The 288,358-nt window shown below is 45.1% G+C and overlaps 2 protein-coding genes across 8 annotated transcripts in view; both read right to left on the bottom strand.

The window, feature by feature from the left end:
• Positions 1 to 80,173: 80,173 nt before the first annotated feature.
• Positions 80,174 to 203,366, bottom strand: LOC137538677 (alpha-1,3-mannosyl-glycoprotein 4-beta-N-acetylglucosaminyltransferase C-like). 4 transcript variants are annotated; one of them, XM_068260963.1, is made up of 4 exons: positions 203,292 to 203,366; positions 94,035 to 94,184; positions 86,610 to 86,718; positions 80,174 to 81,569 (listed from the first exon to the last, which is right to left on the bottom strand). In XM_068260963.1, exons 2-4 carry the CDS (start codon positions 94,155 to 94,157, stop codon positions 80,380 to 80,382), a joined length of 1,422 nt encoding a protein of 473 aa, XP_068117064.1. In that variant the 5' UTR covers positions 94,158 to 94,184; positions 203,292 to 203,366; the 3' UTR covers positions 80,174 to 80,379. The 4 variants fall into 4 exon arrangements, with proteins under 4 accessions (XP_068117064.1, XP_068117066.1, XP_068117065.1 ...); XM_068260965.1 differs by lacking the exon at positions 203,292 to 203,366 and adding an exon at positions 162,738 to 162,914; XM_068260964.1 differs by lacking the exon at positions 203,292 to 203,366 and adding an exon at positions 160,900 to 161,030.
• Positions 203,367 to 283,461: 80,095 nt separating this feature from the next.
• Positions 283,462 to 288,358, bottom strand: part of TEAD1 (TEA domain transcription factor 1) — a 248,592-nt gene continuing 243,695 nt past the window's right edge. For all 4 annotated transcript variants that reach the window (XM_068260967.1, XM_068260969.1, XM_068260968.1 and 1 more), the window contains one exon: positions 283,462 to 286,422. In XM_068260967.1, the coding sequence (XP_068117068.1) occupies positions 286,309 to 286,422 (114 nt within the window). In that variant the 3' untranslated portion in view covers positions 283,462 to 286,308. The remainder of the gene's footprint in view (positions 286,423 to 288,358) is intronic.

Raw genomic sequence — 288,358 nt, 5'->3', positions numbered from 1 at the left:
ATAAAGCAGTAGGGATGCCAGGCAACTGGTATCATTTAAATGGAAATAAATATGGCAGCCTCCATATTCTTCTCACTTCAGTTGTCCTTTAAAGTCTTTGTTCAGTTTTCATTTTACACTTTTCCCCACCATCCACATTCTCTAACAGAAAGACGGGCTCTCTGCTCCTCCAAACGACTTCCCTCATAGTCACCTAAACTTTGACAATGTTGTCCACTCCACTGTCCAGGAAGGAGTTAGAATGGGAGGCTGGCAAGCATACATGAAAAAAAAGGTGCCAGGGAAAAAGGGCACAAGGACTTCCTGCCAGTAAAATATCGCTAAAATTAGCTATATTTTACTACTGGATTCCGATGGTTAAATATTGGTAGTCTTTATGCTGCCTTGTATAGCGGGAAGATTTGAGTGATGCCCTGCGCCCAAATTTACTGTAATTGCTGCAAATCGTAACTTATGATGCCTTACACCTCCCCCCAGTGACGCCTAACCCTAACGCCCCCCCTATGCCTAAACCTTAACCACCCATGAGTGGCAATGAGTGTATGTTTTATAGAATAGCGGGCACCAAGTCTTGTTTCTATACAATCCAATCAAAAAACCCACACCAAGAAGTGATGCTGGTGCTGGGTATCCCGTAGCAATGAAAATCAGAGAATCCAAAAGGGAGGATCTGCACAAAGACTTCTTAATAAAGAGACTCTGAAGCGAGAATAAATCTCGCTTCAGAGCTCATAGTTAGCAGGGGCATGTGTGCGCCTGCTAAATCACCGCTATCCCGCAGCTAAACGGGGGTCCCTTCAACCCCAAACTCACCCCCGCAATCCTTGGTCGTAGATTTGGTCGTGATTTATTGCTTCCTGGAGGCAGGGCTAACGGCCACAGCCCTGCCTCCAGTCGCGTCTATCAGCGGCGCATCGCCGCCTCTCCCCCGCCCCTCTCAGTGAAGGAAGACTGAGAGGGGCGGGGGAGAGGCGGAGATACGAGCTGACAGACGCGACTGGGGCAGGGCTGCGGCGGTGAGCCCTGCCCCAACCAGGAAGTGCTCCCCCACTGCACCGAGGGGATTTGGGGGTGAAGGGACCCCCGTTAAGCCGCGGGATAGCGGCGTTTTAGCAGGGGCACACATGCCCCTGCTATCTATGAGGTCTGAAGCGAGATTTATTCTCGCTTCAGACTCTCTTTAAGGAACAATTAGGTTTATTGTCCCAGTGCACACATATACAATTATGATTCGTCCAATCCGACCATCGTTTCGGGGCAGGAAGCATATGCTTTGTCTGTTTGTGCCTTGATAAAGGGGACCTATCTGGCCCTGAAATGATCGACGGATTGTACAAATCATAATTGTATATGTGTGCATTGGGACGATAAACCTAATTGTTCCTTAAGAAGTCTGTGTGTGGATCCCCTTTTTGATTCTTGTTTCTATACAAAGCCATACATTTCCTCCCTTTGCTGCAAATTGCTGCTTTTATAATGGGAGCCTATGGTAGCGCCCTTTTTTACCCTGTTCCAGCTGGCACATCCCGTTCCTGTGACAGTATCCCACAATTGCCTTGACAGAGAAACACATACCTAGCTAAGGAAAGAGACCATGCTGTCCTCTGCTGCTGCCCGGCACAATCCAGCTGAGTAGCAGTGATGCCTAACCTTGGCACTCCAGCTGAGGTGGAACTATAAGTCCCATGAGGCATTGCAATACTCTGACAGCTCTAAGCATAACTCGGGGAGGCAGAGGCATGATGGGATTTGTAGTTTTGTCACAGCTGGAGTGCCAACGTTAGTCATCACTGCTCTATAGAATCAATAGGCTTCCCTCTTAGGTAAGTACGTGTTCTCCTAGGTGATATTTTCACACCTTGTCGGTAAAAAGCCACCATCTGAAACAAGAAAGGTCTCTGTATAATTTTGATGGTACATTTTCACCTACTTTTGGTACTTTTTCAGTTGCAGAGTGCTGAAAGGTTATTTTAACCACTTTGTCCTCCTTGACGTATAAAAACGTCAAGGAGGACATGCGCGCTCCCGCGCCCGATAGCGCGCGTGCACGCGCACTTCCGGCCGCGGATTCGGTAGCCCAGGAATCAATGTATCGGGCTATGGTGCCCGATCACTGATTTCTCTCCCTCGCTGAAAAAGCGACAGCTTCTCTCGGAAGCTACGCTTTTTTCTGAAGCTATGTCCCTCTAAGCGTACATTGTACGCTTAGCGTGACGGTATGTAAACAAACTCAAGATTGCCATCTTGTGGCCAAAAAGTAAAACTACATCTAAAAGTAAAAAAACATTACAATACACAAATATTTCCCCAAATAAAACACTATTTATATCCCACCCTCCCAAAAATGCCCACATAAAATGTTTAGTAAAAAAACAAAACAAAACATTACTATAAAAAAAAAAAAAAAAAACCACATAAATATTTACCTAAGGGTCTAAACTTTTTAAATATCTATGTAAAGATGAAATATTTCTCTCTATTTTTTTTTATAAGCTTGTAAATAGTGATGGATGCAAAACGGAAAAAATACTCTTTTATTTCCAAATAAAATATTGTCGCGATACATTGTGATAGGGACATAATTTACAAGACAAGACAAGACAAATAACATTTATATTGCACTTTTCTCCTTGCGGACTCAAAGCGCCAGAGCAGAGCAGCAGCCACTAGGGCGCGCTCTATTGGCAGTAGCAGTGTAAGGGAGACTTGCCAAAGGTCTCCTACTGAATTAGTGCTGGCTTACTGAACAGGCAGAGCCGAGATTCGAACCCTGGTCTCCCATGTCAGAGGCAGAGCCCTTAACCATTACACATTCAGCCAACTGCCATAATTTAACCACTTGCCGACCGCCCACTGCACAGAGGCAGCCGGCAAGTGGATCCCGCAAGGACCGCCGCATGCACAGAGGCGGCGGTCCTTGTACGGGCATGGGCGGAGCAATCGCGTCATTCGTGACGCGATCAGCCACCGGCGCCTGGCTCCGCCCCCCTCGCGCTGTAACCCGCCGGCCGTTCGGAAGCGCCGGCGGGTTACTAGCACCCGGATTGCCGCATACAAAGTGTATAATACAGGCTGCCTCCTGCCCTGGTGGTCCCAGTGTCCGAGGGACCACCAGGGCAGGCTGCAGCCACCCTAGTCTGCACCCAAGCACACTGATTTCCCCCCCCCCTGCCCCCTGATCGCCCACAGCACCCCTCAGACCCCCCCCCTGCCCACCCCCCAGACCACTGTTTGCACCCAATCACCCCCCTAATCACCCATCAATCACTCCCTGTCACTATCTGTCAACGCTATTTTTTTTATGCCCTAAACTGCCCCCTGCTCCCTCCTGATCGCCAGTGCATTATTTACATCTTTTCTTCCCTGTAATAACCCACTGATCACCTGTCAATCACCTGTCAATCACCCATCAATCACCCCCTGTCACTGCCACCCATCAATCACCCCCTGTCACTGCCACCCATCAATCAGCCCCTAACCTGCCCCTTGCGGGCAATCTCATCACCCACCCACACCAATAGATCGCCCGCAGATCCGACGTCAGATCACCTCCCAAGTGCATTGTTTACATCTCTTCTCTACCCTAAACACCCACTAATTACCCATCAATCACCCCCTGTCACTGCTACCCATCAGATTAGACCCCTATCTGCCCCTAGGGCACTCAATCACCCGCCCACACCCTCAGAACGCCCTCAGACACCAGCCCTGATCACCTCGCCAGTGCATTGCTTGCATCTATTCCCCCCTCTAATCACACCTTGAGACACCCATCAATCACCTCCTGTCACCCCCTAGCACACCTACCCATCAGATCAGGCCCTAATTTGCCCCGTGTGGGCTCCTGATCACTCGGCCAAACCCTCAGACCCCCCTTAGACCCCCTTCCGATCACCTCCCCAGTGCATTGATTGCATCTATTTTCCCCTCTAACCACCCCCTGAGACACCCATCAATCACCTCCTGTCACCCCCCTAGCACTCCTATCCATCAGATCAGGCCCAATACAACCTGCCCCTCATAGACCACCTGTCATCAAAATTTGCAGATGTTTATACCCCTGAACAGTAATTTTGAGACATTTGGTTTCCACACTACTCACGGTTTTGGGCCCGTACAATGCCAGGGCGGTATAGGAACCCCACAAGTGACCCCATTTTAGAAAAAAGACACCCCAATGTATTCTGTTAGGTGTATGACGAGTTCATAGAAGATTTTATTTTTTTTTCAAAACTTAGCGGAAATTGATTTTTATTGTTTTTTTCCACAAAGTGTCATTTTTCACTAACTTGTGACAAAAAATAAAATCTTCTATGAACTCGCCATACACCTAACGGAATACCTTGCGGTGTCTTCTTTCTAAAATGGTGTCACTTGTGGGGTTCCTATACTGCCCTGGCATTTTAGGGGCCCTAAACCGTGAGGAGTAGTCTAGAAAACAAATGCCTCAAAATGACCTGTGAATAGGACGTTGGGCCCCTTAGCGCACCTAGGCTGCAAAAAAGTGTCACGTGGTATCGCCATGTATGTGTTTTGGGGTGTATTTTTACACATACCCATGCTGGGTGGGAGAAATCTCTCTGTAAATGGACAATTGTGTGTAAAAAAAAATCAAACAATTGTCATTTACAGAGATATTTCTCCCACCCAGCATGGGTATGTGTAAAAATACACCCCAAAACACATTATACTACTTCTCCTGAGTACAGCGGTACCACATGTCTGGCACTTTTTTACACCCTAAGTGCGCTAAGGGGCCCAAAGTCCAATGAGTACCTTTAGGGCTCTTTCACACTAGAGGCTGCGGTAGAAAAGGCTGAAAGTCAGCCTTTTGCTGAACGCCAATACATAGCGTTTTCAAAGCCTTTTGAAAGAGTTTTACAGCTCATATGAAAACGTCCTTTTTTTTTTCTTCTATAAAAATAAGTGAACAAGTCAGCTGTAAAACGCTTTGAAAACGCTGAAGTTGGCGTTTTCCATTGACTATCATTGAAACGCCAGCAGCCAACTTCGGCTGTAAACAGCCCTGAAAAAGCTCCTGGGAGCGTTGAAACGCAACGCTCCAAAACGCCAAGTTAGATGTGAAAGGTAAAATGAAAATCTATGGACTTTCTTTTACCTAGCAAAACGCCAACTTCGGCCGTGGCGTTAAAACGCCGAAAAATCCCTCTGGTGTGAAAGGGCCCTAAGGATTTCACAGGTCATTTTGCGACATTTGGTTTCAAGACTACTCCTCACGGTTTAGGCCCCTAAAATGCCAGGGCAGTATAGGAACCCCACAAATGACCCCATTCTAGAAAGAAGACACCCAAAGGTATTCTGTTAGGAGTATGGTGACAAAAAATAAAAATCTTCTATGAACTCACTATACTCCTAACGGAATACCTTGGGGTGTCTTCTTTCTAAAATGGGGTCATTAGTGGGGTTTCTATACTGCCCTGGCATTTTAGGGGCCCTAAACCGTGAGGAGTAGTCTTGAAACAAAAATGACCTGTGAAATCCTAAAGGTGCTCATTGGACTTTGGGCCCCTTAGCGCAGTTAGGGTGCAAAAAAGTGCCACACATGTGGTATCGCCGTACTCAGGAGAAGTAGTATAATGTGTTTTGGGGTGTATCTTTACACATACCCATGCTGAGTGGGAGAAATATCGCTGTAAATGGACAATTGTGTGTAAAAAAAAATCAAACAATTGTCATTTACGGAGATATTTCTCCCACCCAGCATGGGTATGTGTAAAAATACACCCTAAAACACATTATACTACTTCTCCTGAGTACGGCAATACCACATGTGTGGCACTTTTTTGCAGCCTAACTGCGCTAAGGGGCCCAAAGTCCAATGAGCACCTTTAGGCTTTACAGGGGTGCTTACAAATTAGCACCTCCCAAAATGCCAGGACAGTAAACACACCCCACAAATGACCCCATTTTGGAAAGTAGACACTTCAAGGTATTCAGAGAGGGGCATGGTGAGTCCGTGGCAGATTTCTTTTTTTTTTGTTACAAGTTAGCAGAAATGGAAACTTTTTTTTTTTTCTTGTCACAAACTGTCATTTTCCGCTAACTTGTGACAAAAAATAATATATTCTATGAACTCACTATGCCTCTCAGTGAATACTTTCGGATGTCTTCTTTCCAAAATGGGGTCATCTGGGGGGTATTTATACTATCCCGGAATTCTAGCCCCTCATGAAACATGACAGGTGGTCAGAAAAGTCATAGATGCTACAAAATGGTAAAATTCACTTTTTGCACCATAGTTTGTAAACGCTATAACTTTTACCCAAACCAATAAATATAGGCTAAATGTTTGTTTTTTTTTATCAAAAACATGTTTGTCCACATTTTTCGCGCTGCATGTATACAGAAATTTTACTTTATTTGAAAAATGTCAGCACAGAAAGTTAAACAAATAATTTTTTTGACAAAATTCATGTCTTTTTCGATGAATATAATAAAAAGTAAAAATCGCAGCAGCAATCAAATAGCACCAAAAGAAAGCTTTATTAATGACAAGAAAAGGAGCCAAAATTGGTCTGAATGGAAAAAAAGGGTCTGGTCCTTAAGGGGGGGGGGGGGGTAAAGCCCACGATCCTCAAGTGGTTAAACGGTGAAATAACCGTGACAAATGGGCAAATACAATACGTGGGTTTTAATTATGGAGGCATGTATTATTTTAAAACTTTAATGGCCGAAAACTGACAAATAATGAATTTTTTCATTTTTTTTCTTATTCTTACTGTTAAAATGCATTTACAGTAAGGTAGCTCTTAGCAAAATGTACCCCCCAAAGAAAGTCTAATTGGCGGCGGAAAAAACAAGATATAGATCAGTTCATTGTGATAAGTAGTGATAAAGTTATAGGCTAATGAATGGGAGGTGAACATTGCTCGGATGCACAAAGTGAAAACGACTGAGAGCTTAAGTGGTTGAACAGAAGGTGAAAAATTTCCTCCAAGGAGAACACTTAGGTGAAAAAGTGACTGCAATAAGGGGCCCCTGGCCCATATCCTATTACATTTTTCACCTGTGTTATCTCCTAGGAGATAATTTTCATCTTCTCTTTAAACTAACTTTTTAGCATTTTACAATTGAAAAAGTACCAAAAAGTTGTCAAAAAGTACTATCAAATTTATTTTGAGTATTTTCTTGCAAGCTGGTGGCTTAAAAGGCATTTTATGACAAGTTAGGAAAATATCACCTCGGAGAAAACTCAGGAGAAAAAGGGGAATTGCATATGGCCCATGGCACTTTTGTCCCCGAGTGGTTCTGAAGACAGGTGGATCTGTACTGTGCATGCCTTAGTACGGTCTCAGGTGTGCCTCGTCCTTTCGAGGCCCTTGGGGAAGCAAGTACTTCCATAGCCTGCACGGTGGAATAATTTCAGCGAGGGAACAGCAGTAGAATGAGAGCATGGGGGGGGGGGGGGGGACTCTGTGCAACCCAGATCCTTTCCTCTTAGGTAAGTATCAAAGTATTTTCTTTTTAAGTCGCTTCAGGTTCACTTTGATCAGAGCTTACCTTCAATACTAAATGCAAAAGTAAATATTCACTAATGCCAGAGACTGAAATACAGCAACATGGAACAGAGAGTAAAATGAACTTAACATCTGAGCAACCCTATTGGTCAGTGAAACCATTCATCACAATAAAGGGGTAATAGGGAGACTTGACAGGACAAAGGGGAGGAACTCGGGTACTTCCTCTTGACTTCTTACCAGCAATAGAAATGTGTATATCATCCTTCTGGGGATATCTCTGAAACAAAAATAGTTTTGTCATATGTGATTTACTAAAGCAAAGTTACCCTCTGTTCATGTACTTAAAGAGGATCTGTAGTGAAAATAACATAGTGAATACATTTTCAAATTTTTTGTACAATATCCTACATAATAAAACACCTTTGTCTCTGCGTCCGTGTGTGTGTGTGTGTCCCTGCGTTTGCGCTACTGCGTATGTGCCGCAGGGACACCCTTTGGAAGGAGCAGGACAGCCAGGGTTCGGCCGGCCGGGCGGGTGCGCATGCACGCACACTGGCTGCGGTAACGGACCAAGCTAAGTCACTAGTTACTGTATAAATTAGTCAATATTTGGTCACTATAAAATATTTTCTCGCAGATATATACTCTGAAATTTATAGTAGGTGGCAACATCTTTAGCACTGGTAGGTAATCTCTGTGAATGGAATGTTTGCTTCCTGAGAGTCCTAAAGCCAGTACAAAATACACCTGGTCTCCCAAAATGCTCGGGGGAGGAGGGGGTGGCAGGAGGATTTCGGTTTATCTAAACAGCCTAGGCTCAGCATTACTGGGGGTAAGCTCCCCCACCACTTCAACTTACCAAAAAGACTATTATTATTATTTATATAATTATATCTTCCACAGCGCAGTACAGAGTATATTGTCTTGTCACTTAAAGAGAAACTCCGACCAAACATTGAACTTTATCCCAATCAGTAGCTGAAACCTCCTTTTACATGAGAAATATATTCCTTTTCACAAACAGACCATCAGGGGGCGCTGTATGACTGATATTGTGGTGAAACTTCTGCCATAAGAAACCCCTCCCACAAGAAAAGTACATACTTTTTTGGCAGTTTCCTGTCTGTGAACCTTGTTGCATTGTGGGAAATATCTGTTACAGCTGTTTCCAACTGCCAGAAAACCATGCAGCAGCTACATCACCTGCCAGCAGTAAAATGTTCACTGGAGTTCCTCTTTAACTGGTGGCAGTTAAGAGACATATAGATATATGTCTATATATAGATCATGTAGTGTATGTATCGTAGTCCAGGGCCAATTTTGGGGGAAGCCAATTAATTTATTTTTGTGTTTGCGTGTTTTTGGGATGTGGAGGAAACCGGAGTGACAGGGCGAAACCCACACAGACACGGCGGGGGGAGGAGGGGTGTCATGCAAACTCCATGCAGATAGTGCCTTGGCTGGGATTGAAAGCGGGGACCCAGCACTGCAAGGCGGGGGTGCTAACCACTACGCCACCATGCTGCATGCTACTATATGTCTATATGGTTCTCCTTTAAGTGTCATAGCTTCGCTTTATATTGCCCAGGTTTATTCCAGGGCCAATTTAAACTATTCATGTGGGGACATTTAACTCTATCCCTGTTTGGATCGCCGCCCAGAGTTCAACTTTGAGGCAAAGAACCTGTTGCTACCAAAAAGAAAAAAAAATAGGTATTGTGGCCCACTCACTGCTGGCTGAGTTAAACTCTAATCGTACAGTGACTCCCATTCATCAGCATGATTGTTACAGCGGGAGCATTAGCCATGAGTTTGGCTTACACATTAACATGTGCATAATAGGGAGTTTATCCCTATGTGTCACTCAGCCAAGAACTACTCTCCATCCATCATCAGCTCAATGCGGCCGGCCCTTGTGTGTTAATGGCCCGCTGCAACATGAGCTCCTTGTTATTTAAAAGAGTCCTCTTTCTCTGCTCATGTAAAGGATTCGGAGGAGGAAGTGCTCATGGGGTTTGTAAAGTGGGTGGAATCTCTCTCTGAACACCTCAGTGTCTCACAGGGAGAGATTTCCTGCTGTCACGTGATTAATCACACCCATTACTAGTCAGCAGAGGTGACCAATGAGATGCTAATTTTCTGAGATGATTGCAGTTTTATGGTAAACTGCATTCAGCTTAGCAATGACGCGAACAGCAAGAGGAGGCGATGGTTTAAATGGCCTCATTTCCAAGCAGCAGTCTCTGACCATGCATAAGTATTCCATTGTTCATCTGCACCAGTCGGCTGTCCAGGAAGCCAATAACTGCTGATAGAGGCGCAAGCGAATCCGTGAGGAATATGAATGAGGCTGCAGCTATTAAAGGAGAACTGTAGTGAGAGGTAAATGGAGGCTGCCATATTTATTTCCATTTAAGCAATACCAGTTACCTGGCTGTCCTGCTGATCCTCTGCATCTAATACTTTCAGCCATAGACCCTGAGGCTGGTTTCACAGTGGGACGTTGCGTTTTAGGGGATGTTATGGTTGCATAACGTGCCCCTAACGCAACGCCTGGTGGTGTTGGAGCAGGACGCTACCAAGAGACGCGTTACAAGCAGCTCTTGGTGCGCCTGCTCTGTCGGAGGCACTGCGGAGACCACGTGAGCGGAGCTCTCCGCATCACGTGGTCCCGCCAGTCAATCCGCGGCCGCTTCAGGATGTAAACACTGCAAGTGCAGTGAATAATAAGTAGCCATGTGCCTGGCTACGTAGCGGCCTCTCCCCGCCTCCTCTCCGCCCATAAAACGAAAAAAAAAAAACCCCTACTGAGCATGTGCAAACCGTCTAACGCGGCTTAGCCGCGTATAAAGTACTGCATGCAGTACGTTATGTAGACATGCTGCGTTACAATGTAACGCAACGTGGGCACTGTGAACAGCCCATTGATTTTTCATTGCTGTGTGTTGGGGTGCGTTACAGGCTGCTTTAACGTGCGCCTGTAACGTCCCACTGTGAAACCAGCCTGAACAAGCATGCAGCAGATCAGGTGTCTCTGACAATTTTAACTTGGTCCCGGTGTCACTGGGAGCCATTTCTGAGCAGGGACTGGGAGAGGAGCCAGAAGGACACCGAGGGACCTCCCGACCTACGGTGGGCTGGGGAAAGCCCCAGGTAAGTTCAGATTTTTATTTTTGAAACCCTGATTTATTTATTTTTTAAAGTTAAATTTTATTGAATTTTTAATAAAAATACCAGCAACAGACATTACAGTATGATATATCAACCCCCCCCCCTCCCCCCATAAATCCCTTCCCAATCCACCCACCCCGGGTTCAGTGCAACTCAGAGCAAAACAATAAATAAATCTCGTAGCAATAGATAGATAACTCGTAAGAACATCTCCGTATATCATAATAATAACTCATTCCAGCATACACCCAAAGCCTTCGACTAAGTAGAGTTATCTAAAACATTGTTGTTATCGATATATTCAAACCAACATTGCACATCTTTTCAATTTTTTCAGGGCATTTACGTTTGAGAAAAGTACGTTTATACAGGATTCATTCTCTTAGTCCATGAAGAGACGGAGGGGGAAGTATCACCCCCATCTATAAAAAAACCTCCCTTCTTCCTTAGAAACTCATCAATTGTACCATGGCGATACCTTGGGGATATTTATAGTAATAATCAATAAATTGGCAGTGGAAAGATTTCAACTGCAGGACATGCAGAGCCCATAAGCAAAAATCACTCAAATAGAAAAATTACTAAATAGCCTAATATCAATTGTAAAAAAACATAATAAACTTTATTGAATACAAAATTGTGAGAAGTTCCATTTAAAAAGCACATGGGATGGCCACCCCGTCACAGCTCAAACACCCAGCACACCCACACATCCACAATCATCCGGTGGCATCTACCTCTAACTGGAAATGACTATAGTCCAAACTGGAATCAATGCAGAAAGACTATAAATACAAAAAGTCCTGATTCACTATCAGGTGGCTCTGTATACTGGAACTGCAGAGTGCCTTCCAACAAAAACAAGCATCGTACAATCTTATAGGTTGCATTGATGTTGCATCCAGCAGTAAATCATTGGAGTCAGGTCATGCAGATGGTGACAGTATATGGAGGCATAAAAGCATTGCAAGCGATAGCCGGATTATGCAAAGCAGACAAAGGCAGCAAGCAGCATATGATGTTGGGTAGCGTGACACAATAGGCAATGTGTAAAACTTGTCTCACCAAGTCCAGATCTCAATGGAGGAGCCTCTCGGCACCTTTAAGATCCCTTGTAGAAATCCAATCCTGTCTCCAAAAACATCCATGGCCAAAGATGGAGAGAGCATGAAGACTAGAGCGGCAGAGGGGGATGCGGACTACAGGTCCAAGCAGTGGCAGTCACGGCCGCAATGGTCGGAAGGCATGCGTGGCAGTGTGGAATAGCCCTTTTACAGGCCTGTTGTGGGTGCTCGGATCAGAGCGGGACAGCGTGGTGTCCCATGCAGGAACGTGCAGCTCCCCCGACGTTTCGCCGTCTTCCGGCTTTCTCAAGGGGGCGTGGTTGCTGATACGCAAGCCCCAATCGCTTTTCACTATGGCTAAGCCAATCATACACCAGGCACTGTCCTATTCAGAATACACACACGCATCACGGCTGTAGAAGGAGGCAGGCACTGGGCGGGCACATGTAGAAAACATGGAGTGACACCCACAGAACGCTATAGATGGTACTGCACAGGGAAAAGCCGAGATGAAAGGAAAAAAGGGGGGATCAAGAATATGTAATGATCACCCGCCGGCCACCACTATGCCAGACAAAGATGATTTCATTACAATGTGTGTAACTGTATATAAAAAATATATATATATATATATGCCTGTGCTGCAAAAAGCGAAATGCAGATGCCACTCCAATGTAGTGCGAGCCTACAACCCCAGCTCGTGTCCATGTACACCAACCAAAATTAACTATATAAGGGACTTGCCCTACCTACTACAAAACACAAAAAAATAGGAATCAAAAAAAGGTTGCAAAAAGACCTACCCAATGTACATATATATTACCCAGTAACGTTACTAGAGAAACAGCTCAAATCTAACCCCCATAATTTAAGGCCCCCTAAAAACAACTGAGGGCCCATAGAGAGGGCATATGGGTAAATAGAAAATGAAAAGACAGTAGCCAGTACCACTCCTTCAGGAGGGAAAGACAAACATGCACATCAGCGGCAACATATGGTAGCACAACAAGAAAAAAACAGGGTAAACCAAAATCCTAAAATCAAAAGCTAGGTAGGTAATAAATGGGCATAGCTCATCTGCTCATTCAGGTCAGGTGTACTGCAAGCCTGTAGTTTATAAATCCAGCGAGATTCACATCTCAACAAGAGTCAATCTAAGTTGCCACCTCTTATTGAGGGGTGTATGCGATCTAAGGCCATACATTTTATTCCCCTCGTACTGCCACCATGTTCAAGTGCACAATGTCTCGCCACTGGGGAACTCATATCAACGTTCTCGATGTTTTTGATGTGTTCTGACATCCATTCCTGTAATTCCTGAACGTTTAGTTTTGTCTATATAAAAGGCACCACACTGACATAATAGGATGTAAACCACAAATTTGGTCTTAGAATTAAAAAAGAGGGATAATGTGTTCCTTCTACCCTCTGATAGACAGACCATTCTGCCAACTTGAACATACTGGCAGTAGTCACAGCCACCACCGGTAAAAATCCCCGGGGTCAGGCAGTGCTTCTTTGGGGTAACACCTGTGAAATGACTCCATACAAAAGCATCTCGGGGAGGGATCTAAACCTGCGGAATGTGAGATTGGGGCGGACTGGAGTTAGGGGGCCAACCACTGGATCGTTTTGTAAAAGATACCAGTGTTTGTTTAGAATTCTTTTTTTTTTTTTTATTTTTTTTTTTTTAAACAAGATTTTTATTGTGTTTCCCAACAGGCAGGAGGTACTATAAACAACACATTAACAAACAGTATCATTACAGTGACATGCGTGACATTACGCCTCATTCATGATAACCAGATGTTTGTTTCAGATTAAGCGAGTTACTAATATCAGTATCTCCTACCTCCCCTATATCCCACCCTCCCTTCTGTCATCTCTGAGAGTAATTCAACCATCTAGACCGCTTATGTGATATCAAGTCGTCCCAAGGATCCCTGCAGATGTTCCGTCAAGTACCATTTGGTGTGTTTAAAATATTCCATAAGTGCTCTTATTTCATTATTTGTAAGAGATGCAAGAATAAAGCCTTTCCACTTTTTGAAAAAAGTTGCTGTCTTCTTATCTTTGTGGATGATTGCTTCCAGTCTATCCTGGTTATACAAATGAAGCAGTTCTTTCTTTACATCCCACACAGTGGGAGAGCTTGGATAGATCCATTTATTGAAGATGACCTTGCGTGAGGCTATAATAATCAAATGCGATAACTTACTTGGTAAAGGAGTTTTAGTTGTAGTGGAAACGGCATTTTTAGAATCGTCATAGTTGAACAAAAGCATCACATCACCGGACATAAATCCAATTGTAATTTACACACCTGTTTTATATATTCTGAGACATTGCACCAGAATCTTACTATTATCGGGCAGGTCCATACACAATGAAATAAGTCTGCGTCCTGCAATGAGCATTTGGGGCACCTCGGCGAATAATGCGCAGGAGGAGAGCGATACTTTATGTTGAAAGCAAATTTGGCCTTATGGATAAATTTGAATTGTGATTCTCTCCAACTCTCCCCTGGGACAATTTTATGAATCAATCTATATCGCTCCAGTATTTTCCCTTCAATATTTTCGGTTGGGATGTTTTTTTTCCATTTGGAAAAATTATTTCGTGCTTTAGACTCTAGATTAATCCCTTGGAGTCTAGAATGAATCTCAGATAATGATAGGTGAGAGACGTGGGGGGAAATAAATTTGTCAAATGGATTGAGTGTTGCTATGGTCGACATATCTTTGACTTTGCTATGCGCAAAAGATTGTAGTTGACCATAGAAGAGGAAATGATTCCTGGGTATATTACATTTATTCCTAGCTTCCAAGAAGGTCAGGAGTTTTCCCCTGCGCAAATCGCAAAGCTGCCCCAAGCACTCCACCCCCCTGTCAATCCAAGATAAAAAACCAGCATGGGCTATACTAGCAGAGAACCCCGGGAGGCCCCACAATGGCATATATTTCGAGATCTGTTGAGGCACTGAAAACTGCTTCCTGAGGGCCCTCCAGGCCATCACGGTGTCTTTTATAGTTCTGCTATTCTTGAGTTTTGGTGGCATATTTTTTTGCGTAGTGTGGAGAAGGCCCGACAAAGACCACGGCTCAGAGATGGAGGCCTCCAGGAGATAGTTGGAGTGATTGCTGGTTTTGTTTAACCAATCTCGTATATGTCTGGCCAAGCAAGCCAGGTTGTATCGTCGTATATCCGGGATTGCTAACCCTCCCCACTCTCTAGGCATTGTCAATTTGGAGAGGGCTATCCTTGACTTTTTATTCTTCCATAGGAATCTACTAAAAGCTCTATTTAAATCTTGATTGTCCGAATGTTTCAGCAGCAAAGGAATTGTTTGAAGTGGGTACAATAACCTGCCGAAAGTGACTGATTTAATTAGGGCCGCCCTCCCCGGGAGGTTGATTGGTAAGTTCTCCCAGCTAATTAGTTGTCGTTTAAGATCCTTAATCAGGGGGTTATAATTTAGTGAATACAGCATATTTGGGTCCTTGTGTATTTTTATACCCAAGTACGTAATTACCGGGCTGACTTTTACAGGCAAGTGATGCAACATATGTCTAGGCGCGCAGGGAGACAGATATAATAGCTCACATTTATCCATGTTGGCCTTGAATCCACTATATGTTCCTACGTCTTGTATGATTTTAAAAACTTTTTCAAGTTGAGATTCTGGATTGCTAAGAAATAGTAGGATATCGTCGGCGAACATGGCCTGTGAAACCGTAACGCCCCCGATGTCCATCCCAGGCACCCCTTTATCTAATAATTGTGTCAGTGGCTCCAGTGCTAAATTAAATAATAGGGGGGACAAAGGGCACCCCTGTCTGGTGCCCTTTTCTAGTATGATATCTTCCGATAGAAATCCTAGGGTATAAATCCGCGCTTTTGGGTTGGTATGCATTGCCTTAATTAGTTTTCTAATTTCACCTTTAATATTCATTTTGTCCAATATATTATCCAACCACCCCCAGTTAACATCATCGAAAGCTTTCTCAGCGTCGATCATTAATAAGGCATACGTTTTACAGGATCTGGGGTAGGCTTTAACCTGATCTTGTGCTATCAGGACCTTGCGAATGTTGGCAATGGCGGATCGCTGTCTCACAAAACCTACCTGATTGGGGCTTACCAGCTTCGGGAGTAGTTCCGCTAATCTGTCCGCTATTATTTTTGAGAGGATCTTGAGGTCCTGATTTATTAGTGAGATGGGTCGGTACGACCCCGGATCCAGTGGATCCTTACCCGGTTTAGGGATCAGTTTAATATAGGCCATGTTCGCCAACGTAGGGTATTGTCCCTCCTTCAAGATTTTATTAAACAAAGTAGCGAGATATGGTGCTAATTCTTGTTTCAATAGTTTGTAGAATTCCGGGGTGAGCCCATCAGGGCCCGGAGCCTTTTTGTTAGATAGGGATTTAATCGTTCCCTTGACCTCTTCAGGTGTGACAGGTGAATGATAAATCTTCCTCAGATAAACTTGGCAGGGATAGTGATTCGAGCCAGGGGGGGGGGGGGGGGGGGAATTGACATTTAAAGTTTGGTTATGGGACTGCTTATAAAGATTTTGATAGAAATCCTTGAATATCTTGCTAATTGATTTGGGATCATTTTGGATTTGGCCTGATGGAGATCTGAGGCTAGTAATGGTAGTGTTTAAATGAGGGGGTTTCGACATTTTTGATAAAAGATTTCCCATTTTATTGCCGAACTTATAAAAGTAAAGATCTCTGAATGATCTCAAATATCTTTCTCTAATCTTGTATTCTATATCTGATTTTTTTTTTTGCTGTTATCCAATTTAAACGATTTTCCGGAGTGGGATTACTGAGGAAAATTTTATGGGTGGAGCGCAGTTCTCCTATGGAGGACATATAAGATTCGTGGGATTTTTTCTTCTTACCTGCTAGGTAGCTGATAATTCTACCCCTAAGTGTTGGTTTGGCTGCCTCCCAGAACAAAAAAATGTCTTTAGTAAACGCAGCATTATCCTCCTTGTACTCCCACCACCACTGTAGCAATAGTTGGGCAAAGCCTTCGTCTTCGTAAAGGTACGAAGGAAAGCGCCATATAATGTCAGTGCCCCTGGGGATTATGGGAATGAATGTCAATTGCATAGGGGAGTGATCTGATATAGTCAGGTCCAAGATCTCCAGCGGCGCAACCCGCGCCATCAATGTCGGAGTAAGAAATATATAATCTAGGCGAGACCACACATCGTGTGGACTGGAATAAAATGTATACTCCTCTCCATCAGGATGTAGTGCTCTCCATCCGTCACATAGAGAAGTGGAAGCTAAGTATTCGTTCAGAATTTGTGCCTTAGCGACGGCAAGCTTACCAGCTGGTGATCTCTTGGACCTGTCTTCAAATGTATTAGCGATAGCATTAAAATCTCCTCCCTGTATTATTTTAACATCCCCCAACATTAGTATCTCCCTACCAATCTCATCATAGAAAGCCCTATCCTCTTCATTAGGTGCATACACATTAAAGATGATCAATTCCTCCCCTGCCAAGCGTAACCTGAGCCACATCCACCGTCCCTTGTCATCACTTTTATGTGCTAAGACCTGGCCTTGTAATGCCTTATGTATGAGAATTAGCACTCCGGCTTTACGCCCCTGGGCCGGAGCTCCAAAGACTTGGCCCACCCATGATTTTTTCATAAATTTAAAATGATCCTGAGTCAAGTGACATTCTTGTAGTAGTGCTATGTCTGATTTTATCTTTTTGAGGTGCCTTAGTACTATTGATCGTTTCCCTGGGGATCGCAGCCCTTTAACATTCCAAGATGTTATTTTTAGTGTCATGGAACTAGTGATCCATGGGTCAGGTTAGCTGGCAATATACATAATATATATAAAGTTGTGTTACTCTCTTTCTCGAGATGACAGAACCCTCCCAAAGTTTCCCTCCCCCCCTCCCTAGCACCCCCTCTTTTTGGCCGAAGTTCCAAAGCTGGAGCTGGACTGCTCCTAGGTTTCTTCGTGAGTTGCAATGTCTTTGCAAAAAGAGAAAAAAAAACCCTCCAAAAAAAAGAAAAAAACCCACAAATAACCAAAAATATAGTTACGTGACTCCACTTCTACCCTGGATGTCATCCTCCACAAGGTAGCTCCACGTCGGTCCTCCATCCGACCTCAGGTCCTTTTCTTTTTAGGTATCCTCCTGAAGTGTTCAACCTTCCAATACTTATAACTTTCTACCAGGAAACTATAAACTATGAAGAAAAACAGATGAAAACATGTCAACTTGTCATTAGCTCAGGAAGGGTAACATATTTCAGCATGGCAGCGCCCCTTGCCGATATTCGAGCAAATTCAATCTGAGCTATTTTCATTTCTCTTTAAAAACTTGAGTGCTTCAACGACTGAATGAAATGTATGTGTTTCATCCGCATCGTCCGTTACCCTCATGACAGCAGGATATTGGAGGGCGAATTTCCACTTTTTTTCAATACATAGTGCACATGCTGGATTAAAAGCTTGGCGTTTCTTGGAGACTTCAGCCGAGTAATCATTGAAAATACGGATTTGTGCGTTCTGATGCTCAAGTGGGTGATCTAGCTCCCTATAAGCTCTCAGCATGTCATTCTTTTCTGCAAAGTCCAGATATCTTGCTAGGACTATTCGCGGGGGTCGTTTGTCTGATGGGGGTCGTGGGGGTCCCACCCTGTGAGCTCGTTCCACTTTAAAGCCTCTTTTAAAGCCCAGCATTTTGGGTAAAGTAGAAGCGCAAAAATCTCGTAGGGCCTGCGGTGTCATGGCTTCAGGGAGGCCCACCATCCTGAGGTTGTTACGTCTTGACCGATTCTCCAGGTCCTGTAATTTTTCCTGCATCTGTTTATGTTCTAATCTGAGTTGTTTATCCTCCTTTATATCATTAAGTCTGCCCTCCTCTATTTTCTGAATGCGATCTTCAGCTTGGTCTAAGCGCTGCCCGTGAGATTGCACCTTGGTCTGTATGTCCTTCAAGGAGTGGTCTATGGCGGCCTGTATCACTGTGTGAAGTTCTGGGGCAAGTTTTTCCACCACCGCCGCTGCCAGTAATTGGTAGTCTATCTCGCTCTTTCCCCTCTCACCTGATTCTAGAGGTGGCGAGCTGCACTCGGATCCCTTGCCTGACGTACGCGGGGACTCCGGATTCCGTATGGGAGACTGTGACTGCATGTCTCTCAGGGGAGGGGCGGCGGCCATGTTGGGAGCGGCTTCTTCCGTGCTGGGGCCTTGCTTTGTTGTGGATCGCGTGATATAGCGATCCATGAGGCAGACGAGTGGACTCCGGCGGGTCAGTGGGGTCTCCAGCAGCTGTTGGCAACAAGCGGGGGCGCTTTAGATGCGCTGCGGACCGTCGGAGGGAGGCTCGGCTAGCGGAGCTCTAGCTTCAGCCTCCTTCCATCCAGGCGCCGGAACCGGAAGTCAGCCTAGAATTCTTTTGAGTGCAGGATGCTGCGCACAGTATCTGGTGAAAAAACGTAAGGGCGCATCATCACCCACATTAACTCGTCTACGTTGTTGGGTTAGGTCACTAATCACGTCTGCTCCCCCAGGCCCGATTAAAGGCCCTGCGCAAGAAGTTATCACCATAACCCCTAGATTGGAATCTTAGTCGTAAATCTCCTGCTTCCTTTAGGAAAGACTCGTCCTCTGAACAATTGCGACACGCTCACAAATATTGTCCAATAGGTATGCCTCTAATTGTGTGCGGCGGATGAAAACTGTCCGCACACAACAGTGCATTACTCGCTGTACTTTTCCGATGTAGGGTTGTGGCAAGACTGCCATCATCCTTGATGGAAATAGAAATATCCAGAAACGCAATTGATTTCGTTTCTACCTCCAACGTGAATTTGAGATTCCTGTCATTACAATCAAGACAGGATACGAACTCAATCACCTGTGTGGGTGTACCTGACCATAAAATTAAGATATCATCAATGTACCTGTGCCATGATAAAACACGGCACAGGTACTTTGAAAACGAATAATCAGAAAAAAACTAGTCTCTCCCAATCCCCCAGATACAGGTTTGCATAGGATGGAGCACAAGTCATCCCCATCGCTGCTCCCTGTATCTGGAGGTATCTTTCACCATCAAAGGTGAAGATGTTATTAGTCAAGGGAAATTTTAATAGCTCCAAAACAAAAACATTGTGTGCAGCATCCTGAACCCCCAACTCCCCCAAGAAATTAGCCACAGCATGGACCCCGAGATCATAGGGGATGCAACAATAGAGGGACTCGACATCGAGGGATACCAGAGGAGTATCTGGAGGAACTGTAATATTCTCTAAAACCCGCAGCAGGTGAGTGGTATCCTTGATGTACGATGGCAGTCCTTGAACATGGGATTGAAGGTGTTTATCCACATATATACTTATTTTTTCCGTCAGAGAGCCCCTCCCCGAGCATACAGAAAATTAAGATCTTCCAATACCTCCTGATCCCCCTGAGTGAGGCTACAAGGAGGCACAACCAAAGCTTTTGAGGGGCCTGTGTATTTTTGTTTCTATTCACCGTGGATTGTAGGAACAATTTCCTGCAGAACAGATGCAAATCCACAGTGAAATCAAATTTATCTAAATGTTGTGGAGGGCAGAAAACCAAGCCCCGCCCCAATAATCGTTGTACTGCATCTGGAAATATTTCACCTGTTAAGTTTATCACCTGTAAATTATCTTGTCTTTTTTTTTTTTTTTTTGCAAACAGTCAGCAACTCAACAAAAGCCATGTCCCAACCTGTTAACTTGGCTTCATCAGAGACCTCCTATAGTTGGGAGTAATTTGCATCATAGTTTGCGTTATTTATCTTTATTATATGACAAGACAAAAATAAAAAACAAATACTAAATCCTCAGAGTCCAATCCCACCCTCCCTCTACCGTCCCAAGTCCTTTCTAGGCCCCCCCTCCTCTTCCTATCTATACCTCATTACTGGCTACAAGGGCCTATTGCTTCCTTTACCATAACAAATAAATTCATAAGGCGGTAGATAACTCCCACCCCTTCTTTTACCTCCCACTTCATTCCTCTTAACACATCCATTCATCCTTTTACTCATACATTCCCCCCATCCAACCATCCATTTATTCCAGAGACTGGCCTCTTCCACCATTAATTTCAAGTTATAACCTACTATTCCATAATGTGCACATTTCTCTCCCTATTCTACAGGTAGGTTGTGTTCTATCTTCTACTTCTTCTGCCACCTCATTGCCTATTCCGTCCTCTAAAATTGTTGTCATCTCAGTTACCCATTCCTGAACAGATGGTGCTCCTTGTGTTTTCCATAATTTTATAATAAGTTTCCTCGCAATCGCTGTTCCTAGGATCAACAGTGACTCCCACACCTGACCCAATCCCTGAGTCTCATCCAGTACACCAAACAGGGCCCCCATAATATCGATAGTTAATTGCTTCGTAAACTTAGTTTTTAAAAAACATTCTACCTCCGCCCAAAACTTCCTCACTATAGGACACTCCCACATCATATGTACCAAAGTACCACATTGATTAGTACACTTCCAACATGTATCATTTGCTATTAGGCCACTACTTGCCATCCTTACCGGTGTAAAATACCATCTTGTTATGAGTTTGTATTGTATTAATTGAATACTTGTATCCGAAATAATCCAAATTGAATGGAAGATCTTATCCCATAACCTCTTATCCAGTTTTAAGCCCACCTCTTTTTCCCATTTGGCCACATATGCGGGCAATGTCCTATGTGAGAACTCATCTAATAAATTATTGATCTTTGATAGCGCCTTTGATGGTCTGAATTTACTCAAAAACCACTGTTCGTATGTGTTTATATCGTGTCTTAACGTTACATTTTTCCTTATATACCCTCTCCAGAAACTAATGAGTTGTACTTTGCTAAAGGTTGTTAACTCCCCTCTATCCAAGACCGATATGATATTTGGTTTTTTACAACCCATGATGTGGATAAGTCTCATATCTGTATCTAATTTATTGGCTCTACACCAAGCTCTATCTCTGGCTGGAGCAAAATCCGGGTCAGCTGCGAGAGTCACCATTGGAGAGGAACCTTCAGTTAAGTTCCATTGCTTAATTATCCCAGAAAAGATTTCTAATGACGGAGTCAGCAATGGGTGCGAAGTGGATAGAACAGCTCGTTTAATTTTTTGTGGTACCCATGATTCAAATGACTCACGGTGCAGATCGTCACCCTCCAGTCTTACCCAAGTTCTACTATTATCATCAATTCTCAGTTCTAATACCCGTAGTAAGTGAACCCCCACATAATATCTATATATATCCGGAGCAGCCAAACCCCCGTACTTCTTTCCTCTCGAGATCATGGAGTACGACAATCTACGCCGTGTCCTGGACCAAATGAATTTTTGTAATATGGCACTACATTCCTCAAACCACCTACCCGGGAGGGATATAGGCACACACTGCAATCGGAACAGTATCTTAGGTAGAATCATCATTTTAATAATCGCAATTCTTCCCAATATATTAAAAATTGAGCGGTCCCAGTTTTGTAATGTCACTTTACTTTCCCTCAAAATATTCCCATAGTTACAGTTGTACAGATCCTGCGAGTGTGCGCATACATTCACCCCCAGATATCTGATCGATTTTTTTTTCCCATTGGAACCCGGAGTACTCCTTAATAGCTTCTTTTGTCTGTGACGAACAGCCCAGATCTAAAACATATGTTTTTTGTCGGTTTAGTTTGTAGTTAGTTTCTTTACTATATTCGGAAAACAAGTTCAGACATTTTTCCAATGAGTTTCTAGGCTCAGACAGAGTTAAGAGTATGTCGTCCGCGTAAGCTATTATCTTAACCTCTTCATTTCCCACTTTAATTCCTTTTATCTGAGAATCCAATTGTATGTTCCTGATTAATGATTCCAGACAGAGATTGAACAGCACCGGGGAGAGGGGACAGCCCTGTCGCACCCCGTTTGTTATCCCAAATGGTTCTGAGATATAGCCATTTACTTTTATTCTGGCTGATTGATTACTATATAATTGAGCTATTCTAGATATAAATAATGGCCCTAGACCAATCTTCTTTAATGTGTTTATCAAAAAGGATCTTGACACTCTATCAAATGCTTTCTCTGCATCTATTGCTACAAGTATTGCTTCTTTTTTACTGGCTCTAAATCTATGTGCGACATCAATGGCTGTATAGATATTGTCTTTCATATGCTTATTTTTCCTAAATCCTGACTGTTGTTCCCCCAGGACCAACTCCGCCGCCTCTTCCAATCTATTTGTTAATATCTTAGAGTAGATCTTAATATCACAGTTAATGATGGAAATCGGGCGAAAATCTGAACAATTCAAGAGTGATTTGCCCTCCTTTGGTATTAAAGAGATTATGGCTTCATTAGTTCTTTCAGAAAATAGCATCTCGCAATCATCTTCATTAACCATTGCACAAAAGAAAGGAGCCAAGGACTCTGAAAATTGTTCAAAGAATTCCAATGGGAATCCGTCTTGCCCCGGGCATTTCCCCTTAGCAGAAGACTTAATTCCTCTCAGAAATTCTTCTTTCTCTATTGGGGCCTCTAGTGACTCTTTTAGCTCTTTAGTGATCTGTGGTATGTCAGTTTTATCTAAAAAAGGACACTCATTTTCTGTTCCCAAACTACTGTTTAGATTATATAGCTTTTGATAATAATGTACAAATGCTGTACCTATCTTTTGCGTTGAAATTTGAAGATCACCACTCTCATCCTCTATTTTTTCAATAAACACTATGCTTTTTTCTTTTTTTAGTAAGGATGCCATAATTTTTCCTGATCTATTCCTTCCAATTCGGTATTTTCTCCTAATATCTTTATAATATTTTAGACATTGATCATCTAATAACTTATTAATCTGAGTTCTGATAGTATTCCATTTTGACCAGACAGGTTCTCCCGGACTTTGTTTAAGAATTCTCTCCAATTTACTATACTCCTCCAATAACTTATTAAGCTCACTTTTTTTTTCTCTTGTTTTCCTTGAGTTTATTTTAATAAATATGCCTCTTAATACGCATTTTAGTGTGTCCCATAGTAACCTATGTGATATATTGGGGGAGCAATTAAATTCAAAAAATTCCTTTATAGCATCATGGATCTCTCCTATAACCTCTTTATCCTTTAGTAATTCTGTCTGTAAACGCCAGCTTTTAGGACTGTGAATTTCACTAAAACCGTTTATGGACAGTCTCACTGGGGCGTGGTCTGAAAAGGATCTATTATCAATACTTATGTCTACTATGTCTTGGAGTTGGTCCTGGGGGATCAAAAAATAGTCAAGTCGCGAGAACATATTATGCGTTTCAGAGTAATAGGTATAATCCTTAATTCCCAGATTGAATATACGCCAGGCATCAACCAACTTATGGGATTTTATTAAATCCAGGCATACATCCTTCTCTTTTTTTGAAATATTCCCACCCCCCCCAGTGCTGTCCAAACCCATATCCATAGTTATATTAAAGTCGCCTCCTATAATTATTTTCCCTTTTCCCCTCTGTTTTACTACACCCAAATTTTTTTTTATAAATTTAGTTTGTCCTTTATTCGGGGCATAAATATTGGCCAATGTCACTGTATGACCTTCGATTTTACCCAATACTATCAGATATCTAGCTTCCCCATCTTTATATATCTCCTCTGTCATAAAATTTAATTTCTTATGGAAGATGATCGAGACTCCTCTACTTTTTTTAACTGGATTTGCATTGTTTATGCAGGTCGTGTATTTTTTATTTAATAGGGATGGGATCTTCCCTTCTCTAAAATGTGTCTCTTGTAAGAAGCCTATATCAATATTGTTTCTATTTAATTCTTCTAAAATTCTATTCCTCTTTAATGGTGAGTTTGCGCCTCTCACATTCAGTGTTTCAATTCTTAGAACATTCATTTTTATTTATTATAGAAAAATTAGAGATCGGTGAGATAGGGGCCAGACCCAATTCATACATACTACCCATTCATTCCTCATGCAGCCAACAGCAAAGTCATTATCAAATGGTCGACCACACCAGATCTCTTTAAGTGGTCGACGTGTGTCTCTTAGACACTCTTGCCCACGCATTGATCTTGTCTTAACAGACTGGTGTTCTCAACAGGCTCCATTTTACTGACACGCTTTGGTTCCACTACTCTAAAAAAGGAACTGAGGATGAAGATGAGGACGGCTGCGGCTGCACTCCCCCATTTGCTGCTCCTACAGCGTTTCCACATTTTTGTTGCGGTTTAGTACCAATTCGTCGGATCTGGTGGGATATTTACCTTTTTTAGGGTCAGAATATCTTGGGGATATTTACTTGCAAAATTTGGGCACTGTCAACATGAAGCATTTATAAAAAGAAAAGACATCACAGAGCCCATGATAGTGTAGTATGTAAAAGTCTGATTGAGTAAGATAAAGAATGTGAAATAATACTCACAAAGATGGGTTACCACTAAAGGCTCGTACACACGCCTGACTGCAGTCAACGACGGGTCCGTCGGCACCTCCCGCTGGGCGGGTTTTCAGCAGACAGTACAGCGTGTGTACAGTCTGTCGGCGGACAAGGCTGTTTCTGAACGATCCGCCGGGCTGCAGTCAGGCGTGTGTACGAGCCTTTAGGCAACCACTGTGTAGGCAGGGGGGAGATTAAACCTGACCCCACTTGGGTTAAGATGTCGCTCTCTGATAAGGAAAAAGGTTATAACACACCTTCACCAAGGTTGTACAAACTTGCAGATATGGAGAATGAAACAGAAGTGACAGGGTAAAATGAACTAAAAACAGATTAAACATTGGAGGTAGTGGTGGACTTACTTCCCGATTGACAACTCAAATTGTCTGACTCAGGCAAAAAACTTTATTGTATATGCCACAATATTTGCAATGCATTTCACAGGTCTTTAACCTGCTTTTTCGGGCAGTAAAACAGGAGTAACTTTTGGGAGCTCATAGCAAACGGAGGTGTCAATTTGTTAAGGGCTCCCAATAGTTACTACTGTTTTAGTGGAGCTAGAAAAGTCCCTCCTCTAAGCTGCCTCCCTCTACATTTTTCCAGTGCCTGTACTCATGAACACAGATGAAGGCTGCAGCGACACTTCAACTTTTTTAGGTAAGATATATGTGTCTACCTAAACTGCTTCTGTGGCTTATGCTTGCACTTGAGTCTGACATGCTTTTATGCCTACCCAAAACTTTTTTTTTTATTGGAGTGTTTACTAGGTAAATGCATATTACATACCTCCCAACTTTTTGAGATGAGAAAAAGGGACACTTAGGCCACACCCCTGATCACGCCCCTCTCACAACCCTAGTCACGCATACCATAAAGATTTCATAAGAAAAATGTGTTGTTTTATAACTCAAACCAGACTGGTCCTTTCTCTCCTGGTTAATTTTCCTTCATAGTAACATTTTAAAATTAGTAAAATATCAATTTAAAGGATGGGTATAAAGTTTAGAGACAATCAGACACATTGTTTAGTAGAGAACTATATACTGTATATATTTACATAGAAAGAGGGACAAAGTCCTGAAATGAGGAAGAAAGAGGGACAGAGGGACGGGGCTCCCAAAGAAGGACTGTCACTCTAAAAGTGGGACAGTAGGGAGCTATGCTATTATATTAGAAGAGATGGTATATTACTATATTCTTGTTTGAATACTATAGTAGTATTGATGTACTATCCTCAGACTGTGCAACCATTGTTAGGTGAGCAATAAAATAATACAGCTACTGAACACAGGCAAAGCATTGATATTGGTTTGGTTGTGCAGCCTATGCAGACATTCTGATAAAAGGAGGCACCACTGCTAATATTCTTATGTAACCATTTTATTGTTTAAATTTTATTATGTTGTCCCGGACTTCCTGCCTGACTGGCCTGGCTGGTAAGGCATATGTTTAATACAATAAAAAGAAGCTCTAAAATGCTGTTCCTGTTCTTTAAATAGTACCACGGTGCATTTCATTAAATTTGCTAAAATCTTGAGGGGAAAAAAAAGTTGTAAAAAGAAAGCCCCCTTGTTTGTACCTCTTGTTTTCCCCCCAAGTGGTTGCATTGCTACACTCAGTCCGGATCCACACTATAAGCGCTTTTGTGAACGCTTGCGTTTAATTAGTGCTTGCTAAGTGCTTGTTAAAAAATCACTCTCATTCACTTTTATTAAAATCCCGGTAAAAATCGCCGCAATCGCTTACCTTTTTCACATACGCAATCGCTGCGATTTTTACGCAATTTTTACTGGGATTTTAATGAAATAAATGGGAGCGATTTTTTTAACAAGCGCTCAGCAAGCGCAAGAGAAATCAAGAAATAATTGATATTAGCCATGGAATTCGTGCATGTTCAGACAGTACATCATCATATTTACTAGTGGCAGACAAGAAAAGTTAGACAGCACCAACTGCCAATTATTTCTAAACACACCTACTAACTAGCTAAAAGGTTGTGTTTATATATATGTATATATATATATATATATATATATATATATATATATATATATATACATACACAGTTGGAAACCGCTATTATTTCCCACAATGCAACAAGTTTCACAGACAAGAAACTGTCATGACCATGGCATCACACAGTGGGAGGGGTATCACCACAATGTCAGCCACGCAGACCCCGCTGATGATATGTTTGATAAAAGGTAATGATTTCTAGTGGGAAAAGAGATATCAACTTCTGATTTGGACAAAAGGTCTGATTACAGTATACTAAGGTGCCCATTAAGGGAGCCTTCACATTTGTCGCTGCCATTTTCGGACAGTTTTTTGGACTTTTTTTTTTGTATTTTCGTTTTCGTTTATTTTCGATTCTGCATTTTTTCACATTTAATTTTTCTTTTTTGTTAGCATTTTTATGCAAATTTTCACTTTCCTTCACATGCATATTCATTAAATTAATTTAAATGTGAAAATTAGCATTTTTATTGACATTCATTGTTTGCGATTCGCATTTCTGTTCTGAAAAAAAAGCATACGGTACATGTAGGCCATTTTTTTTCTGCAGAAAATTAGAAATTTGTTTTTTAGTTGATTTACAGCATTACATCATCTCATATATCTTTTTTTAAATTATTTTTTAAGTTACTGGTTTGTTTTAAAACAAAGGACTAGCAAGTAGATATGACCTGATATTATGTAACTGTACTAGTTATTTTTGCTTAGACAGATTGATAGTATGGGTCTATTTTCTAGAGTGAGGACATTCTGCAATAGTTGTCCTGGTTTAGTGATGCTGTTGCAAATATTGTTGCTTAGGTACTGGCGCCATCTGGTGCTTATCTACAATCGGTGTTATTTGTACATAACAAATACAGAGGATGCCCTTAGCAGTCTGTAAGAGACTTAAAGGACACCCGAGGCGAAAATAAACAAATTAAATAAACAATAAATCACTTTTTAAGATATTCCACAGTTTTATTTTATGTTTAAATCTACTTTTTAAGTTTTTTGCTGTTTTATTGTTTTTGCTCAATGACACATTCATTGAAGTATGCCAGAGCTAGAATCTATGAACTAATGACCCTTTTTATCTCTTTCCTGCTCTAAGAAACCATTTTCTGATAGGAAAATGTTTTATAGTTGTAATTTCGTGTCCGTGAGGGTCACACTGTAGTCACTTCCTATCTGAGTCAGCGCTATGAACTTATGCCTGCTAATTGGCAATGGCACTCGTCCAGCCCTGAGCCCTTGTGGGTTTGTAGTGCTCGCTATGCTGCTCTGATAAGGCGTGTTAACTTTAATAAGATGTGATATCTTTGATAAGGTGTGATATCGTTGATAAGGTGCGATATTTGAGTTATCATGGTTTAGTGAATCAAGCCCACTGAGTGATGCAATATGGGATGCTTGGTAGAGTCCTACGCTTGAGTCCTGGACACACTTCCTGCATGGAGGTTGCATGTCTTCGTCATGTTTTCTTGGCTAATGGGGTAGGAACTTGTTAGCCTTACCGAACAGTTAGGCTGTGTTCCCACTTGAGCTGAGAATGGCCATTTTATGTCCATCCTTCGCTCATCACAAAAACTGACACTGAACAACTCCTATTTTATACATAGGAGCTGTTCACATTTGTCAGCCTGCAATGGATCTGTGGGATCCGTTGTGGTAAGCGGACCGCACTTCTGTGCAGTCTGCGATAATCCCGGAAGAACAGATGAGTTCCCCATATAGCCTATGGAGGTAACACATCTGCCCCAGGCTACAGTTGGACCTCAGCGATCCATCAGAGCGGATACTACACTGTCTGCTCCAGCTGGCCGCATGTGGTCCCACAGCAGATAGGAACCAAGCCTCAGGCCCCTTTCACACTGGGGCGTTTTCATTGAATTGCATTACCGCACTGTAGCGCTGGGCAGTGAAAGTCTGTGGGGCCTTTCATACCTGACCGATGCAAAGCAATGCAGCAGAAGTGATGTTTTCGCTGCTCAGCTGAAACTAGGACATCCGCACATTGGTGGCTGGCTTGTGCAGTTGACCAGAAGTTGCGTAAGTATGGCCACATATCTTTTTTCAATGGTTTTCACATCGGCGTTGCGGAAGAGTATTTTTTCAATAAACTTCCGCGCATTTCTTTTTCCAGCAACAGGAAGTGAGCGCTACAGAGCCTCACTTCCTGTTTGGCTGTCAACCAGAAGGGAGATAATCCCCAAAGGCTATTTCCCCCTAGCATTGCGTTGGGATGCGATCATCCGATCACATCACTGCTACCGGTTTCCAGTGTGAAACCGGCCTCAGTCATGTAGCTTATTCAGTTTCCTCTGTAAGGCGCTATACAGTGGCGGACACAGCCAGCTGTGGGCCCCTGCAAAATACCAACTGCGGACCCTTAACATGCAACTAAAAGTGGGTGTGCCCATAACAAATGTAGGTGTGGCTATAACAAAATTGGGTGTGGTTACACATTGCATATATTTACCAATGCTTTCTGTAGCAACCTTCCCTGCGGTCCAGAAATATTTCTTGATGCATACATGTGACAACTGCTTTATACAGCTTATTGGACAAAAGCAAAAAATGCAACTATTGTTAATAAATCAACCCTGCCATTACCACATAATACTGATCCCTTGCTCAATTTATTACTCATGAATTCAAATCAATACTCTTTTAAGACTTGCTTACTAAAATTAACAGTGTGGCCCTGCCCCTGGCTGCAGCCCTGCATGGTGCCAGTATCCCTATTCCCTACCCTTCTGGACTATGGTGATTCCCCATACTCAGTTCCAGGGGTGCTAACGTTTTTGTGGTCCCAAGTGGCCCACAATTTTTGCCCCTCCTCTCAAAAAATATGGGTGTGGCCATGACATGATGTGGGCAGAGCCACTTGCATGTCATCGCTTGTTCCCCCGGTTCACCCTTTGTGCCCCTGGCTTCCCCTCTGTCACCTTGTCCCCCCAGCTTCTCCGTCATCTTGTCCCCCAGCTTCCCCTGTCATCTTTTGTCCCCCCAGCTCCCCAGTGTCACCACTTGTGCCCCCGGCTTCCCCCGTTTCACCTCTTGTCCCCCCAGCTTCCCCCGTATCATGTCTTGTCCCCCGGCTTCCCCACTGAGTTATCGCTTGTCCCCCCGCATGTCATCACTTCTTCCCTCATGTCATCTTTTGTGCCCCTGACTTCTCCTGTGTCACCTTGTCCTTCCAGCTTCCCTGTCATCTTGTCCCCCAGCTTCCTCACGTCATCTCTTGTCCCCCCAAACTTCCCCCCGTCATCTCTTGTCACCTTTTGTGCCTTCGGCTTCCCCCACAGAAGCGTATCTGGGCAATATAGCACCTATGGCAAACACTGAGATTGCCCCCCATCCCCTCTTTAGGTAGTGAGAGGTGTCCCCTAGTATAATAGCCCGCCCTCTCCAGTATAGGTGGCAAGAGGTGTCCCCTAGTATAAGTAGCCCCCCCATATAGGAAGTGAGAGGTCCCCCCCCCCCCCCCTCTAAGTAGCCCTCCACCAATATAGGAAGTGAAAGATGTCTCCTAGTACAAGTACCCTCCTGCAGTTTAACCACTTGAGCACCAGAAGTTTATACCCCCCTAGTGACCAGGCTATTTTTTACAATTCAGCACTTCACAACTTTAATGGTTTTTTGCTCAGTCATAGAACTTAGCATCCAAATGAATTTTACCTCCTTTTTCTTCTGACAATTACGAACTTTCTTTTGGTGCTATTTGATTGCTGCTGCTATTTTTAGATTTTATTAATGGAAAAAAAACGAAATTTTGAAAAAATAATAAAAACACAGATCAGTTAATTGGCTTCCCCTAAATTGGTCCTAGACTAAGATACATACACTACACAATACATACATAGACATATGGCTATGGCAGGGATTAAATTGTGAGCCCCTCTGAGGGACAAGTCAATATACTCTGTATAACACTGCGTATGATGTCAGCGTTATATAAATACTTAAATAATTAATTATTAAAAAAAACGCCTGCCAGCGCCGATCATTGGCTGACAGGCTGATGGCTGGTACCTGTTGCGAACACTGACGGGAGTTCGCGCTCGTGCGAGTACAACCTCCCGTCAAATCTTGTTCATTGCGAAATTATGCATATATGCGCTGCGGAGGAACAACAGTGCTGTGTAACCGCCACCAATCTGCGTTAGGCGGTCTGCAGCTGGTTAAGTAGCAAGAGGTGTCCCCAGTATAAGTAACTCCCCCTTCCCCCAGTTTAAGTAGTGAGAGGTGTCCCCAGCATAGGTAGCCCCCGAGTCTAGGTGGTGAGTGGTGCCACTAGTATAGGCAGACCCCCAATCTAGGTAGTGAGTGGTGTCCTAAGCATAGACAGACCCCCAGTTTAGTTAGTGAGAGGTGCCCCCAGTATAGACAGGCCCGTATCTCTTAAGAGGCACCTGTGGGCCGGTGCCATGGGCGGCCCCTCGGGGGGGGGGGGGGGGGGGGGGGCGGCCATCTAATAGCTATTTAATTCTTTTTATTTTTTTTATTTAATTGGCAATTATCTTTTTTGGGGGGAGCGGCGGAGACGAAAGCACACACACATGGAGGGGGGTACTCGCTCCCCCCTCGAGCAGAGTGGCAGCGGCCGGCTGGGGATTTCCCAACGCCGGAGGAAAACTCTGCATGCCGCTGGCTGGTCTAGTCAGTGATGTCACTAGACCAGGCAGCGGCATGCAGAGATTCCCTTGCGCGCCGGGCGGGAAGAGGTAAGGGGCTTGATTCACAAAGCGGTGCTAACCTACTTAGCACGTCTACAGTCTTTAGACGTGCTAACCAGGGTGCTAAGTAGGTTAGCGCCGGTTTTCTCAATCAGTTCACGCGCTAAGTACCGCGCGTAAAGTTTTGCACTCGCTATGTCCCATAGGCTTTAATGGGCACTTCGCTCGGAGCGTCCTGTGCAGTGCGCGCGTAAAGTTTTATGCTCGAAAAGCTTGTTTAGACGTGCTAAGGGGGTTTTCACAGGAGTGCTAACGAGTACATTTTAAATCGGCGCCAGTAGACTCGCAGGATACAGCGGTATATAGCTGATCCTGCTTCTGCACAAGTCCGGGCCGATTTAATTACTATTCCCCCTCCAGGCCGCCATGGATAGTGGGGGAATGAAATAATTCTGCTTCCAACGATTGCTGGGGGCCGAGTTATTATGTTTTTAAGCAACCTCGGCTCCGTCTTCTGATGGAGCCGATGTTACTCTAAACTGGAGGACACCTAGAACTACTACCTAAACTGGGGGACACCTATATACCTACTACCTAAATTGGTTGACACCTATATGCCTACTTCCTAAACTGGGAACACCTATATACCTACTTCCTAAACTAGTTGACACCTATATACCTACTTCCTAAACTGGGGGACCCCTATATACCTACTTCCTAAACTGGGGGACCCCTATATACCTACTTCCTAAACTGGGGGACACCTATATACCTACTTCCTAAACTGGGGGACACCTACATACCTACTACCTAAATTGGTTGACACCTATACAGTGGAGGAAATAATTATTTGACCCCTCACTGATTTTGTAAGTTTGTCCAATGACAAAGAAATGAAAAGTCTCAGAACAGTATCATTTCAATGGTAGGTTTATTTTAACAGTGGCAGATAGCACATCAAAAGGAAAATCGAAAAAAATAACCTTAAATAAAAGATAGCAACTGATTTGCATTTCATTGAGTGAAATAAGTTTTTGAACCCCTACCAACCATTAAGAGTTCTGGCTCCCACAGAGTGGTTAGACACTTCTACTCAATTAGTCACCCTCATTAAGGACACCTGTCTTAACTAGTCACCTGTATAAATGACACCTGTCCACAGAATCAATCAATCAAGCAGACTCCAAACTCTCCAACATGGGAAAGACCAAAGAGCTGTCCAAGGATGTCAGAGACAAAATTGTAGACCTGGACAAGGCTGGAATGGGCTACAAAACCATTAGCAAGAAGCTGGGAGAGAAGGTGACAACTGTTGGTGCGATTGTTCTAAAATGGAAGGAGCACAAAATGACCATCAATCGACCTCGCTCTGGGGCTCCACGCAAGATCTCACCTCGTGGGGTGTCAATGGTTCTGAGAAAGGTGAAAAAGCATCCTAGAACTACACAGGAGGAGTTAATGAATGACCTCAAATTAGCAGGGACCACAGTCAACAAGAAAACCATTGGAAACACATTACACCGCAATGGATTAAAATCCTGCAGGGCTCGCAAGGTCCCCCTGCTCAAGAAGGCACATGTGCAGGCCCGTCTGAAGTTTGCCAATGAACACCTGAATGATTCTGTGAGTGACTGGGAGAAGGTGCTGTGGTCTGATGAGACCAAAATAGAGCTCTTTGGCATTAACTCAACTCGCTGTGTTTGGAGGAAGAAAAATGCTGCCTATGACCCCCAAAACACCGTCCCCACCATCAAGCATGGGGGTGGAAACATTTTGCTTTGGGGGTGTTTTTCTGCTAAGGGCACAGGACAACTAAATGCATTAACGGGAAAATGGACGGAGCCATGTATCGTGAAATCCTGAATGACAACCTCCTTCCCTCTGCCAGGAAACTGAAAATGGGTCGTGGATGGGTGTTCCAGCACGACAATGACCCAAAACATACAGCAAAGGCAACAAAGGAGTGGCTCAAGAAGAAGCACATTAAGGTCATGGAGTGGCCTAGTCAGTCTCCGGACCTTAATCCAATAGAAAACCTATGGAGGGAGCTCAAGCTCAGAGTTGCACAGAGACAGCCTCGAAACCTTAGGGATTTAGAGATGATCTGCAAAGAGGAGTGGACCAACATTCCTCCTAAAATGCATGCAAACTTGGTCATCAATTACAAGAAACGTTTGACCTCTGTGCTTGCAAACAAGGGTTTTTCCACTTAGTATTAAGTCTTTTATTGTTAGAGGGTTCAAAAACTTATTTCACTCAATGAAATGCAAATCAGTTGCTATCTTTTATTTAAAGAGGAACTGTAACGACAAAACGGCCCCTGGGGGGTACTCACCTCGGGTGGGGGAAGCCTCAGGATCCTAATGAGGCTTCCCACGCCGTCCTGCGTCCCTCGGGGGTCTCGCTGTAGCCCTCCGTACAGCCGTGACGCAATATTTACCTTCCTGGCTCCTGCGCAGACGCTCTGATAGCTGTCGACGCCGAAGTAGGCGGAAATACCCGATCGCCGTCGGGTCTGCTCTACTGCGCAGGCGCAAGTTTCCGGCGCCTGCGCAGTAGAGCGGACCCGACGGAGATCGGGTATTTCCGTCTATTTCCGTGCCGAAAGTCGCCACAGCGCCCCCGCTGGAGTCAGCAAAGGTAAATATTGAACTGACAGTCGGCACAGTCGCCGGCTGTTCGGAGGGCGAGACCCCCGTGGGACAGAGGACGGCGTGGGAAGCCTCATTAGGATCCGGAGGCTTCCCCCACCCGAGGTGAGTACCCCCCAGGGGAGGTTTTTGTTGTTACAGAGTCTCTTTAAGGTTATTTTTTCGATTTTCCTTTTGATGTGCTATCTGCCACTGTTAAAATAAACATACCATTGAAATGATACTGTTCTGAGACTTTTCATTTCTTTGTCATTGGACAAACTTACAAAATCAGTGAGGGGTCAAATAATTATTTCCTCCACTGTATACCTACTCCTAAACTGGGGGACACCTATATACCTACTACCTAAACTGGGGGACACCTATATACCTACTTCCTAAACTGGGGGACACCTATATACCTACTTCCTAAACTGGTGGACACCTATTACCTAAACTGGGGGACACCTATATACCTACTTTTTAAACTGGGGGACACTATAGATCTACTTCCTAAACTGGGGGACACCTATATACCTACTTCATAAACTGGTGGATACCTATTATTTTGTGTTGAAATGCTGCCCACTGTACGATTAATTTCTGCTGAAATGCTGCCCACTGTACGATTATTTTCTGCTGAAATGCTGCACACATTGCAATTATTTTCTGGTTAAATGCTGCCCACTGTGTGATTATTTTCTGCTAAAATGCTGCCCACATTGCGATTATTTTCTGCTGAAATGCTGCCCACATTGCGATTATTTTCTGCTGAAATGCTGCCCTCATTGCGATTATTTTCTGGTGTTATGCTGCCCACTGTGTGATTATTTTCTGCTGAAATGCTGCCCATGTTGCGATTATTTTCTGCTGAAATGCTGCCCTCATTGCGATTATTTTCTGGTTAAATGATGCCCACTTTACGATTATTTTCTGCTGAAATGGTGCCCACTGTATGATTATTTTCTGGTGAAATGCTGCCTACTGTACGATTATTTTCTGCTGAAATGCTGCCCACATTGCGATTATTTTCTGGTAAAATGATGCCCACGTCGTGATTATTTTCTGGTTAAATGATGCCCACATGGTGATTATTTTCTGCTGAAATGCTGCCCGCATTGTGATTATTTTATGGTGTTATGCTGCCCACTGTGTGATTATTTTCTGCTGAAATGCTGCCCACGTTGTGATTGTTTTCTGCTGAAATGCTGCCCACATTGTGATTATTTTCTGCTGAAATGCTGCCCACATTGTGATTATTTTCTGCTGAAATGCTGCCCACGTTGTGATTATTTTCTGCTGAAATGCTGCCCACGTTGTGATTATTTTCTGCTGAAATGCTGCCCACATTGTGATTATTTTCTGCTGAAATGCTGCCCACATTGTGATTATTTTCTGCTGAAATGCTGCCCACGTTGTGATTATTTTCTGCTGAAATGCTGCCCACGTTGTGATTATTTTCTGCTGAAATGCTGCCCACATTGTGATTTTCTGCTGAAATGCTGCCCATGTTGTGATTATTTTCTGCTGAAATGCTGCCCACATTGAGATTATTTTCTGCTGAAATGCTGCCCTCATTGCATTTATTTTCTGGTGTTATGCTGCCCACTGTGTGATTATTTTCTGCTGAAATGCTGCCCATGTTGCAATTATTTTCTGCTGAAATGCTGCCCTCATTGCGATTATTTTCTGCTTAAATGCTGCCCACTGTACGATTATTTTCTGGTGAAATGCTGCACACATTGCGATTATTTTCTGCTGAAATGCTGCCCTCGTGATTATTTTATGGTGTTATGCTGCCCACTGTGTGATTATTTTCTGCTGAAATGCTGCCCACGTTGCAATTATTTTCTGCTGAAATGCTGCCCTCATTGCGATTATTTTATGGTGTTATGCTGCCCACTGTGTGATTATTTTCTGCTGAAATGCTGCCCATGTTGCGATTATTTTCTGGTTAAATGATGCCCACGCAAATATGGAGAAGAGAAAGCACTTGCACAAAATGCAGCAGGGGTGGATTCTGCCACACTGGGCTTACCTGCAGCGTGCTCCAATGGTAGTCCACAATTTCAATCAGAGGAGAAGAAGGAGATGGGCACAGGTGCTAAAATACCCTTTATTGTGGCTGGGTTGACACAAAAAAGATTACAGCAGTGGGGGGAAGGGCAAGTCTGACAGCTGTTTCGCGGGGACTAGCCCTGCTTCATCAGAGACATCAGAGTCTGTAAAAACTGTGCTGTCCCAGTTGTGTATTGGACACAATGTGGGCTTCACAACTGCTGTCCGGAACCTCCTGCTGTATGGTGTTTATTATTACAGCCGTGGTACCAACGCTAGGTACCATGGCCCGTTACATTGTCTGCTGCCACACGTCACTCCTCCTCCTGCTGCCACATTTCACCTCCTGCTGTCTGTGTTCCCGTCGACAGGGTCTGCAGAATTATGCGCTGCTGCCATGCGCCACTAGCTATTATTACGCTACAAATTTAGCTATGCTGTTGAAGAACAAATTTTACAACAGTTCAGTTCTGTAAGGGAAAAAAACATTAAGTTGGGTACAAGAGAAAGAATATGAACACCAAAAAAAAAAAAAAAAAAAAAAAAAAAAAAGATGGTGGTGAAGAAGAAGAAGAAGAAGAAGAATCAGGTGAAGAAGAAGAATCAGGTGAAGAAATACAAGAAGAAGAAGAACCAGGTGAAGAAGAAAAAGAAGAACCAGGTGAAGAAGAAGAACCAGGTGAAGAAGAAGAACCAGGTGAAGAAGAAGAACCAGGTGAAGAAGAAGAACCAGGTGAAGAAGAAGAACCTGGTGAAGAAGAACCAGATGATGATGAAGAAGAAGAACCAGATGATGAAGAAGAACCAGATGATGATGATGAAGAAGAACCAGATGATGATGATGAAGAAGAAGAAGAAGAACCAGACGATGAAGAAGAAGAACCAGGTGAAGAAGAAGATGAAAAACCAAGTGAGGATGACCCAGAAGAAGAAGAAGAACCATGTGCCAGTGAAGAAGAAGATGATGAAGATGATGGTAATGAGAAAGAAGATGGTAAAACAGAAAAAGAAGACGGTGAAGAAAAAGATGGAGAGAAGAAAAAGAAGGTGAATACGGTAAGAATAAATAAGAAATGCAGAAATTTTTTTTTTACTATCTTTTTTTTTTTAATTACAACTATTTAATAGTGATTTCCCTTTAAAAAAAAAAAAAGCTTTTACCTCCCCTGGATCCAGCGATCGCACAGCCTCCCTGCACAGCTCCAGTCTCTGTATGGGAAGGATCGGGTTTGCGCCTTCGGTGAGGTCATGACGTCATGTGCGATCCTCCCCATAGTAAAGACCAAAGCTGTCCGGGGAGGCTGCGCAGATCGCTGGATCCAGGCTGGGTAATGTATAAACGGCAGATCGGGGGTGCCGGACACCTTTACTAGCTAGCCTAGTGCTAGCTAAAGGGTTTACAGTCATTTGGGACAATTATTTTATTATCGGGCAAAAGTAACAAACCTCGCTCAGGAGGTTATGTCTTCTCCATTTTTATATTCAGAGTAATGATCACATGGGACCACTAGAGGGCAGCAGATGATTAGTAATAGGTAAGGAAAAGCTGTGTCACTTGATATTATTGTGTGTTTATATAGTGCTGACATCTTGCACTTGGCTTTACAGAGTATATATACTCATGACATTAAGGGCTCGTTCATACTAGAGGCGCTTTTTCATTTTTTTAAGCGCTGGCGATTTTTCAAAATTGCCCTGAACGCGCTTACACCATGCTTTCCTAAGCGCTACTTCAGATTGGGGCGTTCTGTTCGCTTTCCGATCTGAAAAGCGCTGCATGGACCATTTTCGGGGCTATTCCGCCTTAATGGAAGGTATAGTAAAAACGCAAAACGCTCACAAAATCGCTTTGTGCAGCGATTGCTTCCGTGTTTTTAAGCATAAATAAGATAAGAGGGAGGGGAACACCGAGAGCCCAATATAGTGTAGTATGCACTGTAGATGATGGGTATAAAGCAAAGTATAATGTTATACTAACAAAATTGGGTTACCGTATCAGGCAACCACTTTGTAAACAGGTGGGGAGTATGGGGAGTATTAGACCTGTCCCCACTCAGGATTAAGATCTGCAGATCGGAAAAAAAGAACCACGTCCCATCCACCAGGGGTGGACACACTTGTTGTACAGTTCTACAGAGGCGCCAGAAGTATAAAAGTAGCATAAAATGTTTTAAAAGGGAACAATGGGGGGTGCGTGGTGGACTTACCTCCCCAAAAGCAGATACACAAAGAATGTTGCTTAATTCAACAAAAAAACAATTTATTTACATACTCCGAGTAGATGCAATGCGATTCGTGGGCCCATCCCACTTCATCTGGCGTTGACACAGAGGCACTAAGCGTTGACTGAGAACATATGAGTGTATTGTACTCCACTTTTATTGCTTGATGAAGTGAGTTGTGCGAAACGCGCTACATTTACTCGGAGTATGCAAATAAATGGTTTATTTGTTGAATTAAGCAACAATCTTTGTGTATCTGCTTTTAGGGAGTAAGGGTAAGTGATTTTAGGGTAAGTTCACCACAAAACCCCCCTTGTTCTCTTATACTTCTGGCGCCTCTGTACAACTGTACATTAAAAATAAATACTACAAAAATGCACTAACAGTCTGCGCTATGGATAAATAAATTGCATAAAAACGTGGAGCGCAATTAATAGTAATACTGCCCGTATACAAAAACATTCTCAAAGAAATGAACTGCGCTCATGGACTAGGATAACCATAAAGTTCAGTTCAACTGTCACTAGGCCTGAACGATTTTAGGAAAAGATTGAATTGCACGATTTCTGCCAGAAATTGCGATTTCGATTCGATTTACGATTTTTGACACACAACAATGGATCAGCACTCCGATGGCGATTATGAGTTCCCCCAGTATAGGTTAGCCAGCTATAGGTGCCCCCACTATAGTGTAGCCAACTTTTGATGCCCCCAGTACAGGTTAGCCAGCTATAGATGCCCCAGTACAGGTTTGCTAGCTATAGGTGCCCATACCGCCCAACTTTTTGAGATGAGTAAAAGGGACACTTAAGACATGCACCTGCCACGCCTCTGGCCACGCCCCCCACCACGCATCTAGTCATGCATACCATAAAAATTTCATAAGAAAAATATGTTGTTTTATAATTCAAACCACACTGGTCCTTTCTATCCTGGTTAATTTTCCTTCATAGTAACATTTTAAATTTAGTAATATATCAATATAGAAATATATATATTTATATAGAAAGAGGGACAAAGTCCTGAAAGAGCGACAAATGAGGAGGAAAGAGGGACAGAGGGATAGGGCTCCCAAAAAGGGACTGTCCCTCCGAAAAAGGCACAGTTGGGAGCTATGTAGGTGCCACCGTACAAGTTAGCCAGTATAGTGCCACCGTACAAGTTAAACATTTAGATCCCCTTTAGTGTATTTAGCCAGATCTCCCCTTTAGTGTGTACTCTTCTCCCAGGCTGCTCCATCCTCCCTCCCATCTTGCCCAGTACATTTCCCAGTCATGGTCAGTTACACTTCACTGCACATGCCACCTGGTCGCACACTCACCACTTGCGCTCCTGAGGCCAGGAGCATTCTGCGCCTTTGCAGCACTAACGCCGCAGAACACTTCCAGCCACGGGAGCATAAAAGGGGAGTGTGCGAAGCCAGGCCGCGCAAGCGCAGTGAAGCACGACTGGCTAACGTACTGGGCAAGACGCCAGAGGGACAGAGTGGCCTGAGAGGTGTGCATGGGGGTGGAGGAAGCCCAAGGTACGTATTCTGCCTCCCTCTCCCCTCACAATTGTCAACTGGCCACCCCCCTCACAATCATCTATCTACATACACACAAACAAAAACCACAATTGTCTTTCTACCTCAGATCTTTCACAATTGTATTTCTACCCTCACAACTGACTATCAGAGTTCCAGGGCTCCCCACCCACCCCACCTCACCTTCCCTCCAACTATTTTCCAGCTGAACCCCCAGCCATCCTCCCTCCCGCTCCAGGCACAGGTAGACAGGGCAGGCTAGGAAAAAACAAACACATGATGATAGAAACCAGGTCCCAGGACGCATTGTCCCTCTGTCCATACGCAGGCAGCCTGAGCCCTCTGCAACTCTGTCTCAGCGGGTCAGGCACAAACCAGCGGCATCTTCCTCCTTCCTGAGGACAGCGGGACCACATGATTGGGGGCGGGGCAGTGCACGAGAAACACGGACTGTCTCAAGGTCTGGATTGCATGTATGCAGTGTAGTTCAAGTGCCCGCCCCGCTCGCCTGTCATACCCGATGTAATGTCAGAAATTGCAGCCCTGCACACAGAATAGGAACCGTCATCGCGTACTAGAGCATCGGGCTATACGTCTTCAGTACGCGACAATTAAAAGCGCAAGCCCGTTTCTATGCAGCTGAATTGTGTATAAACGTTCCGCCCACCACCGCTGACATTAGCATACTAACCTCCTACAGCCCTCCCTGATATCCTCTGTATCATCTTATAGAATGTAGCTATACAAAGTGTTTCAAAGACTTTTGATAATCAATTGGCATTGAATTAGAGAGGCAGTGGCGAGCAAGGGGCGAAGTATAATGAAATAAACAGCAATATTAAAATACACAGATTCTTCACACTACACCGTAAGTGAATTGGGACTGCAGCGTTGGAGGATGACGTAGCACGCACGTCCCACAGCGGCATGCGCAGAACCCACAGAGCTGCAAAATCTGTGGGGCTGCAAACGCTGACACTACACCGGCACAGCTGTACAGCCAGAGCCATGCGGCAGCTTGTTTGAAAGTATAAGTTTCCGGCCCGTTCGCCCGCGTGTTAATCTGTGTAAGCAGCTACTAGCTATACTGGGGCACGTTACTAGCTATACTGGGGCACGTTACTAGCTATACTGGGCACTATTGTTGGCACTATACTAGCTATACTGGGGCTCGTTACTAGCTATACTGGGCACTATACTACCTACGCTGGGCACTATACTAGCTATACTGGGGCACGTTACTAACTATACTGGGCACTATACTAGCTATACTGGGGCACGTTACTAATTATACTGGGCACTATACTAGCTATACTGGGGCATGTTACTAGCTATACTGGGCACTATACTAGCTATACTGGGGCACGTTACTAATTATACTGGGCACTATACTAGCTATACTGGGGCATGTTACTAACTATACTGGGCACTATACTAGCTATACTGGGGCACGTTACTAATTATACTGGGCACTATACTAGCTATACTGGGGCACGTTACTAACTATACTGGGCACTATACTAGCTATACTGGGGCACGTTACTAATTATACTGGGCACTATACTAGCTATACTGGGGCATGTTACTAGCTATACTGGGCACTATACTAGCTATACTGGGGCACGTTACTAGCTATACTGGGCACTATACTACCTACGCTGGGCACTATACTAGCTATACTGGGGCACGTTACTAATTATACTGGGCACTATACTAGCTATACTGGGGCACGTTACTAACTATACTGGGCACTATACTAGCTATACTGGGGCACGTTACTAGCTATACTGGGAACTATACTAGCTATACTGGGGCACGTTACTAGCTATACTGGGCACTATACTACCTACGCTGGGCACTATACTAGCTATACTGGGGCACGTTACTAGCTATACTGGGCACTATACTGGGGCAAGCTACTAGCTATACTGGGCATTATAATAGCTATACTGGGCACTATACTAGCTATACTGGGGCACTACCTACCCATACTGGGCAGTATACTAGCTATATCACAGTATCACAGCCTCGCTTCTGGCATTATGTAAAATCCTCAGAACCTAGGGGTATCAATTAACAGAACATAGCGGGTAACTTCCAAGCAACAGTACACCCTGTGCTCTATCACACACTGTGCCAGGATCAGTACTCCACCACATGCAGGAAGGGGGTTCACACACTCCCCCACCAATCCCCTGCTCACCAGATGGATTCTTGCAATGAGCGTATCACAATGCTTGCTGGTATATAACTAGAAGTAAGCACAAACACTGCCCCTCATAGTGTAAAACTGTAAAAAATTTAATATGGCTTGCCAGCCTGCTAAAAGGTATGCGTACCAGACAAACAATAAAACCATGCGTATCTCACATAGCCGGCGACTGCAGCTCTTTCCACGCTTCTCCAGCCGTCCTTCCGTCCTGTGTATCTTTCTATCCAGACAGCGTGCGTCTCCCAGGCTCCGCCCCACGCGTTTCGTCACTTGCGGGGGCGTGACTCATCAGTGCCCCTGATGAGTCACACGCCCCCGCAAGTGCCGAAACGCGTGGGGAGGAGCCTGGGAGACGCACGCTGTCTGGATAGAAAGATACACAGGACGGAAGGAAGGCTGGAGAAGCGTGGAAAGAGCTGCAGTCGCCGGCTATGTGAGATACGCTTGGTTTTATTGTTTATCTGGTACGCATACCTTTTAGCAGGCTGGCAAGCCATATTAAATTTTTTACAGTTTTACACTATGAGGGGCAGTGTTTGTGCTTACTTCTAGTTATATACCAGCAAGCATTGTGATACGCTCATTGCAAGAATCCATCTGGTGAGCAGGGGATTGGTGGGGGAGTGTGTGAACCCCCTTCCTGCATGTGCCTGCATGTGATGGAGTACTGATCCTGGCACAGTGTGTGTTAGAGCACAAGGTGTACTGTTGCTTGGAAGTTACCCGCTATGTTCTGTTAATTGATACCCCTAGGTTCTGAGGATTTTACATAGTGCCAGAAGCGCGGCTGTTATAAAGACTATTTGCAAAACGAGGACTATATCTGACCTTAAGACAGCAAGCAGCATTTGGGACTATAGACCATATAATCAATAGTGGTGAGCGCTGTATCGTTTTTTTGACAGTATACTAGCCAGGGGTCTAGTCCTGGGAAAAGAAGTGAGTGGACTCACTCGGAGAATTCCTGCGCAGCGCGGCGTGCCAAAAAAGGGCGTGGTCAAGCACCCCGTGGGCGTGGTCATGGGTGGAGCCAAATATACATGACCTTAGCAGTGATGTAAAAGGTCTGCCGAGGAAGTTTGAGCTCTGCCGTAGTGTATCCCCCAAAAATAGATGTAATCTGACAGCATTTCACCAAAAAGACACATAATCTGGTAGAAGTTCCTCCAAAATACAGATAATATGAAAGTGGTTCCCCAAAATAGACAATGTGGCAGCAGCAGTTCTACAAACATACACATAATTTGGAAGCAGTTCCCCAAAATACGCGAAACCTGGCAGCAGATCACCCAAAATACACGTAACACCCAAAGGACATATAATCTGGCAGTAGTGGTCCCCCAAACATACACAATCTGGCAGCAGTTCCCTAAAATACACGTAATTTGGCAGCAGCCGTTCCCCTAACATACACATCATTTGGCAGCTGTTCCCCAAAATACATAACAGCGGTTCCACAAAAATGCAGATAATCTGACAGCAGTTCCCCCAAAATAGGTACCCCCAGGTAGCCAGGTCTATAGGTGTCCCCAGTATAAGTAGCCATGAGTATAGTAGTCCCCAGTATATGTAGCCAGAGGTATAGTTGCCTAGTATATGTAGCCAGGGGTATATGTGCCCAGTATATGTAGCCAGTGGGATATGTCCCCGGTATATGTAGTCAGGGGTATATGTGCCCAGTATATATAGCCAGGGGTATATGTGCCCAGTATATATAGCCAGGGGTATATGTGCCCAGTATATGTAGCCAGGGGTATATATGCCCAGTATATGTCACCAGGGGTATATATGCCCAGTATATGTAGCCAGGGGTATATATGCCCAGTATATGTCGCCAGGGGTATATATGCCCAGTATATGTCGCCAGGGGTATATATGCCCAGTATATGTTGCCAGGGGTATATATGCCCAGTATATGTTGCCAGGGGTATATATGCCCAGTATATGTAGCCAGGGGTATATATGCCCAGTATATGTAGCCAGGGGTATATATGCCCAGTATATGTAGGCAGGGGTATATGTGCCCAGTATATGTAGCCAGGGGTATATATGTCCAGTATATGTAGGCAGGGGTATATATGCCCAGTATATGTAGGCAGAGGTATATGTCCCCAGTATATGTAGGCAGGTGTATATGTCCCCAGTATATGTAGGCAGGTGTATATGTCCCCAGTATATGTAGGCAGGTGTATATGTCCCCAGTATATGTAGGCAGGTGTATATGTCCCCAGTATATGTAGGCAGGGGTATATGTCCCCAGTATATGTAGGCAGGGGTATATGTCCCCAGTATATGTAGGCAGGGGTATATGTGCCCAGGTAGCCAGGGGTATATGTCCCCAGTATTTGTAGGCAGGGGTATATGTCCCCAGTATATGTAGGCAGGTGTATATGTCCCCAGTATATGTAGGCAGGTGTATATGTCCCCAGTATATGTAGGCAGGTGTATATGTCCCCAGTATATGTAGGCAGGTGTATATGTCCCCAGTATATGTAGGCAGGTGTATATGTCCCCAGTATATGTAGGCAGGTGTATATGTCCCCAGTATATGTAGGCAAGTGTATATGTCCCAGTATAGGTAGGCAGGTGTATATGTCCCCAGTATAGGTAGGCAGGTGTATATGTCCCCAGTATAGGTAGGCAGGTGTATATGTCCCCAGTATAGGTAGGCAGGTGTATATGACCCCAGTATATGTATGCAGGGGTATATGTGCCCAGGTGTGCCCCCAGCCCCCCACCCGGAGGGAGCAGAGCAGAGAAGGCGAGCTATGGGGACAGTGGGGATGGGCGGACATCTCCCCCACCCCCCCCCCATCCCTCACCTTTGTGCTCCCCTTCCTGCCTCTCTCCCCTCCAGCGTTGTTAAGTGTCGGGCCCGGCGGCGAAAGTGGGCGGAGACTTACCTCGTTCCAGACGCAAGGGACGCTTTGCTCTGTGTGTGGCTAGTCTGGTCTTCTAGCCGCACACAGAGCGGAGCGTCCCTTGCAGCTGGAAGAAGGCGGAAAGTCTCCGCCCACTTTCGCCGCCGGCCCGACACTTAACAACGCTGGAGGGGAGAGAGGCAGGAAGGGGAGCACAAAGGTGAGGGATGGGGGGGGGGGGGGGGAGAGAGCACAAAGGTGAGGGATGGGGGGGGGGAGATGTCTGCCCATCCCCACTGTCCCCATAGCTTGCCTTCTCTGCTCTGCTCCCTCCACACAAGCCAGGGTGAACGGCGTTCACTCTGAAGAAAAAGTGTGTGAACGCCGTTCACCCGCGTCCACGCAGGACTCGACCCCTGATACTAGCTATACTGGGGCACTACCTACCCATACTGGGCACTTTACTAGCTATACTGGGCACTTTACTAGCTATACTGGGGCACCACCTACCCACACTGGGCACTATACTAGCTATACCGGGACACACTGGGGGGATCACACGGACAGCATTTCCTACCCCCGGCTTATATGAGGGTCAATCATTTTTCCTGGTTTTCCAGGTAAAAGTTGGGGGGTCGGCTTATATGCGGGTCGGCTTGCTTGCGAGTATATACGGTATATCTAAGTCCACATTTAGACCTCTCGGTGCAGATGTGTCTAAGGGCCATAAAACGAATAAGATCACATCCTTCTCCAATGGTAGCAAATTTAAAATGAGACAATTTTTGAGCTGTGAAATGGCGTATGTAGTCTATGTGATCTGGTGTGAGTGCGGCCTACAATACGTGGGCCGCACCACCAGACCATTAAAAGAGAGAATTGGTGAGCATATCAATAATATTATTAAGGCCTCTTTCCCAGTGGGACGTTGCGTTTGATGCGACGTTAAAGTCGCACAATGTGCCCCTAACGCAGCACATATAGGTTATGAAAGTGGACGTTATTTTGCACTGCGTTGTGTCTCTTGGTGCGCCATTTTCGTTGCATACTGATGGAACGAAAACGGCGCACGCGTTACATTTAAAAAAAAAACAAAAAACATTACTTAGCATGTGCAACACACAACGCAGCAAATTTATTGCTAAACGCACAGCATGCAGCACTTTCTAAATATTGTTACACACAACGCAACGTGTGCGCTGTGAATGTCGCACAGACTTTGTATTGTTGTGCGTTAGTCTGCGTTATAATTTTTTTATAATGTGCGACTTTAACGTCCCACTGTGAATGAGGCCTAAGGGTTTTGATCAACATAGTGTTTCCTCCCATTTTAAAATTAAACATCAGTGTAACCCTGCGTTCATGCATTTTTGTGCGGTAGAGAGATTATCACCTAGCTGGAGAGGATGCAATAGGGTTAGAGAGATATCTAAAAAAGAAACTAAATTGATTTTTGAGTTAAACACATCTGCACCGAGAGGTCTAAATGTGGACTTAGATATAAATTGTTTTATTGCTGATAATTGATATGTACTGGGAGGCATGATTGCCCTTTTGAGCTTCTTTGCGATTAAAGGGACTCCGAGCAGTGCAGAAACTATGGAAAGATGCATATCATTTTAAAGCTCTCTTTCTCCTCTTTCCAATGATAATATAAACCACCGCCCTACACCTTTTAGTTTTCGCTATTTTCGCGATTGAAATTGCCGCGGCAGCGATTTCAATCGCGAAAATAGAGAAAACTAAAAGGCATAGGGCGACGATTTAGGTGTCGCCAGAAAGAGGAGAAAGAGAGCTTTAAAATGATATCCATCTTTCCATAGTTACTTATATTACACAGGACGACACTTTCCCCAGTGTCAGCAGCTCCATTCAGCAGAAAAAGTCGCCCTGTATAATACAATGTAACTATGGAAAGATGGGTATCATTTTAAAGCTCTCTTTCTCCTCTTTCTGGCGACACTTAAATCGTCGCCCTACACCTTTTACTTTTCTCTATTTTTGCGATTGAAATTGCGACCGCGACAATTTCAATTGCGAAAATAGCGAAAAATAAAAGGCCTAGGGCGGCGGTTTATATATCATTGGAAAGAGGAGAAAGAGAGCTTTAAAATGATATGCATCTTTCCATAGTTTCTGCACTGCTCGGAGTCCCTTTAAAGGGAGGCTTTTTCCTCTGTTTCAAGGTTCTGATCCTAATTTAACCACTTCACATAGATAGTCACTATCCTTCCGGGTTTTAGTAACGTTTTGAGCGCTTTGAACGTTTTTGTAGCAACGGTTTTTGCTCGGTATTTTTGGTATGTACTGTATTTTTTGGACTATAAGACTCGCTTTTTCTCCCCCCAAAAGTGGGGGGGGGAAGTCACTCCGTCTTATAGCCCAAATGCAGGGAGTTACTGACTTGTGAACGCCAGCCAATACGAACCTCCAACTTGCCGCAATGTCGGGGACTCACTGTACTGTGCCAATGCAGAGGAGGACACGGGGGACAAATGGAGAAAACAGGGGGACACAAAGGGGCATAGAGGAGGACACAAGGGGGACACAAAGGGGCATAGAGGAGGACACAGGGAGACACTAGAGGTACTGTACTAGGGGGCATGAGATACAAAGGGGTCATAATCCACAAGATGCCCCTTCACCATGGATGCACCAGGTTTACTATATTTTTTTCCCCTGGTTTTTGTCCTGTAAACCTAGGTGCGTCTTATGGTCAGGAGCGTCTTATAGTCCGAAAAATACGGTACATTCTAGTTGTCAGTGCCATCTAGTGGCGATTTTTAGAGAGATCGCTATAGGAGCATTTTGCGAGCAATCATGCCTCCTATCTATTTTAACCTTCATTTATAGTTGTGATGTAATTTTTCCCCCATCCTCCCCAGATTATATGTATCATGGGAGGTTATGTTTAACATTGTGCTACATACTGCAGCTGAGAATTCCGATCTCTCCTGTATAGGGGGCGGTTTCTGACTGGGGGGCTGTGCGGGGTGGTTTTTAGGAGTTGGCACACAGCGGTACCTCAGCCCCTAATGAGTCATACTATGACGAAACGCGTCACGTGACGCAGTTGTAGGAGACGTGAGGAAGAGAGGCGGCATATGTATCAGCGTCTATCCGGGCCTGCTAAAGATCTATGTTATACGCTGTTGAACTCCTACCTTTGTGAGTGCGATTTTTAATTATTATGATTTTAATAATTGATTTTACACTACATGGAGCTTTTTAAGCCTAGAATCTCTGTGGATTAACCAAGTGACCAGCGAGTGTGCCTACCCCCTATGTGATATATCTATACTTCCGGATTGAATGGAGGCTTTTTAGGTGAGTACGGACGCACTAGGGGGGAGTGTGTCATTGCACTAGGTGCTGAGTTGTGGTCGCACTGGAAAGGTGATGGGCACCATCTTTGTAATTGGATTACGCTATGTGCCTTCCTTTTTGTTTTTCATGACGTGTTGACTGGATTCTGTGGCGTTATCTGGTTTCCTGGAACTAAATTGTACAGATACAGTTTGATTGAAGACAACCAAAGTGGTGACAGTTGAACTAAACTTTATGGTTATCCTAGTCTATGAGCGCAGTTAATTTCTACTTCTAACTACTTAAAGACCGCCCCATGCCAGTGGGTGTGGACGCGGCGGCAGCCCCAGGACCGCCTAACCCCAATTGGCGTCAAGTCCCGGGGCTGCATTTTGCTTCTGCTCGCGGGGCGGAGCTCCGCCCCGCCTTCAGGCCGCTCAGAAGACTGTTAGATGGGTGAAGCCTATGAGAGCCGATCACCATAATTGGCTGCCTGCAGGAAAGGAAGGGAGGGAGGGAACAAGAATAATAAAAAAAAAGGTAGATTTAATAAAAAATAAAATGACACGTAAATATTTATAAACAAAACAAACACTAGGGGGACGATCAGACCCCACCAACAGAGAGCTCTGTTGGTGGGGAGAAAAGGGAGGAGAAATCACTGGTGTGCTGTGTTGTACGGCCCTGCAGCTTGGCCTTAAAGCTGCAGTGGGCAATTAAACAAAACATTGCCTGGTCTTTAGGGGGGGTTAGCACGGTGGTCCTGAAGTGGTTAAAAATAAATACATTGTATTCATTATTTTCTAGTTCAAAGAGTTCACTTCCTGACTTGTGTCAGGTAGTGAATTAAAGAAATGCTCTGGAATAGCGCTTAGAAAAGCGCTTTTAACAAAAGCGCACCGCCCACCCAAGTGCCGGGATTCGCAAAAAAAACACATTAAAAAACGCCCAATGCGAATGCTCGTGTGATCGGAACGCAATGTGAACAGGGCCTAAGGGCTGGTTCACACTTGAGCATATGCAATACGGACATGGTACGCACATCCATTAAGTAGATGCGCTCCATCCATTTTGCATCCTCTCTGCGCCGTCTGTATCAGCCCATCCAAAGCAATCACCGTTTGCGTTTCCCGCCAAGGCTCGGTTCCTCTGTACTCAGCCCAGAGGCCGCCAGGAGCATAGGCCTCTTCATAGGAAACAATACACCAATTCTCCATATAAGGGACAAATCAGTCCATTTCGGTGCTCAGTGCCGAAGCTGGACGCAGCCATAGCATGAGTGCTATGCTGTGTGGGGCGCGTAATACTTATTCAGGGATCCGGTGATCACCAGACCTCGAGGGCGAATAGTATTTAACTCCAGGGAGTGTTGTGGCAGCAGAGAGAGACGTCATTCGGCTCACCCTGCGCCCAAATGCCTGGCGCCTACATAATATGTACTCGCAACAGGAACCAATGAGAATTCTCCCTGCTGCTGAGGACTCCCATTGGTCTTTTGCAGCCCAATGGAGATCCCTATGCTTTTGCTGGCCAATGGGCTACGTATGGAACTGAGGGGTGGCAATTGGTGACGGGACAGAGGCAGAGGATCAGCAGGATAGCCAGGCAACTGGTATTACTTAAAGGACAATAAATATGGCAGTTTCCACATACCCCTCACTACAGTTGCCCTTTCAGCATGAAAATCGAGCTGCAGCATTGTACTGTTTGATGCAGTGAAACACTCCGGGCCATCGATCTGCCGCTGATTGATATCTTCCATCCGGTATGCTATTGATCAATTTCGCCAAAAATCGGTCCAATAATTGATCAATCCAGCATGTTGGGACATTCAGTACTAGCAGATTTGATCGAATCGGCTGGGAAAAGAAAATTGTAAGTGTGTGGCCACCTTTTAAAGGGAACCTAAACTGTTTCACTTACCTGGGACCAGCCCCCTGCAGCTGCCCTGTGCACGTGCAATCACAGAACTATCCTCCGGTCCCCGCAGCCGCTCAGATTTCAGCGAGTGGGCCAGTCGATGCACGGCCCTGCCCGCGTGCATTCTCTCTCAATCACACCCATGCTGCCGGGAGCATACTGTGCATGTCTAGTTCTTGTACTGCGCATGCACAGGACGCTCCCGGTGGTAGGAGCGTGATGCGCAGGGCAATGCAGGCGCAGTAGCCATCTACTGACCCAGTCGCTGAAATCGAAGCTGAGCCACTGCGGGGGACCGGAGGATCGTTCGTGATGGCGCCTGCAGGGGGCTGGTAGAAGCCCCAGGTAAGTGAAACTCTTTTTCTCAGCTTCCGTTCCCTTTAAGGCCTCTTTTCCACAGACTGTTGAGCTGAGTGCTCAGCAAGCAGTTACCAGGCAGCAGTGAGCAGTTACCATGCCACAGTGAGCAGTTGTGAGTGTTTGAGAGGCATTTCACTGCCTATCAGCAGTCCGTGGAGAAGAAGCCTAAAGGAGCACAACAGTTTATGTAAATGTACGTTTTTATTTCACTTTACGATCCCTTTATGTCAGGGGTGTCAAACTCAATTACAAAGTGGGCTGAAATTGAGCTCTGGGACCTAGCCGTGGGCCAACCTCAATGTCTAGTGGCCACCTCTCCCCCCTATACAGTTCCCTGGTGTCAAGTGCCCCCTCCTTTCCCTATACGGTTCCCTGGTGTATAGTGGCCCTCATCTATACAGTTCCCTGGTGTTTATTTGTTCTCCCTCCCCTATACAATTCTCTGATGTTTAGTGGTCTTTCCTCCCCTATACAGTTCCCTGGTGTCTAGTGGCTCCCTCCTTCCCTTATACAGTTACCTGGTGTCTAGTGGCCCCCCTCCCTCTCCTATACAGTGCTTCTCCCCTCCCCATATGACTTCCTGGGGGTGATCTAGGGCTTACTCTCCAATATACCTTTTCTGGTGGTCCTAAGTGGGCCAAACACGGGCCGGAGTTTGACATGTATGCTTTATGTTTTGTCTCCGCCTCAACAAGTGACCTCTAGACCTATACACCACAGCACTGGTGTGATGTATTTGCCCCACCTCCAGGTCAACACACCTGGCATACTCTGCCTAAGGGAGAGGGAGGGCTGTAAACAATTGGCTGTGTGCGTGGGTTGTGATAATGTCAGTCTTTCTTTGTGTGGGTGACAAGTTAATGAATAGCCTTATAGGAAGGCTGTAGACACAAATCACTAGGAGGAAATGTCCCCACTGGGTCTAGAGATGTATGAGAAACCACGTAAAGATGAACTCTAATGACACATAGTGGAATGCAGCTCTTCAGGATACCCAGTTTTACCTTAAATATCCTGGTTATAGAGTCATAAACGCTTCTTTTATCTATATATTGTTGTATATTGGTATGTAGTCCTGCCCTTCCAGTAATGCTTAGCCTCAGCAGTTTAGCTACGTGGAATTCTCCTTCCAGTGCATTCTATGTGACCAGGTTCAGTTTTTACTGGCTTTAGAACTCTTGGTACATAAACATTCCACATAGAACACCTGCCACTACTGAAGATGTTCTGAATCACATCGTCAATTATAACCTTGACCTCAGTGGGTCTGCTTAAAAACAAGAAGAGAATCGAGAGCCCAATATGGTGCAGTATTGTCAGGTAAAATGAAGAGTTCAATACAATTTTATGTATATATATATACTCACAAACACGGGTTACCAATAGGCAACCACTTTAAATGCAGGTGGGGAGCATTAGGACCTGACCCCACTCAGGTTAAGAAGTCGCTCTCTGTAGATAGTAGATGGGGATGCACCCCTCCACCCAGGGTGGACTAGAAGATCAGCAAAAACTCGGTATACAGAGGCGCCAGAGTAGAGTAAAACGTTTTAAAAACCACTTAAAAGGAGAGGGGGATGTTAAGGTGGACTCACCTCCCTCTTACAAAAAAAGAAAACTCACTTGAGTCTCAATAAAATAGAATTGTCAAGTAATTTATTCAACTCCACAAATGCAACGCGTTTCGCGGGCGTGACCCCGCTTCCTCAGGCAAAAATGGGAGCACAACTCAGTGGGTCAAGCAATAAGTTTGAGCGCCTCTGTCAGAGGCGCTGAGTTGTGCTCCCATTTTTGCCTGAGGAAGCGGGGTCACGCCCGCGAAACGCGTTGCATTTGTGGAGTTGAATAAATTACTTGACAATTCTATTTTATTGAGACTCAAGTGAGTTTTCTTTTTTTGTAAGAGGGAGGTGAGTCCACCTTAACATCCCCCTCTCCTTTTAAGCGGTTTTTAAAACGTTTTACTATACTCTGGCTCCTCTGTATACCGAGTTTTTGCTGCTCAGTGGGTCTGCACATGTTTAATGTATTGCAATAAATCAATGAATGAAGTTCCCCGCATCCCAGACAGATGCTAATCTAAAGCCCCTTTTCCACAAGCAGTTGATAGGCAGTGAAATGTCTCTTAAACTGTCTAAACTGCTTGCTGCTGCCCAGTAACTGCTCACTACTGCCTGATGACTGCTCACTGCTGCCTGATGACTGCTGCCTGATGACTGCTCACTGCTGCCTGATGACTGCTCACTGATGACTGCTCACTGCTGCCTGGTAACTGCTTGCTTAGCACGCAGTTCAACTGCTCGTGGAAAAGGGCCCTTAAAGAGAACCAGAGATGTTTGAAATAGCTTTTATACATACCTGGGGTTTCCTCCAGCCCCATAAGTCTGGATCGCTCCCACGCCGCCGTCCTCCGCTGCCTCTATCCGCCGGTACCGGGTCCTGTACTTTCGGCCAGTCGAGCTAGTCGCCGCAAGCCGGCGGACACGGCCATTTGTACGCAAGAGCAGGGACTCCCTCCATATCCTTACGCATGCGCCGCTATGCTACGCAGGCACATGAATAAGGATATGGAGGGAGTCCCTGCTCTTGCGTACAATTGGCCGCGTCCGCCGGAAATGACGGGACCCGGTAGCGGCGATAGAGGCAGCGGAAGACGGCGGCGTGGGAGCGATCCAGGCTTATGGGGCTGGAGGAAGCCCCCAGGTATGTATAAAAGCTTTTTCATTTTTTACCCAGGCTTCGTCTCTGGTTTCCTTTAAAGATAACCTGATCTGAAAATAAAAAGTCAAAGTAACCATACACAGGTCATACTTACCTCCTGTGTAATCTACTACTCAATCTCTTTCTCCTCTCCTGCGTTCCGTTTGTCCACTGTGATCTATGGAATTCTCCGTCCTCCATTTTAAAAATGTCCATTACCCCATAACCGCTTCCTGGTCAGCACACTGGTAAACTGTAATATCAAGCACTTGAGCCATAGGGAAACATGGACATTACCTTGCGCATTCAGTTGTAACTGACAGCTGCTGATATATAACTGACAGCAACTGGTATATTTCAGTTCTGACAAAATATTGTAAGAACTGGAAGAGATCGCTGTGAGAAGAGACTGGTGAGCTTCTGAGAGGAACAGACGTTGAGGTTAGTATGTAATATTAACCAGTTCAGCCTATCTGGATGAGGATATTCGTCCAGATAGGCTCTGCTGCTGCACGGTGCTCGCGATCGGGCGCGCTCCTGCCGCTAGCCCCCCGATCAGTGAATGGGAATATAGTTCCCGTTCACCGATCAAAGTGTTCCGCAGAAAAACAGACAATCTCTCATCAGAGACTGCCGTCTTTCTGCCCTCCCAAAAATTTCCCGTCCTCTTTCTAGTTCCTGGATGCGAAATTACCCAAATACATTTTTTTTTATAAAAAAAATAAAGAAAAATAAATTACAATCAAAAACAACATAAATAGTTACCTAAGGGTCTGAACTTTTTAAATATACATGTCAGGAGAGTATATTATTATATTATTTCAAATTATAACATTGTAAATAGTGATGGACGCAAATTAAAAAAATGCACCTTTATTCCTAAATAAAATATCTGCGCCATAAATTGTGATAGGGACATCATTTAAACGGTGTAATAACCTGGACTAAAGGGCATATAAAATACATGAGTTTTAATTACGGTAGCGTATATTAATTTCAAATTATAATGGCCAAAACCTGAGAAATAATGATTTTTTTTTCATTTCTTTCTTAATCTTCCTGTTAAAATGGATTTAGGAAAAATAATTCTTAGCAAAATGTACCACCCAAAGAAAGCCTAATTGGTGGTGGAAAAAACGAGATACAGATCAATTCATTGTGATAAGTAGTGATAAAGTTATTGGCGAATGAATGGGAGGTGAATGTTGCTCGGATGCATGAGGTTTTCGACACTGTGGGGCTGAACCGGTTAATTTGCAGCTACGTCGTGTTTATTTTAAATAATTTTTTTTCGCTTCAGGTTCCCTTTAAAGAGGAACTGTTGCGAAAATCTTAAAATTTAAAACACATACAAATAAGAAGTACATTTCTTCCAGAGTAAAATGAACCATACATTACTTTTCTACTATGTTGCTGTCACTTACAGTAGATAGTAGAACTGCGCCTGCGCAGTCCGCTCCGGCCCACGTGGCGGTGATTAACAGCGCCGCTCGCGCAGGTGCAGTACAGGCGACCTGGAGGTCGCCCTGACGTCATCACCGGGGACCGGGATGGAGCTGCAGCAAACGGCTGCGGGGAGAGCTGCGGCGAGGGACATGCTGGGAGCTTGGGGCTGGAAGAAGCCCCTGGTAAGTAGCACTTATTTTATTACATTTTCCCTGATGACTCCTTTAAGAAAGAAATGGAAAAAAAATCAATATTTCTCAGTTTTTGGCCATTATAGTTTAAAATGAAAACATGCTACCGTAATTAAAACCCATGTATTTAATTTGCCCATTTGTCCCGGTTATGATACCGTTTAAATTATGTCCCTATCACAATGTATGGCGCCGATATTTTATTTGGAAATAAAGGTGCATTTTTTTCAATTCGCGTCCATCACTATTTACAAGCTTATAATTTAAAAAATGATATTAATATACTCTTTTGACATGCATATTTAAAAAGTTCAGACCCTTAGATAACCATTTTTTTTGTTTTTTTTATTGTAATTTATTTTTTTTAATTAAAAATTTTATTTGGGTAATTTTTGGTGTGGGAGGTAAACAGCTAATTTTAAACGTAATATAATGTATTTATTTAATAAAAAATGTATGTGGGTGTAGTTTTACTATTTGGCCACAAGATGGCCACAGTCAAAAAGTCCTGGAAGTGAACGATCTCGCTTCCAGGAAGCTGATAGGCCGTTGTTTTTTCTGCGGGGGACTTAGATCAATGAATGGGAAAATGAATGGGAACTATATTCCCATTCATTGATCTCGGGGCTAACCGCAGGCGTCTGGATCGTGCGCAGTGGCAGCAGAGTCTATCTGGATGGATATATCCGTCCAGATAGACTTAAAGGAGTCATCAGGGAAAATGAATAAAATAAGTGCTACTTACCGGGGGCTTCCTCCAGCCCCAAGCTCCCAGCATGTCCCTCGCCGCAGCTCTCCCCGCAGCCGTTCGTCGCAGCTCGCTCCCGGTCCCCGGCGATGACGTCAGGCCGACCTGTACTGTGCCTGCGCGTGGGCCGGAACGTACTGTGCAGGCGCAGAACTACTGGAGGTTGGCCTGACGTCATCGCCGGGGACTGGAAGCGAGCTGCGGCGAACGGCTGTGGGGAGAGCTGCGGCGAGGGACATGCTGGGAGCTTGAGCTGGAAGAAGGACCTGTACTGCGCGTGGGCCGGAGCGGACTGCGCAGGTGCAGAACTACTGGAGGTCGGCCTGACATCATCGCCGGGGACCGGGAGTGAGCTGCGGCGAATGTCATCTGACGAAGGCGTGGAACGCTAAAACGCGTCATGACGCAATAGGCACAGGAGACTGTTCCGTGATCCATATCCTGCCGGCGCTATTGAATCCCTGGATTTCCCACACTATTGGCCACAGCGTGGAGGCGATCTGAGCGGTGAAATATAACGACAGGACGCGATGATGTACACTATCTAGTGTGATGAGCTTTGTTTTATCTTGCACATTGTGAGTTTTATTTCACCTTGCCTAAGAAGCAAAATTAAAAAGTTAATACAACAGAGAGCGCTCCTCTCTTTCCTTTTTTCTGTTTTTTTGCCAGTGAATTTACTACGATCCCAGAGTAATATAGGAGCAGCACTCATTGGTGAATTAACGTGGTCCTTGTGGAAACTTTGGATGATTGAGCGCAGTGGAGCTGTGTGTTTAAGATAGTGAGTCAAGTCATCCAAATTCTAAATTAAAAGTTAAACATTTTATGAACTAAACTTCTTAGACAGTTTAAAAATGTGTTCATACAAAAACAGACATTAGCATGTACAGCCTTTAATAGTTCCACATAGATAAATGACAGTATAAGTAAATATAATTTGTGACTTTTTATGAAGACAAGTCAGGGCAAATAACACATTTATATCATGCTTTCCTCCTGGCGGACTCAAAGCACCAGAGCTGCAGCCACTAGGGCACGTTCAATAGGCAGTAGTAGTGTTAGGGAGTATTGCCCACGGTCCCCTTACTGATGAGGTGTAGACTACCTGAACAGGAAGAGCCGAAATTTGAAACCAGGTGTCCAGGGTCAGAGGCAGAGCCCTTATGCTGGGAATACGCAACTCGATTTTGAGCCATTTAGATGATCGATTGCGTGCTCAATTTTGCATCGGGAACAATGGGAAAAGATAAGAAAAACGAATGGAAGATAAGTAAATCACCCGCATAATCGAGCGGCAAAATCGACCCGTGTATTCCCAGCATTAACCATTACACTATCAAGCCACTATCAAGCCATAAATATAAAAATATACTGCGTATATGACAGATTAGTATCACATAAAGTGCAATTCAGTCGAGTTAAACAATTCTCATAGTGTTTCGTGAACAGTTATTAGGCCTGGAACCCACTGAAATCCGCAAACGCAAAACCAACCGCCAGCGTTTTGCCTGAGCGGTTTGCAAGCGGATTCATGCGAGTTTTCGGTCGCGTTTTGCAACAGTGTATTTTTTTCCTCAGCGGTTGTGTAGCGTTTTGCGTTTCGCGTTTTTATCCTGATTGGTCCTGTGAATTATTTTTAATTTTGTTACACTGTGCTGAATCGCAAAACGCTAGCAAAACCGCTCAGTTTAGGTTTTGCTGAGCGTTTCTGCTAGCGTTTCAATACTTTACATTGAAGCGCTAACGCTCCCAAAATGCTGCAGGTCCTGCGTTTGCGTTTCTGGGAAACGCAAACGCTCCTGTGGAAGTTGCCCCATCCATTAACATCAGCTGAGCGTTTTGGCAAAACGCTAGCGTATCGCAGCGCTGCCAAAATGCTCAAAAAAACGCTCTTGTGGGTTCCAGCCCTTACAGTAGAGTTCACTTCTTCAGGAGTATGTTTCCCGGCGTTATATAGAGTGCAAAATGTATGTGGATATCTAAAAAAAGGTAGGCAAAAGGCGGTACACATGAGTACAACCTAGCTGGCAAAAGTATTGAAGATGTCGCCTCCTGTGGTACACTTCAGAAGGAAAGAGGTTGGATTTTTACAATGTGCAAACACTGACTTCATAAGTTATACATTGATATTGTAAAACAAAAGGAATTTTATTCAGGCTGTTATTTTGACTACAGTTCCTCATTACTCAACTCTGATGAAATTCTGACTCATTTATTTCTTTTTACTATGTAAGACTTTGACCTTGACATTACAAGATCATAAGAGTCAGTCTGTTTTAGAAACAGTAAAGATCATAATCATTTACACACCCAGGTACTGATGGAACAGAGTGTTCTGTACACCCAGATAGGACCCAGTATAACAAGTTAAAACTCTTTACTGAAGAAAAACATGCAGAGATATAACATACACCACCATTAGGTAATGCAGCTTACTCAGACCAGAGAGTATCACAGAATGAACACAGGAAATAACAATGCCATACAGATCATCACATTTTACACACAGTGACATCTTGTGGTTGTTTTACTGTACTGCAGCTTAGGTAATAATCCTGTTGATACTTCCAACAGTTGCGAGAAAATAGCATTTATTTAGAATAACTAGAGTTGTCCCGACCGGTTCGCCCGCAAACTTATTCGTGCAAACATCGGTGGCTCGCGTTTGCGTGCAAAAACGCAAACTTTATGGCGAGTTCGACCCGCCGCTATACTACATCATTGGGCTAAACTTTGACCCTTTACATCACAGTCAGCAGACACATGACAGCCAATCAGGCTGCACTCCCTCCTGGAGCCCCCTCCCCTTATATAAGGCAGCTGCGTCGGCCATTATCTCACTCCGTGTTGCTGCAGTAGTGAGAGAAGGGAGAGGAACCTGCTGTAGACATAGGGAAAGCTTAGTTAGGCTCTTGTAGCTTGCTCCTAGCTGATATTTGTTGTTGAAAAGCACCACAAAAAAGAGCTTTTTTCAGAGCTAATGTTCTTGTGAAGTTTTTTTGTGTGTGTGTCTCTGACACTGCATTATACAGCCCTGTGTGTCGCAGCTGGCCCTTGCTAATTGCTGTACTGTGCAAGGCCCAGCACATTCAGTGCCTACCTTTTCACTGCACCTGTGTGTAACAGCAGCACATTTATAATACCAGTCCGACCGTGCATACCTGTTCATGTGCGTGACAGCACACAGTGTTATATAATACCAATCACTGCATAACTGTTCACTGCACCTGTGTGTGTGACAGCTGCACATTGTATTGGGTAATACCAGTCCGTGCATACCTGTAACTGCATCTGTGACTTACCGCACATTGTATTATATACCAACAGTCACTGCATACCTTTTACTGCACCTGTGTGACTGCACATTGTTTTACCAGCAGTCACTGCAACCTGTTCACTGCACCTGTGTAACCACACATTGTTGTTCCAGCAGTCACTGCAACCTTTTCACTGCACCTGTGTAACCACACATTGTTGTACCAGCAGTCACCTTTTCACTGCACCTGTGTAACCGCACATTGTTGTACCAGCAGTCACTGCAACCTTTTCACTGCAGCTATGTAACCACACATTGTTGTACCAGCAGTCACCTTTTCACTGCACCTGTGTAACCGCACATTGTTGTTCCAGCAGTCACTGCAACCTTTTCACTGCACCTGTGTAACCGCACATTGTTGTACCTGCACCTGTGTAACCGCACATTGTTGTACCAGCAGTCACCTTTTCACTGCACCTGTGTAACCGCACATTGTTGTACCAGCAGTCACTGCAACCTTTTCACTGCAGCTATGTAACCACACATTGTTGTACCAGCAGTCACCTTTTCACTGCACCTGTGTAACCGCACATTGTTGTACCAGCAGTCACTGCAACCTGTTCACTGCACCTGTGTAACCGCACATTGTTGTTCCAGCAGTCACTGCAACCTTTTCACTGCACCTGTGTAACCACACATTGTTGTACCAGCAGTCACCTTTTCACTGCACCTGTGTAACTGCACATTGTTGTACCAGCAGTCACTGCAACCTTTTCACTGCAGCTATGTAACCACACATTGTTGTACAAGCAGTCACCTTTTCACTGCACCTGTGTAACCGCACATTGTTGTACCAGCAGTCACTGCAACCTTTTCACTGCACCTGTGTAACCACACATTGGCCACAATTCACTAAGATCATGCTGGAGATAGAGAAAGAGATAAAAACTTACCTCCACACAAGAGAGAGTTCTTTTGTTACATTCCTTAAGTTACCTCCTCTGTAATTTCCACACGCAGTTAATTAACAGCCTGTCTTTAACTTTAGAATTCTGGCGTTATTTTAAGGATTGAAGAGTTAACTTAAAGACAGAAGAGTTAACTTAAGGTTTGCCTGAGGTAAAATGTTTCCTGAATACTACATGCCTCGTCACCAAGGTGATAACTATAGAAACGTTATTAAAGACAGGAGATAAGTTTAGTGAATTGAGGCCATTGTTGTACCAGCAGTCACCTTTTCACTGCACCTGTGTAACCGCACATTGTTGTACCAGCAGTCACCTTTTCACTGCACCTGTGTAACCGCACATTGTATTAGTCAAGTCAATTGTATTAGTCAACTGACTTACGAAGGCACAAGGTGAAAAAGCACAAATGGCAATGGGAAGACCACCTGAGGAAAAGCAGCAAACAAAGGCAAAGCCACCTTCTGCCTCCTTTTCCTCCTTCAGTTGCAGCATCTTCTTCAGCCGCTTTATCGCTTGCACCTTCACAGCCACCCTACTCCACTCCGCCTCTCAGCTTGAGTACTTCCTGCTCCTCTGCCCACAGCAGCAGCCAGGTGTTCGTGAAGGAAATCTTTTAGCGGAAGAAGCCAATGCCTGCCAGTCACCCCCTTACCCGGCGTCTGACAGCTGACTTGGCGGAACTGTTATCTCGCCAGCTGTTATCATACCGACTGGTGGACTCTGAGGCCTTCCGAAAATTTGTGGCGATTGGGACACCGCAGTGGAAGATACCAGGCCGCAATTACTTTTCTCAAAAGGCGATACCCAAACTGTACCGTAATGTATAAAGGCTAGTGGTGTCATCTCTGGCACACAGCATTGGGTCAAGGATCCATCTGACCACGGATGCCTGGTCTGCCAAGCACGGTCAGGGCAGGTACATTACTCATACGGCACATTTAGTCAACCTGGTGACCGCTGGCAAGCAGGGAGTAGGTGGCTGTGTAGCAGACCTAGTTGTGACACCTCTGCGGCTTGCAGGCAGGCCTGCTGCCACCTCCTCTCCTTCTCCTCCTTTTCCTCCTGCTAAATCCTCTCCAACTACACACCTCCAGATCCCCAGGGCCTATGCTGCATGCCAAGTACGACGGTGTCATGCCATCTTTGACATGTCTTGCCTCAAAGCCCAGAGTCACACTGGTGCAGCTCTCCTGGCTGCTCTGAACAAACAGGTGGATCATTGGCTGACCCCGCACCAACTGGAGATTGGCAATGTGGTGTGTGACAACAGCAGCAATCTCATTTCGGCGTTGAGTTTGGGAAAGCTGACACATGTACCCTGCATGGCACATGTGCTCAATCTCATAATACAAAGATTCGTGTGCAAGTACCCAGGCTTACAGGAGCTCCTGAAGCAGTCCAGGAAGGTGTGTGGGCATTTCAGGCGGTCCTACATGGCCATGGCGCGCTTGGCCGATATTCATCGGAGAAACAACTTGCCGGTGAGGCGCCTGATTTGCGACAGCCTGACACGCTGGAATTCAACGCTCCTGATGTTTGACCTCCTGCTACAACAGGAGAAAGCCGTCAAAGAGTATCTGTACAACTACAGTGAAAAGACATGCTCTGGGGAGTTGGGGATGTTATGGCCGAAGTACTGAACACTCATGCGTAATGCCTGCAGGCTCATGCGTCCGTTTGAGGAGGTGACAAACCTGGTGAGTCGCAGTGAGGGCGCCATCAGCGACTTGATCCCATATGCTTTCTTCCTGGAGCATGCCGTGCGTAGAGTGGTGGATCAAGCTGTAGAGGAGCGTGACCAGGAACAGGAGGAGGAGGAAGAGTTTTTGGAAACATCACCTGCGGCATCATCAACACCTGCGGCATCACAGAGGAGGGGGGAGGAGGAGTGGTCTGGGGAAGAGGAGTCAGATGAGGAAGGTGATTTTTTTGAGGAGGAGTCAGAAGAACAATCGCAGCAGGCATCGCAGGGGGCTTGTGCTGCTTACCTTTCCCGTGGTATTGCGCGTGGCTTGGGGGGGAGGAGGACATCACTGAGGAAGAGCAAGACGAGATGGCTAGTACGGCGGCATCCGAATTTGTGCAGATGGCATCTTTCATGCTGTCCAGCCTGTTGAGGGACCCCGTAGATTTTTTTTTTTAAGGGGAATGACCATTACTGGGTGGCAACGCTACTAGACCCTCGGTATAAACACAAAGTGGCAGAGATGTTTCCAAATCACCAGAAGGCAGAAAGGATGCAGCACTTGCAGAACAAGCTGGCAACTATGCTTTACAGTGCGTTTAAGGGTGATGTCACAGCACAACGGAATAAAGGTGCCACTTCCTGTAATCTTCCTCCTCCTCCTCCTCCCATGTCCACGCAGGCAAGGACAGGACGCTCTAGCGATCTCATGGTGATGTTGGACATGCGGAAATACTTTAGTCCAACGCCTCGCCTTAGCCCTTCCGGATCCACCCTCCATCAACGCCTCGACCGGCAGGTAGCCGACTACCTGGCCTTAAGTGTGGATGTAGACACTCTGAGCAGCGATGGACTACTGGGTGCGCAGGCTTGACCTGTGGCCAGAGCTGTCACAATTTGCCATCCAACTTCTGTCTTGCCCTGCCACAAGTGTCCTGTCAGAAAGGACCTTCAGCGCAGCTGGAGGCAGTCAGTGAGAAGAGAAGTCGCTTAAGTCACAAAAGTGTTCAGTACCTCACCTTTGCCAAAATTAATGAGGCATGGATCCCGGAGGGCTACTGCCTGCCCAAAGACTAAGTCAGTCCCCGCATACAGCATCTCGGCCTGTACGCCATGTGACTGCCTTCTCCGCCACCATCAACAGGGTCCAGGACTCCAGGTGAATTCCTGAATTTTTAAGGCTAGCAGCGGCCACTATAATTTTTCTGGTGCGTGTACATACCTGCCTAATTTTTCTGGCTGCACTGTGGCTGCAACAAAAAAAAAAAAGGCATGTACATGTGTCAGTTCCCCTTCATGATCGTTACCTTGCCACGGTGAAGGGGCTTGCATATCACAATGAAGCAATGACCGGCTAAATTAGTGTGTTGGGGTTGGGGGGCACACCTAACCCAAGAAGATAGATAATAAGGTCGTTGCTTCATTGTGGACAGCCCAAATTCGATCAGCTGGACATTCAGTCACTGTTGTTCTGTCATTCAGCTACCTCAGCCCGACCATATGGGCTTGAAAACCGCCATCGCCTGCACTCTTGCCATGGTGCGCACCAGTCCAGCACGGCCGTCACTTCACAAACAGCTGTTTGCGGTGCGTTACACAGTGAGTTTAGTCTGTCAGTGTGAACCAGTACACTAATTACACTACCTGATTGATGTATACACATGCAAGATGTTTTAAAGCACTTTAGGCCTCCAATTTAGCAACGCAATGTGATTTCTGCCCTTAAACCCTGCTGTGCGTCAAATTTGATTTTTCCCCGGGACTTTTGGCGTGTATCCCACTCCGCCATGCCCCCCCCCCCCCCCCCCCCCTTACAGGTGTTAGACCCCTTGAAACATCTTTTCCATCACAATTAACAATTAATGTTTGTAATTTTGAAGGTTTGCCTGCCCATTGAAGTATATGGCAGTCCAAAAGTTTGCATGTTCGCAAACTTTTTTCACGTGTTCGAGGTTCGCAAACCAAAATCGGAGGTTCGCGACAACTCTATGAATAACACACATTTCACCATCATATATAAATTTGTGGAATAGTGATGTAGCAGCACACTCAGGACTGATATCCCATCAATGTGCCAGGCCAATTATTCAGCAACGCACTGAAGAAATCAGCAAGATAATAAGAAGAACGCCGGCACCATCCATTAATCTTCTGCTCTTTTATTGCATTTAGAATTCCAGCAGATAAAGCAACGTTTCGAGGCTGCCCACCTCTTTATCAAGCTTGCTGAAGATCAGATTCACACTAAATACATACAAACATCCTTATATACTGTGCATGGTTAACAACAGCCAATAAAATTCAAATCTATCTGCCCCAATCATGAGAGTCCCTACCTGCTGGACCTGATGGGGAACTACTGTCTGGCTGTAATGATAGGTTGCAGAGCTGTGGAGCCACCCACCACTGATGCACCTCTTGGTTAGGCCAATGTCTCCCTCCTGGGTCCGCCGGACGTCACAGGGACTCCCATCACCCGCCTGTGGCGTGCCTGATAGGATCCCCGCATGTAAACACGCAATGGGCGGCGCCAAAGCATTGGGGCAGATAGATTTGAATTTTATTGGCTGTTGTTAACCATGCACAGTATATAAGGATGTTTGTATGTATTTAGTGTGAATCTGATCTTCAGCAAGCTTGATAAAGAGGTGGGCAGCCTCGAAACGTTGCTTTATCTGCTGGAATTCTAAATGCAATAAAAGAGCAGAAGATTAATGGATGGTGCCGGCGTTCTTCTTATTACCATCATATATAAACAAACATTGTAAACTTCACAGTGAAGAGGATTTATACAAATATGGAGGAAAGGAGCACAAAAGTGGGTGAATGGCTTTAGAGTTTTTAGCTGCTAATTGAACGTAAGGGCCCTTACACACTCAATATGTTGAGTTGCATTAAAACCTCCTTAGCGGTAATCCAGAGTCAGGCTCAGGACGGAAATCTGCAGCTCAGAGCGGTAATCCCGAGCCTGGGCGAGTTACATGCAGGAGCTGCTGCAGACCTCTCTGTGGTATGTTACTTTTCTTGTTTTTAGGGTCTAAAAGCTTGTGAAAAATTGCATGGCTTTTAGTCCCTAAATCTGGAAATAATCATAACGCCAAGGAGGTTAAGCTGCATTGAAACTGATGCACAGCGACTTTTTTTGCCATAGCGATGTGACTTTTTCTTTGTTTGCAGCCCACATCTACTGCCTTGCGACAAAGCGGTACGTTGCGACCCAACACACAGCTGCGTTATGCGTCACCGTACATCATGGCGCTCTGATGATAAATGGCAAGTTTGCCAAAAGATGCGCAGTAAGAAAAAGTCAATGAGTGGCACTCCCTAAGTGGGTGAGCCTGCTTGTGAGTGAAGTAAGGCAAAAAAAAGTCTCACCAGCCAACCGCCGTCTGTTGCTGTCCTCCTTTTGGACATGTGCACGTCGGATCAATTGTTTGAAGAAAGAAATAGTACAGTTGTCATCAAGGAAGAGAAAGAAGCTGGACTCCGGGCACCTTCCATCTTGTTTATTGAATGGAAATTGCACGGGACAAAATGACAGACATGCTTGCGCAAGCCCCATTCGGTGCCCGGCACCTCCACCTCCATCACACCGTCACCGCTCAGACCACTAGATGGATGCACTTTTGGTATGATGTCTGTCATTTTGTCCCATGCAATTTCCATTCAATAAATAGGATGGAAGGTGACCGGAGTCCAGCTTCTTTCTCTTCCTTGATGACAAGTTAGCCAAAAGATATGACTTTTTAATCGTGGCACGCATGCGCCGTTTGTGAAGCTTGCGCCTTTTGAGGGGCACATGAGTTTATATAGAGTGAAAGTTGCCATCCGAAATTGATCAGCTGTGCATTGTCGCATTCGACTTTTTGGGACTTTGTTGTGTGACTTTTTTTTACCGCTGCTGTAACGTGACCCATTTTGTGTGTAAGGGCCCTTACTGTTCTATGCCCGGGGAATATGTACAAAGCCATGGACCAGTTTATGGCTCCAGTTTTGCTATAGTGGGGGCACCTCTGCCTGGCTATACTGGGAGCACCAATGCCTGGCTATACTGGTAGCTCCTATGCCTGGCTATACTGGGAGCACATGCCTGGCTATACTCGGAGAACCAATTCCTGGCTATAGTGGGAGCTCATATGCCTGGCTATACTGGGAGCACCTATGCCTGGCTATACTGGGGGCACCTATGCCTGGCTATACTGGCAGCACCTATGCCTGGCTATACTGGGAGCACCTACGCCTGGCTATACTGGGAGCACCTACGCCTGGCTATACTGGGAGCACATGCCTGGCTATACTCGGAGAACCAATTCCTGGCTATAGTGGGAGCTCATATGCCTGCCTATACTGGGAGCACCTATGCCTGGCTATACTGGGGGCACCTATGCCTGGCTATACTGGCAGCACCTATGCCTCGCTATCCTGGGAGCACCTACGCCTGGCTATACTGGGAGCACCTACGCCTGGCTATACTGGGAGCACCTATGCCTGGCTATACTGGCAGCACCTATGCCTGGCTATACTGGGATCACCTACACCTGGCTATACTGGCAGCACCTATGCCTGGCTATACTGGGAGCACCTACGCCTGGCTATACAGTGAGCACCTATGCCTGGCTATACTGGGAGCACCTATGCCTGGCTATACTGGGAGCACCTATGCCTGGCTATACTGGGAGCACCTATGCCTGGCTATACTGGGAGTACATATGCCTGGCTAAACTGGGAGCACATGCCTGGCTATACTGGGAGCACATGCCTGGCTATACTGGGAGTACCAATGCCTGGCTATACTGGGAGCACCAACGCTTGGCTATACTGGGAGCACATGCCTGGCTATACTGGGAGCACCTATGCCTGGCTATACTGGGAGCACCTATGCCTGGCTATACTGGGAGAACCCATGCCTGGCTATACTGGGAGAACCCATGCCTGGCTATACTGGGAGCACACATGCCTGGCTATACTGGGAGCACCCATGCCTGGCTATACAGGGAGCCTCTATGCTTGGCTTTACTGGGAGAACCTATGCCTGGCTATACTACGAGCACCCATGCCTGGCTATACTGGGTGCACCTATGCCTAGATACCTATACTGGGGGACCTATACCTGGCTAACTGATACTGTGGGCACCTATACCTGGTGGCCAACCTATACTGCAGGCACCTATACCTGGGTCCATGGTGGTGGGGGGGGGATTTTTACACCCTCGTCCTGGGTGCAATTTAGAGTAGAAACTGCCCTGTTTTTCTCCTTTCCTATGACCGCGGACGCCTCTTCCTAGGGATGCCCATTTGGATTTCCAATCGGATTTGGAGTGCGGGAATCAGTAATACAAGTGCGGTAAGTGGATTTTTGCAGAAAATGCAGACATTTCTGTGAAAATTTCCGCCAACTTTAACATCGATTTTGTCAAAAACTACAAGGTCTTTTTTGAAAAAATTCAGCCTAAATCCCCATTCTCTGATTGGCTTATACATTCTGAGTCTTCTGATTGTCATAAAATTACTGCATATCGGTAATGCAGATTTTCCGCATTTTACATTACAGTCAATGAACTTAAACGGTTAATAGTAAGCCCCCATAGGTGCTAGAAACACCAAAGTTGCAGGGTATGTTAAAGCCAATGGGAATCACCTTTTCAAAAAAACAACAACACATGGATGTGTTTATCATGTCACCTACTTGTGCAAGGAAACATTTTCGCTGCTCTCCCCCTCTGGTATCTTTTATTTTTTCCCCGAAGATCGGTGCCTGACATCCAAGATGGCTGCCAACCTTTAGATTATTTCCTGGGTCACCAGCGTCTTCCTGCATATGGTCTCCTAAGCGCTCGAAAAGTCATGCTGGCCGGCGCTTACAGAAGAGCACACACTGACACAGAGCCAGCTTGTGCACAGCAAAAAGCACAGCCGGCTACGCATATAATCTATTTATATGCTACAGGGAGCCACGCATCATCGTGGCTCAAAGGGGCGGAGAAAGAGGAGGAGGTAGCCATGAATGACGGAGGAGAGGCAAATCAAGGGAAATAAGCTCTGCCTCCTCCTCTCATCGTTACTTATTCGACCGAAATGGTCAAGTTCTTATAATGGCGATTTCGGGTACAATGTTGCTGCTAGAGGAACGGCATGGGGACACATCAACATAGGTCCCTTAAAAGGTAAATGGTTATTCATTAAAGAAAAAAACCAAAAACGATTCCCATTCACTTTAAGAAGAAGAGTGGGAACAAGAGGAATACATTTTTTCAAAATGACCTTGTAGTTTTTAATAAAAAAAAAAAAACATTTTAAAATTGTCGGAAATTTCTGCCAAAATCCGCATCGGATTGCGGAAAACGGTAGCAAAAAGCGGTAATCCGCAATGGCAAAAAACCAATTTTCTGCAAATCAGAAATAGGCATTTCTGACCACCCCTACCTCTTTCGTGTCCTACCTAACCAGCCCCAAATCCCATGATCTTGTATCTTGTACCCTGTTTGCCTTGTGTAACTTTGTCCAATGTATATAATATTGTTATGTTAGTTCTGCCATCCTTTGTGGGTGGGACAAGGGCTCCGTCATTCTGGCCAATCATTGCACTCGGTGAGTCTCAGCAAGTGCAGTGATTTGCCAGAGTGACAGCAACCTGGTCCTACCCTCGAGACTATCGGTTCCAGTCAGGGAGCAGATCCGCAGCCATGATTGACAGCACCCCCCTCCTGAATGGCCGCAGGGCCTCCGAATGGCTCTTACACTACTGGCAGGAGGGTGAGTGAACCACTGGGTACATGATATGGGCAGCATATTGTTCCTTCTGTCTGCACACTGGGCATTTGCCTAGCATGGTGTCCCTGCTACTAAGGCATCCCCTTGGCTACCCACGCCAATCCACCCACTACCCCTAACACCATGAATGCCCCTTCGCTTGTGGGCGGAGAACGCTTACGTCACCATCAACTTCTCCTTGCACATGTTCCATTAGGGAGGGGGACACATACCTTGGCAACACAACTTTCCCTTGCTCCTCCACATCACTACCAGCAGCGCCTCCAGCTTTAGATTTTTTGGGGGGCTTAAAAGGGGCACAATGGCTGGCAGGTGGGGTTCACGGGGGGGGAGGGGGGCACATAGGAGAGGGCAGCCAAAAATGGGTAGGGGTTATAATGTACGAGGAAATTTGCGGCGTGGTCATAATGTCATGTGGGCGGGGCTAACTGAAATGTAATTATACCAGCTAATGTAGTTACATAAAAAAATATGAAGTAAATGCACATAATGATAGACAGCATTTCCCCAGTAAATGCACGTAATGAGAGACAGCGTTTCACCAGTAAATACACGTAATGAGAGACAGCGTTTCACCACTAAATGCACATAAGAGACAGCGTTTCACCAGTAAATGCATGTAATGACAGACAGCCTCTCATGTAATGAGAGACAGCGTTTCACCAGTAAATGCACGTAATTAGAGACAGCGTTTCCCCAGAAAATGCATGTAATGAGAGACAACATTTCCCCAGTAAATGCACGTAATGAGAGACAGCGTTTCCCCAGAAAATGCATGTAATGAGAGACAACATTTCCCCAGTAAATGGACGTAATGAGAGACAGCGTTTCCACAGTAAATGCACATAATGAGAGACGGCGTTTCACCAGTAAATGCACGTAATGAGAGACGGCGTTTCACCAGTAAATGCACGTAATAAGAGACAGTGTTTCACCAGTAAATGCACGTGATGATAGACAGCCTTTCACCAGTAAATGCATGTAATGAGACATTGTTTCTCATTACATGCATTTACTGGGGGAAACGCTGTCTCTTATTACGTGCATTTACTGGTGAAACGCTGTCTCTAATTACATGCATTTACTGGGGGAGACAGCCTTTCACAAGTAAATGCACGTAATGAGAGACAGCGTTTCACCAGTAAATGCACATAAGAGACAGCCTTTCACCAGTAAATGCACATAATGACAGACAGCCTTTCACCAGTAAATGCATGTAATGAGAAACAGCATTTCACCAGTTAATGCACGTAATGACAAAGCCTTTCACCAGTAAATGCACATAATGACAGACAGCCAGTGTCCCCAGTATATGTAGCCAGGCGTATAGCTGTCCCCAGTATATGTAGCCAGGCGTATAGCTGTCCCCAGTATATGTAGCCAGGCGTATAGCTGTCCCCAGTATATGTAGCCATGCGTATAGGTGTCCCCAGTATATGTAGCCAGGTGTATATGTGTCCCCAGTATATGTAGCCAGGCGTATAGCTGTCCCCAGTATATCTGTCCTCAGTATATGTAGTCAGGTGTATAGGTGTCCCCAGTATATGTAGCCAGGTGTATAGCTGTCCCCAGTATATGTAGCCAGGTGTACAGGTTTCCCCAGTATAGGTAGCCAGGTCTATAGGTGTCCTCAGTATATGTAGTCAGGTGTATAGTTGTCCCCAGTATACAGTGGGATGCAAAAGTTTGGGCAACCTTGTTAATCATCATGATTTTCCTGTATAAAGGGGGTGAATTGTAAGTTTCCCTCCTCTTTTAATTTTCTCTGAAGAGTAGCAACGTGGGGGTCTCAAAACCACTCTAAAATGACCTGGAGGAAATGGAAGACCACGGGCTCAGTTCAAGTCAAGGCTTGAAGTGGCAGACCAAGAAAAATCTCGGATAAACAGAAGCAATGAATGGTGAGAACAGTCAGAGTAATCCTACAGACCAGCACCAAAGACCTACAACATCATCTTGCTGCAGATGGAGTCACTGTGCATCGTTCAACCATTTGGCGCAGTTTACACAAGGAGATGCTGTATGTGAGAGTGAAGCAGAGGAAGCCTTTTCTCCGCCCACAACACAAACAGCTGCTAAAGCACATTTGGACAAGCCAGCTTCATTTTGGAATAAGGTGCTGTGGACTGATGAAACTAAAATGGAGTAATTTGGGTGTTATGCATGGAGGAAAAAACAACACAGCATTACAAGAACTCCCGCTACCTACAGTAAAATATGGTGGTGGTTCCATTATGCTGTGGGGCTGTGTGGCCAGTGCAGGGACTGGCAATCTTGTTAAAGTTGAGGGACGCATGGATTCCACTCAGTATCAGTAGATTCTGGTAACCAATGTCCAGGAATCAGTGACAAAGCTGAAGCTGTGCCTGGGCTGGATCCTTCAACAAGACAACAACCCTAAACACTGCTCAAAATCCACTAAGGCATTCATGCAGAGGAACAAGTACAACTTTCTGGAATGGCCATCTCAGTCCTCAGACCTGAATATCTGTAGTGTGAGTTAAAGGGAGCTGTCCATGCTCGGAAGCCAGCAAACCTAAATGACCAGAGATGTTTTGTAAAGAGGAATGGTCCACAATACCTTCAACCAGAATCCAGACTCTTATTGTAACTTACAGAATGCATTTAGAGGCTGTAATTTCTGCATAAGGGGGATCTACTTGTCATAATTCTAGCGATTTTATTTATGCAGGAAAAGCTGTCATATGTGTATGTTTTAAGTTTTAAGGTTATATGCAAAATTTAATTGTAAACTGTAAAGTTGGGGTACTTCTTTAATATATTTCTCTGAGATATCTAAGCATATTGCAGGCTGTGAAGCTTAGAAGATTATTTTAACTTTTAAGCTAGAAGATTGTTGACAACATGTACTTGTTACAAGGCCAGCAAGAAAAGAGAACATTTCCCTTTCAGAGAAAGTCAAAATATGAAAAGTATAAACATTGCAATAAGTTTGAACATTGATAGCTAATAACATATGCTATGTTTTGGGAAAGGCCTCATAAAATATAAAAACAATAAGGGGTTTTCCCAATTAGTTAAAGATGATGAAATAGGGACATCTGTCGGTGGAATTATTACATTTATTCATAAGAAAGGCAAATATATAGAACATGATTTTGTATTATTAAATTTTAATGTGCAGGTATATCTTATATGATTAATTGTTTTAAGAAGAATTATATAATAAGCTTTATATTTAAATAACTATATTAGAAGCCCTGTATGTTTCAATAAGCCTTAAATTGCTGAAGACTATTACTGGTCTGGTTACAGTGTCAACCTGACCAATCTTATTTCTGGGAAAGAAGAGACACATTCTAAATTAATTAGCAGAGAACACATTATTAGACATGTGTCATGAATGTCATTGTTTAGTCTTAATGTCTGGGGAAAAAAAGTCAACCAGCAGACAAGATGGCTGGTGATGTCCATTTTTAACCAACTGCGTCAGAAATGACCTAATCAGAATTTATAAACAATAATATTATTATTTAGGTATTCAAAACATGATATAGCATTGACGCACGGAAGCTTTAGCCAATCAGAACCTGGGAAATAGGGAAAGTCCAGATTAGGCAGCCATATTGTATCCAATCACTATAAAAGTAGGAGCTGAAAGCTCATAGTTTGCAGAAGCCCAGCAATCTCCTGAGAAGACACACGAGGCAGAAGCTACCTTCCCACACGTGGTTCTAGATGCTGAAGAGATGACAGAGAAGGGGTAATATGCTTAATATTCTGGTGATTTAGGTTATTCATTTTTCAGCATTTTGTTCTGTTAAGATGTTAGCAAGAAGTTTTTTAGAAGCTATTTTTTATGCTATTTCTTTAAGAAGATTACTACAAGTTTTACGCAACTACTAGATACACAGCTATTGATACAGATGAGACTACTTTTGATCTTATTCTACATAACACAACTGTTATATTCTTTTTTTGAATGTGCTTAGAAGATTGATGATCGCTTGGCTATAAAGCCTTGATGAGATGGAATACTGTTAGAAGGAAACACTACTTGGAACTGTTCATATTTTGTATATATGCTGTATGATAAGCAAATACAATTTTTTATATAAAATCCTATACTGGAGTGCTCTGATTCATTTCAAGGTACACCATCAATCTATAATTACTGTTATAGAGGGTTCAGACCCTGCTATGCCGGATTTATATGATAGCAACGCTTTAAAGGCTTGTCCTTTACTGAGTTAGCAATCATGAAAAAGGCAAGAACTGCTGAGGTTTTTGACATACTATATATTGATTTCATTTATTTTTTGTGGTGCCCAAATTTATGCACCTGCCTAATTTTGTTTAATTATTGCGCACTTTGTGTAAATCCAATAAACTTAATTTCACTTCTCAAATATCACTGTGTGTGTCTCTATTTGACATTTTTTATCGTAACAACCAACGATTTATACAGGAAAATCATGCCGATTACCAAGGTTGCCCAAACTTTCGCATCCCACTGTATGTAGCCAGGTGTATAGGTGTCCCCAGTATATGTAGCCAGGTGTATAGGCGTCTCCAGTATATGTAGCCAGGTGTATAGGCGTCCCCAGTATATGTAGCCAGGTGTATAGGCGGCCCCAGTATATGTAGCCAGGTGTATAGCTGTCCCCAGTATATGTAGCCAGGTGTATAGGTGTCCCCAGTATATGTAGCCAGGTGTATAGGTGTCCCCAGTATAGGTAGCCAGGTGTATAGTTGTTCCTAGTATAGGTAGCCACGCATATAGCGGTTCCCAGTATATAGTCAGGCATATAGCTGTCCCCAGTATATGTAGCCAGGTGTATAGTTGTTCCCAGTATATGTAGTCAGGTGTATAGGTGTCCCCATTATATGTAGCCAAGTGTATAGTTGTTCCCAGTATAGGTAGCCAGGTGTATAGTTGCTCCCAGTATAGGTAGTCAGGCGTATAGCTGTTCCCGTTATATGCAAACAGGTGTATAGTTGTCCCCAGTATATGTAGCCAGGTGTATAGTTGTCCCCATTATATGTAGTCAGGTGTATAGTTGTCCCCAGTATAGGTAGCCAGGTGTATAGCTGTCCCCAGTATATGTAGCCAGGTGTATAGGTGTCCCCAGTATAGGTAGCCAGGTGTATAGTTGTTCCTAGTATAGGTAGCCAGGCATATAGCGGTTCCCAGTATATAGTCATTCATATAGCTGTCCCCAGTATATGTAGCCAGGTGTATAGTTGTCCCCAGTATATGTAGTCAGGTGTATAGGTGTCCCCATTATATGTAGCCAAGTGTATAGTTGTTCCCAGTATAGGTAGCCAGGTGTATAGTTGCTCCCAGTATAGGTAGTCAGGCGTATAGCTGTTCCCGTTATATGCAAACAGGTGTATAGTTGTCCCCAGTATATGCAGCCAGGTGTATAGTTGTCCCCATTATATGTAGTCAGGTGTATAGTTGTCCCCAGTATAGGTAGCCAGGTGTATAGTTGCTCCCAGTATAGGTAGTCAGGCGTATAGCTGTTCCCGTTATATGCAAACAGGTGTATAGTTGTCCTCAGTATATGTAGCCAGGTGTATACTTGTCCCCATTATATGTAGTCAGGTGTATAGTTGTCCCCAGTATAGGTAGCCAAGACTTACCGTGTCCCGACTCCCCAGTATAGCCAGGTGTACAGATGTCCCCAGGTGGGGTGGCAGCGGAGAGAGAAGAGGGAGCGATGGGCACCACAGTGGGGAAGGGGGGACGGGAATAGAGTAAGTCTTCTGCCGCCGGCCCGCCGCTCATATCTGGAGGGGGGGGGGGGGAGGGGGGGAGTCACTGTGCCCATCGCTCCCTCTTCTCTCTCCGCTGCCACCCCAACCCCAGTTGGTTGTATACCTTGTAACAAACGCACAAAATAATGCGCAAAGGGGTAACTACGCGCTGCGGACGTCCGACCTCCATTACCTAAATACATTTGCCTATTTCGGCTCTTGCATCTTCTTCTCTAATACTGGCTCCTTATCTGAACTGGGGGTATGCTTCTTATCTGGACACTCTTTCTGCCATCCTTTGGCAGATAGCACTTTGCACTTTCCCGTGTGTTCAGTACTGTTGGGTCTCCTTTACAGCAATTGTTTACACTTGTTCATGCTGTCCATGCTGGTGCGTGGGACAGCCCTTTGCACTTTATTTTTCTTTCTTTGCACTAGGCACCTTGTATTTCTCTTTTTGCACCTTTGCTTGTGCAGTATCTGTATGTAAATCACAGTTATTTACTGCCTTGCTCAGATGCATACAAACATCAAACAGGATATATACCTTATATTCATGCATCTAAGCCTAATGTGCTGAAAAGTTACCCCTCGGCTTATATGCGAGTCAGTAGAGCAGAACGGATGGTGAACCAAGTTTTATTACTGGCAGAGGAGCATAAGGATCATGTACTAATGATCCTGCTCTTGCCAGCTGGCTCCCTGCTGTGTCCGTCCACTGCAACATGGTGTGCAGAGTGCGCTATTCAAGACTACCATGTCCCCTGGCTTGTGAAGCGGAGTGTGCAAGCAACGGCTTGTGAAGCGGAGTGTGCATGCAACCTGTCAGCGGTGCAATGGTCGGGGATTCTTCCTGTGTGGTAATCGCTGTGTCTCATATTTATGATGCCATCTAGTGGTGTCTTGAGACACAGCTGTATCATCCTTGGAGCACATATGGCTATGGGGAGGGGGGCTGACTTGTACTGGGGGCACATTTGGCTACTGAGAAGGGGGCTATACTGGAGATGGGCCTTATACGCGAGTCAATCACTTTTCCTGATTTCTGAGGGAAAAGTGGGTACCTTGGCTTATAGGCGGGTCGGCTTATATGTGAGTAAATACAGTATGTGACTGATTTCTATACATATAGTTATTCAGGTGTTATTTATGCTATGGTTTGTACAGTATTATCCATTGTACTATCATGAGAGATTGCATTAGATTATATATGATATTTATTCATTTGTTTGACGCTCCTTACCTTTTCAGATGCAGATTGCAGGTTTGCCCTGCCCTCTCCTTTTAAATTGTTCTTAAAATGTCCCCTAATTCATATTAATAAAGGACTAGTGCTACTGGTATAACACAGCTGTTATCTGATTACATCTTTATTAATGGAATTCAGGGAAGTGAACGGGTAGTGTCAGGGGCGTTTCTAGGGTCCTTGGAGATCGGGGGCACCTGTGGGCACCAGGCGGGGAGGTATATGCGGCGCGCTGCAGCAAAAATGGGCGTGGCCATGAGGTGAGTGGGCGTGGCCATGGGTGGGGCCAAATGTACATGAACTTAGCAGCGGTGTAAGCTACAGATAACGGACCTGCCCATCGAAATATTGGATGGAGCCCCCTGTCCTTTATTTAGATAATTTACAATCAGTATAGGCATAGATCAAAAATGTGTACGCACATACAATTTTGATTGGTCAATCACTGACCCCCAATTTTACCACCCCCGTGCAGTAAGTGGGCCAACAGACAATGAATTTTATGAACAGAGCTAAAATTGGCTAAACAGAGCTAAAATATGTGTGTACCAGGCTTTACAGCTAATACTGTACATTCTGAAAGTAGCAGGGATCAGCATACAATACAGCTGGTTTACAATCAGTAAAGGCACAGAGTAACACCTTACACTGTACACACTGGAGGTAAATCAGCACACGGTGCAGGCACTAGAGAACAGCGTATACTGTACATACTGTAGGCAGCAGAATTCAGCACACTGCAGCTAGCGTGCCAAAAATATGAGGATCACGTTGTGCGGCGTGCTTATCGCGCCGCACCGAAAAATGGGTGGGCCATGGACCAGAATATAGGTGTGGTAACGGGTGGAGACAAATTTACATGAACCTAGCAATGGTGGGACATTAGATTATGACAGTGGTGGCGAACCTTTTGTAGGCCGAGTGGCCAAACTGCAACCCAAAAGTCACTTATCTATCGCAAAGTGGCAACAGCAATTTAAACTAAATACTGTACAAACATTTTAACTCATACATGAACATTATGGAAAATCCAAGTTGAAAATAAACTGTGAAGATAAACAATTTCATCCATCCTACTCCTGAAAAATGTATTAAATTTTTTAGAACCTCCCAGTTTTATTTTCTGTTTTAAAAAGCTAAAAAAGTAGGTTTAATGCTATTGTCTCATATGATAAGGATTCAGCTTTTCTCATAGTCTCGCAGTTAGCAATCATGTGACCCCCAACAAGACAAATTTAGCAATCATGAGGCCCCCAACAAATCATGAGGCCCCCAACAAGACAAATTCAGCAATCATGAGGCCTCCAGCAAATCATGAGGCCCCCAACAAGACAAATTCAGCAATCATGAGGCCTCCAGCAAATCATGAGGCTCCCAACAAGACAAATTCAGCAGTCATGAGGCACATAAATAGACAGCATTTCACATAAATAGGCAGAATGCCCCCTTAATATGGTAGTCCCCCCAAGTTAGGTAGTGAGTGACAGGGACCCCCAGGTTAGCTAGTGAGTGACAGGCGCCTCCAGTTAGGTAGTGAGTGACAGGGACCCCGATAGTGAGTGACAGGGAGGCCCTTTAGGTAGTGAGTGAGTGCCAGGGAGCCCCTTCAGGCAGTGAGCGAGTGCCAGGGAGCCCCTTCAGGCAGTGAGCGAGTGCCAGGGAGCCCCTTCAGGCAGTGAGCGAGTGACAGGGAGCCCCTTCAGGCTGTGAGTGAGTGCCAGGGAGCCACTTTAGGCAGTGAGTGAGTGCCAGGGAGCCCCTTTAGGCAGTGAGTGAGTGCCAGGGAGCCCCTTCAGGCAATGAGTGAGTGCCAGGGAGCCCCTTCAGGCAGTGAGTGAGTGACAGGGAGGCCCTTTAGGTAGTGAGTGAGTGCCAGGGAGCCCCTTCAGGCAGTGAGTGAGTGCCAGGGAGCCCCTTTAGGTAGTGAGTGAGTACCAGGGAGCCCCTTCAGGCAGTGAGTGAGTGACAGGGAGGCCCTTTAGGTAGTGAGTGAGTGCCAGGGAGCCCCTTTAGGCAGTGAGTGGGTGCCAGGGAGCCCCTTTAGGCAGTGAGTGAGTGCCAGGGAGCCCCTTTAGGAAGTGAGTGAGTGCCAGGGAGCCCCTTTAGGAAGTGAGTGAGTGCCAGGGAGCCCCTTTAGGGAGTGAGTGAGTGCCAGGGAGCCCCTTTAGGGAGTGAGTGAGTGCCAGGGAGCCCCTTTAGGCAGTGAGTGGGTGCCAGGGAGCCCCTTCAGGCAGTGAGTGAGTGCCAGGGAGCCCCTTTAGGGAGTGAGTGAGTGACAGGGAGCCCCTTTAGGGAGTGAGTGAGTGACAGGGAGCCCCTTTAGGGAGTGAGTGAGTAACAGGGAGGCCCTTTAGGGAGTGAGTGAGTGACAGGGAGGCCCTTTAGGGAGTGAGTGAGTGACAGGGAGGCCCTTTAGGGAGTGAGTGAGTGAGTGCCAGGGAGCCCCTTTAGGCAGTGAGTGAGTGCCAGGGAGCCCCTTTAGGGAGTGAGTGAGTGCCAGGGAGCCCCTTTAGGAAGTGAGTGAGTGCCAGGGAGCCCCTTTAGGAAGTGAGTGAGTGCCAGGGAGCCCCTTTAGGGAGTGAGTGAGTGCCAGGGAGCCCCTTTAGGCAGTGAGTGAGTGCCAGGGAGCCCCTTTAGGCAGTGAGTGAGTGACAGGGAGCCCCTTTAGGGAGTGAGTGAGTGACAGGGAGCCCCTTTAGGGAGTGAGTGACAGGAAGGCCCCCCCTCTAGCCGCCGCTCCCCCCTTACCTGGCAGTGTAGTCAGACCTCAGGATCAGCGGCGACTCGACCAGTACCAGCGGGCGCCGGACGCACCCGCTCGATATGCGGATGTGATGTTACTTCCGCATATCAGTGCGGGCGCTGGGTCCTAGCGCCCGCACGATTGGTCGCCGGCTCGCCGCCTGATCCTGAGGTCTGAGTGACGCGGCGGCGGCTGGAGGGAGCCGCTGACAGAGGGTTGAGCGGCAGCCGGGCGGAGATCCGTGGCACCCCAGGACAGATTGGGGGCACCTGCTCCCCCAAAATAGGGCTAGCGACGCCCCTGGGTAGTGTAATTATATTTACAGTAAACCTGTGACTTTTTAAATGGAAAACTTTGGATACTTACCTTGGAAAGCAAAGCCTAAAAGACTTCCCCTATCCTCCCACGCAGTCTCATTCTGTCGCTGGGATGTCCAAACAGTGTCCTCCATATGCATGTACGTTAACTCTGTCTAGCTCAGGCCCGACAGTAGAACGAGGAGGCCGAGAGAGACCTGAGAAGGCTCTATACGTCCAGAGCCTTTCCTTCTCTTAGGCCCGTATGTAACTTTTTTGTTTTTAGGTGGCTACAGTTAAAAGGGAACCTAAACTGAGAAGGATATGGATTTTGCCTTTTAAAATAATACCAGTTGCCTGACTCTCCTGCTGCTCCTGTGTCTCCAATACTTTTAGCACAACCCCTCAACAAGCATGCAGATCAGGTGTGCTGACTGAAGTCAGACTGGATTAGCTGCATGCTTGTTTCAGGTGTTTAATTCAGCCACTACTGCAGCCAGAGATCAGCAGGGCTGCCAATCAACTGGTATTGTTTAACCTCTTGAGGACCAAAGGCACCCCCCTAGTGACTAGTGTGCATCACGGCCATACTACTTAGCACACAAATTAATTTTGCACTCCTTTTCTTGCCACCAACAGGGCTTTCTGTTGGTGGCATGTAATTGCTGCTGCAAAGACATTTTTTTTTTTTTAAATTGAAACTTTTTTTTTTTTTTACCTCCTTCCCTCCGAGATCCAGCACAAGGATCACCTCTCATAGGCATCAGCCTATGAGAGGGATCTGATTCTGAGCCACTCCAGGGGACAGCCAAGTGACAGGGCTGTCCCCAGTACTAGATTACAGCGCTGTACAAATAGTAAACGGATTTTTGTTATTTCTAAGAGCCTGCCAGCTGCGATCGCAGGCTGGCAGGCTCATCACGGATACCTACAATGTTTGTTTACTGGAGCTTGCGATAGAGCAGGAGCGAGCTCCCCGCAAATCTCACGCATCGCGAGATGCATCACATATGCCTCGTGGAGGAACAAGAGAGACACTCTGCGGTCGCAGAGTGGTTAAAAGGAAACATCCATAATCCCTCTCGGTTGAGGTTCCCTTTGAAATTAATATGCAACCCGGGACTATTAGCATCCCATTGATCATCTCTATCTGTCTGTAAAACATTTAGTACCACTTTATAAATTAGAAAAGGGAAGTTTTTCTAGTTTGACCAAAAAATAAGAAAAATGTTCTATCTAAAAGATTGAGAAGTAAGATATGCTTAAAGATAGATAAATATGCTTATCAGTAGGCAACATGAACAGGAAAAAACAGTACAAAAAAAAAAACAGTACAAAAAAAAAAACAAAAAAAAAACCAACAACTTTATAAATAGTTAACTCGAAAAATAGGAACAAAACAACATGAAATAACTAACCTTACAAATCGAGGCCCCAAAATCCAGTCTTATGAAATTTCTAATGGGTATTTTGTACACATTTATTAAATATACAATTATTTTTCTTGTTCAATAGCGCAATTAAAAAAAATGTCCTTTTTAGTTTTTAAATCAGCATGGAGGGTTCCATCATATGACTGTCATATTAATGACGGTGGTCTGAAACAAGTTGATGAAAAGGGGAAAAATAAAGAGAAATCAATACTCATCTTCCAAAGGAAGCTACCTGGCGACTGACACAATATCAGAAGAGTTGTTATGATGCGTTTTCTCCTTCCTGACCCAAATACCTATTTTCTGTATTATCAGCCACTCAGTCTGAGGTTCAGAAGCCTGGATTCTAAGGCAATCGATGGCCTCCCCTGCGGCTTTGCTTATATTGTCCAGAAAGAAAGTTCCATTGTGAAAATTGCCAATTTTTGTAAATGACTTACACGATACCTTTTGATCCTGTTGCACTTTGTCTCTCCCTAACTCCACATAACCTGATTTTAGAATGTCGCTGGGATGGTCTGACGTCCCTGTAATTATATTAATTCTTTCAATAGTTATCGAAACCTGGAAAATCATGGTGAACTGGCTTTTTTCTGTTATCTCCGCCCCCCAGAAGAAATTTGGGCTGGCAAAGCAAACATTGTCGGGGCCGTAGCCTTGGTACACCTTCATGTTGGATAAGCATGAAGCTAATGGATGATCTCCATAGTGTTCTGTAATTTCCATAAAGTCTTTGTCCTTCAGCTTATTTTGGTTGCTTTTAAAGGAGGAAAACACCCCCATATGCTGAAAGAGAGAAGGTTTGTAGCGGATAATATCCCCCTGAGCTTTGGATTTGTAAAAGAGATCTAAAAGCCAATCACAAGGCATCTCATCGTAGAAAAGTAGCAGGAAACGGGCCAGTCTGCTTAAGTCCTCATTGTGGTAAAGTTTCCCAATGTAGCCCAAGTTGGAAAAGGTTATAGTGGTCCATGGGGGGCCGTACTCCTGAACGTAGGTTTTAATTGAGGTGAGGAAATTCTTAGCGCAGGACACATCGTCCTCTAACATGAGGTAGTATTGCGACAAATTAGCACAAACGTTTACTAGGAAGGCATAGTCCACATTCTGTTTGGACCTGAAGGTTACTCTTTCAGGGGGATCTTTGTAGTTCCTTTTTAGACCTTCCAGAGGAGGATAGGCGTTGCTGTAGCTGCTTATCACAAGCAGACGTCCCGCTGAAACCTCTAGTGAATAATGCTTTTTTATTTCCTCGGCTATTGCAGTGTTTACAGAATGCTTAAAATTGGCCAAGTATACCACAACAATTAACTCTTCCAACTCGCTGTGGCTGCAGTGACTGAAGATGGATTCAAGCGTGGTCAGAAGATAGTCCCCCTTTGCTCTCTTCACAGAAGATATGCCAATGGTCAGAAATCCTTTGTGAAACAAACAATGAGATTTGTGTTAGCGATAAATATGTACAGTATATTGATTCATAAAGTGTTAAAGTAAATCTGTGAGGAAAAAAGTTCCTCTGGGGAGTACTTACCTTGGGAGGGGGAAGCCTCTGGATCCTAATGAGGCTTCCCTGTCTTCCTCAGCCAGCAGGATCCAGCTCTGACTTCCCCAAACACTGCACAGCAATAATATTTACATATCCCCATGTAGGCACAGCAGCGGCTCTCTGCTCGGGCTCTGGTGAAAATTGTTGAGCACGATCAGATTACCTCTACTGCGCAGGTGCAGACGGCTCGCGCCTGCACAGTAGAGCGGAATGGGCTTTGCCATTTCCACCAAAGCCCGAAGGAAAGCTGATACTGCGCCTCAAGCAGCAACAAGGGAATTTACGGGGGAGCCAGTGCTTAATCCCCTCTGCTGAGGAAGGGGGATGCCTCTTTAGGATCAAGGGGCTTCCTCCTCTTGAGGTAAGGGGCACGTCTTCTCACTACAGGTACACTTTAAAACAAACCTGAGGTACAAGCCTGTGGATTGTTCAGATAGTTACATAGTTACATAGTTATTTTGGTTGAAAAAAGACATACGTCCATCGAGTTCAACCAGTATAAAGTACAACACCAGCCTGCTCCCTCACATATCCCTGTTGATCCAGAGGAAGGCGAAAAAACCCTTACAAGGCATGGTCCAATTAGCCCCTAAAGGGAAAAATTCCTTCCCGACTCCAGATGGCAATCAGATAATATCCCTGGATCAACATCATTAGACATTACCTAGTAATTGTAGCCATGGATGTCTTTCAACGCAAGGAAAGCATCTAAGCCCCCTTTAAATGCAGGTATAGAGTTTGCCATAACGACTTCCTGTGGCAATGCATTCCACATCTTAATCACTCTTACTGTAAAGAACCCTTTCCTAAATAAATGGTTAAAACGTTTTTCCTCCATGCGCAGATCATGTCCTCTAGTCCTTTGAGAAGGCCTAGGGACAAAAAGCTCATCCGCCAAGGTATTATATTGCCCTCTGATGTATTTATACATGTTAATTAGATCCCCTCTAAGGCGTCTTTTCTCTAGACTAAATAAACCCAGTTTATCTAACCTTTCTCGATAAGTGAGACCTTCCATCCCACGCATCAATTTTGTTGCTCGTCTCTGCACCTGCTCTAAAACTGCAATATCTTTTTTGTAATGTGGTGCCCAGAACTGAATTCCATATTCCAGATGTGGCCTTACTAGAGAGTTAAACAGGGGCAATATTATGCTAGCATCTCGAGTTTTTATTTCCCTTTTAATGCATCCCAAAATTTTGTTAGCTTTAGCTGCAGCTGCTTGGCATTGAGTACGATTATTTAACTTGTTGTCAATGAGTACTCCTAAGTCCTTCTCCAAGTTTGATGTCCCCAACTGTATCCCATTTATTTTGTATGGTGCTAGACCATTAGTACGTCCAAAATGCATGACCTTACATTTGTCAACATTGAATGTTATCTGCCATGTATGTGCCCATATAGCCATCCTATCCAGATCCTGTTGCAATATGACACTATCTTCCTGAGAGTTGATGATTCTGCACAATTTTGTATCATCTGCAAAAATAGCAACATTGCTCACTACTGCATCTACTAGGTCATTAATAAATAAATTGAAGAGCACTGGACCCAAATTGAATGCTTCCTGGATCCTCGTGTAGAGCCCAGCATCCCAACGCAGTATCCCTGTTAGCCTTCAGGCTATGCTCCCAGCAGTGGACAAGAACATCCTGGGCATGTGCAGGCAAGGTCCATGCATGCTCATTAGAACAAAGGTGTTCATGCACAACTTTTTTTTCTCCTCTATGCACGAGTGTTTCATGCTCTCGTCCACAAGAGCTTATCCACAGCTGTGCTCACAGCCAGAAGACGCCCTTTTGCCCTGCTTTGCTCGAATAAGTATAAAAGGACCCTGCGCAGAAACTGTGAGCTGTAGGAGGATCCAGGAAATCTTTGTAGTATACCACTACTGAGGTAAGTATCTAAATGTATGTACTTTAAAAGTGATCCAGTGGTCGCATGATGAGAGACACACGTATGTACAGTACCAATCTACTTCAAACTTGCCTGCATGACCTTTGCCTTATTGTCATTGTCAGGGTTAACAATCTAAAGCATTATCTCTGCAGTAGAAAAGTCAGACTGCAGGGAGCTCTCCTAAAATCGAATAAAGGGGTCATGAAGCCTCAGTGTGGCTGTTTAAGCACAACAGCAGGAGAAAGATGACGAGTTCAATACGTCATCATTTCTCTGTGTGGGAGCTGAATAAACAGCAGTCACATGGTGTTCAATCTGATTAAAACTTCAAACCTTGGATTTTCACCAGCCAAAGCATTGCAACTTTTACACTGACAACACTAAAACCCAGTCATGAAATTTACTGCCGTTTCTGCAAAAATATACAAATTTAATTAGCGATGAGTAGATCTATCATTTAGCTGTTTTTCTAAAACAAATAATAACTAAACAAAACAAGGTCTTTTTGAAATATTTTTTTTGTAACCCTTGTTTCTACTACTGTATTCTCCTAAGGAAATCTTAAATACCTTGTATGCACATCCCCGTTCCACACACCTCCTCCATCACACTCCTGTGGCCTGCGCTTGCACTGGAAGTAAAAGCTGCTATTGCGCAAAATGCTCCCAGCTATGGGAGTGTGGTGGGGGGAGAGTGGGGCTGCACTGGCCAGGTTGCCCAGTTTGTGGAGCTGGGCAGTGGAGGAAAGGAACGGAGAAGCACAAAATAGACAAGACAAGACAAGACAAATAACATTTATATTGCGCTTTTCTCCTTGCGGACTCAAAGCGCCAGAGCAGAGCAGCAGCCACTAGGGCGCGCTCTATTGGCAGTAGCAGTGTAAGGGAGACTTGCCAAAGGTCTCCTACTGAATTAGTGCTGGCTTACTGAACAGGCAGAGCCGAGTTTCGAACCCTGGTCTCCTGTGTCAGAGGCAGAGCCCTTAACCATTACACCATCAGCCAAAATAACGGAGAGGAACCAGAAGGACTTCAGGGGGCTGGAAGAAGCCCCAGGTAAGTAACTGGCCACGTTATCAGTGCTGCTCGGATACCCCTTTTCAAAATCCGAATTGATTTAGGATCCGGATACCCAGATATCGGATATCCGAATCCTAACTTTTTGGTATCCGAGCATAATCGGATATATGAACACAATATCCTGGATATCCGGTCGGATTCAGATATCCGGATCGAAAACCGGAAGTGGCCTGAAATGGCTTAAATTGCTTCTCTCTCTCCCTCTCTCTCTCTCTCTCTCTCTCTCTCTCTCTCTCTCTCTCTCTCTCTAGGACTGAATGCCTCCGAAAGGGATTTTTGCCATTGAAGGGATTTTTGCTTCTGCTCGGATATCCTAACTATCCGACCGGATTTCAGATTTCCACATGGAAATCTGCGCTTGGTCGGATAGTGCTATTTGGATTTACAAAGATATCTGGAATGCTATTCAAGGTTCGGATAGTGGAAAAAGTTCGGATTATCTGGGTAGTTCGGATACCCGAATATTAGAAGAGCACCACTGCACGTTATATATTTTGCTTAACATTCCCTTTAACATACCTTTCACATTTGGTGATTATATCATGCATAGGGGCTTTGCTATTAACTGCTTAAAGAGAACCAGAGACGAAGAACCCTCATGTATTTTACCTTATAAATCAGTGGGAACATGACAGTAAACACCTAATCTGCTCTTTGTTTCATTGTTCTCTGTTTAATCTGACTGTTATCACCTCTGATAAGAAACCCCGATTGAGCATTCAGTCTAGCTTTGCTATGGAATGATTATAGCTGAGTCTGTCTTCTCTGGTGTTTTTTCAAGCCCAAGCCTGCCCCCTTGTGGCTCTGCTATAATGACTCAGCTATAATCATTCCCAGCAAAGAGACTGAATACTCAGTCCGGATTCTTATTACAGCTGATAAGACACTTTTAGCAGTGAGGATGAAACTGAGAGCATGGTAAGTGTTTTCGCTAATGTTCTTACTGATATATATGGTAAAATACATAGGGGGGCTTCATCTCTGGTTCACTTTAAGTCAGCGCCATTCTTTTCTACGCTGTAGTGATGCATCTTTGTGCGCTTATACAAATGTAACCTATTGTGGAATTTGTGTACAATGTTTTTAAGTCTAGACCTACTATGCATTGATAATATTGCCTCGAAATCATGGCTGTACTGTGATGCACATATATTTCTGTACGTTTCACGTTATAACATTAAGATGTACCTCTGGATACTTTCACTGTATTCTACTTCTGTTGTACCTTGTATAATTCACAAAATAACTAGTTGAAGCCATTGACTTTAAAGGGGAACTTCAGCCTAAACAAACAATGTCATTAAGTTGCATTAGTTATGTTAATTACAATCGATAGGTAATATAATCTCTTACCCACTCTGTTTTAAAAGAACAGGCAAATGTTTGTGATTTCATGTAGGCAGCCATCTTTTTGGTTGAAAGGAGGTGACGGGGAGCATGTCCTGTGTCCTGATCACCCCTCCCAGCTGCATGCGCTAGGCTTCAAATCTCAAATTAAAAATTTAAAAAACAAAAATTTGCGCCAATACAGAAGAACAAAAACATCAGAAATCCCATCATGCTTTGCACAGCATCAGGGAAAAAATGCCCGGGCAGATGTCTTCTGTGCAGCTAAAAATTAGGCTTAGGTAAGAAAAACAAAGTTCTGATGCTGTGAAACTGTTAAAGAAACACCAAGCCTTTTCAGTGCTGCTGAGTAGATTTTTAGTCTGAAGGTTCACTTTAATGTCATTTACAAAACGGTTCAAAAAATGTGCAGAACTACCAGATGTACAAGGAGATTCTGGTGAGACTAGCAAAGGCGTTCTCGCTCATCCCTAATGCACTGTCACCATCCATGGCACTGAACCATAGTGAGAACCTAACTTCTTTGCAAAATAGTTGGCAGACATGAATAAAGATTAACATCAGATATTGGCGGTCCTTTCACTTACGTTTGGACTTGGGAGGAGAACCCAGCAGATATTTATAAGGGATGTGGAGCGCTTGTAATGCACCTTCCTGCACATCGAACAAGCGAGCTTCCTGGCGAATTATCTTTTCCTATATTTGCGTATTTTGGGAGACAAGAAAAACATATCCTTAATGGTGTTTCCACTTCACCAACAGTCACTATATATGGATATAAAAATCAATGAAAAAAAAAATATTACAGGAAACCAAAAGCAGAGGATGAGCTTAATATTCCAAAAAGTGTCAAAGTACAAAAAAATAAATTAACATATCCATCAATCCATCCATAAAAATAGGCCTATAGTGAGTAATAAAGTGCAATCAAGATTTTAAGACAACAGACCATTTATTTTAAGGCAGCAACATCGACTTGTTTCAGATCGTGTAGACACTACATCAGGCCTTCATAACAATAATGTGTATCTGGACTGCACAAACTGTGACAGAGATAGAAACCATCTGGACAAAAAACAAAGCCAGGTGTTACCTCCCTTACAACGCCATAATGACACACCAACACTTAGGCAGGATGACCAGGGGCAAAATGATCTTTTCCTGGCAGCAAAGAGAAATACCACATTAAAAATGCCCTCCTTATTTCCCCTTACAGCCCTACCCCGCCACAGGAAGTAAGTGAAATGTACATTCTGGTAGATTACCACTGTGAAATTGAATAAAATGCTTAAAGCGCATGACTAATAATTTGTTTCTTTAGTTTGATATTAAAAAGATTCAGCTTAAGTTGGCCATACACTAGTCGATGTGGTTAACAGATAGATCCCTCTCAGATCATAATCTGATAAGGGAAGGATCCCTCCAAACACCATTTACAAATCTTTGGAGCTGTACACTGCCTGCCAGGTCCCCAGGGTCTTCCTAATCCTGTGCAGAGTCTAGGCAGTAGAACTTACATCCTTTCCACCAACGCATATCTACACTCAATAGCAGCCGGTGTCTTCTCTCCTGGGGCTTGTATTACATCACATATGCTAGGTGGGTCACCACTAGAGGCACCATAGCACATACCTTATGTGACCATTAGAGGACTCTAGTGTTTAGCCTCTAGTATTTATCATGTGACACAGGCATCCCGGGGGAGAAGACACAGGGAGGAGCGCCCAGCGGCTATGGACAGAAAACCCTGGAAGTGTGCTTGGCAGACAAGGGAGTGTAGGCTCTGCTGCCTGCCTACACCGTGCATCGCTTTTCCCAAAATTAAAGGCAACTGCCCCGGAGGGAAACAGAGAAAAAAGGTGACCTGGTCGGGTCCTGTATATTTATTCTCAAGCACGTCGACAGTCCGTAAGTCAGTGGGATCATAAAACAAGTCATAGCTCCTGCAACTGATGGCCTCTCAGCCAAGCATGCACGTACTGTATAGAGGCAGTCAGAGTGTCCCGTTGTCATGACTTCATATCCTGCTGTTATACTATAATGTCTAATCTGCACCAATCAATAAAACAACAGTGGCATCCTAACACGATCTTCCAACCTTGAATACTATATTAAACTATAGTGATTGGTTTGAAAGAACAGAACTCATCAGACCAGGCGGTTTATTTCTTTTGCTCTGTGATCCAGTTATGACACTCACCTTCCCCTGCAAGTGCTTTCAGAGTTGGACAAAGGTCAGCATGGATGTTCTCAATTAGTTTGCAGCTACACAGGGTGACAGGAATTTGGGCATCAGAGAAGTTTGGGGCCCCATATTAATTTCAGCAATTGCAGGAAATTTTGGCACCTATGGGATGATATTTAATGTGTACAGCGGAAAAGGCAATGCAGTTATCTGGTTTGTGGTGGGGGGCTGGTTAGGGTTAAGCCTCATGGAGGGTAGGTTAGTTATCGGTGGGGGGAGATGGATTAGGGAATAGGGATCGTCTGGGAGTGATGGTTAAGGTTATGAATCGGTAGAAGGAAGGCTTATATGCAGCCCCGGATTTACCCAACAGAAGCCTATAGGCAGAGATGTCTGGGCACTTTAAACTTCATCCTCCATGAGCCTACAAACCCTCCACCAAACTGCACTGCAAGTGTGCTGGCTGTCACTTCTACCTTACTTCCCTTGACCGTCATAGGTAGCTATATAGCTAAAGGTGCCCCTTAGTATTAGATAGCAAGAAGTATCCTCACTATTAAGTAGATAGAGGTGCCCCCAAGTATTAGGTAGCTAGAACAACCTCAGTATTAAGTAGATAAAGGTGCTCCTGACTAAGGGAGATCTTGTCAGCGCTTGAATTATTTATTTTTTATTTATTGTATTTATAAAGCGCCAACATATTACGCAGCGCTGGACAATAAATAGGGAATGAATGAGAATAGGGTTAGGTTTAGCAGTTGTAAAATAGAGATAACATTTACCATGAGAATTACCACTGCTCAGTAATAGAATATTGGTATTTCTGTGTCACCCATGTTGCATGTCTGCTCTACACAGCCCCAATATACCTAGCACACTATGATGCACTGTGTGTACAGACACAAGGGGCGCCGCCTGCATACAGACGAGGCACGCCCCTGCTTAGGGCCACACACTGCAGGGGGCCTCGCTGTGCTGCTGGTGGCGGGCTTGCGGGCATCAGGCGGAGCTGCAGGAGGCTGTGCGCGGGAGCGGGGAGAGAGAAGTTTCCACTTACCTGTCTGGATCCTGCCGGCTTCTATCTACTTCCTGACCGGGCATCTGTCGCTATGGTAACAGTGCCCCCTGTGATGACGTGACCGCATGTCATCACAGGGGGAGCTCTTACCAATGCGACGCATGTCGCGAGAGGATGAAGATAGAACCTTTGTGCAGGATCCAGGCAAGTAAGTGGAAACTTCTCTCCCCACTCCCCCTGCACACAGCCTCCTGCCTATACTGGGGGCATCTACCAATCTAATTTATACTGGGGGCATCTACCCATCTAATTTATACTGGGGGCATCTACCTATCTAACCTATACTCAGGGTACATACCTACAGTGGGTTGCAAAAGTATTCGGCCCCCTTGAAGTTTTCCACATTTTGTCACATTACTGCCACAAACATGCATCAATTTTATTGGAATTCCACGTAAAAGACCAATACAAAGTGGTGTACATGTGAGAAGTGGATCGAAAATCATACATCATTCCAAACATTTTTTTAAAAATAAATAACTGCAAAGTGGGGTGTGCGTAATTATTCGGCCCCCTGAGTCAATACTTTGTAGAACCACCTTTTGCTGCAATTACAGCTGCCAGTCTTTTAGAGTATGTCTCTACCAGCTTTGCACATCTAGAGACTGAAATCCTTGCCCATTCTTCTTTGCAAAACAGCTCCAGCTCAGTCAGATTAGATGGACAGCGTTTGTGAACAGCAGTTTTCAGATCTTGCCACAGATTCTCGATTGGATTTAGATCTGGACTTTGACTGGGCCATTCTAACACATAGATATGTTTTGTTTTAAACCATTCCATTGTTGCCCTGGCTTTATGTTTAGGGTCATTGTCCTGAACCTCCGCCTCAGTCTCAAGTCTTTTGCAGTCTCCAAGAGATTTTATTCCAAGATTGCCCTATATTTGGCTCCATCTATCTTCCCATCAACTCTGACCAGCTTCCCTGTCCCTGCTGAAGAGATGCACAACCCGAGCATGATGCTGCCACCACCATATTTGACAGTGGGGATGGTGTGTTCAGAGTGATGTGCAGTCTTAGTTTTCTGCCACACATAGCGTTTTGCATTTTGGCCAAAAAGTTCCATTTTGGTCTCATCTGACCAGAGCACCTTCCACATGGTTGCTGTGTCCCCCACATGGCTTGTGGCAAACTGCAAACGGGACTTGTTATGCTTTCTGTTAACAATGCCTTTCTTCTTGCCAATCTTCCATAAAGGCCAACTTTGTACAGTGCATGACTAATAGTTGTCCTATGGACAGAGTCTCCCACCTGAGCTGTAGATCTCTGCAGCTTGTCCAGAGTCACCATGGGCCTCTTGACTGCATTTCTGATCAGCGCTCTCCTTGTTCGGCCTGTGAGTTTAGGTGAATGGCCTTTTCTTGGTAGGTTTACAATTGTGCCATACTCCTTCCATTTCTGAATGATCGCTTGAACAGTGCTCCGTGGGATGTTCAAGGCTTTGGAAATCTTTTTGTAGCCTAAGCCTGCTTTAAATTTCTCAATAACTTGATCCCTGACCTGTCTTGTGTGTTCTTTGGACTTCACAGTGTTGTTGCTCCCAATATTCTCTTAGACAACATCTGAGCCCCTCACAGAGCAGCTGTATATGTACTAACATTAGATTACACACAGGTGCACTCTATTTAGTCATTAGCACTCATCAGGCAATGTCTATAGGCAACTGACTGCACTCAGATCAAAGGGGGCCGAATAATTATGCACACATCACTTTGCAGTTATTTGTAAAAAAAAAAAAAAATTGGACTCTTGTATGATTTTCATTCCACTTTGTGTTGGTCTTTCATGTGGAATTCCAGTAAAATTGATTCATGTTTGTGGCAGTAATGTGACCAAATGTGGAAAACTTCAAGGGGGCCGAATACTTTTGCAACCCACTGTATCTAACCTATACTGGGGGCACCTACCTATCTAATCTATACTGGGGGCAACTATACTAGCTAACCTATACTGGGGATAGCCTACCTATCTAAGCTATACTGGGGACAACTATGCTGGCTACCTATAATGGAGGCACACACCTATATAACCTACACTGGGGCACCTACCTATCTAATCTATACTGGGGTCAACTATACTAGCTAACCTATACTGGAGGCAACTATGCTGGCTACAGTGGCGGACACAGCCAGCAGTGGGCCCCTGTGCAAAATTGCAATTGGGGGCCCCTATGACCTGCGGCGCGCTAAGCGCCGTGGCAAAAAATGGGCGTGGCAATGACCGGATGAGGGCGGAGCTAACTGTAATTTAAAGCGAACCCGGGGTGAGGGTTTATTTCCTTTTAAACAATACTAGTTGCCTGGCGGCCCTGCTGATCTATTTGGCTGCAGTAATAAACTGAATTACACCAGCAACAAGCATGCAGCTACTCTTCTCAGTTCTGACAATATTGTCAGAAACCCCTGACCTGCTGCATGCTTGTTCAGGGTCTATGGTTGAAAGAATAAGAGGCAGAGGACCAGCACGGCAGCCAGGCAACTGGTATTGCTTAACCTCCTGAGCGATAATCCCGAGCTGAGCTCGGGGTATATCGCGCAGGAGGATTTCTCAGGATTTGCATCATTTTTTTTTGTTACACGCAGCTAGCACTTTGCTAGCTGCGTGTAACTTCCGATTGCTGCTCGCCGTGCCGTGCAGTCCCCCCCCCCTCCCCGACCCCTTGCGCAGCCTGGCCAATCAGTGCCAGGCAGCGCTGAGGGGTGGATCTGGACTCCCTCCGACGTCACGACGTCCATGACGTCGGTGACGTCATCCCGCCCCCGTCGCCATGGCGACCGGGGAAGCCCAGCAGGAAATCCCATTCTGAACGGGATTTCCTGCTTACTCTGATCGCCGAAGGCGATCGGAGTGGGTGGGGGGATGCCGCTGCGCTGCGGCTATCATGTAGCGAGCCCTGGGCTCGCTACATGATTTAAAAAATAAAAAAAATTAAAAAAATAGTGCTGCGCCACCTCCTGGGCGATATAATTGTATCGCCCAGAGGGTTAAAAGGAGAGAAATATGGCAGCCTCAATATTATTCTCACCTCAGGTTCCCTTGAAAAGTGCAACGCAAAGACAGTGGGCCCAGGTTTTGGTGACCCTTTCCCCAGAAAATTCACATAATTGTGCAGGTTTTCTCAAGAAAATACACATAATGTTGGCAGATATGCCCAGAAAATATGTGCAATCATGTCGGCAGATATGCCCAGAAAATACGTGCAATCATGTCGGCAGATATGCCCAGAAAATACGTCCAATCATGTCGGCAGATATGCCCAGAAAATACGTGCAATCATGTCGGCAGATATGCCCAGAACATACACCTGCTAATATAAATTAAAAAAAAAAAAAAAAACATTTACTCACCTGCAGCAGCAGACCTCCTGTCCCAGCCTCCATCCGGCGCGCAGCTCCCATGGGTGGTTGGGTGGATAGGTAGCCTGGTGGGTGGGTGGGTAGGTAGCCTGGTGACTGGGTAGGTAGGTAGGCAGCCTGGTGGGTGGGTAGGTAGGTAGCCTGGTGGGTGGGTAGGTGAGTAGGTAGCCTGGTGGGTGGGTTGGTAACTAGCCCGGTAGGTAGGTAGGTAGCCTGGTGGGTGGCTGGGTAGCCGGGTGGGTAGGTAGGTAGCCAGGTGGGTAGGTAGGTGGGTGGGTAGGTAGCCAGGTGGTTAGGTAGCCTGGTGGGTGGGTTGGTAACTAGCCCGGTAGGTAGGTAGCCGGGTGGGTGGTTAGGTAGGTAGGTGGGTAGGTAGCCTGGTGGGTGGGTAGGTAGCCGGGTAGGTAGGCAGGTAGCCGGGTGGGTAGGTAGCCGGGTGGGTAGCTATCTACCCTCCCTCACCTCGGGGGGCCCCCCTCCCGGTATGCGCGGCGGGAGAGCGGCAAATACAGGAAGTCTCCGGGGCTCCAGGCAGGCGCTAGAGGCTCAGCGGCCGCTTGGTCTCCAATGTCTCCAACTCTGTATACTGCTCGCTACTTCCTGGTTTAGTAGCGAGCAGTATATAGAGTTGGAGACACCAGAGACCAAGCGGCCGCTGAGCCTCTAGCGCCTGCCTGGAGCCCCGGAGACTTCCTGTATTTGCCGCTCTCCCACCGCGCATACCGGGAGGGGGGCCCCCGAGGTGAGGGAGGATAGGAGTCGGGGCCCCACAGGAAAAAACAAACAAAAAAAACACCACAGCACTACTTAATGGGCCCCTGAAGCAACGGAACTTCAGGGGACCTCGTGCGGCTGCACGGCCGTATGTCCGCCACTGGCTGGCTACCTATATTGGAGGCACCTACCTATCTAACCTATATGGGGGCACCTACCTATCTAACCTATACTGGGGGCAACTATAGGGGCTACCTATACTGGGGCGAAACTATAGCTGGCTACCTATACTGCGGGCACCTATACCTGTCTCCACGTTGGTGCAATTTAGACTGAAAACTGCTAGAATTTGGCTCCACCCACACGATTTGGCTACGCCCATTTTTGGGGGGGCCTCAAGTTAAGGACTGCTTGGGGCCACCATAACCTCAGCTGCACCCCTGATAGACACTAATCTCTCATCAGCAATTTGTACTACAGTTTTTTTGGGGTAATCTGACCACATGACCTAACCTAGCCTTCACTCCGCACACTCATCAATGAGCTTAGGACACCCATGACCCTGTCGCAGGTTCATCAGTTGTCCTTTCTTGGAGGGATAAATATGGGGCGATCACCAACAAGAATAAAGTCCTCTTTCTCCCTGTGATTCTTAGCCAAGTGCTTAGAGAGTTAATTTACCTGAAAGATATAAGGATTAGATGGATCCGGACATTCGATTTCTTCAGGTTGTCTACTGACCAGAAGGATTATACACATGGCCAGACATGACATAGATAGAACCTTCCACAAATTAAATCTCATCCTCTAGACCAGCTGATTTCTTGTTATCTGCAAGAAAAAAAAACACCACATTAGCAGGTCGTTATTTCTGCAGACCTAACAAAAAAAAAAAAAATCATTCAGAGATGCCCTGAGTACAAGCATCATAACCTGGGGCAAAGTATTCATAAAGAGTAGGGCAGATGTCCTACAAGAAATCCCCTGGCAGAGGGATATGATCGGCCTGATCCAATTCACTTTTTCTCCTGGGTCATATTTTAACACCTTATCAATAAAATGCCTCTTAAAGCGGACCTGAACTCAGAACTTCCTTTCTGCTCTACAGGATAAGCAACAGCATAACAACAACAACCTTTAACCTCCCTGGCGGTGCATTTCTGTCTGGAATTAGGAGTCAAAAGCGGTACATTTATTTTTCAAGAAGTTTAGGCCTCCAATTCTTAACCACTTAACCTCCCGCGGTACGAATTTCTCCGTCCCTTTTTTCCCTTCTAAAAAACCAGGGACGGAGAAGTCCGTACGTTCTGCGCTACCTCTCAATGGAGAGAGATAGCTCTCAAGGTCGGGCAAGCCAGGTCGGCAACACACAGGCAGATAAGGTACAGAGACAGAAGGCTGATTCGGTAACCAAGGGCAGGCAGGGTTGGCAACAGGTAATCAGATATGCGTAGGTACCGAATCAGAAAGCAGAGGGATAGTCAGAAATGCAATAGGTCATAACCGATATCAAACAATGCCTAGTCTTGGGTGTGAGGTCTGTGGTATCAACACCCTGGAACTAGTCTGAAGTATAATATGATGGTACACAGTATCCCTAGTCTTGGGTGTGAGGTCCGTGGTCTCGACACCCTGGAACTAGTCTGAAGTATAACACAAAGATAACACAGAAGTAATCTGGCTCAGTGTGAATTCCCAGGTCCTCCGTGTTCTAACACACTGTGGGATCTGACTATGGTCTGAGTGCTTTCACATAAGTGTTCGCAACGGCAGACAACTTGAGACTGACTAGCAGTGACTATATATAGAGCGGCGCTCTCCGGCTCCACCCATCACCGATCAACCAATAGCCACTTGCTCTGGGGTCAGCTGACCAACCTGGTCAGCTGATCCCTCCTCGTTTGTCATAAAGGTCCTGTCTCTCAGCGCGCGCGCGTATTCCTCAACCTGTGTGGACTAACAGACCCAGCCACACCAGATGCACGCTGCTACGTGCAAACCGCCGTGCTGGACGCGGAATCAGCCGCCTTGCTACCAGTAGACGCGGCGGCTTTTCCGCGATCTATTACACGCGATCATTGTGATCTTCCCAGCCTCCTACTGCTTCCTATAAGCGTCCTTCCGGATGTCACATGTAAACAAACACACTGTAGCCATCTTGTGGCCAAATAGTAAAACTACACCCTAAAGCATTTTACATATACAAACACATTACATTTACACAATAAATTAACTCATTACCTCCCACACTCACCAATTTTTATTTTTTTTTTGTAATTAAAAAAAAATACAATAAAAAAAACAAATAGCTACCTTAGGGACTGGACTTTTTAAATATTTTTGTCAAAAGGGTATAACACTGTTACTTTATGAACTATTGGCTTGTAATTAGGGATAGATGCAAAACTGAAAAAAATGCACCTTTATTTCCAAATAAAATATTGTCGCCAAACATTGTGATAGGGACATAATTTAAACGGTTTTATAACCGGGGCAAATGGGCAAATACATTTCATGGGTTTTAATTACAGTAGCATGCATCATTTAAAAACTATAATGGCCGAAAACTGAAAAATAATAATTTTTTCCCACATTTTTTCCTATTTTCCCATGAAAACACATTTAGAATAAAATAATTCTTGCCATAATGTCCCACCTAAAGAAAGCCTAATTGGTGGCGAAAAAAACAAGATATAGTTAATTTCATTGCGATAAGTAATAATAAAGTTATAGACGAATGAATGGAAGGAGCGCTGAAAGGTGAAAATTGCTCTGGTGTTCAAGGGGTAAAACCCCTAAGTGGTGAAGTGGTTAAGTCTTAACTCACCAAAATATATCAGAATAAAAGTCTGGTAGACATTCTGCATATAAATAAAAGACTAGTATACAAATGTATTAAAAAAAAGAAAAAAATCATCAATAAACTGAAAAAAAAAGGAAAACTGTACAAATAAGGCAGCAGATTATACACCATGTACATATATACCTAGTACACCTCCCGTGTATGTTAGATTTTAAAGCAGGGAACTGCACAGAGTCCAACATTGCAGTCAGGGCAGTAGATGCGCGACTCCTTTCTGACCTTTTTCCCTTTCTCATCAGTCTTAGAGCAGAAAACAACTTGTCCTGCACGGTGTGTTTTGTTTGGGGGTGGGGGGTATGCTGGGAAGTGACGACCAACGAGTCGCTCTGGGTTCACAACGTAGGAGGCATACATCAGCTGCAGTCTGGTACTTCAAGCAGATGCACTTGCACATCTTCCATACAAAGTCTGCGTGAGTAAGTGACCTGTCACTACGCTTCTTAAAGATGATATAAGCATTCCAGAGACATTGCTCCAGGAGATGCTGAAATATTTTTTTTTAATATTTATTTTGTTGTTTTCGGACAGCGGGGTAAAAGGTAATCGCCTGTTTGGCTCTGTCCACTCCACCCTTTGTAAAATTGTAGTCGACCACGACCTGCGATTTATCAATGTCTTTTCCTCCTCTCGTTCTGGTGGGGACAGTGGAGGTGTCGTGCACTGTGGAGAGGAGAGACATCTTTTTTTTTTTTTTAATCACGCCAGCGGAGTGCCAGCATCTTTCCCTTCTGCCAAGCAGCTATGTTTCCAGGCTTCAGCTTCTGCTTCACAAATGCTGATGGCATCTCCCGCCTGTTAGGCCTAATTGTGCCGTAGGCATCAGTCCTATGCTTTATCAGGATCTCAAAGAGCTTAGGGGAGCTATAAAAATTGTCCGTGGTGACACAGTAGCCTTTGTCCAGTAACGGCTCAACAAGGGACAGTACTGAAGATGTCTCCAATCCATAGTCGCTGAACCTCCGGTTGAACTTGGTTCCCTTTCCAGTAGTGATGCTCGGATGTCTTGATCCATGAATTTGGCAACCACGGCCATTGTTAAAAAAAAAAAAAAAATCTGCCTCCGGCGTGATTGGTTCCACATTATAAAATGCGTCTACGCTACAACACCGATTTTCGGTCGTGATTGAGGCAATCACGGCCGGATCCAGATTTTCTTTTAACGTTAATAGCAAAGCCCCAATACATGCTACAATCCCCCAAATTGCATAAATTATCAAGGTGATAAGGGGCTACAACTTGAACAAAACAAAAAAATTCCCAAAATAATTTTTGGTTTTTGAGAAAATGGATTTTAAAACGAAAGCGACACTTTAAATGGGGCTATTAATTGGTAATAAGTAGTTTTAAACAGGGAAATACACGTTAAGCAATCACAGAGGTGAAGGTGAGTCCCTAGGCACTTGGCGGTGATGGTACCACTGTAATAGGATGAGTGGCTGACGCCAAAAAGACCCAGAGAGGTTTTTGTAAAAAAAATTTTTGGGGGGGGGGGGGGTTTGCAGCGATTAGCAATGACATAACAGCAGAGTTGTCAGTGGACCTGGGCAGTGTGAACGCGGACTTTAGTAGCGACTGAGTCAGGAGGTCAAAGCGGCCGGTCAGTGCGGCAGCACAGAAGGACCATGGCAACTCACTGGTAGTACCACAGTGTAATAGTGCTGCACAAAAAATAAGATGCGTCAATGGACCCGGGCAGTGTGAACGCAGAGTGTAGTAGCGACTAAGTCAGGAGGACAAAGCCGGCGGTCAGTTCGGCAACACAGAAGGACCATGGCAACTCACTGGTAGTACCACAGCCGAAAAATAAACCAAGGTAGGCAGTTTGTAACTTTCTTTAGAAAGGCAGGCATGGTCAACACAGCAGCCACTTCATGTCCCCCTGTGCCAGACAATAGGAGCCAGGAACTCACCTTCCACCCACGCCTGGTTGATTTTCAGGAAGGAGAGTTTGTTCACAGAGGCGTGGGAGAGCCGAGAGTGCTTCTCGTTGACCACGCCACCGGCCGCACTGAAGCATCTCTAGGAGAGGACACTGGAAGGGGGGCAGGACAGGAGTTCCAGGCGTACTGAGCAAGCTCCCTCCAGATGTCCAGTCTCTTGACCCAGTACTCCAAGGGATCCACAGGGCTGTCAGTGTCATAGAGGCAGCTGAATGACCCCATGTAGTCAGCCACCATGCTGGTTATTTGCTGCTGGTTGAAGGTGGATGCTGTGGCTGGCACCTCTGCTGTGGGCTGCTGCACTGCATACAGGCTCTTGCTTAGGCTCTTCAGATCTCCGGGGCGCCAGTTGCTGCTGCTGGTGGTAGTTGTTGTGCTGCTGGTGGCGATGTCAGGCACCTGTTGCTGGGTTGGCAGAGCAGTTACAGTGGGGGTGGAAGGAATGTTTTCCAGTAGTCTGCGCACAAGGGTCCCCTGCAACTCCCTTGTGCATTGCTTGGTGGTGGATGGCGTCATGAACTCTCCCAGCTTCCCCTTCAGACGTGCGTCCAGCATCAAGGTGATCCAGATGTCCTCCCTTGAACGCATCTGGATCGCCCGGGGGTCCCTACGAAGGCAGCGCAACATGTGCACACCCATGGGAAACAAGTAGGCCTTGGCAACAAGATCTTCATCGTCCTCGTAGTCCCATATCACATGCCCGTCCTCTTCCTGTGCCATGTAGTCCTCCCCAAGGCGCCATCCCCGTACAACGCCTGCGGCGCTCTGCTCCTCCTCCTCAGCATTCAGGTTAGGAACCTCCAACTCCTCCACTACCTGTAAGCCCTCTTGTGCTGCCATCTGCTCCTTTTCCTCAGGGCTTCCTCCCCATGCTCAATTAAATCGCACATTGCCTGGTCCAGCAGGCAAACCATGGGCACCCACTGACACACGGAAGCCCGCTCCTCACTGACCATCTTGGTTGCCTCCAGGAAGGGACTCAGCACCAGGCATACTTGCCGCATGTATCCACTGACTTGCACTGATGATGGGGACTTGCTGGTTGCTGGGGACAGTTTGGTCTAACATGTAGGTGTGATGACCTTTACGGAAAGTCGTGCGTAATCGCCAACGATTTTCGTATGGTCCAGCACTATTACTGTCAGTCCTGTGTAAATGTACAATAGATGTATTTTCCCTCTCTTCTCTTAAAAGCAGGGTCTCTCACCCCCTCCACTTCCTCCAGCTTTTCACACGTAACTGGTGACACATAGGTGTTACAAGCTAGGACCAAATGGTGGCCATGGAGTAGCTTCAGCAGACTCAGCAGATAACAATCAGTCCCTTTGCTTCCCTCCAAAACTGAACAAACAATAGACCAATTTAATTTATTAAGAATTCAAAATAGGCTTGTCACAGACAGACAAAAAATACATTTTGTGATACCCATAAACCAGTTCTATCATCCACCCGAATTACAATTTTCCAACTGTCAGGGGTCAGACGGGAAACTGCTTTATTCAGCATGCGCAGACCGAACGTGATAGAATAGGCATGTGTAGCCTCAGTTGATAAAGGGTCGCAGGCCGCTTATGAATATAGTCTCGGATTTGCGATACGCCAATCTGGGGCGGAGTCACACAGATGATTAATAAATGTCACATTTTATGCTCTGAGTTCTGGGGGCGGCAACCTTGCTGATTAGGAGTTAACCCCGCCTGAGACACACCTACTTTCCAGGTAAAGACAGCCCAAAACTCAGTTCCTATAAAAGTGGGGGCAGGAACAAACCCGCCCAGTTCTCCAAATTCCATCGACCAGGACTGTCCATGCATGCGTTCAAGGAGGACCGAACGCATGCTGTGTTTCAAGGACTCTTAACAGTAATGCCCACTTTAAACCGGACTCTGTTTCTTCATTCTCCAAATGGACTGCTCAGCTGTAACTAAAGTAAGAACTTTCTGATTGTACCCCTTTTATTTTTAAGCTTTGTGTGTATATGTTAATTAGTGTATAAAAATGTATGTAATGCATTTTTGTTATTAAACGTTTAAAAAATAGTTTAGCTGTTATGACCTGTTGCTGGAAATACACAATCATACCTATTCTCCTGAAACCGCTACCCTGTGTTTAATAGAAGTGTACATTTATAACCCTTATGCGTGGATCCGGCTCAGATATTCAGATCTGACCCAGATTCCTGCATACTGCAAAGGGTTAACAGAGCGTTCTCGAAGTATTAGCATAATTACAGTAGCGGGCTGTTTAACCCGCTTGGTGGCAGATCTTTGAAGTGTATGTGAGTAGTGAATCCTTTGACGTCTGAATGCTCCCTCCGATAGTTCGCTCATCAACTTGCGAAGTCAGGTTACGCTTCGTGACGAGCAAAATGACAGAGTGAGAGGATTTCTGACGCCGATCGATCGACATCGATCGCGGACCGGCCCTTGTGGTCTGTGACAGTAGGCCTTAACAGCCAGCTGACACAGCCGCTCCAACATGGCCAGAGTAGAATTCCAGCGAGTTGGCATATCTATTATCAGGCGGTGTGGCTTGCCATACTGCTGCTGTAAGGTGGACAGGAATACAGAGGCAGTGGCTGAGCGTCGGAAAAACCGTACCACCTCCCGGGCATCTTGCAGCAGGTCGTTCATCGCCGGTGGGTGCGCAGGAAGCGCTGCACCACAAGATTCAGCACGTGGGCCAAGCATGGGGATGTGCTGGATGTTTCCCTGCTGCACTGCGGCCACCAGGTTGGCCCAGTTATCGGCTGCCACATGCCCCACTTCCAGGCCTCTGGGGGTCAGCCACCTATGCTTCTGCTTCCTGAGGGCGGCCAGGACGTTGGCGGCCGTAAGCTTCTACTTCCCCAGGGTCACCAATTTTAGCAGCGCTTGGCAGTGCCGAGGCTTAGCGCTGCTGCTGCCAAGGCGGGTGTAAGGCTTGGTGGTGTATTCTCCACAGTCAGCATGCAACGCATGAGCTGGCGTGGAGGAGGTACACACACTAGCACAAGGAAACAGGCTATCCCTAGTATAGTGGAGGGGAGGACTGACTCCAATAGGAGATTGTGGCGCACAGAGCCGGTGCAGATCTGACAGCCACAAACAATGCTTTCGTTATAACGTCTCAGCGCAAAGTAGCGCTGAGCGCATAAACCAGAACTGAGGAGATCAGGACAGGTAGACAGAATGAACGCTTGCTAGCTAGCGGCTACTTAGCGACAGCAAGCGTCCAAAACAAGACAGACTGGAATGAGGCAGCCAATGCGATTGCAGCGATGGCGTGCCTCACAAAGACAGGACAGGATAGTCAGGAAATAGCAGGATCAAGATAGATGAACGTAACACAGACAAATATACAATAAGTATGTTTTCCTAGCGTATTACAATTACAGCTATCAATGAAACTATTTGTAACGTCTGACTAACATATGTATATATCGGCAATGAACCGATATATGACATAAGCAGGAACGCTGACTAGGACTGGAGTAATACAGGGAACAGGACTCAGAAGGATTCGCTATCTCTTCGCAGAGATGAACGCAATCCACAAACGGTAACAGAACAGGATTCAGAAGGATTCGTTATCTCTTCGCAGAGATGAACGCAATCCACAAACAGTAACAGAACAGGATTCAGAAGGATTCGTTATCTCTTCGCAGAGATGAACGCAATCCACAAACGGTAACAGGACAGGATTCAGAAGGATTCGTTATCTCCTCGCAGAGATGAACGCAATCCACAAACGGTAACAGAACAGGATTCAGAAGGATTCGTTATCTCCTCGCAGAGATGAACGCAATCCACAAACAGTAACAGAACAGGATTCAGAAGGATTCGTTATCTCTTCGCAGAGATGAACGCAATCCACAAACGGTAACAGAACGGGATTCAGAAGGATTCGTTATCTCTTCGCAGAGATGAACGCAATCCACAAACAGTAACAGAACAGGATTCAGAAGGATTCGTTATCTCTTCGCAGAGATGAACGCAATCCACAAACGGTAACAGGACAGGATTCAGAAGGATTCGTTATCTCCTCGCAGAGATGAACGCAATCCACAAACGGTAACAGAACAGGATTCAGAAGGATTCGTTATCTCTTCGCAGAGATGAACGCAATCCACAAACAGAACCAGGAGCAGGGTAACTACCTCAGCACGGGTGGTCACGGTACGCGCAACCTACCAAAACGTGCTGGAAAGCTGACTAACTGCACACAGGATATAAACAGTTCGTGTACGTATACATCAGCGACACGGATGTATCAACGTAACACAAATACAAGGAAAATAATAAACGTGCTGGTATGCATATATATTGGCAATGAACCAATATATGATGCAAAGACCAGCAAAGTATCTTTAGAACAAGAAACACGATCGAGGGCCGAAGCGACAGCAAGACAGGCTTAAACTGAAGCTATGAAAACCCAAGGAAACCCTGCAGGAAGCAGATCTTTATACTGAGGTCATCCAATGGGAGCAGACATGCAGATTCCCACACAGGTGAATGATAATCAGTCACAAGCTGACAGCAGGGAAAGACAGACAAAGCTATGCAGCTTGCATGGAAAGACATCAGAACTGCCTGAGCTGCAGCACTACTACTTCCAGCAACACCTGCTGCAGCAGCGATCATTACAGCGGGCTTGCTTTGCCGGTGTGGAGGGAGTGGGATGAGAGGAGCCTGCTGCATCCCCCCTGATCCCGCGTGGTGGCACCATTAACTGGGCTGCTGCGCTGTTGTCTTCCCTCCCTTCCACCAGTGTCACTCAGTGGGCCGTAAAGGACAGGTAGCGACCTGTCCCAAATCGGCTACTCTACGAGTCCATGGTCACGTGGACCCGCTTGCCCACAGAGTAGTCGAGCGAACGGGCCACGTTTCCCACCACAAACTTGAGTGCTGGGATGGCGTCCCTGGAAAAATAGTGGCGACTGGGGATTTGCCACTCGGGGATGCCAAATTGAAGCAGTGTCTGCATATCGCTCCCCTCCTGCACCAGGGAGTAGGAAAGGAGCTGTGATGCCATGGCCTGGGTCCGCAAGCCATTTCGTTTGCGGATGCGCCTGTGGCTTGGAGGCAGAGGCTTGGTCAGACCCTGAAAGGTGTCGCTCAGCAGGGTCCGACCACGATGTGATGCAGGGGAGACAGAGGAGAGAGACGACAGGCTGCCAGCCTCAATGTCTGTGTCCTGAGCCGAGGTGGAATAGCTTTCGCGTGCTAGTACTGCTGCTGCGGCGGGGGATTCACGACCCTGAGGGAGGGATGATGCTGCTGTGGTGGTGGGCCTTGTGCTCTCAGCACCCCCTCCCTGCTTGCAGTGCCTGCCTCCTCTTGAACTCCTCATACTGATGGTAGTGGCAGCTCTTCAGGTGGCCCTGGAGGGATGAGGTACCCATCTTGGACATATTTTTCCCATGGCTCAATTTTTTGCTGCATAACTTACAGACCGCATATTTTTTGTTCTGGCTTGACACCTCAAAAAAAGTTCCATACCGGTGACTTCAATTTACTGTAGCCCTGTAGGCTAGCGCTAGCAGAGGGTGCAGTGGAACAATCTGTGCTTGGGGGTTGCATGGTGGTGGTGCCGGCTGAAGCAGTGTCCTGTCTACTTCCTCCACACCCACTGCTGCACCTGCCTGTCTGACATATGGTGATATCCTTGCCTAGGCCTAGGTGACTCGTCATTCTGGTCCAACCATTCTTCCACGGACTCAGGCTGCACATACGGACGGTCTACAACATCATCATCGTCATCATCAAGCTCTTCCTCTGACTCCCCCACCTCCTCTTCCGCCCCTACATCCCCAGACACAGACCCCTCCTCAACATCGTCCAATAAGAGTTGTGATTCTGTCCCGAGCTGAATCTCCTCCATATCAGTCCCCAGTAGGTCCTGAGCTTCACCCATCAATATGTTCCCAGATGCCGGACTGAGGGACATATCGCTGTCATCTTGGGAGGGCTGCTGACCACTGACTGCTGGGGTGGATGTCACAGCAAGCGTGGGGCGTTGGCTGCTGCTGCTTGGAGTGCTGCTTACAGTAGAGGTGTGGGATGCAGTCATGATGTCCATCAATACGTCAGGTTCCATCTGCTCAACCACCACACGGGGACCAGATGTATTAAAATATTGTGATAACGGCGTCCGCTGACTCGGCCCACGCTGTGATGCCCTTTCTTCTGCACTACGACCCCGTACAGCTGGGCGTCCTCTCCCTGGCCGTGGAGCAGTCCCAGAAGTGGCTGAAGCAATGAAACTCCCTTTCCTGACACCCCCACGAACCCTGCCAGACATTGCTAATGAATCACTGCAAAATGAGATGATTAATACCAGTGAGCAGAGTACATTGTAACCAAAGGTTATCACTGGGTAATGAGATGATTAATACCAGTGAGCACAGTACAACCTAAGTGAAGGGTATCACTGGGAATGAGATGATTAATACTAGTGAGCAGAGTACAATGTAACTAAATAAAGCAGAGGGAGACCGAGAGCCCCAATAGTGTAATTCGTCTTGGGGACAACAAAATAAATGAGAAGTTAAAATTATACTTACAAACCAGGGTTACCAATAGGCAACCACTGTATAGGCAGGTGGGGAGAACAATCCTGACCCCACTCAGGAATAAAAAGTCGCTCTCTGTAGACAGGAAAATAGGGTAACAACCCTCCACCCAGGGTGGACTCAATGTAGTGTACAAGATACAGAGGCGCCAAAAGAATAAAAGGTAATTAAATGAACTTAAAAAACCAACTGGTTAAACAGAGGAGGCAGCGGTGGTCTTACCCCCTCCAAACAGACACAGGCAAGGACTGCGATTCAGACAGTCAACAATTTATTCAGAACTCCAAAAAATAATGCAACGCGTTTCACGGGCCATACATCCCGCTTCCTCAGGCAAAATACAGTAGGAGTCACAGCTGCAGAAAATACACAAACAGACAACCAGAGGCATAAAATCGTCAAAGTGCTGATATGAATACGTAAATTTACATTTTGCATTACATTTTAGTGACAAGTTGTGCGCGGGTAATAAATATTAGTTTCGAACTGATTGTAGTCTCAAAGGTATGCTTGACAGCTTTAGAATGAGTAGGGGGAATGTTAATGGTGCATTGCGCTGAACAGAGTAAGACCAATGATAAATACAAACAAATATGCAAATACTCAAGTAAAAATTGGCTGGGTTTGCTGCCGGTTGTTGCGGACATCATGCAGAACAACAGCGAATAGTGGGTGAAATTGGGAGAAAGGGTTGACGTGGTCTAGAGGAGGAGGAAGTGGGGGGGGTTTGGAATGGATAAAAAATAGGTGGGGGTGTTTTTGGCAGCAAGTAAACAAGGGTATAAGGAGAAGGCAGACTTACCATCTGTATTATATCCCAGATCACCTGGTCCTCAATACAGTTGGTTAACCTGTGACATTACATCCTTATATACAAATATTCCACATCAATTCGGCCTTTCTGCTATTCAATATTATCTCACCACTATTCCCAATATGCCCCCCTTACAACAACAGTTCCTTCTCCACTGCATTGAGTTCATTTTGAACAACAACATTTTCACATTTAATGACTGTAATTATCATCAGGTTAGCTGTACAGCTATGGGGAGCTGCTTTGCACCCTCGTACGCTAACTTGACCATGGGATTGATTGAAAAACATTACTCATCAATGATCACCCGTTCAAAAACAATATAATCCTATATAAACGCTATATTGATGACCTATTTTTCATTTGGAAGGGTGATACCACCCTCATTGCTGATTTCATATTATTCCTCAACAGTAACAAAGCCCGACTCAATTTTACTGCCCAATACCACCCTACCACAATCAACTACCTCAACCTTACTATTTCCATAGTTAACAACTCCATACAAACCAAAACATACTTCAAAACAGTAGACTACAACAATTTCATTCATTTCAACAGTTTTCACCACCTCCCTTGGACCCAGAATACCCCATATAGCCAGTTTAAAAGGATTTTTAGAAACTGTTCCGATATCAATGACTACAATACTCAATCCGATATTCTTGCAAAAAAATTCTGAGAGAAAATACCCTAAGAAGCTGATCCGCGATGCACGGCATAAGGCCAAAATCCAACCATCCACTAATAAAACCATCCCCAATCCTACCACTGACAATAACCCTCAATCTAGATTCATCACAAAATACTGCAAAGAACACTCAATCATTAGATCTATTTTACATAATCGCTGGGAAATCCTGCTCCAGGACCCCTACCTTAAACCCCTATTACCTACCCGACCGCAAATCATCTATAGGAGAGCACCCAACCTCCGTGGCCTGTTAGCTCCCAGTAAACTTCGAAACCATCCTCCCTCCGCCTCGTCCAGTACACTTCCCCCCGGCACCTGGGCCTGTAACCACACCCGCTGTTTAGCCTGTCCTTTCATTACCAACACGGTCAGCTTCAGTTCTCACACCACAGGTACTTAATACCAAATAAAAAAAACATATCTCATGCCATTCCAAATGTATCATCTATCTCATTTCCTGTTCTTGCCGTCTCCAGTATATTGGCGGAACCACACAAGAAGCCCGTAGTAGGATAGGACAGCACAAAAGGAATATCCTCAAACGCTTCCCTTTGCACAGTGTCTCACGTCACTTTCACCACACACACACGACACCTTCACCATCACGCTCATTGATCAGATCAACGACAGTGCCCCGGCGGCCTCTGTTACCCTAAAAAAGCTGGTAAGTCTGCCTTCTCCTTATACCCTTGTTTACTTGCTGCCAAAAACACCCCCACCTGTTTTTTATCCATTCCAACACCCTCCCTCCTTCCTCCTCCTCTAGATCACGTCAACCCTTTCTCCCAATTTCACCCACTATTCACTGTTCTGCATGATGTCCGCAACAACTGGCAGGAAACCCAGCTAATTTTTACTTTGAGTATTTGCATATTTGTTTGTATTTATCATTGGTCTTACTCTGTTCAGCACAATGCACCATTAACATTCCCCCTACCTATTTTAAAGCTGTCAAGCATGCCTTTGAGGCTACTATCAGTTCGAAACTAATATTTATTACCCGCGCACAACTTGTCACTAAAATGTAATGCAAAATGTAAATTTACGTATTCATATCAGCACTTTGACGATTGTATGCCTCTGGTTGTCTGTTTGTGTATTTTCTGCAGCCGTGACTCCTACTGTATTTTGCCTGAGGAAGCGGGATGTATGGCCCGTGAAACGCGTTGCATTGTTTTTCGAATAAATTGTTGACTGTCTGAATCGCAGTTCTTGCCTGTGTCTGTTTGGAGGGGGTAAGACCACCGCTGCCTCCTCTGTTTAACCAGTTGGTTTTTTAAGTTCATTTAATTACCTTTTATTCTTTTGGCGCCTCTGTATTTTGTACACTACAACGTAACTAAAGGTTATCACTGGGTAATGAGATGATTAATAGCAGTGAGCAGTGAGCACAGTACAACCTAAGTGAAGGGTATCACTGCCAAATGAGATGAATAATACCAGTGAGCACAGTACACAATGTCACTCACAAAACTCAGTGAATGAACAGCACTGGCAGTGGCAGTGTGACTGTCTGTAAGTAGTAGCTGAAGTGTATGACTGGATAGCTGAATACAAGTGAGCACTCTGAACCTGCCTGCCTGCACTAAACACACTAATCACCAGTATACTCTGACTACAATGACTACAGCAATGACTCACTGGCTAGCTAACTAAATACAACTGACAAGTACAATATAAGAGCACTGTTAGAGGAGTAAAAACGCTGGGTTTTGACACTGAAAACACGCTTGCTGAAGGAACAATGGCCTGGAGATGATCCTCTCAGTACCAGAGTCTAGCAAGGACGGAGCTTATTCATCATGGCCGCCGTTTTATATGCAGAAGGGGAGGGCATAGCCTCCCCTCCTGTGATTGGTTGCTAGGGCCTGGCTGGGGGCCTCTGATTGGCCCAGGGAAGTCACTTCTGCCTACTTCCGCTAATCACGACCTAACCATGGCTTCTGCGCCGTTTTCACGAGCGTGAATGCGTTCATTCACGGTCTGCGGAAGCAGATTTTAGTGAATGAAAATTGATCCACGGCGACGAATACCCGTGGCGGATAGCTGAAAAATGGTCGTGGAATCACGGCAATCCGAGCAGCACTGCTTTACAGTGTACAACACAGTATTCCAAATGTACCCGGTCGCCGCCTCACACAGCATATACGACTTTACAACAAAGCGGGCCCGCTTGGATGCAATATATTGGATCCAGCTCAATTGTCCATGCTTTTGTCCCTCTCTGGAACGTAAGTCGTCCGGGAGTTGTCCTCCACCATCTCATAGACCTCCCAGATCTTTAGTTTTGGAGCAGGGTGGGTGGACTCCTCGAAGGTGTCATTGTTGGCAAAGTGGAGGAACTTCATTATGAGCGAAAACTTGTACTCGGACATCACTGTTCTAAAGAACGGGGTCACAAATATTTTGTTTGTGCTCCAATACAATTTCTGCAGGCGCTTCCCCACCACTCCCTGCAGAATGATCAAGCCCAAGACCAACCAGATGTCCTCTCTGGTGACCGGCTCCCAAGTCCTGCTCCTTGAATAGAGCCCTCGTGGAGCAGCCAGTTGTTGGGTGACATATCTGTTTGTCTCCTCCACTATCTTGTCAATAACTGCTTCTGTGAAGAAGAGCTGCAGGTAGGCCAGGGTTTGTGCTCACACTCCTTCAGGCCAGGCTACTCAGTAAAAAGGAAACGTGGGGGCGGTGGCAGGGCCTGAGAAAGGTTGATGGGGCACCAAACCCGGACATCTCTGACTTCGGTGGTGATAGAGTCACAGTCGCTACCTGGGTTGGATGACAGATCCCCAGGTGTGTCACTGGAGTCTGCCAGTGACTGCTGATCGCTGTCCTCCAACTCCACCAGCGCTTCCGCGGTGAGACGCCTTCTGGAGGATGATGCCGTAGTAAACGGCAGGCAGGCAGGCAGAGGTCGGTGCAAACGGCAGGCAGAGAGTTGTCAAATCCAGGCAGAGGTCGGTACAGGCAGCAGGAAAAGAGTAGTCAAAGTCCAGGAAAAAATCAGCAACAGGTAATGAATCAAAATCCAGATAACTCACAGATTACTAGGTTCACAGTACAGCTCACAGCACAGCTCAGTCGCGGCCAGGGAGCAAATGGCAGCATTGCATTGGATACAAACTCACTTGTATTCAACACAAGGCCACTTTCTAGCCAATCAGATCATTTTATTTTTTTTAATTCTCCCTTCCTCCCTCATGACCCCACACTGCCCCACAACGTCACGTTGCACCGCCGCTCTGTCATCCTGATTGGTCGCCGGATCCCCGGGAGATCAGAGCGGTAATAAGGGACTCCAGGGGGCCAGGGGTAAGAAGCCTTGGTCCCGCTGTGCAGAGCGGGACCCAGCAACACAGTGTATGAGCTATTTTTAACCAGCCCAACCTGAGCATGGGCTTACCGCTCCTAGCACACAAAGCCGAACCCACGCTCGGGTCGGGATTACCGCCGGGGGCGGGCGGGGGGGGGGGGGGGGGCTGGGGTGTTAAAGAAAAAGATTTTTGTTACAGCGGATACAAATCTTGCAAAAAAATCTACAGTGTGTTTAATTCCAGCTTTCATGGAAGCAGACATACGGTTAACATCCTGTGACTACAAATTAGCTGCTCTGCCGAGGAAGCCAGCTGACACAGCTGAGAGATCAAATTACAGACATTATTAGTCACAAATGAGGGGCAATTAGACAGGCTAAACTCTCTAAATACATACAGGGTGCATTTCTCTCTGTTTTCCTTCTGTCCTGTTCAAGAGTTCAGGTCCAATTAAGCCACCAGTAACCAAGAAAAACTCAATTTTGACACTACTTTTTGACCTACTTTTTGGTACTTTTTCAATTGCAGATTGCAAGCTTGTAGCTGTTCTCCACCTCTGCTCTCTCTGTAGTTCGAGCAGGGCTATAAGAAAATGGCCACCAAAGCGGGGAGAGGAAAGTGACATCAGCGCTGGAACACGGGGAGCTGGTGAGTGAGCCCGCTACAGCAGACTTTCTATACTGGGGCACCACCTATACCTGGCTACAAGCTACCTATACTGGGTCACCACCTACACCTGCCTAAAGGCTTCCTATACTGGGTCACCACCTATACCTGGCTACAGGCTACCTATACTGGGGCACCACCTATACCTGGCTACAGGCTACCTATACTGCGTCACCACCTACACCTGCCTAAAGGCTTCCTATACTGGGTCACCACCTATACCTGGCTACAGGCTACCTATACTGGGGCACCACCTATACCTGGCTACAGGCTACCTATACTGGGGCACCACCTATACCTGGCTACAGGCTACCTATACTGCGTCACCACCTACACCTGCCTAAAGGCTTCCTATACTGGGTCACCACCTATACCTGGCTACAGGCTACCTATACTGGGGCACCACCTATACCTGGCTACAGGCTACCTATACTGCGTCACCACCTACACCTGCCTAAAGGCTTCCTATACTGGGTCACCACCTATACCTGGCTACAGGCTACCTATACTGGGGCACCACCTATACCTGGCTACAGGCTACCTATACTGGGGCACCACCTATACCTGGCTACAGGCTACCTATACTGCGTCACCACCTACACCTGCCTAAAGGCTTCCTATACTGGGTCACCACCTATACCTGGCTACAGGCTACCTATACTGGGGCACCACCTATACCTGGCTACAGGCTACCTATACTGGGGCACCACCTATACCTGGCTACAGGCTACCTATACTGGGGCACCACCTATACCTGGCTACAGGCTACCTATACTGCGTCACCACCTACACCTGGCTATAGGCTACCTATACTGGGGCACCACCTATACCTGGCTACAGGCTACCTATACTGGGGCACCACCTATACCTGGCTACAGGCTACCTATACTGCGTCACCACCTACACCTGGCTATAGGCTACCTATACTGGGGCACCACCTATACCTGGCTACAGGCTACCTATACTGGGGCACCACCTATACCTGGCTACAGGCTACCTATACTGGGGCACCACCTATACCTGGCTACAGGCTACCTATACTGGGGCACCACCTACACCTGGCTACAGGCTACCTATACTGGGGCACCACCTACACCTGGCTATAGGCTACCTATACTGGGGCACCACCTATACCTGGCTACAAGCGACCTATACTGGGACACCATCTATACCTGGTTACCTAAACTGGGACTGGCACCACCTATACCTGGCTACCTATACTGGGACACCAACTATACCTCGCTTACCTATACCAAGGGCATCACCTGTACCTGGCAACCTATACTGGGGCACCACTTGTACCTGGCTACCGATACTGGGGCACCTATTGCTCGCTACCTATACTGGAGGAACCTGTACCTGGCTAACCTATACTGGTGCACCACCTATACCAGGCTCCCTATACTGGGGGTGACTATACCAGGCTACCTATACCTGTGCACCACCTATAGCTGGATACCTATACAGGGGGCACCTGTACCTGGCTAGCCTATACTGAGGCACCACCTATACCAGGTTGCCTATACTGGGATTAACTATATCAGGCTACCTATACTGGAGCACCACCTATAGCTGGCTAGCTATATTGGGGGCACCTATGCCTGGATACCTATACTGGGGGCACCTAAACCTGGCTAGGGCAGGGGGACAAGCTGACACAAAGGGGACGAGAGGTGACACAGGGGGACAAAAGAGGCACAGGGGGAACCGAAGGGGACAAAAGAAGAACAGGGAGAACAGAAATGCGACAGGGGGGCATGAGGTGACACAGAGGGGCACAAAAGAGGTACAAACTGAGGTGACACAGAGAGGGGACAAAAGAGGCACAGGGAGATAAGAGGGGGACAAAAGAGAACGGATTCAGGATAAGAACTGATCTACAGTCCCTATCTCATTTGTTAACATGGGGACTATCTTTATTTTGCTAGTATTTGGCTCCACCCACAACATGCCATGTCCACGCCCACTTTTTCAACACATCACAGTGTGTGTGCCGCTTTCTTTGGTGTTGGAGCCACGCACATTTTTTTGCCGCAGGTGGGGTGGCTAGTGGGCGGGCACAGCAGCCAGTGGGTGGGCCTGGGGAGGGGGGGGGCGGGACCAGGCCTCATGTGATAGGGGCCCCAAAATGGGTCTGATTGTTAGTCAGATAAGACCACCAACTGGACCAGATTTGCATACACTTATGAGGACTGCTCCTACTGTCAATTTATACCAAGGAAAATAACCTATTAAAGTGGACCCAAATTAAAAATACAAGATTTCAGAAATAAAATCTATTTTCTAAATTATAATAATAAATAGCAGCCTTTTTTCAGCTGCACAGTGACAAATATAAAATATTTTACATTTATTGGAGGAACCCCTCCCTTCCTTTCATATTGCTGGGACAGAATCCGGCAGACTGGTGGAGTAGGTGGTGTCCGGCATAGGAGGAATTGCTAATGGATGCCACCTGTATAACCCTAGTTATGAAAAGAGAAAGGTGAAAAACATGCACTGAAATGCTCATAGGCTTGAAGGAGTGTTTATTTATCTTTGTATGTGTCAGAGGGGTCCAACTAAATATTTTGAATTTAAAAAATGTTTGGTTTGGGTCTGCTTTAACTTTTGTATTCACAGTGCAAGTATGAAGACAGAAGTTCATATATTACAAAAGCATGTCTTGTGTCTTTTGCATGGATTGATGACTTTTGCATGTGTACAGCATTGTTCAAATAATCAGTTGTTCATGCTGAAACTTTCCTGCCAAACCTGTGCAGCAGATCGATTCCTTGTTTTCCATCTTGTGTGCATGCAGCTAAAGACTGGGAGCAAATTAGTTTGAAATGCAGGTGTTTTACCGCAGAGAGGAAAATGCATGCGATATTGGATTATTGGATTTAGAATAGTTTTTGGCCCGGACTGCTCAATGAGCAACATACATGGGAGTGTGTGTGGGCAGGGTTGAGGGCCAGGACAGCTTGGGGGCAGGTTATCATGCACCTGGTAGTCGAAGCAGCGACCGGATAGCAGTAATTTGGCAATAGTCTTGAGGGTACGTTTCCACTAACGCCAATTTGCATGCAAATTCGCATAACCAATAAAAGTGAATGAGCCTGTGTCCACTTGTCAGGAAAACTGAGCGTTTTCTTGTGCAGGAAAAAATCTGCAATCCGAATTCGGGCACCGCACGCGATTGGAATACAATGTATTTAATAGGGAATTCGCATGGCGTTTTTGTAAATTCGCATACGATTTTGCATGGAATCAATGAAAAAGCACACAGGCACTGCCATGGTTAAATTCGCACAGTGTCATCCATGCAAAACGTTTGCGAATTCACGGTAAAATTTGCATACAACCGCATGTGATTTCGCTCCTGCATGTGAATTCTTCGGCGGAGAATCCGCGGCGATTCCGCACCGCACTAGTGGAAACGTACCCTGAAGCAGCGACCAGTTAGATATCAGTAAATTAATGCAATGGTGGGAGGGGTCGTTTGCAACCCCGGATCGCAGTCTGGAAGAGCAGAGGAGGTCTAGAGATGGTGGTGGTGGAATTCTTGTAAATGTTCTCTGCAGCTTTGATGGTTCTAACATAAATGTAACGTGTGTACAGCAGCCTTCAATGTCCCTCGTCCCACCAGCATGCAATGCAACTGGAAAATCTACTGGGCTGAGTGCTGGCTGAGGGCATTCACCCCACTTGCTCTGTGATGTGCCTTGTGCACCGCGCCCTTCTAATAATGCGAGTCGAGCTTTGCATTACTGGACACCGCCTGCATTACAGAGGAAGGACAATGGGGCACAATTCATGATTCCTCTGTTTTCACCTTCTCTATGTTACATTTTTAAAGGGAACCTGAAGTGAGTTAGGGCCCGTTTCCACTATTGCGGTGCGGAATCGCCTGGATTCCACCGCATGCAGGTGCGTTTTTTTTACGCGTTATTTTACGCGATTACGCATGCGATTAGGCATAGGTTAAGCTATATGCGGTTTTAACCATGTCACTGCCTGTTAGTTTACATTGATTCCTATGCGGAATCGCACGCGTAATCACGTAAAATAACGCGTAAGAAAAACGCATGCGATTTCCCTATTTAATACATTGCCTGCGATTCGCATGCATTCCACTCGCAGGCGAATTCTGCGGCTCTTTTGTGCGTTTTTTCACCTCTACAAAAAAAACGCACCTCAACAACGCTACAGTGGAAACAGGCCCATCCACTTGCATTACATGTGCGAATCCGCATGCGTTGGACGCATGCGGATTCGCGATAGTGGAAACGAGCCCTAAAAGTATTTAAAATAAACACATGACGTAGCTGCAAATGAATATTACATACTAACCTCACAGTCCGTTCCTCTCAGAAGCTAACCATTTTCTTCTCACAGTGATCCTTTCCAGTTCTGACAATATTTTGTCAGAACTGAAATATACCAGTTTCTGTCGGTTATATATCAGCAGCTGTCGGTTACAACTGAATGTGCAAGGTAATGTCCATGTTTCCCTATGGCCCAAGTGGGTGATATTACAGTTTAACAGTGTGCCGACTAGGAAGCTGTTATGGGGTAATGGCCATTTTTAAAATGGAAGGCTGATAATTCTATTGATCACAGTGGACAAATGGGGCGCAGGAGAGGAGAAAGAGATTGAGAAGTAGAATACACAGGAGGTAAGTATGACCTGTGTATGGTTATTTTGACTTTATTTTCAGTTCAGGTTCTCTTTAAGCTCGCAAAGAGCAAAAATATAATTAAAAGGTAAGAAAAGTAATATTGAAATGAAATTATTCAGGAACAAACTTACTTTAAAGAAAACCTGAACTGAAAATTAAAATTTCTTTCTCCTCTCCTGTGTCCTGTTTGTCCACTGTGATCAATGGAATTCTCCGTCCTCCATTTTGAAAATGGCCATTACCCCATAACCATAGGGAAACATGGAAATTACCTGGCACATCAGTTGTCCTCTCAGCTATAACTGACAGCAACTGATATATTTCAGTTCTGACAAAATATTGTCAGAACTGGAAGGGCTCATTGTCAGAAGAAAATGGTGAGCTTCTGAGAGGAAGTGATGGCACGGTAACTATGTAATGTTCATTTGAAGCTACCTCATGTGTTTATTTTAAATAATTTTACTCAGTACAGGTTCCCTTTAAAGAGACTCTGAAGCGAGAATAAATCTCGGTTCAGAGCTCATAGTTAGCAGGGGCATGTGTGCCCCTGCTAAAACGCCGCTATCCCGCAGCTAAACGGGGGTCCCTTCACCCCCAAACCCACCCCCGCAAGACTTGGTCGCAAGTTGGTCGTAAATATTCTTCTTCCTGGAGGCAGGGCTAACCGCCGCAGCCCTGCCTCCAGTCGCGTCTATCAGACGCGCATCGCCGCCTCTCCCCCACCCCTCTCAGTGAAGGAAGACTGAGAGGGGCGGGGGAGAGGCGGAGATACGCGTCTGACAGACGCGCGTGGGGCAGGGCTGCGGCGGTTAGCCCTGCCCCAACCAGGAAGCGCTCCCCGCTGCACCGAGGGGATTTGGGAGGTAAGGGACCCCCGTTAAGCCGCGGGATAGCGGCGTTTTAGCAGGGGCACACATGCCACTGCTATCTATTAGGTCTGAAGCGAGATTTATTCTCGCTTCAGACTCTCTTTAAGTGATTATTTTGCTTGTAAATGTGCTGAAAGATTATTATTATTAATTAGGTGATAAATAAGTCATTTATAAGAAGTTTTTTAAATAGAGCCCAATGTACAGTGCGTTGTGATACACAGGCTACTTTTAAATCCATCCTGATTTTTGCATTCACATCGCAATGGATTCATTGTGAACGTAGGGCTTATTTCCATGGGCAATTGTACTGTGTGCTTAGCAAGCAGTTAACAGGCAGCAGTGAGCAGTTGTGAGAGTTTGAGAGGCTTTTGACTGCCTATCAACTACTAACGGAAAAGGGGCCTAAGGCCCTGTTCATACTGTCAGCGTTTGCAGAATGCATAGAAATTCAAAGAATGCAAGTTGAAAAACTCATACGTTTGTATGCGTTTTTCTTGCATTCGAATGCGTTTTATATTGCGTTTTGCACACACATGTCACACAGGAAACAGAAAAGAATTATGGGAAACGCAGAGGGAAACTTACGCTAAAAACGCAATAGAACTGCGTGCAGCAATGCGCATAAGAAACGTATGCGTCTCATACGCATACATGTGAACGAGGCTATAAGAAAACATTAGTAGCCGTTTCTATGCGCAAAGTCTGCCCGTATGCATTCTGTAAAAACGGCTAGGAACGCACATAGTCGGAACGGAGTCTTAGGTCCCATTCACTATAAAACGCTGAGCTTTTTTCTGGCGATTTCCTCCATAGGTTTTTCAGCGTTTTTTCACTGTATGAGATAGCGTATTTCAGCGTTTTGCAGCGATTTGCGTTTAGCTCTCATACAGGAAATGGCCGCTAGACAGGAAACAGAGGTGTTTTAATGAGTAATCTGCTCTGTCTTGCGGGTATTCTGCAATATTTACTGAGTAAAAGCGCTGGAAAAACGCTGAGGATTGTGAACAGCCCAGTGCTTTTGGCGCGATTTCGAGGCACTGCTATCTTTAACATTGAAGCGCTAATTGCTCAGAAATGGTGCAGGCTACGAGTTTGCGTTTCAGCTAATAGCTGCAAAACGCAAAATGCTTACAGGGGCACTACAGCGGAAAACTGTAAAATTTAAAATATGTGCAAACATATACAAATAAGTAAATTTTTTCCAGAGTAAAATGAGCCATAAATTACTTTTCTCCTTTGTTGCTGTCACTTACAGTAGGCAGTAGAAATCTGACAGAAGTGACAGGTTTTGGACTAGTCCATCTCTTCATAGGGGATTCTCAGCAAGGCTTTTATTCTTTATAAAGATATTGCCTAAGGCCCAGTGCACACCAAAACCGCTAGCAGATCCGCAATACGCTAGCGGTTTTGGGAGCTGATTTCAGAGCGATTCTAGGTATGTTTAGAGAGGTTTTCTAAACATACCTAGCGGTTTTGCGTGCGTTTTTGTGTAGCAGATTACACATATTGTTACAGTAAAAGCTGTTACTGAACAGCTACTGTAACAAAAATGCCTGGCAAACCGCTCTGAACTAGCGTTTTTCAGAGCGGTTTGCGTTTTTCCTATACTTTACATTTAGGACGAAACGCTTCCGAAAACCGCAAACGCGCAGCAGGAGGCGCGTTTGCGGCTTGGCAAAAACCGCAAACCGCCGGTGTGCACCATCCCATTGCAATACATTAGACAAGCGTTTTTAGAGGCGGATGCGGCCGGCGGATCGCTCCAAAAACCGCTCGGTGTGCACTGGGCCTAAAAAGGATTTAAACAATGATGCTGGCCAGCTTCCCTGCTCCCTACACAGTTTTTTGGCAGTTGGACAGAGCAACTGCCATTCACTAAGTGCTTTTGAAAATAAATATATGCCTCAGAATCCCTTAAAAAGAGATGGACTAGTCCAAAACCTGTCGCTTCTGTCAGATTTCTACTATCTACTGTAAGGGCTGGAACCCACAAGAGCGTTTTTTTGAGCATTTTGGCAGCGCTGCGATACGCTAGCGTTTTGCCAAAACGCTCAGCTGATGTTAATGGATGGGGCCACTTCCACAGGAGCGTTTGCGTTTCCCAGAAACGCAAACGCAGGACCTGCAGCATTTTGGGAGCGTTAGCGCTTCAATGTAAAGTATTGAAACGCTAGCAGAAACGCTCAGCAAAACCTAAACTGAGCGGTTTTGCTAGCGTTTTGCGGTTCAGCACACTGTAACAAAATTAAAAATAATTCACAAGACCAATCAGGATAAAAACGCGAAACGCAAAACGCTACACAACCGCTGAGCAAAAAAATACACTGTTGCAAAACGCGACCGAAAACGCGCATGAATCCGCTTGCAAACTGCTCAGACAAAACGCTAGCGGTTGCGTTTTGCGTTTGCGGATTTCAGTGGGTTCCAGGCCTAAGTGACAGCAACATAGGAGATAAGTAATTTATGGCTCATTTTACTCTGGAAAAAATGTTCTTATTTGTATATGTTTGCACATATTTTACATTTTACAGTTTTTCGCTGTAGTGCCCCTTTAAATGAGAACAGATACATAGACTTTACATTGCACAAGTGCTTTTCAAAACTCTAGCGATTTCCAGAGATGCAGAAATCGCCTAAGAAGCGCTCTAGTGTGAACGGGCCCTTAGGGCTCAAATCCACCACGCAGCCTTTTCTAAGCACTAGTGATTTGAAAAAGCTCTGGCTAATGCAATGCTATGGGGGATTTTTATCAAATCACATCGCTCAAGTGGGATCACACCCATAGCATTACATTGGCATGAGCTTTTCAAATCACAAAGTGCTCAGAAATGTGCTCCTAGTGGGTTCCAGGCCTCAATCAGCCTTCTTAGCATGCATTCTCCCGCATGTGAAGGTGCATTTGAATTAAAGAGGAGCTGTTAGGTATAAGGTCTCAGAGAAAATAAACACATATATCAGTAGCTAAATATAGGCTGTACTTACATTACATATGCATTTCACTGTCCACGTTTGGATTTCACAGAATTTTTATATAGTATATGCAGAGAATGATGCTCCTGACAGCTCATGGCAGGTTCCATGTTTGTCTGTCTCCTATGAAGCCAAATGTGTCGTCATGTCCTCCCTGCTTCCTGATCACAGAAAAGCTCGTACTGAATAACACTAGTGTGCAGTGAATATTAATGAGCCAAGTGGCTAGGAACAATAGCGGACTCCTGCAGTGTACTCTGCCCGGAGATTTATCAGTGCTGTGCGCTGGACTGAGTTATCTCTATTGTAACTTGACCCTGTAACTTCTCATTAGCAGCCGAGGGGAGAGCCCCAGAATGCTTTGCAGTATGGTATGCGGCTTGCGTCTTCTTAAGAGCTTGGGAATAACAGCTTTGCTGATAAGCACACATCAAATGTAAGAGAGATTTTTATCTTCAGTAATGCCTTTTTGGCTTCCTTCTAAACTGTTTAACACAGGAGAATAGAGGTTTAAATTAGCTTTTGTAGCCTGACAGTTACTCTTTAATAGAAAAAATAAAAAATGTAAGTGAATGGGATCATTTACACTAGTGTTAACATTCTGTGTTTACAAATTAGCTGCTTTGCCGAGGCAGCCAGATGACACACCTGAGAGATCAAATTACTGTTGTGATTAGTCACAGATGAGAAAGTATTAGACAGGCTAAAACCTCTAAATACATTCAGGGTGAATTTCTTTAGGTTTTCCTTCTGTCCAGTGCAAGAGTTCAGGTCCTCTTTCAGCTGCCCATTAAAAAAAAAAAGGCCTAAGGCTGCATTTCCACTTGTGCGGTGCGAATCGCCGCGGTAAAAATTCGCACGCGGGTCTATGCGAATTTTCATGCGAATTCGCATGGATGACGATGTATGCGAATTTAAAGAGAACCTGTACTGAGTAAAAATATTTAAAATAAACACATGAGGTAACTTCAAATGAACATTACATAGTTACCTTGCCATCAGTTCCTCTCAGAAGCTCACCATTTTCTTCTGACAATAATCCCTTCCAGTTCTGACAACATTTTGTCAGATCTGAAATATATCAGTTGCTATCAGTAAAATATCAGTTGCTGTCAGTTATTGCTGAGAGGAAAACGGATGTACCAGGCAATGTCCATGTTTCCCTATGGCTCAAGTGGGCGATGTTACAGTTTAACTGTGTGCTGACCAGAAAGCTGTTATGGGTAATGGCTATTTTCAAAATGGAGGACGGAAAATTCCGTTGATCATAGTGAACAAATAGGACGCAGGACAGGAGAAAGACACTGAGGAGTAGACTACATGGAAGGTAAGTATGACTTGTGTATGCCTATTTTGAATTTTATTTTCAGTACAGGTTTTCTTTAACCATGGCAGTGCCGGTGTGGTTTTCCATTGTTTCTATGTGAATTCGCATGAAAATTCGCATACCCAAACCTCATGCGAATTTCCTATTAAATACATTGTATGCGATTATTCTGATGGCTCTGCCATGCAAATTTTTTCTGCACAGAAAAATGCAAAGGAATCCTGACAAGTGGAAACAGTCCCATTCACTTGTATTGCTATGCAAATTTGCATGCAAAAAAAACGCATGCGAATTCGCGATAGTGGAAATGGGCCCTTACAGATTTCAAGTGTATGGGCTGGTGCACACCAGAGCGGTTCTGGAGCGTTTTTAAAAAAATGCTTGCAGGGAGAAAACCGCTTGGCTAATGAAAGTGAATGGGCCGGTGCACACCAGAGCGGGTCGTTTTTTCCACAAACGCAAACTCGGGGGCTGCTGCATTTTTTAGATTTCTGAGGCGTTTCTGCCTCAATGTTAAAGTATAGGAAAAGCTCAAACCGCTCTGAAAAGCGCTAGATCAGAGGAGTTTTCCAGGCGTTTTTGTTACAGAAGCTGTTCAGTTACAGCTTTACTGTAACAATACATGACATCTGCTACACAAAAAACACTACAAAAACGGTAGGCATGTTTAGAAAACCTCTCTAAGGGCCCATTCACACTTGAAATCGCAAGACGCCGGCGATTACCGACGGCGTTCTGCGAGAGTGATTTACCCGCGATTTCACATGAACACTATCGATCTCTCCATGGTTTCGTTTTAGCGCTTCTATAGCACTGAAACACGATCACCGGGAAATCGCCTGAAAATGGTGCAGGCTACGCGTTGGCATTTCGCAATTTTGGGCGATTTGCGGCAATTAAGAACGGGCCCATAGGGTTTTACTACACTAGCGCTTGCAAAAAGCGCTAGCGTTTGATCATTTTTGCCGAAATCGCCGGCAAAACGCTCAAGTGTGAATGGGCCCTAAACATGCCTAGAATCGCTCTGAAATCTGCTTCAAAACCTCTAGCGTTTTGCGGATCTGCTAGAGGATTTTGGTGTGCACTGGGCCTATAAGGGCTCGTTTCCACTGTTGCGGTGCGGAATCACCTGGATTCCACCGCAGAAGAAATCGCATGCGGCTGCGTTTCCACATGCGGATTTAGCCGCGATTTCGCATGCGATTTTGCATGGCAAGGAGCCAGGCGATTTTAACCATGTCACTGCCTGTGTGAATTTACATCGGTACCTATGCGAATTTGCATGCGAATTCGCGGCAAAAACCGCATGGGGAAAACGCATGCGATTTCCCTATTAAATACATTGCATGCGATTCGCATGCATTCCACTCTCTAGGCGAATTTGTTGGCTTTTTTGTGCGTTTTTTCACCGCTCAAAAAAACGCACATCACCAACGCAACAGTGGAAACAGGCCCATTCACTTGTATACCATGTGCGAATCCGCATGCGTTGGACGCATGCGGATTCGCGATAGTGGAAACGAGCCCTAAAGGCATTTCCTTGGGCTGTTTCCAAGCTGAATACATTTCCATAATATTAACATAAATTTGCACTAACTGAGTATTGTTAGCATCTCATTGACCATCCTTATTAGTAAAAAAAAAAAAATCCACTCCAGGCTTTTGCTCTCCAGAGTTCTTGTAGTTTACAAAAAAAAAAAAAACAATATGCATCCCACCACTGTTGACAGAGAGACTGATTGATTCCTGATGTCCTTGCATGCCACAGTCAACCATTATATATGATGGCTCATCCAATCCCTGTGTACAACTGTGCAGGTCAGTAACAAGAATGTGGTCTCCTTTTTATACTCACATTAGGCTCTATTCTCAAAGACTTCCCGCATGCGGTAAAGTGCATGCAGGAAGTTACCGACCAAAACACCGCCACATTGAAATTCTCAAAATGTTCTGCATGTTTTTTCCACGTGCGGAAAAAGTGTGGTAAAAGTGCGGGATTCATGCGGAAACATTTCCGCAAAAGTCGGTATTTTCCGCAATAAAAGATCAATTCTCAAAAATGTTCAGGCGCATCATTTCGTCGTTAATTACCGATTTTTTTATCACCTACAAGTAGTAGGTGATATATTCCGCATCCCATTGACTTTAATGAAGTCTGGAGGCTTAAGGGCTGTGCTTGCTGGACTTTAACTTTTTTTTAAACACTTTTTCATGCGACCTTTTTACCGCATGATTCCCGCATGAATAATGGCTGTTTCCGCATCTTTTTTCCCGCATGCGGCAAACATGCGGAAAATGTTAGAGAATGCTGAAAAAATGCAGAGTTTACCGCTGGCGGAAATATAGCGGTAAAATTTTGCGTAAAAGTTTGGTCTTTGAAAATAGAGCCCTTTGTCCAGGATCAGCGGGACTTCAGTCCAGCCATGACAGTTTTGTATCTCACACAGGCAGCCTGAAGTTAGAGTTTTTTGTATTATCAATGAAACTAACCTTTGCACTTCTGTGGAGTCCTATATCTCCAAGTCACACTACTATTAAGCTGGAGGTACACTGGCCCGATTTGCGGCCATTTCGACAGCAGATTCGATCACTGGAATCGAATCTGCTGCCAATCTTTCCCGCTAAACGCACCCGCCAATCCGATTTCCTCCCGAAATCGAATCGGTCCGTCGATCGTGCCGTGCGGAAAAATACCGTCGATCGCCCGCGGGTAGGGAGCGCGTCGCTAGCGGCGGCCGATCCGATCAGGTATACATTACCTGACGCTGGCTCCCGGGCATCTACTCCGCGCTGCACGGCTCTGTTCCTGCTTCCATCCCAGCGTACATTAACTTCCTGTGTCACTGCAGTGACCAGGAAGTTCAAATAGAGGGCTCTCTATTTGAACTTCCTGGTCACGGAGTGACACAGTGTACGCTGGGATGCGGTGCGGGGTGCAGCGCGGAGAAGAGGACCCGGAGCCAGCTTTAGGTAATGTATACGGGGGGAGACAGGCGGCAGGAGCAGCTCAACAGATTGGGCTCTATTCTCAAAGACTTCCCGCATGTGGTAAAGTACATGCGGGAAGTTTGCACCCAAAATACCGTCAATTTTGCATTCTCTAAATTTTCCGCATGTTTTTCCCGCATGCGGAAAAAGTGCGGTAAAAGTGCGGGATTCATGCGGAAAAGTTTCCGCAAAAATCGGTATTTTCCGCAATAAAAGATCAATTCTCTAAAATCTTCCGGCGCATCATTTCGTCGTTAATTACCGATTTTTTTATCACATACAAGTAGTAGGTGATATATTCCGAATCCCATTGACTTTAATGAAGTCTGGAGGCTTAAGGGCTGTGCTTGCTGGACTTTAACTTTTTTTTTTTTTAAACACTTTTTCATGCGACCTTTTTACCGCATCATTCCCGCATGAATAATGGCTGTTTCCGCATCTTTTTTTTTCGCATGCGGCAAACATGCGGAAAATATTAGTAAATGTGGAAAAAATGCGGGGTTTACCGCTGGCGGAAATATAGCGGTAACATTTTGCGGAACTTTTGGCTCTTTGAGAATAGAGCCCATTGTGATCAGTTTCAGGCTGAAACCGATTCACAATCTGTTTGCAGTAAAGGCAGCCATACAATCCCTCTCTGATCAGATTCGATCAGATAGGGATCTGTCAGCTGGTCGATCTAATGGCAAATCGACCAGTGTATGGCTACCTTTAGGCTGCTTACACACAGGGACGTTACAGGCGCACGTTAGTGCAGCCTGTAACGCTCCCCCAACGCACAGCAATGTAACACAAGTGGGCTGTTCACATATCCCACGTTGCGTTACATGTAACGCTGCACGTTCTCCGCAAAGTGCAGCATGCTACGGCGTTGGAGCGGCTATAGCCGCGTTAGACTGTTTGCACATGCGCAGTGGGGGGCGGAGAGGAGGCGGGGAGAGCCAGCTACAGTAGCCGCGCACATGGCTACTTAATATTCACTGCACTGGCGGGCGCTGATTGGCCGGCGGGACCACGTGATGCGGAGTGTCTCACTCCGCATCACGTGGTCCCGCTGGCCAATCAGCGCCACTCTGGGAGACATTATAGGAATCGAGCCGCCTAATGCGGCTCACTCTACCGTCGGCTCTTGCAGCACCATACGTTGTGTTAGGTGCACGTTATGCGACCTTAACGTAGCACCTAACGCAACGTCTTGGTGTGCAAGTAGCCTTAGGCAGGTATCAAGGGAGGAGCCTCAATGATATCTACTTATTAAGTGCTGGGGGGAGGTGAGTCACTCTGCTAATTAGGGCTGGTGCACACCAAGATCACTTCTGAGCGCTTTTTAAAATGCTAGCACTTCGAAAAATTACTCTTTAACGCTATAACAGTGATTTTTCCAAACCCTTTATTTACAAAAGCTGTTATGCTACAGCAAAAAGCTCCAAAAATCGCTAGGCATACCTAGAAAATCACTAGATACAGGCCTGAAATCACTCTGAAAAATCACTTTTAAAAAACGCTTGGTGTTTGTGATTACGTTAGCGGGTTTTTTTTTTCTGGTGTGCACTGGCGCATATCGTATATCCTATTTAGCAATGAACTGTTCTACTGTATCGGTTAAAAAGGCGGAGCTTTTTACTCTCACATGTGCAACACAAATGTCGCATACCTATGATGCAATTTTCATTCTTATGCCTTCGTTACATCGCATGTCACCGCAACCACATAACTTGCTACTTTGCGTAGAGTTTTATCTGCGTTGTGTAACAACGCAATGCGCGTTGGCACTGTGAACCTAACCTAAAGCCCTGTTTTGTGGCAGGGATTTTTCATGATTTTTTTGCATATTTTCACTGGACGTTTTTGAGCCATTGTAATTCACTTTTTTTACATTTCAATGACTCTACAATGGCAACAAAGCACTGCGTGCACCACGTTTACATTAACCGCGAATCAACAGCGATCGCTGCAGTGAGATCACTGCCATATACTTTTATTTAGGGCTCTGCCTCTGATACAGGCGACCTGGGTTCGAATCTCGGCTCTGCCTGATCAGTAAGCCAGCACTAATGCAGTAGGAGACCTTGGGCAAGTCTCCCTAACACTACGACTGCCTATAGGACGCGTCCTAGTGGCTGCAGCTCTGGCACTTTGAGTCCGCCAGGAGAAAAGCGCGATATAAATGTTCTGTGTTGGTTTACACTTTTCAAAGTGATAGTGATCTCAGCGGAAACCGCCTGCAAATCGCCCCAGTGTCAATGGGCCTTAAAGGAGTCTATAAACATTTAGATTTTTGGTAGATCAAATAAACAATCGATATGTCGCCACTATCAATGATTTACCTGGATTATCACCTTGCCCCACTACAGATTTTGCTCAGGTTTTAGTAGAAATCATCTGATCAGATATCAATTCAAAAAACCTCGCCTGAACCAGAACTTTGCCTGCAGCTACTATGATTCAGGAGGCTAATTAATCAGCTGTTAATTAATAATGTGATTAGCTGCATTGAGGCTAGAGGCTCATACACACATCAGACTATAGTCTTTGGAAAATGAAAGATCACAGACCAATCTTACCACCCTTCATGTAGTATGAGAGCCATGCTCTACACAGTCTTTGGAGCTGAACTCTCCATCAGAAAAAAAACTTTGCAAGATGCTGCACACAAACATGCTGCACACACTCAAAAGATCTGTAGCTGCAAAAGATCTGTTCCTGCCAAAAATCCATTCCTGCAAAATGCAATGATAGTCTATGAGATCTGCAGATCATCATACACACATGATTTAACTGACATTCATCTGCAGATCAGACAATCATCCGCAGATCTGAAAATCCATCCTGGTGGATCTGATCTGCAGATGAATGTCAGTTAAATCATGTGTGTATGATGATCTGCAGATCTCATAGACTATCATTGCATTTTGCAGGAATGGATTTTTGGCAGGAACAGATCTTTTGCAGATACTGATCTTTTGAGTGTGTGCAGCATGTTTGTGTGCAGCATCTTGCAAAGTTTTTTTTTTTCTGATGTGGAGTTCAGCTCCATAGAATAGACTGTGTAGAGTATGGCTCTCATACTACATGAAGGGTGGTAACATTGGTCTGTGGTCTTTCATTTTCCAAAGACTATAGTCTGATGTGTGTATGTGGCCTTAGGTGCACACTTAGCATAAACGCAAGTGTGGCAGGAATCGCTGCGTTTTTGCCGCTAGTGGAAGTCTATGGGCCACAGGAAAAAAATTGCATATATAAAAAAGCATAAGCGTTTTCAAACATGAGTTTTGTTTTTTTTTAAAACGCAGGTTTTAAAGGGAACCTGAAGCGAGTAACATTTTTTAAAATAAACACATGACGTAGCTGCAAATGAATATTACATACTAACCTCACTGTCTGTTCCTCTCAGAAGCTCACCATTTTCTTCTTACAGTGATCCCTTCCAGTTCTGACAAGATTTTGTCAGAACTGAAAAATACCAGTTGCTGTCAGTTATATGTCAACAGCTGTCAGTTACAACTGAATGTGCAAGGTAATGTCCATGTTTCCCTATGGCTCAAGTGGGCGATGTTACAGTGTAAGGGCTGGAACCCACAGGAGCGCTTTTGGCAGCGTTTTGGCAGCGTTGCGACTTTGCCAAAATGCTGGGCCAATGTTAATGGATGGGGCAACTTCCACAGGAGCGTTTGCGTTTCCCAGAAAAGCAAACGCAGGACGTGCAGCATTTTGGGAGCGTTAGCGCTTCAATGTAAAGTATTGAAACACTAGCGGAAACGCTCAGCAAAACCTAAACTGAGCGGTTTTGCTAGCGTTTTGCAGTTCAGCACACTGTAACAAAATGAAAAATAATTCACAGGACCAATCAGGATCAAAACGCTATGCAACCGCTGAGCAAAAAAATACAATGTTGCAAAACGCGACCGCAAACGCGCATGAATCCGCTTGCAAACCGCTCATACAAAACTCTAGCGGTAGCGTTTCGCGTTTGCTGTTTTCAGTGGGTTCCAGGCCTAACAGTGTGCTGACCAGGAAGCTGTTATGGGGTAATGGCCATTTTTAAAATGGAGGACGGAGAATTTCATTGATCACAGTGGACAAACAGGACGCAGGAGAGGAGAAAGAGATTGAGGAGTAGACTACACAGGAGGTAAGTATGACCTGTGTATGGTTATTTTGACTTTTTATTTTCAGTTCACGTTCTCTTTAAAACTCATAAAAAATGCACATAATGAAAGTCAATTGGAACACAACGGTGTGAGTTTTTCATGCGTTTTTTTAAATTGTTTTGTGATGTATTTCCGCTTCCTGTTGACTTCCTAGTGATTAGCATAAAACGCATATGCGTTTTGTATATATACGAAACGCAAACACATAAAAACGCACACAAGACGCTTGAAAAACGCATCTGCAGAAAAGAAAGTGCTAATGCAGTAAAAACTGTTTAGAAACGCACATGACAAAAAATGCAACCTTTCTCACTCTGTTATGTGTGCACCCAGCCTCAAAGTTCTGGCACTGTGCAGAGAGGCCTAGTGCACACCAGAGCGGTTCTGCTGCGGTTTGCGATCCGCTTGCAGGTGCGGATCCGCTAGGGTAATGTATTTCAATGGGCTGGTGCACACCAGAGCGGGAGGCATTTTGCAGAAACGCATACTCCCGGGCTGCTGCAGATTTTGGATTGCGGATGCGTTTCTGCCTCAATGTTAGGTATAGGAAAAACGCAAACCGCTCTGAAAAACGGCACTTCAGAGCGGTTTTGCAGGCGTTTTTTGTTACAGTAGCTGTTCAGTAACAGCTTTACTGTAACAATACATGAAATCTACTACACCAAAAACGCTTCACAAAACCGCAAAATGCTAGCTGAAACGCTACAGAAAAATAAGAAAAAGCGTTTCAAAATCTGCTAGCATTTTGCAGATCTGCTAGCGGTTGTTGGTGTGCACCAGGCCAGAATCAGCAAAAACTCGGTTACTATACAGAGGCACCAGAGTAGAGTAAAACGTTTTAAAAACCGCTTAAAAGCAGAAGGGGATGTTACGGTGGACTTACCTCCCTCTTACAAAAAAAGAAAACTCACTTGAGTCTCGATAAAACAGAATTGACAAATAATTTATTCAACTCCACAAATGCAACGCGTTTCGCGGGCTCGACCCCGATTCCTCAGGCAAAAATAGGAGCACAACTCAGTGGGTCAAGCAATAGGTTTGAGCGGCTCTCGATTCTCCTCTTGTTTTTAAGCACACTGTGCAGAGAAGTTCCACTTCTTCTTGACAAGAAATTGCTCAAAGGGCTGAGGGCTAGTTCACACTGGGTGCGTCCCAGTGATCACGTTCGTGTCCACGATTCGGCAATCTTGCGATTTGCGCTTGTGATTCCTGTTCAATAGACGCTGCATGCAGTGCGTTTGCTATTGGTTGCCACTGCTGCAGTGTGAATGTATTCATAAGGATACATTAGCAGCAGCGCTTTGCTGATCACCGGCGATCAGCAAAGCGCTGAAAAAGCGATCAATGTGAACTAACCCTGAGCCCCACTACCAAGCGCTTTTCGGAACAGTTTTTGTTTTTTGTTTTTTTAAATATGTTCCCATTGACTTGGATTAAAATAGCAGTGATTGTGATTTTTTATAATTTTTACTTTAAAGAGGAACTCCAGTGAAAATAATGTAATTAATAAAAGTGTTTCATTTTTACAATAATTATGTATAAATGATTTAGTCAGTGTTTGCCCATTGTAAAATCTTTTAAATCCCTGATTTACATTCTAACATTTATTACACGGTGACATTTTTACTGTTGGCAGGTGATGTAGCTGCTGCATGCTTTTTTGGCAGTTGGAAACAGCTGTAAACAGCTATTACCCACAATGCAACAAGGTTCACAGACAGGAAACTGCCAGGAGTGCCACGGTCCTCAGAGTTTCTTGTGGGAGGGGTTTCACCACAATATCAGTCATAAAGCGCCCCCTGATAGTCTGTTTGTGAAAAGGAATAGATTTCTCATGTAAAAGGGGGTTCAGCTACTGATTGGGATAAAGTTCAATTCTTGGTCGGAGTTTCTCTTTAAGGCAAGTCAAAGAATTTTTTTTTCCCAATAGTCCGTTGCAGAATAATTCTGCATGTCAGCTCACAGCCCATACAGTTCTATCAGCCTGTTCACAGTACTATGTTCTAACTGACTGCATAGGCCTCTTTTCCATGGACTGTTGAGCTGTGTGCTCAGCAAGCAGTTACCAGGCAGCAATAAGCAGTTGTGAAAGTTGGAGAGGCATTTCACTGCCTATCAACTGCCTGTGGAAAAGAGGCCTAAGGGCTGATGCACACTAAGGCCTCTTTTCCACAAACTGTTTCTAGGCAGTGAAATGCCACTCAAACTCTCACAACTGCTCACTGCTGCCTGGTAACTGCTTGTCGCTGCCTGGTAACTGCTCTCTGCTGCCTGGCAACTGCTTGCTGAGCACACAGCTCAACAGTTCGTGGAAAAGAGGCCTAAGGGCTGGTGCACACCAGAGCGGTTCTGAAGCGTTTTTTAAAACACTTGCAGGAAGAAAACCACTTGGCTAATGAAAGTGAATGGGATGGTGCACACCAGAGCGGTTTGTTTTTTCCACAAACGCAAACTTGGGGGCTGCAGCATTTTTTAGATTTCTGAGGCGTTTCTGCCTCATTGTTAAAGTATAGGAAAGTGGAAAACCGCTGTGAAAAGCGCTAGGTCAGAGCTGTTTTCCAGGCGTTTTTGTTACAGAAGCTGTTCAGTAACAGCTTTACTGTAACAATATATGAAATCTGCTAAACAAAAATGCTCCAAAAAAACGCTAGGCATGTGTAGAAAACATGCTTAGAATCGCTCTGAAATCTGCTTCAAAAACCTCTAGCGTTTTGCAGATCTTCTAGAGGTTTTTTGTGTGCACTGGGCCTATGAGCGCTTCTGAGCGCGGGCAAGTGGCGATCCAAGCGCCGAGTGTGAACTAGCCTTGAGGCATCTTTTCCACGAGCAGTTGAACTGTGTGCTCAGCAAGCAGTTACCAGGCAGCAATGAGCAGTTACCAGGCAGCAATGAGCAGTTACCAGGCAGGTGTGTGAGTTTGAGAGGCATTTCACTATAATTGGGAATCGCCGTGGTGTGAATGGGCCCGTGCTGTAATTCGTTTCTGAGCTGTAATACATTTACGTAAAGTGGAGTTTAGTTCTAGTGCTGTACTCATAAGGATGTTTATGCTGAGCAGCAAAGAGGAAAGAAGAACTAGCAGACCTGATTACACTTCAAGACGTCTCTTTGAAGTGTTGTTGCATAGTGAAAGCAGAACTAGCTTTTACTGTGGTTGCCTGCTGACTGACCAATGCTCTTGCTTACATTCAGCTTACTTCCTTTTTTCCAAAAAGCCACACAGTACCCCTGTAACATTCACATTACATTTAATGCAGCATGCATTTTTGTGCATATCACATGCTAGTTTAAGGCCTCTTTTCCACAGACAGTTGATAAGCAGTGAAATGTAGTAAATACGAAGGAGGCACTCAATTGGCTTCAAACTTGCGTTTTATCAAATCCCAGTAATACACGACATGTTTCGGGGCATATCCCCTTCATCAGGTGTACATACATTGAATGGCACACAGTGAATAAATACATACTTCTAACCACCACACCCTAAATTGGACCACCTCCATCTTGTCAGCTGACAAGATTTTACAGGTTTACCGAGGTAGACGGATATAGTAATGCCTCTGATCAGTGCCCTAAGGGGTTAACAAGACTTTGGACTGTGTGATGTCAGTGATCAGCTGACTTGTCAGCTGACAAGATGGAGGTGGTCCAATTTAGGGTGTGGTGGTTAGAAGTATGTATTTATTCACTGTGTGCCATTCAATGTATGTACACCTGATGAAGGGGATATGCCCCGAAACATGTCGTGTATTACTGGGATTTGATAAAACGCAAGTTTGAAGCCAATTGAGTGCCTCCTTCGTATTTACTACATTGAACCGTGTGTGGAGTGGTGACCCACAGAGGGATTGTGCACCGGCAACATAGACCTGACTAGGCCTATTCCACAGGGACTCGCTGCAGTTTGCTTGTTGTGGATAAGCAGTGAAATGCCTCTCCAACTCTCACAACTGCTTGCTGCTGCCTGGCAACTGCTCACTGCTGCCTGGTAACTGCTTGCTGAGCACACAGTGTGCTCTCTGTGGAAAAGAGTCCTTAAAGGAATACTGTAGGGGGGTCGAGGGAAAATGAGTTGAAGTTATCCGGGGCTTCTAATGGTCCCCCGCAGACATCCTGTGCCCACGCAGCCGCTCACCGATGCTCCGGCCCCGCCTCCGGTTCACTTCTGGTATTTCAGACTTTAAAGTCTGAAAATCACTGCACCTGCGTTGGCGTGTCCTGGCTCCCGCTGATGTCACCAGGAGTGTATTGTGCAGGCCCAGTATGGTCTGTAATTGCGCAGTACGCTCCTGGTGACATCAGCGGAAGCAAGGACACGGCAACAGTGGCGCAGTGATTTTTCAGACTTTAAAGTCTGAAATTCCAAAAGTGAGCCGGAGCATCGGTGAGCGGCTGCGTGGGCACAGGATGTCTGTGGAGGACCATTAGAAGCCCCGGGTAAGTTCAACTCATTTTCCCCCACCCCGACAGTATTCCTTTAATGTGGCCAATAACGACCACCTTTGCTGAGAATCTACCATGTGTACAGCGGCCAGGGGCGAACCTTCCATGTCGCAGACTAAGGGCTCTTTTCCACAAGCAACTGATAAGCAGTGAAAAGTCTCTCAAACTCTCCAACTGTTTTCTGCTGCCTGGTAACTGCTCACTGCCGCCTGGTAACTGCATGCTGAACACAGTTCAACTGCCCATGAAAATGGTCCCTTATTCAGGCGGTAGATCTCCTGGGGGCCAGGCAGAAATCGAGAGTGACGTCAACGTCCACCTGCTGTGCGCCCGCCCTGCTACCACTGCACCAGAAGGGCTACCCAGGATGTGACAACAGGCATCTAGTCACCCAAGGGGGGTCTACATGTGGAGCTGAGCATTTTAGTGCAGCTGAAGATTCCCCCTTTCTCCCTTCCTCCTTCCCACCCTCCCTGCAGAGATCCCCGGCGGTGTGAAGCATGTGTGAGTATTACTCACCGTGCCTCTCTCCAGCGCTATTCGCACCATCTCCGTACAGCTCCTGTCTACTGTCCAGAGCAACGGGGCTCAGCTGACGTCATCAAGCCAAGTCCTGGTGCTCCTGACAGACCAGACCAGAGCTGTACATGGTGCGATCGGCGCTGGACATATGATCACATCGCGTTTGCTATGACATTATATTTTTTACGACCTGTCAGTGTGAAAGACGCCTAAGGCTGGGAGTAATGATGGTCTTCCAATCATAATTCCACCGTTCATAATCCTTATTTCGATTACGTCTTGCTGGCCGCGGCAGAGGTGGGGTTACTTGCCCATCTTGTCACCTAAAGCTGATGCAATGCACTCCACGTCATGTTCACTCACAATCCACCTCACTCCAATGCTTCATCCTTGCAGGTTTGAAGGAGGAAGCATGGGAGTGACACAACTGGAAAGCGGTGTGAAGTGCATCAAATATAGGCGACATGAGTAAGATAACCCCCCCCCCCCCTACCGTGGCCAGCAAGACGTACTCGAAATTATGATTGCAAACTGTGGGACTATTCGGAAGCCCCTCACTAGCTGGGAGCACACTTGTCAGAACTGCAGGGCAGGAGGATTCACTGTCTTCAGCTTTAGGGCAATATCCTGTTCGGCCCAGTGCACACCAAAAACCTCCAGCAGGTCTGCAAAACGCTAGAGGTTTTTGAAGCAGATTTCAGAGCGATTTTAGGCATGTTTAGAGACGTTTTCTAAACATGACTAGCGGTTTTTGGAGCGTTTTTGTGTAGCAGATGTCATATATTGTTACATTAAAAGCTGTTGCTGAACAGCTTCTGCAACAAAAACGCCTGGAAAACTGCTGTGATCTAGCGTTTTTCAGAGCGGTTTTCCACTTTCCTATACTTTAACAGGAAGAAACGCCTCAGAAATCTAAAAAATGCTGCAGCCCCTGAGTTTGCGTTTGTGGAAAAAACGAGCCGCTCTGGTGTGCACCAACCCATTCACTTTCATTAGCCAAGCGGTTTTCCCCCTGCAAGCGTTTTAAAAAACACTCCAGAACCGCTCTGGTGTGCACCAGCCCTTCCAGGCGATTAGTAGCTTGCAGCGTACAAGCTACTCATCTCCTGGTTATTGCATGAGGATTACTGGCAGATCCGATTGCCGGCTTCTTTTGTGTGATTGCCGATGAGAGCTATTTGCCCGAGCAATGCTCCTGTGTACCGTGAGATAGTGAGTGAGGGTTTGTGAGTAGAGTTGTCCTTCAGCACTAAGCCACTGCTGCCTTGCTCCCCTGGGAGATCTGTTGCTACTATTGCTGTCACCTGTCGTCCAATGCTAGCCTTAGAGGAACCTGGAGCGAGTGTCATAAACATCTTCATAGATCTTGCCGGGGCTGTCAATAAGTGGACCAATGGGAATCCATTTTTAGATTCCTGAGGCTTTGACTGATAAACTGATCAATGATAATCCTCTTGAGGGAGGATTCTCATTGGTCCAGACACTCTACTGGAGGTGCCTGTATTCTAGAGCGATGGAGTGCCAGTAAGGAGCGATGGTGCCGGGAAGATGTCCACGATGGTGCCGACAGCAGCTAGAGACATGGCAGAGGTTGCCCGGCTGAGCTGCCAGAATAGAGGCGCTGTGTGGGGGTGGGGACCGACAGGACTGGTGGGAATAGCGGGCAGCGATGTGCTCCTTAGTAAAGGAGGATGCCAGATTCTAGGTTAATGTGGCAACAGATATGTGTTATGGGCTTTATCAGGTCTAAGCTAACACTCATGTTTAACCACTTTATCCACAAGTCAGTAGATATATGTCCTCTGTGACTTAAGGCCCATACACACGTCGGATTTCCGCGAACGGCGGTTCGCTCAAACTCACTCTTATCAAATGAACGATAGTCTGTACACACGCCCGATTTAGCGGGCGAACGACGGGACGTTCAAACGACCCGTCGCTCGCGGAAATCCGACGTGTGTATGGGCCTTTAAAGCGGATCTGAGATGAAAAACTAACTATAACAAGTAACTTGTCTATATATCTTATCTAAAGTTTAGATGGTTTACACAGCAAATCTAGCTGCAAACAGTTTTAATAGAAAATGATGATTTATTCCTGTGATACAATGACAGCAGCCATGTTGTTTGTAAACATTACACAGAGGCAGCCTTATCTGTATCTTGAGCCATCGGCCTAATCCCCTCTCCTCCTCCCTCCTCCCCTCTGCCTCTGAAATCAATGGCTAGTAACACCTACCCCTCCTCCTGCCCAGACTGAGCTCCCATGAGCCCTTGCTACTGCCAAGACTCTCTGAAAACCTGTGGGCATGGCTCTTTTAGTTTATAGGGAATTAGAGTATTAAAACAAAAACAAAAATGTATTTGGCTTGAGGAATGCCCTATAAACAATAGGAAAGGAACACCATTATGCAATATGTAAAAGTTCACCTCGGATCCACTTCAAGGCTCGTACACACGCCGTACTAAAGGCAACGACGGGTCCGTCGTCACCTCCCGCTGGGCGGGTTTTCAGCAGACAGTACAGCGTGTGTACAATCTGTTGGCGGACTGATAAGGCTGTTTCTGAACGATTCGCCGAGCGGGAGGTGACGACGGACCTTTGCCTTTAGTACGGCGTGTGTACGAGCCTTTAATCCAAGCCACAAGTCAGTAGATATACGTCTTGTAGCAGAAGCAGTGTTGTGCAGGATTGGGCTTGCTCCTGTGCACATTTCTGGCACTATCTGATGCAGCACTAATTGGTGAATGGGAATATATGTTTCCTGAGCTAATTAGATTTGATTTTTACTATTAAAAATACTTTTTTTTTCTCATTTCATAGTGAAAAATACACTCTGTAGCATTATTTAAGAATCAAATATCTTCACCATAAATTGTAACTGGAACATAATCTAAGTTTTGTGATAAGCAGTAAGAATAGCCAAACAAACTTTGTGTTTTGTATCTACGGTAGCACTTTTTATTTTTAAACTGGAACTGGTAAAGCTGAGAAATGTTTTTTTCTATTTTTTTTCTTTGTTATCCCATTAAAATTCATAGAAAACAAAATTGTTCAAGGGAAAAAAACAATATATATTTCATCTCTGTGTCGTAAGTAGGGATAAAGTTATTTCTGATTAAATAAGGACATAGCTAAACTGTCAAAACTGCTCTGATCAATAAGTGGGAAAAAAGGTCTGGATGCGAAGTGTTTAACGGGAAGCATCGCTACCCGGCAGCATGAAAAAGGGGATAGGATAGACTGTTAATGGTCAATTTAACTGAGAGGGTTATGGAGGTTGCCATATTTATTTCCTTTTAACTAATAACAGTTACCTGGCTGTCCTGCTGATCTTTCATGCATCAGTATTGTCTGAATGACACACCTGAAACAAGCATGCAGCTGATCCAGTCAGAAACATCTGATCTGCATGCTTGTTTAGGGTCTATACCAGTGATGGCTAACCTTGGCACTCTAGCTGTGGTGGAACTACAAGTCCCATAAGACATTGCAATACTCTGACAGCTCTAAGCATAACTCGGGGAGGTAGAGGCATGATGGGATTTGCAGTTTTGTCACAGCTGGAGTGCCAAGGTTAGCCATCACCCAAAATCATTACAGGCAGAGGACAGCCAGGCACGCTGCATTCTTTGAAAGGAAATTAATATGGCAGCCTTTATATTCTTCTTAGGTCAGTTGTCCTTTTAAGAACTTGCTGGGTCAAAGATGTTCCTAAGTTTAATTTTATTTTCACACTCTTCTAGCTGCTATCTGTGATTGCTTCAGGCGACATTATCGTTGCTTGATTTATTGACTTGCCAGTGCTTAACGTTTCTAAGTTAGGCCTCTTTTCCACGGACAGTTGAACTGTGTGCTCAGCAAGCAGTTGCCAGGCAGCAGTGAGCAGCTACCAGGCAGCAGCAAGCAATTGCCAGGCAGCAGCAAGCAGTTGTGAGAGTTTGAGAGGCATTTCACTGCCTATCAACTGCCTGTGGAAAAGAGGCCTCGGGCCTGGAACCCACTACAAAACGCTATCGCTAATCGCAATCGCTAGCGTTTTGTATGAGCAGTTTGTAAGCGATTTCATGAGCATTTTAGGGAGCGATTTTAGAAATTGTAATCAATTTGCCAGCGGTTGTGTAGCGATTAGCGTTTTAATGTCTGATTGGTCCTTTCAATTATTTTTAATTTTGTTACAGTGTACACTAACTTTAAAACGCTAGCAAAATCGCTCCGTGCAGGTTTTGATGAGCGATTACGCCAGCGATTATATACTTTACATTGAAGAGCTAATGCTAGCAAAATGCTGTATGTCCTGCGTTTGCGATTTTGCTCATCGCTTTTGTGGACTTTGCACCATCCATTTACATTGGCAGAGCGTTTAGGGAAATCGCGAGCGTTTTCTCACGCTCCCTAAACACTCAAGTAATCGCTCTAGTGGGTTCCAGCCCTCAGGCCTCTTTTCAAAGGACAGTCTCAAACTCTCAGGCCTGGAACCCACTGAAAACCGCAAACGCAAAACGCAACCGCTAGTGTTTTGTCTGAGCGGTTTGCAAGCGGATTCATGCGCGTTTTGGGTTGTGTTTTGCAACATTGTATTTTTTTCCCCAGCGGGTGCCTTGCGTTTTGCGTTTTTATCCTGATTGGTCCTGTGAATTATTTTTAATTTTGTTACAGTGTGCTGAACCGCAAAACGCTAGCAAAACCGCTCAGTTTAGGTTTTGCTGAGCGTTTCTGCTAGCGTTTCAATACTTTACATTGAAGCGCTAACGCTCCCAAAATGCTGCAGGTCCTGCGTTTGCGTTTCTGGGAAACGCAAACGCTCCTGTGGAAGTTGCCCCATCCATTAACATTAGCCCAGCGTTTTGGCAAACTGCTAGCGTATCGCAGTGCTGCCAAAACGCTGCCAAAAGCGCTCCTGTGGGTTCCAGCCCTCACAGCTGCTTCCTGGTAACTGCTCACTGCTGCCTGGATCAAGGTAGATGGGAGAGCTGGCAGGCACTCGGGTTACGCTGAATGGAGCAGGTAAAGTTGATGCACACCCAGGATGACTATGTGCTGATGCAAAACATATGGAGAAGACAAAGGAAGTCTGGCACTATAGTTTTAATGTCAGCGGGTAATTAGCAGTGCAACGACATGATGCATAAGTGAATCACATGGCATTCAAATATATATTCGTGCAAAAATTGAGTGATGCAAATGCTGAAACGCTGTACCTGGGTGTGGGAGGTTGCAGGTGTGGGCGCCAAGTGGTGCACGGCCTTACGACTGTTTCGCAGGGCAAACGCCTGGGTTCTTCTGAGGTGCGTGCACACCCAGGTACAGCGTTTCAGCATTTGCATCACTCAATTTTTGCACGAATATATATTTGAATGCCATGTGATTCACTTATGCATCATGTCGTTGCACTGCTAATTACCCGCTGACATTAAAACTATAGTGCCAGACTTCCTTTGTCTTCTCCATATGTTTCACTGCTGCCTGGCAACTGCTTGCTGAGCACACATTTCAACTGTCCGTGGAAAAGAGGCCTAAGGCTGCTTCCACACAGGGACGTTACAGACGCACGTTAGTGCAGCCTGTAACGCTCCCCAACGCACAGCAATGTAACACGAGTGGGCTGTTAACACAGCCCACGTTGCGTTACATGTAACGCTGCACGTTCTTAAGGAAGTGCAGCATGCTACGGCGTTACAGCGGCTTAAGCCACGTTAGACTGTCTGCACATGCGCAGTCATGTTGGGGAGGAGCGGAGAGCGGCCAGGCACATGGCTAATTAATGTTCACTGCACATTGTGACGTGCAGTGTTTACTTCCAGGAGCGGCCGCTCTGTGCGGTGATTGGCCGGCGGGACCACGTGATGCCGCATGCGCACAAGAGTACGCATCACGGCATCACGGACGCCAGAGTGAGCTGCACAACGCGGCTCACTCTGACGTCCACAACGAAGAGCACCAGGCGTCGCGTTAGGTGCACGTTATGCGACCTTAAAGGGAAGGTTCACGCAGGAGCTGTAAAAAATAGAAATCAAAATCCACTTACCTGGGGCTTCCTCCAGCCCGTGGCAGGCAGGAGGTGCCCGCTCCGCAGGCTCCCGGTGGTCTCCGGTGGCCGACCCGACCTGGCCAGGCCGGCTGCCAGGTCGGGCTGCTCCTGCGCTCCAAGTTGCGTGTCACTTGTGCGCGCTGACGTCATCCGACGTCCTCCGGGCTGTACTGAGCAGTAGTTCTGAGCCGGCGCAGTACAGCCCGGAGGACGTCGGATGACGTCAGCGCGCACAAGTGACACGCAACTTGGAGCGCAGGAGCAGCCCGACCTGGCAGCCGGCCTGGCCAGGTCGGGATCACCACCGGAGACCACCGGGAGCCTGCGGAGCGGCGGCGAGGGCACCTCCTGCCTGCCACGGGCTGGAGGAAGCCCCAGGTAAGTGGCATTTGATTTCTATTTTTTACAGCTCCTGCGTGAACCTTCCCTTTAACCACTTGAGGACCGTGGGCTTTACCCCCCTTAAGGACCAGGCACTTTTTTTCCATTCAGACCACTGCAGCTTTCACGTTTTATTGCTCGCTCATACAACCTACCACCTAAATGAATTTTGGCTCCTTTTCTTGTCACTAATAAAGCTTTCTTTTGGTGCTATTTGATTGCTGCAGCGATTTTTACTTTTTATTATATTCATCAAAAAAGACATGAATTTTGTCAAAAAAATGATTTTTTTTAACTTTCTGTGCTGACATTTTTAAAATAAAGTAAAATTTCTGTATACATGCAGCGCGAAAAATGTGGACAAACATGTTTTTGATATAAAAAAAAAACCCATTCAGCCTATATTTATTGGTTTGGGTAAAAGTTATAGCGTTTACAAACTATGGTGCAAAAAGTGAATTTTCCCATTTTCAAGCATCTATGACTTTTCTGACCCCCTGTCATGTTTCATGAGGAGCTAGAATTCCAGGATAGTATAAATACCCCCCAAATGACCCCATTTTGGAAAGAAGACATCCCAAAGTATTCACTGAGAGGCATAGTGAGTTCATAGAAGATATTATTTTTTGTCACAAGTAAGCGGAAAATGACACTTTGTGACAAAAAAAAAAGTTTCCATTTCTTCTAACTTGCGAAAAACAAAAATGAAATCTGCCACGGACTCACCATGCCCCTCTCTGAATACCTTGAAGTGTCTACTTTCCAAAATGGGGTCATTTGTGGGGAGTGTTTACTGTCCTGACATTTTGGGGGGTGCTAAATTGTAAGCACCCCTGTAAAGCCTAAAGGTGCTCATTAGACTTTGGGCCCCTTAGCGCAGTTAGGCTGCAAAAAAGTGCCACACATGTGGTATTGCCGTACTCAGGAGAAGTAGTATAATGTGTTTTGGGGTGTATTTTTACACATACCCATGCTGGGTGGGAGAAATATCTCTGTAAATGACAATTGTTTGATTTTTTTTTTACACACAATTGTCCATTTACAGAGATATTTCTCCCACTGAGCATGGGTATGTGTAAAAATACACCCCAAAACACATACTACTTCTCCTGAGTACGGCCATACCACGTGTGGCACTTTTTTGCACCCTAACTGCGCTAAGGGGCCCGAAGTCCAATGAGTACCTTTAGGATTTCACAGGTCATTTTTGTTTCAAGACTACTCCTCACGGTTTAGGGCCCCTAAAATGCCAGGGCAGTATAGGAACCCCACTAATGACCCCATTTTAGAAAGAAGACACCCCAAGGCATTCCGTTAGGAGTATGGTGAGTTCATAGAAGATTTTATTTTTTTTGTCACAAGTTAGCGGAAATTGATTTTAATTGTTTTTTTTCACAAAGTGTCATTTTCCGCTAACTTGGGACAAAAAATAAAATCTTCTTTGAACTCGCTATACTCCTAACAGAATACCTTGGGGTGTCTTCTTTCTAGAATGGGGTCATTTGTGGGGTTCCTATACTGCCCTGGCATTTTAGGGGCCCTAAACCGTGAGGCGTAGTCTTGAAACCAAATGTCGCAAAATGACCTGTGCAATCCTAAAGGTACTCATTGGACTTTGGGCCCCTTAGCGTACTTAGGGTGTAAAAAAGTGCCACACGGTGGTACCGCCGTACTCAGGAGAAGTAGTATAATGTGTTTTGGGGTGTATTTTTACACATACCCATACTGGGTGGGAGAAATATCTCTGTAAATGACAATTGTTTGATTTTTTTTTTACACACAATTGTCCATTTAGGGCTGGTGCACACCGAGCGGCTTTTTGGGCGTTTTCAGATCCGCTTGCGGCTGCGGATCTGCTTGGTCAATGTATCTCAATGGGGTGGTGCACACCAGAGCGGCAGGCGTTTTGCAGAAACGAAAAATGCCTGGGTGAGGCATTTTTTGGATTTCGGATGCGTTTCTGCCTCAATGTTAAGTATAGGAAAAACGCAAACCGCTCTGAAAAACGGCACTTCAGAGCGGTTTTGCAGGCGTTTTTGTTACAGAAGCTGTTCAGTAACAGCTTTACTGTAACAATATATGAAATCTACTATACTGAAAACCGCAGCAGCAATCCGCAAAACGCTAGCAAAACGCCTCATAAAAATAAAAAAAAGCGTTTAAAAATCTGCTAGCATTTTGCGGATCTGCTAGCGGGTTTTGGTGTGCACCAGCCCTTACAGAGAGATTTCTCCCACCCAGCATGGGTATGTGTAAAAATACACCCCAAAACACATTATACTACTTTTCCTGAGTACGGCGGTACCACATGTGTGACACTTTTTTGCAGCCTAGGTGCGCTAAGGGGCCCAACGTCCTATTCACAGGTCATTTTGAGGCATTTGTTTTCTAGACTACTCCTCACAGTTTAGGGCCCCTAAAATGCCAGGGCAGTACAGGAACCCCACAAGTGACCCCATTTTAGAAAGACGACACCCCAAGGTATTCCGTTAGGTATATGGCGAGTTCATAGAAGATTTTATTTTTTGTCACAAGTTAGTGAAAAATGACACTTTGTGGAAAAAACAACAAAAATCAATTTCTGCTAACTTTTGAAAAAAATTAAATCTTCTATGAACTCGTCATACACCTAACAGAATACATTGGGGTGTCTTTTTTCTAAAATGGGGTCACTTGTGGGGTTCCTATACCGCCCTGGCATTTTACTGGCCCAAAACCGTGAGTAGTCTGGAAACCAAATGTCTCAAAATGACTTTGATGAACAGAGGCGCCAGCAGAATAAAAACAATAATTAAAAGTTTTAAAATATGCTGGGGAGGCAGTGGTGGACTTGCCTCCAAAAGCAGACTAGACTACTTGTCTGACATAAATAAACACTATTAGTACCCCAATAGATGCAACACGTTTCGCAGGACCAAGCCCGCTTCATCAGGCAATAAAACAGGGGACAAAACTGTGGACAAAGGCAAAAAATACAGTACTGCAGTGAGCTACATAATATAAAAAGCATTCATACGGTGCATACAAATATATCAAATATTTGTGAATTTCTCGGTAAGTATATTGGATTGGATGTCATATTGTGACAATGTCTGTACAATTTCTGTAGATTCTGCGGTATTGGCTATAGGGTGTGTTAGTGATCCAGGGGTGGTGATGATGACTGTCAAAATGGATGTAGTTGTTTGCATCGACTGGTTTGAAGTAAGTTTTAGTTTTACTTCAAACCAGTCGATGCAAACAACTACATCCATTTTGACAGTCATCATCACCACCCCTGGATCACTAACACACCCTATACCCGAGAAATTCACAGCCCGCAAATATCCGAGAAAACTGATCAAAGAAGCAAAACATAAAGCTAAAACCCAAAACCACCCCTGCCAGCCTCCCCAATACTGAAGGCCCTGCCAGATTCATTACGCAGTTTAATGCTCAACATGCAAAAATAAGAAACATCATCAGCAACAGATGGGACATTCTCTTACAGGATCCTTTTCTCCGCCCACTGCTACCTCCCAAACCCGCCATCACCTACAGAAGAGCACCAAACCTCCAAAATATTCTAGCTCCCAGTCGACTACGCAGATCACACAACACCACCCACAATACAGCCATAAGACTGGCCCCAGGCTGTTATCCTTGCAATATTACTGCGTGTAAATATATTCTATCAGATCAACATTTCGCCTCACACACCACCAAAGTACAATACCCAATCAATGGCCATCTCACCTGTGAATCAAGGTATGTCATATATGTCATAACATGCCCTTGTCGGCTCCAGTACGTGGGGCGGACAACCCAAATGGCACATAACAGGATCGGCCAACACAAAAGGAATATTATCAACAAATTTCCCCTTGCACAGTGTTTCACGTCACTTCTCCACTCACCACAATAATGACCCGGATCTCTTTCACATCACACTTGTTGATTCAGTACGTGCATACCTGCCTGATGCCTTTGACAGACTGAAAAAAACTGAGATGTATTGGATCCAGATCCTGAGGACCCTCGTTCCAGAGGGCCTCAATGAACAATTAGAGAAATTACACTAACCTATCAATATTCTTATCCGCTCTTTTTATCCTGGTCGCTCTCTTTTAGTTTTTTAATTCTTTTTATCATCTCATAACGATTTTACTTTGAATATGAAAATTATATGATCTATACCCAATTTAATTCATTGCACCGCTTTTTCCATATATTATCAGTGTTTGTGTGCAAAGAGACCAATGTATATTCTGTGAAAACTATATTTTGTCACTTTAATGCTCTTACATATCATGTATCGGTAGACTAAGAGACATCCAAGGGACTGTAACTATGAATTGGGTATGTTTAAGCACTTTATTTCCAGATGTTTTACTTATATTAACTAGATTTTGTTTTTTACTTGTGTTTTGTGTTTGTGAAATTGTATTTATATAGTAGCTTTATCCCCAAAGATGCAATTCTATTCTTCCATCACTAGTTGGCAACAAGATTCCAGCTGTATGTGTTGTTTATAAATTTCCCGTTTTTATACATAATACCATTTTTTCCCCCACATATTTGAGCCCTGATCCATGGGTCCTCCACAGGGACCCGGGAACCCCCCCCCCCCTTCCCTTGTCCATCAACGCAGCCTTAATTTTGAAGTACAGCAGTGATTTTCGCTATACTCCTTCAAAATGCAGGTGCCCCCAGCATTTGCCCTTAAACAAGGCAACGGGCAGAGCTGGGATTTGAACCCGGGTCTCCTATGTCAGAGGCAGAGCACTTGACCATTACACCATCGAGACACAGCTGAATAAAAATATGCATGCCATCCACAGTTTTGTTTGCATTGATGCGCCGTTTATGGCACACGCAATGCTGAATATACACATGTCAGCAGCCGATTGGCTGCTACTCTTTCCCTCCATACTGACTGGCCCCGCCCACTTTACTCCAGTGGCTGCCCCGGATTGGATGAGACCTGTCCACAACTGCATTAAACGCACCTAGCATCCTGACCTCTGTACAGAGGCGCTATACGTGCTACCTGAAAGCTACTGGTAAGCTACACTCCATTTTTTATACTCTGCTGTTTGCCTTTCATTAAGACTGCCATTCCTTTACACTTCATCATCTTTTTTAGTTGGACTGTTTTTTATTATTATTGGCTTTATAATCTTTAAAGCTGTTATTACATATTACTACACATTAAAGTGTCCTTTTATTAGTGTGTGTTACTCAGTGAGATCATGTCTGGCCCCTGGTCAGCTACTAAGCATCCCCTTGTTCTTATTCACTTATTAATTACTTTTTCAGGACATTTGTCATTATGATTAATACATTATGCCACAGTATTTTATTTACTATACATTGCACTTTAATATTTATTACACAGTGCACTTTATAATGGTTTGATTTGAGCTCTGCTCCCACACCTCACATGGGCATCCATAGTCTGGGTACCCACTGTCTGGCTGCCTTGAGCAGTCGCATCAACTAACTACAAACACCTGTTTACAAAACCGCATGCAAACCTTATGCAAGTTTTTATGTCACAGTTTGGAGAAAGGAAAAAAAAAGTTTTTTCCCCCAACGTTTTTAGCAATTGATATATTTGTATGCACCGTATGAATGCTTTTTATATTATGTAGCTCACTGCAGTACTGTATTTTTTGCCTTTGTCCACAGTTTTGTCCCCTGTTTTATTGCCTGATGAAGCGGGCTTGGTCCTGCGAAACGCGTTGCATCTATTGGGGTACTAATAAAGTGTTTATGTCAGACAAGTAGTCTAGTCTGCTTTCGGAGGTAAGTCCACCACTGCCTCCCCAGCATATTTTAAAACTTTTAATTATTGTTTTTATTCTGCTGGCGCCTTTGTTCATCAAAGTCATTATAGTGTCCACCCTTGGTGGAAGGGGGACCCACCCCTACCTTTCGTCTATCTACAGAGAGCGACTTCTTAACCCTGAGTGAGGACAGGTCTAATCTCCTCACATGTATACACAGTGGTTGCCTCAGTGGTAACCCTCGTTTGTGAGTATAACCTTCTCACATTACATTATTCACTATTGTCCTGAGCATACTACACCATATTGGGCTCTCGGTGTCTTTTTCTTATCAAATGTCTCAAAAAGACTGTTCAGGGGTATAAGCATCTGCAAATTTTGATGACAGGTGGTCTATGAGGGGGCGAATTTTGTGGAACCGGTCATAAGCAGGGTGGCCTTTTAGATGACAGGTTGTATTGGGCCTGATCTGATGGATAGGAGTGCTAGGGGGGTGACAGGAGGTGATTGATGGGTGTCTCAGGGGGTGGTTAGAGGGGAAAATAGATGCAATCAATGCACTGGGGAGGTGATCGGAAGGGGGTCTGAGGGGGATCTGAGGGTTTGGCCGAGTGATCAGGAGCCCACATGGGGCAAATTAGGGCCTGATCTGATGGGTAGGTGTGCTAGGGGGTGACAGGAGGTGATTGATGGGTGTCTCAAGGTGTGATTAGAGGAGGGAATAGATGCAAGCAATGCACTGGCGAGGTAATTAGGGCTGGGGTCTGAGGGCGTTCTGAGGGTGTGGGCGGGTGATTGAGTGCCCTAGGGGCAGATAGGGGTCTAATCTGATGGGTAGCAGTGACGGGGTAATTGATGGGTAATTAGTGGGTGTTGTAATCAGTGGGCAGGGGGGGTCCTGAGGGGTGCTGTGGGCGATCAGGGGGCAGGGGGGGGATCAGTGTGCTTGGGTGCAAACTAGGGTGGCTGCAGCCTGCCCTGGTGGTCCCTCGGACACTAGGACCACCAGGGCAGGAGGCAGCCTGTATTATACACTTTGTATGCGGCGATCCGGGTGCTAGTAACCCGCCGGCGCTTCGAACGGCCGGCGGGTTACAGTCGTCGGCGGCCGATCGTGTCACGAATGACGCGATCGCGCCGCCCATGCCCCTAAAAGGACCGCCGCCTTTGGGCATGAGCTGGTCCTTGCGGGCTCCACTTTCCGGCCGCCCCTGTGCGTTGGGCGGTCGGGAAGTGGTTAACGTGGCACCTAACGCAACGTCTTAGTGTGCAAGTAGCCTTAGGGAATGGGATGGACCCACATTGGCAGATAGGGATAATGAAGGTGTTTGTCTAGGGTTGTTCAAGTTCCATTGGACATCTTGCAGAGAATGATGGAATAATGTTAATACTACGGGCTTGTTCACACTAAGGGCGCTTTTGGCTTTTTTTTAAGCACCTGCGATTTTCAGAATTGCTCTAAATTCGCTTGTGCAATCCTTGTGAGAGTGTTCACATCTGAGCGGTTCGATTCCGATCCGCTCACCAAAGCGCTGCCTGTACCATTTCTAGGGCGATTTGCCTCATTGGAAGGTATAGGGAAATCTCAAAGCGCTTGAAAAAAGCGCTTTGTATTGCGATTTCCCCAGCGCTTTCATTATTCATTACCGGGTGAAAGAGTTCACAACAGAATCGCTTTGCAAAAGCGCTTAGAGAAGCGCTTTATAAAAAACCGCAACGCTCAGGTAAGCACCAGGAGGCGCAAAAAAAAAAAATCATGCACAAAATCGCAAAACACTGGTGTCATCAATTGTGGTTTTTAGATGTGAAGAAGGCCTAACTGCAGCTAAATAGCACAGATAATATTTCTGTTATGAGACCCAGCGGAACATGAGACACAGAGGTGTGTAGTGATGATGCTACACTGTAGGGCAAAGTATGGAAAACATAAGTGACCTGTAAGCAGATCAGATAATGATGTAGATCAGTGAATATGATTTCTCTCCTGCCGTTCTTATATTAGGTGAGTGACTTCAAAGGGGATTTTTTTTTTGTGCTATTTTAGAGCATTTCTCTTGCTGTAATTTGTAAAAGCTTAACCACATGAAACATTTCCTGTGTGGTTATAGAAAAGTTTCTTGTGTGGGCAGCCAACCACATTACAAAAAACTTCAAGCAAACCTAAACTGACGAGATAAACTACTGTCACTTACAGTAGGTAGTAACAGGCTGGCAGATTAGACTGATGTTGGACTAGTCCATCTCCTCACGGGGGATTCTCAGTATTTCTTTTTGGGCCCTTTCCCGGAGTGTGAAAACACAATGCAAACTTTCTCATTAACACTGAAACATAATGCAGTTCAATCGTTGTTTCTATTAAATGTGTCTTTTCAAATGCGGTACAATGCAGAAAATATGGACTGTATGCTGCTGATATCAGCACCTTGCACTGCCCCACATGTGAATTGCGATTATTAAAAGTCAGTGGTCCCGCATGCAAATGTTTGCATTTTTGATGCAAATCCATTTTCACATCTAACATGATTTGTAGTTAGGCCTCTTTTCCACAGGCAGTTTTACTGTGTGCTCAGCAAGTAGTTGCCAGGCCGCAGTGAGCAGTTGCCAGGCCGCAGTGAGCAGTTGCCAGGCCGCAGTGAGCAGTTGCCAGGCAGCAGTGAGCAGTTGTGAGAGTTTTAGAGGCATTTCACTGCCTATCAACTGCCCGTGGAAAAGAGGCCTGTCAACTGGTGCTTGGTAACTGCTCTCTGCTGCCTGGTAACTGCTTGCTGAGCACACAGTTTAACTGTCCGCGGAAAAGAGCCATAGCTATGGGAAGAATCATGTTAAAGAGGAACTCCAGTGAAAATAATTTAATAAAAAAGTGCTTCATTTTTACAATAATTATGTATAAATGATTTAGTCAGTGTTTGCTCATTGTAAAATCTTTCCTCTCCCAGATTCACATTCTGACATGTATTACATGGTGACATTGTTACTGTGGGCAAGTTATGTAGCTGTTTCTAGCTGCTCTGGCTGTTACAGACAGCTTTAAACAGCCATTTCCTGTCTGTGAACATTGTTACATTGTGGCAGTTTGCCCAGAGTACCGCGGTATTCAGAGCCTCTTGTGGGAGGGGTTTCAGCACAAAATAAGTCACACAGCGCCTCCTGATGGTCTGTTTGTGAAAATCATTCTATTTCTCATGTAAAAGGGGGTATCAGCTACTGATTGGGATAAAGTTCAATTCTTGGTTGGAGTTTCTCTTTAAATGTGAAAATGGGAATAAAGTTTAGTCAGTTAAACACAGTTAGGCCTCTTTTCTAAGGACTGTTGAGCTGTGTGCTCAGCAAGCAGTTACCAGGCAGCAGTAAACAGTTACCAGGCAGCAACACGCCATTACCAGGCAGCAGTGAGCAGTTGTGAGAGTTTGAGAAGCATTTCATTGCCTTTTAACTGTCCATTGAAAAAAGGCCTAAAACACATTTTTTTAAAGCAGAAAAATGCATATATTAACACAGATCTGTGCATCAGTCCTGAAAGAGGGACAAATGAGGAAAAAAAGACAGGGATTTGGTTCCCAAACAGGGACAGTCCCTGTGAAAGAGGGACAGGAGCTATGGTCCCATTTGAAACTGGGGTTAGCCTGAGTACAGCTTTATCTTTAACTAAAGACAAGTGTAGACGCTGACAGGCTGTGGTGTATTCAGGCTGATGTCGAGCTGAAGTCAAAGGTCTGTGTACACAAGGCCTTGAGCAGCTGCAGCAGGTACGTTGGTGCAGAAAGATAACACCACTGTGGCCACGCTTACCATTTTGACATGAATGAGTATCATTATAAGGGAGCATGATAATATTGATTGCATTCCTTTTTCTCATCGGGCAAAGGTCAGCCAGTCTTGTGACTACGTTTATCGGTTGTCATAGAAACCCAAAATGATGTTTAAAGATGACTGTGAAATCAACAGCAAATATCCCACGGACTGGTTTAGTTGGAGTAGTGTAAAGTAGTGCACCCCAGTTGAAGGCCCCCCTCTCCACAGGGTGGCGCTTGGGCCCGCTCCTGTGCTCACTTGTTGCAGAGGAGCGGCTGCAGAACGTTATTCTTTACCTGCTTCTGGCGGCAGGACAGGTCCTCACACACCCTCAGCGCCTATCGCCATGTGACTTTAATCTCTGCATGTCATGTGACATGCATCAGCAGCCTTAAGATAATGGGCTGTATGGCACCCGGCTACCATGGATGTAACTAGAGGGGAGCAAGCCCTGCAATCGCAGGTGGGCCCAGAGGTGTGGGGGTCCCGCAACTATTAACCTTACCTTCGGAATACTGAGGAATATACTTCAGATCAGGTATTTTTGTGGCCTGAATTTGTACGGGTGTGAAGATAATGATGGCCACACTTGTTTTATGAGCCTTGTGAGATGGACCTCAAGGCTGTGAAGGGCACCAAGGGGAGGCAAGGCAAAGGGTGTGAACATTGGGGGGCCCCGTCAAAGTTTTGCCAGGGGGTCCCATGAATTGTGTTACACCGCTGCCAGCTACGCTAAAAAGAGGAGGAGCTGTTCTGCCACTGGAAGCAAGTAATATATGCCGCTGTTTTGTGCAGAACAGGTGTTCTCAGGGGCGTAGCAATAGGTGGTGCAGAGGTTGCGACCGCATCGGGGCCCTTAGGCCAGAGGAGCCCCGAAGGGCCCTCCCTCAAATACAGTATTGTCTCTATTGGTCCTGTGCTCATAATAATCACTTCTATAGATACTTTGAATAGTAGTAATCATTAACAAGCTGCTCCCCATCCCCTTCTTGCACCTCTGACACTGTAGTTGCCATTGGCAGGTTTTGGTGCGCCGTATCAATTGTTATGTATAGAGTGCTTGAGGGGCCCCATTGTAAAACTTGCATCAGGGCCCACAGCTCCTTAGCTACGCCACTGGGTGTTCTGACTTGCTGCAGATTTGTGACTGGGACACTACTGAAGTCAGAATTACCATGATAGCCAGTCAACTGATATTTATTGTATTTTTTCATTAAACATAATGGCTGGAGTTGTTCGCAAAAGTCCACATCAATGACAGAGATGCTTTATCTGTAAAATACCTCCTTGATTAGCTCATAGCAAGTAATTTGCTTTTAAACTGGATGATCAGGTATTCTTTATTCTTTGTCATCTACTTGGGGTTCCCACCACAAATTAAATAAGTCCATCTCTCCTTAACCTCTTTAGCAGTTTCCCCCACTCAGGTTAGGGATGAAAAAAAGTTGTTGTTAGTGGTAATCCCGAGCCTGGCCTGAAGTAGCCACCAGGAGGTATTTGCAGAGCTTCCAGCGGAGCAGCTGTTATAATTCACTTCTTCCAGGATCTGGACACTTGCAACTCATCTTCTTCGAGTCCTCCAAGGCTCTCGATCCCTTGGGTGAGATTGCAGTTTGTCACATGACTCGTGCCTATAGATGCCTAATGATGAAAAAGCAACCACTCCCCTCCCTGAGTGCCTCCCTCTCCTTCCCTATGCAGAGTTCTGAGCAGAGTGTAAATGAGAGGATACTCACCCAGCTCTCTGCATTCCATTGGCAAGATCTCCCTTAAGCTGGTAGCTGAAGCTACCTAATACTTGGGGGCACCTGTGTCTACTTAATATTGGGGGTATTTCTAGCTACGTAATACGAAGAGGCATCTGCGGCTACCTACGGCAAGGGAAGTAGGGGAGAGGTAACAGCTGGGCCAGCCAGCACGTGTGGTGCAGTCCACTGGGGGTTTGTTTGTTTATGGAGTGCGATATCTAGGGTTCCAAAACATCTGTGCCTACAGGCTACAGTTATGTAAATCCATACCGGATTGCATCACTGGATAGGTTAGTAATACGCATGGGCTGCTGCAGAGCTCATTGGGGTAAGATTTTTGTTTTCAGAATTTAAGGGTCTAACCTAGAAAGCCGTAAATAATCATACTGCCAAGGAGGTTAATCCCTCCAATACGCCAGAGATCCTCAGCACAGCTCCAGTGATGGTGACCTGTGGTGCCCTTGACTTTAATATGTACCTGAAGGGAAAATAGTCCACCTACGGTGTACTCGCCTTGGGAGGGGGAAGCTTCCCCCTCCTCGTCTGCAGACCTGTTTCAGTGCTGGAACCCTCGAAAAAGAGTTTACCGACAGCTCACGCATGTCCCTAACTCGGACCTGTTTGGGCTTCAGTAGAAAAAGCCGAGCCTGATTGGGTCCATGCTATTGCGCAAGCGTGAGTTGTCTGCACAGTGCGGCCATGCTTCGGGGATCTAATCACTGGATCGGCCTGGTTGAGGAGGATGGGGGAAGCCTGGCTCTGAGTCCTAATGAGGCTCCCCCCCCATCCTCCACAACCAGGCCTCCCGAGGTAAGTATGCACACATGACGTTTACCCAAAGCGAAATCCAATTTGTCAGGTCTAATTTTGAGCAGATATTAGTTGTTTGTTGTGTATGTCACTTGTTGCTCTCAGTGCCAATAGCCATGGCAAATGGCTTGATATTATTTTGACGTAGCTGACCAAGGTTTCTTTGCAATGGATGGCTTTGTATGAATAAGGAAAAGCCTAGCAATACATTTAAAACCTTTTCGTTTTAAACACGTGAGCCAAAAAAAAGCACCACACAGACAGTAACATAATAAACAGAAGAGGAAGTGTGATATTAAAGGATTGTCAGACAGCAGGATGCCAAGCAGAAAGGTTTCTAATGTAACCAGCGGAAGTAGAGAAGATTGTGGTGTAGCATTGTTAGCTGCCATGTAGTCATTCAGTTTCAATCCCAGATTGATGATTAACATTTAAAGGTCAATCACACTTTCATCATAAAGATGCCGTAAAGCATTGAAGAGTAAAATGCCATAAGCCTAGATTGTTTCATAACAATTACTCTGTAACTGTTGCTTCCTGATACTGGCAAATAATATAATCACAAAGGTACACACCTTTGACAGATGTCGAGGATCGGGATCCCCTTGGGCGACAAAGCTGGGCCTGGCTGCACACTCGTGTGTCAGCTGTGTAGCTGTCATTTGAGCAAAGCCATATTGGCGCTATTCAAATCCACTGCTCTCAGCAGTGGCTTTGCTGTGTAGCTGTCGACTAACTGTGGTACTATGCGGGGGGGAGGGGAGGACAAAGAGATGACAAGCGGTGCATGCATGGCGTCAAAGGTGGGAGCCGCACGAACAATGGGATCATCGGGTGGGATTGGGTTGCTGGGGTGGAGTAGATCCGTTCGGAGGATTGCTCGCGGGTTGGTCATCGGGTGCAGCACATACGCCTGATTGTCGGCTGAGTGCACAGAGAGAGAAGTCGCACACCACTGGTGAGGTGCTGGACCAATGTTTGTAATCCACAAAAAATTCCAGAAGGTCCGCACACTCTAAAGTACCATGTCCTGTTTATTCAAAACACGTGACAAACCATTCCACAACCAACGAATCGTTTTGGGGCCCCGTGGGGTCCCCTTTGTCAAGGCTACAGTACAGAATGGATTGTCAGCTGAGGTTGCCCTTATCGGCCGCCTCAGCTGACTTAAGTCAGGCGTCTGTACGAGGTTTAAGATAATATCTCCAAGCGCACGGAGTCTAAATGGAAAGGTTGTTGGGTGATAGATTCCTTTACCACCAGGTCATGGCCCTCAGGATTGTCAGATGAGAACAGGAAAATTCATGGGTGAGAGATTTTTTTAACAGTTTAATACTCAACTCGCCTATGGAGAGGAAAGGCTCTGAATCCCATAGAGTATTCCCATAGCCAGCGTTTGACCTGAGCGACCGGAGCAGTCGCTCAGGGCACCAGCTTTCAAGGGTGCTTTACTGAGGGCACCAACACCTGGCTACCTATACTGGAGGCACCTACGCCTGGCTAACTATACTGGAGGCACCTACGCCTGGCTACCTATACTGGAGGCACCTACGCCTGGCTACCTGTACTGGAGGCACCTACGCCTGGCTACCTGTACTGGAGGCACCTACGCCTGGCTACCTGTACTGGAGGCACCTACGCCTGGCTACCTGTACTGGAGGCACCTACGCCTGGCTACCTGTACTGGAGGCACCTACGCCTGGCTACCTGTACTGGAGGCACCTACGCCTGGCTACCTGTACTGGAGGCACCTACGCCTGGCTACCTGTACTGGAGGCACCTACGCCTGGCTACCTGTACTGGAGGCACCTACGCCTGGCTACCTGTACTGGAGGCACCTACGCCTGGCTACCTGTACTGGAGGCACCTACGCCTGGCTACCTGTACTGGAGGCACCTACGCCTGGCTACCTGTACTGGAGGCACCTACGCCTGGCTACCTGTACTGGAGGCACCTACGCCTGGCTACCTGTACTGGAGGCACCTACGCCTGGCTACCTGTACTGGAGGCACCTACGCCTGGCTACCTGTACTGGAGGCACCTACGCCTGGCTACCTGTACTGGAGGCACCTACGCCTGGCTACCTGTACTGGAGGCACCTACGCCTGGCTACCTGTACTGGAGGCACCTACGCCTGGCTACCTGTACTGGAGGCACCTACGCCTGGCTACCTGTACTGGAGGCACCTACGCCTGGCTACCTGTACTGGAGGCACCTATGCCTGGCTACCTATACTGGAGGCACCTACGCTTTGCTACCTATACTGGAGGCACCTACGCCTGGCTACCTATACTGGAGGCACCTACGCCTGGCTAGCTATGGAGACGATGGAGACCTTCAACTGACTTTCTATACTGGGGCACCTATGCTTGGCAACCTATATTGAGGGCACCTACACATGTTATCCTATACTGGGGGCACCTATACCTGGCTACCTACCTATACTAAGTCTGGGGGTGCTTTTTTTGGGGGGGCGCACTGCGGCTATAATGCGTGGTGCAAATTGTCGGTGCTGTGCTATCATTCTAAATGGAGGGGGGGGGGGGTTATGCCTAACTGTCCCCCAAAAATCAGCTTTCGCTCAGGGCACTGTGAAACCTAAGGCCGGCCCTGAGTATTCCTGGCCCTCTCTCCATATTCCCTCGTCTCACCTCTGTCCTTCCGTTATTCGACTTGAAGTTTGGTTATGTCTTCAGGATTCCTAGTGCAGGCTTTGGAAGTACTTGTATCCCCAAGTACTTCCGAAGCCAAGCGTATCCGTACTGCGCACCTGTGGAGTCACGAAGGGGCATCATTTCAACTAGCGACAGCAGCGGAACAATGAAATGGAGAGAAGACAAGGAAGGCACTATAGGATCCAGAGCCTTCCCTCTCCATAGGTGAATATCTAAGTCTTGTGTTTTTAGTCATATTAGGGTTGCTTTAAGTGAGCTGGAACTATTCAAGGGTCAGAGATCACCAATAAGTAGAGTGAGCCACAAGCTGAGTGTATGGCAGGTAGCAGAGATAAAGTTTGTGAGGCAGATTGAAGCTGTTACAGGCAGTATAACAAACCAAGTCATGGGAAGGCAGTGGTGAAGGCATGGGGCAATCAAATGGAATTCAAAGACAGCACAAACATAAACTGAGCACAGGAAAAAAAAAGACAATAAGGTTCCTTGGATCCTGGGATTTGCATATTAACCCTTAGGCCCCTTTCCCACTAGCACGTTTTCATTGCGCTGCATGACCCAGTTTTAACGCAGGGTAACGCTAAAGCGATGAGTCTATGGGACAGTTCATACGTGATGCAATGCGCCGGAGGTATTAAATTTGATATGAGGTCATCAGCGAGTTATGGGTAAGCATCTGCAGTGACTCCGATTTTTTTTTTTTTTTTAAATGTTTGGCATTAGCGGTGGGCATGCGCAGACGCCAATTTGTGCGTGACGCGCATCCTGTTTGCTAGCTATAAAGGCGCCATCAAACTAGAGTATGCCACATGTGTTCTGTGCTTGCGCAGTACTACTGCACAAGTGCAGAACACTCCCGGCAATGGGAGCGCAATGGGAGAGCACACGTGGCCAGACTGCACCTGTGCCGACTCGCCCTGGCTGGAGGACTTTTTGGGGCCCAATTACAGAAGATCCAGGAGTCGGAGGACGATGACGAGGGAGCGATAAGCCTGGAGGAAGTCTCAGGTATGTATAATTTTTTTGCCCCTCCCTGTCTCAGGTACACTTTTTAAAGGATACCCAAAGTGACACGTGACATGATGATAGACATGTGTATGTACAGTGCCTAGCACACAATAACTATGCTGTGTTCCTTTTTTTTTCTCTGCCTGAAAGAGTTAAATACCAGGTATGTAACTGACTCAGACAGGAAGTGACTACAGTGTGACCCTTCGCCGATAAGAAATTCCCCTTTTTATCTCTTTCTTGCCCTCAGAAGCCATTTTCTGCTAGGTGTTTTATAGTTGGAATTTCTTATCAGAGAGGGTCACACTGTAGTCACTTCCTGTCTGAGTCAGGACTGAGTCAGCCACTTACATACCTGATATTTAACTCTTTCAGACAGAGAAAGAAAAAAAAGGAACACAGCATAGTTATTTGTGTGCTAGGCACTGTACATACACACATCTATCTCTTCGTGTCACATGTCACTTCGGGTATCCTTTAACATCGTGTGCAAAGTACTTGAGGGGTTCCTAAAAGATGCTATAAAAGATTCATAGCAGAGTTTCTTAGCATTGACATAGATTTACTTAGGACGCTTCTTGTGTGATTACCATGCTCGGCTTTTATGAGATGGTGAATGCTAGTGTGGATATTGGGAATGCTGTAGATGTGATATACTTGGACTTTATAAAGGCCTTCAATACTGTTTCCCACAATAGTCTGGTGCAGAAATTGAAGGTGCAACGACTGGGGAAGAATCTGTGTGCATGGATAAGGAGTATGGCTAATGGACAGAAAGCAAAGAGTGGTGGTCAATGGATCATATTCAATATGGGTAACGGTTGGCAGTGGGGTCCCCACAGGGGTCAGTACTGGGTCAACTACAAATCAATGTATTTATTAATGACCTAGTAGATGAAGTACAAAGTAATGTTGCTTTTTTTTTTGCAGATGATAACAAAGTTGTCCAGAATTATCAACGCACAGAAAGATAGTGACATATTGCAGAAGAATCTTGATAGGATGGCTATATGGGTAAGTAAATGGCAGTTGAAATTTATTGTTGAAAAAATGTCTTGCATTTTGGTTGTACCAATTGTCTAGCACCATACAAAATAAACTGGATACAGATGGGAAAATCAAACTTTAAGAGGGACTTAAGCCTGGTACACACATCCAATTTTATCACTTCCATGTTGAATGAAGACCAACAGATTTTTAATACTATGAACATTTTGTGTAGGTAAGCTCTCACATTACATGGAGGTGATAAAATTGACCAAAGATTGGCTAATCAAAATTGGATGTGTGCATCTACCTTAATGTCTACCTGAGACTGTACAATGTGTCCGATTTATTCTTACCTGGGGCTTCCTCCAGCCCAATGAAGACCATGGACTCCCTTGCCATCGTCCTGACTGCTTCTTTGTCCTGTGGTCGCTTCTGGTATCTTCTTTAGTCAGCACCAGTTGTGATGTTCAGTGCATGCCCGGCCACCTGCTCCCGCAATTGGGAGTATTCTGCGCCTGCGCAGTACTACTACAGAAGAACCTGACTGAAGAAGATAACAGAGGCTACCAAGGGAGGACAGTGATGGAGCCCACGTTACTTGTGGGGCTGGAGGATGCAACAGGTAAGTATAAATCAGGCACCGTTGAGACATCTCTTAACCTGGTACACATTTGATTCGCAAATTTTACCATGTCTATGTAGTATGAGGTTCATCAGATTTTGAAAGCTATGAACAGATTGTTTAGGTAAACTCTAATTGATTGGCCAATCAAAATTGAAGGTGTGTACCAGGCTTGAGGGCGTACTGATTGACAACAAGTTTAAATAATCCTATTCAATGCCAAGCAGCTGCCGCTAAAGCATATGAAATGTTGGGATTCATTAAAAACTCAGGATGCTAACATAATGTTGCCTCTATTTAGCACACTTGTGAGGCAACATCTGGCATAGGGAATACAGTTCTGGGCATTGCATTACAGAAGGGACATTGTAGTTTTAGAGCAGATGCAGACATGAGCAACAAAATTGAAGGGTCTCATCAGGAAAGATTAGATAAACTGGGCTTATTTAGTCTGAACAAAAGTTGCCTAAAGGTGCCAAATAGGATGAAAATCCGTATCGCCAAGTGCATGCCCGATCGATGTTACCAATTTCAGGCAGAGACAGCGGATACAGCGGCACCACAAGGCCAATTTCTGATCGATTTTACCATGATATTGATCGGGAATCGATCTGCGGTGTATGGGCAGGCAATAAATCTCTCTCTGATCAGATTCGATCAGAGAAAGATCTGTCTCTTGTGTATTGGCCCATACATCTTCTACATCATCTGATGTATGGGCACCTTTAGAAGTGATCTAATTAGCATGTATAAATACATCAAAGGGCAAAATAAAAGCTTGCCCAATTTAGCTTTGTCACTAGGTTTTAGCAAAGGATTAGGAGAGATGATCTGCGCATGGATGATCTGCGCAAGTGTTTGGTATCTAGAAAAAGGGTTCTTTAGAGAGACAATGATTTAAAATGTGGAATGTATTACCACAGGAAGTAATTATGGCAAATTCTATTTCTGGTTTTTGGTTGCTTTTGTATCCATCCTGCCAGCATGGCTATTCAGTACCTGTGCAAAGTATATTCTCTGTGTAATAATATTGCTGGGATTTGTAGTTCTAAGACATTCAGCTCGGAGACAGTTGCATATTTGCTGTTTGCAGTTTTCCCTCCTACATCTAGGTGGAGAATTCCTCTCACCAATAGGAGAGCAGCTTTTATACTGTGGAGATTTTGTAGCCAATGAGAGAAAGTCTTAGCTCAGAGAACAGAGAATTTGCTAGAAAATGCATTGAGCCTGTAGCAGAGAGAAATGGATGGAAGCATGGAACTAGAGGAGGCTGGCGAGAGATCTGAGGGATTATACAGTGTTCCACACACACAACTGAGCTGTCTGGAAGTTAAAATCTTTCTCCACAGTGTCCTGTGACTGCATCCTTTCTGAAGCAGTGTGACAGACTACTTCACATGACTGCTTCATCCTACCTTATCTGAAGGAACTATAAGCAAGCTACTTTATTACTACAGTGACCGGCTGATGGTGAATCCAGTTTGTTGGTATGTTTTATCATCTGCCTGCAGATTCACAAGGCCAGCTTTCAGTGAGTGATTTTTCTGTGGATTGTAACTCACATAATCATGCCTTCCAGGGTATTATGCAATACAGTTTGTAGTAGGGACTAGAGACAGAAACTGTCATATTGGCCTAACAATCTGCTCTGGGTTGTCTAGGCCTATCAGACGAGGATCATTGCTATATATCTAATAATCCAGCTTGTGCCATCTCCTGAGTGAATCTCCTTGTGGATTGCTGAAACTGCCGGCCTACTACTTTGATTAGCATTGGTCAATGTTTAGGGAAATTAGCTTAAATGTTTATCTGAGTTTGATTATAACAGACTGTTTCTAAATGTGTCATTTAGAGGGCACTTAATGATTTACTGTGATTTTTGGGATTTACATCTCTGGATTTTCTGGTACTTCTTTGGGCCAAACCCTTTCCAGAGACTTTGGAGGTGTCATTCTCTATTGCATTGCATTGCAAGCAACCATTGTTATTGTTATTTCATTATTGCCATCACTGTAAGTTCAGATGCTATGACCTATCTGTTAGAACATATTGATAGAAGGTAAGTTGTTCATTTTATCTTTATTACTGGGTCTCCGGATCCAATAAAATTGATTAACATTATACTGCTGTTTCATGTGCATCGCTGGAAGGTGTGGGTGCCACCGGAGTTGGACAAGAACAGGACCCATCTAATGCTGGGCATACACGGCGAGGTGCACTGTTATCAATCGAGCCGCTGATGGCTCGATTCATAATATCCGACAGGTCCGATGACCTGCCGGATAGATTCCCCGAGCGGCTGATAAGGAGCACCGGCGGGGACGAGCGGGAATCGATCCGCGCGGACGAGTGGGGACGTGGCGGGAGTCGATCCGGCGGCTAATCGGCCGCCGGATCGACCTGTGTATGCCCAGCATAACACAGCTACACCTACAGGTACGCTACACTTGTATCGTGTATTGAAGGACAATCGGGGCTATAATTACTAGGTCATTCCTGGCTGTGTTGATCCAGGGAACAGGCTTGTGAAAAGTCCTGAGTGGGTTAAACAGGTGTCTAAACTGGATAAGACTATTTGCTGAATGTGGGATGAAAATACTGCAGTGATTTATGGACAATATTGGATAGAATATTGTAGCTGAATAAGGACATTAGATTGTAAGCTTCTTTTCAGAAACTGACTGAAATAAGTAGTTCAATGTTTTCTCGAAAAATGGTCAGCTGCAGTAATCCTTTAGCCTAGCTGCTGTTTTCATTATCTTATCAGAGTTATAAGAGGAAAAATGTTGTCAGGTTCCTAGACTCAGGGGTGTAACTAGTGGGGCGTAGCCCCTGTGGCTGCAGCGGGCCCCAGAGCTGTAAGGGGGCCCCAACTAATACTTCACTCCAGGGGTGTTGCTAGTCCCAAAGATCAGTGGCACGTGCCCCGGATCCATTCTGGGGTGCCCTGGATGTCGACCAGGCAGAGTCAGCTGTGGTGCATCTATGGTGGGAATACTGGGAGCTGTAGTGCATCAATTGGGGGTATGCTGGGTGCTGTGGTGCCTCTGTGGGCATACGGGGTGCTATGATGCCTTTATCGGGGCATGCAGGGAGCTGTGGTTCTTCTATGGGGGCATGCTGGGAGTTGTGGTGCCTTAATAGGAGGGAAGCCCGTAGGAGCATGGAAGGGGTCCACTAGAAGGTCAGGGAAGGCTATGGGGGGGACTGCCTTACAACCTGGCAGCAGGCCAGCCCACCCAACAGAAAGCCAGACCAGTCAGCACAGAAGCCTGGTAACTCTGCCTAGTTATGTGATATGCAGCATTTTTTTTCATTAATAGAGAGGGGGCGTCATCTAACATTTTGCTGGGCAGGCCTACTTAGACCACTATTAAGTTCATGTAAATTTGGCTCCACCTATGACAACACCCACATTCTGGTGCGTGGCCACACCCATTTTCCAACTGGAGAGCCTAGATCTCTTAGGATGCTAGCAACACGCCTGCTTCACTTCCTCCTGTACAGGGGTCCATCCTTCAGATCAGGTGATTTTGAAGCTACACTTGTTATGTTGGAGAAGATTACAATGGCCACACTTGTTCTATGACCCTTGTAAGGTGGACCCCCAGGCTGTGAGGGTCACCAGGGGTAGGCAAGGGGAAAAGTGTGAACATTGGGGGGCACCACTAAAGTTTTCCTGGGGGGGGGACTGGGAACATGCTTTGTAGTTGCGCCACTGCCTAGACTGCCACATTCTGTTTATCAAATGAAATCAAAACCATTAGGGCGTTTTGAAAACGATCTCCCATTAAGTTGAATGAGAATCGTAGCAAAATCGCCACCATATTTCAAAATCCCTGTAAAATTGTTAGTGCCAATTTTACCGGGTTCAAGGGAATGGAAGAGCGTTTGCAAAACGTGGGCAAAACTCTGGCAAAAAATGCCGCTAATGGGATTGAGCCCTTGCTAGGGCCTGCAATTTCCATGATCCTTCCCTTCCTGACCCCGCTAATAGGATTGAGCCCTTGCTAGGGCCTGCAATTTCCATGATCCTTCCCTTCCTGACCCCGCTAATGGGATTGAGCCCTTGCTAGGGCCTGCAATTTCCATGATCCTTCCCTTCCTGACCTCAGACGCGGAGAAACTCCTTGTCCATGCCCTCATACCCTGGATAATTGCAGCCACCTCCTGTCAGGCCTCCTTATGAACCATATCTCCCCCCCCCCCCCCCCCCCCAATTCATCATGAACACAGCAGCCATAGTAATCTACTCCTCCCACTACTCCATCTCCATGACTCTCCTATGCAAATTGCTCCACTGGCCTGCAAATCTGTGGGGTCTGTCACCCCTATCACCAATCACCATTGTCTGTAACCTTATTTATTATCCAGCACTGGGTCATATGTCGGCGCTATGCAATTCCAATAAAGAATAATCTATTTCCTTCTGTGTCAGAATGGAATTTTGATGATACGTCACTGTACATTATTGGTGTTTAGTGTAACTATTTGGTTTAAGACCTCTAGTTTGGTTTAGGTGTTTATTGAAGATAAAATAAAAGATCACAATATGCAAAAACGTTTTTTAAGAAGATCAAACTCCACACGTCCGTACATTGCACAGAAGCACACACTCGGTTCAGTTTCATAACATGGATAAAACACATCAGAGAGACTCCGTTGAAGAACAAAAGAGAAAAAAATCAGGTTTTACAAGTGCTAGAATATAGTAAAACATCCCACACAGCTTATAGCTGAAGAAGGTACATTCATTTCACAGTTACGTACACGGTTACATATTCACACGGATATATCTATGCTACATTAGGTGTTACGTTAACATGCACCAATGACACTAAACACCGGTCACATGTCCAGCGGAATTAACAGAATTCAAAACAATAAGCCGATACAAGAGAGAACTATGGGGTTGATTCGCTATAACAAATTGCGAGCCTTACCTCCAGTAACGCTTGCTATCTCCTTTTGCTCCCCTTACTGCATGCTTAGTGTGCCTTATCAGAGTTAACGTGCCTTATCAGAGTAAGCGTTCCTTATCAGAGTAGCATAGCAAGAGCTACGAACTTATGCCTGCTAATTGGCAATGACGAGAGCTCCACTCGTCCTGCCCTGAGCCCCTGTGGATCCAATCATTTCCTGTCAAGTGACAGGCGGCCTATTGGGCCAATCAAAGTGCAGGGATACTGTCCTTTAAAGTGATTGGACCAGCAGGGGCTTAGGGCAGGACGAGTGGAGCTCTCGTCATTGCCAATTAGTAGGCATAAGTTCGTAGCGCTCACTATGCTACTTTGATAAGGCACATTAACTCTGATAAGGCACACTAACCCTGAGGAGAAGGGGAGCAAAAGGAGATAGTGATCATTACAGGAGGTAATGCTCGCTATTTGTTATAGTGATTCGATCTCTAAGAACCCTCTTTCCACTCGTCTGAGACCAAATTGAATTGTTGCACGCTTTTTCTGTGTAGATACCCCAGCTTTTTGAGAGGAAGACCTTTCTCTAGCCTTTTGACCCAACATAAAAACTGAAGGGAGGGGGCAGGTGAGACCCAGATGTGAGCATTTTTTTTACATTTTTTTTTTTTACATCTTTTTATTGGTGCAGCAAATGCGTATAACAAATCACAGTACAATATACAGCATCAATTCAAATATCATTACACATTGCACATCCAATATTTCAATCAAGTCCAATGAACTAGTGGTCAAAATAAAGGTAACAGGACTAAAGTAAAATAATTCAATAGAACCACCATCCTAAGTGCATCCTGTATACTTTGTCAGACCAGTAATAGTGAAAGTCATACCCTGGAGACTAAAAGGAGAAGACAATGTGGGAGACTGATTCCACTTACGGAACTCAGGCCACCCCCCCCCCCCTTCACTGCCCTCCCCCCCCCCCCACCATCCAACTAAATAACAATCATGTCTCCCTGAGAGAAGACTATATTCGTGTAGTTTATGTGGGTGGCTCAAAACAACCCAACACGGTCGGATGTTGATTGCTAAGCAAACATAACCAAATAATAAACCAGCTCTCATTTTCACCCAACCCTGGACCCCCGACTCCCCCCCCCCTCCCCCCCTTTATCCCAACCGGTCTCTCTTCTTCTGACATTAATATTTCTAAAAGACCAAGATATCCCCCAAGTTTAGCCTTCAAGTACCATACAGTATCCTCAAATAGTCTCATAACTTGTATTATTTGTTCTCTAGTGTAACACTTTTCGATAATGGTCTGCAAAGTACTGAAAAACTTTTGAACCGTTTTTAGTTTTGTGTCTCTCTATATTAAGTCTTGTATGTACACGTGTGTGTGGGGGGGTACTTGTGTGTGCCATATATGTATACCACTGCCCGTAACAGTAAAAAAGGGCGCATATGGCGAGCAGGCTATTTGGGCGCCGCCATAGGTACCAATGTTAAATATCGGGATTTGGTTGTCGGAGCAGAAATTTTGGCGCCTGGTAAGTAGTGGACACTGGTGCAATGCCCGCTATTTGGGCACCATGGACGCCAAATGCCAATATTTTTAGTTGACTATAGCAGCGTCCCGAGAATTAGTGGTGTTTTCTGAGGTTGATGCGATGCGTTAAGCGTCAGGGGGGAGGGTTCTGTGTGAAAGAAGGGTTAGGTTTGGCCATAGTAAAATATTGGTATTCAATTCCGATATTTTACTATCAGCCTTACTGGGTGCCAAAATTTCCAGGCGTCTTTATTCCATGTACAGACCACTGCCAGAGCAGAGAAATCTATCATAAGGAAGGATAGGGTCTCACCTGTGTCTGCTGATCATGCTGCGTGTCACTCCACTCTGGACGTCAGTGAGTGCAATGTACTCACCACATACCATGGCATCACGGCCCTTGCGAGACCGGCTGTGATTGCAGATCAATACAGATGCTAGGAAAGGCACTTTAGACTGCAGTGCAGGCACTCCTATTGGTTAAGTGTTAAAACAAGGACACACCTCGCACTACTCAAGATTACTCCTGTAATCTGCAGGCTGAAGCTAAATGGAACAGAAAAGCTTCTTTTTCTGCTGCCAGTGAAAAAGGCCAGTCAAGGGTAAGATTTGCCATTTTAATCATTTACTTCTATAACAAGAGCATGTTTGAGTGTCCTTTACAAAGTCAACGATTAACAAAGCAGTTATTTGTTTATAAGCCAAAGTGTTTTATTGAAGTCTTCTTAACATCAGCACAGAATCGTCAATCTTCCAATTTTAAGTTATTATCATGTATAAATGCTTCCAAAACCTTTTAGTTGAGATACTCCAAATGAAGTGATAGTAAACCTTCCATGGTAATTACAGCATAGTCATGATGGTACAGCAACAACCCACTTCAGGGGGTGTAACTACAGGGAAGAAGCCCATGTGACTGCAGGGGGACCCGGAGCTGTAAGGGGTCCCCTACTACTACTTCACTCCTTCTGGTAAATGGGTCCATATTTCAGATCAAGTGTTTTCATGGCTACACTGAGCATGGGTGTAAAAGTCCACACTTGTTTTACAGAACACCCAAGCAGCTCGGGGTGACCCAAAACCACCAGGAAAGTATAGGGGACTAGAAGAGACTGAAAAGCCTTCCTACTAAAATGCAGCGCTTAATGTAGTTTGCCTTCTTGCCCAACCCCCCCCCCCCCCCCACCTCCTCCCCCAAGAGTGTGCACTGTCCCCATCCTGTTCTCCCTGTATACAAACAACTGCACCTCATCAAACAACCCTGATAAGGTTCTCAAACTGCCATCCTTGGTCTTGTGAACGAAAACAGGGAGCATGCGTACCGCAACAAGATTGTGAAAATCAGAAAATGATGCAAGAACAAGCTCGTCCGATAAAAGTGCCACGGAATATGTTGGTGCTTCATAAATCAATAATAATAAATGTCTAGAATATCAGCACAATCATAAACCTCACATTAAAAATTAGAAATGAATAAAGGTGAATTAATATTCCAACAGTCTTTAATGATATCAGCTGCCAAAGTCCAACACTTCAGTCCAGTGTCCTTCTGATATACAATAGAAAACCTTCGGCACTTATCTCTATTCTCCTCCACCAGCAGTACACCACAGAAACACAGTGCGCTTACCAGAATGTATCAGACCTTAATTACAGGGTCTGAAACAAGGCATCATATGACCAGCGGCTGGTATCTTCCCTGCTGGCCCTCTCTTTCCAAGCTGTAATGTCCACACTTGTTTGGATGTATAAATCCACAGTGGTTGCATGCATAAAAAATAGAAAACTCATCTAAGCGTATCCACCTTATAACATTTATTGCCAATGGCTTTCTTAAAAAGCTTCAATGTAAAACACTCACATAAGGGTCCTTGTGACAGGGACCCAAAACAGACATCAGCATGTATCAATTCACAGGACGCCGTCCAACCAAAATTCTGCCTTACCCTAGGCACAGCTCAGGTTGTTCTTCCTGCAGTGACTGAGAACGTTTAGCATCAGTTGAATTGAGTCAATTCTCTGCTTCTCTTTCATAATCTGGCAAGCAGGCATTTCCATAAGCGACAAGTATAAACGCCAAAGGGTCATCACCCCTGCCACCACTGGACCTCCTCTACACCTCCAGACAACGACCCCTTCCACCCCGGTAGTTGTTACTTCAACCTTCTCCCATCAGACGGCCGCTACAGGTCCATCCCTAACAAAACTTCCAGACACGGGAACACCTTCTTTCCCCAAACTGTCCTTCTCCTTCACCCTCAACCAAATCCCCTAGCCTCCCACATCCATAACCTGTATCGCTTGCATCACTGAACCAATGCTCATTGAATTGAAGTGTGTTAACTCTCTTTCTATGTCTGTTAATTTGCCTCCAGCAGTCTCTAGTGCATGAGACCTGCATGGCAACAGTGGCCTAGTAATACGGGATTGGTGGATGTTTATCCCATTACATATTGTCGGCAGCTGCGCGACCAATCTTTGTCAGTCTGTTCACCGTACTTCCTGCGTATGCTAACGGGAGCAGATTAGACGGGATTGGCACGCTCTGTCGCTTTTTTCTTTTTTTTTTTCTTTTCTTTCTTCTACCTCTGACGATCCAGCAACCGGTCTCGTTGTCCATCTGCGCCCGTACTTCCTGCGTACGCTAACGGGAGCAGATCTCGACGGGATCGCGGGGCTGGATTGTCACATTGGTATCATCCTGATTCAAAACTTCTTGCTTTTACTCATGGCTAACACGGTACAACACTTTACTGCTTCTACTATGTCTGTTAAAGTAAAACTGAAGCAGGATGGGGGGGATTCAGATACTTACCTATAGAGAAGGAAGGCTCTGAATCCTATTAAGCCATGCCTGTCCTCTCATTTCAGCGCTGTCTTCCTCCATTGCATAAGTTTGACCAACTGGTGGAATATGCCTTCAGGAACCTTTGGAAAGTTTCGGGAGCACTCGTGTCCCTGAGTGCTCCTGAAGTGCTCCTCTGTACTGTGCATGCGTGGATGTACTAACTAAAAAAATTGAGTCTAAACAAGTAATATTACACCATAATAAGTGCCTCAGCAGAAATAAACAACACAATAAACAACTAAAGAAAAGGATCATCTGCCTGAGAAATAAATATACGTTTAAACCAATCAGGTCTTCCATGTATAAATCTTTATTGAATACACCTCAACACACAAAAAATTAAAATCATTTAAAATGAGAACACAGACATTGGGGGTCCTGGTACAACACACAATATCACAAAGATACCAAACAGGTATCTCAACATCTATATATTGGAGCACGGACAAAACATTATTGGTATATGGTCACTAATAGGAACTGGTTATCACTAGACACCTTGTGTGCACACTGTAAGTGTAAAAAATGCACACCCAATAAGGATAAATATCCCACAACAACGCTGAATGGTCATAATTCACAAAGTACAAGACCTCTTGCCAATCCTATGTATAAACAGCGCTTTCACGCCTGCCTAAAACAGCCCTGCAGTTGTGATGGTGCCTATAAAATTAAACAAGTAATGTAAGGAATAGTTACCTGATCCGTGCGCCTGTGACCAGCAAGACCCCCAAGTGCCCCACAGGCGCACGGATCAGGTAACTATTCCTTACATTACTTGTTTAATTTTATAGGCACCAGAAATTGTTGTTGTGTCATGTTGTGCTTCCGGTGACTCTGATGCTGCTCTGTGTGCCACGTTGTGCTTCCGGTGACTCTGATGCTGCCCTGCGTGTCACGTTGTGCTTCCGGTGACTCCGATGCTGCCCTTCGTGTCACATTGTGTTTCTGGTGACTCCGATGCTGCTCTGCGTGTCACGTTGTGCTTCCGGTGACTCCGATGCTGCCCTTCGTGTCACATTGTGTTTCTGGTGACTCCGATGCTGCTCTGCTTGTCACGTTGTGCTTCCGGTGACTCTGCTGCTGCCCTGCGTGTCATATTGTGCTTCCAGTGACTCTGATGCTGCCCTGCGTGTCACGTTTTGTTTCCGGTGACTCTGATGCTGCTCTGCGTGTCACATAGTGCTTCCGGTGACTCTGATGCTGCTCTGCATGTCACGTTGTGCTTCTGGTGACTCTGATGCTTCCCTGCGTGTCACGTTGTGCTTCCGGTGACTGCAATACTACCCTGCGTGTCATATTGTGTTTCTGGTGACTGATGCTGCCCTGCGTGTCTCGTTGTGCTTCCGGTGACTCTGATGCTGCCCTGCGTGTCACGTTGTGTTTCTGGTGATTCAGATGCTGCCCTGTGTGCCACACTGTGCTTCCGGTGACTCTGCTGCTGCCCTGCGTGTCATATTGTGCTTCCAGTGACTCTGATGCTGCCCTGCGTGTCACGTTTTGTTTCCGGTGACTCTGATGCTGCTCTGCGTGTCACGTTGTGTTTCCAGTAACTCCTTATGCTGCCCTGCGTGTCACGTTGTGTTTCTGGTGACTCTGATGCTGCCCTGTGTGCCACACTGTGCTTCCGGTGACTCTTATGCTGCCCTGCATGTCACGTTGTGCTTCCGGTGACTGCGATGCTACCCTGCGTGTCATATTGTGTTTCTGGTGACTGATGCTGCCCTGCGTGTCACGTTGTGTTTCTGGTGATTCAGATGCTGCCCTGTGTGCCACACTGTGCTTCCGGTGACTCTGCTGCTGCCCTGCGTGTCATATTGTGCTTCCAGTGACTCTGATGCTGCCCTGCGTGTCACGTTTTGTTTCCGGTGACTCTGATGCTGCTCTGCGTGTTACGTTGTGCTTCCGGTGACTCTGATGCTGCTCTGCGTGTCACGTTGTGCTTCTGGTGACTCTGATGCTTCCCTGCGTGTCACGTTGTGCTTCCGGTGACTGCGATGCTACCCTGCGTGTCACGTTGTGCTTCCGGTGACTGCGATGCTACCCTGCGTGTCATATTGTGTTTCTGGTGACTGATGCTGCCCTGCGTGTCTCGTTGTGCTTCCGGTGACTCTGATGCTGCCCTGCGTGTCACGTTGTGTTTCTGGTGATTCAGATGCTGCCCTGCGTGTCACGTTGTGTTTCCAGTAACTCCGATGCTGCCCTGCGTGTCACGTTGTGTTTCTGGTGACTCTGATACTGCCCTGTGTGCCACACTGTGCTTCCGGTGACTCTTATGCTGCCCTGCATGTCACGTTGTGCTTCCGGTGACTGCGATGCTACCCTGCGTGTCATATTGTGTTTCTGGTGACTGATGCTGCCCTGCGTGTCACGTTGTGTTTCTGGTGATTCAGATGCTGCCCTGTGTGCCACACTGTGCTTCCGGTGACTCTGCTGCTGCCCTGCGTGTCATATTGTGCTTCCAGTGACTCTGATGCTGCCCTGCGTGTCACGTTTTGTTTCCGGTGACTCTGATGCTGCTCTGCGTGTTACGTTGTGCTTCCGGTGACTCTGATGCTGCTCTGCGTGTCACGTTGTGCTTCTGGTGACTCTGATGCTTCCCTGCGTGTCACGTTGTGCTTCCGGTGACTGCGATGCTACCCTGCGTGTCACGTTGTGCTTCCGGTGACTGCGATGCTACCCTGCGTGTCATATTGTGTTTCTGGTGACTGATGCTGCCCTGCGTGTCTCGTTGTGCTTCCGGTGACTCTGATGCTGCCCTGCGTGTCACGTTGTGTTTCTGGTGATTCAGATGCTGCCCTGCGTGTCACGTTGTGTTTCCAGTAACTCCGATGCTGCCCTGCGTGTCACGTTGTGTTTCTGGTGACTCTGATACTGCCCTGTGTGCCACACTGTGCTTCCGGTGACTCTTATGCTGCCCTGCGTGTCACGTTGGGCTTCCATTGACTCTGATGCTGTCCTGTGTGTCATGTTGTGCTTCTGGCAACTCCGAAAAATCTGAACAGTGGTAGTTTGGAGTATATTCAGGTTTTCTAACTCACAAAACATTACCCATGGCCCTTCAGTTGAGGCTTCAGCACACACCCAATCAGAGCCGCATTGTGAAATCTAATTCAAGTGCACTGAATCAGTGCACTGCTAGGGAGGTAACTTATGACTTCCAACAATGTATATAAATATACTAACAAACTAAAAACAAGTAATTCCCATCCAATTTGCTTGAAATGAATAAGTACAATATCAATCCAATTTGCAACAGAGTCCACAGGTCACACAATCAAATTAACATCAACTTTCAGGAAACCGCGCCAACCACAGGCAGCACCATACCCCTTCAATATCGTATCTTCAAAAGCACAAATTACTTCGGATCAAACTTTAAAGAGGAACTTTAACCCAGGATTTAACTTCATCCCAATCAGTAGCTGATACCCCCTTTCCCATGTGAAATGCTTTACCTTTTCTCGAATAGAACATCAGGGCGGTATGTGTGGGTGGTATTGTGCTGTACCCCCTCCCACAGTGTGATGTCATCACCATGGACCTGACAGGGGGTACATGGCAGTTTGGCACACAGGGCTTTTTGGTGCAATGACAGCTCACCCTGCTGCCGCACAAATGGGGGGGTGGCTGGTGTTAAATACCATTCCTCCACCGAGTCGCAACTCGGAGGGAGCAGTAGTTCGGGATTTGGCAATTGCTGGATCCTGGAATTACCCAGGTGCGAAAATTATAGCGTTACTGCTATAGTCGCGCCAAGCTTCGGCACTGTGCAGCAGTCGCCAAAAAGCCCTGCTTTGCTGACAGTGCTTTCTGTGTAATTAATTGCATTGTGGGGAATAACCGCTTTTTCCAACTGCCTAGCAAGCAATATCTACTACTGTACATAGAACTCTCTGTAATGAACATTCCATACAGATTACCTGGCAGAACTAAAGCTGTCGCCACCTGTGATAAATGTCAGGATGTAAATCAGGGAGAGGAAAGATTTTACAATGCGCAAACACTGACTAAATAATCTGTAAATTAATTTTGTAAAAAATAAGCAATTTTATTCATTGTTGTTTTTACTACAGTTCCTCTTTAAAGTGTAACAGAACTGAGGGACCCTAAAGATTTTATACTCACCGGTAATTGGCTCAGTCTCGTCAGTCTGGGCCCAGACTGATCCCAACTGAGCAAATTACCGGGGCTGATTTCGGGCTGAACGGCAGACCGCGGGAGGACGGCGAGGGACTTGCACGTGCTTATGGAGCTGGAAGAAGCTCCGGTTGAGTATAAAAGCTTTAGGATCCCTCAGCTCTGGTTTGCGTTATCTTCCTTTATTTGGGCATGGCAGCAGTTGGCAATAGAACGACTGGCACAAGGTTTTTGGATCTTCCACCTGCCTCCGGTGCCTCAGGAAGGGGTAAGACTGTGAAATGTTATAACGGTCATTCTCTGGCATCCTGCTGCTACAAGCAAATAAAGGAAGATTTCCTAAATGTTAAAGGGAACCTGTACTGAGTAAAATTATTTAAAATAAACACATGAGGTAACGTCAAATGAACATTACATAGTTATCTTGCCATCAGTTCCTCTCAGAAGCTCACCATTTTCTTCTGACAATAATCCCTTCCAGTTCTGACAACATTTTGTCAGAACTGAAATATATCAGTTGCTGCCAGTTATTTATCAGTTGCTGTCAATTATAGCTGAGAGGACAACTGATGTGCAAAGTAATGTCTATGTTTCCCTATGGCTCAAGTGGGCGATTTTACAGTTTAACAGTGTGCTGATCAGAAAGCTGTTATGGGGTAATGGCCGTTTTAAAAATGGAGGACGGAGAATTCCCTTGATCACAGTGGACAAACAGGACGCGGGAAAGGAGAGAGAGATTGAGGAGTAGACTACAGGGGGGGGGGGGGGTTAAATATGACTTTTGTATGTTTATTTTGACTTTCAGGTTTTCAGTTCAGGTTTTCTTTAAGACAGTCATTCATGTGTTTTGAAGTATAATATGATGCATATACTGTACCTGTGGTAGAAATGTTAATTGTTGCTAGATACCGTACCTGATCCTAGGTCTTAAGCTAGCTATATGCTACATGATAATTGTAGTGGGCAATACATTTATTTCATACTTGCTGATGGCCCGGCGTTGCTCGGGTATGTATTTGGCTGGTGTTGGCTGCGCCCACTTTTTCTAACACTAACACAAAATTGCTCAATTACTCAATGACCAAGTTTGTGAGCTTTGGCATCAGTAATTTGCATTGAAATGTAACAAATCTGATTGGCTGTTTGTGGCTCCAACCCCCTTTTCTGAATTTGAACACCAGTCACCCAATGACCAACTGTACCAGGTTTGAGGCTTGTGCCATTAACAGTGCTAGAATGGCAGCAATTAAAGGGAACCTAAACTGAGAAGGATATGGATTTTTCCTTTTTAAATAATACCAGTTGCCTGACTCCTGCTGATCCTGTGTCTCTAATACTTTTAGCAACAGCCCCTGAACAAGCATGCAGATCAGGTGCTCTGACTGAAGTCAGACTGGATTAGCTGCATGCTTGTTTCAGATGTGTGATTCAACCACTACTTCATTCAAAAAGATCAGCAGGACTGCCAGGCAAACGGTATTGTTTAAAAGGAAACATCCATATCCCTCTCAGTTTAGGTTCCCTTTAAATATTCCCCTTGAAAATCAATAGGTGAATTTTGATTGGCTTTTGTAGGCTCCACCCACTTTTCTGAATAATAATCCCAGTCACCCAGTGACCAACTGTGCAAAGTTTGAGAACCCTGCCATTAACAGTGTAAGAATGGCTGCAGTTTACATTTTCCCAGTGAAATTTGTATTTTTTTACGCCCTTTTTGGTTATGGGGATAAAAAGTATCCTATATGTTATTCCAGGTAATGTACTATGTGTGTGCCAATTTTCATTTAAATCCATTCAGCCATTGTTGCGTGATTAAGTAACAAACACCCAAACATTCACATTTTTAAAATTAGTAAAATCAGATAAACATTGAATCTAATGGAAATCTATAAAAACGAATGGCATTTACTTCTCTCCTGTTCCCTGCCATCTCTTGGGTGGCATAGCGAATAGTATTGCTGCCGTGCTGTGCTGGCGTCCCCTGCTATCTGCATGGAGTTTGTTCCTCACTGTGCCATGTTTGTGTCTGGTTAATTCTGGTGGGAAGGGAGTGGGAGGGGGGGTTAAGGGGTATTGCAACTTTTTCTAATTTTAAAACCACTTCAGCACCACAGGGTTTTTTGCTTAAAAACCAGAGCAATTTTCACATTTCAGCGCTCCTCCCATTCATTCACCAATAACTTTATTGCTACTCATTAGATGTAAATGATCTATATCTTGTTTTTTTTGCCACAACTTATGCTTTGTGAGGGTGATATTTGCTTTTAGTAATTATGTTATTATCTGTGCATTTTAAAGGGAAAAATGAGAAAAAAAAGGAAAAATACTCTATTTCTCCAATTCCATCCACTATAGTTTTCAAATAAACAATGTTACCATAGGTAAAACCCACACATTGTATTTGCTAATTTGTCCTGCTTATCTCAACATTTAAAGAGACACTGAAGCGAAAAAAAATATATGATATAATGAATTGGTTGTGTACTATGAATAATTACTAGAAGTTTAGCAGCAAAGAAAATATTCTCATATTTTTATTTTCAGGTATATAGTGTTTTTTCTAACATTGCATCATTCTATAATATGTGCAGATTACACAACACTCAGCATTCAAAATGATTCTTTCAGAGCAGTCTGTGAACTAATGACCTCTCCTCTGCCAGAGGAAAAGTAAATAGTCCAATAACACTTGAGATAATACAAGTCAGATAACAGCCCTCTCCACGACTTTGAAAGTCGCAGAGCTTACTACTTAAACTCTGCAACACCTCCCGCTGGGCTGACTCTGGAATCCATTACTTGGGTCAAATTATTGCAAAGTCATCTTTACACTCCTATGCAGCCCTTCAAAACCAATACTCACTATCTCCACAATTCCAGTTTATGTACCTGCAACTGCAACACGCTTTGCGATACCAGTTTCCCAATGGCTTCCCTTCCATCGAAACCTCAACCCTGATGCAATTCCTTAAGGATGGCCCACAACCCCACCACATAGGCACTCTGTACAATACACTAAATGAGCATATAGCCAGCCCTATCATGGAAAAATCTAAAAACAAATGGATGCAATTGAACTTCCAAATCGATGAGGAGGAGTGGGAGGACTGTCTGCTCACCACTCGTCTAGTATCTCCCTGTATCAGGGACCGCCTGACCCAATTATACATAATCCACCAAAGTTACCTTATCCCTAAGCATATTTCTAAATACTCCTCACACATAGCCAATATCTGTCCGAAATGTGCACTTGTCAATCCCTCTTTTTTACACCTGCTATGGTCTGGCCCTCCGATTGCTGATCTATGGAAACAGGTAGTCAATTTTTTACATGACACTATGGGGTCACCAGCCATGCTAGATGTCAAATGTTGTATCCTAAATATATACAATGATGATATGAACAAATTTGACAAATATTTTCTTATAGAAACCATGTTCATGCTCAAAATGTGTATAGCATTTAGATGGCTATCCCCCATATGCCCTACATTTCTTGACTGGAAAACCAAAGTAAGGAATTCTCTCCCTTTTAAGAAATTGGTATATCAGCATAGGGGATGCCCATCTAAATTTAACAAAATTTGGGACAAATGGCTGGACAAAGTCAATTGATGTACTGGGTGGTGATTAGTGTCGCCAGCTGCTCTATACTCGCTAACATTTACTACTACTTTACTCAATTGTCCTCTCAATAACACCTTTGTCCTCTGGCTTTCTCTTCCCTTGCTACTTAGCGTTCCAGCTCCTGCATAGACAGGCACTCATTATATCTGCTGCACTCTTCTTCTCTACCCCCTAATACGCCTGTACCACCATTTCTGCCCCCCTTGGGTAACCCTTCCCATCTGCTACCTCCAGAAAATTGTATTATACGAATTATGTTTATATCTCCAATGTACAAGTCTTGTATAGTGTTTAAGAACTTGGTTCTTCTACGTATCTGCATTCTCTGTAATGATCCTTCTATATTCAATAAACCTTTTGGTCAATTAAAAAAAAAGTCGCAGAGCTTAATTGCTTTTTTGCATAGAGATAACAACTAGAGTTTCTTAACTCTTCCTGTACTGGAAACAATTAGATTGATGTATCTGATCTTAATGTTTTATTTCTTAGCTGTACTACACATACAAATCATAATATCATCATTTTTTTTTCGCTTCAGTGTCTCTTTAAATAATGTTCCTAGTAAAATGTATGGCGATAATATATTAGTTTCTGGTTTGTGTTTTTTGTGTTCTCATTGTACTCTATCAGTAATTAAAAGCCCTTATCTTCATGATTAACAGTAATACACTCTCATGGCATACATATTTTAAAAGCTAAGTCCCTAGGGTAACTATGTATTCTCTTTTCAATGCTGTCACTTTTTTTTTTTTTTTTTTTACAAGTATTTATTTAGGGGTATAGAGTACATGAAAATAACAGTTTTATTGCTTTTCATTCAGTTTTCCGGTAAAAAAAATCACATGACTTAGCCCTCAGTTGTCAAACAACACAAAATCTATTCTCTCACTTGTCATGGATAAAATGATACCCTATATTCATAATCAGATAGCTTATTGGGCATACAGCACACTGTTTACCACAAGTACGCCTATCTACTCCCCTGAGCTTCAGATGAAGTTTTGTGGGGAGTAGATAAGCGTAGCAAGGGATTCAAAGTGGTTAATTAGTTTAGCTGAGATCATGATGGGTTAACTATAAATGAGTTATCCAAAAATATATGTTTTGAGTGAATGAGTTCCTTATTATTGGTTTTGTATTTTCGTTTTTGTTTTGTTAATCATGTGAGTAAAATTGTGTATCATGATTTCCTGTGGGTGGGGTATTTAGTAGGGATGCAGATGAGATGCAAATATTTCAGAGTTCATGCAGGATTATGTCCATTTTATGAAAATTATATGCAGCTTTAAAATGGACCAATCAAGTCACACTCAAGTTTTAACCCTCTGGGCGATACAATTACATCGCCCAGGAGGGAGCGCAGCACTTTTTAAAAAAAAAAAAAAATTATTTTTTAAATCATGTAGCGAGCCCTGGGCTCGCTACATGATAGCCGCTGCGCAGCGGCATCCACCCACCCACTCCGATCGCCTTCGGCGATCAGAGTAAGCAGGAAATCCCGTTCAGAACGGGATTTCCTGCTGGGCTTCCCCGGTCGCCATGGCGACGGGGCGGGATGACGTCATGGACGTCGTGACGTCAGAGGGAGTCCCAATCCACCCCTCAGCGCTGCCTGGCACTGATTGGCCAGGCTGCGCAAGGGGTCTGGGGGGAGGGGCTGCGCGGCGGATCGGCGGCGAGCGGAAGTTACACACAGCTAGCAAAGTGCTAGCTGCGTGTAACAAAAAAAATATTATGCAAGGAGGTTAATTTATTTTTCAAGCTGCATATATTTACATAAAAATTTACATAAATCTGCATGAACTCGGAAATATTTGCATCTCCATGATTATCCCTAGTATTTAGGTGTCACTGATGTGAAGTGTGGCACACCTGAGGAAGGGCAATGCCTGAAACATGTTGTGTGCCTCTGTATGCTGACAATAGTCTATTGCTGAGCCATTTGTTTGCCGTCTCCAAGTTTGTTAAATAACTAGAAATGTTCCAAATGACTAGAAATGTCATCCTTACACTCTGTCACACACAACGGAGTAAATGCCAGTCATTTAAATGACTGCCTGTGAGAAAACGCGGAAAAGCCGCCGCGTGTGCTCAGAACAAGGCGGCTGATTCCGCATCTAACGCGGCGGTTTGCACGCATAGGCCTACATCTGCTAGTATGGCTGAACGCGGAGAAACCGCCGCATGCCCTGATAGCGGTGCGGCTGGTTCCGCGTCCAGCGCGGCGGGTGGTACACAACACATGTCTGGTGTGGCTGGGACTGATAGTCCACACAGGTTCAGAAGGACGCCCGCGCGCGCGCTGGGAGGCAGAACTTTTATGAGAGCCAGAAGGGCGTCAGCTGACCAAGCCGGTCAGCTGACGATTCAATCAGTTCCCATTGGTACAGCACTTAGGGGAGGCGCTGGTGAGCGCTGTGCTATTTATACTGGGTGCTGGTCATTCACTGGTTGTCTGCCATTGCAAACACTTACGTGGAAGCATTCAGACCATAGTCAGATCCTTGCAGTGTGTTTGAACCAGGGTTCCTGGGAATTCACACTGAGCCAGATTTCCTTGTACTGTTATTATTTGTTAGACCAGTTCCTGGGTGTTGAGATCAAGGCCCTCACACCCCAGACTAGGAATACTGTGTACCTTCTGTGTATTCTCTAGCATAGTTCCAGGGTGTTGAGATCAAGGCCCTCACATCCAAGACTAGGGAACTGTATTGTCTTTGTGTTATATTCCAGACTTGTTCCAGGGTGTTGTTGATCACGGAACTCACAGCCAAGACTAGGGAATTGTATTATCATTTATGTTACCTCTCACCTCTCACAACCTCAGATCAGCAAGTTCTGTAAACTTGGTCACTCCCAGAGTGCACCTCAAAAAATCTGGAGATAGAGCCTTCTGCCATGCTGCCCCTACTCTCTGGAACTCCCTACCACACCCAGTAAAGACAGCACCATCCCTGGAGCTATTCAAATCCAGACTGAAAAGCCACCTGTTTAGCCTGGCATTTCCAGATTTATAAAATGTCTTCCTCTGTACCACGATGGTCGGAGCCATGCTTATGCGCTTTAAGTCCTACGGGAGAAAAGCGCTTTACAAATGTTATTTGTTGTTGTTGTTGTTGTTATATTCCAGACTAGTTCCAGGGTGTTGATGATCACGGAACTCACACCCAAGACTAGGGAATTGTATTATCATTTATGTTGTGCATCAGACTAGTTCCAGGGTGTAGAGACCACGGACCTCACACCAAGACTAGGCATTGTTTGATATCTGATACTACCTTGGGAACTATCTCTCCCCCTTAAGAGATAGTCTCCTGTGCAGGTTCCTCCTACCTTCAGCCTGACTCCACCCCTTGGAGAATCTCAGGCTGTTGGAAGGTTCCTGTGTCAGCATAAGCAGTATTCCAGGCTGCATTACTCTAAGTATTACTGTTACACCAAACACTCATATACCTATAGGTGTCCAGAGGTTAGCAATATATCTGATTATCGGTGATACTGCAGATCATCAATAATCGGGTATAAATCTGCATTCTCGGTGATACTGCAGATTACCGATAATCAGATTCTCTCTGCGTGCTGACACCAATCGTTACACTGCCATTTTCAAAACGAACCACTTTGCTGTTGCCCATATACAAGGGTTTAACCTGTGTACTTAAAGGGGAACTGAAGAGAGAGGTATATGGAGGCTGCCATGTTAATTTCCTAATTTCCTTTTAAGCAATACCAGTTGCCTAGCAGCCCTGCTGATCCTCTGCCTCTCATACTATTAGCCATAGCCCCTGAACAGGTATGCAGCAGATCAGGTGTCTCTGACTTGAAAGTCAGATCTGACAAGACTAGCTGCATGCTTGTTTCTGGTGTTATTCAGATACTACTGCAGAGAAATAGAACAGCAGGACTGCCAGGCAACTGGTATTGATTAAAAGGAAATAAATATGGCAGCTTCCGTATACCTCTTACTCCAGTTATCCTTTAATGGCCCCTGCAGGCTTGTTACTATGTAAACAAACCCTTTTTTTTCCTCAAAGTCTATCATGGGCAAATAAATGAAAGAGATTCTTAAGTGGAAAAAAAAAAACAGTTTTTAACTTACCTGGAGCTTCATCCACTCCCCCGAGACCCCCCCCCCCCCCTTTTTTTTTAACTTAAAGCAGAACTGTAGATAGGATTAAAACAAACTGTTTCACATCCATCCCTGGGGCAAGCCCCCAGCAGCCATCCGGTCCCGCGCCGGTCCCCCACAAGCCTCGGTTCTCCCACCGCCGCTCCGTTCCATTCTTCGACTTGAAAGTCGAGGCCAGCGCAACCCTGCCAAGTGTATCCTTTCTACGCGTGTCCGTCTGCAATAGCACTATTGCGGACTGGAACGCGAAGACAGGATACGTGTGGCCAGAGCCACGCAGTGGCCTGGCTGTGAAACTGAAAGCAGCTGGCGGTGGGAGAACGGAGGCTCGTGGAGGACCGGCGCAGGACAGGACGGCTGCTGGGGGCTTGCAGAAGCCCCAGGTAAATGAAACAGCTTGTTTCAAACCTATGTACAGTTTAGCTTTAAGTTTCCTTTTTAGTAGAGACAGAAAAGGGAGTAGAAGCCTATATTCTGAAGAAAAATACAGTCATCAAATCTCTCCCACATGAGAAAAATTGACTTCAGGCCAACATATATGAAAAGTGTCAGGACGTCACATGTTCATTGCATCTATATTTATTACATCATTTTTTAGAATTAAAAATGCCCTAAAATCTTAACTGGCGCTGTCAAAAATTACAGAATTTCCAGCATTCATACAAAACATAAAATGTGAGACTGTGTTCAGTTAATAATGAATAATAGCTTGCACAAAACCATAAGTATGTTATGCTAAAGCTCTCTGAAGCCTCCAATTCAATGTGTTTCCAAAATTACTATTAAAGTGTACCTGAGATGATTTAAATAGAAGAATTTATACTTACCTGGGGCTTCTATAGCCCCCTGTGCTCTGTGGGCTCCCTTGCCATCCTCTCAGGCTCCTTCATTCATCTTAAATCTTTCCCTGTACAAAGGCTTCAGTGGCGCCAGTGAGGCTGCTCTGCACATGCACAGAACCCTTGTGGCAACAGGAGTGCGATAGGTGTGTGCACGGCTACGCATGTGGAGTACAGCCTGATTGGAGCGACTGAAACCTTTGTACCGGGAAAGATTTTAAACCGATTTAAGGCTTGTATGCAAACGTGAAACATTTTTGGCTTCACTGTTATGGAATTTGTGCTACACAAAATTAGCCAAATACCTTGTGACTTGGAGTTCCCCTGCTCGCTCCCACTTGGGATGCTGCGCACACCTCTTCCACAAGCCCTCATCGAAGGGGTTTGGAGTGTACAGCGCTGGACTGGTGAGGTCGGTGGGAAAAGTATCTGGATTATCTAGAAGTTTCCCTCTTCTAGCAACTTTTTTCTGTATAGCTTCACTCTATCTACAGGTTCACTTTAAAAGGTATTTTGCAGAGAAAATAAAAAAAAGGAATTCAGGAATAAAGATAATTGAAAAAAGCACCTCCCCCCCCCCCCCCCCCCAAAAAAAATAATAATCTGGCCTGGTGGTTTGTCCATAGCTCCCAACTGTCCCTTTTTGGGAGCCCTGTCCCTCTATCCCTTTTTCACCCTCATTTGTCCCTCTTTCAGGACTTTATCCTTCTTTCTATATAAATATGTATATTAATATGCTAAAAAATGTGTTTAATTGACTCTAAATTTTATTTCCATCCTTTAAATTGATATATTACTATTTTTAAAATGTTACTATGAAGGAAAATTAACCAAGATAGAAAGGACCAGTGTGGTTTGAATTATACAACAACATATTTTTCTTATGAAATCTTTATGGTATGCGTGACAAGGGGTGTGATGGGCGTGGCTTAAGTGTCCCTTTATCTCATCTCAAAAAGTTGGGAGGTATGGTTTGTCTCAGCTGAGCCTATTGTTCTCCTCCTCAGCCCACCCACCCTGTGCTGCTCCTCCTTGCATCATGCGGTTTGCCTACTTTCTCCCCCCATAGCAACAGCAAGCCAATCCCTCTGGCCTGCAATGTTTGTGCGTGTATTTGCACATTTTGAGCCATAGTCTGGTGTATTACATTTTAATGCATTGAGCAACAAATCGGCACAACGCATATGTGCTTCTGCATGCAAAGCATGGACAAGGCCGCGTAGCGCCCGATGTCGGCTGTAATGCTATAGTCCGTGGCTGTGTGTACATGTAACTTTGGTGCTGGCAATGACTGCTTGTTTCAGTCGTGTGATCCAGATACTACTGCAGCCAAATGATCAACAGGGCTGCCAGGTAACTGGTATTGTTTAAATGGAAGTAAATATGGCAGCCACCACATACCTCTCACTTCAGGTTCCCTTTAAGCCTTGGCAATTGAAGTAGGCATAAAGGAACAAAGTTGTTTATTCATAGGGGTGTAGGAGTAGTGACTGGATTTATGTAAAGGTCCCAGTTTAACTTGATATATTTAGCAGGTCACTCCAAAATCGTTCTTAATGACCGAGCACAAGAAAAGGAGCATTTGGCAAGATTAGGTGCATTAATATTGCTTCAGTTGTGCAAGAAGGAAATTAAGTTTTCAATTGCATACAATAGGCCTCTGGTGTGCCAAAAATTCTGAAATACTTCAGCAGGAGGGAAGAATGTCGGGCAGCCGGTCTCCTAGCTAAGCTGCCCGTTCCAGTTTATGTACTGTGGTGAGACGCCACAGGTGATGGGGAGAAGGCAGAAAACTAAATAACTCTACACAAACTCTTTGGGACTCCTATAAGTATAGTCCAATAGGATGAGGCTATGGATCCGGTCATTTGGGCACGGGAATTGACAGGGGTCTAATAGACACCTGTGTTAGTTTTCGGTAATTGGGCGCGCAAGTGGTCATTTGGCCAATGTGGTTAGTAGCCAATCCGCTACTACATAGAACGTAATCATTTAATCATTGTATTCAATTGTAGATGATCAGCTACAACTACCGGTCATTTGGGTGCCAGGTTAGTTATAGTCACGTACTGGGGGGGGGGGGGGGGGGTTAAGGTATGGGATCTTCTTTTTAGGCACTGGGGGGTGGGGGTGTTAAGGAGGGTTGGGTAATGGGGAGGGTTAGGGCTAGGCACATACAGTAGTGGTAAGATTTAGAGAAACCAAGAGCCAAATCTAGTGTAGTATGTTATGCAAAAATAAAGTAAGGATAATCAGTGAGAAGAGTATACTCACAAGCTTGGGTTACCACAATGGCAACCACTGTATAGGCAGGTGAGGAGATTAGACCTGTCCTCACTCAGGGATAAGAAGTCGCTCTCTGTAGATCAGAAAAAGGGGTAGATCACCCCTCCACCAGGGGTGGACACGGTATAGCAGTAGGAGAACAGAGGCGCCAGCAGGATAAAAATGGATAAAACCTTTAAAATTTGCTTGGAGGAAGAGGTGTACTTGCCTCCATAAAGCAGACACGAAAGACTGTCTGAATAGTAGTAATCACATTTATTATATAGTACCCCAAAAAGTGCAGTGCAACGCGTTTCGCAGGCCAAGCCCGCTTCATCAGGCAACCCTATTCACTGAACACAGATGGCGAGAGCCCACTCGCTGCTCACACACTCGCCCTTACCCCGCCCACCTAACACCTCCCGCATATCTAATTGGCCCTATTAGCAAGTACCTGTATATATAAGGAGTTAAGTGTCCTCTCCAATTCACTGAGGCGCTATACCTGCTATTGCCAAAATTCTGGTGAGTTCTTTGTTATTTTATTTGCACACTTTACCTTATATTTCTGGCCCCCCTGTTCTCTTCTCAATGCTTTATCACCCATTACACTTGCTGACTTATAATACCCTTTTCCATTACTAATACCACTCATTGCAAATCTGTGTAAAAAACACCCCATAGCCCATTACTATCACCAGCACCATAGCCTCTACCCCCTCTTGTTTACTTGTACACCCAACTTTTTATGCCATCTCCACGAAGCAATTTTTCATATGGTATGCTTTGATATGCAATATATTGATATGCAAATTTGTAACTGCAGAATTTACTATAGCATAATGTACTGTCTCTTGTCTACAGTTTTGTCCCCATGTTTATTGCCTGATGAAGCGGGCTTGGCCTGTGAAACGCGTTGCACTGCACTTTTTAGGTACTATATAATGTGATTGCTACTATTCAGACAGTCTTTCATGTCTGCTTTATGGAGGGAAGTCCACCACTTCCTCCAAGCAAATTTTAAAGGGGAACTGAAGAGAGAGGTATATGGAGGCTGTCATGTTTATTTCCTTTTAGACAATACCAGTTGCCTGGCAGCCCTGCTGATCCTCTGCCTCTAATACTATTAGCCATAGCCCCTGAACAAGCATGCAGCAGATCAGGTGTTTCAGTGGTTCAGACTTATAAGTCTGATCTGACAAGACTAGCTGCATGCTTGTTTCTGGTTTTAATCAGATACTACTGCAGAGAAATAGACCAGCAGGGCTGCCAGGCAACTGGTATTGATTAAAAGGAAATAAACATGACAGCCTCCATATACCTCTCTCTTCAGTTCCCCTTTAAAGGTTTTATCCATTTTTATCCTGCTGGCGCCTCTGTTCTCCTACTGCTATACAGTAGTAGTAAGGGTTAGGCATTTGGTGGCCGGGTTAGAGTTAGGCACTTATGGCTGTGGGTTCAAGTAAGAATGGGTGTTATATAGTGTATAGTAAAATATTGGTAATTTAAATGTCCAGTATTTTACTATTAGCAGCAGCACCCGGTGACAAACTGATTTGGCATTGCCGCAATATGTACTCTTAGCCTACAGGTAGTGGACATGAGCAGGACATAACCACTATCACTTATCACTAGCTTATCTGAGTGCATTAAATCATATCAGAACTGACATGTGACATGACGAGATACACAGATACATATAGTACTAGTCCTACTAAGTTGTTTATTATCCCCCCCCCCCCACTGTAAGAAATAAAGTTCACCTCTGGTGAAAATAAGAGCTACACTAATGCTATAAAATTATATTGCCCTGTTATATTGTGCTATTAACAAGACTCATCAGAGCCCCATATCAGCTGTGTTCTGTTGCAAAGCCCTCTGCCTCTTCTATATCTGATAGAAAAAGGGCAGAGGCCTTTTTCTGCAAAGAGGCAGGGCTACACACAGACACCTGGCTGGTACTGGGCTACAATGAGCTCAGAAGGCTATTTACCATATGTTTCAGAATATAAGACGTTGCGGACTATATGACGCACCTAGGTTTAGAGGGCAGATCAGAGACCTCTCCTATCTCTTACTGTTCCACTAGTGTTGGCTTCTGCTAATCGCATCATCAGCAGAAGATGGCACTAGGGGAACATCAGGAAAGAACTGTACCACCTCAAACCACCAGTAAAGGTCTGGCTGAAGGTTTTTGACAGTGTCATCACCCCAATCCTACTGTATGGAAGTGAAGTATGGGGCCCCACCACCTACCCAGACCAATCAAAATGGGAATCCAGCCCAACAGAAATATTCCACCTTGAGTTCTGCAAACACCTTCTCCATGTCCATCGGAGTACCTCAAACAATGCCTGCCGAGCTGAGCTGGGGAGATTCCCATTACTGCTGGAGATACAGAAGAGAGTGTAGTCCTTCTGGGCCCACCTACAGAGCAGCAGCCCCGACTCACCCCACTACAAAGCCATGCTGCACAATGAAGACCAAGAAAAGCTGTGTGCACTGAAAGTCGTGGTCAGCTCTATACTCCCTCCAACCCCCGACCCACAGGTCATAACAAAAGTCCAGATAAAACACACCACAGCTAAGAGCAAAGAAGACAATGTGGAAAAATGGAGGAGTGAAATAAAACAGTCACAAAAGCTAACCATATACCAGTCTCTACAAAGAGAATATAAAATGACCCCATGCCTGGAAAAGCTGCAAAACTCTCAAGAGAGGAAAATCCTGAGTGTCTACAGACTGAGTGCTCACAACCTCGAAATAGAGTCTGGGAGACACAGACAGACGTACAAACCCAGGGAGGAGAGACTATACCAACACTGTGAGCAGAAGACCCTTGAGGATGAAAACCACTTCCTGCTGCACTGCCCCAAATATACTGCAACCAGGGACACTTACTTTAAGAAATTGTTGGAACTATTCCCAGACTTTCTCACACTAGAAGATGAGAGAAAAACATATATCCTACTAGGAGAAGAGGAATCCACAGTGACAATCGCTGCACACTATGGCGTCAATTCACCAGAGAGGATTTACTAAGAGAAAAAAGGTAGGTAGTTTATCTCATGAGGTATTTTAACACTCTGGAGTCAATTCACCAGTGTGAGAGGACAGAGAGAAAAGTGTTCGATAGCAGGGGATAATGGAGAGATATGCAAGAGGAAAGTGTGAGAAAGCAGAGAGTTAGGTAATCGGTATTAATGATTTACATGGGATACTTTTCCTCTCTGTAAGCTTGAAAGTGAAGCATTGTGGGTAGGAGGCGGAGTTTTACCACTACCTGACCAGAGTATTCCCGCCTTTTACTGCCAGATCATATCATAAATCATATCACGAGTGAGTCAGAACTTCTTCACCACCTCTGTCTCAGTAAAATTATCAAGAACTGTTCTCTCACAAAAAATACGAGGGGCGATTAAACAGACCCTCCTCCTGCGCCTTCGTCTCCTCATAATAGAAGCAAGCTCTAAGGCCTAGTGCACACCAGAGCGGTTCGGCTGCGTTTTGCGATCCGCTTGCGGCTGCAGATATGCTTGGGTAATGTATTTCAATGGGCTGGTGCACAATTGAGCGGGAGGCGTTTTGCAGAAACGCATACTCCTGGGCTGCTGCAGATTTTGGATTGCGGAGGCGTCTCTGCCTCAATGTTAAGTATAGGAAAAACGCAAACCGCTCTGAAAAACGGCACTTCAGAGTAGTTTTCCAGGCGGTTTTTGTTACAGTAGCTGTTCAGTAACAGCTTTACTGTAACAATACATGAAATCTACTACACCAAAAACACTTCACAAAACCGCAAAATGCTAGCTGAAACGCTACAGAAAAATAAGAAAAAGCGTTTCAAAATCTGCTAGCATTTTGTGGATCTGCTAGCGGTTTTTGGTGTGCACCAGGCCTAACAGAGTAAGCTCAAAAGGCTCCATCTTCCACAGCAGCAGCTGCTGTGTGAAAACTACGATATCTCCAGGTTCATTCAGGGGATAAAGAGATGAAAATATAACGAATGGCCACACCCCCTTTCTTCCCTGGTGAATTGTGATTTGGAGAAAAACTAATTACTAACTATCACTTATTTATCTCATACTTATCTCACATTTATCTCTTACATTTCTCTCTGTCGATATTTTCCCCTATACTTCTGGAGAATTGATATTTGGAGATATCACAGGAGTTAAATTACCTCCCAAGAGATAAATAGGTTGGTAACCTCTGGTGAATTGACGCCTATGTCACAGCATGCCACAGACTGAGAGGAGCATAACGGAACTGTAAACCTAAAAAATGTCCACAGACTGCTTAGCCATTGTCCCCCTACCCCACCCCCTCCCATGTCCCCTATTTCCCCTTGCTTTGGCAATACCTGTAATTAACTTGGTCATGCCAATAAAGCTATCTTTGATTTGATTTGGAACAGCAAGGGAAAGGAGGGGTCTCTGATCACCGCATGCTCCAGTGGATAAGTTGAGCCGTGTTGCCATTGCTTTCATTAATTCAGGGGGAGTGGAGGAGGACACAGGGGAGCAGAGGAGACATGGGGACAATACAGGGAGTAAACGGTCAATAATAAACCAGATACCGTATGCACTCTTCTTGTGTGTGCTGATAGCATTCTTAGAACCCACCTCGGGTTCTCTTTAATGGTGTGAGCCAAGCATGCACTGCTGCCACAGATGGGTGTATTCCTCTATTCCACAGTAAATATGTAAAGAATGCTGTGGCACTATGCTGGTTCTGCAGGCGACTTGCGCCTGCGCAGTAGAGCGGCCCAACGGAGATTGGCTATTTTCGCCTATCTCCTTGGGAAGAGCGGATACTGCGCCTGCGCTGGAGCCAAAAGGTAAATATTTACATTGCCGCCGCTCCGGGAGGATTTTCTCCGACGTGGGACCGAGGAGGACGGGGGAAGCCTCGATAGAATCCGGAGGCTTCCCCCACCCGAGGTGAGTACCCCCACGGGAGGTTTTTTTTCATTACAGATTTGATGAGGCTTATATTGCTCGCACAGAGATTGTCATGATCAAGGCAAAAAATTTGATTGAGTCTGCTTCCACACCTAAAAATGTTCAAACTTGGTTGAAGGCTAGGCGTGATCATGAACTTAAACTACTTAATAGAGCTAAAGATAAAGAATTAATTCCATAATAAAGCGGTCCCAAACCAAACATTTTTTTAATTCAAAATATTTATTTGCACCACTCTGACACATACAAAGATAAATAAACCCTCCTTCAAGCCTATGAGCATTTCAGTACATGCTTTTCACCCTTCTCTTTGCATAACTAGGGTTATACAGGTGGCAGCCATTAGCAATTCCTCCTTTGCCGGACACCACCTACTCCACCAGTTTGCCGGATTCTGTCCCGGCCAGATAAAAGGAAGGGAGGGGTTTCTCTTAATAAATGTAAAATATGTTATATTTGTCATCATGCAGCTGAAAAAAGGCTGCTATTTATTATTCTAATTTAGAAAATAGATTTTATTTCTAAAATCTTGTATTTTTAATTTGGGTCCACTTAAACGTGTGTTTGAATGCGGAAATAAATCGAGTAAGATTCTAGCATGTTTGCTACGTGACAGTCATTCTTCGACAGCTATTCCAACACTTGTGCCTCTGGCATTTACTGTTATACTTCAGAAAGTATTCTAGAAGAATTTAGAATATTTTATAGTAATTTTATACACTAAGGTTTCTCCGTGTGACCAGTCTCTTTTAACAGACTTTTTTAGTCACTGTCAATTACCTGAGTTAGATGATTCTGACAGACAATTACTTGATGCTCCCTTAACTGTAAGTGAAATATCAGAAGCCATTAAGAGTCTTAAACCTAACAAGGCTCCTGGGCCTTATGGTATCCCCTCCGAGTGGTATATAAAGTGTAGGGCTCTTACCTCTCCTGAACGCCTTCAAACTTTTAATAGTGCAATAGGCATGGGCACTTTACCGCATTCAATGCGCGAAGCCCATATTACCCTTTTTTTTTTAACCGGGGAAAAGTCCAGATTCCTGCAAATCTTATCGCCCAATTTCCCTGTTAAATTCAGATGTTACAGTTCTCGCTAAAATTTTAGCTGGTAGACTAAAGCAAGTAAAAAAATTAGTAGAAAACTTAGTCTTTCAATACCAAACTGGTTTTATTCCATCTCGTTCTACCAAATTAAATATTAGAAGGCTTTTTGCAAATCTGCAGCATACTCATAGCAACGCTGACTCTAGCGTCCTCCTAGCTCTAGATACAAACTAAGTGTTTGATACGGTTTCATGGCAATATTTCTTTGCTGTCATGGATGCATTTAAATTCGGAAATACTTTTCAGAAATGGGTGCAACTTTTTTATATACTGAACCTCTGGCATGCCTTCGGGTTAATGGGCTTATTACAGCTCAATTTAATATTGGTAGGGGCCCCCAGCAGGGTTGTCCCTTATCTCCCCTGCTGTTGGCCCTTGCCATGGAGCCTTTGGCAGTCTTTATACGAGAAGATTCAGGTATTGGGGGTTGGGTTATTAAGAGGGTTCATGAAAAAATAATGCTTCCTATCTACAAAATAATTTGCTCCCTGTTCTCAATAGAGTAGAAGACAAGCTTAACAAATGGGTATCCCTGCCCCTGGATCTTATGGGACGGGTTAATACTATTAAAATGGTAATAGCCCCTAAATTATTGTATGTTTTATTGATGTCGCCTGTTTGGGTTCCAAACTCATATTTTACCAAACCTAATAGTATGGTTCAAAGCTTCCTGTGGTCTAATCGCATCTCTAGGCTCTCTACTGACACATTACGGTTGCCAATCAATAAAGGTGGTTTATCCCTTCCCCATTTTTAGTTATATTATTATGCTGTCCAACTTACATATATATTCAGGTGGTTACAGAAGATCAGAGATGACGCTGCCCTAGATGCAGAGGTGGACATGGCACACTCATATGAATCCTTATGTAATATAATTTACAGTTTTTGCTGTAGAAGGTATTGATATTCTGAAGTACTCCTTGCGTATTTTTCGTAAGTTTCAAGCTTTGGTTGGGGATGATGGATCATGTATCTCTCCTAGTGCCCCCATACGGAGCAACCCTAAATTGCCTGAATTTGTATCTCTTACTGAACCCGGTTTTTGGATTGGATATGGAGATAAATATACCAATCATTTGTTTATCAATAATACATTTAAAACCTGGTCTCAATTGGTCTCTGAATTTGGTATTCCTACACGTTTCCGGTTTAGATATTTTCAGTTGCGCCATGCGGCCTCTGCACAATTTGGTAGCCTCACTGTGTCCTTGTCCCCAAGTACAGTAGAAAAGTGGCTTCTAGATAATAACTCTGAGCTCATATCTAGATGTCACCTGAATTTAATTCAGCACAACTATGAGCACAGGTTGACTAAAGTCAGAGTCAGATGGACACATTGGGGAGAGGATATTACTAACTTAGAATGGATGGATTTCGAGGAGTCTTACATAAAGACCGTGATTAGTTCCCGTGATAAGCTAATTCAGATTCAATGGTTCCATCAAATCTATTTTACGCCTCAAAAAATATCTACATTTTCTAAGGGTACCAGTGACGCTTGTTGGAGGTGTGGATTTAGCCCGGGTTCCTTTAAACATATGACATGGGACAGCCCTTTGATTCAAATGTTCTGGGATAAAGTTTTAAAAGTCTTAAAGAGAACCCGAGGTGGGATTTAATTATGTTACTGGGGCACAGAGGCTGGTTGTGCACACTAAGACCAGCCTCCATTGCCCATGGTGTGCCTCCAAGACCCCCTGCGCGCCACTATACCCCCCGTAGTGCTAGCGACATGAAGCGTGTCACCAGCACAATGTTTACCTATGCGCTGTATGTCAGCGCCGCTCCCCCGCCTCCTTCCGCATCGGTGCTACCCGCCCATGTCCCTTCCCTCCCGCTGATAGGAGTGCGGGGGCTATAGCGGCGCGCAGGGGGGTCCTGGAGGCACACCATGGGGCAACGGAGGCTGGTCTTAGTGTGCACAACCAGCCTCTGTGCCCCAGTAACATAATTAAATCCCACCTCGGGTTCTCTTTAAATGACAATCTTGGTCTCTATGTGGTCTCCTCATATAAAACATGTTTGCTGGGTTTGTTAGATGATCTACCTTTTGGCAGTAGTAAAAAAAATCCTGCTAAGGCAATTGTTGTTTTATGCTAAAAAAGCTGTTGCATTGGAATCGAGGAGGACTTCTGCACCTTCTCTAACTGTATGGTTAAGACTTGTTCATTCATCTCTTCCTCTGTATCAGTTGACCTGGCTAGCGAGAGGAGCTAATTCTAAATTTTCAAGGGTTTGGGATCCATTGATACAGAATTTTGAATCAGCCATTGATAATCTGGACATAACTCCAAATATTATTGATTCTCTTTTGGTCTCCCTTTTCACCTGTATGGGAATGTGCCCTTATTTTTATTTTTATAATTGATAACCAAATATCCTGCTCGCTAGAATGTTTTGTATTCTTTAATTGCTGAAATGTTCTTGCATAATCATTGCTCTATCTTGATATGTATGCATCCAATTGTATTCACTTTTGAATTTGTAATCTACACTGTCAGTTGATCACAAGTTATCTTGTCTGTTGTTTGTTTTTGTTGTATTGTATCTAATCTATAGTCCTAATCCTAAATAGTCCATTCCTGGAATCCCTTTGGTTTGGAACCCACTAGAGCCCTTTTATGCTGGGGATACACGGTAGTTTTTTTTTTTTTTTTATCAATCGAGCCGCTGATGGCTCGATTGATAATTTCCGACGTGTCCGATACCCCGCCGGATCGATTCCGCTCTAGATACCGGCGGGCAGGACAAAAGAAGAAACGAGCGCAAGATAAGAAGCCGCCCGCGGGGACGAGCGGGAATCGATCTGGGCACCCACGGGGACGCGCCAAAATCTATCGAGCGGCTCGATACATGGTACAAAACGTACCGTGTATCCCCAGCATTAGGCCTCTATTCACATCAATTAGCACATTAGATGGCTGTGCTATCTGAATGCAACATGTACAATCGCACACCATCTGCGCTGCTATGCGCAACGCTGTCAGCGCTGCGATTCTTGAAAATTGCATGCAGCAGTGCGATTGCGCCATCCCATATGATGGGAATGGTAGAAGGGCTGTCTATTCCCTTCTACGATTTTTGCGTGTCGCACACTATACACGCTGCCAAAAATGTGCACGGCAGCAGCATGTATAATCTGAACGAGGCCTTATGCTTTCTAGGAATTGCCAGTGATTTCAAAAGCGCTTAACTGCTAAAAATAAATAGCCATGATCCCACAGGAGCGATTGTGATCTGTCAAAATCGCAATCATCCTGCATGCCTTTTCAAAGCGAATTTATAAGGTGAATGCATGGTCCAAAATCTCCTTCCCTGAAATTGCTCTGGAGATCGCTCAGCTTTTAGGCTGGTTTCACAGTGGGACGTTACAGGCGCACGTTAGAGCAGCCTGTAATGCACCCCCACCGCACAGCAATGAAAAATCAATTGGCTGTTCACAGTGCTCACGTTGCGTTACACAGTAACGCTTCACGTCAAGACAACATACTGCATGCAGTACTTTATACGCGGCTAAGCCGCGTTAGACTGTTTGCACATGCTTAGTATGGGTGGTCTTTTTTTTATTTTAGGGGCGGAGAGGAGGGGGGGAGAGGCCGCTACGTAGCCAGGCACATGGCTACTTATTATTCACTGCACTTGCAGTGTTTACTCTTTGGAGCGGCCACTGATTGGCTGGCGGGACCACGTGATGCGGAGAGCTCCGCTCACGTGGTCTCCGCAGCGCCTCCGACAGAGCAGGCGCACCAACAGCTGCTTGTAACGCGGCTCTTGGTAGCGTCCTGCTCCAACACCACCAGGCGTTGCGTTAGGGGCACGTTATGTGCCCTATAACGTCCCCTAAACGCAACGTCCTGGTGTGTAAGTAGCCTTAAAGCGGAATATAACCCTGCATTTCCACCTTGCTCTAAAACATTATTTACAGTATATTATATGCAACCAGCATTTTTTTTTTACTAGACCAGCATTGGAAGGGTTACACAGGGCTTTAAAGTTCCTGGAGATTTCTGCAGACGCATCCGAAGCTGACATAGATACATTTTGTTTACATAAATGTATCTAAGTGTTGAATGTGACTCACTCTCTCTGACTGAGAAGGAGCTGGAGGACAGCCAAAGAGTGTGTAACATTTCTCAATAGATACATTTAACTAAATAGAATGTAACAATCTGAACTTCTGCATATCTCTCCACGGAACTTTAAACCTCTGTGTTTAACCCTTCCAATGCTGGTCTAGTAAAAAAAAATGCTTTTTGCATATAATATGCTGTAAATAATGTTTTAGAGCAAAGTTGAAATGCAGGGTTATATTCCGCTTTAAGTGTTAAAATCATATAAATAATGATATTTGTCTGCCTGTCCTGCTGATCTTCTACCAGTAATACTTTTAGCCATAGACCCTGAACAAGCATGCAGATCAGGGGCGCCGCCAGGCACCAAGCAGACCAAGCGGCTGCTTGGGGCCTCATGTTTTTAGGGGCCTCGGAGTCTCCGTGACGTCGTTATGACGTCACACCGTCACTGTCCTGCCGCAGCGGCTTCTTGGTACGGGCTCAGGGGGCGGGCAGACTCCGGCGAGGGGAAGGCTCTGTCCCTGCCCACCCACCAATAGAGCGGCTGCTTGGCCGCTTTAGTTCCGCCCCCGCCCACTGCTCTGCCCACCCTCCCTGAAGCCGGGTGTATGCGCCGCATACTTCCGGTTCTGCGTTCCACATGGACTGCAGGAACCGGAAGTACAAATGGTGCATGACTCCCGGCAAAGCCACCAATCTCCTTGCCCGCCTGTCTGCCTTCTACCCCTGCTCCCTGCCCGCTCGCTATCTATGGGGGCACCTACTTATGCCTAGCTATCTACCTATGGGGGCACCTAGCTACCTTTAGGGGCACCTAGCTATGCCTAGCTACCTATGGGGCACCTACCTACGCCTAGCTACCTATAGTGGCACCTAGCTACCTATACTGGGACTCCTACCTACCTATGGAGCACCTACCTACGCCTAGCTACCTACAGGGGGCACCTACCTATGACTAGCTACCTATGGGGCACCTACCTACCTATGGGGGAACCTACCTACACCTAGCTACCTATGGGGCACCTCCCTACGCCTAGCTACCTACAGGGGGCACCTACCGACGCCTAGCTACCTATGGGGCACCTACCTACACCTAGCTGCCTATGGAGCACCTACCTATGGGGCACCTACCTACCTATGGGGGAACCTACCTATGCCTAGCTACCTATAGGGGCACCTAGCTACACCTAGCTACCTATAGGGGCACCTAGCTACCTATGGGGGCACCTACCTATGCCTAGCTACCTACAGGGGGCACCTACCTACGCCTAGCTACCTATGGGGCACCTACCTACGCCTAGCTACCTATAGGGGCACCTACCTACACCTAGCTACTTACGGGGGTGCCTATTTACGCCTAGCTACCTTTACTGGGACACCTACCTATTACACTCCTCCCCACTTAGTGTCTGTCACCCTCCTCCACACCCCATTAGTATCACCCACCTCCCAACCCAGTCAGTGTCACCCTCTCCCCACCCAGTGTTATCCTCCTCCCCACCTAGTGTCATCCTCCTCCCCAACTAGTGTCATCCTCCTCCCCTTCCAGGCAATGTCACCCTCCTTCCGCCCAGTGTCGCCCTCTCAGCCGCATCCAGTTTCACTATCCCACCCTACTCAGCAGCTCCATCCCGCCAGCACCCAGTGGGCCAGAACATTTAATTAAATTATGTCTAAGGTAACATTTGCTGCATTTTTATATGTGTATTTTTCATGTGTGGGTGGATAATGCTTACTGAATTTTAACGTGTGGGAGGTAATATTTTCCTAATTTCCGATTTGATGCATTTCATATGTCAAAAGTAACGTTTGCTGTATTCCATGTGTTAGGGAAATCATTTGCTGCATTCATTTGTCGGAAGTTGGGGTTGTTGCATATCATGTTTCAGATGTAATGGTTCTTGCATTTCATGCATTGGAGGTAATAGTTGTTGCTTATTATGTGTCGGAAGTAAGGTTTTTGCATACCATGTGTGAGAAGTAGGGGTTGTTGCCAGGGCTATGGAGTCGGAGTCGAGGAGTCGGGGCAATTTTGGGCACCTGGAGTTGGAGTCGTTGATTTCATAAACTGAGGAGTCGGAGTCAGGAGTCGGATGATTTTTGTACAAAATCCACAGCCCTGTTAAGTATTAGACTAAGGAGTCGGAGTCAGAGCCATTTTGGGTACCCGGAGTCGGAGTTGGAGTCGGGAGTCGTGGTTTCATAAACTGAGGAGTCTGAATCGGAAGATTTTTGTACCGACTCCACAGCCCTGGTTGTTGCATATCATGTGTCAGAGGTAATGGTTCTTGCATTTGATGTGTCAGAGGTAACGGTTGTTGCAGTTTATATGTCAGAGGTAATGGTTGCTGCATTTATTACTTGATGGTCATAGTTGGCTACATTTGCTGCTTTGGGATCATTGTTGCAGCATTTGACATTCTTTTGTCATCTCATGATTACTAAATGGTATGCTAATAAATAGCAGTTTCTGCTGATTTATCATCTGCGCATCCATGATGCAAATCTTCTTTCTCACCACATCATGGCAGAAACACTGCTTCCTTATAGTTTGTGGCATGTCTAATTACTCTTAGGCTCCCTGCACACTGCATGTGATTCCGATTTTTAATCGTTACTGCATGCTGTTTTTTCTGCGTTATTCTGTTGCTAGCATTCAGGGAAAATTGGAATCGCAAATCGGATTTGCAGTGTGCAGGGAGCCTTATGCTGGGTACACACTATGAGATTTTCTGGTCGATTTACTGTCAGATGGATTATTTCCAACATGTCCGATTTGCTTTTCGATTGTTTTCCAAGCATTTTCCGATCGATTTCCGTGCACTTTAATATGAAATCGATCGGAAAGCAAATCGAACATGTTGGAAATAATCCATCTGACAGTAAATCGACCAGAAAATCTCAGTGTGTACCCATCATTAGAGTAACTTTGCCTAACTGTTGTGGGAGGAAACTCTGGCCTGCCGCCTCACTGTTATGCGTTACCTATGTTAGCCCCGCTCACATGATGTCATGACCATGCCCATTTTTTTGCAGCGGCGCGCTACGCGCGCCGCACTGACGTGCCTTAGCACCTATACTGTTGGCTGCGATCATGCTTGGGGCTGGTGTACCGGGCTGGCTGTGTGCTCTGTTGTGCATGCTTGGCCGTGTTTGCTCCTGCATATCACAGCGTTCTGTGCTAGTGCATTACTACCGCCGTGACCTCTTGTGCAGCACTTTACAAAGTACATAGCCATGTCACTGACTGCTCTCAGAGGAGCTCCCCATTTAATCCCTACCATAGTCTAATGTCCTACTTATGTATTTTTTGTTTATGTATTTTTTTTTCTTTTTTGGGGGGGGGGGGGGGGGGGTAAAGTCTACCGCTTTCTACATTGAAATGTTTGTTTTGTTTTTTTGGTCCATATTGACATGTAAGCATCATGCAGTTGGCTCCACTCACATGTCATGGCCACACCCTGGCTCCACCCACATGTCATGTCACGCCCACTTTCCCGCGCAATGAACACACCCCTTTTTTCGGCGCGGCGCGCTTCGCGCGCCGCAGGTTGTAGGCCTCGGCCTGCAGTCCGCTTGGGGCCACAAAAACCTTAGCTGCACCCCTGATGCAGATCAGAGGTTTCTGACTGAAGTCCGACTTAATCTAGTCAGACTTCAGTTGCAAGATGCATGCTTGTTTCATGTGTGTCATCCAGATACTAGTAAAGAGATCAGAATCACTGCCGGGCAACTAGTATGTTTTTAAAGGAAATACATATGGCATATAGCATATGGGTTCGAATCTCGGCTCTGCCTGTTCAGTAAGCCAGCACCTATTCAATAGGAGACCTTGGGCAAGTTTCCCTAACACTGCTACTGCCTATAGAGGGTGCCCTAGTGGCTGCAGCTCTGGCGCTTTGAGTTCACCAGGAGAAAAACGTGATATATATAAATGTTTTTTTCTTTCTTTTTTTTTTTTTTTATCACGACCAATCGAAAAATACAAACCTATTAGAAGTACATTTCACCCAAATTAAAATGAGCTGTAATGACTTTTCTCCTATATTTCTGTCTCTTACAGTAGGTAATACATATCTGAGAAATCTGGCAAGTTTTGGAATAGTCTGTCTCCTCCTGGGGGACCCTTAGTATTTCCTTTATTCTTTACAAAAGCTTTTGTGTAAAGGATCTATTCCAGGCATGGGCAAACTTGGCCCTCCAGCTGTTAAGGAACTACAAGTCCCACAATACAGTGCAGGAGTCTGACAGCCACAGTCATGACTCATAAAGGCAAATGCATTGTGGGACTTGTAGTTCCGTAACAGCTGGAGGGCCGAGTTTGCCCATGCCTGATCTATTCTATACAAAGATGCTGATAAACTACTGTATTTTGGCAGTTGGACTGAGCAACTGCAATTTAGTAAGTGCTTTTGAAAGTAAAGAAATCCCTGAGAATCCTCCATGAGGAGATGGACTGGTCCAAAACCTGTTCGATTTTTTTCTGATTTTTACTACCCACTGTAAGTTGCAGCAAAATAAGGGGAGTTTAATTTATAGCTCTGGGTCAAATGTACATCTAATATGTAGGCATTCAAATGTATTGTAAATTTTACAATGTTTCGCAATAGTGGCCCTTTAACCCTTTCCACTCGTATGTCCCGCATAGCGGGACATCCCTGCAGCAGCGGTTTTCAGCGCATCGGGAACGCCGCAAACCGCCGATCACTATGCGATCTTTTGTGGGCATGTATTACTACATGCCCACACTGTCCGTGCCCCCCAGCCCCATACCTTGTGGCCCCCATCAGCCCCTGAAGGAAGTGACAATTAGATTTAAATGTCACTTCCATTTCTTTCATGTGTTTTTTTTTTGTTTGTTTTTTTTTATTATAAAAAATAGCTTCTGATTCATTTTTGCAGATTCCATTCTGCAAAAAAAAATAATAATTGCAGATTAAATTTTATTTTTATTGCAGATTGCCTGCAAAGTTGTTAAAGAGACTCCGTAACAAAAATTGCATCCTGTTTTTTATCATCCTACATGTTCCAAAAGCTATTCTAATGTGTTCTGGCTAACTGCAGCACTTTCTACTATGACAGTCTCTGTAATAAATCAATGTATCTTTCCCCTGTCAGACTTGTCGGCCTGTGTCTGGAAGGCTGCCAAGTTCTTCAGTGTTGTGGTTCTGCTATGAACTCACCCTTTCTGGCCCCTCTATGCACACTGCCTGTGTGTTATTTAGATAAGAGAGAAGCTGCTCTAATCAGCTGGATAAATCGTCCTCTGAGCTGGCTGGGCTTTCACATACTGAGGAATTACAGACAAGGGCAAAGCTGTTTGCAGGAAGAAAAGAGTAGCCTGAAACTTCAGTGCATGGGGGAAAGAAACACACAAATGATCTCTTGAGATTCAAAAGCAATGCTGTATACAGCCTGCTTATGTATGGATGTATTTTCTATGTGTGGACATACTGTACATCAACCTTCTTCCTGTTTTGGTGGCCATTTTGTTTGTTTACAAACAAACTTTTTTAAAACTGTTTTTAACCACTTTTAATGCGGCGAGGAGTGGCGAAATTGTGACAGAGGGTAGAAGGAGATGTCCCCTAACGCACTGGTATGTTTACTTTTGAGCGATTTTAACAATACAGATTCTCTTTAATAGAATGAATGGCATCCTATGGGATGGACTGGGGGAGGGTGTAAATAGTAGCCAGTATTTTATTGCCAATCTGCCCAATCAAAATACAAACGATTGCATTGTGTGTAGGGACAGTAAGACCCTGGGTGGCGTCATAAAAGCACCTATTATTGCGAAACTTGCTCACGCAAGCCCGGATTACACCCAGGAAACTGTTTTTCAATTTACTATACCTTGGCTTTCTCCTCTGCTACCAGCCAATAGAAGATGCCAAACTGTCCAAATAAGGTATCAAATTAAACGTTACAATGTGTTCTTTAAAATAAGATATACCATGTTACGAGGACGCATGCGCGGCTCCGCCAAGATGGCCGCTTAGGCACTGAGCTCCGGCCCCTCTCCGCTCGCTTACCGCCGCACAAAGCTTCTTCTCCGCACCTGGAACGCGGCTCTGGACTGAGACCCCCCCCTGAACACACAGGCGACCCGATGGCTGCTAAAATTACCCCCAAAACATCTGCGCAAACCGGCGCAATGGAGCGTTTCCTCCGCACTCCGGAAAACCAAGATGGCGCCGGCCTCACTACACACCCTGACGCAGCTCCAGCCCAGCAAGTCTCTCTGACTCCACCATCCGCTCCCCTGACAGCAGAACTGTTGGAAGCCACCTTAGAGCGCCACTATCGCTCTCTTCATGATTCTCTACAACAGGTAATCATTTCTGCAGTCACTGATCTGAAAACTGACATAAACAGCTTAGGGGAGCGCACCAATACATTAGAGGAGAAAATAAACACCCTATCCATACAACAAAAAGACCTAGAGGAGGAACAGAAATTAATGCAATCAGACATTAGATACTTAAGATCCGCACAAGAGGACCAGGAGAATCGTGACAGACGACAAAATCTAAGAATTAAAGGTATCTCTATGTCGGTGACCCCCGACAGATTAACCCCCCATCTGACTGAACTTTTCAAATCACTATCCCCAGACACTGCAGATGAGCTCTGGAGAATGGACCGGGCCCACCGTTCGCTAGGTGAAAGACAAACAACAGCACAGAGGCCCAAGGATGTGATTATCCGCATGCATTACTATGAAGCAAAAGAGGCTCTTTTGAAAGCTTCACGTAACTCCTCACCTATCTCCTTTAAAGGGGACGACCTCACCATCTATAATGATCTGTCTCTTATCACCCTGGCGAAACGCAGGGTTCTCAAACCTGTCACACAACTTCTTCTGGATGCCAAAATAACTTACAGATGGGGATTCCCCTTTCGCTTAATAGTGAACCGCAATGGATCTATCTTTGCGCTCACGGATATTGACAATGCCCCTATGTTTTTGAAACAAATGGGCCTCCGCCTCCCTACAAGTATCAGCAACACTCACCCTCGCTCTCCCTCTGAAACCTCTCCCCCCAGAAAGCTGCGTCATATCTCTCACTCATCACATATGCCCATACGTAGCCTTACCTACCCAACCTCGCCTGAAAGAATGGACTCTCAAGTCTCCTAAGCAATGTCTCTCTACATTACAAATGATCACTCCCTGAAAACATAGACTTCGAGGCTCATCAACACCGGGTCCCAGCCCCCTAGACTCTCTACGTATGAGGGGCACCCAGTCTCGGATCCTGTACCGACCTTCTTGGACTGCTCACATGATCCTCCGGAGAGCTGTCATAGAGGACCCCTGGACTCGGGAGGCTCCAGGAACCCTCAACCAGCTCTCACTGGCACAACTATTTTTAGTTGTCACTCCATGTGACCACGTTCTTTTCAGTGGTCTGTTCTACCTCCCGCTGCTGCTTTCTTTCACCACCTATGGTCATGTCTTTGTTTTACTCACATGGCTCTTTACTTTGCTTTCTATGTTATCTGATGTTTATGTTCCACACCAACTGATTGATGTTTTCTATGCAATCTCTGTTGATTTTAGAGATAATGGTTAAGTTGTATACGTTAAATTGCAAGGGTTTAAACATACCCCAAAAGAGAAGCTCCTTACTCAGGGACCTACGGAGATTCACTATAGACATCGCTTTCCTACAGGAGACGCATCTCTCTATACAGGACTCCATACGTCTCTACTCTAAAACATACCCAGATGTATTCCTAGCCTCAGGACCTAAGAAAAAAGCAGGAGTAGCAATCTTATATAAAAAAGGACTCCCCCTTCAAATAACTAAAACTATCAAAGATCCTGCAGGTCACTACCTGATTTTACTAGGTTCTCTAGCTGGTAAACCAATAACCCTAGCCAATGTGTATGTCCCAAATACTAACCAAATCCCCTTCCTAACAAAATTCCTAGCTAAACTGCAGAAAGTGGTTAGTGGTACTCTTTTATTAGGAGGCGACTTTAATTTAGCTTTCTCCTCCACAACCGACAGGTCTGTATCTGTAGAGTCACACTCCTTTCCCTCACACGATCGCCTCTCCAGAAAATTTAGGGCCTTGACCCGTCAATATGGCCTCCTTGATCTCTGGAGAATCTCTAATCCTACTGCCAGAGATTACACCTTTTTCTCCCCCCCTCATGCAACACACTCCCGCATAGACTACTTCTTCTCCAAATTACCTACCATATCAACCCTACTAACAGCAGATATTCACCCTACGGCCTGGTCAGATCATCATGCTGTCCTAATAGAGTTAGATTGGTTGCATACACCCCATAAACCTATCCACTGGAGACTAAACGAGTCTCTTTTCAGAGACAAAACATTTCTATCCAATATGACAGACGAAATTCAATCCTTTTTTGCTACTAATGCTCCATCAGCCTCCTCGTTGGGACTGTGCTGGGAGGCTCACAAAGCTTTTGTTCGTGGCCTGTTCATCGCCGAGGGCTCCAGACGTAAGCGAATCTCCTCGCAAAAATTAATTGTACTCACTGAGGCCCTTGGAGATGCATGCACCTCCTACAAACAACTGCCTACCCAGGAATCATTCTCTAACATTCAGAAACTAAAATTGGATATTAGATCTCTCCAAACTTCCCAATTAGAAAAAAGCCTGAAATGGTCACGACAGCTATTTTTTGAAAGGGGTAATAAACCGCACACCATCCTAGCCCGCAAACTAAACCCTAGGGGATCTTCTCAGGCGGTCCATGCTATGAAGGACAATGAAGGTACTACCCACTATAACCCATCTAAGATTGCACAACTATTCAACTCCTATTATGAACAGCTTTATAATCTCCCGGATCCCTCCCTTGACCCACTATACTCAAATAAAGTAGCTTCCTTCCTAGAACAGCTTAAGCTTCCCAAATTATCCGAAGAAGAACTTACTACTCTTAATGCACCAATTACGAACACTGAAATATTAGAAACCCTTAAATCACTCCCCTCCTCTAAATCCCCTGGCCCAGATGGACTCCCCTACTCTTACTATAAAAACTTCCAAGGGGTACTCTCATCCTATCTAACCTCTTTAGCAAACAAAATCATGGGAGGTGAAACCCCCCCCACTCGTTTTTGAAATCTCTCTTAACAGTTATCCCCAAGGAAGGAAAAGACCCTCAGCTCCCACAAAGCTATCGACCCATATCTCTCCTAAACTCGGACCTCAAAATCATTACTAAAACTCTAGCCAACCGCTTAAATCCTATATTACCCAGGCTTATCAACAATGATCAGGTGGGCTTTATCCTTAATAGGCAGGCAGGAGATAATACTCGTCGAGCAATAGACCTTATCTCCCTCATGTCTCGTGCGGGCAGGCCTTCTCTGCTTCTCAGTTTGGACGCGGAGAAGGCTTTTGATCGCCTAGCATGGCCCTTCCTCTTCCACGTCCTCCAACACCAAGGCTTTAATGGACCCTTCCTGACCATACTCCAATTCCTCTACTCGTCTCCCTCAGCTTGCGTAAAACTCCCTATGGCCTCTCCTATTCCCTTCCAGATCCATAATGGTACCAGGCAGGGATGCCCCCTTTCTCCCCTACTTTTCGCTCTTAGTATTGAACCCCTTGCCAGTGCCATAAGATTAAACGACAATATCTCGGGTGTCCAACTCGACAAACACGAATTCAAAATCTCTCTATTTGCGGACGATATTTTACTCACTATCACGAACCCCCTCATATCCCTACCTGCTCTGCATAATACCCTAGACACCTATGAATCCTTATCAGGATTTCGTCTGAACCAAGACAAAACTGAAGCTATGCCCATTAAAATTCCAACCGAACTCCTCACTTCCTTAAAACATAATTTTCCCTACAAATGGCAAACCCACTCCTTGAAATACCTAGGCATCCACCTTACACCCACTTACTCTACTCTTTATAAATATAATTTCCCTACTCTAATACAACAAATCCTACAGGACCTTCATAAGTGGACCGCCTACAAGATCTCCTGGATAGGTAGAATATATACTCTAAAAATGAATATACTTCCCAGATTGCTTTACCTTTTTGAAACCCTTCCAATATTGGTTCCCTCCTCTCAGCTGTCCAAACTCCAATCTGCCTTCTCCAAATTTGTTTGGAACCACAAACGACCGAGACTCCGAGCTTCAGTTCTCCTATCCCCCAGAGAACAGGGAGGATTAGGACTACCCCATCTCAGATACTATTACCAAGCAGCTCACCTGCGTCAGCTGAGAGAATGGTCCAAACTCACAGTATATACCAAATGGGGCCTCATTGAGGCAGTCAGTACTCTCCCCACCACCCTAGCCTCTCTGATATGGACAGACTCCCCTCCTAAACTACCCTCAACCCAACACCTACCTACCATAAACTTCACCCTCCAAATTTGGCGATCAACATCTGCCACAGCTGGCTTAAAATCTTCCCCCTCCCCTCTAATGCCAATCCTAGGCAATCCGGCTTTTCGCCCTGGACTATCCAAAGGTTTTATGAATAGATGGCTTGGCCTAAAACTTTTTAATCTACTTGACTGGAAGAACCCACTCACGGGGTCGATTCTGCCTAGTTCTACCCTAGAAGATAGAATTCCCCCTACCCCTATACACACTTTGGAGCATATCCAAATACGACATTTCCTCCAATCTACATTACGGGATTCACCCTCCATACCATCTTTAACTCCCTTTGAACATATATGCGATTCACAGGGATACCAAAAAGGTTTGATTTCGCAGATTTATCACCTGCTACATACTAAATCGGGTCTTTCCACCCCAGATCATCCATATATGTCCAAATGGGCCTCAGCTCTTTCTCAGCCAATTCAAATAGAGGACTGGGAGGAGATCTGGGAGAATGCCAAACACTCTTCAATGTGTATACAAATACGAGAGAATATCTATAAAATTTTATTCAGATGGTATCTCACTCCTGACAGATTATCGAAAATCTTCCCAGATTCCTCCCATCTCTGCTGGAGGGGCTGCAATCAAAAAGGAACTCTAGAACATATTTTTTGGTCCTGTCCCTTGATCTCCCCACTATGGACCGAGGTTCAGCACCTCATCCTAACAAAAACAGGCGTACTAGTGCCCCTAGACCCTCTCTACATGATCCTGGGTAAACCCCCCCCCTGACACTCCAAGACATACCATACGTCTGATCACCCACATTCTAACAGCAACACGCCTGGCAATAGCCACTTACTGGAAAAACATTGCCCCCCCAACACTAACAGATGTCAACCTTAAGATAGAATGGACTAGGGAAATGGAGCAAATGACTGCATCTTTAAGAGGCACCGAATCGCACTTTCACAAGGTTTGGAACCCCTGGAACCTACTTTCCCCTGACCTCATGCCTCCCTAATATCCATTGGGAATTTTAGTTCATCACTCAACCCAACCTCTCTCAACCTCATGGAGGACTCCTGACTCGCCCTATACTAGGCCTCTCATCCCATCATCTCCTACTCCTTAAACCCTTGCACTCACCCTCTTCAATCTCCACTCCGCATGTAGGCCACTAGAACTCTTTCCACGCTCAACACTCATAGGCCTACACTGATATAGCCATCAATCACTGGTGTAACACGTTTTAGTTTATTTGTATTGATTCTTTGGTTAACAGAATCTGCATGTTCTTGATCGTAGACTATAACTACCTAGCTTTTAATGTTATATACTTGTCACCACATAAGCTGGACAGGATCGTCCTGGTACCTCGACTCCGGTCAAGATATCCACACTCTTTAATCCTACTCAAATAGACTCTTGAATTATATGGAGTCCTCTCCCTCCCAATAACTGATTACTTTATGTCTATAATCGAACCAGTGATAATCTATGCTTATGATCTTGTCTACTACTGAAACTTATACTAGCTGTTCGGTGTTGAGTAATGTTCAATCTTTGTATGTTTAAAAACTTTTCAATAAACAAAAGTATAACAAAAAAAAAGATATACCATGTTACGGTGTTATGTTCCATCTTAAAATGAGAGAGAGAGAAGAGCGCATTTGTTTAAAAAAAACAAAAAAAAACCTCGGAGCAGAAACGACTTCCTTTAGGAAAGAACTCCCAGTGGAAAGGGTTAAAGGGTACCTGTAGCCACCTAAATAAAAGAGGACATTCTCACCTAAGAGAAAAGACTCTGGATCTTACAGTTTTCCATCCTGTCTAAATCGATTCTTTTAACCAGCCAGGGCAGAAGATTTGCATCAATCAAGGGTGTGGCAGAAGTGGTGGTCAATCGACAGTCCACAGCAGTGCACAGCTTCGAACAGTGCAATGCTGTTGTTAGATCAATTTTCATTACTTTTGATTCGATCAAAGTGATCAAATCTGCCGAGAATCAAACAGGAAAAAAGTGTATGGCTACCTCTAGACTTAAAAAATGCTTCAGAATTGTAGATCGGAGAATTAACACATACGCTTGTTTACACAACTTCCTAAAACCATTCATAATATGTTCTACTGTTAAGTGTGAAAAAAAAATCATACTGTCAAAATGATTTCCAAGCAGCTCAGTGCAAAGTTTCTTAATGACAAAGTGTTCTGTACAGAATAGAAAAATAACTCGGACCCACAAATACCAGGAGGTTTAACTGGAAAATCACATGAAATTGCCCAATAGAGACTGTTAGCCGTAGCTGGTATATGTTTCCCTTTTGAAAGGAATGCAGGACAGGGTAAGGCTGTGAAGGTGCTGTAGTAGTTGTGCCAGTGGAAAGAGAGGCACACAAGCTGTAGATAAAGCAGGGAGATTAATGAAAAAGCAGTCTGGCCACAGGTTAATCTCTTGTTCATGTTTTGTGTTCAGTCTCACAGCTTACAGTAACAGTGAAAGCAGAAATTACTTACCGCTTTGTGTGGTTTGTATTGTAGCAGTATGTTGAGCCTGGAGGTAAGGAACACTGACTTGCTGTGAAGTAACTGTAATTATGTGCTGCAATTGTGTGTTAGTGCGTTTGCCACTCCCACATGAAATATTAATTCAGAGTTCCTGTTTATGATAAAAGTTGTCACTAACCACAAGCAGAGCTTAACAGATGATGATGTTTGCATCATAGGTGCACAAGATTTTGTTTAAAAAGCAGCCATGCGAGATTGCAACGGATGGATTTGTGACGTAGAGACTGCAAGGCTTACAATCTAGAGGGAGAGGTAGGGACACAAGAGTTAGGGGACCAGAGTTCAGCTGTGGGTTTAGAGCAATTGTGAGACGTGCGTGGTAATCATAAGTGGAAGAATAGAGTTTTAGGGTTGAGGCCCATGTCTTTTGAATTCTTTTTAGTCACAAATGGAATCAAAGCAAATACAATTTTCGCATATTCTGTAGCAAAATAAGGCTTGTAAAATGAAAACAAAGTGATACAGTATGTAAGAAAAAAAACGTATATTTTTCCCTTAGGAGCTTGGCTTTTTTTAAATATGTATGCCATAAGGGTATATTACTATTATTTTTTGTAAATAAGGTCTTATCAATAGTGTACAATGAGAAAGCAAAAAATGAAAAACAGCAAAAAATGAAAAACAGCAAAAAAAGTCACCTTTATTTCCAAATACATACAATGTACTGTATTGTCACCATACATTGTGCTAGGAACATAATCTAAACGTTATAACCCGGATGGATAAGCAAATAAAATATGTGAGTTTAACTTATACTTAGTACTGTTTATTGTCAAGCTACAATAGATGTAAATGGAGAAATAGTGTGGGTTTTTTTTTCTCTCTCTGAACCCCCGCCCCCATCCCCCCATGTTTTTCCTTTTAAAATACATTAAAAATAAGGTAATTACTTAACTAAATTATCACATACTAAAAGCCTAATTTGTCCTGAAAAAAAAATCTATGGATCATTTAGGTGTGATTAGTAGTAATAAAGTTATTGAATGGGAATGACTGGGAGCAGTGCTAACATGTAAAAATTGCTTTGGTCCTGAGAAGACTAAGAAGCCTATGATCATTCCTGTAACAAAAATTTCCAGCGTGCTCTGAGCTCTGTTCAGAACCCACAGATTAAAATGTGTGGGGTCATCTAGTGGTAAGAAATAAACATTTTACACTATATTTACATTTCATAAATTAAATACAAATAAATTACCCTCTTCTCCCCCCCTTCCCCCATAGTTACTGTAATAAAACACTAGTTAAAAATAAAAAAGTAACCGCATTTTAAAAAATGAGAGAGGGTGAGAGAGAGAGAGAGATACATACATATATGGCTGAAATTGTTGGCACCCCAGTATTGCAGTGACGCATGTTTTGCTATACACATGTTTATTCCCTTTGTGCAGGGGCGTTCCTAGGGTCCTTGGAGATCGGGGGCACCTGTGGGCACTAGATGGGGGTAAATGCGCAGTGGCAAAATGGGAGTGGCCATGTGGTGAGTGGGTGTGGCCATGGGTGGGTCCAAATGTACATGAACTTAGCAGCGGTGTAAGCTACAGATAACGGGCCTGCCCATCAAAATATTGAATGGAGCCCCCTGTCCTTTATTTAGATAAGATTTACAATCAGTATAGGCATAGATCAAAGATGTATACGCACATACAATTTTGATTGGTCAATCACTGACCAATTTTACCGCTGCCATGCAGTAAGTGGGCCAACAGACAATGAATTTGATAAACAAAGCTAAAATTGGCTAATCAAAATTGTATGTGTGTACCAGGCTTTACAGCTAATACTGTACATACTGAAAGTAGCAGGGATCAGCATACAATACAGCTGGTTTACAATCAGTAAAGGCACAGAGTAACACCTTACACTGTACACACTGGAGGTAAATCAGCACACAGTGCCGACACTAGAGAACAGCGTATAATGTACATACTGTAGGCAGCAGAATTCAGCACACTGCAGCTAGCGTGGCGAAAAATCTGAGGGTTATGTTGTGCAGCGCTTAGCGCGCCGTACCAAAAAATGGGTGGGCCATGAACCAGAATGTGGGTGTGGTAACGGGTGGAGACAAATTTACATGAACTTAGCAATGGTGGGACATTAGATTAGGACAGTGGTGGCGACTGGCGAACCTTTTGGAGGCCTAGTGCCCAAGCTGCAACTCAAAAGTCACTTATCTATCGCAAAGTGGCAACAGCAATTTAAACGAAATACCGTACACCCGTTTTAACTCATACATGAACATTATTAGTTTTATGTTCTGTTTTAAAAACCTAAAAAAGTAGGTTTAATGCTATTGTCTCATATGATGATGATTCAGCTTTTTCCATAGTCTCGCAGTTAGCAATCCCCCAACAAGACAAATTCAGCAATCATGTGGCCCCTATCCAGACAAATTTAGCAATCATGAGGCCCCAACAAGACAAATTCAGCAATCATGAGGCCCCCAACATGACAAATTCAGCAATCATGAGGCCCCCAACATGACAAATTCAGCAATCATGAGGCCCCCAACAATACAAATTCAGCAATCATGAGACCCCCAACATGACAAATTCATCAATCATGAGGACCCCAACAAATCATGAGGCCCCCAACAAGACAAATTCAGCTGTCATGAGGCCGCCATCAGAAATTTTGGGGCCCCTCACACATCATCATGCCTGCCCCCCCAACCCCCTGCATGCACCCCACCAAATGTACATGAACTTGGCAGTGGTGGGTCTGCCCAGCAAAAAGTTGACTATAGCCGCCTCCTCTACAAACACATAATGCCAGTATATACACGCCAGGAGCACTGCGCACTAGCGTGGTTCTCAATAGAATTGTATTGTTCAGTGTGCACATGCAGAACACTGGCGCACCGAAGGGGTGGATATTCCGGGTGTCTGGAACACCCCCCCGTGACCAGAAGGATATGTGTGCGGCGCTGCGGGGGCCTCGGTTGCTGCTGGCGGCGGGCGTAAGGCAGAGCTGCGGGGAGAGAAGACTTTACACTTACGGTGCCTGGATCCTGCGCGGCTTCCATGTACTTCCTGTCCCGGCGTCTGTCGCTATGGTAACAGTGCCCCATGTGATGACGTACCGCATGTCATCACAGGGGGAGCTCTTACCGATGCGACGCGCGCCAGGACAAGCAGAAGATAGAAGCTGCGTGCAGGATGAAGGCAGGTAAGTGGAAACTCCTCTCTCCCCGCTCCCGCCGCCCGCCTACCTATCTAACCTATACTGGGGCATATACCTATCTAACCTATACTGGGGAATATACCGATCAAACCTGTACTGGGGCATATACATATACCTATCTAAGCTATACTGAGGGGCATATACCTATCTAATCTATACTGGGGGGCATATACCTATCTAATCTATACTGGGGGGCATATACCTATCTAACCTATACTGGGGGGCATATACCTATCTAACCTATACTGGGGGGGCATATACCTATCTAACCTATACTGGGGCATATACCTATCTAAGCTATACTGAGGGGCATATACCTAGCTAATCTATACTGGGGCATATACCTATCTAATCTATACTGGGGGGCATTTACCTATCTAACCTATACTGGGCATATACCTATCTAACCTATACTGGGGGACATATACCTATCTAATCTATACTGGGGGGCATATACCTATCTAACCTATACTGGAGCCATATACCTATCTAACCTATACTGGAGCCATATACCTATCTAACCTATACTGGAGCCATATACCTATCTAACCTATACTGGGGGCAACTATATGGGCTACCTATACTCGGCTGGCTACCTATACTGTGGGCACCTATACCTGTCTCCACATTGGATCACATTTTACGCCCTCGCCCTGGGTGCAATTTAGCCTAGAAATTGCTAGTATTTGGCTCCACGCACATCATGTTTGGCCACGCCCACATGCCGCTTTCAGGATTCCCCCCCCCCCCCCCTGAAAATCCTGGATTTGCCCCTGCAGAACGCTTCTGGTGATGGGGGCACAATCAGGGAGGCCCACAGATGCCATGACAGGGCATGTCTAGTAGCTGCAACTAGAGCTCTCGTCGCAGCGCTTTCAGAGGGGGCTATTACACAAGCAAGTGGCCCGGGAACATTGAGGGACCTGACAGACAACAGGGAGCTGGAAGGAGCCCCAGGTAAGTAAAAGAATCCACTTTTTTGGTGCCAATGTATTGGTACTTTAATACAGATTATGTTTCTGTACACAATCTGTAGTACATAAAGTGCATAAACTGAATTGGCCAAAAAAGGTGAATTTTTATATACCTGGGGCTTCTTGCCACCTGTTATCCGTATACTCCCTTAGTGTTCATCTGGTCTGGTTCATTCTCCTGCAGTTAGCTCTGGTAAAGCTCCCAACTGAGCCAGTCAGGGACTACTGCACATGTGCAGCCTTGGCCATGTACCTCCTTGGTTGTGCTCTCGTTGCCAGCAGCATTCTGCGTCTTTGTAGTTTTAACTAACTGGCCACAGGAGTGTGACCAAGGAGGCGCATGGTCAGGGCCCCTGCATGTGCTATAGTACCAGACTACTGTAGCTGACATTGGTAGAACGGAGCGGCTCAGAAGAATACAGAGGGAGGCTTACAGGGGGTTGGAGGAAGCCCCAGGTAAGTGTATATGCTTGCATGTGTGTCGTCTCAGCAGGCACTAGTTAAGGGAAACCTAAAGCTACATACTCTACGGCAGATGGATCAGGGAACCCACAGCGACACCTTCCGACGAATGAGCGTTCCCTGATCCATCTTACCATGGGAACACTCAGTGGCACACAATGGGCCCGAACGAGAGTTGAAATACATTGCGCTAGAGTCGTCTGGTATCTTAAAGGATACCAGAGCTGAACTACAGTACTATACAAAAAAGGGGGGAAGCAGGCATATATTAAATGCCATCCTCATGCCCACCACTCCCCCTGTTCTCCTCTGTCCCCCTCCTTCGTATTGTAAATCCTCCGCTGCAGCTCAGTCCGCCGGAGTCGGGTGGTAGTGCACAGGCGCTCCTGGCCACATGCCTGCGCACTATCTCTCAACTCCAGCAACCTGTGCTGAGCTGCGGTGGGTTTACTATGCATAGGAGGAGGATGGAGGAGAAGCATGGGTGCGGTGGGCATGAGGAGGGCATATAATACATGCCTGCTCCCTCCATTTTTATATAGTAGTTCAGCTCTGGTATCCTTCAAAGATTTAATCCACTATGAGGGTCATAATCGCCTTGCATCACAAAACATGATTTGTTTAATCACACACGTGTACCCAAAATTCAGTGGTCCCTGAAAAAACATAGCGGGTACTTTCCTTTAGAGTTAATAGAAATGATGGAGAGAAGGACAAGTGGCGGGAGGTGAGATGCTTATCTAATTTATCTTATTTAATTATCGTATCTATTTAGCAGATTCTCCTGGCAGACCAGGCACAGATACTCGCAGACTGGGCAGTGAATGCAGGGAAACAAATCTAGGAGGAGAGACACTCAAAAGTAATGGTCCATACTCACGGGCTACAATTGTCGCCGCAACACGCGGCGCGCGCGTGTTGCGGCGACAGGTCGCCAGTGAGTATGCGCCGCTGCACCGGCGCGCACCCCGAACTGTCGCTCGTCGCTGATGTCGCCAGGCGATTGAACTGCTCAATCGCCTGGCGACAGTTGCCGCCGCAACTCCGCCGCAACTGTCGCTAGTCCGCGTGAGTACGCGGACTACCGACAGCAACCTCCATTGAGGAATACGGAGCTTCCGGCGGGGGGAGGAGGAACGTCAGCGACAGCTTCCGTCGCGCCGCTGGTCCCTCTTCCGCAGGTGTACGCGGAGGGACCTGGCGAGGAGCTGTCACCGGCCTGCCGCCCACACGCTCATGTGTGCTGGTGACAGGCCCAAAAAGTTGCCCGTGAGTATGGGCCATAAGGCCAGTTCCTGCAGACAGCCCTCTCCCCACACACTCACAACTCAACTCATTGTTGTCCCCCACTCCTGAAACTTCAAGTAAACAAACAGCACTAATCATCGGAAAGTGCAACGCTTCCCCTTGCATAGTAATTCCCATACACAGTGACAGGCTCAAAAACACAGCACAGCTAGAGTAGTTTACACAGCAGCAGGGAGCGAGACAGCCTTTGAAGAGATTGTCTGACCTGGAGCCTGGCTGTTCTCTCCTCCTCGTGGGCTCGCTGCCTCGCTGAACTCTTATACCACGTGGCCTGCCTGCCTGAAGTGTGATAGGATGAGGGCTGAATTTGCGGCCAATAGCTGCAGCAGTGTGAGCCGAGGGGCGGGACTACCTCTGAGCCACATCCGCCACCCGGCAATCAGCGCTGTGAGCGTGCATACTATTAGGGAATCCACATATATTGGTGGTTGGCAACACTGGGGGGCAGGCAGGCCCCCTGGAGGCCTTGGGCCTGTCACTGAAGTGGACTGGAGCACAGCGTGACCAAGCGTCCAGCAGGACGCGAAACGGCCGTCGCAAGCCCCTACTGATGCCCGGCATCCCCACCTCCACCTCACAGCCACCATTTTGACCACCCGTGGAATGCACTTGTGGTATGTAACCCTTATGATTGTGGACATTGCAAAATAAATTTACAGTCGGAAGGTGCCCGGACGTTTCCTTTCCTCTTTGTTTTTCCAGTTTCAATACCTGTTATGCCTACCATGCTGTCTTGAAGTGCACACGTCTAAGCAAGTCATACACAAAGGAGCTACTGGAAGGAAGGTGAGAGGAGCAACTGTTTGCCTGTCATTTTTGCCACTGACAACTGCCAATTATATGGTAGGGAGTGCCACTCACAAAACGCTGTGTCTATATGTCATATCCTGTCACTGAAGTGCTCATTGTCCCCCCCCGTCCCCCCCCCCCCCCCCCCCCGATGGCGGCCCTGCACATAAATAGACAGCATTTCACAAAAATAGGCAGAATGCCCCCTTAATATGGTAGACACCTCTCACCTGGCTTCTGAATTCTCCTCTACTGGCTGCTGTGCCTGGCAATACTGTTTTTGGCTGGATTGGGGATGATGTGTGGGCTGAAAGGCCTGGCAGTGATGCTGTGGCCTGGCTGGTGGTGATGCTGTGGCCGGGTTGGCTGGCGGTGATGCTGTGACCTGGCTGGTGGTAATGCTGGGCTGTGCTTGGCTGGTTGAAGTAAATGCTGGCCTGATTGGTGGTGATGCTGTGGCCTTTTTGACAGTGATTCTGGGCTGGTTGGCTGGTGGTGATGCTGGGCTGGCTGGCCTGGATAGTTTAGGTAGTGACAGGTGCCCCCTAGTTAAGGTAGCGCCAGGAGTCCCCCAGTTTAGGTAGTGACAGAAGCCCCCCAGGTTAAGTAGTGAGTGACAGGCGCCCCTCAGGTTAGGTAGTGAGTGACAGGCGCACCCCAGGTTAGGTAGTGAGTGACAGGGACCCCCAGGTTAGGTAGTGAGTGACAGGGACCCCCAGGTTAGGTAGTGAGGGACAGGGACCCCCAGGTTAGGTAGTAAGTGACAGGGACCCCCAGGTTAGGTAGTGACAGGGACCCCCAGTTAGGTAGTGACAAGTGCCCCTCACTCACCTCCCAGCAGCAACAGCCCAGCGTCAGACATCAGTATCAGCCGGCAACCAGACCAGTTAGACGGGCGCACGGACTCTATATGCGGAAGTGATGTCACATCCGCATATCAGTGCGGTGTCCACTAGGTCCTAGCGCTCGCACTAGTGGTCGCCGGCTGATCGAGGTCTGATGCTGGGGGGGGGGGGGGGGCAGCGGCGGCCGGGGGAGACAGTGGGGCACCCCGGTAAATTGGGGGCACCCGCGGACATGTTGGGGGCACAGGTCCCCCTAAAATAGGGCTAGCGACGCCCATGCCTTTGTGTGTATTGGAAGAAAACAAAAAGGGAGGAAAAAAGCAAACTGGACATAATGTCACACAACTCCAAAAATAGGTTGGACAAAATGGACACCCTTAACTTAATATTTGGTTGCACACCCTTTGGAAAAAAATTACTGAAATCAGTTGCTTCCTATAACCATCAATACTCTTCTTACACCTCTCACCCGGAATTTTGGACTACTCTTCCTTTGCAAACTGCTGCAGGTCTCACTTATTGGAAGGGCACCTTTTCCCAACAGCAATTTTAAGATCTCTTCACAAGTATTCAATGGGATTTAGATCTGGACTCATTGCTGGTCACTTCCGAACTCTCCAGCACTTTGTTGCCATCCATTTCTGGGTGCTTTTTGACGTATGTTTGTGGTCATCGTCCTGCTACAAGACCCAAGATCTCGGACGCAAACCCAGCTTTCTGACACTGGGTTCTACAGTGCGACCCAAAATCCTTTGGTATTTCTCAGATTTCATGATGCCTTGCACACATTCGAGACATCCAGTGCCAGAGGCAGCAAAACAACCCCAAAACATTATTAAACCTCCACCATATTTCACTGTAAGTACTTTGTTCTTTTTTTTGTAGGCCTCATTCCAGTTTTGGTAACAGTAGAATGATGTGCTTTACCAAAAAGCTCCAACTTGGTCTCCACTGTCCACAAGATGTTTTCCCAGAAGAATTTTGGCTTACTCAAGTACATTTTGGCAAACTGTAGTCTTGCTTTTTTATGTATCTGTGTCAGCAGTGGCTCCTCCTGGGTCTCCTGCCAGAGCGTTTTATTTCTTTTAAATGTGGACTGATAGTTTGCACTGACACTGACGCTCCCTGAGCCTGCAGGACAGCTTGAATTTCTTTTGAACTTGTTAGGGGCTGCTTATCCGCCATCCGGATTATTCTGCGTTGCAACCTTTCATCAATTTTTCTCTTCCGTCCACGCCCAGGCAGATTGGCTACAGTGCCATGGGTTGCAAACTTCTCGATCATGTTGCGTACTGTGGACAAAGGCAAATCTAGATCTCTGGAGATGGGCTTGTAACCTTGAGATTGTTGATATTTTGTTTCTCAAGTCCTCAGATCGTTCTCTCCTCTTTCCGTTGTCTATGCTTAGTGTGGCACACACAGACACACACAATGCAAAGACCAAGTGAATTTCTTTCCTTTTTAACTGCTTTTAAGTGTGATTTTTAAATTTCCCACACCTGTTACTTGCCCCAGGTGAGTTTAAAGAAGCATGACATGCTTGATTGTTTCACACAATTGTGAAAGGGTGCCTATAATTTTGTCCAGACCATTTTTGGAGTTTGTGTGACATGTCCAATTTGGTTTTTTTTTTTTGCTCCAATACACTGAAAGTAATAAACGTGTGTGGCAAAACATGTTACTGCAATACTTTTCTGTGAAAAATATTTGATTTCCTAGAAAAAAATTCTGGGAAGTGTGTGTGTGTGTGTGTGTGTGTGTGTGTGTGTGTGTGTGTGTGTGTGTGTGTGTGTGTGTGTGTGTGTGTGTGTGTGTGTGTGTGTGTGTTATATATTATAATTTCGTTACCTGATGTACTTACCGGGGTCCTCCTCCAGCCCCTGGCAGCCTATGTGTCACTCGCCGATGCTCCGCTCCCAGCCAGTATCCTGGTGTCCCTTTTGTTGCAGATGACGACCTTGCCAGGTGAGTGAGTGCACGGCAAGGGACAGATCGGCTGCCAAGGGCTGGAGGAAGCCCCAGGTAAGTAGATCTTAATTTTTTTCATACACCACGCACCTTCCCTTAAGGGGTGATAAGCGGTGATAAAGTTATGGCCAAATGAATGAGAGGAGCGCTGAAAGGTAAAAAATGTTGTTGGCAGGCATGGGTTGGGATGGGTTGGTTGTACCTGGAATTGGTCTAGGCTCAAACAGGTTCTAGAAGGCGTGTGGGGCAGGATAATGTCTGAAAGCCCAGAGCCGAGGCTGCCATACTACGGCGCCACCTGTCACACTTGGCAATCATTTGTTATCCCTAAGGAGACATTTGGGGGGGGGGGGGCAGCAGTGATGACCCAGTTCTACATGAAAGAAACCAACGGTGATGGCTGACACTGCTGAGGATACAAACTGCTGGCATCTGGGACAGTGCTGGCCAAAGTGTTCCAGTTCAAAAGGTGCAGTAGTGTTCATTTCTGTGTTGGGTCACGACTCCTGGGCAGAATTTGGCAGGACTTGTCAAGATAATCTGGTTGTCACAGAAACGTCTAACCACAGTAGCCCTTACCCCCGGATTAGCGGCTGGCATCACACTGAACCAAAGGTGTCCCTACTGCGGTGGAGCAGCAGCAGCTGATGGATAGAGCCGTCATCCAGTGAGGCCAAAGGTATCCTGATCAGCGCGGTGTCTTCCGACCTCAGCGGAGCCCTGACCTTCTGAATAGCATCGGTGGACTCCACTCAGTCTGTACCTGCACAGACAACGAACCCAGGCAGCGGCAAGGTGGAAAAAAAAAACTCCAGGGCTCATATGCCCCCCACTTTTTCACCTGCCTTTTCACCTAGGTGATATTTTTAAACTTGTCAATAAAATGCTTTTTAAGACACCAGAAAGCGAGAAAATACTCAAAATAATTTTAATATTACTTTTTCACCTACTTTGTGCTACTTTTTTAGTTAAAAAAACTACTTTAAATCGAAGATGAAAAATTATCTCCTAGGAGAAAACTCAGGTGAAAAAGTGAATTGCATATGGGCCCAGGTCCCAAACTCCCCATGACCCACACCAGAATCCTAGGCTACACTGGACCACACTGCACACCTTCAGGGTGAATTGGTAGGGAAAAGGAAAGAAAAAACAGAAAAGGCCAGAATCCTGTGGCCGTGGCTGCCAATTAAGGTGCCATCTTATGATGGTAACTCATAAAACATGACATGGATCAGGTGGCTCTATACACAACCAGTGGCACGCCTATGGGTTAATGGCTGGGTGTCTGACACGTTAAAGTTAGCTAGAGGTATTGGGGAGAGATCCTTTAAAATGTACCTATGATGTCCACAAATGCTCAATATTATCTATAGAAATGATCTGACTCCTAAGCGTCTTTATGCAATGAATCTTAGAGCTAACCTGACTTGTTGGTTAGTGTACTGGTTAAGAGCTCTGTCTATGACACAGGAGACTTGGGTTCAAATCTCGGCTCTTTCTGTTCAGTAAGCCAGCACCTATTCAGTAAGCCCTAGGGGCTGAAGCTCTGGTGCTTTTAGTCTGCCAAGTGAAACGCGCAATATAAATGTTCTGTGTCTTGCCTTGTTCTAGATCCCAAAGGGATCATTGGGACTTAATACACAAGCTGTGGAAATTGTCCCAAGCTGCATAGGTATTGGACCTCCATTTTGGATGTAGTAGACAAGGCTGCTGCTGATTCTGTCCTGTACACCTTACAGACTTGTGTTTTGAACCTGTTAGCGGGGCTAGATGCAGTAGAGCCTATACAGATTATGATTCAAAGGTTACTGTTTTAAAGGGGTTATGTGGAGAATTTAAAAAAAACACCAAAAACTGACACTTACCTGGGGCTTCTATCGGCCCCCTGCAGCTGTCAAGTCCCGCACCATCCTCCTACGATCCTTGATTCCCCACCGCCGGCAACGGTCAATTATTCATCTAATTAGACGTACTATGTCCGCTCCAGGAGACGCAGCGGGAGTGAGCACGTGCCCGTCCACGGCCGCGAAGCCACAGTTGCGTCAGACTGCTAAGGGGACCGGCGGTGGGGAATGGAGGATCGTAGGAGGAAGCCGCTGAAATTAGAAAAGTTAATTTACGCTCTCAGAGGAGTGCCACGTAAATTTGAGACATTGTGGGGAAGTTTGTTAGATATTCTAGGCCTGGATGATCTAGATTTGCTAAGGGATAGAATGTTTGGTATCACTTAAAGATAACATAACCAAGAATTTAACTTCATCCCAATCAGTAGCTGACACTCCCTTTCCCATGAGAAATCTTTTTCTTTTCTCAAACAGATCATCAGGGGGCTCTGTATGGCTGATTATGTGGTGAAACCTCTCCCACAGTGTGATGCCAGTGCCTCACAGCACTCAGGTACTGACATCACACTGTGGGAGCCTTGTTGCATTGCGGGAAATAACAGCTGTTTCAAACTGCCAAAAATGCAAGCAGCATCTCCTTCCAGTAGTAAAAATGTCACAATGTGATTAAATGTCTGAATGTAAATCAGGGAGAGGAAAAATTTTACAATGAGCAAACACTGACTAAATCATTTATACATAATTATTGTAAAAATTAAGCACTTTTTTTTATTACATTATTTTCACTGGAATTTTTTTAAAGGATACCAGAGTTGAAGGACTCGGTGAAATGGCCATATGTTACGTGTGTGCTGTTATTAGCAGATGCTTGCCACGCTTTTTGTTCCTCTCCGTTCTCCTGTAGCAAGCCCCATTCCAATGGGCAACTCGGGTAACCTATGACCCGGACATACTGTGCCGTGCATGCGCAGTATGTCCATTCAGCTGCTGACAGCACTGGAGGGCGCATGCGGGGATGCAGTAGTTGGGGAAGAGAGTGTGCGCCTGTGTAGTAACGGCGTTGAGTGCAGCCACAAGGGTGCTGAACGGACATACTGAGCATGCACTGCACAGTATGTCCGGGTCATAGGTTACCTAAGTTGCCTGAGTCAGCCATCTGCTACAGGAGAATGGTGAGTGATGGAGGGGATGAAAGGGGCGATAAATATCTGCTAATAACATCCCACATATAACATATGGCCATTTCACAGAGTCCTTCAGTTCTGGTGTCCTTTACCTTAGTAAGGAAATGAGGTGGGGTGACTGTTTATTGAGGGAGTGGGGAGGGCTGGTGGCGCTATTTACTTATTGATCTCTCTGCTGGGTGACGTTGGAATATTGTGTAGTTGTGAATGTCAGCATTGCGTAGGCTGCCTAACCTGATTTTTATGGCTACTAGTTGTACTGGTTTGTGTTTTATGTGAAAGCAAATTAATGCACTGCTGCAGAATCTTTGATCTTCATATATTTTTTATATTTATTGTTACATTATTATATGCAATACACACTGCTTTAAAGTGAACCTCCAGACTAAAAATCGACTCAGCAGAACTGAACAGGCTTGGTGTTTCTTTAACAGTTTCACAGCATCAGAACTTTGTTTCTCTTATACAAGCCTCATTTTTAGCTGCACAGAAGAAAACTGCCCTTATGCTGTGCAAAGCATGATGGGATTTCTGATGTTGGTGCTCTCATTCTGCTGTTTTGGTGCTATTTTTTTTTTTTTTTTTACATTTTGAATTTGACATTTGAAACCTAGTGTGTGCAGCTGGGAGGGGTAATCAGGACACAGGACAGTTGGAACAGTGTCTCCTGCTCCCTGTCACCTCCTTTCAACCAAAAAGATGGCTGCCCCCATGAATCACAAACATTTGCCTGTTCTTTTAAAACAGGGTGGGTAAGAGATTATATTACCTATCTATTCTAATTAACATAACTAATGTAACTTAATGACAGTATGTTTGTTTAGGCTGAAGTTCCCCTTAAATAAAAAGTTTGCTAGAGGTAAAAGACTTGTCACTTGCTCTTGTCACTTCTACACTTTCATTTGGCAATCGACCCACTTGCTTCCCTGATCGGAGCAGATGCAATAACTGTGGGGCTCCAGCGCTGGGGTACAGCAGACAAGCTAAAAGAACAAAACACAAAGGAACAGCTGAGAGCCGCAGATCGTGTAGCATGTTAGCACAATGCAATTTACAGTAAATTAGGAAGAAGAGAGGTACTCACAAAGATGGGCTACCACTAAGGCAACCACTGTATTCGCAGGTGGGGAGATTAGACCTGAACGCACTCAGGTTAAAAAGTCACTCTCTGTAGAGGAAACGTATTGGGTAATATCACTCCACCAGGGGAAGGGGGGGGCACTAGAATACATGATTAGTTTCTAGTGTTCAATCAGACTGTGTAAGTATATTTTGGGAGGTAAGTCCACCACTGCCTCCCATTTTAAACTGTTTTTAACGTTTTTTTACTCTACTCTGATTACGGTAGTTTTAGAATAGAGGCGCCAAACAGACAAGCTAAGCTTGTATGCAGATGATCTGCTCCTATATTTGGCCCATCCTGGGGATTCCCTAAGTCAGCCTTTCTCAACCCTTTCACCCTGGAGGAACCCTGCAAATAGTTTTTGGGATCTCATGGAACCCCTGCAAGTAATTTTTGGGTCTCAGCTCATGATTATTCTGACCCCCAATTTAGTGCTTCTTTTTTCATTACCCCTAGCCTGTTCTTTATCCTACTTCCCCCAACCCCCACGATGGGGAAAATGCCAAGGAACCCCTGCAGAGTACTCAAGGAACCCTGGTTGAGAAAGCCTGCCCTAAGTAGAGCACTACAAGTGATCAATGACCCGTATGCAGGGCTACTCATCAACTTCTCTCATAAAGAGAAGTTGAAAAATGATCTCCTAGGAGAAAAAAATAATTGCATGTGGGCCAGTTTCTCCTTATAGTGCTCAACTTAACATGCAGGCTTTAGACTAAATATTGGATCCAGCCAATGCTCCCTATGCACGTAGACTGTATCCAATTAGTTACAGCACTTTGCCTTAATGTGAAGCGATATACTTAAGTGGAGGAATGCAGTGTAGATTCCACAATATACATGTAGTTATATAAGTATTATAATATAAATGACTGGGAGGATTTCAAGCCTGGCTTGACATGTTTCTTGTGGTGATTGCTTATAATGTCTGCAAGGACTGTCTGTTCAGTCCCTTGGAATTGCTCGTTGGTTGGCTGGAGGTGTTATTGTTACTCCTTGTATCTAGTGAAAATGTGTTTGTTTAATTGCTGTTATCATTGTTATTCTGTGTAACTTCAGTTCATAGAAGGCGACATACCACTGGCTAGAACTTTCGTTCTGTATATTAGCACTGCCTGCACACACTATGTGTTTCGGGCTTCGCCCTTCATCAGGTGTGCCTCCTCCAAAGAAAGTTCTAGCCAGTGGTGTTCCTCCTTCTATTAATTGAAGTTACACATTGTGGCGCAAGAGTGGTGGACCTGCTTGACGGAGTGCACCGGCATCAAGCTCTCCCGTGAGGTATACAGGAAGCAGGAGCTCACAACCCATCTTGGATTGGTTATCATTGTTTTTCTGGCATGTCAGGTTTAGACGATATGGCTTGTGCTTTGGGTGAATGTATACTCATTCAGACTGCAGCACACATCCCTGTTGATCCAGTGGCTCCCTGTACACTGCTCGCCGGCAGCAAGACGAACTCTCCGATTTCCCATCTATACTGTCAGCCCTGGCCAGGCTGTAACAGTTCGAGAGGACCTTCTGTGGGCTGGAGCAAAGCGTATTCCAAGACACATTTTATCGTAAGTGAAACTTTATTGGCGTTGTCAGGAACCGGCCCGCAGCACGCCTGCGTATACGGTTCCCGACTGCGGGTTTGATCAGATTAAGCGGGGAACAGCCTTATTTAAGCTACAAACAAGGCTGGAACCCCTCAAACACTTCCCACTACCACCACTAGCGTTGCTAGACACGTCCCCTCAGCTGTCGAGGGCTAAACACGCAATCTGCGTTTTCGTATTTGGGTCAGCTTTGCGCTTAGGCCGAATACGAGAACGCCACGCACCCACACACACAGTACAGTTGTACAGTAACACAGCACAATCAGACAATGATTTGTAATGCAAGTTACACTGTCGTGCAGCAAAACCACTAACAGTCGTTCCGAACGATACTGTTAGACTTCCACCTCGGCTGTCGAGCGCAGAAGTGCCCCATACACACAATGCAATTACAATTTCATATGGTAGTGTTGCTCAAACATACAATTAGGCACGGACTTATACACAGCTACACTGCAGTCTCCTCTAGGCTGTGAGTGTTAGTTTAGTACGGCAGAAGTCAAGCTTATTAAATAATAATTAAATATTCCAGAAAAACATAGAACAATGCAGAAAATAATATATACAGAAGATGTACAAAAAACAAAGTAAAAAAGTTACAAGATAAAAGTTACAAAAATACACACACGGATATTTGTGTAAAAATAAAAATGGGGATTAAAAACGTTACCAACTTGAAGGTCTAAACGTTGTCGGCAGGAGCATGCCGCTTGTTCGACCAGAAGTCGAGATCATCTCTAGCTATGCACTATCTCTAAGAGAAGATGATCACTAGGTATCTGTCTCTGCTTTTTATATTCTGAAGTGTCCCCTGGGGCATTTAATGTCCAGCCCCCAGGAACTAATGCAGTTTCCCCGTTTGTGACATCACCGAACGCTTGTTATAATCTTTCCTGTGATATGCAAACTTCAAAGGGGTTCCTGTTTTAGCTTCTTGAAGGTTTCAGAATTCAATAGGTGAGATTGTATCCTACTAGACATCAAAAGGCTTCCTCCACATTATTTCCTTGGTTAAAGTGTATTTTAGCACATACATGAAAAGATGGCATTCTGGTTACAGGTAGCAGTTTGCCTGTAATTGCCGGTAGGCAGACGCAGACAATCACACCTGGGGCAGCAGATCAAAGTGACTGCTAGTGGCCTAATGAGCCGCTTCCTTGCCTATTGAAGGTGACTGGTCCATTCACTGAAGACAATGGCAGCTGTCTACATTAATACAAAAGATCACAGCGTACAGTTCCTCTGGACAGCCAGAAACAGGTAATGAGGTTCCCTTTTGTCTGTCTATTGACACCCACCCACAATCACATTAACCGTCCATGAAGCTAGCTGTCAATATCTTCAAGCCATACTGGCTGACATCCACCTCTGAAAGATATACAGCAGACATAAAAATGATAGAATATGTTTCTGTACTCCCTAATATCATCAGCACCTCAATATATCTCCACAGGCGTGATAAGATTATACACATTTAATGCACTATCGGAGCGCTCTGTTCTCCCCTACCTTCTTGTTTTTACACTAGTTGCTGGCACCACTCAGTTGAAAGAGCGCTGCACCGAGTCCTTAGTGCACTATTAAAGGGCCAACTCTGTACTGTGGAGCGCAAGTTCTTTTTTCGGTTTGACCCAGAGGAAGTGACTCAGGGCCGGCCCCAGGTATCACAGCGCCCTGAGCGAAACATTATTTTGGTGCCCCTCCTTCATCCTCTTCGCACGTGCACACACGCGCATATACACACAATTCACCTTTTCTCCTGAGTTACCTCCTAGGACAGTGGTTCCTTTTTTGAAGTCATACATCACACCAAATGCTCAGATCTCCATGACACCGTGACATATCACATATGTATAATAGAAAAATACTAATAACCACAAAATGGATGGAAAGATCTGAATACAATTAAAAATTGAGGTTAGAAACTTAACCACTTGCCGACCAGGGCTTCCTGCAATGATCGGTGCTGCTTGGGCTCTCCAGCCCGCAGCACCGATCAGGAGTGAGCCAGGGCGATCAGACTACCCCCCTTTTTTCCCCACTAGGGGGATGTCCTGCTGGGGGGGTCTGATCGCCGCCGGCTCTGTTCGTTCGGCGGGGGGGGGCTCCTCAAATCCCCCCTCCGCAGCCATTTTCCGCCTCCGTCCCCCTCCGGCGTTTCCCTTCCTCCTATGGGCAGCGCAGGACGGAGATCCGTCCTGCGCCGCCTACAACAGATGCCGGCGAATGAGAATGCGGCGATCCCCGGCCAGAGGCCGGGGATCGCCGATCTGCCTTACGGCGCTGCTGCGCAGCAGCGCCGTATGATGTAAACAGCGGGGATTTCTTCCCCGCCTGTTTACATATTGCCGGCGAGCCGCGAGCGGCGGCTCTCCGGCTGTTCACGGAGACACCCTCCGTGAACTGACATGGAAAGGCCGCTCGATCGAGCGGCCGTTTCCATGGTAACCCGCAGACGACCAGTTTACGCCAATCAGCGTTAGCTGGTCGTCAAGAGGTTAAGAACCCCCCCCCCCAATTTGGAACGATAGCACAGCACCGACAATTTTTGGCCCCGTGTTATACCGCAGTGCGTCCCCCCCCCCCAAAAAAAAGCACTCAGACTCAGTATAGACAGATAGCCAGGTATAGGTGCCCTCACTATAGGTAGCCAAGCATAGGTGCCCCCAGTATAGGATGTCAGGTGTAGGTCTCCCCCCCCCCCCCCCCCATAGGTAGCCAAGCGTCAGTGCCTCCAGTATAGGTAGCCAGGAGTAGGTGCCCTCCCTCCATTAGATAGTCAGCTCTAGGTGCCCCCTTGGAAGCCAGCTCCCTGTGCGACTGCTTGGGTCGCTCAGGTCAAAGGACGGCTATGGGAAGGGTTTTTCGCCTTCCGCTGGATCAACAGGGATATGTGGGGGAGCAGGCTGGTGTTGTACCTTATTTTCTAGTTAAACTTGATTGATGTATTGTGGTGATATATTGGGGTGCTGATGATGTTAAGGATAATAAAGGAACCTATTCTTTCATTTTTCTGCCTGTGTTCCGTGTAGGTCTGCTAGAAGGGAGCTGTTGCCTTGAGTTGCTTGGGGCCAGGAAATGGGTGATTGTCTTGACCATAAAGTACTTTGAGTTTCTGTATGCAGTTCCTCTGAGAGTGGTTCCCTGCTAATGGGATTATCTGCCTGGCTTTTTGAACTCAGGAGATGGCCCATTGTCTCAATACACAAAGCAAGACTACCCCAGTCTGGAGACGAACACAGGAATGTTTAAAATGTACATGACAGCCTACTGGAAATGAGTGAAGGGGTGAAGTCCTTTTGATACCATTTTTTACCTGTGGAAATTGAATTATTGGTGGAGGTGCAAACGATACCCTGTAAATTACTTCTATTGGAAGGGGATTGGAAATATCTGCAAACTTTAAGGGCTGAGACAGGAAAGCTTTGATGCTAGGGAATAATGGGAGGAAGCCTTAATCAAGTTTTCACCTGGAGTTGAAAGCCTCACTTCACAATCTTTTGATGTATAGACTTTTACCTGGAAATGGAATATGTCTGAGATTTAATTAAAAACTAGTTCCTCCCCTCCCCAAGGAAGCTGCAGCCTCCAGGCGTATTTCATAGTATAAAACCGCAGCTAGGATAGCCACAACTTGTAGTTCTTGGAGGTAGTCCAAACGGCTAGAACTAACCTGGTTCCTGACCAGAAGTGCGTACTCCCGCAACAACGCCAGATCGATACGCTGGTACGTTTATTTCCCCGTTTATTTTGGTAAGCAAAATCGCTTTGTGTGTATTTTTGTAACTTTTATCTTTCTAACTTTTTATTTTGTTTTTTGTAATCTTTTGTATATATTCTGTTCTGCATTGTTCCACTTCGATTTTTCCTGGAATATTAAATTATTATTTAATAAGCTTGACTTCTGCTGTACTAAACTAACACTCATAACCTAGAAGAGATTGAAGTGTGTATAAGTCCATGCCTGATTGTATGATTGGGTCGACACTACCGTATAAGATTGTAATTGCATTGTGTGTGGGGCGTTTGTCATACGTTGGCCTAAAGCGCGTAGCTGACCCAATGTACGAAACGCCAGTGCGAGTAGCTCAACAGCTGAGTGGCTAACAGTATCGTTCGGAACGACTGTTAGTGGTTTTGCTTCACTACAGTGTAAGATTGCAACTGTGTGTGTGTGGGTGCGTGGCGTTCCCGTATTCGGCCTAAGCGCAAAGCTGACCCGAATACGAAAACACGGAGTGCGCGCTGAGGACTCGACAGCAGAGTGGAAGTGTCTAGCGAACCGCTAGTGGTGGCAGTGAGAGGTGTTCTGAGAGGTCCCAGCCTTGTTTTAGCTTGACGAAGGCTGCTTCCCCTCTCGATCTGGTCAAACCCGCAGTCGGGAACCGTATATGCAGGCGTGCCGCGGGCCGGTTCCTGACATAATTGGCTGGCAGTGGTGGGATCGTTTAGTACATTAGTACGCAGTTTAGCTCGCTATTCTGAGTGCTAAAGGCTGGAAGCTTGCTAGAAGCAACTAGCCTACAGAAGTCTACTCGGTGCAGAATCTATATACGTTTTTTTTTTTTTTTTTTGTTCAAAGATACACACTTGGTATTTTGCTTTCCCTCCCCCCTTCTTTCTTTTTCTTTTTTGCAACACGATGGCTCAGAAAGCATAGAGCTATGCAAGGCAGAACAAAGAGATACTACTCAACCTGTGTGAGCACAAAGGCATCGAGACGGTGAGCGGCCAGACTAAGGAGCAGTTAGTTTGTGCGCTCGAGGAGTATGATGAGGCAGAGCGAGCCCGTGCTTCAACGTCAGCGGATGCAGCTCACGACACGCCAGAGGAGGAATCGCTCCCGCCACAGAATGCGAGTGGAGACGATGTCCTGGATGATCCACCGAACACGGAGATGACATCTCTGGAAGCCGACTTACAGCTACTAGGTTCGGCTGAGCACGAACTGCGCCTAAAGCTGATTCTGGAACATCGGCAAGCAGAGAGGGAAATACGACAAGCCCAGAGGGAACAAGCTGCCCAGCGACTCCAGGCCGAGAGGGAACAAGTTGCATAGCGACACCAGCTGGAGCTGGCTAAACTTCAGCAGCAGAACCGGTCTGCTGGACCCGCAGAACGCGAAGGTGAGCGAGTCCACAGAATCCCCCTGGATAAGTTCCCCGCTATGGACAAGGACTCTGACATAGACACTTTCCTACAGGGGTTTGAAAGGACTTGTCGGCAGTATGGGGTGCCCCGTGAGCAGTGGGCAAGATACCTTACACCAGGGCTGAGAGGCAAGGCCCTGGAGGCGTTTGTGAGTCTCCCCCAGGAGGAAGAAACAGACTTTGAGGCAATTAAGAAAGCCATCATTGCGCGATACCACCTCACGCCAGAGGTGTATCGAAAACGTTTCAGGACAGTGCAGCGAGGTCCTCATGAGTTTGTACGGGACCGAGAGCCAAAGACCGTGGATGAGGCCGCCAAAGTTGCTGATGCCTACACGTCCAATCGAGCATCTGATTTTCGGAGGACTACGGCGCCCAGCTGGAAGGGAGAAAAGACTGCGAGACCTTCTCCTCTGAGCACCCAGCAAAGCCAAGTCCCGCAGCCGCCTGGAGGTAGAACAGTCACCGTTGACACTCGGAGATGTTTTGCCTGTAACAAACCGGGTCACATCAGTGCTACGTGCTCAGAAAAGAAGAAGGAAGCCCCAAACTCTGGCGGGGCCCGAAATGCATTGTGTGCCACCAGGAATGCAGGTAGCTATGCAGAGAATCTGCAACCTGTCACGGTTGGGGATACAGTTATCACCGGTCTGAGAGACACTGGAGCAGAGGTGACTCTAGTGCACCCCCAGCTTGTGAACCCCGAGGAGTACATTCCTGGCAAGACTATGGCTGTCAAAGGAGTTGGGGGTGTCACCCCCCGCCATATCCACCGCCTTGGTCCACCCGGATTTGGGGGCCGGCAGCGGAATGAAAGAAGTGGGGGTAACGGATGCCATCCCCACGAACGTTTTGTTGGGTACTGACCTGGGACGGTTAGTGGCCCGGTATGAGCCTACTCCAAACCCCGTGGAGCCTGCATCCCCAGCAGAAGTTCAGGACTCTTGCAAGGTACTGTGTGATAATGCTTTGCAAGTGGGGAGTGCTGGCGAGGCCCCAGGGGCTACGGACTATGTGCTAGGAGCCAGCCCTAGTGAGTCTCCAGTGCCCAGGCCTGGGGGGGACACGTTGTTACCATGCATGCAGATAATGTTGATGTAATATGTGATGTGTTGCATAATGACATGTGTACAGTGAACGCTCCGTCAGCTGCAGTGGTGACCCGCAGTGCTCACCGGGCTGCAGCAGACGAATTGTCCACTGAAGGGGCTGATGTCACTGGGTCGGGCTCTTCCACTTCAGAGCCTGGCTCTGAGGACCCAGAGGCCTCTCAGTTTGCCACCTCCCTGGTGCCTGTAGCCGACAGCACTGAGTTCTCCGAGGCTGTACGGCTTGATAGCAGCCTGGAAGAGCTCAGGGGTCTGGCGGACAGGGCACCGGTGGAGGGCGACAGAGTGAGGGTGTACTGGGAGCAAGGCAGACTGTACAGAGAGGTTATTCCCTCTGAGCCGTCTGAAGTGGAGGAGGCAGACCGGCAGTTGATTGTTCCCCACAGGTACAGGGAGCAGCTATTAAGAATAGCACATGAGGTGCCCCTGGCTGGTCACTTGGGGATCCGCAAGACCAAATCCCGTCTTGCCCACAATTTTTATAGGCCCCACATGGGGACAGATATTGCCGATTTTTGCCGGTCTTGTGTCGCATGTCAGCGGGTCGGCAAAGCAGGTGACACAAGACAAAGCCCCGCTGAGGCCCTTGCCCATCATAGAGGAGCCCTTCCAAAGGGTTGCGGTTGACATCATTGGGCCTCTGGCAATACCCAGCAGCACAGGGAAACGTTTCATTCTCACGGTGGTAGATTATGCCACTCGCTACAATGAAGCTGTAGCCCTGAGCGCCATACGGGCAGACAAGGTTGCGGACGCATTGGTGCGCATTTTCTTTACGGGTCAGTTTTCCCCGCGAAATGCTCACCGATCACGGCCCGCTATTCATGTCGCGCCTAATGGAATGCCTCTGTAAGCAAATGCAGGTAGAACACATCATGGCCAGCCCTTACCACCCCCAGACCAATGGGTTATGTGAGCGGTTCAATGGTACTCTGAAACAGATGCTAAGGGTGTTTGTTGAATCGCAAGGGAGAGACTGGGAGCGATACCTGCCCCACTTACTGTTTGCTTATCGTGAGGTGCCCCAGGCATCCACCGGGTTCTCGCCCTTTGAGCTCTTATATGGGAGGAGGGTACGTTGACCCCTCGATCTCATTCGAGAGGTCTGGGAGGGGCAGGATATGGGTCCCGGGGTCTCCATAGTGGAATACGTTCTAAAGTTCCGGGAAAAGATGGACACCCTGGTGGGGTTAGTGCGAGAGAATCTTACTCAAGCCCAGGCCACCCAGAAGCAGTGGTATGATCACGGGGCTAGGGAGAGAGTTTATGAGGTAGGTCGCAAGGTATGGGTCCTAAACCCGATGCGACAGAATAAGCTGCAGGCCGCTTGGGATGGGCCCTATACCATACATAGGAAGATTAGTGATGTGACCTATGTGGTCGCGCTGGATGACCGAGGTGAGCAGCTGAAAACGTACCATGTCAATATGTTAAAGGAACATCATGATAGAACCGCTTGCGCTCTCCCTGTCTGCAGTTTGCTACCGGACGGTGAAGCAGAGGCCCTAGTTGACATCCTGGCCTCCACCCAGGAAACCGACTCTGTTACCGAGGTGCAGATCAACCCGGAGTTGACAGCAGAGCAGCAGGCTGGGCTATCTGATGTGCTGACCCTTTACCGTGGTACCTTTACAGCCCGCCCTGGTCTGACCAGCCTGGCTGTACACCATGTTGACACCGGAAATAACAAGCCGGTTAGACAGTCAGCCTATAGAGTCTCCCCTGAGGTTCAGGCCCACATCAGCAAGGATATTGAGGAAATGCTGTCACTAGGGGTGATCCAACGGCCGCACAGCGCTTAGGGCATCACCTGTAGTGCTAGTACCCAAACGGGACCAGACCACTCGGTTCTGTGTAGATTATCGAAAACTAAATTTGATAACTGCGTCAGATGCTTACCCAATGCCGAGGGTCGACGAATTGTTAGATAAGCTAGCTGGCGCGCAATATCTAACAATCGTGGATTTGAGTCGGGGATACTGGCAGGTCCCTCTAACAGCTGAGGCACGGGAGAGGTCTGCCTTTATCACCCCCTCAGGTCTGTTTGAATTTAATGCAATGCCTTTCGGAATGAAAAACTCCCCGGCCACCTTCCAAAGGGTTGTAAATGGTCTCCTGGAAGGTTTGGAACACTGTGCTGTCGCCTACCTAGATGACATCGCCGTGTTTAGCGCCAACTGGAACGACCACTTAGCGCAGCTGTCACAGGTTTTGGGGCGCATCACTGCAGCAGGACTAACAGTCAAGACTAGCAAGTGTCAGATAGGTATGAAACAGGTACAGTACCTGGGACATGTGGTGAGGGGGGGAGAGCTTCGTCCAGATACTGGGAAGGTAGATGCCATTGTGTCCTGGCCCACCCCCCAAACGAAGAAGCAGATTCAGTCCTTCTTAGGTACTGCTGGGTACTATAGAAAGTTTGTCCCCAACTACAGTGCCCTCGCCAAGCCATTGACAGACCTCACAAAAAAGAAGCTGCCCAAGCAGATTCTCTGGACACCAGAATGTGAACAGTCATTCACAGCTCTGAAGAGGGCCCTAGCCAGCCCTCCCGTGTTGCAAGCGCCAGACTTCAGCCGACTGTTTGTGGTCCAGACGGACGCCTCAGCCTTTGGCCTAGGTGCTGTGTTAAGCCAGGTAAACCAAACTGGGGAAGAACATCCGATTCTGTACTTAAGTCGGAAGCTGCTACCCCGGGAGGTAGCTTACGCCAACATAGAGAAGGAGTGCTTGGCAATTGTATGGGCCCTACACAAGCTGCGGCACTATCTCTACGGTCGCGTATTCACAGTCGTAACTGACCACAACCCTCTTAGTTGGTTAAATCGGGTTTCTGGTGACAACGGCAAATTGCTGAGATGGAGCTTAGTTCTCCAACAATATAGCTTCACTATTCAACATAGGAAGGGGAGCAGTCATGGGAATGCTGATGGGCTGTCCTGTCAAGCAGAACCAACAATGTAGGTGCTGGCAGGATAATCTGGGAAGATCATCTGCCTTGCCCCATTCTAAAGAGGGGAGGTGTGGTGATATATTGAGGTGCTGATGATGTTAAGGATAATAAAGGAACATATTCTTTCATTTGTCTGCCTGTGTTCCGAGTAGGTCTGCTAGAAGGGAGCTGTTGCCTTGAGTTGCTTGGGGCCAGGAAATGGGTGATTGTCTTGACCATAAAGTACTTTGAGTTTCTGTATGCAGTTCCTCTGAGAGTGGTTCCCTGCTAATGGGATTATCTGCCTGGCTTTTTGAATTCAGGAGACGGCTCATTGTCTCAATACACAAAGCAAGACTACCCCAGTCTGGAGACTAACACAGGAATGTTTGAAATGTACATGACGGCCTACTGGAAATGGGTGAAGGGGTGAAGTCCTTTTGATACCATTTTTTACCTGTGGAAATTGAATTATTGGTGGAGGTGCAAACGATACCCTGTAAATTACATCTATTGGAAGGGGATTGGAAATCTCTGCAGACTTTAAGGGCTGAGACAGGAAAGCTTTGATGCTAGGGAATAATGGGAGGAAGCCTTAATCAAGTTTTCACCTGGAGTTGAAAGCCTCACTTCACAATCTTTTGATGTATAGACTTTTACCTGGAAATGGAATATGTCTGAGATTTAATTAAAAACTAATTCCTCCCCTCCCCAAGGAAGTTGCAGCCTCCAGGCATATTTCATAGTATAAAACCGCAGCTAGGATAGCCACAACTTGTAGTTCTCGAAGGTAGTCCACACGGCTAGAACTAACCTGTTCCTGACCAGAAGTGCGTACTCCCGCAACAACGCCAGATCGATACGCTGGTACGTTTATTTCCCCGTTTATTTTGGTAAGCAAAATCGCTTTGTGTGTATTTTTGTAACTTTTATCTTTGTAACTTTTTATTTTGTTTTTTGCAATCTTTTGTATATATTCTGTTCTGCATTGTTCCACTTCGATTTTTCCTGGAATATTAAATTATTATTTAATAAGCTTGACTTCTGCTGTACTAAACTAACACTCATAGCCTAGAAGAGATTGAAGTGTGTATAAGTCCGTGCCTGATTGTATGATTGGGCGACACTACCGTATAAGATTGTAATTTCATTGTGTGTGGGGCGTTTGTCATACGTTGGCCTAAAGCGCGCAGCTGACCCAACGTACAAAACGCCAGTGCGAGTAGTTCAACAGCTGAGTGGCTAATAGTATCGTTCGGAACGACTGTTAGTGGTTTTGCTTCACTACAGTGTAAGATTGCAACTGTGTGTGTGTGTGTGGGTGCGTGGCGTTCCCGTATTCGGCCTAAGCGCAAAGCTGACCCGAATACGAAAACACGGAGTGCGCGCTGAGGACTCGACAGCAGAGTGGAAGTGTCTAGCGAACCGCTAGTGGTGGCAGTGAGAGGTGTTCTGAGGGGTCCCAGCCTTGTTTTAGCTTGACGAAGGCTGCTTCCCCTCTCGATCTGGTCTAACCCGCAGTCGGGAACCGTATACGCAGGCGTGCCGCGGGCCGGTTCCTGACATATATGTCTTTTTTTCAACCCAAATAACTACGTAACTATAAGCTGGAGAATTATTGTCACACTGCTCTGTGTCACCTTTTGATGTGGAGTGTAACCAATGTATAATTCCACTGTTTGTTTTTCCTCTATCGCTTCACATTTAAATAAAAGAAAATACCCTATGTGAGCTAAACTGACGTTCCTTTAGCAAATCTGGTCAGCCTGTTCAATCCTGACCTTCGTCCTTGGCCACAAATATTTGCTCCTGAGTCTACTTAACTTATCTCAAATCGCTTTTCTTGCTGGTAGATGAAGTTTTAAATGTTTGACAAACACTGCCTAGTATTTTAGATGTACAGTAGTATTCTGTGGGATACCAGATTACATCACGCTTGTTTTTAAAGTGTACCTGTACCGAAAAAAAAGCCTTTTTAAGATCCAGAGGCTTCCCTCTCCTGAGGTAAGTATTTTTTTTTTTTTGTTCCTTATTCAAAGTTACAAGTTTACTTTAAGCAGTGAAAAAAAAAACTACTGGCTATTCTATTTAATTCCAGTCCATTTCACCGTCACACTTCACAGTTGTATGTAGGTGTGTCCAAAGTCCTATAGCTACATGGTGAGCATATCATTCACTGCATTGCAAGGATCCACTCCAATTTCTCTGTGGCCTTGGAGTTGTACTACATTTCCCTTACCCAATCTGTTTATACAATACACAATTACAGCTTCTTAAAGCTAAAATATATATATTTTTTTTTACTTCAGTGTGCTCCAAAATAAGCCCAGATCAATGCTGCAAAATATACACTTTAATAAGAACACCCACTTGTTAATGCTGTTATCTGATCAGCCAATCCTGTGTCAACACGGCATACAGAAAATGCAAATCGGGCACTTTATTTAAAGGCTGACATAAAAACATGGAGCAAAATGTGATTTCTGTTTTTGACAGTGGGATGGTTCCAGAAAGTGGGAGATGCCTTGAAACCCTGAACTGAAAATAACCTCAAGAGATAATGAATTGTATTTTGTAGTAGCAATAGAATATAACACTTACCAAATGTCTCATATTCTTATTTCTATCTAAGGAGTTACATTTTAACCCTGAAGTGTGCACAGCAGCCATGTCAATGTGATGTAAAATCTGATTCATTCAGCTCCCAACAAAAAGCAATAATTAACATTTGAGCTTTCATAACTCTCCTGTTACCAGGGTTGTTTGCAATATCCATTTCCAAGCTACAAATGTGTTTTGGTTTATTTTTTATACATTTACCTTAACCTATTTTCCAAACCTCAATGTCTGACTGTGCCCAAAAGTCGTATATTTGGTACTCAAAATAAATACCACAAATATGTCCTACCCCTTCCCTACTCTAGTCAAATTTAAAAAAGTCAGTTTTCAACTTTTAAAAGTGTAGTGTGATTACTTCCCTGTGTGCTTATTTATATACCTCCCCAACCCAATTTTTGAAGGTGAGAGAGCATATTATCTGTCCCTTATTTGTTTGTATCTATTGCCTGATGTTCTGTCCTTTCCATTTTCTTGGAAATGCTTTATTTAGGTGTGGTATTATTAAAGGCAGAACTTCATTGCTTAGCTATAAACAGAGCTTGAACTGCTGTACACGAGTTACTCTTACAAGTCCTGGCATAGAGCCATATTTTATCCATATCTTGCAGTGATGAAGACCAGATCGGCCTGAAACTGCTGTCTGGAAGACGGATTACATGACTGTTAAATTAATAGCTAGAATTGTGCTATAAGCCAGCAGTTGCAGATGTATGCCTGGTTTATGAGCGCATAACTAGCAAATTGGTGCCCATTGTGCACAGCACAGTTCAGAGGGTACTACAGTTCATGGGTAAGTTTACAGCATGTAGGTAGGTGTAGCGTGCTTGTGCACAGCAAGTAAGTTCTGAGTGTACGGATGTACAGTGTGCTCACCATGTATGGACGCGGGTCTACAGGCAGTAAGACTATAGTGTTTGGCTGTGAAGTAAATGGGTAGGTGTGCCCTTTGGGTAAGTGGAGAGGGTGGGCCAAGGTAATCCATGGACCGTGAAAACACAAGGGAGACAAAAACCAGGAGCCAATAGTGCAATATATAACACCAGGATAAATGAGGTAAAGAGAGTAAGTTGCAAACTTGTTGCAATGAAACTGCAACCACTTACAGAGGCGTTCCCGCCCCTATTCAAGCTTACACGGATCCTCAACGGGTGCACTCCTGGTAGTTAGGTAGGTCCTGGGGACAAGAGCTACGCTAAAAACACAACCTTCCAACAGAGGTGTAAATGGAAACAATTGGTAGATGGAGGTGTTCCCAAAAATAAAATAATTAAACCAGTTTGAACAGTTTACACATCACCTTGCTCTTCAGTGAGTTTTGCAAGGTGCCACGGCAAAGAGGTGGAGGCCAACACATCACTCCACCAGCACAACTATAGGGTTTTTTCTTTGGTGATTCTTGTAAGGGCCAAAAATACCTAGGTGAGAAGTAGGAAGAGACCGGGAGCCCAATGGTGCAGTATGCTCAGGTATAGGGAGGATTAAACTTGTATAAATATATACTCACAAAGGTGGGTTGCAGTTCCTGCAATCACTGTATAGGCCTGCAGGGAATTAACCGTCCCTGCTCGGTACTCCAGGTCCTGCTGGATACTGGATGGTCACTCTCCTGTAGTACGATAGACTTTCCAGAAAAACTGCAAAGCTGTTACCTCCAAAGGAGGTCTGACTGGTAATGGGTAGGGTGGAGGCGCCCAATGTATGTTCTATTTTAGTGTTTTCAATACAAAAAAAAATAATAATAAAAAGAGAGGTAATTGCCTACCTCTACAGAAGATATATACAGCAGTTCAACTGAAAAAAAGTTTTTATTAAAAAGCAATCTGACAATGCGTTTCATGGGTTCATGGCCCGCTTCCTCAGGTCAATATAAAATGCTTTGATGGCATAGGGGATAGAGTATAGGTGCCTCTAATATTATTATTATAGAGTATAGGTGCCTCTAATATTATTATTATTAGAAGCGCCTACACTCTATCCCCTGTGCTATCAAGGCATTTTGTATTGACCTGAGGAAGCGGGCCATGACCCGTGAAATGCGTTATCAGATTGTTTTTTAATTAAAAAAAATGTTTTCCAGTTGAACTTGTGTACTTCTATATCTTCTGGAGAGGTAAGCAATTACCTATCTTTATTATTATTATATAATTTTTTATTTTTATTTAAAAATACTAAAATAGAACACACATTGGGCACCTTCATCCTACCCATTACCACACCAGCACAACATTGGCCTGCAGGCTGTATTAAAGTTTTGAGGGACAATTAAAAAAGGCTTGGCAGGCGCCATCTGGTCCATGGGCCTTGGTTTGGGGACAGCTTTTATAGAAGAACTTGGCATAGGCTGACTTGACTCCTCAGAACGAGTATACACAATTCCACATGTGGAGTACAGGTGTAGAATAGGTGGTCTTGTGAATTCTAGGTGAACTAGGGACTGAGACAAGGTCACCCATGTGTTGCTTTTTTAATAATTAGAAAGTCTGAAATAAACTTAGGTTGGGCATTGCCTAATAGAACATTCTAATACCTAGTCGATGCTAATAATACAGACTTTTTAAGCAGGAACAAAGGAACATTGGCCAAAGCCTTAATTAACAAGAAGAAGCTTCAAGTTAAGCTGGATTATGAATTAATGAAAAATTAAATACGCAGTAATGACATGTCGCAGTGACAACCAGAACCTCTTATTGCTAATAATGAAGGGTATGAAAGAGCCTGAAACACTTGGCATCTATGATTACGGAGATTAGTAAAGAGATGCAAGGATGTAAAAGCTCTGGTAACAAAAGCTCTTTTAGCTCACAACACCACCTATGATCAAGTCCTTTTTTTTTTCTAGCAGAAAGAAGAAAGTTATATAAAAAGCCATTAATTCATCCATTTGTGAATGTCTCCAGCGCAACGTTGAGAAAATGTACCATTCTGTACAGGAAAATGGTGTATGGTGAGCCGAACTAATGCTAAGCACAATACTGAGATCCTCAGATTGTCCCCAAAGTGAACAATGGACAATTATGTTGGATTGGCCACTTGTACCACCTGCCTAAAGCCGCGAACACACCTTTGAAGGATGTCACCCGTCAGGGATCAGGAACCAATCCCCTTGGGAGACATCGCTGGGCCAGGCTGCGCAGATGCGAGTGAGCTGTGTAGCTGACGACATGCTGTGTTGCTATGTGGGTGTTACAACCTTACCTGCCTCTCGTATGCACAAGCAGTGCTCGTAGCATTCCTTTGGCTCTGGTGGTCACAGGGGACAAATGCACGTCACCCTGTAAACGTCCTACACACTCAGGCGCTGGCGGTGACAGGTCAATCAGCTGTTTACAATACAGGAAGTCAAGGAGGATTTCCTGATTGGAGGCTGCTGTGTGTGGTAATTTCCTATTGGTTAGTGCTTATATTTAAGTCCTGTCTGTGCATTCTACTACTGTCTGTGATAGCGTTAGCTGGAGGTAGTTGCTGGTTGTAATTATTGATATTGTACTTTGCCTTATGACTTCTTGCTTGAACCTGACACTCTTTGTATTGCCTCCTAGACTGACCTCTTGCCTGAACCTGATTTCTCTTTGGATTGCCGCCTGGACTGACCTCTTTCCTGAACCTGACTAGTGTTTGTGCCTGAACCTGACTATTCTCCGATTGCCGCCTGGACGATCAGACCCGGCTATTCTCTCACTTGCTCCCTGGTAACGCTATGTAATTCACTGCTGCCTGTATTACAGCCTAGGTGGTTCTGGTTGTATCTCTGCCTTCACCTTCTCAGTTATCCTCTTTATACCTTGCGCATATGAAGGTAATCAGGTGCTGGGACAATGTACTTTGTCATCCCTTGGCTGACTGGAATCACGCCACACAAGGTGAAGACTGCAGAGGAGATTGGGGCATAAGGATTGATGCAAAGGCATAGACTCTACATGGCCTCACAGTGGGGAGGCGGAGGGATGACAGAGCGGCGGGCGGAGGAGCAGTATAATAGTGGAATCACGCCACACAAGGTGAAGACTGCAGAGGAGATTGGGGCATAAGGATTGATGCAAAGGCATAGACTCTACATGGCCTCACAGTGGGGAGGCGGAGGGATGACAGAGCGGCGGGCGGAGGAGCAGTATAATAGTGGAATCACGCCACACAAGGTGAAGACTGCAGAGGAGATTGGGGCATAAGGATTGATGCAAAGGCATAGACTCTACATGGCCTCACAGTGGGGAGGCGGAGGGATGACAGAGCGGCGGGCGGAGGAGCAGTATAGACAATAGGATCGGCCATAGTAGGGGGGTGAGTTATTCCACTTGGTGGATTGCTTACAGTTTGGAGGTTGTGTCATTGTACAGGCGCCTGATTATTGGCTGAGGCAGTCGCTATGGGCCGCCTCAGCGGACTTTACTCAAGTGTGTGTACAGGGCTGGTTCTATACTTTCTGCTGCCGGAGGCAAACTTAGGAGGTCTCCCCCCCCCGCCCCCAAAGAAAGCCCCGCACCCCTGGAGCAAATTCTGATCCTGAACCTGGTTCTGATGCTTCACCTAACACGTCCAGAGACCAGTCCCCAAACGTCAACGTAGGGGCAGCCACCGGAGGGGCGGATGGAGGTCCAGGCGCAGGCAGCAAGCAAGGAAAGTTGGCGAGCCCACAGGTTACGAGCAAGCGTGGACGGGCTGCGAGCCCGAGGATACTTCGACGGAGGCCTGCCAATCCTTAGGAGAAACTTCATAAGAGCTGATGTTAACTACTGAGGAGACACGTGTACTTGAGCTTGGCTTGAACTTTTGCCCTATCAATGCACCGGATTTCTTAAACATCGATCAAGAACTTTACCGATTTATTTTTTTTTTCCGGTTGATTAAGTTGAAGCATTTTGTTTCTGTTTTGTCTCAATTTCCATCTACAGGTGTTGGCCCTGAAGGGTGTTTTAGACTGCGTGAAGTGGGTCTACGCAACCCTAGTGATTTTGTCCCTCCTAGTCATCCCGTTATTGACACTTTCATTTCTAAAGTCCAGGATGACCTGAAAGTTGTTGAGAACAATTTTCACTGAGGCAAGGTGGGAGTGAACTGCAATCTTACCCCTGGTGAACTTAAAGCCCTTATATCTCTCCGCAACAATACGTCGATTGTTGTCTGTTCAGCAGACAAGGGTGGGGCGGTTGTGGTAATGAATGCCGCTATGTATGAGGAAGTCCTCTGACAACTCTCTGATACAGAGGTTTATGAGCATGTTGATTTTGATCCTATTGGAAATATCCGTACTAAGACTGATCAAGTATTAAAATATGCATTAGAAAAAGGCATAATTGATAGTGGCTTATTCAAATACCTTAGGAAGAAACACCCTAAAACGCCCACGTTGTATATTTTGCCTAAAATCCACAAAAGGCTGGACAAGCCTCCAGGAAGACCTATTGTTTCAGGTATTGGTTCGATCTTTGTACCGCTAGCTAGGTTTCTGGATGGTCTGCTCCAGCCTCTTGTATGGCAAGTCTCTTCCTATCTGCGGGATACGGGCATGTTTTTGGAGAAATTGAAATCTCTAGGGGGCATCGAAGATGGTGTCCTGTTGGTCACACTTGATGTGGAGAGCCTCTACACATCCATCCCACATGATGGGGTGTAGAGGCCATTGATCGGTTCTTGATGACTAGCACCGATTATTCGGTGGATCAGAGGCTGTTCCTGGTGCGGCTCCTGGAGATAGTGCTCAAGTGCAACTACTTTTCTTATGGGGGCAGATACTATGTGCAGAGACGTGGCACCGCTATGGGCTTGAAAGTGGCCCCCTCCTATGCTAATCTTTACATGGCACTCCATGAGGAGGCGTTCGTGTATACCAATGCATTGTTCCACCAGCACACTTTGTGCTGGTGGAGATTTATAGACGATATTTTTTGCGTGTGGAGGGGCCCACATTCGAGCCTGTGCGATTTTGTCAGTCAGCTGCATGCGGCCTGCCCTCATATCAGGTTCACTTTACACTGTGATTGGTCGAGCATACCATTCTTGGACACTTTGGTTTCATTGAATGAGGGTTGTCTCGTTACTGATCTGTTTGTGAAGTCAACTGACCGTAATTCTGTTTTGCACTTTGGCAGCTTCCACCCGGAGGGCACCAGGAACAGTATCCCAGTGGGTCAATTAAGGAGGGTCTCCGCTATTGTTAGTGAAGCTCCTGTGAGAACATTGAGGGAGGAGCAGATGAAGGCCAAGTTCAGGGCCCGTGGGTATCCTGAACAAATTTTGGAGGGAGGAGAGATGACTAGGAGGAAAATAGTTGGCCCCAGAATTCCTTTCGTGTCGTTTTCGTTTAGCGCGTGTAGCAATACCATCGCCCATATTATTCGGAAGCATTGGCACATTTTAAGTAATGGATTGCCTTTGGTTCCTGAGTTACGCTATTGTCCTGTTATGTCTTTTAAACGGGACCCCACCGTTCGTGATAAGATCAGAAAGGCGGTGATGCCTCCCGATGGAGTTTGTAGAAGAGGTATGTTTCCGTGCCTCTGCTGTCACGTGTGGACATGTGATCAGAGGTGACATCTTCTACCACCTCTCGTCAGGCATACTGTATAAAATTTGCGGTCGGTATAGCTGTGATTCTTCGCACGTCGTATATCTATTAAAATGCCCATGTGGACTGGCTTATGTGGGGAAGACGGCGCATTTAAATAGTTTTTCCTCGCATAAGTCCAATATATGTGACCCCAACTGCACTTTATAGATGAACAGTTCCATACGCATCGCCATGCAATTTCTTAGTTAAAGATAATGGCGATCGATGGGATTCCTGAAACTTGGAGAGGGTTAGACAGGAATAAAGCCTTACTGAAGAGGGAGGCGTTTTGGATACGGAAATTGAATACCTGTGGGTGGGGGGGTCTCAATCGCGAATACGATTTGAGCTTTTGTATTTGATAATATGCACTTTGCAGTTTACATAGTTTATGTGATCAGAGGTACATTTTGAGACAGCTATTATTACACATTTTTGACGTTTTGTACATTTTTTATTTCTAGGAACATGCTTTTATGTTACCCAGCAGTAGATCTGGTAAGAGACCCTTTTACTATCTTTAGCCCTTGTTTATAAATCATTCTGCAAGCTTTTGAATTTTTGATATATTGTATGCGCCGTTTTGGTCGCATCTAATTTTTATTACCAATCTTTCTCTTGTCTATGCGACCTTATGGTCACTTTAATCTGATTTTTTTGGTATTGCGGTTGCAAAAAAACATCTTTTCAGGAGCCTCCGATGATGTCATCACGCCCTCCCGACGTGTTTGAGCGCCGGGGGGCGTGGCCTAAATGACGAGCCGGCTGCAATGGCGGCGAATGGCTATGGAGACGCTACCTGTCATTTCTAGTGGAGTTTCCAATTACACTATTTAGCTGGCACCCTGTGCAATCTAAGCACAGATGAGCACTGCCATCTGGAGGAGCTAACTCTTTTTTTGAATTTTCGAATTGAGATACAGCTTCCTAATTGGTGGTCTTGTTTTCTATCAGGTATGTAATGTTTCTTCTACTTTGCATATTACTAGGGCACAGTCTTCTATCAGGTCCGCTCTGGGGCCCCTCCCCTTCCTGGGGGTGGGCTATTTAAAGGTGTGTGGTCACTTGTTTTTATGGCTAACGAGCAGTTTGGTAAAGAGTTGTAATACTCGAAACAGCAGTCTGTCACTGCTGCCTCTTCCTCTGATGGAATAAAATAGCTTTAATTGCAGACAGCAGTGCCAGTCTCGTGTGTGGACTTTGCTGTGCTCCCCAAGAGGCACTGGGCCGCAACGTTGGCACTCTGCATACACTTTTTTGGCGTGGTGCTCCCTTCCTTCTGGTTTTGTCACACACAGCCTAAAACAGTACAATATGCAGACACCGCTTTCCAGCAAGTCCAAGTCAGTGGTTGCTGCAGGGAAATGAAACTGATAGGGCTAAAATTACGAGATTTAGAGATTAGTGTATCCCCTCAAAGTTGTAATACTTTATCCCTGAAAACTTGATGTGGCTGGCCTGAACTCAGCTGTTACTTAGAGGCAAAGTGGGAGAAAGCGCACTCAGTGTGTGGATTATGAAAAGTGGCCAGCCGACCGTAGAATGATCTCACCTCAGTGTAGTGCTGGTTAGCCCATATGGGTGTCCCAGCTCGCAGGCTTTGTCCCTTTGAGCCAGGGACCAGGCTCCTGGCAACCGGGATTCCTTTGTTCCTCTCCTCTCGCAGCTGTGGATAGCCCCACTCGCCTTGCAGTCAGCAGCGTTCTGCACAATGCAGGTGCTCAGTGGCTATGGCGGGCGCCAATTGTATGAGTATATTCCCTTTTGTAGAGGGATCGGTGTGCAAGCTGTCTTCCACCTTCCAGCACAAGCGTTACCTGCACTCTGCGGGCGCTTGTTAGCTGGTAGTGTATAATGGAGTTGGCATGGGTGAGGTGCAAGTCTGCGCAAACAACAATACCGTATAATGTAAAGATCTGTTTATTGTAACGCGTTTCGAAAGGGATAAAGCCGCCCCTTCTTCTTCAGACAAATGTTTGAAAACATTTGTATACACTACCAGCTAACAAGCGCCCGCAGAGTGCAGGTAACGCTTGTGCTGCGGTGATTTGTTCATTTTCAACACGGTGCGCACATAGTGGCTGTCTCACCAGGATTGGCACATGCTTGATATGGTCACTTATTTGTTTACTACATCCAGTTTGGTCCTGTGCGGTCGTTGGTGAGTTCGACCGCCGGGATTTCTTCTGTTGGTGTTATTTTTCGAACATATCCTTTCAGGCACGCTGTGTGGATCTGTCCACCCCTTTTGGGCACACTGTCTTGTGGACTCATGGACATTGGTTCAAACTGTGCATGTATCCACTTACTGAATACATTTTTGACTAACGTGATTAACGTGTCACTCTGCCCAGTTGGTTTTGGTTAGTTGACCACTGGTCTTTGTATTTATTTATTATGTAGGTTTAAAACTGTGAGTTGTATTCAGAAGACCCATGGGGTGTCGTATTTGTATCATGCTCACCTTTAGTTACTTACACAGCTGTATTCTATTTCTCTTCAGATTGGTGGTATCATTTTTCGATGTGTGGCCCTCTGGTGAATAATGTCATTCCGACTGTCCAATTGACCGGCTTATGGATTTCTTCTTGGCTACTGTCTGAAGATTGAAAAAACGATCTGCATCCTTGTTGACTCATGAATTACTTAACTGTTTCATGTGTGGCTTTACATTTATGTATACATGTTTATATAGACATATTTATGGGTTTAACATTTTATGTTACTCATTATATGGAGCATGTAATACCAGTTTTACCCAGCGGGTGTCAATAGCATTCTCCTGTTTGACATATTCCAATTTACGACAATTGTATATTTATGTTTGTGTGTATTGTTTTTATGCCCTGAGCCCTTCACGTTTTCCTCTGCTCGGCAGCTGTCTTTGTTTGCCAAACTTATGTTGTGGATTTATATTTTCAATCCATATCTAATTTTAATTCTAGTGCCCGTTCTCCCCTTAATCAAGATGGACGCGGCGGGTGTGGGCGTTGTTGGGGGCGGAGATGGTCGACCACGTCATGATGTACGTGGAGACCAGTCCCCACACACTGTTATCTGCCTCCAGCTCCGCCCCTCCTGGTCGCCGCCCTCACGCGTCATGCAGTAGCGCTATTCAGCCACTCACAGAACGGGATCTTACATGCCCGGAAGAAGCCGCTCGTTGCGGCGAATCGCGACGGCTCCTTGCACGCCTGCCCCGCTGCACAGCTCTCCTTCGGTAAGCGCCTCACTCACACATCTCCTTGGGCTTCCAGCTCTGTCCACACCTCGGTTTTGCACCACCTTCTTGGTCTTTACACTGGGCGGCCAACGCTGCCAATACCTCCACCTTATTGTGGTCTCTACACTGGGTTTCTCACGCTGTCAACACTTTTACCCACGGGCTATTTTCTGTGGAGCCACATTGTGTCTCCTCTTTTCACTGTGGTCACCCTGCTACTTTCTTTGCAATTCCAGACTCATATCACTCACCTCTTTTTCATCCTCATATTGTTGCTACCGATGGACATAGCTGTGTTATCATGATTCATTATGTGTTCACTCATGTACGCAGCAGCACTTATACAGGAAAATTGAATACTTACCTTCCGGTAATTTTCCTTTCCTGGAACAGAAGATGGCGGCATACTGATGGGTTAGGCCCGCCCCTGACCCCGATTGGACAGTTCATATTATAAATTAAAAGAGCCCGTCCCCCCCCCCCCCCCGCCATTCTCATGAAAATCAGTCCTCGAATGGACGAGAGGGTGGGTTCGTATGCCGCCATCTTCTGTTCCAGGAAAGGAAAATTACCGGAAGGTAAGTATTCAATTTTCCTGTTTCCTGGAAAAAAAATGGCGGCATACTGATGGGATATACAAAATCAGACAGAGAGGGAGGGAAAATGCATAAACAAACACTTTATTTCTTAACAGTAGACAAAACTGCTTCACCAAATTTCAATGAGGTCAATGTTGCTGGATTAACATGATAATGTTTCAAAAAGGTATGTTGTGAGGACCAGCTTGCTGCTTTACAAATAGTGTCCATAGAGACTTTAGCAAAGGATGCCCAGGAGGCTGCCATGCCCCTTGTAGAGTGAGCACGAATCTCTGAAGGCACCTGCAAACCTTTCAATTTATAAGAGAGTTGAATAACCCTCACCAGCCAGTTGGCCAAAGTCCTAGATGTAACAGGTTTACCCTTATTAGGGCCCACAATGTTCACAAACAGATGGTCTGATGACCTGAAGGAGCTTGTAGCATCTAAATAAGCTTTAATACTTCTGCCGACGTCTAAGGGATAATATTCCTGTTCTGATAAGAACGTTGGCAAAGCTAGTTCCTGATTTATATGGAATGCCGAAGACACCTTTGGAATGTGTTGAAGAACTGGTCTGATCACCACTCTATCAGGAAAGAATTGTAGGAAGTTTTCCGCACAACTTAGGGCCTGCATATCAGATACTCTTTTTGCGGAGGCAATTGCAATCAAAAAGACAGTCTTTAATGTCTTATTTAAGAGAGAAGCCTCTTCTATTGGATGAAAAGGTTCACTTGATAACACCTCCAGGACTACACAAAGATCCCACTGCGGGAAAAATGGTTTTCTATGCGGTCTCAATTTCTGTACCGCCTGCACAAACTGGATGACCAGAGGGTCTTCTGCCCACTTGTGATTGGTTAATGCTGACAGGGCTGATACCTGGACCTTTATGGCCGAAAGGCTTAATTGCAAGTCTACGCCTGTCTGGAGGAATGCCAGTATATCCTGAACTCTAGGTTCTAGAAAGTCAAATTTATTAACTTTTGCAAAGTTTTCAAACTTCCCCCAAATTCTATGGTAAGTTGAATTTGTAGAGATCTTCCTGGCTTTTAGTAGTGTAGAAGTCACTTTATCAGAACATCCCAAAGCTAAGAACTTTTGCCTCTCAACTTCCAGGCCGTTAAATTGAGATTGTTGACATTCGGGTATAGTAGAGGACCCTGGCAGAGAAGATCCGGAATTTGAGGAAGGCTGATCGGTTGCTCCAGACTCAACTCTAATAACAGAGTGAACCAAGGTCTCCGAGGCCAATATGGCACAATAAGAATGATCGTGCATGGTTCTAGCAAGAGTCTCTGTAGTAGCTTCAGGATTAGCGGAAATGGAGGGAACGCATATCCCAGTCTGAAGTTCCATTGTGTTGTCAAACAGTCCGTCCCCTCTGCTGTCGGATGGAAATAACGGGAAAAGAATCTCGGCAATTTCGAATTCCCTGCCGAAGCACATAGGTCTATCTGAGGCACACCCCATTTTTGCACAATCATGTTGAACACCTCGTTGTTCAGTGTCCATTCGTGCGGACAGGCAAACTGTCTGCTCAGCTGATCTGCCAACTGATTCTGAGGACCTGGAAGATGAATAGCTGTGAGATGATCCAGGTATCTTTGAGCCCATCTCATTATATGAGAGGATTCCTGGAGAAGAGACTGACTCCTTGTCCCCCCTTGTCTCCTTATGTAAGCGACCGCTGAAACATTGTCTATTTGAAGCAATACCGATTTCCCCCTTATTAGGTGTTGAAAAGCCTTTAACGCCAGAAAGGCTGCTCTGAGTTCCAAGATATTGGAGGGCTCCTGTGCACACTGTAGTCTCCATCTCTGCTGTACCTGAGATCCCTGACAACGAGCCCCCCATCCTGCCAGGCTTGCGTCTGTCGTAATCACAACTGGAAGAGGAGGCTGAATCTGATGACAAGATTTCAAGTTCTTGTCCTGTATCCACCATTGTAGGGAAACTTTGACCTTGAACGGGACCCAGAAGTTCTGTGACATGTTTCTCTTGTTCCAGCGCCTTAGGAAAAATATTTGCAGTGTTCGCAAATTCCAGTGTGCCCACTTGACCATTGGAATTGCTGAGGAAAAGGTTCCCAGCAGACTCAGACATGCTCTTGCCGATATGTGATTGCTGCGTAACACTGCTGCCACTCTCTGTTGTATTGAAACAATTTTCTGATCGGGAAGACAAACTTTGTTTTGGCTCGTTATAAATCTGGCCCCTAGGAAGATCATGTCCTGTGATGGTACTAATTGACTCTTTGGAAAGTTTATCAGCCACCCTAGTTTTTGGAGTTCCGACAGTAACAACCTCTGATGATCTAACAGGACTTCCCGGTCTTGACTGACTAAGAGTATTTCGTCCAGATAGTGGAAGACCCTTAGACCTCTCCTCCTTAGAGCGGCAACTACCGGAAGAAGAACCTTTGTGAAAGTTCTGGGAGCGGTTGATAGGCCAAATGGTAGACTCTGAAACTGCCAATGATTGCCGTTGACTGAAAACCTGAGATATTTCTGGAAGCTCTGTCTGATTGGAATATGCAGATATGCGTCCGAGAGGTCCAGTGTAGTCATCCAATCGTTTTGCCTGACGACCTTTATTATCGTCTGCAATGATTCCATCCTGAAATGACGAAGCTTTATGTGGCTGTTCAGGAACTTGAGGTCTAAGACGGGGCGCCATCCTCCTGACGACTTCTTGACCAAGAATAAGGGAGAATAAATTCCTGTAAATTCCTTTTGATGAGGCACTGGAATTATAGCATTGCTTTCGGCTAGAGACTTCACATACTCTAACAGGAATTGCCTTTTCCGTCTGCCTTGGGGTAGATTTGTTTGAATAAATCTTGTCTTGGGCATAGGTCTGCTGAATTTCCATGAATGCCCCTTGTGAATGGTTCTGTGGACCCAGGAATCTTCGATGGACTCCACCCAGACAGTCCAGAAGGTGCGCAACCTTGCCCCTACCTGAGCCGTCTGAGTGGACGTACCTTCAGAACGGCTTTGTATTTTGAGTAGTTCCGGAAGTTGGTTTAGATTTTCCGAACCTAAGAAAGGACGCTTGAGTACCTTTCCAGTTTTTGTTAAACTGTCTACCGGGCTTATAGGAACGGGCCTGCTGAAATCTGGAGGAAGATTGCCTTCTACTTGACTGTTGTCGAGGCGGCTTTGACTTCCTATCTTGTGGTAACAGACCCGATCTTCCTCCTGTCACCTTGGCAATTGCACTATCCATTTCTGGACCAATGAGATGCTTTCCATCGAAAGGAATTCTGCACCAGTTGTTCCTGGAGGACTGGTCGGCTGACCAAGGTTTAAGCCAAAGGGCTCTCTTTGCTGTCACATTACATAACATTGCTCTGGAGGCAGATCTTATTGTATCTATTGCCGCCTCCCCCACAAAGTCACTTGCCAACTTGAGTTCATCTAGAGCTTTGATGATCTCAACCCTATCAGTACCTGAACTGAGGGCGGTCTCAATGTTATCCACCCAAACCTTAATGGCCTTTGCCAGAGAGGTGAGGGCTACAGCCGGCCTACATGCTGCTCCTGCATGTAAGAAAGCTTTCTTGATATCGGTATCTATTTTTCTATCAAGTGGATTACTAAAGGAGACTGCGTCATCCATTGGCAAAGTTACGTGACGGGCCAGCCTCATGATTGACGCATCTACTATAGGTGCAGACTCCCTATGAGGAGACTTCCTCTTCGATGAAGTAATTCTAGAGGATCTGTCTCTTGATCTTGACCGGGACCTTGTTCCCCTTGAGGACTGGTGACCTTTAGACACCTCTCGTCTCTTCTCTCTTTTTCCCGGACTGCGGAGACACAAAAGATATGTTTCCACTAAAAAAAGTCCGATTTGAAAAAGGAGATACCACACTCTTTTAATTTCCCCAAATACCCTGTGCTGGTAATTAAAATTAAGTAAAACACCCCAGTGTTTAAAAAATCATTTATAACACACAGGGAATCCTCCCCATTACCTGTCCTGAGACCCAGATGCTCCTTCAATGGGATCCTGAACCTCCATCTAAACATATACACATGAATCATCATAAGCCAGACATAAAAAATAATTAGCCTCCACATCACCTGTCTCAGCCGGAAACGCAGCCCTAAATACCTCTACTCCAGTAGTCCTTGGTGTCTCTCTGCTGATTCCACACGCTGGTTCAAGGGTGAGGCTATCGAGGGAACAGAGCGATACCGCAGCTTAACAAAGTGCTGCACCCGCTCCGAAGCCCAGATGCGACTGCCTGTACTCCGCCTGACTTCCGCATTCTCTCTTATGCGACGAAGTCTCGCCATCCACGCGAGACTTCGCCCTGTCATGTGACCAGAGCGGAAGCGGGAAGCCGGAAACTCCAAACAATAGCGGCGGCTAGCGAACTTCGTGCCAGCCGCCGCCACCAGCACAGAGGCAGCTACCAGAGGGGGATATCTGGCGCATTTCTAAGCCCCATTTAGAGGCCGCAATGCCCGCTGCCTAACAGGTGAGTGAGAACCCGTTCAAACGCCTGGGAAAAGGTAATTTGAAAGAAAAACAGGCGCAAAAAGTAACCAAAAAGAAAAACAGTAAAATGGAAAACGAACTGTCCATTCGAGGACAGAAAAAAAGAGAATGGCGGGGGGGGGGGGGGGGACGGGCTCTTTTAATTTATAATATGAACTGTCCAATCGGGGTCAGGGGCGGGCCTAACCCATCAGTATGCCGCCATTTCTTTCCAGGAAAGTGCACTTTGAGGGCATTATTACATTGTGCAATAGTTTTTAATTGGTTTTATTATTAATATGGTTTAATAAAGGCTGTTTTGTATTTGAATACCTTGTGGTGCGGTTCTTGCAGGGCCATTTTCTTCTCTTTATGGTAGTAATTGCTCGGGATAGTTTGTCCAGGTTTGGAGTCATCGAAGTCGCCCAGGACAATGGGACTCACCAGAGAAGAGCGTCGGGGTCAGAGGCGCAATGAGCATTTTGAATATGCCCCACTACCCAGTACAGGTTTAGTTTTTACCAGTTGCTTTCACATCAGGTACCCTTTAACCTCTTCAGTACCATAGGCTTTATTTCCCCCCCCCCCCCCCCCCCCCCTAAAGACCAGGCCATGTTTTCTAAAATGGGCCACTGCAGCTTTAAGGCCAAGCTGCAGGGCCACACAACACAGCACACAAGTAATATCCCCCCCCCTTTTCTCCCCACCAACAGAGCTCTCAGCTGCTGGGATCTGATTGCTCCTCCAATGTTTATTTTTTTGTAAATATTTGTCTTTTTTTTTTAGATAAATTTGTCTTTTTTTCTATTTTTTCCCCAGCCCTTCCTCCCTCCCTCAGCTTCAGCCTATGATAGCCGATCACCCCTGAGCCTCTGGAGGGGACAGCTGTGCTCAGCGCTGCTGTAGATCACAGCGCTGTACATGCTAGGTTTCGCCGTCTAACAGTCTCTGAGCGTCGATCTCCGCCTACCAAGCAGGAGATGCGCTCGCAGCCTGCACGTGATCTCCTGCAAACTGAAGCCCCAGGACTTTACTCCGATCGGTGGTCCTGGGGCTGCCCCTGTGGCCACGCCCAAGCAGTTAAAGAGTAACTGTCGGGCATAAAATCCTTTATTTTTATCTGGTATACAAGTAATAAGGATGCTAATCATGCAATCCTAAAGTTAAAATCACTATTACTTTTCTTGTTGATAAATGATCATTCCCCAGTTTACCCGACTCTTATTTGGTACACTCAAAATTTGGTACCGAAAAATGAAGTTGCAGGGCATTCTGGGTTGTCCTTTTTTGCTTCTCTATTTCTCCTCAGACTTAACTAATGCAGCCTGAAGCTAAAGCCTCTTTCCCTCGTGTTTTCCCCTCCCACACCTCTGTTCCTCTCTGATTGGCCAATATTTCTCATGCTGAGACAATGCATGTTCTGTAGTGAAGGGCGTGCAAATCAGGCAGAGTAGACTAAGGGAGGAAAATGACATCAGGATTGGCTTCAAAATAGCCACATTTAAAATTGGAAATGCTAGGAAGTATTTTCTATTTTTACTGTAGAAAAATCCCTATAATCAAAATGTGGACAGTGCAATACATGTTATGTAAGTAGAGCAAGAATGTATCTACTTATATATGTGTGTTTTTTTCTGAGATAATATGGCTGACAGCTTTTTACAAGGTTTTCAATCTCTTTGTTGCAGTAGCATCACACTCCTTACCTATGAGCTAGGGGGATTGGAGATGGGGAGGGGCTTCATATTAAAGTGGCACCAAACCAAAACTTATGATATAATGAATTGTATGTGTTGTACAGATAATTAATAGAATATTAGTAGCAAAGAAAAGTCTCTTATTTCAAGTTATATAGCATTTTTTTATAACATTGCATCATTCTGTCATATTTGCAATTACAAACAACACTCTCTTTATTTTAAACTGTGAAACAGAGCAGAGCTAATGAACCCTTTGAACTCTCCTACAGTAAAACATACATCAAAGCAACAGCTTCAGATAAGAAGTGCTTCAGAAAATAGCATTGTCTCCAACCCAAGTTGGGTCAGACAGCTCAGAGAAGCTCTTTTGCATAACCAGAGGTGGTTTTTTTAACCATTCCTGTACTGGAAACAATATGAGACTCTACTTTTGTACTAATGTTCTTTTTCTTAGCTGTACTCCACATACAAGTTTATTTTCACTTCAGATTCCCTTTAACCACTTGAGGACCTAGGGCTTTCTACCCCTTAAGGACCGGCCACTTTTTTTCCATTCAGACCACTGCAGCTTTCACGGTTTATTGCTCGCTCATACAACCTACCACCTAAATGAATTTTGGCTCCTTTTCTTGTCACTAATAAAGCTTTCTTTTGGTGCTATTTGATTGCTCCTGCGATTTTTACTTTTTATTATATTCATCAAAAAAGACATGAATTTTGGCAAAAAAAATGATTTTTTTAACTTTCTGTGCTGACATTTTTCAAATAAAGTAAAATTTCTGTATACATGCAGCGCGAAAAATGTGGACAAACATGTTTTGATAAAAAAAAACATTCAGTGTATATTTATTGGTTTGGGTAAAAGTTATAGCGTTTACAAACTATGGTGAAAAAAGTGAATTTTCCCATTTTCAAGCATCTCTGACTTTTCTGACCCCCTGTCATGTTTCATGAGGGGCTAGAATTCCAGGATAGTATAAATACCCCTCAAATGAACCCATTTTGGAAAGAAGACATCCCAAAGTATTCACTGAGAGGCATAGTGAGTTCATAGAAGATATTATTTTTTGTCACAAGTAAGCGGAAAATGACACTTTGTGAGAAAAAAAAAAAAAAAAGTTTCCATTTCTTCTAACTTGCGACAAAAAAAAATGAAATCTGCCACGGACTCACCATGCCCCTCTCTGAATACCTTGAAGGGTCTACTTTCCAAAATGGGGTCATTTGTGGGGTGTGTTTACTGTCCTGACATTTTGGGGGGGTGCTAAATTGTAAGCACCCCTGTAAAGCCTAAAGGTGCTCATTGGACTTTGGACCCCTTAACGCAGTTAGGCTGCAAAAAAGTGCCACACATGTGGTATTGCCGTACTCAGGAGAAGTAGTATAATGTGTTTTGGGGTGTATTTTTACACATACCCATGCTGGGTGGGAGAAATATCTCTGTAAATGACAATTTGTTAATTTTTTTTACACACAATTGTCCATTTACAGAGAGATTTCTCCCACTCAGCATGGGTATGTGTAAAAATACACCCCAAAACACATTATACTACTTCTCCTGAGTACGGCGATACCACATGTGTGGCACTTTTTTGCACCCTAACCGCGCTAAGGGGCCCAAAGTCCAATGAGTACTTTTAGGATTTCACAGGTCATTTTGCGACATTTGCTTTCAAGACGACTCCTCACGGTTTAGGGCCCCTAAAATGCCAGGGCAGTATAGGAACCCCACAAATGACCCCATTTTAGAAAGAAGACACCCCAAGGTATTCCGTTAGGAGTATGGTGAGTTCATAGAAGATTTTATTTTTTTGTCACAAGTTAGCGGAAATTGATTTGTATTGTTTTTTTTCACAAAGTGTCATTTTCCGCTAACTTGTGACAAAAAATAAAATCTTCTATGAACTCACCATAGTCCTAACAGAATACCTTGGGGTGTCTTCTTTCTAAAATGGGGTCATTTGTGGGGTTCCTATACTGCCCTGGCATTTTAGGGGCCCTAAACCGTGAGGAGTAGTCTTGAAAGCAAATGTCGCAAAATGACCTGTGAAATCCTAAAGGTACTCATTGGACTTTGGGCCCCTTAGCGCACTTAGGGTGTAAAAAAGTGCCACACATGTGGTACCGCCGTACTCAGGAGAAGTAGTATAATGTGTTTTGTGGTGTATTTTTACACATACCCATGCTGGGTGGAAGAAATATCTCTGTAAATGACAATCTTTTGATATTTTTTTTACACACAATTGTCCATTTACAGAGAGATTTCTCCCACCCAGCATGGGTATGTGTAAAAATACACCCCAAAACACATTATACTACTTCTCCTGAGTACGGCGATACCACATGTGTGACACTTTTTTGCAGCCTAGGTGCGCTAAGGGGCCCAACGTCCTATTCACAGGTCATTTTGAGGCATTTGTTTTCTAGACTACTCCTCGCGGTTTAGGGCCCCTAAAATGCCAGGGCAGTATAGGAACCCCACAAGTGACCCCATTTTAGAAAGAAGACACCCCAAGGTATTCTGTTTTGTGGAACCGGTCATAAGCAGGGTGGCCTTTTACATGACAGGTTGTATTGGGCCTGATCTGATGGATAGGAGTGCTAGGGGGGTGACAGGAGGTGATTGATGGGTGTCTCAGGGGGTGGGTAGAGGGGAAAATAGATGCAATCAATGCACTGGGGAGGTGATCGGAAGGGGATCTGAGGGTTTGGCCGAGTGATCAGGAGCCCACACGGGGCAAATTAGAGCCTGATCTGATGGGTAGGTGTGCTAGGGGGTGACAGGAGGTGATTGATGGGTGTCTCAAGGTGTGATTAGAGGGGGGAATAGATGCAAGCAATGCACTGGCGAGGTGATCAGGGCTGGGGTCTGAGGGCATTCTGAGGGTGTGGGCGGGTGATTGAGTGCCCTAGGGGCAGATAGGGGTCTAATCTGATAGGTAGCAGTGACAGGGGGTGATTGATGGGTAATTAGTGGGTGTTTAGGGTAGAGAACAGATGTAAACACTGCACTTGGGAGGTGATCGGACGTCGGATCTGCGGGCGATCTATTGGTGTGGGTGGGTGATCAGATTGCCCGCAAGGGGCAGGTTAGGGGCTGATTGATGGGTGGCAGTGACAGCGGGTGATTGATGGGTGGCAGTGACAGGGGGTGATTGATGGGTGATTGATAGGTGATTGACAGGTAATCAGTGGGTTATTACAGGGGAGAACAGATGTAAATATTGCACTGGCGAATTGATAAGGGGGGGTCTGAGGGCAATCTGAGCGTGTAGGCGGGTGATTGGGTGCCCGCAAGGGGCAGATTAGGGTCTGATCTGATGGGTAACAGTGACAGGTGGTGATAGGGGGTGATTGATGGGTAATTAGTGGGTGTTTAGAGAAGATAACAGATGTAAACAATACATTTGGGAGGTAATCTGACGGCGGGTTTGCGGGCGATCTAATGGTGTGGGTGGGTGATCAGATTGCCCGCAAGGGGCAGGTTGGGGCTGATTGATGGGTGGCAGTGACAGCGGGTGACAGGGGGTGATTGATAGGTGATTGGCAGGTGATTGACAGGTGATCAGTGGGTTATTACAGGGAAGAACAGATGTAATGAATGCACTGGTGAATTGATAAGGGGGGGTCTGAGGGCAATCTGAGCGTGTGGGCGGGTGATTGGGTGCCCGCGAGGGGCAGATTAGGGTCTGATCTGATAGGTAAAAGTGATAGGGGGTGATTGATGGGTGATTGATGGGTAATTAGTGGGTGTTTAGAGGAGAGAATAGATGTAAACAATGGATTTGGGAGGTGATCTGATGTCGGATCTGCGGGCGATCTATTGGTGTGGGGGGGTGATCAGATTGCCCGCAAGGGGCAGGTTAGGGGCTGATTGATGGGTGGCAGTGACAGGGGGTGATTGATGGGTGATTGACAGGTGATTGACAGGTGATCAGGGGGGATAGATGCATTCAGTACATGGGGGGGGGGTCTGGGGAGAATCTGAGGGGTGGGGGGGTGATCAGGAGGGAGCAGGGGGGGGTATAAAAAAAAATAGCGTTGACAGATAGTGACAGGGAGTGATTGATGGGTGATTAGGGGGGTGATTGGGTGCAAACAGGGGTCTGGGGGGTGGGCAGGGGGGGTCTGATGGGTGCTGTGGGCGATCTGGGGGGGGGGGGGAGAAAATCAGTGTGCTTGGTGCAGACTAGGGTGGCTGCAGCCTGCCCTGGTGGTCCCTCGGACACTGGGACAACCAGGGCAGGAGGCAGCCTGTATAATACACTTTGTAAACATTACAAAGTGTATTATACACTTTGTATGCGGCGATCGTCGGGTTAACATCCCGCCGGCGCTTCCGTATGGGCGGCGGGATGTTGCGGCGAGTGAGCGGCGACAGGCGGAGGCGGAGGATCGCGTCACGGATGACGCGATCGCTCCGCCCATGCCCAAACAAGGACCGCCGCATTTTGTCAATACGGCGGTCCTTGCGGCGTCTACTTCCCGGCCGCCATTTGTCTATACGGCGGTCGGGAAGTAGTTAATGCTGCTGAATGAACAGATACCAACATTCTGCAGATGGCCTTGCAGCACACTACAAATCCTCTAGCATGTGACATGTTACACAAGGTTTAAAGTCATTGGGAATCTATTAAAAAAAAAAAAAAATCAGCCAGATACTTACCTAAAGACAAACACTTCTATAGCGCTTTTCTCCCGACGGACTCAAAGCGCCAGAGATGCAGCCACTAGCAAGCGCTCTATAGGTAGTAGCAGTGTTAGGGAGACTTGCCTAAGGTCTCCTGCTGAATAGGTGCTGGCTTACTGAACAGGCTGAGCTGAGATTCGAACCCAGGTCTCCTGTGTCAGAGGCAGAGCCCTTAACCAGTACACTATCCAGCCACCTAAGGAGAGTGAAGGCTCTGGGTCCAAAAGACCCCACTCCTCTCCCAGTCCCCTCCATTAAGCTCTGGCTCCCACGTTCGAATCCCTCGCTGCGGGGGACTTCGGAAGTGTTCAGCGGCCGAGTCCTCCCGAAGACAGGCAGCTCCATACTGTGCACGCATGAAAGAAAAATGGCAAAAGAACACATTTATATACCTCCATTTTTCATGAATGTTCTTATACAGTACCTATTACACCGCTCAGGAAGTTTTGTAGCCTCAGAGTCCCGCACGAACATGTACTGGGCGCATGTAATCTAATTGTTTTATAGCGTGGGGCTCCTGAGCCTATTAAAACCCCTAGAGCAGCATGCCCAACAGTGTCGGGCATACCGCTCAGGAGGTTAATAATTACACAGATACTATATTTACCTCAGTTACCAAGCTGAACTATGTAAAGTCAATGGGAATCTATTTAAAAAAAATAAAAAAATCAGCCCGATACTTAAAGGACTTAACAAGGCCAAAATCTGCCCCCAAAACGTAAAAAAAAGTTACCGGTAACTACCTGCATGACTTAGTAAGGCACGGAGGACGCCGTCTGCGCCGTTGCGCCTAGTCCCCTCTGCTTAATAGCCCCCCGAAAGGCTGCGACTCCACGGTCCGGGTCGGTATCTGCAGCCTGCATAAAGATGGCCGCCGGAGCTGGCCACGGCTGCGCAGTCCGCATAGCCGCTACTGCGGCTGTGCAGCTCTAGGGCCAACCCCCCGATCCACGTAACAGGCAGCGTGGATCGGATGGTTGGCCCTAGAGCTGCGCAGCCGTGGCCAGCTCCGGCGGCCATCTTTATGCAGGCTGCAGATACCGACCCGGACCGTGGGGTCGCAGCCTTTCGGGGCGCTATTGAGCAGAGGGGACCAGGCGGAACGGCACGGAGGGCGTCCTCCGTGCCTTACAAAGTCATGCAGGTAGTTAACTTTTTTTTTTACATTTTGGGGGCAGATTTTGGCCTCGTAAGTCCTTTTAAGAGATGGAAGGCTCTGTTTATAGAGCCTTCTCGCTCCTCTCTCAGTCCCTGTTCAAGCGCTGGTTCCCCAATTTGATCAAATACTGCTCGCTCCGCTGCCAAAAGGAGGCTTCGGAAGTCTTCGGTAGCCCGAGTGCTCCCGAAGACAAGCTGCTCCTTACTGCGCCTGCGCAATCACGCTCTTTTGTGTGATGACACAGTACAAAGCTGCCCATCTTTGGGAGCACTCAGCTTCCGAAGTTCCCCGCAGCGGGGGATTCAAATAGGGAAGCCAGTGCTGCAATGAGGGAACTGGCAGAGGAGCAGGAAGGCTCTATAGGACCAAGAACCTTTGCTCTTCTTAGGCAAGTATCTGGTTAATTTTTTTTGTTTTTTAAATGATTCCCATTAGCTTTAATCACTCTTTTCAGCACTACAGTATATCTCCATCCTCTGTGACTTCATATAAGCCAGTATGGATGTAAGAGTGTGTAGCTGATGCACTGCTGTGCATGATTGGGCTTGCTCCTGTGCAAAACCTCCAGCACTAATGGTGTGTACACACTTAACCCCCTTGCCGTTCCAATTCTGACGGCAAGGGGGCGGCGCAGCACTTTTAAAATTTTTTTTTTTTTTTTTTTTTTTAAACATGTAGCTTGCTACATGATAGCTGCTGAAAAGCGGCATCCCCCTACCTAGTTCGATCGCCGCCGGCGATCTTTGCAAGCAGGAAATCCCGTTCAGAACGGGATTTCCTGCAGGGCTTCCCCCGTCACCATGGCGGCGGGGTGGGATGACGTCACCGACGTCAGAGGGAATCCCGATCCACCCCTAAGCGCTGCTTGGCACTGATTGGCCAGGCTGCGCAAGGGGGGGGGGGGGCACGGCGAATCGGCGGCGAGCCGATTTTACCCCCTTCCATGTAGTATGAGAGCCATACTCTACACAGTCTATTCTATGGAGCTGAACTTATCAGATAAAAATCTTTGCAAGATCCTGCACACACAGATGCTGTACACATTCAAAAGATCAGTATCTGGAAAAGATCTGTTCCTGCCAAAGATCCGTTCCTTCAAAATGCATTCATAGTCTGTGATATCTGCAGATCCCGATACACACCTTGTTTAACAGACATTCATCTGCAGATCAGATCCACCTGGATGGATTTTCAGATCTGCAGATGATTGTCAGATATGCAGATGAATGTCTGTTAAACAAGGTATGTATGAGGATCTGCAGATCTCATAGACTATGAATGCATTTTGCAGGAACGGATCTTTTGCAGGAACAGATCTTTTGCAGATACTGATCTGTTGCATGTGTACAGCATCTGTGTGTGCAGCATCTTGCAAAGATTTTTATCTGATGGGGAGTGCAGCTCCATAGAATAGACTGTGTAGAGTATGGCTCTCATACTACATGGAATGGGGTAAAATTAGTCTAAGATCTTTCATTAATCTTTCAAGTGTGTACACACCATAAGCATAGCAGTTTTTAGTTTAACCACTTGAGGACCGCAGTGTTAAACCCCCCCTAGTGACCAGGATATTTTATGTTAAAATGGCCACTGCAGCTTTAAGGCCAAGCTGCAGGGCGGCACAACACAGCACACGAGTGATTTCACCCCCCTTTTCCCCCCACCAGAGATTCCTGTTGGTGGGGTCTGATCCCCCGCACAATGTTTAATTATTTATTTTTTTCACAAATATTTGTATTTATTTTTAAATGTGGCTTCCCTCCAAACTCTCCCTTCCTCCTCCTGCTAGCCAATCATTCTGATCGGCTGTCATAGGCTTCAGGGGACAGCTGTGTCAAAATACAGCACTATTGCAGATCGCAGTGCTGTACAAAGTAATTAGACGGCGGTTACGCCCTCAGTCTACCAAGCGGCACGGGGACTCCGCTCCGCCTTCCAAGCAGGAGATTATGCGCCATCTCCTGCTAGCCCCATAGACAGCTGTTCAAGTCAATCGGCGTGGAGCGGTTCTGGGGCTGCCGCACTGCTCACGCCAATTGGCGTGGAGCAGTCGGCAACTGGTTAAAACTGAGAATTTTTTTTTCTATTTTTCCCCCTCTTTTTCCTATTGAAATGCATAGAAAACAAAATTGTTTGAATGGGAAAAAATGCTCAACAATGAAGGCCTAATCTTGGAAAAAAAAAAAAAAAATATATGTATCATTTAGGTGTCATAAGTAGGGATAACGTTGTTGTTGATTAAATAGGGACATGGCTAAATGTCAAAACTGCTCTGGATCGGGGGAAACCAGGTCTAGGTGCAAAGTGGTTTAAACCTTTTATACCTTCCAGATGGTTGTATTTCACCATGAACTGTCTAGATCAGGCATGGGCAAACTTGGACTTCCAGCTGTTACGGAACTTCAAGTCCCACAATGCATTTGCCTCATGACTGTGGCTGTCAGCTTCCTGTAATGCATTGTGGGAATTGTAGTTCCATAACAGCTGGAGGGCCAAGTTTGCCCATGCCTGGTCTAGATATTTCTGTGTCAGGCCTGGAACTAGAGCAGTGTTTTTTGAGTGTTTAGGGAGTACTTTCAATTGCTAGCGGTTTTCCTAAACCAGGGGTGCCCACACTTTTTCGACTCGCGAGCTACTTTAAAATTTGCCGAGGCCAGGAGATCTACCAACGTCTCAAATGCTAAGCACGCCCCCCCCCCCCCCCCGCCTAGGTTAGCCCGGTATGTGTCAGTATAGGTAGGAGGTAGTGGCTACCTCAATCCGGCGGCAGAGGGTCCTGGACTCCTGGAACGCTCTAGCAGGCAGGCCGCTGGCCAATAAGGATGCAGTGGAGGAGAGGCGGCGAGAAGAGGAAGGAGAGGTGAAGCGGCCGCTACTACATGGCTGGGGGAGGTGCCGGGCACGTTACATGCACGTGCGTTGCACGCTGCCCCCAGGCATGACGTAGCAGCCACGCCGCCTCTCCTACCCTGCATACTTATTGCCGGCAACATTTAACGAGACGCGACTGAGAGGCCGTGATCTACCGAGAAGGCAGTCGCGATGATTCCACTAGAACGATTGCGATTAAGGAAATGGCAATCGCAGGATATGCAGCATTTTGGGAGCGTTTCAATTCCAATGAATTGCATGGGAACAGGGAAATTGCTCCCAAAATGCTATCACAAATCACTAGCGATTGCATTAGCTTTTTGCGCTTTCTAGTGGGTTCCAGGCCTGACTGATACAAAACTTGCATAGGGTTTCATGGCTCTTCAGCTATGGCACTGCACAGAACAGTAAAAGCCTCAAAGTTTTCTATTTTCATTGCACATATGTGCAAAAAATAATTACTTCCTGGTTGGGCCTTACTTTTATTTTTTTTGTACACAATTAGACGTTACATTGTTTTGTTTTAATTAGATCCTGATATTAATCACGAAGAGCAATCACAGTAAACTGTGTGTGGCACGGTGCCATTTCTGGTGAAAATGTTAATGTTTGTAAAAGCCCTTATGCTGCTGAATCCAACAATACCAGACATGTACAATACTAATTCCCCTTTTCCGGGGAAAGTGCGCCACTACTGGTAGCTAGATAGAAGTGCAAGTCTAGGTAGCCAGATATAGGTGCACGAATATAGGTAGTAGATGTAGGAGCCCCCAGTATAGATAGCAGGTATGGGGCCACTGCGGGGAGAGGAACCGACATAATCATCCTCCCTCCCTCCCTCCCTCCACATGGGCCCTGTGGCCCCCTGCCTGGAGCGCAGTGGGCGGTGTGTAACTAACTCACCCGATCGCTGACTCCATACGGTGTCCCCTCTGGCAGCAGGCTCCTCTCCTGTGTGACACGTATGTAATCGCATCATACAGGAAGTAGAGAGGAGACGGCTGCCGGCTTGGGACACTGGAATGGAGGCAGCAATCGGGTGGGTTAGTTACACAACAACCACTTCACTCCAGGCAGGGGGGCCACAGGAGGGGGGCCCATATGGATGGAGGATGATGTTGTCCCCCCCCCCCCCCCCCCCTTGCTGCTGTTTCCCAGGGGCCAAATTGCCAATTAACATATGTAGTAAATTGTTGGCAGTTTGAGCACTTCCCTGTCAACACGTACCTATTACATGCTTGGCATAGTTAAGGCACCGCCTGGGCAATGCAGATACGTGTATCGGTACATGGTTATTTGGGTTGAAAAGACTTACGTCCATCGAGTTCAACCAGAAAACAAAGTACAACACCAGCCTGCTCCCTCACATATCCCTGTTGATCCAGAGGAAGGCGAAAAACCTTTACAAGGCATGGTAATCCGATTTAAGTGATCACTCAATCAGAAGTCCACAGGGAGGAAAATATGTGCTGTGGACTGTGATGCGCATGTGAAAGGAAAGAGGCTTGTAGAGGAAACAATGCTGAATTTCAGTTACAATTAAATCGAAATACTGTAGCATGATTATTAAAAATAAGCAGACTTTTCCCTTCCGCACTACTTGCATGTATTAATGGCAATATAATGTTCTAATCCAGGGTGTCCTGTGGCATGTGGCTCCCAGACATTAGCAGCAAATCCTTTGACCTTTTAGCAGCCCTGCCTGCGTTTATCTCCTGTGAAATAGGGCAGGGCACCCTCAGGCTAGCTAATGCAGAACAGGCGCAGGGATTGCTTTCATTCTTACCTGTTTCAAATGCTGGATTGGTTCTCCTCTTCTCTTCCTCCAACTGCAGGGCTGTAATCCTAACATCCTCTTCTGGTTCCAGATCACATGATATAACATCATAGGGACCCAGAGAATGGTGCCAGCGTTGCAGCACGGCTTGGGTGTGGGATATTAAAAGAGCATCTCTGAATCTCCCACAGGCACGCCCCATTGTTCCAGATATGAACCAACAAAAATCACAAAGATACATTTCAACAATTGGGACAAGGAATTAGATGTGAATTATGGCAGGGGCTAAAGCTGACCACACACTTATAGATTTCCACCCAATGTTCCAAAACGATTGATTCTTTTTTGAAGTGTATTGATTCAGAAAGAATCAACTCCTTCCATACACTGCACATCAATCTATTTAATAGATTCCCTGCTGGAATCTATTGTAAACTGAACTGCAGAATAAAGCTGTTGGATGCAGTGCAAAGCTATAGGCCATCGATCTGCCAATGATCTTGCCTTGCCCCCGTGTTTATCGTTTTTGGCTTTGCTTAAAGTTTTCGCTCAAAAGCTTCCAAATTCAATAATTGGTTTTTTAACCACTTTCCCTCTGCTGCTACTCATATCTATGCCCTTTAAAACTTCACTTGTGCACCAGGGGCATAGAATATGTGCTCCCGCTGCCACTATCGCTATCCTGCCGGTCTGTGATCGGTGTATGGAACACATGTATTAAAGTGCCTGCAAGGATTGAAACCCCTTTCCCCCTTACCTCACAGTTACCAAAATAAAACACGTGTCCAAAAAAATAAATTAAAGAAAAGACATTTCAAAAAATAAATGCATAATTAGATACCTTAGGGAATTTTTTATATGTATGTCATAAGGGTATATTACTGTTATTTCTGCAAATGAGGGCTTATAATTATTGATATAGTATAAAAATAAATACACCTTTATTTCCAAATAAAATATTGCCATACATTGTACTAGGGACACAATTTAACCACTTGAGGACCACAGTCTTTCTATCCCTTAAAGAGACTCCGTAACAAAAATTGCATCCTGTTTTTATCATCCTACAAGTTCCAAAAGCTATTCTAATGTGTTCTTGCTTACTGCAGCACTTTCTGCTATCACAGTCTCTGTAATAAATCAATGTATCTTTCCCTTGTCAGACTTGTCAGCCTGTGTCTAGAAGGCTGCCAAGTTCTTCAGTGTTGTGGTTCTGCTATGAATTCCCCCTTCCAGGCCCCTCTATGCACACTGCCTGTGTATTATTTAGATTAGAGCAGCTTCTCTCTTATCTTTTACAAGCTGGATAAATCGTCCTCTGAGCTGGCTGGGCTTTCACATACTGAAGAATTACAGACAAGGGCAAAGCTGTTTGCAGGAGAAAAAAGAGCAGCCTGAAACTTCAGTGCATGAGAACTGCAGGGAGAAAGAAACACACAAATGATCTCTTGAGATTCAAAGGGAAGGCTGTATACAGCCTGCTTGTGTATGGTTGTATTTTCTATGTGTGGACATGCTGTACATCAACCTACTTCCTTTTTTGGTGGCCATTTTGTTTGTTTACTAACAAACTTTTTAAAACTGTTTTTAACCACTTTTAATGCGGCGAAGAGCGGCAAAATTGTGACAGAGGGTAATAGGAGATGTCCCCTAACGCACTGGTATGTTTACTTTTGTGCGATTTTAACAATACAGATTCTCTTTAACTACTTCCCGACCGCCGTATAGACAAATGGCGGCCGGTAAGCAGACGCCGCAAGGACCGCCGTATTGACAAATGGCGGCGGTCCTTGTTTGGGCATGGGCGGAGCGATCGTGTCATCCGTGACGCGATCCTCCGCCTCCGCCTGTCGCCGCTCACTCAACGCAACATCCCGCCGGCCATACGGAAGCGCCGGCGGGATGTTAACCCGACGATCGCCGCATACAAAGTGTATAATACACTTTGTAATGTTTACAAAGTGTATTATACAGGCTGCCTCCTGCCCTGGTGGTCCCAGTGTCCGAGGGACCACCAGGGCAGGCTGCAGCCACCCTAGTCTGCACCAAGCACACTGATTTTCTCCCCCCCCCCGCCCCAGATCGCCCACAGCACCCATCAGACCCCCCCCTGCCCACCCCCCAGACCCCTGTTTGCACCCAATCACCCCCCTAATCACCCATCAATCACTCCCTGTCACTATCTGTCAACGCTATTTTTTTTTTTTATACCCCCCCTGCTCCCTCCTGATCACCCCCCCACCCCCCAGATTCTCCCCAGACCCCCCCCCCCCATGCACTGTATGCATCTATCCCCCCTGATCACCTGTCAATCACCCATCAATCACCCCCTGTCACTGCCACCCATCAATCAGCCCCTAACCTGCCCCTTGCGGGCAATCTGATCACCCACCCACACCATTAGATCGCCCGCAAACCCGCCGTCAGATTACCTCCCAAATGTATTGTTTACATCTATTCTCTCCTCTAAACACACACTAATTACCCATCAATCACCCCCTATCACTTTTACCTATCAGATCAGACCCTAATCTGCCCCTTGCGGGCACCCAATCACCCGCCTACACGCTCAGATTATTTACATCTATCCTTCCCTGTAATAACCCACTGATCACCTGCCAATCACCTATCAATCACCCCCTGTCACCCCCTGTCACTGCCACCCAACAATCAGCCCCTAACCTGCCCCTTGCGGGCAATCTGATTACCCACCCACACCAATAGATCGCCCGCAGATCCGACATCAGATCACCACCCAAGCGCAGCGTTTACTCTCCTCTAAACACCCACTAATTACCCATCAATCACCCCCTATCACCACCTGTCACTGTTACCCATCAGATCAGACCCTAATCTGCCCCTTGCGGGCACCCAATCACCCGCCTACACGCTCAGATTACCCTCAGACCCCCCCTTATCAATTCGCCAGTGCAATATTTACATCTGTTCTCCCCTGTAATAACCCACTGATTACCTGTCAATCACCCATCAATCACCCCCTGTCACTGCCACCCATCAATCACCCCCTGTCACTGCCACCCATCAATCACCCGCTGTCACTGCCACCCATCAATCACCCGCTGTCACTGCCACCCATCAATCAGCCCCTAACCTGCCCCTTGCGGGCAATCTGATCACCCACCCACACCAATAGATCGCTCGCAGATCCGACGTCCGATCACCTCCCAAGTGCAGTGTTTACATCTGTTCTCTACCCTAAACACCCACTAATTACCCATCAATCACCCCGTCACTGCTACCTATCAGATTAGACCCCTATCTGCCACTAGGCCACTCAATCACCCGCCCACACCCTCAGAATGCCCTCAGACCCCAGCCCTGATCACCTCGCCAGTGCATTGCTTGCATCTATTCCCCCCTCTAATCACACCTTGAGACACCCATCAATCACCTCCTGTCACCCCCTAGCACACCTACCCATCAGATCAGGCCCTAATTTGCCCCGTGTGGGCTCCTGATCACTCGGCCAAACCCTCAGATCCCCCTCAGACCCCCTTCCGATCACCTCCCCAGTGCATTGATTGCATCTATTTTCCCCTCTAGCCACCCCCTGAGACACCCATCAATCACCTCCTGTCACCCCCCTAGCACTCCTATCCATCAGATCAGGCCCAATACAACCTGTCATCTAAAAGGCCACCCTGCTTATGACCGGTTCCACAAAATTCGCCCCCTCATAGACCACCTGTCATCAAAATTTGCAGATGCTTATACCCCTGAACAGTCATTTTGAGACATTTGGTTTCCAGACTACTCACGGTTTTGGGCCCGTAAAATGCCAGGGCGGTATAGGAACCTCACAAGTGTCCCCATTTTAGAAAAAAAGACACCCCAAGGTATTCTGTTAGGTGTATGACGAGTTCATAGAAGATTTTATTTTTTGTCAAAAGTTAGCGGAAATTGATTTTTATTGGTTTTTTTCCACAAAGTGTCACTTTCCGCTAACTTTTGACAAAAAAATAAAATCTTCTATGAACTCGTCATACACCTAACAGAATACCTTGGGGTGTCTTCTTTCTAAAATGGGGTCACTTGTGGGGTTCCTATACTGCCCTGGCATTTTAGGGGCCCTAAACCGCGAGGAGTAGTCTAGAAAACAAATGCCTCAAAATGACCTGTGAATAGGACGTTGGGCCCCTTAGCGCACCTAGGCTGCAAAAAAGTGTCACACATGTGGTACCGTAGTATAATGTGGTACCGTAGTATAATGTGTTTTGGGGTGTATTTTTACACATACCCATTCTGGGTGGGAGAAATTTCTATGTAAATGGACAATTGTGTGTAAAAAAAAATCAAACAATTGCCATTTACAGAGATATTTCTCCCACTTAGCATGGGTATGTGTAAAAATACACCCCAAAACGCATTATACTACTTCTCCTGAGTACGGCGGTACCACATGTGTGGCACTTTTTTACACCCTAAGTACGCTAAGGGGCCCAAAGTCCAATGAGTACCTTTAGGATTTCACAGGTCATTTTGCGACATTTGGTTTCAAGACTACTCCTCACGGTTTAGGGCCCCTAAAATGCCAGGGCAGTATAGGAACCCCACAAATGACCCCATTCTAGAAAGAAGACACCCAAAGGTATTCCGTACGGCGTATGGTGAGTTCATAGAAGATTTTATTTTTTGTCACAAGTTAGCGGAAAATGACACTTTGTGAAAAAAAACTATTAAAATCAATTTCCGCTAACTTGTGACAAAAAAATAAAAACTTCTATGAACTCACCATACTCCTAACGGAATACCTTGGGGTGTCTTCCTTCTAAAATGGGGTCATTAGTGGGGTTCCTATACTTCCCTGGCATTTTAGGGGCCCTAAACCGCGAGGAGTAGTCTTGAAACAAAAATGACCTGTGAAATCCTAAAGGTACTCATTGGACTTTGGGCCCCTTAGTGCAGTTAGGGTGCAAAAAAGTGCCACACATGTGGTATCGCCGTACTCGGGAGAAGTAGTATAATGTGTTTTGGGGTGTATTTTTACACATACCCATGCTGGGTGGGAGAAATACCTCTGTAAATGACAATCTTTTGATTTTTTTTACACACAATTGTCCATTTACAGAGGTATTTCTCCCACCCAGCATGGGTATGTGTAAAAATACACCCCAAAACACATTGTACTACTTCTCCCGAGTATGGCGATACCACCCTAACTGCGCTAAAGGGCCCAAAGTCCAATGAGTACCTTTAGGATTTCACAGGTCATTTTTGAGAAATTTCGTTTCAAGACTACTCCTCACGGTTTAGGGCCCCTAAAATGCCAGGGCAGTATAGGAACCCCACAAATGACCCCATTTTAGAAAGAAGACACCCCAAGGTATTCCGTTAGTAGTATGGCGAGTTCATAGAAGATTTTATTTTTTGTCACAAGTTAGCGGAAATTGATTTTAATTGTGTTTTTTCACAAAGTGTCATTTTCCGCTAACTTTTGACAAAAAATAAAATCTTCTATGAACTCACCATACTCCTAATGGAATACCTTGGGGTGTCTTCTTTCTAAAATAGGGTCATTTGTGGGGTTCCTATACTGCCCTGGCATTTTAGGGGCCCTAAACCGTGAGGAGTAGTCTTGAAACGAAATTTCTCAAAATGACCTGTGAAATCCTAAAGGTACTCATTGGACTTTGGACCCTTTAGCGCAGTTAGGGTGCAAAAAAGTGCCACACATGTGGTATCGCCGTACTCAGGAGAAGTAGTATAATGTGTTTTGTGGTGTATTTTTACACATACCCATGCTGAGTGGGAGAAAGATCTCTGTAAATGGACAATTGTGTGTAAAAAAAATTAACAAATTGTCATTTACAGAGATATTTCTCCCACCCAGCATGGGTATGTGTAAAAATACACCCCAAAACACATTATACTACTTCTCCTGAGTACGGCAATACCACATGTGTGGCACTTTTTTGCAGCCTAACTGCGCTAAGGGGTCCAAAGTCCAATGAGCACCTTTAGGCTTTACAGGGGTGCTTACAATTTAGCACCCCCCAAAATGTCAGGACAGTAAACACACCCCACAAATGACCCCATTTTGGAAAGTAGACCCTTCAAGGTATTCAGAGAGGGGCATGGTGAGTCCGTGGCAGATTTCATTTTTTTATGTCGCAAGTTAGAAGAAATGGAAACTTTTTTTTTTTTTTTTTTCTCACAAAGTGTCATTTTCCGCTTACTTGTGACAAAAAATAATATCTTCTATGAACTCACTATGCCTCTCAGTGAATACTTTGGGATGTCTTCTTTCCAAAATGGGGTCATTTGGGGGGTATTTATACTATCCTGGAATTCTAGCCCCTCATGAAACATGACAGGGGGTCAGAAAAGTCAGAGATGCTTGAAAATGGGAAAATTCACTTTTTGCACCATAGTTTGTAAACGCTATAACTTTTACCCAAACCAATAAATATATACTGAATGGGTTTTTTTTTTATCAAAAACATGTTTGTCCACATTTTTCGCGCTGCATGTATACAGAAATTTTACTTTATTTGAAAAATGTCAGCACAGAAAGTTAAAAAAATCATTTTTTTGCCAAAATTCATGTCTTTTTTGATGAATATAATAAAAAGTAAAAATCGCAGGAGCAATCAAATAGCACCAAAAGAAAGCTTTATTAGTGACAAGAAAAGGAGCCAAAATTCATTTACGTGGTAGGTTGTATGAGCGAGCAATAAACCGTGAAAGCTGCAGTGGTCTGAATGGAAAAAAAGTGGCCGGTCCTTAAGGGGTAGAAAGCCCTAGGTCCTCAAGTGGTTAAGGACCAGAGCCTTTTTCTCCATTCAGACCACTGCAGCTTTCACGGTTTATTGCTCGGTCATACAACCTACCACCTAAATGAATTTTACCTCCTTTTCTTCTCACTAATACAGCTTTCTTTTGGTGCTATTTGATTGCTGCTGCAAGTTTTAGTTTTTATTATATTCATCAAAAAAGACATGAATTTTGTAAAAAAAAAATGACTTTTTTATCTTTCTGTGCTGACATTTTTCAAATAAAGTAAAATTTCCTATACATTTGAGCGCGAAAGTTATTCTGCTACATGTCTTTGATAAAAAAAAACATTCAGTGTATATTTATTGGTTTGGGTAAAAGTTATAGCGTTTACAAACTATGGTGCCAAAAGTGAATTTTCCCATTTTCAAGCATCTGACTTTTCTGCCCACCTGTCATGTTTCATGAGGTGCTAAAATTCCAGGATAGTATAAATACCCCCCAAATGACCCCATTTTGGAAAGAAGACATCCCAAAGTATTCACTGAAAGGCATGGTGAGTTCATAGAAGATTTTATTTTTTGTCACAAGTTAGCGGAAAATGACACTTTGTGACAAAAAAAAACACAAAAAGTTTCCATTTCTTCCAACTTGTGACAAAAAAAAAAAATGAAATCTGCCACGGACTCACTATGCTCCTCTCTGAATACCTTGAAGGGTCTACTTTCCAAAATGGGGTCATTTGTGGGGTGTGTTTACTGTCCTGGCATTTTGGGGGGTGCTAAATTGTAAGCACCCCTGTAAAGCCTAGAGGTGCTCCTTGGACTTTGGGCCCCTTAGCGCAGTTAGGCTGCAAAAAAGTGCCACACATGTGGTATTGCCGTACTCAGGAGAAGTAGTGTAATGTGTTTTGGGGTGTATTTTTACACATACCCATGCTGGGTGGGAGAATATCTCTGTAAATGACCATTTTTTTTACACACAATTGTCCATTTACAGAGATATTTCTCCCACCCAGCATGGGTATGTGTAAAAATACACCCCAAAACACATTGTACTACTTCTCCTGAGTACGGCGATACCACATGTGTGGCACGTTTTGCACCCTAACTGCGCTAAGGGGCCCAAAGTCCAATGAATACCTTTAGGATTTCACAGGTCATTTTTGTTTCAAGACTACTCCTCACGGTTTAGGGCCCCTAAAATGCCAGGGCAGTATAGGAACCCCACTAATGACCCCATTTTAGAAAGAAGACACCCCAAGGTATTCCGTTAGGAGTATGGTGAGTTCATAGAAGATTTTATTTTTTGCCACAAGTTAGCGGAAATGGATTTGAATTGTTTTTCTTCACAAAGTGTCATATCCTGCTAACTTGTGACAAAAAATAAAATCTTCTATGAACTCACCATACTCCTAACGGAATACCTTTGGGTATCTTCTTTCTAAAATGGGGTCATTAGTGGGGTTCCTATACTGCCCTGGCATTTTAGGGGCCCTAAACCGTGAGGAGTAGTCTTGAAACCAAATGTCGCAAAATGACCTGTGAAATCCTAAAGGTACTCATTGGACTTTGGGCCCCTTAGCGCATTTAGGGTGTAAAAAAGTGCCACACATGTGGTACCGCCGTACTCAGGAGAAGTAGTATAATGTGTTTTGTGGTGTATTTTTACACATACCCATGCTGGGTGGTAGAAATATCTCTGTACATGACAATTGTTAGATTTTTTTTTTTACAAACAATTGTCCATTTACAGAGAGATTTCTCCCACCCAGCATGGGTATGTGTAAAAATACACCCCAAAACACATTATACTACTTCTCCTGAGTACGGCGATACCACATGTGTGACACTTTTTTTGCAGCCTAGGTGCGCTAAGGGGCCCAACGTCCTATTCACAGGTCATTTTGAGGCATTTGTTTTCTAGACTACACCTCACGGTTTAGGGCCCCTAAAATGCCAGGGCAGTATAGGAACCCCACAAGTGACCCCATTTTAGAAAAAAGACACCCCAAGGTATTCTGTTAGGTGTATGGCGAGTTCATAGAAGATTTTATTTTTTGTCACAAGTTAGTGAAAAATGACACTGTGAAAAAAAAACAATAAATCAATTTCCGCTAACTTTTGACAAAAAATAAAATCTTCTATGAACTCGTCATACACCTAACAGAATACCTTGGGGTGTCTTTTTTCTAAAATGGGGTCACTTGTGGGGTTCCTATACTGCTCTGGCATTTTAGGGGCCCAAAACCGTGAGTAGTCTGGAAACCAAATGTCTCAAAATGACTGTTCAGGGGTATAAGCATCTGCAAATTTTGATGACAGGTGGTCTATGAGGGGCCGAATTTTGTGGAACCAGTCATAAGCAGGGTGGCCTTTTAGATGACAGGTTGTATTGGGCCTGATCTGATGGATAGGAGTGCTAGGGGGGTGACAGGAGGTGATTGATGGGTGTCTCAGGGGGTGGCTAGAGGGGAAAATAGATGCACTCAATGCACTGGGGAGGTGATCGGAAGGGGGTCTGAGGGTTTGGCCGAGTGATCAGGAGCCCACACTGGGCAAATTAGGGCCTGATCTGATGGGTAGGTGTGCTAGGGGGTAACAGGTGGTGACAGGAGATGATTGATGGGTGTCTCAAGGTGTGATTAGTGGGGGGAATAGATGCAAGTAATGCACTGTCGAGGTGATCAGGGCTGGGGTTTCAGGGTGTGGGCGGGTGATTGGGTGCCCTAGGGGCAGATAGGGGTCTAATCTGATAGGTAGCAGTGACAGGGGGTGATTGATGGGTAATTAGTGGGTGTTTAGAGGAGAGAACAGATGCAATGCACTTGGGAGGTGATCTGACTGCGGGTCTGCAGGCGATCGGATGGTGTGGGTGGGTGATCAGATTGCCCGCAAGGGGCAGGTTAGGGACTGATTGATGGGTGGCAGTGACAGGGGGTGATTGATGGGTGGCAGTGACAGGGGGTGATTGATGGGTGATAGGTGATTGGCAGGTGATCAGTGGGTTATTACAGGGAATGCACTGGTGAATTGATAAGGGGGGGTCAGAGGGCAATCTGAGCGTGTGGGCGGGTGATTGGGTGCCCGCAAGGGGCAGATTAGGGTCTGATCTGATAGGTAAAAGTGACAGGTGATGATAGGGGGTGATTGATGGGTAATTAGTGGGTGTTTAGAGGAGAGAATAGATGTAAACAATGGATTTGGGAGGTGATCTGATGTCGGATCTGCGGGCGATCTATTGGTGTGGGTGGGTGATCAGATTGCCCGCAAGGGGCAGGTTAGGGGCTGATTGTTGGGTGGCAGTGACAGGGGGTGATTGATGGGTGATTGACAGGTGATCAGGGGGGATAGATGCATACAGTACACAGGGAGGGGGGGGAGAATCTGAGGGGGCAGGGGGGGGGGATAAAAAAATAGCATTGACAGATAGTGACAGGGAGTGATTGATGGGTTATTAGGGGGGTGATTGGGTGCAAATAGTGGTCTGGGGGCTGGGCAGGGTCTGAGGGGTGCTGTGGGCGATCAGGGGGCGGGGGCAGATCAGTGTGTTTGGGTGCAGACTAGGGTGGCTGCAGCCTGCCCTGGTGGTCCCTCGGACACTGGGATCACCAGGGCAGGAGGCAGCCTGTATAATACACTTTGTATACATTACAAAGTGTATTATACACTTTGTGGCGGCGATCGCGGGGTTAACATCCCGCCGGCGCTTCCGTATGGCCGGCGGGATGTTGCAGCGGGTGGGCGGAGCCAGTTGCCGGGGGAAGCGTGCATCATCAATGACGCGATCGCTCCCCCGGCATACGAAAAGGACGCAACGCCCTTGGGCGTATTGCGGTCCTTTAGGGATCCACTTTGCCGCCGCCCATCGGCTGTGGGCGGTCGGCAAGTGGTTAAACATTGTAATAACCGGGATAAATGGACAAATAAATTGCGTGGGTTTTATGTACAATAGCACATTTTATTTTAAAACTCTAATAGCTGTAAACTTAAAAAAAAAAAATTTTCTTCATGCATATAAATAAAGGAATTCTTAGATAAAAGTAACCCCCCTCCCCTCACCAAAAAAAAAGCCTAATTTGAAGTGAAAAAATATATATAATTTCCGGAGCGATTTGTGAATGAGTAGGAAGAGCGTTATATGAAAATTGCTGTTTTTTTTTTTTAAGGGAACAAAAACCTGTGGTTGGGAAGTGATTATATATATATATATATATATATATATATATATATATATATATATATATATATATATATACACACAGTGGTGTGAAAAACTATTTGCCCCCTTCCTGATTTCTTATTCTTTTGCATGTTTGTCACACAAATGTTTCTGCTCATCAAAAACCATTAACTATTAGTCAAAGATAACATAATTGAACACAAAATGCAGTTTTAAATGACTGCTTTTATTATTTAGTGAGAAAAAAAACCTCAAAATCTACATAGCCCTGTGTGAAAAAGTGATTGCCCCCCCCCTTGTTAAAAAAATAACTTAAAGGGACTCCGAGCTCAGAAAAAAATGAAAGTTGTTCTCACCTGGGGCTTTCTCCAGCCCAGTGCTGGTCGTGAGGTCCCACGACGGCGTCCTGGCTCTTCTCCTTCTCCCCGCTCCGGTATGGCTGACAGGCCGCAGCCCGGGCGACACTCAGCAGAGTGTCGGGCTGCTCCTTCCGCATATGACGCGGATTACATCACACGCCGGCCGCCTCGCGTCATCACGGCGGCCGGCGTGGCAGTACGGCGCATGCGCGCTTTAATCGCGCATGCGCAGTACTTTCACGCCGGCCGCCTTGATGACGCGAGGCGGCCGGCGTGTGACGTAATCCGCGTCATATGCGGAAGGAGCAGCCCGACACTCTGCTGAGTGTCGCCTGGGCTGCGGCCTGTCAGCCATTCCGGAGCGGGGAGAAGGAGAAGAGCCAGGACGCCGTCGTGGGACCTCACGACCAGCACTGGGCTGGAGAAAGCCCCAGGTGAGTACAACTTTCATTTTTTTTATGAGCTCGGAGTCACTTTAACTGTGGTTTATCACACCTGAGTTCAATTTCTGTAGTCACCCCCAGGCCTGATTACTGCCACACCTGTTTCAATCAAGAAATTACTTAAATAGGAGCTATCTGACACAGAGAAGTAGACCAAAAGCACCTCAAAAGCTAGACATCATGCCAAGATCCAATGAAATTCAGGAACAAATGAGAAAACAAAAGTAATTGAGATCTATCAGTCTGGTAAAGGTTATAAAGCCATTTCTAAAGCTTTGGGACTCCAGCGAACCACAGTGAGAGCCATTATCCACAAATGGCAAAAACCTGGAACAGTGATGAACCTTCCCAGGAGTGGCCAGCCGACCAAAATTACCCCAAGAGCGCAGAGAACACTCATCCGAGAGGCCATGAAAGACCCCAGGACAACATCTAAAGAACTGCAGGCCTCACTTGCCTCAATTAAGGTCAGTGTTCACGACTCCACCATAAGAAAGAGACTGGGCAAAAACGGCCTGCATGGCAGATATCCAAGGCGCAAACCACTTTTAAGCAAAAAGAACATTAAGGCTCGTCTCAATTTTGCTAAAAAAACATCTCAATGATTGCCAAGACTTTTGGGAAAATACCTTGTGGACAAAAGTTGAACTTTTCGGAAGGTGCGTGTCCCGTTACATCTGGCGTAGAAGTAACAGCATTTCAGCAAAAGAACATCATACCAACAGTAAAATATGGTGGTGGTAGTGGTCTGGGGTTGTTTTGCTGCTTCAGGACCTGGAAGGCTTGCTGTGATAGATGGAACCATGAATTCTACTGTCTACCAAAAAATCCTAAAGGAGAATGTCCGGCCATCTGTTCGTCAACCCAAGCTGAAGCGATCTTGAGTGCTGCAGCAGGACAATGACCCAAAACAAATCCACCTCTGAATGGCTGAAGAAAAACAAAATGAAGACTTTGGAGTGGCCTAGTCAAAGTCCTGACCTGAATCCTATTGAGATGTTGTGGCATGACCTTAAGAGGCGGTTCATGCTAGAAAACCCTCAAATAAAGCTGAATTACAACAATTCTGCAAATATGAGTGGGCCAAAATTCCTCCAGAGCGCTGTAAAAGACTCATTGCAAGTTGTCGCAAACGCTTGATTGCAGTTATTGCTGCTAAGGGTGGCCCAACCAGTTATTAGGTTCAGGGGGCAATTTCTTTTTCACACAGGGCTATGTCAGTTTTGAGTTTTTCTCACTAAATAATAAAAAACATCCTTTAACCACTTCACCCCCCCAGTGCTAAATTTCTCCGTCCCTCTGCGCATCGCTTCACTACCCAGGGACGGAGAAAGGCGCACTTGTTTATTTACTTGCTGGGAGTGGGCGGGGAACTCTCGCGCACACTCCAGCCAGCCTGCGGGTTAGGAACGAGCGCTCCTAAACCCAATTAACCTCGCCGATTGCGAGTAGAATGAAGACTGCTTTAAACAGAAGCAGTCTTCATTCAAAACAATGTAACGTAAACAAATGTGCAGCGCGCGGTCGCGCACCCCCGCGCGCACACACACCCCGGCTTGGTTATGGGGACTCTCCAGTCCCCAATAACCAATCATAGTACATAAATACTACAATGGAGGCAGCGCTGAAAGGTAAAAATAGCGCCGGTGTTTCAGGGGTAAAACCCCTCAGTTGTGAAATGGTTAAAACTGCATTTTGTGTTCAATTATGTTATCTTTGACTAATAGTTAACGGTTTTTGATGAGCAGAAACATTTAAGTGTGACAAACATGCAAAAGAATAAGAAATCAGGAAGGGGGCAAATATTTTTTCACACCACTGTATATGTATATATATAAACACATGGCAAGTCTTTGACACTGAATGAGAATTCCAAAATCTTGTACACTCAAAGTCTCCGCCCCACTACCTGCGACCTGGCCCAACTGGATCCTTAATGCAGTGCCCAGCGCTGTTCAGGCCAGCACTTCACAAAATCACTCAGTGCTCCTTGCAAAGTGGACTTTTCCCAGAAGAACTAAAGAAAGCAATCATAAAACCCCTCCTGAAGAAACCATCACTAGATCCTGATTCTGTAACCAACTACAGACCTGTGGCGAACTTACCATTCCTATCAAAAGTTATCGAGAAAGCAGTCGCCAACCAGCTAGAAGCCAGGCTTACAGATAACAACATCTTTGATACTTTTCAGTCAGGATTCAGGAAAAGGCACAGCACTGAAACAGCATTAGTCCGAGTAATGAATGATCTACTTACTGCAAGGGACAAGGGTGATTGCTCAATTCTGATTCTTCTTGACTTGTCAGCAGCATTTGATACTGTGGATCATGAAATACTAATCCAGCGACTGAAGAATTACTGTGGCCTAAGGGGTACTGTTCTTAGCTGGTTTCAGACCTTCCTATCTGGCAGGACACAGCAAGTATGTCTGGGCACACACTACTCTAATCCAGTGCCACTTGCCTATGGAGTTCCACAGGGTTCTGTACTATCACCATTACTCTTTGCAGTCTACATGCTCCCACTGGGCAAAATAATCCAGAACTATGGTTTAGGATACCATTGTTATGCAGATGACACACAACTGTATCTGTCCTTCAAGCCTGGCACCCAAGACCCATCAGCATCCATTGATGCGTGTCTAGTGGATTTACAAAATTGGATGAACACCAGCTGGCTGAGGCTGAACTCTGACAAAACAGAGGTGTTGGTGGTAGGTGGTCCACACATGATGGATAAAGTTCAAAACGCTCACCACCTCAAACTAGCAATTGGGGGAGATACTGTACAGTATAAAGACTCTGTGCGAAACCTTGGGGTGATCCTGGATGGAAATCTAAAACTCAGACAGCAGGTATCAGCTGTTGTCAAGTCTTCCTTCTTCCATCTAAGAAATATAGCGAAAATCAAACACCTTATCCCAGCTGAAGACCTACCTGCCCTGGTTCACGCATTTGTATCCTCCCGCCTAGACTACTGCAACGCCCTGTTAATCGGATCTACAGATAAGGTTCTGCGCCCCTTACAGCTAGTACAGAATGCTGCAGCCAGACTCCTAGCCAATGCCCCCCGCAGCTCACACATCACCCCAGTACTGCAAACTCTTCACTGGTTGCCAGTAAAATGGAGAATCAATTTTAAGATCTGCCTGCTGACATTCAAGGCTCTACACCACATGGGACCCAAATACATAGCGGATCTATTGGAACTTTATGCCCCTCCACGCACCCTCCGCTCTGCCAACAAGATGAAGCTGGTTATTACCAGGATACACTTAACATTTGGTGCTCGGGCCTTTTCCTATGCAGCCCCTACTCTATGGAACTCACTTCCACAATCAGTACGAGAGGCTCCTTCTCTGGACAGCTTTAAAAAAAGGCTAAAAACTCACCTCTTTTCCCTAGCCTTTGAGACTGCATAATGCAGGGTCACAGCGCTTTGAGTTCCCAGGGAGAAAAGCGCTATATAAATATTATTGTTATTGTTTTATTTATATATATATATATATATATATATATATATATATATTTTACGTGATAAAAACAACACACACACAAACAGGTGGCAATATTCAATCGATATAAGCCTACCACAGAATGTTCTTCGACCAGTTTCCCCAACATACCCTAAAATAACCAAACAAAGTCAGAAACAATTTAATGTTTTTTTTATTTTCAGTTGATACTGTATGAATACAAAGTTTCTAAAAAGCTACAAAAAGTCTACCACTATTGAGAAGGCATCAAAATCTGTCACTTTTGCAAAGACATTAAAACACCTGCAGTAACCGACACAAAAATAGCATTTTAGAGTGATGAAATAATTGCACTTAACTGTCATAGATATTAAATCACACATGTACCGCCAAAAGCTAGAATACAGATGTATTTTTTTTTTAATTCCTTAAACAAAGCACCGTTTAAAAAAAAATAAAAAAAAAAATCTCCGCACACAAACCCTATAATTTCATATTAACTATCTCTCTAGAAGATAAATTCACTTTAAAGCCAACACTTGAAACATATTTTTTTTTCTTTTCAACATAAAGGTACCAGTACCTACACAAAGACAACAGACAGGAAAAAAAATTCTATATTGAACTGCTATAGGCTGTGACTGATGTCGCCACGACGGAAAAAGTCTGAAAAATGGTACAAAACATTGGAAATAAAAACTTTTTTTTTGCGAAAATTTTAAAAGGTAACATAGGTCAACCAGGCAGCTTCTTCATAAACAAAACTGGCTACAACATTAAATTAACCACTGACCATATATGAATATGTAGTTTCACAAAACCAGTCTTTTTTAACTTTCTTATTTTTCTTTAACATTACACAAAACAGAAGGTGAGTTTTTTTTCTTTTTTTTAAAGTCATTTACAAGGTGAACACAGTTTTATGGCAGAAACATTTTACACAGAACATATTCATATTTAAGCAGTAAAGGCTATCGGGTTTTTTGAAAGTTATAAAATTTTGTCTGTATTAGGCACATTTTTGTAATTTTTTTTATTTACTTTTTTATATTTTTCTGTTTTCCCTAGGACAAGCTAGGAAATATGCAGCCATAATAAATATAGATATACTGTACTAAAAGAACCTGTGATGATCTGGGGTTCACAGTGGCTGTTTAAATTGAATATACATATATAATTATTATTTTTTATTTATAAATAAGTAACCGGTGCAGTGATTTTGTTTAGGCTGAACACCAATGAGCTAAGACTAGTTTATCTTTGAAGCCTGTAATCAGCTGTATGTATCCTCTTTAAATATCTGACCAAGCGGATATGGTTATTAGGGTTAAAGAGAACAAACACAGTAAAGAAAAAAAAAAAAACAAGCCTTGTAAAAAAATATGAACACAATATTCCATGATGAGAGGGGCAGATCTGTTTAATAATCTTTATTATGACTGAAAACCTATCTATGCAAAACGGTATTACAACAGAAATTACTTCCATAGGAAGAATCTCAAACTATTTTTTTAATTTTTTATTTTTTTTTTATCTTTTTACATCACAGTATATATCCATCTTCTAGTCGTTTTCTTGTACTCACAATGTAAACCTTCATTCTAAGAGCACAAGAGTATATGGAGCGTGTGGTTACAATAAACTTAAGGTTATGAAATGTATTCAGCAGTGAGAGAGTTGAGGACAAAATGGAGCAGTTCTGCAGTTTATACATGGTGTTAGAAAATATTGTATGTAACAGTGGATGGTATATTGGGATGAAATCTCTGATTTTATTTTTGCAAATATGTTATGGAGCTGTGGGAGTGTTAGTGATGCCACGTAAAGGCAGCTGGTTATAAAAGTGACCTTAATGCATGATGTTTGCATTAAGACCATCATTATTTGGGCTACTTGTCAGTGCTACATTGATCAAATAGAGAGGCCAGCCAGTGGCTAGCGACACAAGTCTTTTTGATAATTCTGTAAGGCAATGTGTAATGCATGGCCGAGCATCAGAGCTGGTAGCTGGAATTAGAGACCTGTCACTTGCTGTAATAAAGAAAATCCTTGTCCTTTTCTCAACCAACATTTTAGGCATGTTCTTGCTAAACGGGGCCCCAGTAGTGTGTGCTGCCATAAGTGAATCGGTGGCAAGTCAAGATACAATAAAGTCTGTTACTTTTAGGCTAGGTTCACAGTGGGTAGTTGTGTTCCGTCTTTAACGGAATGAAAAAGGCGTACAACGCGTTATGGCCGCTTAGCATACAGTCAATGAAAAGTATACTCCACTGTACTTGTTAACGCCTGCATTCAGAAATAACTTACTGCATGCAGTGCATTACCATACTGCAATGCCTCCATAACGTCCCTCTCTGAACGTAACCCAAGGTTATATTATCTTTCTTTAGCCTATGTTTTCAACTAAAAATGCATACATTAATTTTTTTTTCCGCTGGAATTTCTCATGTAACCATATATTTATTTATATAAAGTACAGTAGCTTCAACGGAACATCTCAGTAAGGCTGGGTTCACGCTGGCACCACATCCAGGGGTGCACTGTCCCAATGCATGGTCCATTGTGACATCCATCATTTTCACACATCCGCTGGAATGGACATGTGTGATTTAGGGCAGACAAATTGCGTGGGAAAACTCTGCCATAGGGTACAATAGTGCCGCCGGCCGAATCGCTTGTGCTAGCGTTTCGGCCGACATTTCCATCCATTTCAGTTTCGGGAGGCTGCGAATCCTATAGCTGTATGGCACGGCTGATGGGATTAGTTGGTGTAGCCGCACACCAGGAAGTGACGCTGTGCGTCTTGCAGGCACGTATGGCACAAGTGGAAACGGACCCTTACTGCCTAATTTGTCATGCAAGACTGATTTTGCGCTCCATTCCAGCAATAGACAAGTTAGAACATGTCTTAACGGATCCTATATGTAACATAGGATCCATTAACATGTCAGATTTCCCATTGGCTACAGACATAATGTGAACCTAGCCTAAGGGGTAGTGATGGTCAACGTGATGCGTATAATTCCAAATGAATGTCAATTTATACAGCTTAAAAATGGACCAGTCAAATGGAGCTAGGACCAAAACAAACACATACTATAGTCAAAGGTAAAGTACACACCCTTGCCACTGGTTACCCTTTGACAGCACACACTACTCTAACACAGAACTACGTTGCAGAACATTAGCGCAGTTCTCACCGGTAGCCACTTGTGGCTTTGACATAATCCATCCAAACAAAAGGCATTGTGGTGATCTGTCTATTTTTGGTCTTCACAAATTTTTTCCATAAATATGTATATAAGTACAGCACTTTTGTAAGCTGGAATATCAAGGATCAAAGGCACGTTCAGTCTACGATACAAAATGTTTTGGGCGGGGTGTAGACTAATAAATCCATGCTGAGTTAATGACATAAGAAATAAGCCAGCTCAACAAAATTGGCTGGAACTATGGGGCAGATTTTTAAAACTGAAAAGGTTTCCTGCTACAAAGGTGGTGGCAGCGTTTGCCGGTATTTAAAAAGCCTGTACTTGTTGAAAACTTCTAATAAAAACTTTGTTTACAGAAAAAAAAAAAACTGGTCAGTGAAATTTGCAAAAGTCAAAAGAAAATTAAGGTATTTGGCAAATCTTTACAATAGGGAAAATGTAGATGTCAAGGTGACCAACTGAAAATAATGAAGCACAACTCAGAAAAGCACTTTGAATATAACATGAAAAATCTCGATGTTAAAAATGTGAACACTGAAGATAAAAACAGGGAAGTTACAGTAAACCTCTTTATAACACAGTCCCTCTATCTGTGATGTGTTCTCTTTCTAGATATTAGTCGGTGTATGCTTGTGGAATGCAGCAACTAGCTATTTTTTTTTATATTGTTGCATACTATGATTTCTCCATTTTAATTTAGAGGCAAGTGTCTAAAAGTGCCCTGAAACCAAAGTAAGCCTATTTCTTTTTACAACTATGAAACCTGTATTCCTTTGGTATACTTTGTAAGCTTTAAGTGAGCCTGTAGTGAGAGAGGGGTATGGAGGTTGCCAAGCAACCCCCCCCCCCCACCACCTTTTTTTTAATTATTGCCTGGTTTTCCCATTGAGCCTCTGCCTCTTGTACATTAAGTCAGTGACCCTGAACCAGTATACAGATCAGGTGCTCAAACTTAAAGAGGAACTCCAGTGAAAATAATTTAATAAAAAAAAAGTGCTTCATTTTTACAATAATTATGTATAAATGATTTAGTCAGTGTTTGCTCATTGTAAAATCTTTCCTCTCCCAGATTCATTCACATTCTGACATGTATTACATGGTGACATTGTTACTGTGGGCAAGTTATGTAGCTGTTTCTAGCTGCTCTGGCTGTTACAGACAGTTTTAAACAGCCATTTCCTGTCTGTGAACATTGTTACATTGTGACAGTTTGCCCAGAGTACCGCGGTATTCAGAGCTTCTTGTGGGAGGGGTTTCAGCACAAAATTAGTCACACAGCGCCCCCTGATGGTCCGTTTGTGAAAATCATTCAATTTCTCATGTAAAAGGGGGTATCAGCTACTGATTGGGATAAAGTTTAATTCTTGGTTGGAGTTTCTCTTTAACTTCTTTGTATGATTCAAGTCAGGAAGATCAACAGGACAGCAAGGCAACTAGCATTGTTAAACAGGAAATTAAATATGGCTGCCTCCATGTCCCTTTTGCCACAGTACTACTTTAAATTTAATTCTGGAAGGTTATTTAAAAAAAAACCTCAAAAGATATTATTGTTCTTTTGTGTTCTTGCAAGAGATTCATGTGATGAGTCTCTGGGTATATCTATAGAGGGAGGCACAGGGGACAAAGATGGCACAGTGCTTCAACTTATGGGCAGTTTCAGGATAAAAATGAACAAACAAGCCCTATCCGTTTGTTAACCAGGGACTACCTGTATTAACTTATTTAGTGTGCTATGTAACTGAACTGCAGCAGTGTAGGAATAAGGGAGACCATTGGTCCACCACAACGCCTTAAAACATGCTCATTCCAATCTAAACAAACCAAGCAAAAAGACTCTAGGAGACCTTGAAGAACAAGGGCTCTTGGGGGATAAACACAGGGACAACATAAACCTAATACAGTAAATAAAAACTCTGGATATAAAAGATGCAAAGGCAGGTACTCCTAAACTAGGATTGGCACATGTGAGGAAAAGCTTTGCCCTTTTTAAACTGTTTGTGTATCGTATACCAGGGCAACAAGGATTGATCTAATAAGATTAAATGGCCCAATTCCACCATTCCTCTATTAGCTCTAGCCCTGAGGACAGGGTTGGGGAACACTGTCTTAAAGGACCACTGAGACAAAAATCTTACAATTTCAAATATATGTAACATAAACAGATAAGAAGTTTCTTCCAGAGTAAAATGAGCCACGAATTACTTTTCTCCTATGTTGCTGTCATTTACAGTAAGTAGTACAAATCTGACATTACTAACAGGTTTTGGACTAGCACATCTCCTCATGGGGGATTCTCAGGGTTTCTTTATTTTTAAAATCACTTGGTGAATGGCAGTTGCTCCGTCCAACTGGCAAAAAAGTGTGTAGGGAGGCTGGCCAGAATCTTTGTATAAATCTTTTTCAAGGCGTAAAGGCCGTGCTGAATATCCCCCATGGAGAGATTGAGTAGCCCAAAACCTGTCGGTTCTGTCAGATTCCTACTACCTACTGTAAGTGACAGCAACATAGGAGAAAAGTAATTCATGGCTCATATTACTCTAGAAGAAACAGGCTGCTTATTTGTATGTGCGAATATTTTAATATTTTTGCAACAGTGGTCCTTTAAAGAGAATTTGTAACAAAAAGAGTGTCCCTATAGGGTACTTACATTGGGGGCGGGATGCCTCTGGATCCTAATGAGGCTTTCCTGTTCTCCTCCGTCCCAGCACTGTCAGCCACAAAAATCCACCAACAGACAGTAACAGAGCGGATCCGAACTGGTTCGGCTATTTCTGCCTGAGCCTGAAGGAAAGCCGCTACTGCACAAGGCTCACACAGGATTGTTATGATCCCAGAGCCCTGGCGGATCTTTGGGGCTGACAGTACTGGAACGGAAGAGGACAAGGGAAGCCTCATTAAGATCTAGAGGCTTCCCTTTCCCAAGGTAAGTATCCCTTTAGTGCAGTGATCTGCAAACTTAGCTCTCCAGCTGTTAAGGAACTACAAGTCCCCTAATGCATTTGCCTTTATGAATCAAGACTGTGGCAGTCAAGGAACTACATGTCCTACAATGCATTGTGGGAGTCTGACTGCCACAGTCATGATTCATAAAGGCAAATGCATTGTAGGACTTGTAGTTCATTAACAGCTGCAGATCACTGCCATAGAGACACTTTTTTTTCTCACAGATTCTCTTTGAGATAAAACAGACTGCTGAACATGGTTTTATGCAAGTGGCCAATCAAAGTAGAAGGTAAAGGAGTGCTTTGGACTACTTGCACCAAGTTTCTAAAACAGCACTGTTATTATTTACATTTATCTGCAGACAGAAGGGGAAAAAAAAGTGCCCCCCCCCCCCATTAAGATTTCTGTGCAGGCTTCTGAATTGTGTAGCGGCAAACAGCTATGACTTTCTTATGCCACGTAAAAGGAAGGTACTTCATACCAGACAGTGAACAAGACCACAGTATGCAATTACATGACAGGATTAAGTAATACTTCTCTTGTAACCAATACTTTGGAAAGCTTTTGTACTCTTTGCTAGCTTGTTACTGAAACATTTGGTTAAGCGTCTTACCAAAAGTGTTAACCACTGAGGGGTGGGCGAGTACTGTAGCGCATGTGACAGGCTCTCTTAGTAATCTCTAAGGCACTGCATTCAGAATGCTTTGGCAGCTATTGAGAAAGTGTTAATCATCTCTAATAAAAGATTAGTTGGTTTTAAATAAACGTTGTTCTTCCAGCTTAGAAAAGAGCTCTCGCAATTACAGGACACGTTCAGATGTCAGTAGGTAAAGGAGAGGGGTTAAGGCTAGCCAGAAATGACAGTATGGTTAGGCCATTTTTAATAAAAAGTGTAATAAAACATTTGTCCCTTCGCGTAGGAAGGGAAGGCAAGGTGTTCACCCAGATTTGTGGCTTTTTCGACGCTTCAACCTGTATCTCTTAAAAGGCCAACTCCATCCAGAAACGGATATCAGTTCTGTGGGGTGGTGGGCTTCCAACACTGCCACAGCCCATGTCAAAGCCAATTGGCAATATTCATCCCCCTCCTAAGCAGGAGCATAACTAGAAATAATGGGGCCCTCCAGCAAAACTTGAACGCCCCCCCGACTATGGTCACACCATTTCCCTTGCCTCTCCCTGGTGGCCCTGACAGCCTAGGGGCTCTCCTTACATGGGGCATAAAACAAGTGTGGACATCATAATTTTCACACTAATAACAAGTGTAGTCACAAAAAAACGCTGATCTAAAGGATGGACCCCTTTATCAGAGGGCGTAAAGCAGTAGTTGGAACCCCCTTACAGCTCTGGGCCTTCCTGCTACGCCCCTGCTCCTAAGAGACTGCATAATCACTAATAGAAAATCAATTTAGTCCAGTTTAGTTAGTTTCACAATATTACTGTTAGGAAGGGAGTTGTTCCCCTCCGCACTGCCCACCTCTGATATATTCTGTTTCCATGGAGTTGGCTTTAACTGAACCGGTGACCAAAAGGTTATACAGAAAACAGTCATTTAGAAAAGTAGTGTTTAACTTTAAAATACAAGTGCTTGAAAGACTCAGAAAGAAAGCCCAGAGCATTTGTCAATCATACAAAGACATATACAGCAATCTGAGGAACCAGCCTGTGGTTAGTGTTATAATGTCAGGGATGCAGGAGGAGAACAGAACTGGAGTGAAATTATTCTGCTGTCGGCAAAATAAATGTTATCAGTTGAGAACATATTAACATAGGAGGCTTGGCAAAAGTTTAAAGGGGTTGCAGCAGGCTCAATACGAGATTAAAGCAAACCAGAACTAAAATTTGCTCCACTTGATTTCCATTAAAGAGGGTTGTAGCATCCAAAAATAAAAAAAGTTTGTGCCCCAAATATATATATCTTTTTACCTGGTTTGAGTGCCATTTCCTAGCTGCAGGAGCTGCGTAGTGCCAGTGGGATTGTAGATACAGTAGTCGTTTGTTTTTTTTAGCTGCAGTAATAAGCTTATCTCAGCATGCAAATAACAGAAACTTTCCTTTTTCAGATAAGAGGACACTATGACCAGAAAGTTATTAATTGCCCCCTCCCTTTCAATAGTTTACATAGTGATGGGCAGCATGGTGGCGTAGTGGATAGCACTCTGGTTTCCTCCCATATTCATCTTCTGTGTCCCCTTAATATTTTTATTTTTGCCTGTGCAACACCTTTAAAAAAATACCTCTGTTTAGCATTTTATACCGCATTTATTTATAGTAGACCACACCAATTTCCCAGGGAAATTACACAGTAGATGCCGTATTATAGTAGATCCAAGCTGTGAGAAAACAAGAGCTGTAAGCCTCCCATGTTAAAGTTATTCCCAATTTATAAAGTGCATTCCCCAGGACAATGCTGGATAGCCATCTCATGACAGAGGAGTTAGTCTGGAATAGAACTGAATAGGCTTTTCCACTAGGTGGCGATGGTGTAGTGCCAGAGGTTTCCGTTTCCATCCTACCAAAACGTCTATGGGGTCTGCTTCAACCTGAGTCCCAATCAAAGATAATCAACAACTTACTACTTTTCCTGAGTCAATCGAATGCAATTATATTCTGGATTGGATTAATTCCAAGATGCAGACAAACTACAATTCATTGATTGTCCTTATTAGTGATGGTCTATGAGTTGCAAATAATCCAGAGTTGATGTAGGAATATGCAAATATTGTATGCAAATGTATACAGCTTGAAAATTGAACAAAAAGCTCACAAAGGTAGAATTCCATCTGTGCATTTTTAATCTGCATAACTCTGTATCAACTCAGATTTTTTTTTTTGACCATCTGTAATCCTAATCATCTGTTATGGAGGTGGAGCTTGTAAACCCACTACATAGGAGTATCACTAATTGCTGTATGTTTAAAGCCCAACTCCAGGCACAATCTAACCCAAATAAGGCTTCTGCAGCTAAACAAATTGTGTTTAAGCCTTTAGCCGCCAATTTATTTAGAGGCCAGTAAGTGCTTCGGGCAAATTTATTTTAGAACTTTTTTATTTTATTTGTTACACTGTCTCGCTTCTAATTAGTACTGCTGTAATGTGTATTTATGGCTACTTGTCACTAGGGGACAGCTTGAGACAATAATGAAGGACTTCTGCTTTCAGTTTCTATATTTTCTGCTAGCCGAGAGACATCAAAGCATTCCAACAATTCACAGCACAATGAGTTCTTCAGTCTGAGTGCAAAGGCAGTGCACTTATTTCAAGCAAGATAACTATATTGAAGCTGCTAATTAAAGACTTGCTCATGAAGCCTTTAGCACCTCTTCTGAAAAAGAGAAAGATTTCCAGGAGGTGTAAGTAATTGTTCCCCAGCTATTTCAGTTATTGCCATCTTGGAATGCCATTTTGCCCTTGTTGGTAATCTGCCTTGAAAGATTTTCACTTGTAAAAATTCTGTTTTCAGCACTGTGCCTGGTGGGGTTAGTGAAAAAATAGACAGTTCAGAATGTGGTTCATTTACGTCTCCATCTGCATGCCTTTCAATACTCACTCAGACGGCAGCTCCGATTGTCTAGGACAAGGGTCTCAAGCACATAAAGGTCAAAAATCTTTTAAAAAAACTTGAACTTAGTCATGAGCCAAATGGATCACATATATGGCCAGGCGGGCTGCATTCAGCCCACGAGCCTCGAGCTTGACATCTATGGTCTAGAAAGAGAACACATCAGTTTCCCTTATTTTAAAGCTCAGATGAGCCGTAAATGGTGTTGCTATTTAATTGCAAATGAAATAGCTTTTCCTTAAAGGGGTTCTTCCGCGAATGAGGAAAAAAAATCAAAATGGTTTATGCATGTTCTATTAAAAATCCTTCTAAAATAGTGTGAAATTTTTTTCAAAAAAATGAATGGTTTCACCAATACAACATGTAATGTATACAGTGACGGCTGACGGGACTGTGAGGCTAATCCATTTGTTAGGGGTGTTTTTTTTGTTACTTTCACTTCATAAGCTGCTCCCTACCTAGTTTTCATTGCTGTAATGCAGGGCTATGATGAAGTGCTGTGCAATGGCAGTTACAGCTATTAAAATAACGGCTGTGCTGCTCTGTAGTTTCTGCTTGTACTTCCTCACAGAGCTGACCCCCCTCCCCCCGCCTCTCCCTGTAGGCAGAGGTCGGGCAGCTCTTCGGAGCAAATCACGTGTTTACCTCGTTGCCGGGCAACCAGACTTCAGCGTCTGTGCAGAGGACTTCCTATCCATTGCACGGCAAGTTAGCTGCCTGAGCTACAGTTCAGTACAGTACAGTACAGAGAGGGGGGGGGGGGGAGGGGGGTCAGCTCTGTAAGGAAGTACAAGCAGAAACTACAGAGCAGCACAGCCGTTATTCAGCTGTAACTGCCATTGCACAGCACTTCATCATAGCCCTGCATTACAGCAATGAAAACTAGGTAGGGAGCAGCTTGTGAAATGACAGTAACAAAAAAACCACCCCTAACAAATGGATTAGCCTCACAGTCACCTCAGCCGTCACTGTATACATTACATGTTGTATTGGTGAAACCATTCATTTTTTAAAAAAACTTTTCACACTATTTTAGAAGGATTTTTAATAGATTATGCATAAACCATTTTGATTTTTTTTCCTCATTCGCGGAAGAACCCCTTTAAGTCCTGCTTTAGTATCAGGTTCTGTTGGGTATGGTTTTTAATCATCTTTGTCATGAAGCTCTGACTATGAGAGAGAAGGAGCACAGACTGAACTCTGAAACAATAGCAGCTTATAACTCGGGAAGTCTGGACTACAGACCAGGTTCTATAGAAGTGGTATAAACCTTCCGCTAAGCAAGAAGCTTCTTCTACATAGGTAACAGTAAACTCTGCCACAGAGTCCAACATAGAACTAAAAACAATACATGAAGAAAAACTACTTGAAGCTAGAGTTGGGCTTAATTTTTGTATTATTTTAAGCAGGAGGAGGAGACTCCTAGGATTAGGGATCACAGATTCCACAGTTGGCAAGTATGTGATACAGTTACTGCATTATTCATTCCTTGCCTTTGGGAACTGCAAGATTGTAGTGACTGTACATCACACTACAATTATCTATCACTCCCTGTGGAGTTTGGATATATTCAGGATGTAGTTCAGCTCTATCATTACTACTCTCTCATTGTACTGAATGTTGATATTAACACCTTATGGTGCTTCATAAGGAAAACTGGCAGTGGAAATTGTATTTGAAACTTAAAAAGGTTTGTTCCACTCCCCCCCCCCCCCAATATGACAATAATATACACAATATGTGAATGGGGCCTACTAGTTGGCTCCAAACCAGCATGCACAAAGATAATGTACACTGATATGTACCTAAGCCGACATGGAGCCAAACCACAGGAGATAGGCAAGAATGAACCTGAGAATATAAAAATCTGTCAGGTGCTTTAAGCATTAAAACTGACCTCAAACCAGACAATTACAAAATAAAATCTAACTTCTCACCAAAACATTTGGCTTTCAGTCTAGCCAACCACACACTGTATACCCAGCTACTTTGAGCTGCAGGTTTTCACTGCAGCTGACATATCTGCCCACTCCCCAAATCTACTTACAGGACTGCAAGGAGAAGCAGCACACCAGCCGGTTATTACAATACTTTCCACTCCCGTAGGTAATATCAAAGTGCAGTGCATCGCAGGCTGACTGACAATGCTGCCCCTTTGTCCTGTTCTGAGTGCTACTGTGCAGTGTGTTAGAGTAGGTGAAGAGAGATTTAAATAATCATGTTGTAGGTCTTTAAAATGCATGTAAGAATTTCTTCAATAAATATTTAAAAAGACCACTATAGCAAAAACAAAATGTACAGTTCAAATGAGTTATAAATTACTTTTCTCTTATTTTGCAGTCACTTACAGTAGGTAGTAAAACATAAAAAAAAAAAAATCTTGACAAGTTCTGGAGTAGTCCATCTCCTCATGGGGGATTCTCTGGAATTTTGTTATTTTCAAAAGCACTTACTGAGCAGCAGTTGCTCAGTCAATCTATCAAAATAGTGAGTAAATCGGTAGGGATGCTGCCCGGCATCTTTGTATACATGCCAGGGAATGCATTTGTAAAGAATAAAGGAAATACTAAGAATCCCCCTTGAGCAGATGGGCTAGTCCAAAATCCTTCAGTTTTGTCAGATATTTACAAAATACCATAAGTGACAGAAACATAGGAGTATAGTAATTTACAGCTCATTTCACTCTGGGAGAAATGTACTTCTAATTTGTGTGCTAGTGGTCCTTTAACTAGATTATATATCTAGCCTATACTTTGTGCCTGGAGGTAATTTTATATTACAGTGCATATTCTTCAAATATCAGTGTACATATCTTAGGCCTAGATCTTACCAGACGTAACTCCCTCTGTCAGGCAATTTCAGTGACATTATTATAAAAAGGGAAAAATCCTAGCACCCCCTAATTTGTGCAATTTTTTAAGAAAAACAGATTTACAGCAGATATAGTTTCACTCCACTATATTAACATAAGACAAAATTTTAAATACATATATATATATAAAAAAAAATGTTTTGTAAGTTAACAACAAACCCCAAACAGAGAAGAACAATTGGACTTATTGCAAAAACAACCATGTTTGTTTTTACTAACCTACTTTTTTTTTTTTTTAATTAGTACAGTACATTATTTTTAAATAGGCTATATATATATATTTTTATTTTAAAATCACAAGGGCTGGTTTAAATTGCAGTACCGGTTTTCTTAATAGTGTTTTGGACTGAACAAATAAAACTTAAAAAAACAAAAGTCCTCCCATCTCTTTTCAGGCACATCTGAAGAATAGAGCATTTGGTTTTAAACAGAAGAAACATTTTTTTTTCCTTAAAATAACTTAAGAATTACATTCGTCTGTATGCGTTTCCCTCAGGTAGTTAAAAAGTTAACATTTTAAAACGTCTGTTTACATTCATAGACTTTAAATGTGTTTTGCTTGTTTGTCCCAAGCAAATTTTTTTTTAACAAAAGAAAAAAAAATTTAAAGGCATTTTTTTCAAATAGAAAAATCAGTGATTTTCTTTTTTTTTTTTAAATTCCTTTAGGTTGAGCGATCACCACGTACACAGAGTCTACTTTAAGTAGCTGTGGCACCATTTACCGCGTCGCTGCTGGATCAGCGTGCTGTGTGCGTTTTGCTCTGCAAAGCAACAGCGGGCGTTTCCCCTACACCGGAGTTCAAAGTTATCATATTTAACTTTTTTTTTTACATTTTTCTTTTCTTTTTTATGAAATCTTTACAAACTGTAATGTTTCACAGCTACAATTAATTTATAAACAAATTAGAAACGACGTCACTGAAAGAAACAGCAGAGAAACGCTGGGTGGGCCTTAGGCGCTGCCACTAGTGTTGAGGTTTAGTCAGTGTCCGTGAAGTTTTTGTATTTTTTAGTGTGTGTCTAGATAAAGTAGATACGGAGTGAAGGGCGGAGTCTGTGCTCATTCTTTCACCAGCCTGTAAATATGATGCTGTGCTCCGTGTTCGCTGTTTGAGACTTCAAATACGCATGCCATGCACAGTAGTGTTTCCTGTGTATCCCTGTTTGTTACCACCTTTAAACAAAACAAAAAAAAAGAAAAAAGAATGAAAAACAATAATGTAAGAATACTGATCCAAAGGTCACCTTGCCTCTATGTGGGTCATCTTTAAATCCTTTACTTTATTGCTTACCCTTCCCTACTCTAACACAGAAGAGGGCCTTCCACCCCAAAACTCCCCCTGGACCAACAATTCCTCACCTTGAGCGAAACAATATATCAATATGATACATTCACTAGGGCTGATCAGAACAGCTGAATTCTGAATTCAGTGTACTGCAGGAGAAAACCGAATTTCGTGTTCCGAGTGCATTTCTATTGAATTAAATGGCGACAACTTCAGCGGTTAATTGTAAACATGCTATCGTCACTAAATTTGCCACATATGTTAAGCAGATGAGTAGGAACATGGTAAAGAAAAAAAAAATTGTGAAAAAAACTTCTAGTTTTTGAGAAAATGTATGGTCAATGACATTGTTTTCTCTAATGTTCCAATTGATATATATGGTGAAATACGTGAGGGTGCTTCATCTCTGGTTCACTTTAAAGGGGACCCCAGGATGTCGGCAGCCTCACCCCTTCCTGGGGCACTGGAGGTGGGGAAGAGCCCCTTGTCCATGGATTGGACAAAGGCTCTGGGGGGCTTGGCCACCCCTCTCCTACAGAGGGCCCCCCCCCCCCATACCATGGACCATGCGAGCTGGTATAGCCTAGGGTACGAAGCCCCACGTGGCCGGGGCTATCCCAGCCTGCATGGGAGACAAGGGGTTAAGAAGGCTCGGGAGGGGGGACCCCACGCTATTTGTTTTCATGAAATGTATACAATATGTATACAGAACTCCAAACTCAAAATGCAATACCCTGTACTGCAACAAAGTGTCATTTTACAGAGTTTAAAAAACATTTTTCCTATGAAACTCTGAAATCGATTTTCTCAAAAACTATAAGGTGTTTTCACAGTTTTTTTTTTTAAATTTGCTTAACATACGTGGCAAATTTGGTGACAATAGCATGTACGGGGGCTTTACAATTAACTGCGGAAGTTGGCCCTATTGACTTCAATGGAAAACCGAATTTGGTACTCAGAACTGCCGAATTTTCGAGTTTCGAGTGTGTACTCGGACCTGCCAAATTCCGATGCCAAACTCGGAATTCCGAGAGCTCAGCCCTATTCACTATAACAAATAGTGTGCCTTATCAGAGTTAACATGGCTTATCAGAGTAGCATAGCGAGCGCTACAAACTTATGCCTACTAACTAGCAAAGACAAGCGCTCCACTTGTCCTGCCCTCACTTTAAAGGACATTATCCCTGAACTTTGATTGACCTAATAGGCTGCCTGTCACTTGACAGCCTATTGGATCAATCAAAGCGCGGGGAAAATGTCCTTTTACCACTTGCCGGCCGCATCACGCCGATGGGCGTGGCAGCCCCAGGACCAGCTAACGCTGATTGGCGTAAAGTCCTGGGGCAGCAGTTTGCAGGAGATCGCGCGCAGCTCCTGCTTGGTGGGCGGAGCTCCGCCTTTAGTCTCTGAGCGCGATCGCCACTCGGAAGACTGCTACACGGCGAAACCACCATGTATTTACATGTACAGCGCTGACACGGCTGTCCCCCTGGGGGACAAGAGAGCGATCGGCTCTCATAGGCAGAAGTCTATGACCGCCAATCGCCGTGATTGGTCGGCTGGGGGGAGGGAGCGGATTTAGAAAAAAAAATACAAAGAAAATAGCAAAAAATATTTAAAAAAAACCAACAAATATTTATTAAAAAATAAATAAACAACTGGGGGGGGGCGATCAGACCTCACTAACAGAGAGCTCTGTTGGTGGGGAGAAAAGGGGGGGGGGGAATCACTTGTGTGCAGAGTTGTACAGCCCTGCAGCTTGGCCTTAAAGCTGCAGTGGCCAATTAAGCATAAATTAGCCTGGTCACTAGGGGGGTTTAACAC

The sequence above is a fragment of the Hyperolius riggenbachi genome, chromosome 11 (assembly GCF_040937935.1).
Source record: "Hyperolius riggenbachi isolate aHypRig1 chromosome 11, aHypRig1.pri, whole genome shotgun sequence".
NCBI lineage: Eukaryota > Metazoa > Chordata > Amphibia > Anura > Hyperoliidae > Hyperolius > Hyperolius riggenbachi.
The sequence above is the reverse complement of the archived record's forward strand: the minus strand, read 5'-3'. Positions and strand labels throughout refer to the sequence as shown.

Bases quoted from the DNA above. Each gene is read 5' to 3' on its own strand.
- LOC137538677 (XM_068260963.1), bottom strand. From the start codon at position 94,157: ATGAGATTTAATTTGTGGAAGGTTCTATCTATGTCATGTCTGGCCATG. The intron at 86,719-94,034 runs GTAAATTAACTC...ACGCAAATATAG, and splicing joins CTAATCCTTATATCTTTCAG to GAAAAGATAATTCGCCAGGA. The intron at 81,570-86,609 runs GTAAGTGAAAGG...TGTTTCACAAAG, and splicing joins TTCTCCTCCCAAGTCCAAAC to GATTTCTGACCATTGGCATA.